At 41.1% G+C, this 251,564-nt stretch overlaps 15 protein-coding genes across 49 annotated transcripts in view; 10 read left to right on the top strand and 5 right to left on the bottom strand.

Moving 5' to 3' along the window:
- Positions 1–2,152, top strand: part of tspy (testis specific protein Y-linked) — a 10,969-nt gene extending 8,817 nt beyond the window's left edge. The window contains exon 9 of the mRNA XM_058051061.1: positions 2,074–2,152. The gene's annotated coding sequence lies outside the window, so the exon portion shown is untranslated. The remainder of the gene's footprint in view (positions 1–2,073) is intronic.
- A 5,855-nt stretch (positions 2,153–8,007) lies between these two features.
- Positions 8,008–26,836, top strand: LOC131104160 (semaphorin-3F-like). The gene is made up of 19 exons (XM_058051039.1): positions 8,008–8,319; positions 10,822–10,910; positions 10,984–11,120; positions 18,653–18,813; positions 20,032–20,094; positions 20,173–20,292; positions 20,492–20,585; positions 20,677–20,796; positions 20,881–21,026; positions 21,112–21,226; positions 21,299–21,368; positions 21,464–21,608; positions 21,686–21,908; positions 22,870–22,958; positions 23,041–23,082; positions 23,168–23,325; positions 23,399–23,466; positions 23,544–23,671; positions 25,455–26,836. Exons 3-19 carry the CDS (start codon positions 11,009–11,011, stop codon positions 25,833–25,835), a joined length of 2,235 nt encoding a protein of 744 aa, XP_057907022.1. The 5' UTR covers positions 8,008–8,319; positions 10,822–10,910; positions 10,984–11,008; the 3' UTR covers positions 25,836–26,836.
- On the bottom strand, positions 26,430–32,712 carry wasb (WASP actin nucleation promoting factor b). Of its 3 annotated transcripts, none has more exons than XM_058051040.1 (9): positions 32,570–32,712; positions 32,039–32,179; positions 31,883–31,969; positions 30,630–30,726; positions 29,592–29,784; positions 28,570–28,748; positions 27,986–28,491; positions 27,757–27,868; positions 26,430–27,669 (listed from the first exon to the last, which is right to left on the bottom strand). In XM_058051040.1, the coding sequence occupies exons 1-9, from the start codon at positions 32,669–32,671 to the stop codon at positions 27,611–27,613; spliced, it is 1,476 nt and encodes a 491-aa protein (XP_057907023.1). In that variant the 5' UTR covers positions 32,672–32,712; the 3' UTR covers positions 26,430–27,610. The 3 variants fall into 3 exon arrangements, with proteins under 3 accessions (XP_057907023.1, XP_057907024.1, XP_057907025.1); XM_058051041.1 differs by having other exon boundaries at positions 29,592–29,781; XM_058051042.1 differs by having other exon boundaries at positions 32,577–32,678.
- A 946-nt stretch (positions 32,713–33,658) lies between these two features.
- Positions 33,659–45,547, bottom strand: LOC131104163 (sodium-coupled neutral amino acid transporter 3-like). 2 transcript variants are annotated; one of them, XM_058051043.1, is made up of 17 exons: positions 45,397–45,547; positions 45,105–45,289; positions 43,250–43,334; positions 42,561–42,648; positions 42,368–42,483; positions 40,226–40,299; positions 40,060–40,152; positions 39,899–39,980; positions 39,724–39,806; positions 39,535–39,593; positions 39,311–39,457; positions 39,165–39,244; positions 38,993–39,093; positions 38,728–38,852; positions 34,975–35,119; positions 34,780–34,883; positions 33,659–34,695 (listed from the first exon to the last, which is right to left on the bottom strand). In XM_058051043.1, the coding sequence occupies exons 3-17, from the start codon at positions 43,288–43,290 to the stop codon at positions 34,591–34,593; spliced, it is 1,443 nt and encodes a 480-aa protein (XP_057907026.1). In that variant the 5' UTR covers positions 43,291–43,334; positions 45,105–45,289; positions 45,397–45,547; the 3' UTR covers positions 33,659–34,590. The 2 variants fall into 2 exon arrangements, with proteins under 2 accessions (XP_057907026.1, XP_057907028.1); XM_058051045.1 differs by having other exon boundaries at positions 45,105–45,249; positions 45,397–45,519.
- A 3,213-nt stretch (positions 45,548–48,760) lies between these two features.
- Positions 48,761–52,172, bottom strand: apex2 (APEX nuclease (apurinic/apyrimidinic endonuclease) 2). The gene is made up of 6 exons (XM_058051507.1): positions 51,987–52,172; positions 51,820–51,903; positions 51,550–51,730; positions 51,326–51,475; positions 50,801–50,870; positions 48,761–50,418 (listed from the first exon to the last, which is right to left on the bottom strand). The coding sequence occupies exons 1-6, from the start codon at positions 52,099–52,101 to the stop codon at positions 49,390–49,392; spliced, it is 1,629 nt and encodes a 542-aa protein (XP_057907490.1). The 5' UTR covers positions 52,102–52,172; the 3' UTR covers positions 48,761–49,389.
- A 214-nt stretch (positions 52,173–52,386) lies between these two features.
- Positions 52,387–64,997, top strand: zgc:162200 (uncharacterized protein LOC558638 homolog). Its single transcript, XM_058051568.1, has 10 exons — positions 52,387–52,597; positions 53,264–53,585; positions 54,346–54,558; positions 54,799–54,951; positions 55,469–55,972; positions 57,100–57,975; positions 58,797–58,976; positions 59,438–59,589; positions 61,741–62,101; positions 62,975–64,997. Exons 2-10 carry the CDS (start codon positions 53,337–53,339, stop codon positions 62,978–62,980), a joined length of 2,694 nt encoding a protein of 897 aa, XP_057907551.1. The 5' UTR covers positions 52,387–52,597; positions 53,264–53,336; the 3' UTR covers positions 62,981–64,997.
- A 163-nt stretch (positions 64,998–65,160) lies between these two features.
- Positions 65,161–73,134, top strand: nt5dc2 (5'-nucleotidase domain containing 2). Its single transcript, XM_058051590.1, has 14 exons — positions 65,161–65,647; positions 66,819–67,003; positions 67,102–67,176; positions 67,257–67,312; positions 67,506–67,599; positions 68,289–68,417; positions 69,410–69,470; positions 69,537–69,639; positions 69,710–69,811; positions 69,887–69,968; positions 70,855–70,941; positions 71,074–71,214; positions 71,340–71,404; positions 71,496–73,134. The coding sequence occupies exons 1-14, from the start codon at positions 65,269–65,271 to the stop codon at positions 71,755–71,757; spliced, it is 1,821 nt and encodes a 606-aa protein (XP_057907573.1). The 5' UTR covers positions 65,161–65,268; the 3' UTR covers positions 71,758–73,134.
- A 252-nt stretch (positions 73,135–73,386) lies between these two features.
- Positions 73,387–129,723, top strand: rap1gapa (RAP1 GTPase activating protein a). 15 transcript variants are annotated; one of them, XM_058051576.1, is made up of 25 exons: positions 73,582–73,768; positions 92,766–92,801; positions 105,272–105,365; positions 109,960–109,995; positions 111,664–111,711; positions 112,148–112,186; positions 113,083–113,274; positions 114,492–114,595; positions 114,976–115,054; positions 115,120–115,173; positions 115,255–115,338; positions 116,796–116,896; positions 117,039–117,168; positions 118,799–118,954; positions 120,190–120,261; positions 120,330–120,416; positions 120,506–120,646; positions 121,247–121,381; positions 123,154–123,231; positions 124,983–125,092; positions 125,174–125,293; positions 125,349–125,484; positions 125,841–125,952; positions 127,353–127,432; positions 128,546–129,723. In XM_058051576.1, exons 4-25 carry the CDS (start codon positions 109,978–109,980, stop codon positions 128,651–128,653), a joined length of 2,184 nt encoding a protein of 727 aa, XP_057907559.1. In that variant the 5' UTR covers positions 73,582–73,768; positions 92,766–92,801; positions 105,272–105,365; positions 109,960–109,977; the 3' UTR covers positions 128,654–129,723. The 15 variants fall into 15 exon arrangements, with proteins under 15 accessions (XP_057907566.1, XP_057907559.1, XP_057907567.1 ...); XM_058051569.1 differs by lacking the exon at positions 73,582–73,768 and adding an exon at positions 84,116–84,536; XM_058051570.1 differs by lacking the exon at positions 73,582–73,768 and adding an exon at positions 84,117–84,536 and having other exon boundaries at positions 125,177–125,293.
- Positions 129,724–130,496: 773 nt separating this feature from the next.
- Positions 130,497–132,155, top strand: aurkaip1 (aurora kinase A interacting protein 1). The gene is made up of 4 exons (XM_058051594.1): positions 130,497–130,648; positions 131,033–131,138; positions 131,221–131,678; positions 131,792–132,155. Exons 2-4 carry the CDS (start codon positions 131,087–131,089, stop codon positions 131,906–131,908), a joined length of 627 nt encoding a protein of 208 aa, XP_057907577.1. The 5' UTR covers positions 130,497–130,648; positions 131,033–131,086; the 3' UTR covers positions 131,909–132,155.
- Positions 132,156–132,295: 140 nt separating this feature from the next.
- LOC131104425 (matrix remodeling-associated protein 8-like) lies at positions 132,296–140,619 on the top strand. 2 transcript variants are annotated; one of them, XM_058051591.1, is made up of 10 exons: positions 132,296–132,429; positions 135,111–135,143; positions 135,221–135,535; positions 135,673–135,774; positions 135,852–136,313; positions 139,128–139,286; positions 139,370–139,400; positions 139,549–139,619; positions 139,698–139,751; positions 139,840–140,619. In XM_058051591.1, the coding sequence occupies exons 1-10, from the start codon at positions 132,402–132,404 to the stop codon at positions 139,863–139,865; spliced, it is 1,281 nt and encodes a 426-aa protein (XP_057907574.1). In that variant the 5' UTR covers positions 132,296–132,401; the 3' UTR covers positions 139,866–140,619. The 2 variants fall into 2 exon arrangements, with proteins under 2 accessions (XP_057907574.1, XP_057907575.1); XM_058051592.1 differs by lacking the exon at positions 132,296–132,429 and adding an exon at positions 132,683–132,787.
- Positions 140,620–141,357: 738 nt separating this feature from the next.
- dvl1a (dishevelled segment polarity protein 1a) lies at positions 141,358–166,819 on the top strand. Its single transcript, XM_058051588.1, has 15 exons — positions 141,358–141,779; positions 146,879–146,948; positions 148,263–148,384; positions 152,490–152,608; positions 155,058–155,196; positions 155,313–155,406; positions 155,554–155,623; positions 156,488–156,627; positions 156,712–156,788; positions 156,869–156,936; positions 157,024–157,101; positions 157,204–157,338; positions 159,382–159,549; positions 159,627–159,842; positions 163,862–166,819. Exons 1-15 carry the CDS (start codon positions 141,610–141,612, stop codon positions 164,335–164,337), a joined length of 2,142 nt encoding a protein of 713 aa, XP_057907571.1. The 5' UTR covers positions 141,358–141,609; the 3' UTR covers positions 164,338–166,819.
- A 3,351-nt stretch (positions 166,820–170,170) lies between these two features.
- tnfrsf9a (tumor necrosis factor receptor superfamily, member 9a) lies at positions 170,171–181,922 on the top strand. Its single transcript, XM_058051593.1, has 8 exons — positions 170,171–170,382; positions 172,427–172,612; positions 174,402–174,521; positions 174,595–174,732; positions 174,791–174,863; positions 174,942–175,036; positions 175,698–175,847; positions 175,922–181,922. The coding sequence occupies exons 2-8, from the start codon at positions 172,468–172,470 to the stop codon at positions 176,038–176,040; spliced, it is 840 nt and encodes a 279-aa protein (XP_057907576.1). The 5' UTR covers positions 170,171–170,382; positions 172,427–172,467; the 3' UTR covers positions 176,041–181,922.
- ccdc187 (coiled-coil domain containing 187) lies at positions 173,823–192,645 on the bottom strand. 3 transcript variants are annotated; one of them, XM_058051585.1, is made up of 15 exons: positions 191,696–192,645; positions 191,369–191,430; positions 187,534–187,596; positions 185,858–185,996; positions 185,590–185,680; positions 182,808–182,883; positions 180,307–181,548; positions 179,746–179,864; positions 179,613–179,672; positions 178,621–178,755; positions 177,888–177,982; positions 177,706–177,800; positions 177,540–177,644; positions 176,059–176,139; positions 173,829–174,605 (listed from the first exon to the last, which is right to left on the bottom strand). In XM_058051585.1, the coding sequence occupies exons 2-15, from the start codon at positions 191,415–191,417 to the stop codon at positions 174,583–174,585; spliced, it is 2,373 nt and encodes a 790-aa protein (XP_057907568.1). In that variant the 5' UTR covers positions 191,418–191,430; positions 191,696–192,645; the 3' UTR covers positions 173,829–174,582. The 3 variants fall into 3 exon arrangements, with proteins under 3 accessions (XP_057907569.1, XP_057907568.1, XP_057907570.1); XM_058051586.1 differs by having other exon boundaries at positions 173,823–176,199; positions 191,696–192,643; XM_058051587.1 differs by lacking the exon at positions 180,307–181,548 and having other exon boundaries at positions 173,830–174,605; positions 191,696–192,635.
- Positions 192,646–194,635: 1,990 nt separating this feature from the next.
- LOC131104568 (urotensin-2-like) lies at positions 194,636–196,458 on the top strand. Its single transcript, XM_058051882.1, has 4 exons — positions 194,636–194,758; positions 194,841–194,960; positions 196,224–196,267; positions 196,351–196,458. Exons 1-4 carry the CDS (start codon positions 194,659–194,661, stop codon positions 196,456–196,458), a joined length of 372 nt encoding a protein of 123 aa, XP_057907865.1. The 5' UTR covers positions 194,636–194,658.
- Positions 196,459–199,692: 3,234 nt separating this feature from the next.
- camta1a (calmodulin binding transcription activator 1a) overlaps positions 199,693–251,564 on the bottom strand; it is a 312,882-nt gene continuing 261,010 nt past the window's right edge. For 3 of the 15 annotated variants that reach the window (XM_058052090.1, XM_058052094.1, XM_058052097.1), the window contains 18 exons: positions 232,341–232,494; positions 227,000–227,140; positions 223,153–225,425; positions 221,459–221,585; positions 220,000–220,134; positions 210,301–210,476; positions 209,430–209,626; positions 209,264–209,342; positions 208,786–209,128; positions 208,209–208,678; positions 207,768–207,946; positions 207,261–207,462; positions 206,535–206,606; positions 206,414–206,434; positions 206,113–206,300; positions 204,667–204,741; positions 204,337–204,367; positions 199,693–201,959 (listed from right to left, as the gene is read on the bottom strand). In XM_058052090.1, the coding sequence (XP_057908073.1) occupies positions 201,927–201,959; positions 204,337–204,367; positions 204,667–204,741; positions 206,113–206,300; positions 206,414–206,434; positions 206,535–206,606; positions 207,261–207,462; positions 207,768–207,946; positions 208,209–208,678; positions 208,786–209,128; positions 209,264–209,342; positions 209,430–209,626; positions 210,301–210,476; positions 220,000–220,134; positions 221,459–221,585; positions 223,153–225,425; positions 227,000–227,140; positions 232,341–232,494 (4,896 nt within the window). In that variant the 3' untranslated portion in view covers positions 199,693–201,926. Of the gene's footprint in view, positions 201,960–204,336; positions 204,368–204,666; positions 204,742–206,112; positions 206,301–206,413; positions 206,435–206,534; positions 206,607–206,638; positions 206,778–207,260; positions 207,463–207,767; positions 207,947–208,208; positions 208,679–208,785; positions 209,129–209,263; positions 209,343–209,429; positions 209,627–210,300; positions 210,477–210,819; positions 212,558–216,250; positions 216,618–219,999; positions 220,135–221,458; positions 221,586–223,152; positions 225,426–226,999; positions 227,141–228,023; positions 228,074–228,497; positions 228,752–232,340; positions 232,495–251,564 lie in introns of those variants that run through there. The other 12 variants (XM_058052100.1, XM_058052101.1, XM_058052091.1 and 9 more) reach the window with 12 other exon arrangements.

Raw genomic sequence — 251,564 nt, 5'->3', positions numbered from 1 at the left:
TATAGCGCTTTTCAAAATACTCAGACACTTTACAGAAGAATGGAGTTGAGTAAAAACAAGTAAACAGTAAAAGATACATTAAAATACAACATTCATTTGTTAATACACAACTAAAACATGAAAAAAAGCGGGTGCAGATGAGTGAATTTACTCCCATCGCAAACTTTGGGTCGTACTGTTGACTTTCCAAATTTCAAGCTACAACTATTTGAAATTGAAATATCAAAACTTAATATTTTATTTGGAAAAAAAAAAATCCAGCCACCCCGTCATAACGTCTGTACCCCCCAGGGGGGAGCGTCCCCAGTTTGAAAATGAATGTGTTACAGTATTACTATAGGTACAAGCTTTGTTTTCTCCTTCATACTACCACACAATAACATGTTCCAACACCTTAAATCATAACTTTTTTTTTACGATTAACGCTTTCGATATGACTTTTTGACATTTAAGTCATCTTCCAAACTATTTAGTCACCCTCTTGAAGTGGGATCAAACAGTAACAGTTGCACTTAAATGGATTTCAACGCAGCAACAGCATGTGATATCGCTCCCATTTTCAAGGTAGCACTGTAAATAGCTCCCAGCCAGGCATTTTTGGACAGGCCCAGACAAAGGAACGGCAGCAGTGTTGCAACGGTACACTTAAACCCTTGATTCCTCTTTTAATGCACAGCTATAAATATTCCACTAGCAAAAACCTGTCCTGCTGAAGGCCCAGCAGCACTCAGGGAATGCAGCCTAGGATGGGCACATACTATTAATACGAATGTTGGAAACGCATTTGAAATGTGAAATGATCCCATGTGAGAAACAGCGATTTGCTTCCACTTTGGTTGCCGTTTATTCAGCCCACCGGTGGGGCGCCACATGTTTTATGGTTATAAATTAATAACAGGGTTGGTTCCTTCAATATTGATTGTGACAAAGTTTGTACAGACATGCTTTGTGGTTTGTCTAAGGCAGGGGTCTCGAACTCAATTTACTTGGGGGGGGCACTGGAGCTGGGGCCTGGGTGAGACTGGGCCGCATCAGGTTTTCCAAAAAAAAAAAAAAAAAACGCATTTATTAAAAACAAAAAATTTTTAAAAAACAATTTTCTACAAGAAAAACTCTGATAAAACATTCCACTGTTCTTAAATATCTTAATTTTTATTTTTCTACACAAAATAAGATGAAAAATAAATAAACAAATCAAGAACTAAGAAAATCAATCAGTAATAAATAAATAAATATAATAATAACAATAAAACGGCAAATAATAAAAACTTAAGAAACCACATATAGTTGGTGGGTAGACAAATTATTTTTTTTCAGATTAAAATGAACAAAGCATTATTAGAGCCCTGTAGACATGACAAAACACGACTATAGTCACATTTATACTCTTTTTATTTACAACATATTGCGCAACTGCAGGGTCTTGAGACACATGCTAGCTCGCAAACTAGAGAGCTAGCGACCTAAACGGTAGCCTTCAAGTTATTTCCTTTCAACTTAAATAGCCCAAAACTTACCACTTCCACACGGAGAGGGAGGATAACTATTAACAGTTATTTAACCTTTAACATGAACATTAATCAAACGTAATAATTTTTTCTGGGTACATGATACCATACAGCATCCATATCAAACTTGCGCGGGCCGCATGAACATTAAACTTTCATATCAAGGCGGGGGCCTCAAACTAGTGTCCTGCGGGCCACATTTGGCCCGCGGGCCGCGTGTTTGAGACCACCGGTCTAAGGGTTTGCCAACAGCTTAAATGATGGATCCAGCAATACAAACTCCACTGCTTGGAGTTGAGCACGTTTTGTGCTACTGTACACAAATCATGATGCCGAGGCTGCTTTTATGTGCTCCCTGTTACTTTCAGTCATGTCTGAAAAATGGAACGATAACACACTGATGATGGTGAGATGGATTCTCTTGCAAGATGGCCGCAAGAGAATCGCTAGCTGAGGCTCGAGCCCCTGAATACCAACTATCTTGTGCGCGTTTCTGTGTGCACCTTATCACACACTCGGCTTGTGAAAGGTCCGTGTTGATGTTTTTTTTTTTTTTTTTCCACAGAAGCAACACTCCTTACTGATTTGAAGCACGTACATTCTTCTGATGGTACGCTTGTCATCTAATCAAGATAAAGAACAGCATTGCATTGGAGGGTGGGGGCGAGCGGGGTATCGAGAGAAGTGTTTGGGGGGTGGTGGTGTGATAGAAGGAGGGAAACGGGCCAATGCAGCGATAAGAGGGGCTGTCTGGGCCCTGTCACATACACACAGCAGATGGATGACTCTTATCTGGGAGATCAGAGTGCATGCTTGCGCCCGGGCCCTGTTACAGATGATCACACCAGACAGATGAATGGGCCCCCCTCCGCTCTCCACCAATCACAGTGCACACATATACAGACACTTGCACACCTAAGTTACACACACACACACACACACACGAGGGTCGGAACCGATTGTAGCACTTGTCTTACCTTTTTCCACTCCACAACAATTTCACTCATGCCATTTTATTATTTTAGCCTTCAAAAGTGGATTTGCATTACCAACAATAAAATTTGAGTGTATATTCATTCATTCATTTTCTACCGCTTTTTCCTCACGAGGGTCGCGGGGGTGCTGGAGCCTATCCCAGCTGTCTTCGGGCGAGAGGCGGGGTACACCCTGGACTGGTCGCCAGCCAATCACAGGGCACATATAGACAAACAACCATTCACACTCACATTCATACCTATGGACAATTTGGAGTCGCTAATTAACCTAGCATGTTTTTTTGGAATGTGGGAGGAACCCGGAAAGAAACCGGGGAGAACATGCAAACTCCACACAGAGATGGCCGAGGGTGGAATTGAACCCTGGTCTCCTGTGAGGTCTGCACGCTAACCACTAGACCGCCGTGCCGCCCGAGTGTATATGACATTCTAAATTAAGTTCATGTAATAGCCAACATTATTATTTGAATATAACTTAAAAAATAAAGTTAGCAACTTAGAAAGTTTATCTAAATCAATTAATTACATTTTTTTTACATTGCATTTATGTATGAAATCAAGTGGTGTCAACAGATACTAATACTAATTACATTTAGAGTGTACTTTTACAATCAGTAACTGTTACATTTGTTCACTTCCTGCTTTCCATAATAGAGTTTAAGGTTTTTTTTAATTTTTTTTTTTAATAATGCACCTCGTACGTCTCAAAAGTGGAAAAGCATTTTGCTTAGGTAGATTGTTTTTCATTATTGTTACTTTATTTATGATCAATCCGTTATATATTTTTCTGCTTTTTTCAGAAGTCACTTTCTTCAGGCCTCTGATTGGCTAAGAAGGCCTTAAGACTGCAGCACCACCTGCTTCTCTTGGAATGCTCATGACAGCTGGAAATGTGTTTTGTCCCAGAGAAAAAAAAAAACCCTGTATTGACCTGAATATAAAACAACCCCTCTTTTTGGATTTTTAAAATCAAATTGTAAGACTAACAACAAAATTAGCTTTTTACTAAACGAAAACAATCATATTTCTTAGTAAAAGCTTCTTAACACAGTTATTTGCTAACATGCCCTATCTTTGAGCAACTTTTGTGCGGGAGTGACCGAAAGAAAAGCTCTGACTCAGTTGTGGAGAATTAGTTTGGAGCCGTCTTATATTCCAATCAATACTGTAACAATGGTACCTCAGTTAAAAAAAATGAGATAATTCCAATTAATCCAATCCGGACACACAAAAATATTACCAAAAAAACAACACAATACATTTCATACTGAATAATTATAGTTTTACATGTAGAAAACAATTTCCCAACTTTCTTTAGCCCCCATGGCAGGTTATTTAGCACTTGCACTCAATAAAAAATGCATGGATAGTGAGTCAGCAACGCTTAAGTTACTTTGTTTGGGAACTAGATGTCTCGGAACCATACAGAACAGATGGACTAGCTTTTTAAGCGAAATACTGTATGAAACCCGAGACAGTGTATGAAAACTTCATACACTGTATTTTTGTCATCAACAATGAAGGTAGTTGTAGAATGTATGAAAATGATATACAGTAAACCTCGGATATATCGGATTCAAATGTTCCCACTGGTTTTGTCTGATATAAGCGAAATCCGTTATATGTGTATACCGGAAAATGTCCGTTTTACGCATATATCGGATTTATATCCGGTATATGCGTAAATCGGATTTTATCCGTTATAAAAAGACACTTCCTTGACTATGTTTCCAATGTACCTGGACGCGCAGGCAACGCTGCAAACGCTGCAAATGACGTCGTATAGCGGCCTGTCACGATTCGGCGAATCGGAGCGCCACGATGCGGCCATCCGATATATGCGAGGGAAATTTAATGGAATTGCATTGGAACGGGACTGGAGATTTTGTCCGAAATAGGCGAAATCCGTTATAAAAAATCCGATATATGCAATGAATTTTTATTGGAAATGCATTACAGAAAAATTGGTTCTTTTTTATCTGTCCGTTGTGAGCGAATTTCCGATATATCCCAGTCCGATATATCCGAGGTTTACTGTATATATATATATATGATATAACTTAGAGTAGTCAGTGTGCAGCTTGTCTTGCAGTTATAGATTTACTGTCCTCTTAGCGCACCTCTGCGCTCATATCCAAACCTAATAAACCACAGTGCTGTCAGCACTCTTGCAGCTTCAGATCACGCTTGACTGTAATAAAGACACAATTGTTATTGGTATTCCCAGCTATTTAGACAAGCCGTACACAGACTTCTCTTAAGTCTATCAAGTTTCATTTCTATCAAGATGACTTTCGTAAGATTTTGAACATACAGATGAGATTTTAATTTGGATAAAAAAAAAAAAAACACCAGAAGCAAAATGTGTCTGCCTTGCACACACTGCATTCATGCATGTCATCACACTCATTTGGAGCCACAAGCACTCTCTCACTCCTTAACCCCCCCACCCCCCGCCCCTCCCATACACGGTCGATTTTATTCAACCGAATCACAAGCACTGAGTTTAGATACAGCATAAATTATTAGAATCCCTTCAGGCCGGCACACTTCACCTTTTGTGCTGACAGATTAACTTTTCTGTGTGCCGGCGCCCCGATCTCTAGATCCTCCTTTTCATGTACAGTAAGCCCCCCCCCCCTTCCCCTCCCTAACCCTTCATTATTTGGAGGGAGCGCTTCTTCAACAGCTGTTGATTCTCATGGATGCATTTTATAGAGCAGGAGAGCGGCTGTCTCATCTTGAAGGCAGATGGTGGCCGACACGTGGCGACTCAAAAGCTGCTTGATCTTATGGGAAATATATTGTTTTTCTTTTTTTAAAAAAACAAAAAAAAACACAACCTGCAATCTCCTCAATTCCTGTTTACAGCGTGAGGAGTTCGCCTGGAATGTATGTCACGTTTGTGGCCCTCATCCTCCCGTCAAAGACGCTGCCCTACTTAAATAATTGCTGCCGTGCTAAGTTCAGGGACATCATCGCAAAGCACCTGCTTTTTTGTTTTATTTTGTTTCATTCTCACACATGTTAGATAATAATTAGAGATCAAAGAAGGTATGTGTTGTGATAGAAAACATTCCAGTATATTTTCTCTACCCTGTGATTTCCTCTCCGGGTCACACTTGTATCCCAGCATGCATCTGTGAACTCGCCACCTCCTGTTGTATTGGATACGTGCAGACCTTTTTGCAATTTGTCAATATAAAATTGACTGTCAGGAGGTCAAATGAGGTTTTTTTCACCCTGAAGGGGATTATACTCCGCCCCTGGTGATTGATGGATCGGATCCAGCTGGAACCTGCAGTCGGCCTTCAGGGAGAAATAACAAGAAAGTAAAATCCATCCATCATATGGGGTGTTTAAGGCCTGCTGGGACACTCTTTTTTTTTTCCTGATCTTCACTCCTATATAGCTCCCCTGCTCAGACATTTAATATTCACATCCAAACAAGAATTAGGATTTGTGTGATCTGTTCAGACGTGGTGGAAACTGAAAGGGAACCTGAAGTCAACACTCATCCATGACTCATTTCCTGAGTTGAAAAAGGAGCAATGCTGGCAAGAAAAGACCTTGAACTCCACCCTGGTTGTGTTTACATCACATCGCCAACGTGATAACGCCACCGACTTACGTATTCTGATGAATCAAGGACTGGTTTGACCTTTTACAGTCCGTGACACATCTTACTGTCATGCATTCATTCATTCAATTATTTTCTACTGCTTATCCTCACGAGGGTTGCAGGGGGTGCTGGAGCCTATCCCAGTCCCCTTTCGCCCCTGTCTTGGGCCGAGAGGCGGGGTACACCCTGGACTGGTCGCCAGCCAATCACAGGGCACATATAGACAAACAACCATTCACACTCACATTCATACCTATGGACAATTTGGAGTCGCTAATTAACCTAGCATGTTTTTGGAATGTGGGACATGGAAACTCCACACAGAGATGGCCGAGGGTGGAATTGAACTCGGGTCTCCTAGCTGTGTGGCCTATGCACAAAACACTCCTCCACCGTGCAGCCTTGATGAGGAATATTCATTAATTTTCTACCGCTTATCCTTACGAGGGTTGCGGGGGTGCTGGAGCCTATCCCAGCTGTCTTGGGGCGAGAGGCGGGGTACACCCTGGACTGGTGGCCAGCCAATCACAGGGCACATATAGACAAACAACCATTCACACTCACATTCATACCTATGGACAATTTGGAGTCGCTAATTAACCTAGCATGTTTTTTTTGGAATGTGGGAGGAAACCGTAGTACCCGGAAAAAACCCACGCATGCACGGGTAGAACATGCAAACTCCACACAGAGATGGCCGAGGGTGGAATTGAACTCGGGTCCCCTAGCTGTGTGGCCTATGCACAAAACACTCGTCCACCGTGCAGCCTTGATGAGGAATATTCATTCATTCATTTTCTACCGCTTATCCTCACGAGGGTTGCGGAGGTTGCTGGAGCCTATCCCAGCTGTCTTCGGGCAAGAGGCGGGGTACACCCTGGACTGGTGGCCAGCCAATCACAGGGCACATATAGACAAACAACCATTCACACTCACATTCATACCTATGGACAATTTGGAGTCGCTAATTAACCTAGCATGTTTTTTTTGGAATGTGGGAGGAAACCGGAGTACCCGGAAAAAACCCACGCATGCACGAGGAGAACATGCAAACTCCACACAGAGATGGCCGAGGGTGGAATTGAACTCGGGTCCCCTTGCTGTGTGGCGTATGCACAAAACACTCCTCCACCGTGCAGCCTTGATGAGGAATATTCATTCATTCATTTTCTACCGCTTATCCTCACTAGGGTTGCGGAGGTTGCTGGAGCCTATCCCAGCTGTCTTCGGGCGAGAGGCGGGGTATCAGCCAATCACAGGGCACATATAGACAAACAACCATTCACACTCACAATTATACCTATGGACAATTTGGAGTTTATTAGCCTAGCATGGTTTTGGAATGTGGGAGTACCCGGAGAAAACCCACGCATGCACGGGGAGAATATGCAAACTCCACAAAGAGATAGCCGAGGGTGAAATTCAACCTAACTGTGAGGTCTGCACGCTAACCACTCCACCACCGTGCAGCCGTAGTCACATAAAAAAAAAAAAAAAAAACTTTTATTTTTAAGAAGAATGGATGCTCTTTACATCCAGCCACCACCCCACCCACACTTCTTGCCTCCATTGTCATGGTTGTCATGCACCATGCAGCCATCCACTGTGGAATCCTGGGAATTTTTTTTTTTTTTTGCTTGACCTGGCTGCAAACGTAATGTTGACAAAGAAGTGCATCAAGCACAAAGAACAGTGATGCATACATATAAAACACAGCATCACTAAATTATTAACTTTTTCCCAATCTGGAAAAACTGTTGAAGTGACATTTTTTGTTGTTGTTGCTGCAGCAGGCTTGGGCACTGGTGTGTGAAAGTGCAGCAACGACAGGGTTAATCCGACCCATATGGTGTACCAGGAGGTTGGGTCCTGCTAACAGGAGAGGAAAGGCTGGGTGGGGGGCAGAGCAGACGGGAGAGGACAGCGGGACACACGCTAGCAACACCTGCACCTGGTGGAGAAGTCTCTCCCACTCCCACGGACTGATCTCACACGGAGATGCCGAAAGTTTGAGTGCCAAGGATTTATTTATTTTTTTAATGTGGACCAAGTCTCTTTTTCTCTCCTGTGGATTTTTTTTTTTTTTGCTAAAAAACAAAACGGATTATTTCCCACTCTTGTAAGGCATTACTGTGGAGACATATTTTTTTTCCAATGTGATTCCGTGACTCTTCGCAACTTTTTATAATCCAAGGTAAGACTTTTGGTTTAACTTTTAACCGGCGTTTGGTTACTTTATACCGGAGCTTGTGTGCGTTTCTTGGGAGGATGAGTGAAGTGAAGCCGGGCTCCTATTTGTGGTTGTGGAGTTCACAGGTACAAAACGACTGCACCCGAAGCTAGTCCTCTAATTATTTGATTTGACTCGAAACCTCAGTATATTATTACAAGAGACAGTCCAAATATGTCCTGTAGTTAACGCCCAGCTGTTAAAAGTAGATAAAATACAGCCTTACCATGGAGGCCCGTATAGCAAGCAGCTTGTGCTATTTAAACATCCATTCCTCGTTTTTAGCTATGCTACATTTCTAGATTAGCTTAAATTTTCCTCGTCTGAGTAGCTAATACTGGTCTAAAATGTGTCATGATAAGTAAAAGGGGTGCCGTTTTTTGAGCCACATTTTATTTATAGATGTTTTTTTTGTTGTTGTAGTTCCTGGTGGCTCTTTGAAATGGTGATTATTTTAAAGTGACAAATACTTTTTGATGTCACATCACTGGTGGATTTTTTGTTAACGTTTCACTGAGGATGGATACATACTATAGATAGATAGTTACAACGTTTAGTACCTCTTGCAAGTCTAAAAATATATAACACAGTCCCAAATTATCAGAATGACAAGCTCCTGTATCATAAAGGTAAATTGATGTCCTTTTTTTCCCCCCAACCATCGTTTCAATTCCTTTCGATCAAGCGTGTCCAAATCCCAGCCTAGCAGCCATTTTTCCCCCCGGACATTTGTTGTACAGTTCTCGCTTCTGAAAACATGTGAATCGTAAGTATACGAAACCTGATTACGACCTGTTAAATATAGTTTTTAACATTAGAGCTCTCCAGACATGAAATAGCACCCCTATAGTCACCTTTCTTACCCAATATATTATATATAATTTAAGAAAACATGCCATTTAAGACATAAATAAGACAGATGTTTTTGCCTCTCTCGCTCTACTGACCCCCCCACCCCCCCAACAAAACAAAACAAACATCAAATAACGGCAAATAAAATTTAATAGTACAGGGAAGTTGTAGCTTACATCTTTCCTGACACAGAGCAAATCTGTTTAGCATGTAAGGGCATTTAGATCAACGATATTATCTGCCCCAATGGCTAGACGGGACACAAAAAAAAACAAACAAACAAAAAACATAAATAAGACTCATGGATGTATATGTTGTAATAATTGACGTATTTACCAGAGTTAAGTTTTAGCTGGAATACGGTAAAAAATATAGCAGCCTGTGTTATTATTATGGTGATTATTAACGCCATTATTATTGTGCCTGTTGCGAGGCAACTCAAACCTGCAATAAAAGCCTGTTGTTTGTCGATCAGCATTTTTGCAACATTACTGATACCTAGTGGCCAGTATAGAATAATACATTTCAACAATGTTTTTGAATGCCTAATAATTATATTTTACTTCATTTAGCCTTTTGTAAATGCTTGTTTTAGGCAAAAACTATGTACAATTTGCTTACATATGGATTATTTTTTAACTTATTGGCCAATTAATGTATTTTTGACAAAACGTGAGAGTGAGCCTCCGCATTTGTAACCGCAAAGTGACAACTTTGTATTTATTTTTGTATTCTATTCAGTAGCTGCTTGTTTAGGGACATGTGCTTACTTTTTATTTAAATCACACTGTTTTGTTTTTTTTTTATTATGATGGGCTGCCATAATTTGGCCTTGCCAGCGAGGCTCACTGGAGGACTGAGACTGAGGAGCAAGCGTCGGTTTTGAACAGAGAGAGGCTCGCCGGAGGGCAGTAAGGCAGTTATACCAAGCACGAAGAAAAATAAAAACAAAATAATTGTTGATTTTACCTTTTTTGATATCAGTTTAATTGATCAGCATACCTTGACATTTAATACCTTGTATTGGTTTTAGTGTGTTTAATCATCATTTAAACAGCAATTTCTTCTCGTCAAACTTCTCCCAAAAGACATGTACGCCATGCCTCGAGAGGCCTTCGTCACATGGATGTCATGAGAGTGAGAGACGCCCGTGGGATGGCTTATAGGCCGAGCGAGCAGGGGAGACAATTTAATGGACTCAGCTTTTAGTATTCATAATTTATACGGGATACTCTCCAGCAAAGTGCAGATGCATAATGAATGCTTGAGTTAAGGTCTTGGTTTCAACACCCCTCCAAGTGTCAGAATTGGTTGGTGCGAGGGGGGGGGGGGGGGGGGTACCTGTTTCTTTGAAGTGTCACCTATCTCACTCATCAACCTCGGCCAGTCCGCTGGCTGTCATGAATGACAACCGCCAGAGAGGCAAAGAGAATAGCTGATGGGTGTCTTATTTGAAGTTTGGTGTTTATGTTGCAGAATAAAGTATGCAAGGTTGAAGACTGCAGACTTTTTTTTTTTTCCCCCATGCGTGTGTGCATGTAGATACAACTCTACAACCTAAATACACACTACATTTACTGTTTAAATAAATAATAGGGCTGTCATGTTTTCCAGAAGAGGTGTGAAGATTTGGACTACAGCGTACGTCTTGCGTTATTGGACAGCCGCAGGCCAAACTTCTGATCAGAGGCTTCAAAGAGAGAGTGTGTGTCTTATTCTGTCTCTTTATTCCTCATGGGGCACACTATAATAATCAGTCTTTTTTTTTTTGTCCAGATTTAGATCTGTGCTGGCTACCTGCATGACTGTTACCATGGCAACATCTGGAGCCCAACTCCTCCTGTTGGCCTTATGTGTTTACAGAGGCACGGGCCTGCAGCAGTCAGCGCCACGGGTTCGCCTCTCCTTCAAAGGTGAGCTGAAACTCTTTTTTTTCTTGTAAAGTCACACATGCACGGGCGGGCCTGCGCGCGTCAGGCTTCGCTTCCTCTTTATTCATACAGTATGTAAAGAACGCTTTTCCTGTCACATGTCAAAAGGGCACACCGCTGGAAACAAAAGGTGGATATTACGTGTGTTTTGTTACTGGCAGGGCGCCCTTCATGAAAAGTTTACCCTCCACGCCCCTTAAAGCGTCGTGCGCCGCAGACACTCGCCGTTTTGATGTCTGACATCATGACAACTGAGGGAAATTGAACTTTTAACTGTCGCCTCAAGGTGGAGGCGGATTGCGCTTTTAATGTGAGTTTTTTTGTAGCATTTGGGATTTTCCCAACAATCTACATCCTGTCCTCGTGAATTCCAAAGACATTTTGCCCACAACAGAGTCAAACTTTGATATTCTATATTAGTGGTTCATTCATTAATAATTGTCTAAGTTGTTTGTTTCCAGTATCTAACTAAGTTCAAGCTTAAGGAGGTGGAAGTGACAAAGGTTAAAGAAAGCAATATCAAACTGTTTGTTTATTCAAGTACTGCACACAGCTCAGAACAGCAGTATTACATCGATACAGTAGAGTATATTATGGCTGTCTATGTGAACGGGATATCCATGTTTTTTAAAAACTGTTTTTGCCTTGCACTTGAAGAAAATTATGGTACTATTATGGTACAGAAACATGCAGGCTATTTTTTAATCAAAAAATACAATGCTTTAGTTTTAGTTACAAATGTTCTAGTTACAAATATGCTTTAGTTTTTTTGTGTAATGAATGCAGGCGTCATGGCCGACGAGTGGTTAGCGCGCAGGCCACACAACTAGGAGTTCAATTCCACCCTCGGCCATCTCTGTGTGGAGTTTGCATGTTCTCCCCGGGCATGCGTGGGTTTTTTTCCGGGTTCTCCGGTTTCCTCCCACATTCCAAAAACATGCTAGGTTAATTGGCGACTCCAAATTGTCCATAGGTATGAATGTGAGTGTGAATGGTTGTTTGTCTATACTATGTGCCCTGTGATTGGCTGGCAACCAGTCCAGGGTGTACACCGCCTCTTGCCCGAAGACAGCTGGGATAGGCTCCAGCAGTCCTGCCACCCTCGTGAGGATAAGCGGTACAAAATGAATGAATGAATAATGAATGCAGAGGAGCTGTGATTGGCTGACGACCAGTCCAAGGTGTACCCCGCCTCTCCCCCAAAGACAGATGGGATAGGCTCCAGCATACCCGCGACCCTCGTGAGGATAAGCACTCTTACGCTTCTTCAGTTACGTAGATATCTTGACGTATTGTGTCCTATATATATATTGTATGGTTATTATAATATTGTATTGTGATTTAGTTTGGTACTTCGGAGCAAACGCCCTGTGTTCGAATCTCCACAAGTAAGCATCATTGGTATTCATCAGGAAGGTCATGTCATCCGGAATATAAAGTGCTTAAGCCAAAACCAGTAAACGGGTCAAAAGAGCCACCGTGTCGACTCCGAAATCAGGAAAAAGCCGAAAGAAACAAACAAATTGTGATTTACTCTGCAATACCCAAACCATGAAGTATCCGGACTGGTCTAGTTTAATTGGAGAGTCAAAATGTATGTGGGTGTAAATTATTATTTATCAATATACTGTATGCACTGTGATTGACGAGTGACCAGTCCAGGCAGTACACTAAGTTTTAGTAGGTCCCGAAGAGGATAAGCTGTAAAAAAAAAAAAAAAAAGAATGAATGCATGAATGACTAAGCCAGTGCACCATCCACATGATTTTGAGGCATTTTTTAGAGAATTACAGGACCTCACAAAAGTGAGTACACCACTCATATTTCACTGCACTGCACAAATGGTACTTTGATACAATGTAAAGTAGTCAGTGTGCAGCTTGTATAAGTGTCAACAAAATATCCAAATTGCGCTCAAAGTGTTATATTTTGTCCGGCTACCGCTTTAATTCTAATGGCTAAGTACATCCTCTGGAATGCTCTTCCACACCTCCTCCATCACAACATAATGGAGCAGGTGGATGTTGTAGACCAGGGGTCTCAAACTCAATTTACCTGGGGGCCACTGGAGCTAGGGTCTGGGCAAGGCTGGGCCGCATCAGGTTTTCCAAAAAAAACCAAACGCATTTATTAAAAACAGAAAAATACACAAACTTTTTCAGTGCTTTGGTTCCGATTTTCTACAATAAAAGCTCTGATAAAACATTCCACTGTTCTCAAATATCTTAATTTTTATTTTTCTGCACTAAATAAGATGAAAAATAAATAAACAAATCAAGAATAAAGAAAATCAATCAATCAGTAATAAATAAACATAATAATAATAAAACGGCAAATAATAAAAACTTAAGAAACCACATATAGTTGGTGGGTAGACAAATTATTTTTTTCAGATTAAAATGAACAAAGCATTATTAGAGCCCTGTAGACATGACAAAACACGACTATAGTCACATTTATACTCTTTTTATTTACAACATATTGCGCAACTGCAGGGTCTTGAGGCACATGCTAACTCGCAAACTAGAGAGCTAGCGACCTAAACGGTAGCCTTTAAGTTATTTCCTTTAAACTTAAATAGCCAAAAACTTACCACTTCCACACGGATAGGGAGGATAACTATTAACAGTTATTTAACCTTTAACATGAACATTAATCATTCATTCATTCATTTTCTACCGCTTTTCCTCACGAGGGTCGCGGGGGTGCTGGAGCCTATCCCAGCTGTCTTCGGGCGTAAGGCGGGGTACACCCTAGACTGGTCGCCAGCCAATCACAGGGCACATATAGACAAACAACCATTCACACTCACATTCATACCTATGGACAATTTGGAGTCGCCAATTAGCCTAGCATGTTTTTGGAATGTGGGAGGAAACCGGAGTACCCGGAGAAAACCCACGCATGCACGGGGAGAACATGCAAACTCCACACAGAGATGCCCGAGGGTGGGATTGCACTCTGGTCTCCTAGCTGTGAGGTCTGCGCGCTAACCCCTAGACCACCGTGCCGCCTGAACATTAATCAAACGTAATAATTTTTTTCTGTGTACATGATACCATACAGCGTCCATATCAAACTTGCGCGGGCCGCACTAACATTAAACTTTCATATCAAGGCGGGGGCCTCAAACTAGTGTCCTGCGGGCCACACTTGGCCCGCGGGCCACGTGTTTGAAACCACTGTTGTAGACCATGCGTTCCTCCACAGATGCCCAATAAAGTTTAGTGTACATCACCTTTACTCTCAACTTCTTTAGCAAGGCAGTGGTTATCTGGGAGGTGGGTGTGCGGTGGGTCCTTATCCGGTTGGAATACTGCCCTGCATCCCAGTTTCCGAAGAGAGAGCATCATGCTGTGCTTCAGTATGTCACAGTTCATACTGGCATTCATGATTCCTTCAATGAGCTGTAGCTGTGCAGTGTTGGCAGAACTCCATACCATGACACGCCCACCACCATCGTCCCACCACCTTATTAGAACGCCTCACACATACTTGACACCATCTGAACCAAATACGTTTATTTTGGTGTCATCAGACCACAGTACATGGCTCCAGTAATCCATGTTCTTCATCTGCTTATCATCAGTTTACCGGCTTTCTTGTACATCATTTTTATAAGAGACTACTTTCTGGTACAACAAGCCATGCAGACCAGAGTGTGGCTTACAGTCTGAGCACTGACAGGTTGACCCCTCACTTCTACAAACTCTGCAGCAATGCTGCATCATACACAAGCCTTGGCTATAACGCTAAGCACGTGCACTCAGCTTCTTTGGACGACACTGACAGGGTCTGTTCTGAGGAGAACCCGTCTTGTCAAATCACTAGACAGTCTTGGCTGCTGTGCTGAAGCTCAGTTTCAAGGTATTGGCATCTTCTATCTCCTTACAGGCCAGCACATCTTTATGTTGAGCAAATAGTCTTTGTTTCATATGCCTTGTTCCACTGACCAGTGTGAGAGCCATAACAAATTCGACACACCTCTTCCCCATTCACACCTGATGCCTTGTAGCACTATGGAGTCACATGACCCCACGGAGGGAAAAACAGCAAATCAAGCCCAACTTTATTTACATACAATATACAATAATTTAATATAATATTCATTCAGGCCACTCCAAATTGTCCATAGGTATGAATGTGAGTGTGAATGGTTGTTTGTCTATATGTGCCCTGTGATTGGCTGGCGACCAGTCCAGGATGTACCCCGCCTCTCGCCAATATTGTTTCCACTTTTAAACGTAAAATACCAGAGGGTTAGTTTATAGTTTATATCGGAGGAATCACTAAATTCCGCAGATCGCAGTAAACCCGCGACCCTCGTGAGGAAAAAGCGGTAGAAAATGAATGAATGAATATATTTTAATGTCTTATTTCCACTGATGAGCAGTCCGGTGGGCCCTGCGCATTTACACGCGATGAGAGGCGTTCATTTGATTGGTTAAGATTACATGCTCGCAAACCTTGTGAGGATAAGTGTTAGAAAATGAATGAATAATTGAACGAGAAATGCATTGCTGTAGCTTTTGGGTTTGGTTTTATACTGCAGGTCTTCGCTTTTTGGAGCCTATCCCAGCTGTCTTGGGAGAGGCGGGGTACACCCTGGACTGGTAGCCAGCCAATCACAGGGCACATATAGACAAACAACCTATAATATAATATATAGAATATAATTTAATGTGGTTTACTAAATTTTATTTTCAGTGGTTTTGACTTATTTTGATTAGACAGTAAATTTATACTGGTTACCATTCCAAGCTGCACACTGACTAATTTACATTGTGTCTAAATGTCACTTTTGTGACGGACGATACGATGACTGTGTGTTCCACTGTGTACACAACTGGGATTTATGGCATTCTTCAGCATTAAACACATTTTTGTCTCAAGTTGGAATAGTGACTAAGTGCTTTTGAGCTGTAAAAGAGCCCTCAAAGGCTGGGATTAGTGAGATATTTGGTTTGGTATGTTTGACAATTGGCAGCTGAATTCCGATTATTTTATGGGAATGAAAAACGACCGTTTGCAGGCTTGTCAGCAAGAGTTGTTGTTATGACCTCTAAGGCTAATTCCTTCCGAGTAAACTGCTTATATGTACACGCCCGTTAATATGTTTTCAGTAGAACATGCAGAAATCCTCAAGTTGGCTCTTGTGCTTCTCCGCACAGGAAGTCCCGAGCGTACAAGAGCTCATAACACACACTCGGACACGTCCACAACAGCTGAGAGGTGTTCACTTCTTACATTGTTGGTTCGGTGGCCACACTCCCCAACCGCAGTGACCCTTCCCCCTAATACCAAACAAAAAAAGGAGAAAAGTTGGATTTAGTCCAAATGTTTTCTGCGACTCCAAGGATTTATTGTTCATTGTTTGCGACAGCGAGTCTCTTTGTTCCCGGAGGCGCCTGTGGAGGAGGTTTCAGGCCGGGCAAGGGCCCATGTGACTCCTTTGAGCCAGCATGAGTGACACTGTGAGATTGTGGAGCCCCCCAGGATCTGGTATTGTTCCTTCTCTTGTGTCTGTTATGCAGACTTGAAAGGGAGACCCGGTGGGTAGAATTAGTCGGCGTTGCTAGAGAGCAAAACATGCTGTGTAATGGCAGTCGGGAGACATGAAACCATCATGAGTGCCTCGGCGACAATATGTTGTAACCTGAGAGATAATAGTGACCCAGTTGTAGTGTCATACTTGAATTGGGTGTCCTTCCTAGTGTTTCCCTATCAGTGGCAGAATGTTGTCTGGGGGGGTGGGGGGGGGGGTTCTCTGGATGTTTACTGCATGATGGCAGTACATTGTTGGCTATTTTTGGAAGGCGTGTATAGGGCTGTGGTGTTTCCACACTTAGGCCATTCAATGAATCCACGCTAGTCCGGCCCAGCTCAGTCATCCGGTGTTTACCTCACAGAACCGGACCTCGTCCCGCCTCAAAGACTGCATCCCCTGTCACCCGGAGATCCGATTGCACTGCTTATTTTAGTTGCACCTTGACTACATCCTGTTTAACACTGACCCCCCCCCCCCCCCCCCCCCCCCCCCCCCCACACACACACACACACAGAAAGGAGGATGGCAGTCACTTTGATGTAAATAAAGCCTGTGTGCCCTCCACAGTCCCTGTAAGCCAGCTCATGAGGATCATTTGTTGCCATTTGTCGTGATACAAGCCCGGGTCCTGATATGGTGGGAAAATTTGTGTGACTGTGGATGTTACTTTGATGAGTGGAAATAAAATGCATCCAGTGACACAGTGCGTTTCACGAGAACAGAAAAAAAAATGATGAAAACATTTTCCAAGAGCGTGTCTTTATAGGTTCCGCTCGCCTGAACACAATCCCGATCTTAACAATTAGCTGCACTGACCGTGTTTCTTAAGGGAACTGTTTTTTTTTTTTTTTTTTTTTTTGCTTAACTCCACTGGGAGGGTGGTGCCTTTAGCCCAATCACACAGTCAGTACATATGAATTATTCACTTCCTAAAAGCAAATATGTTTCTTAAAACACTCCGAGTGGAGTTATATTTAAGCACTTGCATGCATTTTCTAGAAAGGAGGTGAGAATGATGTTGTAAATTCATCCAAGCCAGTAATGAAACATGTTTGTGGCATTAAATCGAGCAACATTAGTGTGGTTGGTGGCGGGGACTCATTCATTCATTCATTTTCTACCGCTTTTTCCTCACGAGGGTCACGGGGGTTGCTGGAGCCTATCCCAGCTGTCTTCGGGCGAGAGGCGGGGTACACCCTGGACTGGTCTCCAGTCAATCACAGGGCACATATAGACAAACAACCATTCACACTCACATTCATACCTATGGACAATTTGGAGTCGGCAATTAACCTAGCATGTTTTTGGAATGTGGGAAGAAACCGGAGTACCCGGAGAAAACCCATGCATGCAAACTCCACACAGAGATGGCCAAGGGTGGAATTGAACCCTGGTCTCCTAGCTGTGAGGTCTGCACGCTAACCACTCGACTATGTGATTGACTATCGTGGGGACTATACTCATAAAATTGGGTTTTCAGGTCTGGAAGTGTCGTGCTTCATGCTTGATTGATGCTTTTGCCAGCAACTCATTCAGTAGTTTGTACAAATAAATAGATTAATAGTATTTTTAACATAAAAAAAATTAAAAATGGATCTTAGTATACAGTATGAAAACGTTTGGCCACCCTTGGTAATTTCCAAGGTTTTCCTTTATAAATCACTGCTTGTTGGGATCAGGAATTATCCCAAAAAGAAAGTATAGCTTGAAGTGGTAGTTGGAAGACTTACTACTTGTGTTTGCATTAGCATCGGTACTAATGTTATTCTTCAGAGTCATGTCCACTGCTTGTACTAACGTTGTTGCACACTAAAATGATCAATGTTTATCTCAAGACATTCATTAACTCGACTCGAACCTCCGACCATGCCTTTGTTTACCACTGGAAGTTACAACTGTAGTAGGAATTTTTTGAATATTTCCTGAAACTAAAGTAGTATAACTAACAGCAATACTTCTTTTACAGAACTGATGGACACTCGGGCGGCACGGCCTTTCAGTTTCTCCTTTAACACCAGTGACTACAGAATCCTCCTGATGGATCAGGACCAGGGGCGCCTCTACCTGGGCAGCAGGGAGTACCTGGTGGCTCTGGATATGCACAATGTCAACAAAGAGCCTCTAATTGTATGTAATAACACAGTCTGCTTTCTTAAATGACTATTTGGCACATATTAAGATGCAGGCCTTAGGTTAATAATGTATAAAGATATAAAATTAAGTGTCAAACTGAATTAAACTAACAATTTCTTACCTTTTTAAGCATTTAAAATCTTCCAAAAAACACATAGTCATCATCAGGTGCAAAACACATTCCTTTTAAAGTTGTTTTTGTTCCATATAATTCTCTTACCTTTAACATACTCTATGATTACAAACATCACAGAAACATTTTTAAGAAGGATTTCCCCCTTGAGTGACCTTGAGGGATCTGACATAGATTATAGCAGTTTTGCCAAAGTATAAACCAAAGTAAAATCAAATCAAGACGAAAAAGAAATGAACATTTTAGTGAGTAATGCAAAGAAAAAGAAACCAGATGTTGGAATGAAAAACATATTGTCCTTTTTTTTCCCTTCTCACATGAATCACAAAAACCTTCACATTCATCTGGTGGACCTAAAACTAAACTTGCCCATTGTGCTTACACATTGTGGCTTACTATCCATGTCATTTACATTTACATTGGGGTTTGAGCCTTATTGATTTTAAATGATCATGCTTTGGGTTTGATTGTCATTGCCAACCATTGTTCATGTTATGATAATGTCATATGTCGTATATCTACTGTAAAAACTGCATTATACCTACTGGATGGATGGATGGATGGATGGATGGATGGATGGATAGATGGATGGATGGATGGATGGATGGATAGATGGATAGACTTTCTTTATTGTCATTGCACAATATCACAGCAGTGAAATTGCCAATGAAATGTTGTTGCCTGGCTCCCGCATAATAATAACTAATAATAATAATAATAATAATGTGGAGAATAAATAGATGACATCAAATATGAACAACAATGTACAGCGTAAACAGTAATTTGTAAAAAATAATTTAAATAATTTAAATAATTTATAAAATAATAAAAAAATATATAAAAATAAAAAATAAAAAATAAAAAATAAAAAATAAAAAATAAAAAATTTAAAATTTAAAATTTAAAATTTAAAATTTAAAATTTAAAATTTAAAATTTAAAATTTAAAATTTAAAATTTAAAATTTAAAATTAAGTTTCCACAACGTTGGAATTATATAATTGTACTAAACATCTTGTACGTCTTCCTGCACACCCTCTAATAAGTCATTTTTGGTGTCTTTGAAAAAAAACCCAACAGATCCATTGGCCTGCATCTGCGAAGCGAAAGGGAGAATGCCAGATGACAGGAAAAGGAAGACAGGTGGGATCATTTATTGACATTCTTTTAAAATGGAGGGGACGCTTCTTTCAGCGTTTGAACGACATGCTCTTTGTCCAGGGTGAATGTGCCAACTTTGTGCGTCTGATCGAGCCGTGGAACCGCACCCACCTCTACACCTGCGGAACGGGGGCTTACCAGCCCATCTGTACATTCATCAACAGGGGCTGGAGGGCAGAGGTGAACACATTTACAGTGTCCCCAAGAGGGATTCACGGATAAAATTCCCTGAGCAGCAGACCTGGAAACATAGCCCTGCTAAATATTTCAGAAGTATAAACTGGGACACTGATTTGTTTATGATTTTCCTCTGCTCCCTTGTGACGTTAAAGTGATCTATTTTTATGCATACTCTCCATTGTCTAATGCGTATCTGCAGGACTACCTGTTTCGACTGGTCCCGGGGTATGTGGACTCCGGAAAGGGAAAATGTTCCTATGATCCCAAACAGGAGAATGTTGGAGTTCTTATTGGTAAGATGATTCAAAGAAAGACCAACAGGAACAAAATGTGATGTTTAAAGTTTTGGAGTTCACTAGAGTTTCTTGATGCGTTCCACTGTAGGCGGTAACCTGTATGCGGGGGTCCATATTGACTTCATGAGCACAGATGCGGCTCTCTTTAGGACCATGGGCGGGAGAAGCGTCATCAGGACTGAGCAGTATGATTCCAGGTGGTTGAACGGTGAGTAATGGTGGGCGTGCGCAGGTAAAAGTTGTCCGTTACAGATTCCGGTGCCTGACTGGCAACTGTTTTTCTGTCCTCTAGAACCGGTGTTTGTTCAGATCCAGCAGATCCCTGACAGCGCGGAGAGGAACGATGACAAGCTTTACTTCTTTTTCCGCGAGAAAAGTTTAGACTCCAGCGGGGGTGCGAGCCCCAACGTCTTAGCCAGGGTGGGGAGAGTGTGTCTGGTGCGTACAAATATGCTCATTATCTTGTCATGTGTAATGCTACATCGGACACACTGAACCGCAACCTCATTTCCTTTGTGTCCAGAATGATGAAGGAGGCCAGAAATCCCTAGTGAACCGCTGGACAACATTCCTTAAAGCTCGTCTTATCTGCTCTGTTATAGGAGAAGATGGAGTGGAAACACGATTCGATGAACTACGTGAGGCCTCCGTGATAAAAGTGTGATTGCATGTGAACAGTGTTATTGATTAGGGTGCCTTTTGTCTCGCAGGTGATGTATTTATTCAGCCGACGCAAGATGAACGGAACCCGATGGTGTTCGCTCTCTTCACTACAGCAGGGTGAGCGGTCTCATCATTTTTATTTTTTTTTTTACATTTACATTTCAGCGACTAAGAGCCTCCCCTTACTTTTTATTTTACTCTTTGTTCCCAAGTTCTGTGTTCAAGGGCTCAGCGGTCTGCGTCTACTCCATGGCCGACATTCGCAACGTCTTTAACGGACCCTTCGCCCACAAACACGGCCATAACTACCAATGGACAGTGTACAACGGCAAAATTCCTTATCCGCGGCCAGGAACAGTGCGTCCCAACCACAGTGTCCCCTTTTAAAATACTCCATGACAAAAGACACAAATAAACCTCTTTTTTTTTTCCAGTGTCCAGGAGGAACCTTCACACCTGGTATCCGTTCCTCCAAGAACTTCTCAGATGAGGCGGTCAATTTTATCAGGGCTCATCCCCTCATGTTCCACCCCGTATATCCCATCCACCGCCGCCCCCTGGTGGTGAGGACGGGCGTGGACTACCGCTACACTGCTCTGGTGGTGGATCAGGTGGATGCGGTGGATGGACGCTACCAGGTGCTCTTCTTGGGGACAGGTGAGGGAGTAAGATATTTGCCTGCTGGGAACGCGATTCACAATTTAAATAAATAATATGACTACAATTCATCTGCTTAGTTGAACTTTTGCCATAAAAAAAAACTATTTTAAGATAAGTTCAATAAGAAGTTACTTAGTTAAGAGTTGGACTGGGCACATTCATACCTATGGACAATTCGGAGTCGCCAATTAACCTAGCATGTTTTTGGAATGTGGAACATATGTAACATATGTAACATATGTTGACAATATTTTCATCCACTTGCGCTTTGGAATGCATAACTGAAATCTAGTTGATGTCAGGTGGGATACATTATGGCTGTCTCCAACAATACATTCATTCATTCATTCATTCATTTTCTACCGCTTTTTCCTCACGAGGGTCGCGGGGGGTGCTGGAGCCTATCCCAGCTGTCTTCGGGCGAGAGGCGGGGTACACCCTAGACTGGTCGCCAGCCAATCACAGGACTTTTATTTTATTTTACTTTACTTTACTTTACTTTACTTTACTTTACTTTACTTTACTTTACTTTACTTTACTTTACTTTACTTTACTTTACTTTACTTTACTTTACTTTACTTTACTTTACTTTACTTTACTTTACTTTACTTTACTTTACTTTACTTTACTTTACTTTACTTTACTTTACTTTACTTTACTTTACTTTACTTTACTTTACTTTACTTTGGAATTTAAGATAAGATATGCCTTTAGTCGTCCCTCAGCTGTCTTCGGGCGAGAGGCGGGGTACACCCTGGACTGGTCGCCAGCCAATCATAGGGCACATATAGACAAACAACCATTCACACTCACATTCATACCTATGGACAATTCGGAGTCGCCAATTAACCTAGCATGTTTTTGGAATGTGGGAGTACCGGGAGAAAACCCACGCACACCTCAAATGCAGCAACTGTCTTCATTTCATTTATCCTAATTGTATTTTATCTCTCATCAGATCGAGGCACCATCCAGAAAGTCATAGTTTTACCCAAAGACCCAACAAGTATGGAGGAGCTCACACTGGAAGAAGTTGAGGTTTTCCGGGTAGGTTAACCTCTAAGTCCTGAGAGTAAGTAAACTTTAGAGATGTAGTCTTACTGAACTATATCTTTTCAATCATTTGCAGAGCAGGGCTCCTGTCAAAACTATGAAGATCTCTTCTAAAAGAGTAAGCAAGCGTCTAAACCGGTTCACATGTCAGTGCTTATTAGTACAGAGGCTGAACTCAGAAATGTTTTTCTTCTGTCTTGCAGCAACAGCTGTACGTGTCATCAGATGCAGGGTTGACTCAGGTGTCGCTGCACCGCTGTGGCGTGTACGGCAGAGCCTGTTCCGACTGCTGCCTGGCTCGAGACCCTTACTGTGCGTGGGATGGGGAGAGCTGCTCGGCCTTCACTCCTTCCACCAAGAGGTCAGTGTATTTGCCGTCGCTCTGCGGTGACATCAAGTCAAGAATGTGTTTGGAATTCCCATCTTTGTTCCAGGAGGAGCAGAAGACAGGACGTGAAGCACGGCGATCCTTTGAGGCAGTGCCGAGGCTTTAATGCCAAAGGTTTGTCTTTTAATTAAAATGTAAAATGTTAAATTCACCTTTTAGTTATTTTGGTTTTTGATACTGATTTGTTACAGTGGAGAAACGTTTGAGAGAAATCGTGCAGTTTGGGGTGAAAGGCAGCAGTACCTTTTTGGAGTGTCAGCCTCGCTCTCCTCAGGCCACGGTCAAGTGGCTCTTCCAGAGGGATGGGAAAAGGAAAGTGGTAAGAAACATCAGTGTGACACGTTTATTTTGTGTGGAGAATGATTTAAACCTGGTAATGGGAATGGTTTTATTTCATTTGAACATGCATCAGATTACAATTGAATGCATCACATAATCAGTTCACAGTTCCACATGTCCAAAAGCAGTAGAAAGAAGCAAAGCTCATTAAATCCTACCCCTTCATCTGGTACTTTTACAATCAGTAACCGTTGCATTTGTTCACTTCCTGCTTTCCTAATATAGTTTAAGTTTTTTTAAATAGGAAGTTTTAAGTCAAAATTTGATTTTTTTGCAGTGTTCATTTCACTGATGACTGCCTTGAATGAACACTTATACAAGAAGCATTTTGTTTGAAAGTATGTATAAACGCATTTTGCAAAATACTGCTATTGCGACAGAGGAATAGTACTGTCTTGTAGTAAAAAAGGACAAGAACGACAATTATGTCAAAGTTTGCATTTGTTCACTTCCTGCTTTCCTAATATAATTTAAGGTTTTTTTTAATGTATTTTATTAATTTTTATACATTTTTATAAATTGTTATAATTTTTATAAATTGTTATAAATTTTTAGAAAGTTTTATATTTTTTATAAATTTCATTAATTGTATTAATTGTATTATTTTTTTTTTTTTTGTCACGTACCAAAGAACAAGGTGATATGACCATACAATGACATAATGGGTACCATAGTGCGTGTCAATATAGTGATATATATAGCACATCATGACTGGTTCAAGACTCTTCATCCTTGTATTTAGCAAACATCAACTGCTTGTATTGTTTCTTGAATTGGCTCATCTCAAACTTCTACCTTAAAGATACAGTATGTGAAGATGTAACTTATATCCACGTCACACTAGCAGCAGAAAGAGCCAGAATGCCTTGGTCATGAAAATTCTTGGTTTCTGATTGTATTTGAAAAAAAAAAAACCTATAGCCAGCTGATACTGAAACGTCACTATGAAACATCACGTTATTCCTTATATACATATACACCTTATATACATCACATTCACATCACCGCCAAGGGAAGTTAACTCCAACAGCGGCCCTCCAGCGTGGACAGCACAGAGGTGCTGAAAAGTCCACTATAGCGTCGCTCACCACTACCACACTAATTTACATCACAGCATACCAGCAAGAAAAAAAAAAGGCGCCACCGGCATACACAGTTACAGCAGGGGTGGGCAAACTACGGCCCGGGGGCCACATATGGCCCACCAAGCATTTGAATCTGGCCTGCCAGTATTTCAACTTTTAACATACAAACTGGCAACATGACTTGCAAGTGGGATGTCTTATTTCGTTAAAAAACAACAACAAAACTGTCAAATTAAATGACATAGTTTGATGTGGTGTGATGTTTAAAGCGCTCCTGAGAACATACAGCTGATAGTATAACACTTTTACAGATAAAATTTGACAATTAATTCAAGGAAAATTATGAGCATAAAATTGTGTGTGTGTGTGTTAATGATCTGTTAAAGTATGTTCCGGCCCTCCGGACAATTTTGTTAAAATATTTGCCCACCCCTGCAGTACTGAGGTGCTGAACCCCGTTTTCCGACGGCATTCAAATCCCGTCCCGAGTGTGGTGCGAATTTGAAAACTTTTTCATTCTGGCTAGTTGCTTGATTTGAACTTAGTTTTTTTTTTGTTGTGATAATATCTTATCTTTTGTGTGTGTTTATGGAAACCGGGTGTTACCTTTTTGTTATTAGAGGTGTCTGAATTTTACACATGACTGTACCTTCTCATTCTTGCTGTTTTGATCTTTAGCTCAACCGTGAAGGAGACGTTCTAAAGACCAACCATGGCATCCTTCTGAAGTCTCTCAATGAATCGGACGCCGGTCTGTACCACTGCCTCGCTACAGAGAACAACTTCAAGCACACGGTGGCCCGCGTGGCTCTGCGCATCCTGGATCGAGACATTGTCTTGGCGCTTAGCGCTCGAGACGACGAAGAAGAAGATCACAAACCTCGCATCGTGCGACCTTACCCTCGGTCCTCCCTGAGCTCCACACCGTTCCCACCTGAGATTAAACTGATTAACCAGTACTGTCAGTCTTACTGGGAGCAGTTCAGTCCACAACAACAACAACAGCGCAAACGTACCAACCGTCGGCACACGGAAGGCCAGGAACAAGGCCCAGGTTAGGGGACACGGAACCTGTTTGGACTTGATTGGTGTTGTTCGTGCATGTTTGTGCATCTCCTTCATTCATTTGACAGGTGATGCTGTCATGCGGTTTTAAGTATCAGATCGGTGGTTTTGTCACGACAGTCGAGCGGGATACATATTGTGGATATTGCACACCACGCCTGAGCGTATTCCAATTGTTCCAGTTTTGTCAAGCTTTCAAGTAGACGTCATATTCACAGTTACAGTCATACATTTTTTTTTTAATCTTATAGGAAAGAAAATCAAAAATCTTATCATCAGTGATCGGGGAATCAATGTTGAATTGGCTACAATTGCCAGTGGATTTAAATACTTATTTGCCTCATAAATTAACTCCAATATATTATTATATAAACACACATTTCAGGCATCCGTACACTTTTTTCACATAACTGCATGACTACTATGGAATATAATAACAGTCTGCACCATTGTTCCCGATTCAGACAACACTGTAACCTGGTGCTGCTAGCGAGTGTTTTTTTTTTAATAACCTGTATGCGACAAGAAGGCAGCAACACAAAAAACCAAAAGTGTGGTACTTTTGGGGATATTGAAACAAATGTAATATATTGATTGTGAATATAATATATACAGTCAGTGGATTGTTCTATTGTATGAGGATATAATGATAAGTGTAAATGTTGCATGCTTCTGTATGTCGTCTGTTGCTATTCTACAGCCTTGCTGTGTGATGATGTTTGTAAGGTGTAAAATATTCATATTTTACTGTTCAGCTAAGTCAACTGGACTTTTGCTCCTCCTGTCCTGTCCTACAGTGGCACCCCCACCCAGCCCCCCATCCAATCTCCATCCCCCACGCCCTATTATGTGAGTGGTGAGACATACAGTGATCTTTCAGTTATGCACTTTGACAGTGGTGATGGGAAATTTGGGATGTTTGCACAGATGTATCACTAAGTTAAAGGTTTTTTTTAATGTACAGTGTATTGTTATAAAAATTGGAATGACGTTGACTCAGTTGACGCTCTTTACTTGGATTTCTTGGTGGATTTTTCCGAGAGACAACTCACCCCATTGAAAGTAACTTCTTTATGCCATTATGCTGTTACATCTTACAACAAACATGTTTGAAAAAATATACAGCCACTATGTTTACATGCAGTTAATATTCCGGTTTCTGAAACATTCGGTATGTTTGACCAAACAGTGTTATTTCTAATTATATCGGGATATCCCGCTCAAAACAACGACGCACGGACAGCGTCTTCACGCGCAGAGAACGTCATTTCCGCAATGCGCGTCATTTCCGCTTCTTCTTCCGGTATCCAAAAACAAAAAACACCAGCAAGGCGTATAATGAACAACAAGGGACATTTCACCACATCAATGACATGGTGAGTTTTCTTCTCGCTGTAGCCGCCATGTTTTCAAATACATTACTTCCTGTTAAATACCCAAGATGCCTTTCGAAGGGAGCATGCGCAGAACAAAAACAATATTTTGACCTAATGACCTAATATTCAGGTTAGAAAAGGAGTAACGCTTTTTAAAAACCGCAATATGAGCATATTTGTGTTTTTCAAAAGGGATACTGGTGTTTAACCGAGTTATTGCTAATATTCCGATTATGATAAGTGTAATTTGACTGCATGTAAACATAGCCGGTGTAAACATCTTTGAATTGACCTGCATTAGCCGCTCCGAACACATCTGTATGCAAATGAATACATTTTAAACATCTGTCTTGATTAAGGGTGAAACTCCACAAAAACAACAACTTTAATCAGTCAGTCATCCCATTCGTCGTCATCATCTTCATCATCAGCACCCTCATCTTCACTTTCACCTTCAGGACAACACAGATAAACAAGTGTTAGCTCCACACTTTCCTTTCATAATGCCTCCATGATTGATATAAATGTTGTGTTTTTACCAGAGGAATGAATGACTTTACTGCGCTTCTGCATGACCATCATGAGAGCGCCGACAATGCCTTCGCCTTGCTCTGCTGGTGGGGGCGGAGTTAGATCTTGACACTCTGTCACCTGCGGGCACAGACAATGTTAGACACACCCGCATAACTGAATGTGGGAAATTTTTCAAATGTGCTACATTGTTTGAATGTGGAGTATCTGAAGTATAAAAAGAAGAAAATGAATTACATTACGGAGCTTCTTCCCCAGTCGAATCTGATCAAGAAGAGCACCTCTGCTGTCTGCTTTGTTCAAAGATGGAGTGGCAGGTGGTGGGTGACCGAAGGGGGGAGGAGGTGTGTGGGAGTCCACAGACAGTTGAGCAGGTGGTGGTGGAGGAGGTGGAGGTGGAGGTGCAGGGTCTCCTCGGCTGGGTGGAGTGGGGGCGGCTGGAGGTGGGAAACCTGTAGGACGCTGATGGGGTGGTGATGGGACATGAGGGGGCTTTGAAGATGGCAGCGAAGGGATGTGAGAGGGTGAAGAGTGAGCTGGCGGAAGAGGTGGCGGGCAGCCTTGGTTTGATGCTGGCGGGGGTGGGACAGCTGCCCGCATCGCTCGCTGTGGCTGGCCCGGAAGGGGAGGCAGAGGTCCAGAACGCCCTCGTGGAGGTGGAGGTGTTGGGGCTGAGCCACCTGAACCTGGCACAGGAGGCAGAGGCCCCTGTCTGCTGGGTGGAGGGGGTGGAGGCCCAGCGACTGCAATGGAGGAACATGACATGTATTAAAGCGCACAAAGATGCAATGACAAGAAGAGGTTAGATATTCAAATCTGACCTCCTTTTTTTGCCTCTCTTTTGACTGCCTCCATGCCCCCAGAGCGCTCTATGATGTTATAGACTAGCTGGGAGGTCTGCTCATCCCTCATCTCGGCCTCTCCGATGCCAGCTTGCGACAGAAGGTTCCATAGGTCTGGGTCAAGATTGTTGGGGTCAAATCCAACATGGCTTACATGCCTGAGTAAAAGAAAGATACAGATCACGCATATCTTACATGTAACATTCATTCATTTTCTACCACTTTTTCCTCACAAGGGTCGCGGGGGTGCTGGAGCCTATCCCAGCTGTCTTCGGGCGAGAGGCGGGGTACACCCTGGACTGGTGGCCAGCCAATCACAGGACACATATAGACAAACAACCATTCACACTCACATTCATACCTATGGACAATTGTGTGCGAGGCATTATTGGAAGTGCACATTGGGCTCCATTTTTGTAGTCTTACACCGCGGCAACGGTTTGTGGATAGCTCACTTTGCAATTTTCGTGAGCGGCACAGCGCGGTGCACCCACACCTCTGTCCCTCCCACCGGTGCAACTGGCAAAGAGAGAAGGCGTGAGAGCCGAGTGTAATCTTAACCAATCAAATGAACGGCTCTCATTGCGTGTAAATGAGCAGGGCCCACCGGACTGCTCATCAGTGGAAATAAGACATTAAAATATATTCATTCATTTTCTACCGCTTTTTCCTCACGAGGGTCGCGTTGGTGCTGGAGCCTATCCCAGCTGTCTTCGGGCGAGAAGCGTAGTACACCCTGGACTGGTCGCCAGTCACTCAAAGGGCACATATATATAGACAAACAACCATTCACACTCACATTCATACCTATGGACAATTTGGAGTCGCCAATTAACCTAGCATGTTTTTGGAATGTGGGAGGAAACCGGAGTACCCGGAGAAAACCCACGCATGCACGAGGGTGGAATTGAACCCTGGTCTCCTAGCTGTGAGGTCTGCGCGCTAACCACTCGACCGCCGTGCCGCCCTCCAACAATATATTTCATGTTAAAGATTCTTACTTAAATCCACTGGGGGCTCCGATGTCGGCTTTAGAGAGTTTAGGGGCCTTTTTCTTGTTCTTCTTCTCCTTCTTCACTTTGCTGCTCCGATGTGAGGAAACTGAGTGCATTAAGCGGGAATGTGGAGACTGGCTATCAGGACTTGGGACATCCCCCGTGGCTTTAAGAAAGGAACCAGGACTCCCAGATGCTGCTTTTGGAGGAAAATAGAGTCAGTTGTTTACTAGATACTGTACATCATCTGTGTAATAATTATGCAGATGTAATGAGGACTTTTTTTTGGACAGTGGACAGTGCTATTTAGCTGAATCAGGCCTGTGAGTTCAGTTCAAAAAGTGGAATCAACTTGCATTTTTTTTGTAGCAGATTCCTAAAAACACATCGCTCTTGTCTGTCTTATAGAGGAAACCATCATTGTTGCAGGTGATGCTTCAAAACTGCATAGTACTTGTGTCATGTAGACTCTATATGACCTACCCACCTCCATAAAATTGCTCAAACATGCATACTTTTTCGGGTAATAATATGCCAATTACCGTATTTTCCGGACTATAAGTCACACTTTTTTTCATAGGTTGGCTGTTCCTGCGACTTGTACTCCAGAGCGACTTATAAATGAAAAAAATGTTAATGTTACATAAACACTGTACACCTTTTCTGTTTATGTTTATTTTTTGTGTAGCTGAGTAAGCATTGTGTTGCATTTTTGGCCTTGTGCGACTTATACTCCAGTGCGACTTATATATGTTTTTTTCTACCTAATTGTGCATTTTTGGCCTTGTGCGACTTATACTCCAGTGCGACTTATGTATGTTTTTTTCTACCTAATTATGCATTTTTGGCCTTGTGCGACTTATACTCCGGAGCGACTTATATTCCAGAAAATATGGTATTTAGTCCCAATCCACTCTTGCACAATTTATACAGGCACTGAATCAGAAAATATACCTTTAATGAAACAATAATGCTCAGTTTTGAGGTTAAGCCAAGAGCATAAAAAATACCAGCTTCTGTGATAGTCAATGTTTATGAATTTACCTTGCCGGTTGTTTCTTTGGTTGATTTTCTCTACCACAGCATTTCTAAAGGCTTCTGCTTCATGCTGCTGTGAGAAGTTCAGTCCAACTTGACAGTCCTGCATATAGTATATACTGTATGTCAGGAATATCATATCCTAAAGTACTCTCAAATAGTCACTACAGTCTAACATCTTATAAACATTTGAGAAGCACAGCAAAAATATTAATATGAAGTCAATTTAAAGGGTCACTCACATGATTTATCAATGTTGCTATACAGTTTATTTACATTTGTTATTCACAGCAAAGCATTATTTCTGTAAGTGGAATCCGCGAGCCTAAGCTGAGAAAAAAAACGCCTCTCACGGTCGACTTTGTTTGGTATATTTTTCATCAAAATAGTAGACATTCCAAAATGATGTGTTGCTGCTGGATGTTTACAGTATCCGAGTGATACCTTACATTTGTTTTCCTTTCAAAAATGATAATGGTAATGTTTTTATTTCATTTGAACATGCATCAGATTACAATTGAATGCATCACATAATCAGTTCCCAGTTCCACATGTCCAAAAGGAGTAGGAAGAAGCAAAGCTTATTAAATCCTACCCCTCCATCTGGTACTTGTACAATCAGTAACGGTTGCATTTGTTCACTTCCTGCTTTCCTAATAGAAGTTTTTTTTAAATTCATTTAATAATTTTTTATAAATTTTTATAAAATTTTATAAATTTTTATAATTTTTTATAAATTTTTGTAATTTTTTATACTTTTTTTTATAAATTGTTATACATTTTTATGAATTTAATTAATTGTATTATTGTATTTGTTCACTTCCTGCTTTCCTAATATAGTTTTTTTTTTAAATAGGAAGTTTTAAGTAAAAAATTGATTTTTTTTGCAGTGTTCATTTCACTGATGACTGCCTTGAATGAACACATGAAGCATTTTGTTTGAAAGTATGTATAAACGCATTTTGCAAAAGACTGCTATTGCGACAGAGGAATAGTACTGTCTTGTAGTAAAAAAGGACAAGAACGACCATTATGTTAAAGTTTCCATCGAGCAGATTAAGTCATGTCTTGTTTACATATTTTATTCTAAACACTATAGCCACCATGTTGTAAGACTTATGTCCGTGTTCTACAAATTCTCCATTTCATCTCCAGTGTTTGTCTCCTCAAGTATTTGCTATAATCACCGTGAACGTCAAAGTTGATAAATCATGCCTTTTAAATGTGAATGGAAAAAATTCAAATAAAGTCTCGCTTACGTCAGCAGCAAAGGTGTGAAAGTACAACTGCGGTGCGGAATAAACAATTTGGTTGTAGAGCTCTTGTTCCCACACCTGCCTGCCAGCCTGTACAATGTAATGCACCATTAGACATATTGTGTATTTTTCAGCGAGAAGAAGTGTGTGTTGTGTTACCTTCAAATCGTACATGCGAATGAAGTATGAACGCTGAGGGTTGTCTTTAATGAAACACACCACCCCTGTGTGCTGCAAGCTCCACGTCGATGGATTGTGAGGCGGTGCCTTGAACAATTGTGCCACCGCGGTAGCCATAGACTGTGTACACACATACACACACATATACACAACACACATGCATCTGTGCGTATATTTAACACTTTGTTTTAATGCACTTTCAGTTCTCTTAACACTGACACAAGCTGAGATAAACCGAGACAAAGTGTCTAATTCTGCCACCACAGGGGAAGAAAGGCTTCAGCCACCATTTCCTGTTAAAACGACTCCTTTTTTGATGACAGTTCAGCTTCAGTAAAAAAAAAAAAAAAAAAGATGTAAAAGCATGAACATTTTCCTGGATCGACTTGATGAACAAGCTATAAGTTAAACAGTCTTTTTGTACTTTGACACTGAGATTAACAGTGGAAAAAAAAACAATCAAACAAGAACTTATACAAGAGCGCCGTAATGTTCAAGTCGACAACTTACAGCACACCTTCTGCCCAGCAGACCCTCCAAGGCCTCGCTTTCCTGGAGGCTCAGCAGGGAGCTCCATACGCTCTCCGTTTTGCTTTTAGACCCTCGGCTCATGGTGCGCCTTGAAGGTCGGTTGATGTAAGCCGTCTTCTCAGCACAGCCGCATTCAAGGAAGTTGAACCTCTTCTCTGTTACATTCACACGTCAACTCAGAGCAGGAAACTCATTACCACACTTCTCTAAACCCCCCCACCTCCTTCTTTCTTTAATTTTCCTTTAGATTAGGGGTCTCAAACTCAATTTACCTGGGGGCCACTGGAGCTGGAGCTAGGGTCTGGGCAAGGTTGGGCCGCATCAGGTTTTCAAAAAAAAAAAAAAAACGCATTTATTAAAAACATAAAAATATACAAACTTTTTCAGTGCTTTGGTTCCGATTTTCTACAATAAAAGCTCTGATAAAACATTCCACTGTTCTCAAATATCTTATTTTTTTTCTGTACAAAATAAGATGAAAAATAAATAAACAAATCAAGAATAAAGAAAATCAATCAATCAGTAATAAATAAATATAATAATAATAATAAAACGGCAAATAATAAAAACTTAAGAAACCACATATAGTTGGTGAGTAGACAAATTATTTTTTTCAGATTAAAATGAACAAAGCATTATTAGAGCCCTGTAGACATGACAAAACACGACTATAGTCACATTTATACTCTTTTTATTTACAACATATTGCGCAACTGCAGGGTCTTGAGACACATGCTAACTCGCAAACTAGAGCGCTAGCGACCTAAACGGTAGCCTTCAAGTTATTTCCTTTAAACTTAAATAGCCAAAAACTTACCACTTCCACACGGATAGGGAGGATAACTATTAACAGTTATTTAACCTTTAACATGAACATTAATCAAACGTAATAATTTTTTTCTGGGTACATGATACCATACAGCATCCATATCAAACTTGCGCGGGCCGCACTTAACATTAAACTTTCATATCAAGGCGGGGGCCTCAAACTGGTGTCCTGCGGGCCACATTTGGCCCGCGGGGCCGCGTGTTTGAGACCCCTGCTTTAGATCAATAAGTCCAAAGGAGTACAAATGAGACATATTTTATTGATAGATTCAAGTGAAATTAAATAACAATGTGCAAGAAGAATAAACAACGTCAAAATACATTTTAGTCAAAATGTACATAGAAAAAAGGACAACCGATCCACTTATGAGATCCGCATGCCACTGATTGCCATGTTGACTGCTAATAAAAACTATTATACTTTATAGCTCAATATTTTATACAGTAACTGCATTCTTTGCTCTGCGACAACAGATGACGCCATTATGATTTTTTCTGTTCGTCTTCATTTACAGCAGCAAAAGCCCACATGTTGCATCATTTTCTGTTACACACTTTGCACAATCACCCTTCGGACTCCACAATAGTCGTACTTGTCAGAGTAGGTTAGCTAAAACGTGACATAACTTCAAGCAAAAGTCAACAAACATGTGCATACTGTTAAAATGGCCTCATCTAACCCTCATCTTTTAGGGTGGATGTTATTTGCACAACATTTCACCATCAACTATACAATGTATTTTGAAATGGAAACAACATTTGCATATGAAATGTTGTATTAAATTTGATGCCAAGGATATTATTTGCATTGTTTTACAAGATATGGGAAGTAAATAAAGATAGCTTTGGCAGTGGCGTAGCTTTTCCACGGAACATTCACACCCATATATCCTCAATGGGATTCCCATCTGAGTCATAATGTTGCCATTTTTTTCTTTAGTGTTTCACCACAAGCACCATCCTTATTTTAGGGCCCTTGGTAAATGTTGGAACATCATTTAGAACATGCATCTTATGTTCTCCGTTCCACCGGTCTGCCCCTTCAGGAGTCAAATAAGCGGTGTTAACATCTATTAGCGTGTGCTGATTGGCTGCTGGGAACAACCAAGGTTAATGAATCGAAGGGAATGGCTTTGGTTCACATTGTGTTATTGTTGGCTTCTCAAGAGCGTCTAGTGTCCACCTGAACTTCGGTTCTCTCCACTCGCCCAGTCCATGCAGATGAATGACAAACTCACAATCATGAAGATGAATCCCAAAGCAGCAAAGCTTGCAGCCTGGAAGGAGACACAACATAGTTGCTTTAAACGACCATCGTTATAGTTGAGTCTACTTCCTTGTATGATGGAGATAACCAAAACCTGAATTTTGGGTCTCGATAGAAAGGGTTCTTGCTCTGATGGAATGATTCGTATGTAAAAGATTCCAGGTAGGATGAAGATGAGGCTGGGGGCTGATGTGGCTCCTGTAGAGGAATTAGGAGGACAAAGACTAGTTAAAGTCTAGTTAAATAAGGTTGCAGGAAGCGGAGATGTTTCCATACTGCAAACATATACCGATGAGTCCAAAAATGTCGCGGATGGAGGGCACGAAGATGACCAGCAGGTTGACCAAAAAGATGAGGCAAAACGCTATGGCAATGTGTCTGGCCCATTGGAACGGCTTGTCGGGGCACAAGATCTGGAGGATGGCTCTTCGGATCTAAAGATGAAGGAAGTAAAAATAAATAAATGTATCAAATGTATTCATTAGTATCACATTAGGCTGCTCTCTAATGTTTTCAGTGAAATAATAAGGAGCAGTCTGGGTGGAGTCATTGGCTCCAAAGCCAAACTGCATGAAGTGTAGAGTTTAAATGATTATTTGTTTTGCTACTGGTTTATCTGCAATCTTGAAGACTGGGGGAAATATGGTGATGGTGTCTCTACTTTTAAAAATGGGAGTTACAACAGCTGTTAATAACGTGTGATACCACATATAAAGTGAAAACTGGAATATTATTTTTTTTTGTTGATAATGTATTTTAATGGGCGGCACGGTGGTCGAGTGGTTAGCGTGCAGACCTCACAGCTGGGAGACCAGGGTTCAATTCCACCCTCGGCCATCTCTGTGTGGAGTTTGCATGTTCTCCCCGTGCATGCGTGGGTTTTCTTCGGGTACTCCGGTTTCCTCCCACATTCCAAAAACATGCTAGGTTAAGCATGAGTGTGAATGGTTGTTTGTCTATATGTGCCCTGTGATTGGCCGGCGACCAGTCCAGGGTGTACCCCGCCTCTCGCCCGAAGACAGCTGGAATAGGCTCCAGCACCCTTGTGAGGAAAAAGCGGTAGAAAATGAATGAATGAATGAGTTGTAGAATGAGTGGTAAGCAAAGAGACCCGGGTTCGATTCCGCCCTCAGGCATCTCTGCGTGGAGTTTGCATGTTCTCCCGTTTCTCCGGGTACTCCGGTTTCCTCCTACATTCCAAAAACATGCTAGGTTAATTGACGTCTCCAAATTGTCCATAGGTATGAATGTGAGTGTGAATGGTTGTTTGTCTATATGTGTCCTGTGATTGGCTGGCGACCAGTCCAGAGTGTACCTCGCCTCTCGCCCGACGACAGCTGGGATAGGCTCCAGCAAAAAGCAGTAGAAAACGAATGAATGAATATATTTTAATGTCTTATTTCCATTGATGAGCAGTCCGGTGGGCCCTGCGCATTTACACGCAATGAGAGGCGTTCATTTGATTACACTCGGCTCTCACGCCTTCTCTCTTTGCTAGTTGCACCGGTGGGAGGGACGTAGGTGTGGGTGCACCGCGCTGCGCCGCTCACGAAAATTGCAACGTGAGCTATACACAAACCGTTGCCGCGGTGTAAGACTACGAAAATGGAGCCCAATGTGCGCTTCCCATAGTGCCTTGCACACTACCACCACCATGTTGTACTGTATTATCATTCATAGTAGCATATGGATTTAATCTTGTGAGATTTCATCATGTTTGTAACAGATTTTGTGGTCTAAATTCTACTTCTGGTAATTGTGTTTTGAAATATTTGTCTGTCTTTTACATAATTAACTATATGAAAATGCCGTCCCTTGAAGGTTTTGATATTTACTTTTAACTTTTAATTGAATAATTTTGTTGCCACTGGCAGAAGAAGGAGATTTTTTGTGCTAATTTTCTGGTGACCAAAACTGTGGTCTGATAATCCTGTTTGTTTTTGGCTTCATGGTATATATGAGATTAATTTGTGTCCTGGTAGCGTTTGTTGTCGGCCCAGTTGATGACTTGCGTTTGCTCATACCTGTCTGTGATTTGTTTTTGCTGGACCTTTTATCCTTTTAAGATAACTAACAACCGTGTGGAAAACACCTCAATCAGTCCAATGACACACCACACTGTGAGGCCTATTCGAAAGAACATATTAATTACCGACATATTTGACAGCGTCACTATGTACTGCACTCCGAGTGTTGTACACAGCTGCCTTGACAACATTTTCCAGGAGTGAAGCAAGACACCCCACCTCACCTCACCTCACCTCACCTAGCATAACAATGCATGCCACTGCATTACGACAATGGGCTCTAATTTCATGGCACAGCTATACCCGCTGTATTAGAAAGTGGGGTTTGTTCGTAGTTAGGGTAATTAGTAGTTAGGCGGGCCGTGGGTGGAATAAAATAAAATAAAAACAGAATTAAAAAAGACAGTTTTGTCGGGAAGCACAAATCCAAGGAAATACAGCTGGAATAGGTGTATATTCTGGAAGATCTAGAAGGTTTTCTGTGCGGGTTATTGTGTGTATCTTGCTCTATAGGAGTCCACAACGGGAAGCACAAATCCAAGGTAATACAGATGGAATAGGTGTATATTCTGGAAGATCTAGAAAGTTTTCTGTGCGCGTTATTGTGTGTATCTTGCTCTATAGGAGTCCACAACGGGAAGCACAAATCCAAGGAAATACAGCTGGAATAGGTGTATATTCTGGAAGATCTAGAAAGTTTTCTGTGCGGGTTATTGTGTGTATCTTGCTCTATAGGAGTCCACAACTCAATACAAAGGGTCAAAAAATTAGTATAATTGGTCCCTAATTGGTCCGTGTGTCGCTATAAATGTGCTCCATAGGGGGGGGGGGGGCAAGAAGGAGTGGCTAATAGTTAATCTGGAGTTCAGAGTTGAGTTTCATTTTGCCAGCTGCAACGGTAGAACTGATCCCGTCTAGAATGATGACGTGGATAAATTCATCGAATATGGAGCCCAATGTGCGCTTCCAATAATGCCTCACACACTACCACCACCATATTGTACTGTATTATCATTCACAGTAGTGATATGGCATATGACTGCATTTAATCTTGTGAGATTTCATCATGTTTTTGTCTAAATTCTACTTCTGGTAATTGTGTTTTGAAATATTTGTCTGTCTTATGAGTATAATTGGTCCCTAATTGTTCCGTGTGTCGCTATAAATGTGCTCCATAGGGGGAGCAAGAAGGCGTGGCTAATAGTTAATCTGGAGTTCAGAGTTGAGTTTCATTTTGCCAGCTGCAACAGTAGAACCGATCCCGTCTAGAATGATGGCGTGGATAAATTCAACCAAAATGGAGCCCAATGTGCGCTTCCAATAATGCCTCACACACTACCACCACCATATTGTACCGTATTATCATTCATAGTAGTGATATGGCATATGACTGGATTTAATCTTGTGAGATTTCATCATGTTTTTGTCTAAATTCTACTTCTGGTAATTGTGTTTTGAAATATTTGTCTGTCTTATGAGTATAATTGGTCGCTAATTGGTCTGTGTGTTGCTATAAATGTGCTCCATGGGGGGGGCAAGAAGGCGTGGCTAATAGTTAATCTGGAGTTCAGAGTTGAGTTTCATTTTGCCAGCTGCAACGGTAGAACTGATCCTGTCTAGAATGATGACGTGGATAAATTCAACGAAAATGGAGCCCAATGTGCGCTTCCAATAATGCCTCACACACTGCCACCACCATATTGTACTGTATTATCATTCATAGTAGTGATATGGCATATGACTGGAGATTTCATCATGTTTGTAACAGATTTTTGTCTAAATTCTACTTCTGGTAATTGTGTTTTGAAATATTTGTCTGTCTTATGAGTATAATTGGTCCCTAATTGGTCCCTAATTGGTCCGTGTGTCGCTATAAATGTGCTCCATCGGGGGGCAAAAAGGCGTGGCGAATAGTTAATCTGGAGTTCAGAGTTGATTTTCATTTTGCCAGCTGCAACGGTAGAACCAATCCTGTCTCGAATGATGGCGTGGATAAATTCAACTGTATTTCTCACCGGGAAGAGAACCACGGGTACGGTTAAAGTGACAGCCATCAGCACGGCGAGGCGCACACAAAGGATCAGGACATCCAGAGCATCCACACGAATGTAAGTGTGCAACAGCTCGGACTCCACAGCACCTATAGGGAGAGAAAAACAAACACCCCCTTTGACACCCTGCTCATTCATCATGCTGTGAAATGTACGTCTGTGTATTCAATTGACAACAAGTGGGTCATTCATTTGGACTTTGGGTTTCAAGGTCATGTTTGAGTCTTACCATAGAAGGTGAGGTAGCCAAAAAGGGCTGTTAGCAGGTACATGATGAACATGGCCAGGATGGAAATGTTGGCAACATTCTGCATACGCTTCTTGGTGGCACTGGGACCAAGCAGACAATCGGAGGTTTAATTTTAAGCTCGATTTGAGTGTGAATAATAACGATGACTTACTCTCTTAGCTCGGTGTAGATGGGTAGCACCTCCGGGTGGCAGACAAACGCAAAAGCCAGAATCGGGATGGTGTACGCCGTCTAAAAAGCCATTTATTCATGCCAATTGTATATTTTTAACTTATTTTTAACTTATTTTTAACTCACTTGTGAATTGATGGTGAATAGCCTGGCATCACAGAAGACGTCATCCTCCTCAGTGGCTGTGAGGTTGTCATAAACGAGATGCATCGATGATGATGTGTTATGATGACTGTCCAGTGGACAAGGGATGTTGAATTTCTTATAAATCACCTTTGGAAGACCAGATCGTTATTAGTGATACGTTGCGTACTTAATAGAAAGCTTGTTTTGTTACTCAAGAGACTTACCGAAAAAAGGAAAAACACCATGCAAGAAAGGGAGAAGCCACTTGTGTAACCCAAATAACCTGCAGGGTAACAATATCATGAACTGATAAGTGATCAGCTATGTGTTATTTGAGCTTAGTTTATAATATGAAATGCTGCACAAATGGACGTGATGTGTAGAAAATGTGATGACAGGATGCAAAAACATACCGAGTTGTTTCATGAGTGCAAGAGGAAGGATGATGGCAACACTAACAATGATGATCAAATAGTTTCCATTCAAGAACCACTCTCTAGGAGACAGCCATATATAAATAAACGTGAAAACAAAATCAGTGCATCAATCTGGACCAAAAAAGAACCAAAACCTTTTCGCTCTACTCACCCAGTGTTTTCCTGTTTGCCCAGAAAAGCCTGAATGACCAGAGGTAGCTCAGACTTGACAATAAAGAGGTAGCTGGACATTGCTGCAAAAAAAAAAAAAAAAAAAAAATCCTTTATGTTATTTTACCAAAAAGGAGTTAAAATAAAAAAAAAACGCTATACCTCCAATGTTGTGTACTGTGATAACAACGGCAGCCAAAAGTTTCCCCGCAGGACCAAAAGCTCTGTTTCCAAGCTGCTCATATGCTCGGATGCCTGAAAAAAAAACCCCAAACCTTGTAAATTTAAGCCAGTTACATGTCGTAAAACCTGCATGTGCTCTTCTTACCGACGACGCCTGCGCTTTTCAGCAGGAGGTGGATTGAGTATGCCGAAAGAATGGCAATGAAAATCAACAGGATTCTGAAACAAATGGACAAAGAGAGTTAAAGTAATAAGTGATAAGAAAAAGACACAAGAAAGTTGCAATTAATTTTATGAAAATTTGCTAATAATATATGAATTAATTACATCCTGGCAATTTGACAAGGTTATTTTACACCATTGTTAGAGAACCAGGTAAATAACTTCATCGAGAGTAGGAGTCAGCAAGTGAATGCACCATGGCCTGCGTTTGTTGACACATGAGACTATTACTATTGTATTTTAGTTAGTTCCATTTGTGTATTGTGGCAAATACTTTAATAATAATACTTACTTAAATGTTCCGAATTGGGCTTTTTTTTTTTTACTCACAAACATTTCGAATTTAAAACTAGTATCATAAATAAACAAATCTTATTTTGAGCTGACACTGTGTCAGTGTGAGAGGTCTCACTCGCTCACATTTTGTATTTGCTGAACGTTTGTAGGCTAAAATGCAAATAATAAAGAAAAAATAGTAATACAAAAATATGCTTGCTGACTGTATTGTTTTGAAATAATGACCCATAGTTCCGATATTGATATTCTTTTACATAAAATTTGATGTAATTATTGTGGTACAGGGTCACACAAAATGATCTGACACATTTGTGGGTTAAATAAAAGGCAAATAAAGTAAAGAAACAAAAAAGTGTTTTTTATTTTCGAAAAGTACATATAATGCCATTTTTTTTTCATATAACGCCATTTTGCAAGAAAAATAGTAATACAAAAATATGCTTGCTGACTCTATAGTTTTAAAATAGTGACCCATAGTTCTGAAATTGATATTCTTTTACATAAAATTTGATGTAATTATTGTTGTACAGGGTCAGGCAAAATGATCTGACACATTTGCGGGTTAAATAAAAGGCAAATAAAGTAAAGAAACAAAAAAGTGTTTTTATTTTCTAAAAGTACATATAATGCCATTTTTTTAATATAACGCAATTTTGCAAGAAAAATAGTAATACAAAAATATGCTTGCTGACTCTATAGTTTTAAAATAGTGACCCATAGTTCCGAAATTAATATTCTTTTATATAAAATTTGATGCAATTATTGTTGTACAGGGTCAGGCAAAATGATCTGACACATTTGTGGGTTACATAAAGGGCAAATAAAGTAAAGAAACAAAAAAGTGTTTCTTATAATGAAAAAAAAATGTACATATAATGCCATTTTTTTCATGTAACACCATTTTGCTTATTTTGCCTGACCCTCTAGTCGCACATCGAATTGTTTACCACAAAGAGATTTTCCCTACTTATTATAGATAAAAATGTATTCCTATCTGCGATTAAATGTGATTAATTGTGAGTTAACTACGGACAAAATTTGATTAATCACGATCAAATATTTGACTCGTTTGACAGCCCTAATATGAACATACCATGATACATCCCAAAAATATAGTAAGACTGTAGTATATGCTAAGGTCCATATCGACCAACCCTAGTATGAACTGTTTTGGGCTTAACGTTAACGTTCTTATGTCACATAAAAGGGTGCTTAGTTTGTAAATCAATGTTGAAAACTTGATAATGTTCGATTCCACAACAACCTTATATCCCCACCTCTTTTTCCCCCCCACCACGGGATAGCACACGGCTGATCCAGGCAAGCGTGTGTTGGATCTGATCACTACAGGCTATATTTAACCGCTTAAATCAGATTTAGGGAAGCTCTGTGTGTGTGTGTGTGAGTGACAGAGAGAGAGAGAGAGAAAGAGAGAGAGAGAGAGAAAGAGAGAGAGAGAGAGAGAGCTCAAATGTGCAATCAGATAGATCAGGCCCTCATGCTGCAGAACTTGTATACGTTTCACCTACACGCCGTGAGCTTCCACCCACGCAAATTCACAATACTCAAAGCCAACACTCAGAGAGATGATTGGATGAATGCAAACGCCTACAAATGGGACTCCTACCTCATAAAGTATAATTTTTTTAATTGCTTGAAAAAGTGGTGTAGAAAGTCTTCACATAAAAGTGAAACCAAAAAGGCTTCATGACTAAATACGCTGTAATAAACACTAATACACACTCGCTTCTTAGGTATCTATACTTACATAAAAAGAATGATTCCGGTGTTGGACATCGCAAAAGCCAGTCCCAGAATTCCACTTCCCATTATAGCGTTACTGAGGTTAAAAATCGACATTCCGAAGGAGGTCTTCCCCTCGAACTGTACCAAATGGAGATAATACAGAACGATCAGTGAACGAATTGAATAGTTCAAACCCGTTAGTGAGAACAACTCACATCTGTGAAGTGGGTTTCTTTTTTGGCACCACCAGCTTTATGAGGGAGGAACTCATCATGCTCAGCCATGGCGTCCAGGCCATCAAACCTACAAAGCAAATAAAGCCCAACATGAATGCACTAGAACAGTGAAATATTTATTAATATATTGAAATGCATATGTAAGTAATGTGTAATTGTTGTGCTATGTGAGATTCATTCATTCATTCATTTTCTACCGCTTTTTCCTCACGAGGGTCGCGGGGGGTGCTGGAGCCCATCCCAGCTGTCGTACTACCCTGGACTTGTCGCCAGCCAACCACAGGGCACATATAGACAAACAACCATTCACACTCACATTCATACCTATGGACAATTTGGAGTCGCTAATTAACCTAGCATGTTTTTGGAATGTGGGAGGAAACCGGAGTACCCGGAGAAAACCCATGCATGCACGGGGAGAACATGCAAACTCCACACAGAGATGTGCCGAGGGTGGAATTGAACCCTGGTCTCCTAGCCACTAACCACTACACCGCCGTGCCGCCCGCTATGTGAGATCTTGAATGCAAATATAAACATTAGACATTTAGACGTAGTTGTGGTTTAATTGTCTAGATTGTCTAGATTGGAGCATACGATGATAAGAAGTCCAAACGTGATGCCCCATGAGCAAGGCACCATCACTTTCCTCCTAAAAAGCTACTCACCCGTCATCTCGACTGTGTCCATTCATCTTCTGAAGCTCCATTCCGATGAAGTCTGTGTAGACTCGGTAGATTGATGAAATAATCTCTTCAAGAGAGAAAAATATTGAATATTTCATGTTTTTTCTTTGGTTAAGAGATTAAGATTAAGATATGCCTTTATTCGTCAGCAAGAGTACAGAGTCAGTTAAGCAGTACAAAATACACAATATAGAAAAATAAACAATATAAATAACCCAAGTATTAACAAAATCAACAGTTTTTTTTCCCAGAGTTATATACAATACAGTATGTAGATAATATGAAACGAGATGACATATATGATCAGTCTATACACTGAGATCTTGTTAGAGAGTTAATATGAGAGTTAATATATACGGCTATAGTGCGTATACTGGAACAACCGGCACACAAGAAGCATCAGTTATGATATGTTGAGTGAACGCAAAGTAGTAAAGGCTGCGTTGACGCGTACACGCACACATTTTTTTTTTTTTTGTCTCCTTTGATCTGACTGGTTCAGAAATTCCTTGGCAAACATACGCTTTCTGATTCCAGTATGGCTGTTTGAAGATCATGTCCCTGCAATGTGCTTTATGTCTACATAAAGCTGCTAAGGCAGGGGTCTCAAACCCCAAATGTTTGAGGAGCCCGCCTTGATATGAAAGTTTAATGTCAGTGCGGCCCCGCGCAAGTTTGATATGGATGCTGTATGGTATCATGTACCCAGAAAAAATTATTACGTTTGATTCATGTTCATGTTAAAGGTTAAATAACTGTTAATAGTTATCCTCCCTATCCGTGTGGAAGTGGTAAGTTTTTGGCTATTTAAGTTTAAAGGAAATTACTTGAAGGCTACCGTTTAGGTCGCTAGCTCTCTAGTTTGCGAGTTCGCATGTGTCTCAAGACCCTGCAGTTGCGCAATAGGTTGTAAATAACAAAAAAGTATAAATGTGACTATAGTCGTGTTTTGTCATGTCTACAGGGCTCTAATAATGCTTTGTTCATTTTAATCTGAAAAAAAATAATTTGTCTACCCACCAACTATATGTGGTTTCTTAAGTTTTTATTATTTGCTGTTTTATTATTATTATTATATTTATTTATTACTGATTGATTTTCTTTATTCTTGATTTGTTTATTTATTTTTCATCTTATTTTGTGCAGAAAAATAAAAATTAAGATTGTAGAAAATCGGAACCAAAGCACTGAAAAAGTTTGTATATTTTTCTGTTTTTAATAAATGCATTTTTTTTTTTTTTTTTTTAGAAAACCTGATGCGGCCCACCCAGCCTTGCCCAGACCCTAGCTCCAGCGGGCCCCCAGGTAAATTGAGTTTGAGACCCCTGTGCTAAGGAAAGACCAAAGAGGAGTGTATAGGTCTGTGCTCCTGCCACAGGGTCATGAGATACTTTCTTCAGGTCACAGAGACGCCTTCAGGATTCTCACATGACCCGATAAACAAGTGTTAAACAACACTGTGTAAATACCAGACAATTTTCCTCATAAAACTCTACGATTTTCTTTCACTTGTACACCAGTCATAGAAATCCAGACGACCATACGCTGATACTTCGATACAAATAATTGTTATGTAAAAATGCACTGATCACATCACTGAGAAAAAACGTAAAAAAAAAGAAAAACAATACTACAACGTGTTAATAAGAGATCCATTCTATTAGATTTGAATGATAAAAGTATATAGTAAGAGTACAAGTATTACTACCACAACTACTATGGCTCCCGGTTCCCACATGGGTCTGTCTGATGCAAGACTGGCTCACTATTGACAGTTACTCCCTCCACTCCCTTCTTCAAAACGTACAACACAAGGACATGGAAGGAAGCCGCTTACCGTGGCGTGAAAGAATGCAGTCTTCTTTTCCTTTTCCGCTAATAAAAGTCCTGGAAAAAAAACGTCGAGAAAGAATCCTTGTGCTCAGCTTTCAGACTATTCCTGTGTGTAATTATTTCTTCAGACCCAGGAGTCACTTCAGGAGCTGTTGTTAGAGGAGCAAGGAGAGAGTGAGGGAGATTAGACTAGGGAGGGAGTAAAGGGGAAAGGGAACACCCATCGTTATTAACCCTTTGTTTCAACTACAGGTAGCGGTTCCTGAGTGTGCACAGACGGCGACGGCTTCGCTCACCAGGTGTCTTCATTCAGAAGGTGTCAAGACCCGGCCGGCCGGGGGGAACTCGAATATTCATTCAGAGCTGCATTACAAGTCAGTCAACCACCATGGTGCACACACACACAAGGGGAGCCATTATACCTTGTCGTTTGTGTGGAGAGGAGGGGCAAAGGAGGTGTCACCTGAGGTGGGCTACTAACAGATACTTCTCTTCCAAGTCACGGTGGTGCTAATTGGTTAAGCAGATAAATGCTTATTTAAGGTTCCCAGCATGTGATTGTGCTTACGGCTGGAAAGAAGTTATCATGGAGGTAAGTCCCTGACGTGACACGAGAGGAGAGTATATTTACTGAACATTCGAGAAGAACATTTTTTTTTTTACAAAAACAGGAGGTGGGGTGAGGAAGGAGATTTCAGTTGGCTGATAAAGTCGAACAAAACGGAGATATGAGTTTTGTCCGAACGCCCAAGAAACACCCATTAGCATTATCTCAGCATGACAGTAATCCTTCACTGGAACATGTGTCTTAATGCAGCAGTCCACTGCTAGGCTGCAACTGATGATTACTTTATGGTTGTTTTGGTTAGAATACCAACCAAACACAAACAGTTGGTGGTTTTGGTTCAATGTCAACCACTGTTTTCCCAAGGGGCTGCACGGTGGACGAGTGGCCATACAACTAAAGTTCGATTCCCGCTCGAGCAGTTTGGATTTTCCATGTTCTCCCCGTGCATGCGTGGGTTTTCTCCGGGTACTCCGGTTTCCTCCCAAAAACATGCTAGGTTAATTGGCGACTCCAAATTGTCCATAGGTATGAATGTGAGTGTGAATGGTTGTTTGTCTATATGTGCCCTGTGATTGGCTGGCCGACCAGTCCCAGGGTGTACCCAAAGACAGCTGAGGGACGACTAAAGGCATATCTTATCTTAAATTCCAAAATAAAATAAAATAAAATAAAATAAAATGAAATGAAATGAAATGAAATAAAATGAAATGAAATGAAATGAAATAAAATAAAATAAAATAAAATAAAATAAAATAAAATAAAATAAAATAAAATAAAATAAAATAAAATAAAATAAAATAAAATAAAATAAAATAAAATAAAAAATAAAAAATAAAATAAAAATTTTCCCTTGTGAGGAAAAAGCGGTAGAAAATGAATGAAAACTAAACTAAACTAAAATTAAATTAAATTAAATTATTATTTTTTAACAATAATTATAATAATAATAAATAAAATAAAAATTCACATTTGAGAGACTGAAATCAAAGGATATTTACATTTTTTTAATTTAAAAAAAACGATGTTTTGAATACCGAAATTGTTGTCAATTATAGATCAGATAATCGATTAATAAATTTTAATTAATTAATTAATTAATAAATCATTCCAGTCCACTGTAATGCCTTTCTGTATTATAGCTCTAATTTGTTTGCCTTATTTCAATTCTTTGTCACCCTTTTAAATGTCAAGTAGTAACCCAAATAGATATTTGATATTTGACGTTTTTCAAACTCAAATATCTGATAAAAGTGCAAAGTGTAGTATAAATTTGAGGTGCCTAATAATACTGTGCCAGCACAAAAAAAACTTTAACAAATTTTTCAGGAACAATAAGACTCCACCATACCCCCTTGACCCTACTGAGGTCAAGGTCAAGGTTGTCATGATGTTATAGATCTGAGGAATTCAGTTGAACTGATTCATCTCCTCGGATAAACAATAAGTTACTTTATTTTTGTTAGATTTTATTGTTTGCCCAGGCAAAGAGAGATTTCATTTGATGATAGCACACACAGATGGCGGAGAGATTCCTCACCGTGTGACCTTTTTGACACATAATCAGCTTAATTTAACATACCATCTATTTTTATACACTGGTTATTCAAAACCACATGTGCTGTATTTGTCTTTGGTCTCGGCCAAATGGTGTCTAAATATTGAGACAGCAGAGTCGCTTTCTTGACTTTCTCATCCAACAAACGCTGAGCCGTCTTAAGGCAAAAAGTTATAGGATAAAAGAACATCAATGAACTTCTTCTTCTCAGCTGTAATACGAGAGTAAGAGAGTCGAGAGAAGGCGGCAATTGTTTGCGTGAAGACATTTCCTGTCATGTCACATGTTAGCCCGGGGGTACGCATGATACTCAGCTACTTGCAGGGATCACATTGTCTCTTAGTTTTAGCGTGGAATAATAAGATCTCATTACCGAGACACTGAACAGAAATTGTGATGAAGCTACAATGCTGCCTACAGCTGGTAGAATCTATTAAAAGAAAATTCCTGTCAGGGAGCCTTATAGTATCTGCAGGTCACTACAGTGCCATCTGTAGGAAACACACTAAGATGCAGCAGGATCGGGTAAAAAAAAAAAAAATTATATGAAAAATTATATTATGAAACCCACCATCCTTGTTGGGTATCAATACAAAATTGATCCACAGATCCAGTTACACTATTATTTTTTAAATGTACAATGTAGTACTGAGTACTGACATTGCCAGACCTAAGTATCAATATTATCTTTGTCAAGGTTCTTGCATTAGAACTCTTTACATTGCGCAGATGTACCCAATATTGACAATTGCTAAGATCAATATTCATCCAATCCATTTTCAATGCCGCTTATTACAAGGGTCGTGGGGTATGCTGGAGCCAATCCCAGCTAATTTTGGGCGAGAGGCGTTTTATTTTATTTTATTTTATTTTATTTTATTTTATTTTATTTTATTTAGTTATTTAATAAGGCAAACAAATTAGAGCTATAAAGGCATTACAGTGGACTGGAACGATTTATTGATGAATCAATGATTAATCAATTATTTGATTAATTCACAACAATTACGTTATTCAAAACATAGTTTTTTAATTAAAAAAAATGTAAATATCCTTTGATTTCAGTCTCTCAAATGTGAATTTTTATTTTATTTATTATTATATAATTATTGTTAAAAATTAATATTAATACATTTTTAATAATTAATATTTATTTTATTTTGAAATTTAAGATAAGATATGCCTTTTGTCGTCCCTCAGCTGTCTTCGGGCGAGAGGGCGAGTACACCCTGGATTGGTGGCCAGCCAATCACAGGGCACATATAGACAAAAACCATTCACACTCACATTCATACCTATGGACAATTTGGAGTCGCCAATTAACCTAGCATGTTTTTGGAATGTGGGAGGAAACCGGAGTACCCGGAGAAAACGTTTAACTCTATTGGTGGGTGGACCGGAGGGGTCAAAATACCAGTCAGTATCTGCTGTGTCCACCATTTGCCTCAAATGCAGCATACATCGATCCACAGCATTCCAAACATGCTCAGTGGGTGACATGTTGGCCGTGCAAGTACTGGGATGTTTCCAGCTTCTTGCTTCTTGCAAAACGGTGCTGTGCATTATCATGCTGCAACATGAGGAGATGCTTGTGGATGAATGACAAAACAACCCCACAAATCCGTCCATTTAAGATTAAGATTTTTATTTCTTTTATTTAACCAGATACCAGGAGTGACCTGGCCAAGAGGTCAACAACACGCATCATAATAAACACAGAAATAAAAAAAATCATAATCACTAAAATTTCCCTACAATGTGTATTTTTTTTTTTGTGGTACAAACTGCTTAGGTTGGGATAGGCTCCAGCATCCAAATAGAAAATGGATGGATGCACTTCTGCCACCGAGTGGCTATTTTAATGGCATTAAAATTGCTCTCAAGCTTAATCCATTAATGAGGAGTTGGAGGTGTGTAATTTTTTTCGTGGTCCAAACTGCTTAGGTTGGGATAGGCTCCAGCATCCAAATACAAAATGGATGCACTTCTGCCACATTAGCACCTCCTTTAGCCTCTTGGGGTTTATAAAAATATACAACTACATCTATGGTATCGACCTTTGGTACTAAACTACTTTTGCAAAAGAGACCTAAAGTAGAATAAAACTATTTTATTCTGACAAAAAAAAAAGAAACAGCTGAAACAACAGAAAAATTGAGTCCTTTGTTATTTCCCCCTGTCAACCCACACAAAGAAATTACACCGAGCGTCTGGGTTGGCGGCGTGCCCCTGAGGACGGGAGCACACAAAGAACTGTCGGCCCATGTTGGGCCCCTCCTTCTTAACAGTACGCAACACACAGGGTTCGCCATGAACCTTGCAAGCGGGTGGCGGGGGCGGCCCGTGAAGGACAGACTTCCAAAACAGTAACGAAGCTCCTTCGCTGCCACGTGGGTTTGATGTTTGTGTGCGAAAGACTTCAGTTTGTGTCCTCTCCTGTTTGTCTGGCGTGGCGATGTTGTCTGGCGTGTTGTCGACCTGTGGTAAAACATCACGCACCAGCTCAGGGCGGTCAGGTTTGAATAGGCCATCCTTAATTGGTGGTGCGTTGACGGAATCTTTGGGGGAGCTAAGTTCATTTTTGGGTTTAAAAAAGGCAAGAAGATTTCCCTGCGGCTTTAAGGAAGCCTTAACTGTTTTGGCCTTTTTGGTTTTCGGCACACCAGATTCAGTGCTCATGGTTCGTTTGGTACCAGAGCCATTCCCTGCTGCGGGTGTATTTATGTTCTCCCTCCTTTCCGCTTCTTCTTGAGATCCGGGTAAAGCATCCCTTGACTTTTGGTCCACTTTAACAAAAAAGCGTGACAGTTTCTGCTGCTTGCCTGCAAACTCCGGCAGATAGCAGGTAGAAAGAGGTGGAGGCCTGGAGCTGGGCAGCACAGAGCACCTGAGTGCCCCCCATACGGGACAATGGTCCGAGCCCTCCACCTCCGGCATGATGTCGGCTTCTGCAAACTGCTCCCGTGCGAGCTGATAATCTGCGAAGATGTAGTCAATGCGTGTTCCGTAGTTGGTCTGGCGGGCCCCCGTGAGAGTGGACCAGCACGTGAAGGCCCCGGTGCGAGTTGGATGGAAATAGCGAAAGGTGTCAACAAACTGTCCGCCACGGAGGACATCTGTTGTTGATTCAGACGCTTTTTCATCCCTTAAGAAGCCGTTAAGCCATTTCCTACCGGGGTTGTCCTCAAAGTCATCCTGAGGCGAGAGAGGAAAACTATTATTCCTTATTTCATATATTGTGTAATATGAGCTGTTTCAAATATTTACAGTTTGAAGCTATTCAGTGTGAATATATTTTGTTGAAATTACTGAGAAATGGAAAGTTGAGCATTACAGCAAAAATTGACTCTTATTTTCAGGTCTGTATTTGTATCTTTGTATACTATAGGTTATACTATACTATAGGTTATACTATACTATACTATACTATACTACCTATACTATAGGTTCAAACAGTTTGATACAAATACATGTATTTGTTGCATCCTTAATATTATATATACACACTATATATATATGTCTGTGTGTGTGTGTTTATTTTACAGCAAATACACAGGCAATCTAACCTTATACTTACAATTTCACTGGGGTCACAGTGGTCAATTGGGCGATGAGACGTATTTACATCCCCCAAAACAATGACATGGCTAGAAAACAGGACAGAGTTACAATGTACACACATTAAGTTAAAAAATTGTACAATATCCCATCTTGGAGCGACACAGTGTGTACATTAGCATTAAAGCTACAGACACACAAAATGACGTGTTGGCAGAACAGTAGCTAATTACTAGTTTTTAGTTATTGTTATTGTTATTAGTAAGAAATTACTGTTTATGCTGTACATTGTTCATATTTGATGTCATGTCATTTATTCTCCACATTATTATTTATTATTATACGGGAGCCAGACAACGACATTTTGTTGGTAATTTCACTGCTGTGTTATTGCTTGTAAATGTCCAAAATTAGCATTTGGGGCAACACACTTTTAATGAAGTATTGTTTTAAAATAGTATAATATTGGACGTGTGTATTATTATTTCAGATACATATATGTGTGGTAAACTAAACAGATGAACATAGGAAAATAATACCTCACCTCCCCTTTTTCAGTATAGCCTCAGCTCGTCTCTGCAGCAGCTTGTAGAACTGCAGTTTGAACTGTTTTCTCTCTGGCTTCTCGGGGTCAGCACGGGGACAGTAAACATTTATAACCGTAACCGTGCTCGACTGTGTTTTGTCCGAACACCTGCAAGAATCAGCGAAAATAAACAGCAAACACATACATCGATATATACTGTACAGGCAATGGCGTTTTCTTACTGGACTCTGTGTTGTGTGATGACAGCTCGTCCTTCCTTGTCTAAAAGCTGCAGCTCCTCATCAGTAAACTCAGAGTGGTCACCGTAGCAACCAATGGCCCCCTCATGATTGGTCAGTAAACCGGTGAGGCCCTCCTCAGCAGCAAACGGTGTAGCACTCTCTTTACAGTAAGTAGCAACCCCTGTGAAAAGCAAGTCAAAGGTCCTGGTGAATACATAAAAAAAAAACATTCGAAGACACAACATAAAAATTGCTTCAAAGATGAAAAACCTGAGTAGCCGCTGCGTCCTCGACTGAAACTGAAATAGGAGTTGTAACCATCTACGATGGCGGTTCTTTCATCCAGCAGGTCTCCTTGGAGTTAAAATAAAACAAAATTACTCTGGTACTAAATTTGATGTGTTAATGAACCCGGCTTTAATAAACAAAATACTTACTTGTCACTTTGGTCTCCTGGACACATATAATATCCGCATCCAGTGCATCGAGTGTCTTTTTAATTGCGCATCTGAATGTTCGTATTCCATTTATATTCCAGGTGGCAATCTTCATTGTGTATAAATGTAGAAATCTGCACACTGTCAGGATCGCAAAACCTTGTGCACACCCGGAAGTACGCCGGAAGTGGGGGATGTTCAGGCGGATGTATATTTCGTCGATATCACCTCTTTTTACATATTTTTAATTAAGACATTAGTACTATCATATATTTTTGTCTTACAAGTAAATAGGCTACAGAAATAATATACTATGGCCACATTTATGAACAACGTAAGAAAACAACAGGCCCAAAGAAGGTGCACTTCCCCGCTTGTAAGCTAGAAGGAGCAATGTCGCTTTTACATTTCCGCGCGCGTTTGACACTGTCCTCGTCGCTCAACCTCCCCGGGATACCATAGAACCTGCAGGGTAGGAGGGAGGCAAGTGGACTCATTATAATTCCCGGCCTTTGGGACATTTACGTTCGCATTGACAACTCCAGGGAACACCGAGCTGTAAAACCTGCCGCGTCAAGCAGCGAACCATATATTCGACATAGACGCAGAAGGTTGGTGACATTTGGCTCCGTTTGGCTGATGTTTTATTCCTGGCTAATTAGCTTATCTGACTGCTGTTAACCACCACCATCTAAGACTGTTTTTCTGCATTTATATTTATATATATCAACAGAAAGCAATTCTTCCACGTTCGCTTCCAAAGTGTTTGGTAAGGTGGCGTAATTTGTGGCGTAAGGCTAAAGCTAACTTAACACTCGCTAGCTGTTCCACTCGCGTGTGCTTGCTAAGTGTCGTCTTCACTTGCTATGTTTCTATTCGAATATTTCACCACCTTCAATCAGACACTGTAAGACTAGTGTCTGGATAAAAGAATACATAAGAATTCTAGAGGCATTGCGTGTTCTTGTTTGTAGCCTTTTGATAAGCTGAATCGTTGCCAGTGGGGAAACAGATGCTACCAGGATACATGCGTTGATATCGACCGGACAACCGGCATCTCCATCTTTGGTTAAACGAGAGGATGTGAGCAAATGGTGACTGACCGCCCCACCCAAAAATACATTTGGTGAACTAAGTTTGGACTATAATATTCACAGTATTGCTTCACTCGCCCGACTCCCAAAAAGCATCTTGTGCTATTTATTTTTCTTTTGTATTGATCGCTGTAAGTCATTTACATTATGACCGCCTGTGTGTGTTCTTCTTCTTCTGTTTAGGGTGGAGTAATGACATTAAGGCTATAAAAGAAGGTCACAGGAGCACACTGGAGTACGAGTAGGCCAGTCAAGGATGCTTGAGGCAGATGCAGATACAGCAGGTGCCGGGGCGGGAGACAGGGATGCAGAGATGGAGAGCAGCGACTTGAGGGCAGAGGTGGTGCGACTGACTTTGGAGCTCCAGGAGGCCACAGAGGAGAAGCTGCAGGCTGCCCGCTATGGCCTTGTGGTGTTGGAGGAGAGTTCGGCTCTCAAGATCAAACATAGACAATTGGAAGAGGAGCATGAAACTCTCAAAGTGGAGCTACAGCAGCTCAAAGAGGTAGGGGGGCACCTGAGATATTTTTTTTGAAAAATAACCACAATTATTCTTATGCTTCCCCTTTGTCATATTCTTTGAATATAACAATAACAAAAATGTTATTGTTGAGTGTATCATGAGACAATTACGTAGCTGTCAGAGATGCGTATTGACTTGCAGAACAGAAAGGCTTTGTTGCTTGCTCAGTCATTTTAGCTCTCCTAATGTGATGCTGGGGCATTAACTGCTAGTGAGGATGAGGAGGATTGTATGACACCGCACACTGTAGCCTCCATTATCGCATCCTTGTGCAATCATTAATAAATGCATTTTTGCAGTATTCCTGAACCAGATTTTCAGCTATACCTCACAAATACCTTAGAATTAGAGTTAATCTAATTCCCATCATGCTGCTTCAGTTTGGGAATTGTTTTTTCGCCTATTTAAATGGAGAAAAAAAACCATGTCCCAAGATTATACGTATATTAAATAAAGCTCTTTATAATATAATGTGTGCAGTGCTAAAGAATGTGATTATTTTAAAATATCTGGGCTGCTTATGTGCTTAGGCTTTGGTAGCAAGTGCTCATATGATGTCGATTAGGAACATTACCAAAGCTATGTCCACTTCCAGTCTCGTTTCTTGGAACTTAGCACAATGTGTTAGGTGTACCACTTATGACAAAATATGATTTATAAATTATCTTCTAGTTCTGCAATTGCTTCAACATGTAACAACATTTCTTACATTTACATTTGTTGACGCCTTATTTGTATAAAGGCGTTTGCAGATTCTGTGAGTAGCCAGAAGCGAGCGGCTGCTGATGGAGAGTGCCGGGAGGAAAGTTTGTTGCAGGAGACGGCATCTAAGGAGGCTGCCATGGCAACACGCTTGGAAGAAGTCCAGTCAGAACTAAAACAAGCACGACTTGCCCTCGGCAATGCTCATGCAGAGATCGACAGACTTGGGGTAGTCTCAAATCAGCTAAAGAAGGTATGGCTTACAAATAATACTCCTGTATGACTATGGCATACGTCTTATTAGTTGGATTACTGGTTTAGCAAATTTTCAAAACAAAACTATTATTAGTGCCCAAGTTGCAATGCTTTATTATTATATATATATATTATATTATTAAATGGAATGGAGAGGGCGGCTTTCTCTTGTATAATATGCATTTGTAAAGCGTGCATTTGTTGTTACTGATTTTTAATGGTGGCTTTTGTTCCACAGGATTGTGAGTGCCTGGACGCAGAGAAAGGGCACCTCAAGGATGAAATGAAGGAATATAAAGTGCGTGAACTGCGCCAGTTGCAGGACAATGGGGAGCTGGAAGAAGAGAACACATCTCTTCAAAAACAGGTGTCTGTGCTGAAGGAAAATCAGGTGAGTTGTCACTGTAAATTATACAGGTACATGTAAATGTCATACTGAAAGTACTGTAAATGAGAACTGACTGTTTCATGTAAACCCTCTCGCTCATGGGATTAATAAAATACAATGAACATAGTTACATGTTTTCTGTGTGCCGACATTTGCAGTATGTACACTGTTTACTGTATGCTAGTTAACATGTTGCCCTGCATGATGGTACAATACAAAAAGTATGAACTGCTGTGTTCATACTTTTTCTGCCTCATATTGTGTGTTGATACAACTTCAGAACTAGCTTAATGCTGGCAGACCAATGCATCTATCATTTGGCTGAGAATTACTTCCAAACTAGTACAAAAGGGAGACATTGTTAGCCTTAGTTAGTAATGTGACAATTGCAAAACTGTAATATATATTGTTATGTATATAAAATATGTAGTATATTAAGATAGTTGTGATTGATATGAAACAATTTTAGGTTTGGGAAATGATACACACACATGTTACTCACAACACCTTTTAATTTCAGGTTGAGTTTGAGTCGGTAAAGCTTGAGCTGACCCAAAAGAATGAGGAGCAGGAGGAGCTGCGGGCTCAGATGGAGGAAGCCGCCAGGCTGCGGGAGATCGCAGAGCGTCAGTTGGATGAGGCGCTAGAATCCTTGAAGGAGGAGAGGGAGCAGAAGAACAGTCTGAGACGGGAGCTTTCTGCCTTTACCCTAAGCCCCTTTGATTCTGTGGGCAACCTGGAGCTCCATTTGGACCAGCTCGACAACAGCCAGGAGGACAGCCTGGCTGTACCGGGTGAGGGAGAGGACCGGGACAGGGGTGTTGTCAATGCTCCCGGATCTGCACCCAATTCTGCTCATCCTCCTCAATCGAGGGGCTCCAAAAGTAATGGCGTCATGCCTCCTTACTCGACTCCACGCAACAGTGACGTATTCCTGCGTGCTCCGGCCTCCGGGCTGGTGTCTGACCTGTTGAGTGAGCTCCATTTTTCTGACAGTCAGAAACTTAAACAGCAACTCCTACAGGTAAGGAACCAGACATCAACCACTATTATTAAAACCACAAATTTGCGACTTGTTCCACCATTAATGTCTTGGAATTAGCGGTGACGTCAACGTGCAAATTCAACTCAAGGTAGTATTGGAGTTGTCCCAAAGGCAGAGGCCAAGCTGTTGGGTGTTGAATGCCGTTGTCAAGTTTAAACGGCACTTCAAACAATGGTGGGGATGTTGCCACGCCAGTAATTATGTCATTGCAGAAAGTTGTGAAGCTGTGTAGCTCTGATGTACCAGTTTTGCTTAATCTTGTATTATTGTGATCATAGAATAGCCAAGATGGCAATGCCTTTTCTTTTATTTTTAATTCATTCTGATTTAGGCAGACAGGTTTTCATTATTCATTTGTTCTAAAAGGTCTGACGAGAACTGAAATGTTCGAAAACCAAAGAAAATTGGGGCTTTTGAAAACTGATTGTTAATGTTATATGTCTGTTTTCTTTAACATGAACCTATTTAAGAAGAATATTAACCGAAAAGGTTAGTTCATGTATTTTAATATAAAATGCATCTCTTCCATCTCAGCAGTGTTGCAAACAAAGACATTTCTATTTCCTGCTTTTCACCACATCCGCTGTGCATTAGTGAATGTGAGAGACGCGTCATATCTATCATAGTCAGAATTTAATAATGCAATATTGCCAACCTAATTCCATTCTAGTGAAAAATTCAAGCACGTTGAAGATTATTGACCACGTACCATCCCTCTTGGTTGAAGGAAATCTAATGGATGCAGCACTTAAAATGCGGGTTGGGTTGTTTTGAGCAGCAAACTGGCAGATGTTTGGAGTGTGGAGCTGAATGGGGTCAGCCACTGTTGCACATTAAAAATGCATGCAAGTGTAAAGGTGGTTGGGGGAGAAATGTGTGTCACACAGAAGCTTCTTTGTCCTCTTGGTAATGGTTATTGGCCGATATTGTTTTTCACATAGAATATTCATCCATTTAGATGCCTTTTTTAGTTAATTGGTGGTGGTAGGATTACTAATTCGTTTTTTTATTGTTTATTCTTTTACTATCCTATTCCCTTAGTATTGATTATTTGCAAAGTACATACAAGATATTAATGCTTATCTTTGTTTTGTTTGTGGACATAGGCTGAAAGAGAGAAATCAGGTCTTGCCAGCAAGGTGGAGGAATTGCAAATGCAGCTTGTGATGTCCAAGCAAGCACTGAGTCAGCAAGAGGACAAAGTTGGATCCCTCACCCAACAGCTGGAGGCTATGCAGAGCAGCCAGCAGCACAACCACGAGGCAGATGAAGGAGGGGACGAGGATACAAAGAATGGAGACCACAGTGACGTCGTCTTTGACTATGAGGTGGACACAAAGGGTAAGGAGGTGTTGGAGGCGCGTATGCGTTCAGCCAGTGAAGAGCTTCTGAAGCTGCGGGATGAACTGTCTCAGGCTGGAACTCGCTATAACACCCTTGAGCAACGATACAAACAGGAGAAGGATCGTTGGCGAACAGAGGCCCAAGAACTGGCTGACAAGATTCGCCAATGCATCAAGTCCAGCCGGCAGGACCAGGAGCGTATCAGCGAGCTGGAGATTGAGATTGGAGCCACGCGAAAAGTGGCCAGTGATTCCGAAGGTCATCTGAGCGTGGCTCAGGAAGAGCTGCTGGCCTTTTCCGAGGAGCTGTCCAACCTCTATCACCACATCTGCGTGTGTAACAACCTGACACCCAAACGGGTCACCCTGGACTATTACCGTGAAAGCGCCAGGATGCACGGTGGCGTTGGTGTGAGAAGACCGCACATCTCCACCCAGCCAAACTCCCAGAAGAAGCCGCGAGCCAATGACATGTTCATCTCTAAAGCTGCCGCTTTGCAGTTTATGGGGGAGGTGGACAGTGCGGGATCTTCTACAGACTCCCCTCAATGCCCTGGTTCGCCCAACCTGGATTTCAGGGACCCCTCCAATGTAAGCAACCTGGTTGCGGTTATCAGATGCCAGATCAAACACCTCCGGGTAAGACAGTCCTCCTCTTCAGAAACAGTATTTCAGATATTATTTGGTGTTGCACAGCGGTCGTGTGGTTAGCGCGCAGACCTCACAGCTAGGAGACCAGGGTTCAATTCCACCCTCAGCCATCTCTGTGTGGAGTTTGCATGTTCTCCCCGTGCATGCGTGGGTTTTCTCCGGGTACTCCAGTTTCCTCCCACATTCCAAAAACATGCTAGGTTAATTGGTTACTCCAAATTGTCCATAGGTATGAATGTGAGTGTGAATGGTTGTTTGTCTGTATGTGCCCTGTGATTGGCTGGCAACCAGTCCAGGGTGTCCCCCCGCCTGGCATAGTGGCATAGGCTCCAGCATACCCCGCGACCCCTGTGAGGATAAGCAGCATAGAAAATGAATAGATGGATTTGGTGTTGCATGACCGGTGCTTGAGTGTAAGTGAACTGAAATGTATTCACCGTGAATGGGGCGGGATTTTGCTGCGAGTGAAAGTGGTTGCAAAGTGCCCTACTGCAAAAGCTCAGCTCAGACTGTTAAATGGTGCTGAATAGCTTGTGTCTGCACAAATCCAATTCCTTGTTGACACGTGGCTGTGTGGGTTTGAATGGATTGGATTATCGGGGTTAATCGTCGAGATGCAGCTTCTACCGGGTATTAAATGTTATGAGAAAGCAACACGATTATCCTGCCATTTATGTAGTTTAGCACAGTTGATGTTTTCATATTTATTTTATGGTTGTTTCAGTTTTTTTTTTGGCTCAGGTCAATTTTAATTAAATTGACCGATATAATGGAAGACTATTCTCACCCCTCTATCAATCCACAAACAGGTGGCAGTGGACCTCTGTCGTCAGCGGGGTGCAATGCCTTACTCCGGGTTGAGTAGCGCTGTCGAAATGGAGAGAGATGCGGAAAGCCTGCTGGAGGAAGTACTGAAACTTAAGTCCCTTCTTAGCACCAAGAGGGAGCAGATCGCAACTCTCAGGACTGTCCTGAAGGCCAACAAACAGGTAACCACAGAAAGCAAGGAAACTGCTTTTCTCGTTCAATGTCAGCCACACATCCGTTTGTTTACCTTTGACCATCTCACAAGGTCGTGCACTTTTAGTAAAAATATTGCGGTTATGCTGGTTACTTGTTTTGTGAGCCTGGGCTGGCTGCTTTTATCTGTCCCTGAGGTGCACAGCACAGTAGGAAAAACATCCTCACAAGGTATCATAACACATATTGCATAAAGCAGATAATGTCCTGTAAGCAATGTGCACTGTTATTGGTGCAAGTTCAAACCTGCCCTACAAACTGGGCAGTATGGTAAAATAATAATAGCTTTCATTTCTCTCACAGGATTAATAAAATATAAAATCTATACCTGTAAAGCATCTAACATGTTATATATTTCATTCGTCATTGAATTCCATTGAATTGGTGCTTCAATCATATCTAACTGTGTAATTATATTGTTTTTAATCAGACTGCTGAGTTGGCCCTGTCCAATTTAAAAACAAAGTACGAGACTGAGAAAACCATGGTGTCGGAGACCATGATGAAACTACGGAACGAACTCAAAGCCCTGAAGGAAGATGCTGCCACATTCTCTTCACTCAGAGTCATGTTTGCTAGTCGGTAAGAATCACTTTTTTTTCAAATTAAAAACAAAATGTGAGGTATAGTTTAAAAAAAAAAATCAGAATCCAAAAAGTTATCATTGTAACTTACTGCATCTGTTAGTGATTTTCTTACTAATGGTCAACTTGTAGTACAGCTTTTTACTTTTTATTTTATTTATTTTTTTACTACCACTTGTGTAATAAGCTTATAATGCTTATTACACCTGTGACAATCCACTAGTTCACGTGAAGATTACAAACCACATGCTCTGCCGTGTGCTCTCGGGGGAGGAGGCAAGTGCAGATTTGTCCCGCCAAGCACGGTCGTCTTAGCGAGGGAGAAGCCTTTTGTGAGCTGCAGTGGGGGGGGGCATGGTACCACAGTAAAACCACATAACTGAACTGTGTAAACACTAACCTAATAGTAGAAGCCACTGTCATGTTGAAAGATCGGAGATAGTGTTTTTCATGAGTTGAAGGGAGACTGAAATGTTTGTCTTTTGTGAGCTCCAAAGGTTGCTAGTAAATCCCCAGAAGCTTATTTGACCCTTCTTGCATTAAGAAGGTCAATTATGCTGTCTGGGCCCTGATCAGACTCTTATGAGCTGACATTTGATTATCTCTATGATTGATCTGAGCAGGGACTGTGGTCAAGGATTACTGTCGCCATGGACACAGACAAAGTTTAGTGATGAGCCTCTTGCTTGCTAAAGTTTTGTGGCGCCCTCTTGTGGATAAATGGCATTACTGTCCTTTTAATAACAAGCTTGAATCTTGAAGCATTAACCTTGCATGCAAATGTAAAAAAAAACTTTTGGGGACTGTTTGACATTTAATCTGTTTTAAATTGTTTATATTAACCACTAAATAAATAGAGCTGGGATTTTCCAGGTACCTCGCAATACAATGCGGTATGCTATCTATGTATCACAATGATGTGCTAATATGGAGATACTGTAATTATCGATACAATATACAATACAGGCCATCTACTCGCACATGGGCAGCCAGAAAAAAAATATTTGTCCCGCATCGAGTTGACAGAGGCTGTAGATAAGCTGTCAACAGCTAATCACAGTCTAAGTCTATTGATAAAACGCGTGTGTGATCGCTCACCTTTGACTCACATTGAGGTTTGACCATTCTACCATCTTTGTTTACACATTTTCCCTGGCTCCAAATCCAAATGTAACAACTTTTTTTTTTTTTTTGGTAGAAGATGGAAACCCCTGCGCTGTTACAAATTTACACTCAATTTATACTATATTAAGCAGGGCAGATTTATATAAGAAGGATTTTTTAATTATTTTATTCTGTTAATTATGTTATTTTCAACCCCCCAAGTTTTAAGTATTACTCTAAAACAGGCATCAACCTAAATTCAGGTTTGTGCCAAATAGTAAGATAGTAACAACTGTAGCATTTGTTTCACACAATTAAAGCAAAAAAAAACTGTTTGTTCGGCCCTGCCAACAAGCTTTCCCTTATTCATTTTTTCCAGAAGTTGACAACCCTGCCGGTTAACTTAATTTTTTGTTGCTGACAAACTTGTGCTCCACACTTCAGCAGAGTAGTTGACAGTCACGCACGAGTGAGCTACTTTACCAACCCACACTGACTCCTAAAGAGGAAGAAAGGAGACAGAGGGTGGTATTGGAATTACAATATATGATGCCACCAAGAAACTTCCAGAAACTACTTACAGACTAGGGTGGATAGAAAAGAGTTGTCATTTATTGCTTCGGTATCAGTAATACAGTGAAAATGAGGGTTACTGTGAGTCAATTTCAGTTTGTGCCCCTAAATTGTATGCTTTCGCTCCTAAAATTTTAAGTTGGTGCCGCACTGTGTTCCTGGTAAAAAAAAAAAAAAAGCTAGTCTGGAACCCTGATGTACATGTGTTTATAGTGGTGTCTTCTCAATTGTTTTGTGTAAATAAGTGTTGCTGAGTTGAAGCTTTCCTTTTTCGAAATGAATCAACTTTCATTATATGATTACGACTAAGTTAGTGGGCTATATATTTATATTTCCTTACACTCCTACTAACATACAAAATAAACTTAAAAGCACAGATCCTAGTTAGTGGTTGAAGTGATACTTGGCATGTTTATGTTCATTTTGCCTGCCTGTGCATGTTGCATCTTTTCATTGTTTGTGCGTCTGTCAGGTGCGACCAGTACGTTACCCAGCTGGATGAAATGCAGAGGCAACTGGCAGCCGCAGAGGATGAGAAAAAGACCCTGAATTCTCTGCTGCGCATGGCGATCCAACAGAAATTGGCTCTCACCCAGCGCTTGGAAGATCTGGAGGCCCCTCTGTCTCCTCACAGCTTGAACAGCAGCCCCCGTCGCTCCAGAGCCAAAGAGCTGGCCACCAAGTCAGGCCGCACGCCACGAAGCCCCCGCAGCAGCCCGGCCCGTCACGCCATGAGGAGCAGCCCACGAGCTAGTCCAGTTCTTGGGAGCAGTGTTCCTGCCATGGCCACGCACCACTTGCGAGCTCTCACACGAAGCCTCCACACAAGCCCCGTAAGAACCCCCTTCACTCTTTGTGCCGAGAAACCCACCCAGACAAGCAGCCGGTATCACAGTACCAAGGGTCTGCCCCGAGATGCCACGTTCATTAGAAGTCAGAGTGTCAGTGATGTATCTCATTCAGAACTAAGTGCCGGTTACTCCCGCACACGAAAGACCTCCATAAGCTCCGTGAGCAGCGAGGCAGGGGTTCAAACAAACACCCACACTGGTGATCCAACAAAGGCCGCATCATTCCGAAGAGCTTCATTCCCTTCACGGCAAGACACTTTCATCACAAATCGTGCCATGTGTGTACCTTTCTCCAGGACAAAGTCATCTTCTCCTTCTTCTGTACATAATCTAACCGCAACTAAAACTTTGCACGCTTATCCGAACAGAAATGAAGCATGGGGTGAGAATAAAGAAGCTCCTAATTTGAAACCCAAATGTGATAATTCTGTGCGAAGAAAGCAGCCAATGGCTCCCGGGCATAAATCTGTACAGTCGGGGGCAGCACCTTCTAATGCCCATCAGTCAGACATGCGCTTGGCTTATTTGGATGCTAAATATCCAAAGAACCCGACAACCACGCCTAGCGATGTTCGCAACTCATCAGGTAGGAGCAGGATGTCTGGCGTCTGTAGACATGCCGCCGATGCCCGTACACACGAGGGCCCCTCCGCTAGGGCCCGCAGCGCCCAGTCTAGATCATCTCGTAGGCGATGAGGTCAAGTGTGTAAATAAAGCAGTTAGCATGAAAAATTATTAAAGATTTCTTTGTATTTGCTGACAAACAGTTCATAGTCATTTGAGTTAATTACACATGTAACAGTGAGCATTACTAACCATATATTTTTCTGTCTGTCTTCCATCCTGTTTCTATAGCGCTGAAACACTCCTCCATTACTCCAAACCCTTTCTTCTCCACAAGGACCCGTCTTCATGTTGAGTCCCTGGTTCCCTCCTCCCTACCCGACTCAAGACATCCTGTTCATCTTAGATGTGGTGCTGCATTCCCCCACACTTCCTCCAGAAACGTGGATTTTAAAAAAAAGTAAAAATGCAACTCTCATCCAACTCTCTTGCATGCAGCCTGGAGATGGATGAAGAGGGAACAAATGTGCTGCTTATTATGTGAAGTCCTTGGTTGTGTCTTCCATGTTCAACTTCCATGTGGTGTTGATCAAGGCTACTATGTGTCGTCACCATTGACAGTATTTATTCCGCAGTCCATTGTGTTTGCCGTCTTTTTGTTTAAACCTCTCTTTGAAGACTGTCTTTGCAATCTTGCCTTTTGTCTGCCCAGGGCTTCTGGTGTGTTTTGGGGTCAATAAGCAATGAGATTATCCTCTTGACACCCGGGTCAATGTGTTTTACTTAACAATGCAGCCTTACCGACATATTCCTTTGCCTGTAGCCAGCTTGTTATTGGTCCTGGGGGCTTCCTCCCTTGCTGAAGCATTTCGGTCACACTCCCATGTTTCAAATTGTTTAGATGTGTTTGGTCTTGTGACAGTGGCCTGACCAACACAACTTTTAACACACACTTATTTCCTTTGATGGAAATAATCAGCCATAAGTACCCCACCTCAGGTCAAAAGACAAATATTTATGATACGTGATTTGGAAAATCTTGGATGTGCATTTATTTTATAAACTATGCAGACAAAATCAGGACAGCGTATGCTTTCATTTCCATCTGTGAAGTCCTGTTGATAAAATTGTGAATGAGTCGTCATGCAAGGTGGATCAATAGTAATCACACTACTCGATTTCTTTACTGAATTCCAATGGCTCAGTTGATAAAAGCTTTGTACAATGTTTTTCAAGCAGTAACAAAGTGTGTCTTACTTAGTGTAAGTTCGAGTAGGAAAACATAATATTTTAGAGAGATCCATTAAACATAAAGCATGGGCCCTCTGTTGCAAAGAAAGGACATAGTGAAAAATAATGCAGTAAAATACACATGATATTGTGTAGACATAAATTAGCCATTGTTCAAATGTATTGGATAGAGTAGATTGATACATGTGCCCTGTAATTATTACACTTTAAATTCCGATTTATGATCCTACTTGGTATTCAAAACATTTAAAATCACTAAAACCTAATTCATTCAAGATAATATTCATGCCTCAAATTGTTTTGTAGAGGCAACTAGTTTTTGTGCCTTTTGTTTTGATTTGTTTTTTCTGCTGTTTTTTTTTTTTTTGCTGTGTCCGTCACTGGAACTTTTGTCACTTCCTTTTGTAAATGCAGTGTGAAGTGAATGCCACATGTTCCACTTTAGCACGCACGCCAACACATACAATATGTGAAGGGTTCTATCAATACCTTTGTTTTAAACTACTATTGTTGTCATTGCACTAAGGGGCTAGGAACTGTCGCCGCAACTGTTGATTATCAATCAATATCTGCATCATGGGGCAGTATGTTGAAAAACCTTTTAAGTACCTTTAAGTACTTGTTACACTGGAAGGTTATTAATTTGAAGGATTTAAATTAATTATGTATGATGAAGAAAGTGACAGAATATTTTCACTTTGTAACTCGGGCAATGACATGAAACGAATGGTCTCCATTTCTTTGTTTTTTTTAGTTGTTGATCGGTATTATGTTTTAAAAACAATGTTTGGGAGAGACTTGAGTGCATTCTGTGCAACCTTAGCTAAAAGGTCAACTGTTTTAAGAGAATATTGTTTTACTTGCAAGGTTGTAAATTGATTTCTCAATCTATTTAATTGAAACGGTATAATTTAATTTTTATTGTTGTGTATGTAAAAAAAACCTGTATTTATGTGGTATGCTTTCTGTGTACTTTGCTCCAGCCCATGTCATGCACACACTCCGCATCTTTTTTTTATGCCTCATGTTCTGTAAGCCAGTTTTGTCTTGAAGAATAAATGAAAACACTGTACAGAAACTCTATTTTTGTGTCACTTAGACTTACTTGAGTTGGAAGACTGTAAATCTACGAAGGCTTAAGCTAGCAAATAATTCAGTGTGTTTTGTGCCATAAGACTGCAATGGTTTGTTTACATATTTGATTGGCTGCAAGACCGGACGACACGCCCCTGAATTTTTAAGGGGCGTGGTTATATTGACTCGACGGTCTATTTTCCCTCGCCTGTTGTTGACCTACATCTCGAACAAACCTTAGCAAGTTAGTGTACGCAAACATGTCTTGTAAACTCGTTAGCACGTCGTTAACCCGCACATTATGGACCGCAGGAAACAGAACCCCTCCTCTTGCAAGGTCGCCAAAACTCAACAGCATATTTATCACGCACGGAGTGTGCACTGGGCAAAACCCGCAGGGCCACGACGGCACAAAAGAAGAACCTAGTTGCTTCAGCGGGCCGAGTGGCGACGTGCCACAGTGCAGGCAGCCGCTTGTGAGAGCCACCACCACTGCGGCCAGACAGCTGCCAGAGGAGCCCGCTGGCGTTCCCGGTATGACCGCCGTGAGAAGACGGTCATACACTTCCAACGCTGCTCCACTGGATCAAAAGTCTTACCTGTGGGCTCGTTATAATGAGCTGAGACGTATGGTTCACGGTAAGGAAAAGTGCAATAGTAACATTTTAATATCTCTCACGTGCACATCTCAGTCAACACGTTTGGAATCATGGATCATATTCATCTCCCGAAATAACCTTACCAACAGTCCTATCATCATTTTTCTCAGGATGAAGTTCCACTCGGCGTGTTTTGTATATCAAATAAAAGCTAAATGCAAGTTAGGAAGTTTACCAGCAACCTTTCACTAGTTCCTAAAACGCAGATGTTAGCAAAACACAGCTAAGCTAACTTGTTTACTTGTCTTCCGAATCGCTAAATGCGTTACATTTACCTGTAGTTTCTTTGAAAGATGTTTTTTTTTTTAATTATCAGGTTGTCCATCAAATTTAAAGTGGAAATATTTGCAGGGGTTTCATGCAAAAGCTCTGATAAACACCTAAATGTGTGTATATAGTGACATGTAAAGCTGTCATTGCATTAAGTGTTATGGCAACATTTTGTCAAACTTCTGTGGTTACAAATAAAAGCAAAATAAAAAAACACACAACATGAATATACTGACTTAACATTGTCCTCCATGTCATTTTAATCCAAAATGACAGAACAACAACAGCAACACACAAGTGGTTTAATGCATGAGGACGCCTGGAGGTGACAAAAACACAAGTTAAGGATTTGTCGTCATAAAAATTATTTACTTTACTTCCCTGTATGCGTATTGTCCTCACTGGCATGCAGCAAAGACCATTGCAACATAGTCCGCTTAACTGCAACATAGGTAGTATTTAAAAATATACTGTAAAAGTGATTTCTGGTACACTTGTCAATACTTTATTAATTAAACTCTCCTCAACTGAGTTATATTAAAGTCTGATGACTTTATGACTGTATAGTATGGCTCCTGGCAAGTCAAGCCAAAGTCTGGACGATGCATGTCTACATGCAGCCCTCATGGAGTTGTCCCCAGTGGGCATGGACCCCCCCTCGCCGGACCCCTACCACAGCCACAGTATTATCTCAGAAGCTGATTAGAAGCTTTCTGCCTTTCTGTTTTGGCTGCTTGCTTGTCAAAAACAAGACAACGAAGCAATAAAATCAATTGACAAGTACAAATTATGCAACTTCTGAATGATGATGTTTACAGGTTTGTGTTTTTTTTGTGGTAAACTATGAAGCTTTATTTAACCTGCTACTTCTCCACTATCAGATCTCATTCCGCCAGGCGCATGCAAGTCCCTCAACTCGTCCACCATCTACGCCAACAACGAGGTCAGCTTGGCCGAAGTGGACATCTACGGCTTTGACTACGACTACACGCTGGCTCTGTATTCTAATGCTCTTAACACAATGATTTACAACACAGCCAGGGACTTCCTGGTTGAACACTTCAAGGTTTGTGTCTCAATTCAGAGAAGTGATTTCAGTCATGCAACTCTAAAAGTCCCACTGAAATAAATGCATCGCTTTTTCGCCCCTTCTGCTACCACAAGTACCCCGAGGGTATCCTCAGTTATGACTACATTCCTAACTTTGCAGCACGGGGGCTTCACTATGACATTCAAAAGGTACGTGATTTTACATTGCTAATAGGTATTGTTTATATTATTTTGAACCACTTTTCAGTGGCATTACTTCTTCTCTTCAGGGTCTCCTGATGAAGATTGACGCTTTCCATTACATTCAAACAGGAACAGTATATCGGTGAGAAGTGATGCTATCAGTGTTTGGAGAAATAAGGCTTCATTTTACAAGAAAAAGTAGTTAATTTGGCAGCTATAACAAAAACTAACATGTAGGAAGTTATTATGCTTAGTATATCTTGACTTAAATTGGATTTAGACCTTGCCGCGGTAGTCGCGTGTGTGCTAATATTTCAATATTTTCATGATATCAGGGGTCTGAAGCCAATACCAGACGAGGAGGTCCTCAATCTCTATGGGGGGAGTTACCATATCCCGCTGCAGCAGGATAGTGGCTTCTATGGAAAGGTGATTTGTGTTTTTATTCATATTTCTGGATGTCTTATAATATGGACCAGCTATCAATATGAGCTAATTTTCCTTTTATACAGCTAATATAATATCACACCTCAGGAGTCACACCTAGCTAGTGTACGTGCAGCAAAATAATAAGTGACCAGTGTGACTGGAAAAAACAATAAAATTACCGAGCTGTGACCAGTTTATGATTTCACTCCTGGTATATGTAACGTTTTTAAAATACTGTAATATTGTACATGTCCTCAGCAAGGACAAAAAAAAATCCACTGTCTTTATCTATGACCATACAGCTATAATTATTATTTTCATTAATGTAAGAACCATATGGATTTTGAACACTGGCTGACAGATGGCGGATGTTTTTGTCACAAAATGTCAACATTTCAGTTTTAATCCCCGTTTGGCCATGTTTTGAGGATTTAAAATTGGAACCCTCCTCTGAGATTCCATTCATTTAGCTTGTATGCTTACATAAGTGATCAGTCATTCTATGAATCTCATTTGCTCCATTGTCGTCATGAAACAGCAGGACTGTGGGGATTTACGACAACATGCATACCAAAAAATAATTAACTGTCCATGTTTGCAGTGCGGGGATGAAAGTTTCAAAGAGAAAGTATAACAACTAATAATAATAATAATAATAATAATAACGGGTTTTCTATTCTTTGCAACAGGGCCCTAAGGTGAAACAGTTCATGGACATCTTCTCTATCCCGGAGATGACACTTTTGGCTGTGGCAAATGACTTCTTCATCACCAACGACATTGATTATGATCCAGTTCATCTTTCCAAAGATGTCTCTGTAAGTATAACCTCCTCTAGATAAAATCCTATACGTCTGATCAGTGCAGATATTCGGTTTCAGAGACGGAATTGATTAGATTTGGGAATTTGCTTAGCGTTTGCAGTAGCACCACTGTTTATTCAACTTCCTGTGTCACAGCAAAGACCTTATTGATCAACGTGGGTATCTTCCTCAAGATAGTCAACTTCCATGGGGTCAAAGATCACATAGATTATTTTTGTCATTGCTTCATTTTCTATCGCTTATCCTCACGAGGGTCGCGGGTGCTGGAGCCTATGCCAGCTGTCTTCGAGCGAGAGGTGGGGTACAACCTGGACTGGTCCCCAGCCAATCACAGGGCACATATAGACAAACGACCATTCACACTCACATTCATACCTATGGACAATTTGGAGTCGCCGATTAACCTAGCATGTTTTTGGAATGTGGGAGGAAACCGGAGTACCCGGGGAAAACCCACGCATGCACGGGGAGAACATGCAAACTCCACACAGAGATGGCCGAGGGTGGGATTGAACTCGGGTCTCCTAGCTGTGAGGTCTGCGCGCTAACCACTCGATCACCGTGCAGCCTCAAAAAGACTGCCAGAAATGATTTTTATAGATAATATAGTTTTACATGTAGAAAACTAAACTAAACTAAAACTAAATCGATATACATAATAATAACATATAATAAAGATGATTGAAAGATTCCCTGGCTGGTATATTCAAGACATGTCAGGTTGCTACTCCTCAGTGGTCGTTGGTGTCTTTGGTTGAGTTGCATTCAGATCAAGCTGAGGTGTGTCAATGCCCGACACACCTTTTTAAATCTCTGTCTCCTGCCGAGAGGTAGAGTAAACACAGTTTTTGCATTCCTCGCCCGGAGACACAGGAGTCAAAGAACCACTGGTTCTAACTGGTTTGGACTAAAATGTTGACTATTTACTGGCCAATGCAATAATTGGTAAATTGTGCTTATGGAACATTTCCCCTTGTCTCCTTCAGGAAGCGATCGGCATGGTCCACATCAAAGGCTTCATGTACAAATGGATCATGCAAGACCTTGGTAGGAATCTCGACTATGAACTATGACAAATTTTCCTCTTGACCAAGTTTTGTTTTGTCTGTGTAGACAAGTACATCCTTAGAGGAGAGGAGACTGAGGCAGTTTTGCACCAACTCGTCAGTCATGGAAAGAAACTCTTCCTCATCACCAACAGTCCCTTCAGCTTTGTGTAAGTGCTGTGTGTCTGGACTCACAACTATTCGGCCATGGTTTGGAGTGCATGTTTATTTTCTGTAAAGGGATAAAGGAATGACGCACATGGTAGGAAACAAGTGGAGGGACTTCTTTGACGTCATCATTGTGCAAGCAGACAAACCCCACTTCTTCACAGACTGTATCAAGTAGGTAGAATGGAATGTAGTTTAGATTGTACTTTGGCTTCTACTTTATATTATAGTGCTTCTGTATTCTTGCAGACCCTTCAGACGCCTTGATGGGAACGGAGACCTTCGGTGGGAGAAAATCAGCAGTTTGGACAAAGGTCACATCTACAAACAGGTGATTGTTTATCTACTGCAGGGGTCTCAAACTCAATTTACTTGGGGGCCACTGGAGCTAGGGTCTGGGTGAGACTGGGCCGCATCAGGTTCTCCAAAAAAAAAAAAAAAAACCCCAAAAACGCATTTATTAAATGAATAAACTTTGCTTTAGTTCCGATTTTCTACAATAAAAGCTCTGATAAAACATTCCACTGTTCTCAAATATCTTAATTTTTATTTTTCTACACAAAATAAGATGAAAAATAAATAAACAAATCAATAATAAAGAAAATCAATCAATCAGTAATAAATAAATATAATTAATAATAATAAAAACTTAAGAAACCACATATAGTTGGTGGGTAGACAAATTATTTTTTTCAGATTAAAATTAACAAAGCATTATTAGAGCCCTGTAGACATGACAAAACACAACTATAGTCACATTTATACTCTTTTTATTTACAACATATTGCGCAACTGCAGGGTCTTGAGACACATGCTAACTCGCAAACTAGAGAGCTAGCGACCTAAACAGTAGCCTTCAAGTTATTTCCTTTAAACTTAAAAAGCCAAAAACTTACCACTTCCACACGGATAGGGAGGATAACTATTAACAGTTATTTAACCTTTAACATGAACATTAATCAAATGTAATAATTTTTTCTGGGTACATGATACCATACAGCTTCCATATCAAACTTGCGCGGGCCGCACTAACATTAAACTTTCATATCAAGGCGGGGGCCTCAAACTAGTGTCCTGCGGGCCACATTTGAGACCCCTGATCTACTGTATTTATGTGTGTCCGGATAAGTTGGTGACTTTTAGGTGGAGCTCAGCAATGTGGTGCCCCCACATCACATAGAGAAAGACTAACCGGCTTGTTTCTCTGGTTTTTGCAGGGAAACCTGTTTGACTTTCTCAGGTTGACCGGCTGGCGAGGGTCAAAGGTTCTTTACTTCGGAGACCATCTCTACAGTGACTTGGCTGTGAGTGTGGAAGCAACATTTGTCCTCTGTTGCAGGGTTAAACTTTCAACACTAGAGGGCAGTACAGGCTGTGTTTACAAATTGCTTCTCTAATTGTGCCACTTCTATTGGACTCATGTTACTGCGTGACAGGACCTGATGCTGCGACATGGCTGGCGTACAGCCGCCATCGTACCGGAACTGGAACATGAAACCAAAGTTGTAAGCACAGAGCGGTATGCCCTCAGCCTCACGTGGCTGCAGGCCCTCACCGGCCTGATGGAGCGGTTGCAGGTGAGACGGTCAAATCCAAATGTGGAGGAGTTAGAAGTCCTTCACGGCTGGTTGTTCAAAAGCAACTTGAAAGACTACAAAATGTTCTCACCAATGAATGATTGAATTATTTTGGGGGCGTCTAGATACACCGTGATGCAGAGTCAAAACGTGTTTTTGAGGAATGGCAGAAGGAGCGAGAGGAACTCCGGTGAGAGAAATCATCTCCCATCAGCTAGGAAGCTACCTTTTTTAAAGTCGAAAAACATTGATTGAACTCACTTTTTTTTTTGTTGTCCCAGGGTGATGACAAAGAACTTGTTCAACCCTCAGTTTGGCAGCATCTTCAGAACGTGCCACAACCCCACGTACTTCTCCAGACGCCTGTCTCGCTTCTCAGATGTCTACATGGCCTCCATCAGCTGCCTTCTGAACTACGACCTCTCGCACACCTTTTACCCACGGCGCACTCCTCTGCAGCACGAGGCGCCGCTGTGGATGGATCAGCTCTGCACCGGCTGTCTGAAAACACCTTTTCTGGAGGAGATGTCCCACATACGATGAGTTCCGCAGCACAGATGAGTTTGGTTCATGCTTGATTGCCGTACGTGAAGCAAGGTGGTACAAAACTGCGCATAGTAACCAGTATAGCGAACAAAATACACAAAGCAGCCTGCAGAAAGCATACTGTTTGGGTTGATATTTTAATTTTTTTTTTAAACATAAATACGCACAATTAGCTGAATTGCATCCAGCACATGTGCAGACATTGCATGTGCAATTCACTTTTTCAACTGAAGCAGCCTCGATATACTCTGACTAGTACAGGGGTCTCAAACTCACAGGGGCCTGGGTGAGACTGGGCCGCATCAGGTTTTCCAAAAAAAAAAAACGCATTTATTAAAAACGAAAAAATTAAAAAAACTTCACTTTGGTTCCAATTTTCTACAAGAAAAGCTCTGATAACACATTCCGCTGTTCTCAAATATCTTAATTTTTATTTTTCTGCACAAAATAAAATGAAAAATAAATAAAAAAATCAAGAATAAAGAAAATCAATTAGTAATAAATAAATAAATATAATAATAATAAAATGGCAAATAATAAAAACTTAAGAAACCACATATAGTTGGTGGGTAGACAAATGATTTTTTTCAGATTAAAATGAACAAAGCATTATTAGAGCCCTGTAGACATGACAAAACACGACTATAGTCACATTTATACTCTTTTTATTTACAACATATTGCGCAACTGCAGGGTCTTGAGACACATGCTAACTCGCAAACTAGAGAGCTAGCGACCTAAACGGTAGCCTTCAAGTTATTTCCTTTTAAACTTAAATCGCCAAAAACGTACCACTTCCACACGGATAGGGAGGATAACTATTAACAGTTATTTAACCTTTAACATGAACATGAATCAAACGTAATAATTTTTTTCTGGGTACATGATACCATACAGCATCCACATCAAACTTTCAAATCAAGGCGGGGACCTCAAAATAGTGTCCTGCGGACCACATTTGGCCCGCGGGCCGCATGTTTGAGACCTTTGGACTAGTACATGAAGGAACGCACACGGGGGAAGTAGCTTTTAGCTTCATTTATTGATCAGAAATGTCAACAGTCATGCAAGTGTATTTGTGTTCACTGGTAGCTAGTAACTAGATTTACAATAAGCATTTACTATATTTACTATAAGCACCTTTTGGATGTCAACTGCAAGGAGTAAGTGTTACATATAATGCATTAATGCATTGGATGAGAGTGTTAAGTAAGGTAGAGTTTGCTTTAAGGCCACAATCATGCACTCTGACGTCCATTGCTATGTATGGCTTTACCAACGCAATATTTGTCTTAAATGTGAGTACCAAATGTTGTCAGTGGCGTTGTAGCTCATCTCATGAATGTATGTTTCAATAAAACGGCCTACATATCATGTTACAGGTTATGAAATATGATTGCATTTTACCCGGGACTTGGAAATTCACTTAGAAGAGTGCTCAAAAGCACCCCATGGAAGCACACTCACTTCTCTCTCTTCTCACATCTCTCATCACAAACAATGTTCATATTTAGAATGAATTATTACTTACCAAAGTGAAGATGATGGTCTTCTGAGCAGAGGTGTGCTCGAGTCTGAGCTTTGTTCTTTGGGGAGCAGTTGTGCATATGGGTTGGATGTCTGAGGTGGTCCACTTTTCTTCCATTCATCTCATTGGTCGTTTGGTTGCTAAGCAGCACAGCATCCATTCATTTGCCGCTCTACTCTGCACAACAAACTCATTCACTTCACCAACCTGCAAGAAGACGGCAGCTAAGGTAGCGTTCTCTGCATGCTGCTCCGCTCTGGTACTTTGATAGGTTTTTTTCTCATTTGTATATACAGTATATACTATAATATATGTACTGTATATATACACACATACTGTACATGTGTATGTATATATTTATAAGTATATAATTTATTTTCTATGCTGCTTATCATCACTAGGGTGGCAGGTATGCTGGAGCCTATCCCAGCTGTCATTGGTGACTGGACTGGTTGTCTTTAATGCCTGATATAACTAAAGGTACGTTTCTTTGGACATATATGGGTTCCTCCAGATATGATGATAACATAGATACCTCATTAGAGTTTAAATTAAGAGATGATATCTATCAACTTCCATGGTTTTCTTGATTTTTCCAAAATTACTTATGTTGTGACATGAAGAATTATAACATTGTATTTCCAAAAAAAAATTACTCTTATGAACAATTTTTGTTGTCATGGTTATATTTGTCCAAACAACTGTACCTTTAGTTGTACCAGGCATTAAAATGAAGCAGAAATTGATGAAACAAAGTAGTTCCATCACTGTGTATACAGTATGTATACACAGTATATTGTTACATTGACGATAAGTGGCATAGAAAATGGATGTATGGTATATTATTGGGTAGTATTAGTAGGTAAGGAGTATTAGAGATGAGCGAGTACACCACTTATCTATTTCTGTATCTCCCATCTAAATGATCTGTACCCGTATCTTACTCAGAATGGGCGGGGCATAAATCAGAATTTAGCAGGGTTAACTGACAATGGCTGTGGCTTAAATCGGTACATTATTATTATTATTATCTGAAATTAACATGGATTGATGAGAAGTTGCTATATTTATTAATATGCGTATTATATGTGTATTGTGTAAGTCAGACTTATTACTTTTTAGTATAAACTTTTCTACTTTTAGTTTTTTGACAAAAGAAACTAGGGGTGTCTGATATTAGTCACCGATAATTATCGGGCCGATATCAGCCTAAAAATCGGATATTGGTTGATGTCAGTATCAGGATCTTCCCTTTGTGAGAACCGATGTAGATTTTTCCGAGATTGCAGTTAACATTACGTTTAAATTTATCGTATTCAACATGCAACATATACTCGAAATCCGCAAAAATACATGATACGTAACAGATTTTTTTGGCACCCCCTAGTGGCCACAGCACTCCTAGCATCCGTGTATCTTGCCTAATGGTCCAGCTGGCTGTGGGTATGGTACCTAAATCATGCTTTGTCATTGGATTTTTACCATGTACACAGTCTTATTTTGTCTTTTTTCTTGTCTAAATGAATTAATTACAAAATTTGCAATTAAAAAAAAAGCCACATCGGAAGAGGTAAGACACTATCATTACAAAACGTGACCCGTGAGACCTTTGCTGCTATTCTGGATGCATTTCAATTTTCTCTTGCTGCAGTATGTGTCAAACCTGATGAGGATATCAGACGTGGTAATAAAGAAACATGTCTGCAATAATTACAACATCCAAAATACTTTCTAATTAGAAATGCAAATCGTCACTTACTATTAAGTCAAGCATCTTTAGGTTTCGTGCATGACCATGAATGCATTGCTTCCAGATGAAGTACATATCAGTCTTGGAACAATATTCAGCCTTAGGCCAGGTTCCAGACAACATCTAAGGGCCAGGAGGAATAGTCCGATGTTGATTTAGTGTGTTTATTGGTGCATCTGTGCAGCTGCAGGGCTGGCTTGTGTTTGCAGTTGTTCGATAGCAGCATCCCTCAGTGAGTGAAGTCTGCACCTGAGCAGCAAAGACACCTCTGCCCCCTTCCGAGCTACCCTCACATCTGCTAGCCCGCGGCCTTTAAATGTGCTGATCTCGTTGGACTCACACCAGAGTGCCTCGTAGCCTGGTGCACACCAAATCCCTCCTTTTAATCTGTTCCATACCCACCCGTGACAAGTGTATATCTGCGATATTCATACAGTAAACCTCGGATATATCGGACTGGGATATATCGGAAATTCGCTCACAACGGACAGATAAAAAAGAACCAATTTTTCTGTAATGCATTTCCAATAAAAATTCATTGCATATATCGGATTTTTTATAACGGATTTCGCCTATTTCGGACAAAATCCCCAGTCCCGTTCCAATGCATTTCCAATAAATTTCCCTCGCATATATCGGATGGCCGCATCGTGGCGCTCCGATTCGCCGAATCGTGACAGGCCGCTATACGACGTCATTTGCAGCGTTTGCAGCGTTGCCTGCGCGTCCAGGTACATTGGAAACATAGTCAAGGAAGTGCCTTTTTATAACGGATAAAATCCGATTTACGCATATACCGGATATAAATCCCATATATGCGTAAAACGGACATTTTCCGGTATACGCATATAACGGATTTCGCTTATATCGGACAAAACCAGTGGGAACAATTGAATCCGATATATCCGAGGTTTACTGTATTTACATAGTTAGAGCCCTCTAGACATGAAATAACACCCCTATAGTCACCTTTACACTCACATTGATGTAGATATAATATAAAATATGACATAATAAACACATGTTAGCATCGGGAGAGGCAATGGTTGCCCAGATTTGACTTTCTAAAATATTTTCAGGTTTCTACGCAGTTCATTTTTTGCTGCCGTCATTCTGATTTTCTTCTTGCTGCAGCACTTCACTTCTTCAGTTTCCTTTTTAACATGCTATTGTCTTCCTCCCGAATCTCTTCATTCCTTTCCGCCGACCTCCCTTCATATCTCTCCGGTCTCAGTTGAGTGCCTCTGTCGTTGTGTTGCTAGTGGGAGGCCTGTGTGCTTTAGCATCCCGTCCCTACTCAAAGCAGCCTCTTCTATTATTAAATGTAATAGGACCTGTACTTTTACAGCACAGCCATAGAGGATGGAATATTTCTGGGGCAGCAAGATGATTTGCACTGCAAAAAAAAACAAAAAAACATTGACATTGGTGTTTAGTTGCAGTATTAAAGTACTAAAAAAAATCTTAAAAGTGCACAGGGCTTGCAAGCAATGCAACTCATGTCAGGCTTGGTCTGATTGGCAACTTGGGGAAGATGAGCATCATGGTGAGAGGCCTCCAGTCAGCAACTAATTGGCCTTGCCAGCGTCCTGGGGCATGACGCTTTGTAACCAATGTTGTGCAATTATTAATCAGATGTCAGATGATGACAACTGCAGTATAATTAGGGATACGAATCTTCCTATCCACAAATGACACAATAGTAATTTAGTCTCTGGGGATGCATTAAATAATGTCTTCATTACCTTTTGTGTGAACATGCATCTAAATTAGTTTGGGCCACACTCACCTTGATGAGAGTACGTCATCTCGCAAATCCCGCTTTAAATAACCCGACAATAAGACCAGTAAAAAGCAGTTTTATCAGAACTATAGACAACATGGTTTGGTAAAAAAGAGCACTGAAGGTTTTATTGATGGAAAGAACCTTAAGACTGCTTTTCTTTAACAACTTATTTAGCCTTTTTCATTAATTGAATTGAAAGTCTATCCTTTAAGACTAAGATCAGGGTCGTTGATTGTGTGATTCTAAATCGGATAGTACCTGAAGTGCATTGGTTTGTTGAGATTTGTCCATATATATATATATATATGACCTTGTCAGCGATTCACATACTGTACACGAATAATCTATTCTCACATTTTTCATTTGTCAATCACTGTTTTTGGCGTTTTTTATTACCAATTAGGCTATGTCATATATGGTAAAGAAAAGCATGGTGATCCTGAGAACATCACCAAACCTTTATGCACACACGCAATGTCAGATTTCCCATGGATTATTTATAGGCTGGTTTATGTGAGGCCAGTGGGCTTCTACAGAGGCACTGCGCTCGTTCATTGCCAAACATGCACGATGATGTTGTGTGCATAGAGCACTCTCGTCCTCGCTAACCCTCTACTAAGTAAACTTTTTTTCCTGTTTTTGAAATCTGTTACATAGCTAAGTTTATATCACGCAAAACGGATTCATATATTGTTTATCTACTAACAAATTTCCTTAAAGGGGAGCTATTATGCTATTTTTTTAGCCCTTTGTATTGACTTGTGGACTCCTATAGAGCAGCTACATACAATGTAGATCTTCCAGAATCTGCACCTATTCCAGCTATATTTCCTCGGATTTCCAAAACAGTCTGTTGACTGATTACTTCCGGACTACAGTCAAAAGTTTCTTTCTAATTTTGGCCATATAAGAGTTGATAATGGCGGCACAACGGTTGAGTGGTTAGCCTCACAGCTAGGAGACTAGGGTTCAATTCCACCCTCGGCCATCTCTGTGTGGAGTTTGCATGTTCTCCCCGTGCATGTGAAGGTTTTCTCCGGGTACTCCGGTTTCCTCCCACATTCCAAAAACATGCTAGGTTAATTAGCGACTCCAAATTGCCCATAGGTATGAATGTGAGTGTGAATGGTTGTTTGTCTATATGTGCCTTGTCTTCTCGCTCGAAGACAGCTGGGATAGGCTCCAGCACCCCCCGCGACACTCGTGAGGAAAAGCGGTCGAAAATGAATGAATGAATGAAAGAGTTGATAATAAATGAATAAACTTCATACCTGACAGCTGAGATCTCTGAGCTACCTTTTTGTATCCTTCCCCTAGACCATGATGTCGAACAATCTTTGTATTGGGGTCATTTGACAGTTGTTTGGTGCTGTCATGGTGCTACTCTTCAGAGAATTGGCCACCTTAAATACCTTTTCTCATGATTGGCTTCATTTGTGTATGTAGGTCAAGGGTCAATGAGCTTACCAAACTATGTATGCATTTCTACTTTTTTTATTTACAACTTATTGCGCAACTGCAGGGTCTTGAGACGCATGCTAACTCGCAAACTAGAACGCTAGCGACCTAAACGGTAGCCTTCAAGTTATTTCCTTTAAACTTAAATAGCCAAAAACTTACCACTTCCACACGGATAGGGAAGATAACTATTAACAGTTACTTAACCTTTAACATGAACATTAATCAAACGTAATAATTTTTTCTGGGTACATGATACCATACAGCATCCATATCAAACTTGCGCGGGCCGCACTAACATTAAACTCAAACTAGTGTCCTGCGGGCCACATTTGGTCCGCGGGCCGCGTGTATGAGACCCCTGGTTTAGAGTAATTTCTAGAAGATATTAAAAATAGATATACAGATAAGACCTCATGGTGGTATTCAACCCCCCCCCCCCCCCCCCCCCTTCAATTATTGCGCATTCTACTTCTCCTGGGAGGAGTACGTCAGCGCACTGCTGCGAACAGATTATCAGAGGCAACGTGTAGCTCCTCTTTGATGCTTTTGGAATGAGTCACCCTCATCCCTGTCGTCTTATCTTTGCGCCTTCTATATTAATTCCATCTTTTTCTTTCTCATGTTGTGCCTTTGTACCGTCATTCATTCCGTATTTTCTTTTGCCGACCAGGCTGTTACGGCCCGCATACGCGCTCTTTGATGTCACACTTATTATCATGCAGGTTCGTGTCTCATCACCGGGCTTCTGGCTCCAACACTGCAAACCTTATATAAGAACAATGAATTGGATGTACACTGATCAATCATGTGGATGTAACGATCGCTTACATAAAGCCTTTGCAGGGTAAAGGTTACATTAGGCGTGGAATGGCGGAAAGCAGTACAGAAGAATGACATCGTGTGCAAACATCATTACTGACCGAATAGAACTGGAATGTCACTTAGTGTAGTGCAGACCTCCACCAAGGCGGAGTATTTTGGATGTTTTTGTATCTTTTAGTTGGCGGGCAACTTCATTGAGGGTGACAAAGGGGGTGCTGTTATGATTCTGGTTGTTTTGATGGCACCATGACTCAAACAGTAATATTACATCCCTGTATTAGCCCCTTAGGCCAGACGACTTCATGGATTCCAAACACATTTGGAAGCTATTTTTGTCGTCATTGTAATACAGACCTGCCAACATGTACACATTTATAGTACTCAACATGTATGTCTGATTCTTGGGAAGGGAACAAAGGAAATTGGAAACCATAAGCAGTTTTCAAGGAGGATATACCTGTGACCGAGCGGACAAGGGGGTCTTGTGGGTGTACTTGATCCAGGGGTGGACCAGGCAGAAGGGTGGTACAGCGTGGCCTCCAGGTCCTGATCTGGCTGTTAGACTGGGGATGATGACCGGAGTGTGAGTGTGAAGATCAACACCTCCAAGTCTTTTAGTCCACGGTTCCCGTTCAGAAAAAGGGTGGATGGAGGTGGTACTCCAATTGGCGACTCCAAATTGTCCATAGGTATGAATGTGAGTGTGAATGGTTGTTTGTCTATATGTGCCCTGTGATTGGCTGGCCACCAGTCCAGGGTGTACCCCGCCTCTCTCGCCCGAAGACAGCTGGGATAGGCTCCAACACCCCGCGCGAACCTCGTGAGGAAAAGCGGTAGAAAATGAATGAATGAATAAATAGTTAGCTGCAGCTTGATAATAAACTACAGCATAAAGTATCCACAGGAGGGCGCTATTTCCTAGTATACTAATAATACTGTGGACAATATTAGTGTTATATTTGCTTTAAATTTTGCCTCTTATGTAACTTAATTAGGTAGCCTAAATATTATATTATATATTATATTATATTATACTATATTATATATTATATTACACAGCTCAGTGCCATTCGACAAACAATAGGATCATAAACATATTAAGTTAATATGAATGAAGCTCATTGATTGGATTATTACCATGTTGAAAAATATGAAATATATTGCTGGAATCCAACACTCTGATATGATATGAGTTGATCAAAATCTCATTTCAGTGATACTCCTCTTCCCATCAAAAGTCAATGTTATTGTGCATCAAATATGTATCTGTTATCTATCGATCGCCTGGCATGAAGACAAAGTCCGGCTTGCTTGTAGAGAATCATCTATAATGGGGGGTGCTGAGGGCATCGGGGAGAGATCATGTGACCCCGATGATCCATTATTACTGAAAAAGATCTTTCTTTGCAGTACATATGTGCTGCTACGCTCATACCGCAGACTGCATCTCAGTACCGTAAATAATGAATTACCTTCCTTTTGCAAATGTGTGACTTTGATTGCATGTGGAAGCAGTCACACTCAAACACGTTTCCGTGTGTCGAAACCACTTACTGTGACAATCTCGAGAACATGCAGTGGGTGTGTTTCATTCGTCTGTTTTGGTGTGCTGGCCGTCATATCGCAACTCTCTAATGAGAGAGCTGTGAAAGGCGATAGTGTCCGCGGCAGTGTGTTTGTGTGCGGCTCCGGGGGGGGGGGGCCTGAGGGCCGCGTGACCTCATTGGGACGATTCAGCGGGCTCGCCCCACTCCTCCCAATCAGTCAACAAACCCTCTCTTCAACTGTGTTATTTTCAGAACTCCACCAGAGGAGTCTAAATACTGAGTCCTCTAGCGGAGGATGTCAAAGTGAGGGGTCGTTTCTACAGGAAGTAACCCCGAGTTGCCTTGCAGTCATTCGATGTCCCTTCAAGTCACTTCGAACATCCTCTGAGTGTATTAGCATACTCTAAAAAAGCATACACTGGCTTAAAGGGGACCCTTTGGATTGAGTTGTGGTCTCCCATAGAGCAGCTACACACAATAACCCGCATAGAAAACTTTTTTAGATCTTCCAGAATCTGCACCTATCCAGCTGTATTTGTGCTTCCTGGCAAAAGGGTCTGTTTTAATTTAGTCCACCCACGGCCCGCCTCCGGGCATGCCCACTCCTCCGTGATCACATGCCCAAAGTGCTTCCTAACTATGAACCATGTAAGGAAGTCCGCCCCTTTGTGACATCACAAAGGAAAAATATTCATTTTGATATTACTATTTCAGGGCGGCACGGCGGTCAAGTGGTTAGCGCGCAGATCTCACAGCTAGAAGACCAAGTTCAATTCCACCCTCAGCCATCTCTGTGTGGAGTTTGCATGTTCTCCCCGTGCATGCGTGGGTTTTCTCCGGGTACTCCGGTTTCCTCCCACATTCCAAAAACATGCTAGGTTAATTGGCGACTCCAAATTGTCCATAGGTATGAATGTGAGTGTGAATGGTTGTTTGTCTATATGTGCCCTGTGATTGGCTGGCCACCAGTCCAGGGTGTACCCCGCCTCTCGCCAGCACCCCCTGCGACCCTCGTGAGGAAAAAACAATTTATCAGTGTCCTAAGTATTTATTTTGTGTAAGTCATGGAACAAAAGCGGTTGTCTGTGTAGCACTATAGAGTGTGCATACAGGGAGCGGGGTTCAAATGACAAACTCACCGAGTCCTGAGTTGCTAATAGTCATTTCCCGCCACAATGTGGTGGACAATCGGGTGGGTCAACACAAGTTTTGGCCATCCTGAAGATCCATGAAAAAAGCCACATTTTGCTACCGAGGTATACGTTGAAATAATCATTTAGTGCACGGCTTCAGTTGCCACTGGAAAAAAATATAAAATAAGGCGTCATTTCTTTTCACTTACTTCACGGCACGATTGCTCTTCGAATACTCTCACCCTTTTGGATTTGGACGGCATCCCTTCCTCTGCAAACACTCCAAATATCCCCGTCTATGTGCAATCCTTGTTCAGTCAAGTATCTGGAAAATATTTAGACAGTATACAGCGGCAATAGGCGGTGTGTTCACTGCCATGCAGTATAAATATTGAGAGCGAATGAGCTCCTTCCTTAAGAGGTTCTTGGCATGCGTTTCACTGCTAGAGCCTTTTAAAAGTTCACTTCCTGGTTCGTGGACATTGGCAAGAATAAGGAGTTTTTGCTGAATGGAATGTAGAAATGTTATTTATCCTTTTTTTTCATTTTACATGAAAAAAGTCAGAAAATAACTAGCTGAAAAAAATGTGGATACTGTCACTGATAGTGTAGTGGTTCGCTTTGGTGATATTTATGCAAGTTGCGTGTGGTTTGCTTCCACTCAATGACTGTGAGGATGAATGGTCTGTCTGTTGAAGGGCCGTGGTCCACCTTTCACTGATAGCATCGTGCCTCACTCGGCTTTTATTATCCGTGCAGACTACTGTGGCTTTAATTTCTGTGACTATTTTGCATATTTAAAAGTTGAACATCACCAGAACAGAATCTTAGCACTTCAAAAATGTCAACTTTGTGACATTAAAATGAACGAAATCCACGATTGAGTACAGGAATTAGTGAGGACGGTCATGAGATATGAGAGTTACTATAATGCGTTATTCATCTTTACCATACAGTTGATAGTCATTGCTTTATTGTTTTTACAATCAGTAACTGTTACATTTGTTCACTTCCTGCTTTCCATAATACAGTTTAAGTTTTTTTTTGAATTTTTAAATTTTTAATTTTTTTGTCCCGTACCGAAGTAGGAGGTGAGATGAGCATCCAATGACATAATGGATACCATAGTAAGTGTCAATATAGTGATATATATAGCACATCATGACTGGTTCAAGACTCTTTTTATTGTACATAATCCAATTTAATGATAACATGTATTATACACAATTACTTTCTACAACCTGTATAATGTCTTTAATGTAAGCGTACTCGCTTCATCATGAAGTGGAGGAGGTGTGTCAGGGCCGGAAGGTGCTAGTTACTGCCGTCCTTTCATAGAGAGGAAAATCCAGTGTCCAAGTCAAATGCCACATATTTTTATGCGTCGCTGAATGAGTGAATGGAATTGAATATTCAACTGCCTCTGTCCACCAGAGGGATACACCAGCCTCCAGCACCTCTGGCTCCCTCTGGTGGACAGCTGGATGAATGATTTGAAATGTTCTGATTGGCTGGGACGAAATGCATTATGGGAAGAAAATAAAATAGCAGTTTTTATTCATTTTATATTGTATTGGTAGTTGTATTGTATATTTCTGAGCTACATTTTGAGTGTTAAGTTGCAGTGTGATGAATAAACCTGTCAATATAATGGACAACTCCATTATTCGAACGATAAAGAAAAATGAAGTTGATTAATTGACTTGATAAGGCGTGTATGTGTGTTTGTTATCCTTGTTTCTATTTATCTCAGGCTGGATCTCTGTTTGTTGGTCCGACATTGGAACAAACAGAGCGCGTTTGGTTGGCGGAATAAGTATAAACAAAACATCACAAAATGGTGAACACTTCCGGTGTAGTTTACCATATGTTAAACCTTATAAAACTCGTACTGACAGATGATATAACAAAGTAGCGATAATCAAATCGCCTCTCATTGCGTGTAAATACGCAGGGCCCACCGGACTGCTCATCAGTGGAAATAAGACATTAAAATATATTCATTCATTCATTCATTCATTCATTTTCTACCGCTTTTTCCTCACGAGGGTCGTGGGCGCGCTGGAGCCTATCCCAGCTGTCTTCGGGCGAGAGGCGGGGTACACCCTGGACGGGTGGCCAGCCAATCACAGGGCACATATAGACAAACAACCATTCACACTCACATTCATACCTATGGACAATTTGGAGTGGCAAATTAACCTAGCATGTTTTTGGAATGTGGGAGGAAACCGGAGTACATGAAGAAAACCCACGCATGCACAACCCGACCCGACCAGAGCTCTGTGATTGTTTACTTAGAGTGATTAATCGCCGGTCAGCCATCTTTTAGTGAGCTGCAACAAGTGGCCCAACAAGTCTGACACCATCGTGTTTGGCCCCAGAGACGTATATTAAAGATTGGGGATTGAACTGTGAGAAAAAGAGGAGGTGTCTTGCTTCCAGTTCAATAGCAGACTGGTCATGGTCAGCACCCACCACCATCACCCCTACATCACCCTCATCCTCTTTGCCCATTGCCTGTTTGCAGAGAAGGCGTGTAAGCAAGGAAGGGGCAGGGCATATTAGCCCTTGCTGGGGGAGTGGACACGCACACAAACACACACAAACACACACACATACACATGCTCAGTCAGCGTATGTGACACAAGTGCTGGCTCCATTGAGCTCTGAGTGGACTCGGTCACTGTTGTGTGTCAGCAGGTATGCCACAGAGAAAGAGGAGTTTTACTTTTGGAGCCTACGGAGGGTAAGAGTATCATATTAATAATCAAATCATCAGAATGTGTGACAAAGAGTGTTTGTGTATCTCGCTCTGTCTCCCTTGTTTGATGACTTTGCACATTCTCTCGTATGTTTGTGTGCATTTGTGCACAAGCGTGCCATCGTGTGTATTCTTGTACGTATTCTTTGTCTCAATGATGGCTGTGTCCAATGAAGTAAGTGCTTAAAAATGCTTGTGCTGAACTAAAGGCTGCATTGTGCCCAGTAAAGGCATCATGTATTATAGAGGCATGGCTTCTATGGGGTTTTTGGAAAAGTTTGGTATTAGTTCAGTTAATGATATTTTTACTTTGGATCTGCTTGTAATGCTAAACTAAACATACGGTGACACTAGCTCTAGTCAAGAACTGCACACCCATCGCTGCCACTGGGCACTCATGTTTTCACTTCAGGGGCCAGATTTCAGTCCAATGCTCTTAAAGTAAACGGGTGCACCAATGCATTTGCCTGAATAAGGATATATTTACATTTTTAATGATGCTGCCCACAAATTCGTCCATAACAGATTGGGAGCTTACTTTTAATAGTGATGGCCAGTGGCGTTATAATAATAATAATAATAATAATAATAATAATAATAATAATAATAATAATAATAATAATAATAATAATAATAATAATAATTCATAATAATAATAATAATTCATAATAATAATAATAATTCATAATAATATTAATAATTATTATTCATAATGATATCAACATTAATATTAATAATAATTATTATTATTATTAGTAGTAGTATTGTTCTAATAATAATAATATTTATTATTATTATTATTATTATTAAAAAAAATAAAACCTATAAAAATATAAAATTATTTAGGCCTATAATAATAATTATTATTATTATTATTATTTATTATTATTATTATTATAGGCCTAAATATTTGATATTTTTAAATAGATTTTTAAATTTATTATTATTATTATTTTACCTTTTTTATTTCATATAATAGGGCAAAAGCAGACTAATAAGCAAGTGAATAAGCAGGCTAATACTAGCCTACTACTACTACTACTAGTAGTACTAGTAGTAATAATCAGAAGAAGAAGAATGATGATAGTAATAATAATAAGCTAATTAATAATATAATGATAATTATGATAGACCAGGGTTCAATTCCACCCTCGGCCATCTCTCTGTGGAGTTTGCATGTTCTCCCCGTGCATGCGTGGGTTTTCTCCCACATTCCAAAAACATGCTAGGTTAATTAGCGACTCCAAATTGTCCATAGGTATGAATGTGAGTGTGAATGGTTGTTTGTCTATATGTGCCCTGTGATTGGCTGGCGACCAGTCCAGGGTGTACCCCGCCTCTTGCCCAAAGACAGCTGGGATAGGCTCCAGCACCCAGTACCATCCGGTAACATCCAGTAGTTGGATGTTTACATACCAACCAATAGCAACTGCAAACACTGCAAACACTTACATCACCACTCTGAGATGTTGACTACAATGTTTGTTGGAATTTGAATTTCAGATTGTTTTTAATGCAATTGAATGGCCGCCGCCGCCAGTCTGGTCATATGCTTGTGTGTCACGTGAGCTAAACCAAACGAGTGTACAGTGTATTCTCTGTTTGCAGTCCTCTCATGAACTCTTCACGGTGAAATAAATAGGTCGACGAGCGCCGTCTTGAATGAGCTCCTTGGGGGGGGGACACCATCAGGCGACACAAACGTGACGCATGGTGTCATGGCGAGACAGTCTTTCTGTCGTACAATCAACGGATGATTACGGAAATCCCTGATTTCTCCTTTCTTTGATGGACAGAATGACATTATTACACAATGTAAACCAAACCTTGCTTCACATGCAAACAGCACAATCTTTGTATCTCCCTTTTGAAAGCAAACGCAGTGTGATGCTCTCATGCCTGACGCTTATTGTACTGAAAATGGAACCCTGCCTGAGTTTGGGGAACAACACAGAGAGGGCCTTTTTTTTTTTTTGTTTGACAAAAGCAAACGTTTGCATGACAAAAGATGATTAGACCGCAAGGCAGGGCTACTTGAGAACAGGAGGCCATTCAAGAGCATTTCCAAGCGTGGAGGCAAAACAAACAGGAGATGTAGAGCGACGAGATGGGCTCTTCATTGCCTACTCAGGCGGTCCATCGTGCATATTTGTTTTGTCTGAATGACAAGCCGTTTGCCTATGCAGAGACGCCGGGCAAGATTTTGTCCACTTTTCTTATTCATGCTGCTTAATTAAGATACATTCAATCGTACAATAGTCTTTTATTTTGGTCATGGTTTTATTTCATTTGAACATGCATCAGATTACAATTGAGTGCATCACATCATATGGTACCCATTATGTCACCTCGTACTTCGGTATGAGGCGCATTATTTAAAAAAAAAACAAAAAAAAACATAAACTGTGTTATGGAAAGCAGGAAGTGAACAAATGTAACAGTTACTGATTGTAAAAGTACCAGATGGAGGGGTAGGATTTAATAAGCTTTGCTTCTTCCTACTCCTTTTGGACATGTGGAACTGGGAACTGATTATGTGATGCATTCAATTGTAATCCGATGCATGTTCAAATGAAATAAAACCATTACCATTACCATTACCATTACCATTACCATTACCATTACCATTACCATAATCAGTTCACAGTTCCACATGTCAAAAAAGGAGTAGGAAGAAGCAAAGCTTATTAAATCCTACCCCTCCATCTGGTACTTTTTCAATCAGTAACTGTTACATTTGTTCACTTCCTGCTTTCCATAATACAGTTTAAGTTTTTTTTTAATTTTTTTTACATTTTTTGTCACGTACCGAAGTCTGAGGTGATATGACCATACAATAACATAATGTGTACCATAGTAAGTGTCAATATAGTGATATATATAGCACATCATGACTGGTTCAAGACTCTTCATCCTTGTATTTAGCAAACATCAACTGCTTGTATTGTTTCTTGAATTGGCTCATCGTTGTGCATTGTTTGATTTCCTTACTCAATCCATTCCATAGTTTGATTCCACATACTGAAATGCTATGGCTTTTTAACGTAGTCCTAGCATATAAGTGTTTCAAATTTGAGATCATATTTCTCCTCTCATTGTGTACAATGCGGACATAATAAGAACAATGATCATCTGACACATTTAAAGTTGAAGAAATAACTCCAGGAACTGGCAGGGAATTGCAACAATCTGGCAATGAAATATTATTTAAAGACTTCATATGGAGTGACATGTTAGTTTAGTGCAATACATTGTCCACGTCCCGGCCAATCCCGTTTGACATCTGCTACATGAATGGCCGCATAATGAGGATGATGTTATCGGTCCATTGTGTCGGATGTGCTGATGTTTTTGTGTGTGCGTTAGAGCGAGTTCACTACTGTACTAGAAGTTGTAGTGGAGCCAAATGGGAACATTCAGCTATTTTACACCCACGTCTTTGTCAAAAGGCTCATTCAGGCTTCTCAGGGCTGAGACAGTCTTTCACTTCAGGTTTGTTGACAGTATCTGGTGTCCTTTCTCATGCACTTTCGGTCACAACGCATGGCATCATATTTTCTCTGTTTTTCATTTCACTTTGTGTAATACTCTGAATAATTTCAGTTTTTTTTTAATCTGAATCTGAATACCAAAAGTCCCAGAATGCACTGCAATATTGTTGTTTTGACATATCTGGTGCATCGGTACTTCACAAAGAGTAGGGGCGGGGTCACCGGCAGGGATGACTTTCTTAAAGAGATATTATTATTTTGTTTATAGTATTTCAAAGTGGGGGTGCAAAAACATTTAAGTCCCCCAGTGGGGGCATGGCAGAAAATAACTGAGAACCCCGGTGCTAAATCAAGCAGCTTGTCTGACTCAATTTTAAGTGGACACACTCTAAATTATGTCTATAGGTCTGCACGGTGGTGGAGTGGTTAGCATGTTGGCCACATAGTCAGACCTGGGTTTGATTCTCCATTTGTGCATCTTTTTTGTCTGTGCATGCGTGGGTTTTCTCCAGGTACTCCGGTTTCCTCCCACAATCCAAAAAAAAAATGCATAAATGATTTTGTCTATATTATGCGCTGTGATTGGCTGGCGACCAGTCCAGGGTGTACCCAAACTCCCGCCCGAATTAACCCTGTGACCCTCGTGAAGATAAGACCCATAGAAAATGGATGATTTATGTCTATAAAGACAGTCATAGAAAGCATTGGACTAGCCTCGTTTCTTCGGTTTATTTGTTCATTTTAATGCTTGGTACAACTAAACGTACATTTGTTATTACAAATATAATAATGACAACAAAAATAGTGTAATTTTAGAACGTATATTTAGCCATTTTTATGGTTTTCTTGATAATAACCCAGTGCTAAAATTAGATTGCAAAAAGTTGGTCTTTCTGTTCTCAGAAATATCATCTTTATTTGACAATACACTCAAACCTTGGTTTTAGTATGCCCCAGTTTTTGTACACTGTCCCATCTTTTGTACAATATCGCATGTAACAAAGTAATCGGTTTGCCCAGTCCTGTATCGTTCCATAAAGTAAAACGGCAAACAAAGCAGCCTCTATTTTGCTGACTCCCTGTCCATACATTTTTTTTAATTGAGTATGACTGTGAAATAACCAGCCATGGGGCCAAAGAAAGTTGCTGTTTTTTTAAAGAAAATAAGAAACACTACTGAATGGGATTTTAGCAGGATGTATGGGAAGCAATACATTTTGTACATTCGTTATTAATAAATAATTTTTATAAAAAAATATTTTTGTTAATATTTTGGGGTATCTGAATCGGATTAATTGGATTGACATCATTTTCAGTATCTGCTGTGATGATAACATCCAATCAATATCCTGAAAAAAAGTTCTCGTGGTTTTTTGTCTTTTTGACTACTGAGAAACGTGAAACTTTAGCGAGTTGCCTGCCAAAGTCAGCAAGGCCTCGAGCCTTTTTAAAAAAAGACATGTTGGTCGGATTACATTTTGAGGACTTAAATTTCACATATATAATCTTCCTGCTTTACTAATGTCTAGTGAAGTTGATTGCAAGCTGAACAACAAACTTGTTTGCTTTAAGCTGGATTTACTCCGCGGGCGCTTTGCCTTGTGACCTACTTGCAAGAAGTCATGTTGCTGATAAAACGGCCGCAATGTCAAATTTCTGACGTAAAGGAAATTTTTCGAAAGTTGAACAAAAAGGTGATTCAGAGTTGTTTTGGGTTGATAATTTAAAATTGTCTCAAAGTGTCTTATGGCTCTTTTAGTTACTTACTGGTGTGTGCTTCCATGGAAACCGGTTCATGTTTGATGATTAGATAACAAAGATGGAATAAAAAAAAACAATGTTTCTTCTCAGACATGCTGGCTCTGACCTGTGGCACAAACAAACAGGTTCAACAAGTTTGTGTACGTTTGCACGCTAAAAGCAGGCAACACACAGCGTTTTGACTCGTCACTTTTCAATGTGCAAATATGAGTCATGAGCCACAAATGCATCAGCACTGACATACTTCACATAGCCTACTTTTGTCCAACATCACAGCAGGACATTGTCTCTGTTTCTCCTCTGTTTTTTTTGCATTGTACAGCATTTGGACTTATTATTCTTATGTATATTTGCAGTTTCATATGCAGTGAGTTGTCCAGCTCCCTAGAGAGCGCCAAAGTTTGGCATCGTTTAACATGAGAATACAACATTGAAGTCTGTAAAATTAAATAATTAAAAATAAAAAATAAAAAAAATCACAAAATTTGTAACTATAATGATGGAAATGGTAATATTAATGATGATTATAATGATGGTAATAATGATAAAGATTATAACAATAATGATAATGATAATGATAATAACGAGTGGTTAGCGCGCAGACCTCACAGCTTGGAGGACCGGGGCTCGATTCCACCCTCGGCCATCTCTGTGTGGAGTTTGCATGTTCTGCCCGTGCATGCGTGCATGCGTGCATGCGTCCATAGGTATGAATGTCCAGTCCAGGGTGTACCCCGCCTCTCGCCCAAAGACAGCTGGGATAGGCTCCAGCACCCCCCGCGACCCTCGTGAGGAAAAAGCGGTAGAAAATGAATGAATGAATGAATGAATATATTTTAATGTCTTATTTCCACTGATGAGCAGTCCGGTGGGCCCTGCGCAATGAGAGGCGATTTGATTATCGCTACTTTGTTATATCATCTGTCAGTAAGAGTTTTATAAGGTTTAACATATAGTAAAATCTGCTGCCTGGTGGTTATGTTCTCATAGTTTTTGGTTTAAAAAGCATATTTTAGCACACAGGCCCCATTTTAACATCTTCAACTTTGTGATTACCCCAAAAAGAAACAAGAAAAAAATTGATTTTGGTATTTGTCTCATTAGGTAATCTGCTCACACCCTGTCTGATTCAATAGAAACATCCCAAGAAACTCAAGCAGCATAATAAGATTTAGAGAATGTTATTCTTAGTGATTCAGAACTTAGTGACGCCCTCGTCATGCCGGGAGTACCTTGGCGATGAAGCGAACATGAAGTTACGTGCACGTGTTTGTGTGAGTTCTGGTACATCATCTGGTGCATTTAAGGTGGAGCGTTACGCAACATCCACATGTCACACAGACGGTTGGCATTGAATATGTGATCCGCTGCATTAACACCAATTAGGTCGCAACCTACTTAAAAAAAACACAACATGTACTTTTTGAGAGTCGGTGACAAACCCCCGGGCATGTTTTTTTTTTTTTTTCAATCACAATGATGCAGCTTTCCCAGAAGAAGGAAGCTTTAGGTTTTCATTTGTCTTTTAAGTTTTCAGTTCCTACAAAAGAAGAAGTGGAATACTTTGCCTTATGCATTAGGAAATTTCGTACTGAAGCTACTTGCCTTGTTTAGGCTTTATTTTCACTCATTCCATTAGAAAAATGAGTTCCGGTAGAAAATGAATGAATGAATACTGAAACACTGTGGACTATAGGGTTACTATAATTCACAGCAAATTCAATACACTACAATGTGTTGCGTTATATGAATGATTATATTTGAAAACAACGGGCAGCGTCCACGCTTCCACTCTTTCGTCCAGTTAAGTAATGTAGATTCCTCTTAGGAATTCTTCTTAGGGGGCGGCACGGCGGTCTAGTGGTTAGCACGCAGACCTCACAGCTAGGAGACTAGAGTTCAATTCCACCTTCGGCCATCTCTGTGTGGAGTTTGCATGTTCTCCCCGTGCATGTGTGGGTTTTCTCCGGGTACTCCGGTTTCCTCCCACATTCCAAAAACATGCTAGGTTAATTGGCGACTCCAAATTGTCCATAGGTATGAATGTGAGTGTGAATGGTTGTTTGTCTATATGTGCCCTGTGATTGGCTGGCGACCAGTCCAGGGTGTACCCCGCTGGGATAGGCTCCAGCACCCCTGCGACCCTCGTGAGGAAAAAGCGGTAGAAAATGAATGAATGAATTCTTCTTAGGGTTCCAATTTGGCCGGTCCCGTGTATCTCAGTTAAAATGACATCTCAAATAAATGTGCATTATGCATATACTGTACACATATTAATACATCTTATTTATCTGCAGTCACTCAATTGCTGCAACATATGCATTTGATGAAAGCAAGCCACCACAAATGGTGCCAAACAGCTTCCTCACTGAGAGGCTGCTGTTTTTCGTCTGCGTACACAGTGCCCTCTACTGGCTAAAAGAACTTTCTCATGCAATTAAAAAATAATAATTCCACTTTTCTTTCTCACTATAGCATTGCCATATTGTTTCGGGTCATGTAGACTGATTTAAGGACACATAGCAGTCTAGCAGTGACCCATGAAATGTATGCATCAACATATGGATTAAAAGCAGCCACAACAAGCAGTATTCCTGCCATACTTATGGGAACGCTGCTTCCACAGATGGCTGGAGATATTTCAGGGTAACCCGGCCCCACTGCATGCACAATACCCACAGCCACACTCCAACAGGTCAGTGCACTGATACATGTGCAAAAAAAAAAGGACAGCTCGGGGAGCCCACCGCAATTTATTCCACGCTTTGATCGGACAGGTAATTGCAGGAAATGAGGAAGTGATTTGTTACAATTAAGATCATCAAATAATGTAACCTCTGTAGCGTGTTCATGTATACTAATTATACCTCAGTAATTAGACTTGTATTTGACGCATGCATCCTTAATGAGGTGTGAGATCATTTGTTATTAATAGCTGTTTACTTTCTGTGTCTGTTTCCAGGGTGGACAAGACTTTCTCCAAGGCCAGGAGTAAATGGTGAGTTGGTTTCTTCCAATGTTCTACTTGCATTAGTCAGCTATAGTCTGCAATCCGTGAAGCTGGCTGACGCAGGCTGTGGCGTGCCCAACGTGTCAATGTGCCAACCGAGCTGTGTGTGTAAGGAAGATGAATGAAGCCGAGGAGGAGCAGATGGGCAGCAGTCTGGGTGTGTTTGCGGCCATCTCTGTGGGTGCTGGCATGGTGCTGTCTTGCAAGGATGATGCGCTGCTTGAGTGTGGCATGTGGCGGCGAGCGGGAGGGGGGGGGGGCATGGAGCATAGATATGCACTATCGCTCTGGAAGGATACTGGTGCCAAGGTGGCGCCAAGGGTCGAGAGATGGTATGCTGGAGACTTTGCTGCAATGACGTCAGCCTCTCTCTTTGGAATATTGACACATTATTTGTTGTATTACAGTATCTGTCTAGTTACAAAACATACAGTATGAGGATCTAGAAAGGAAAAGAAAATGATATCAAAAATGATATCAAGCCATCTCTTTAGTCAACTACTACACCCCAAGGAAATCTCATGAATGAGACATTGTACTCATAATAATACAATAATAAGATAATGTTCCAAAATGTTGTACTTAGAACAGACAACAATGACATTCATTCATTCATTCATTTTCTACCGCTTATCCTCACGAGGGTCGCGGGGGTGCTGGAGCCTATCCCAGCTGTCTTTGGGTAAACCCTGGATTGGTCGCCAGCCGTCACATCACAGCATCACATCCAGTGGCCAATTAACCTAGCATGTTTTTGGAATTTGGTGAGTACCCGGAGAAAACCCGCGCATGCACGGGGGAGAACATGCGAGGGTGGAATTGAACCCTGGTCTCCTAGCTGTGAGGTCTGCGCGCTAGCCACTAGGCCGCCGTGCCGTCCACAACAATGACATGTAAGGGTATAATAATAAAACTATTATTATATGTTATGTATATAACATGTATATAATATATATTATGTATATATCATGTATATTATATACAGTAAACCTCGGATATATCGGAAATTCGCTCACAACGGACAGATAAAAAAGAACCAATTTTTCTGTAATGCATTTCCAATAAAAATTCATTGCATATATCGGATTTTTTATAACGGATTTCGCCTATTTCGGACAAAATCTCCAGTCCCGTTCCAATGCATTTCCATTAAATTTCCCTCGCATATATCGGATGGCCGCATCGTGGCGCTCCGATTCGCCGAATCGTGACAGGCCGCTATACGACGTCATTTGCAGCGTTTGCAGCGTTGCCTGCGCGTCCAGGTACATTGGAAACATAGTCAAGGAAGTGCCTTTTTATAACGGATAAAATCCGATTTACGCATATACCGGATATAAATCCGATATATGCGTAAAACGGACATTTTCCGGTATACGCATATAACGGATTTTGCTTATATCGGACAAAACCAGTGGGAACAATTGAATCCGATATATCCGAGGTTTACTGTATCATGTACATATTCATTCATTCATTCATTCATTTTCTACCGCTTTTTCCTCACGAGGGTCGCGGGGGGTGCTGGAGCCTATCCCAGCTGTCTTCGGGCGAGAGGCGGGGTACACCCTGGACTGGTCGCCAGCCAATCACAGGGCACATATAGACAAACAACCATTCACACTCACATTCATACCTATGGACAATTTGGAGTGGCCAATTAACCTAGCATGTTTTTGGAATGTGGGAGGAAACCGGAGTACCCGGAGAAAACCCACGCATGCACGGGGAGAACATGCAAACTCCACACAGAGATGGCCGAGGGCGGGGACCGAACCCTGGTCTCCTAGCTGTGAGGTCTGCGCACTAACCACCAGACCGCCGTGCCGCCATCATGTACATATATAATATATATTATATTATAGCTATTTTTATATGGAAGTTTACTCTTGGGGTGCACGGTACTGTAAATAGGCATGTTGGCCCCACAGTCAGGAGATCTGGGTTTCAAATTGCAGCTCCCAGAGAGTGTAGGTACTGTACCTAATCTTATGGCCACTGTGTGTATATTGGCTTCCAGTTTTCCCTAATCCATCACACTAATAGGTCTTTATGAGCCTCCGTGCCTCTAATCTAACCTAATCTGTATTTAATGTCAAGAACTGTTCGGCTTTTCAACTTGTGTACTTGATTAAATGTTAAATGGTCATTGTGGATCAACAAATGATCCTCGGATCTCCGTGGAAGGCGCCTAATTGGTTGTAATCCTGATAGCTCGGCTCCCCTGATGGAAAGAAATCATTGAAGAGGGTTTGTGAGGATGAGATGTTTTGTAAAGCGCCTCTGCCGCATTCTCGTTTTCTGTCCCACACACACGTACAGATAACCAGATAGAGGGGGCACTCCGCCTCACTGTCCCTTGAGCATGATGGATTATTGTGGCCCGGCTATCCGTTGTGTAACTCCCTGCTCGTTCTTTAAAACAAGATGGCCTCCTGTCCCGCTGCGCCATCCAGGACTGACCTTCACGTCGGATAGGCATGCAAATCCATGGGGGAATGTTATGCTAGAAAGAATCAATTCAATGCAGATGCTTTCTTGACGTTTGTTAGGATTTCTCTCAATGCACAGAAGAGTGAACACAACAATGGGCAGGCCAATAGCGCCACTTACAAATGTAGAGGAGGTATTTTTGTGATGCTAATACAGTATTACTCTTTTGAACGCATATTGTTTTGACAAGAAAAAGTCTTTACTTAAGGGGCACCGGCAACATTGCATAAGAGTGGGAATTTGCAAACAATTACAGCATCCATTTTTGTTTTTGTTTTGACTAAGTATGTTCCGATTAGCATACTTAGCATATGCTAAGTATACATTCATTCATTCATTTTCTACCACTTTTCCTCACGAGGGTTGCGGGGGTGCTGGAGCCTATCCCAGCTGTCTTTGGGCGAGAACACGGGGAACACCCTGGATTGGTCGCCAGCCAATCACAGGGCACATATAGACAAACAACCATTCACACTCATACCTATGGACAATTTGGAGTCGCTAATTAACCTAGCATGTTTTTGGAATGTGGGAGGAAACCGGAGTACCCGGAGAAAACCCACGCATGCACGGGGAGAACATGCAAACTCTACACAGACATAGCACAGACGGTGGAATCGAACTCGGGTCTCAGGTGACATCATTTCTAAACAAACAGTGGTTCTATACAAAAATGATAAGCCCGCAACGATAAAACACGGTTTTGACATGAAAACCTTTCTATGTGGACAGAACATGTACATGGGGAGAACATGCAAACTCCACACAGAGATGGCCGAGGGTGGAATTGAACCCTGGTCTCCTAGCTGTGAGGTCTGCGCGCTAACCACTCGACCACCGTGCCGCCCCGATGGCATACATTCAGTGTAAATGTTTAAATGTTTAGATGTACTATTGGCTATATTAGGGGGTCCATAACCCCCAAACAAAGCCAATATGCTCGTTTTACCGGAACATGAACAAATTCCTGGTATCCCAAAAAGTGAGATCTGATTTTGTTGTATTTCTGCAGACTGTCCCCCCCCCTCCCCGTCCTTGCTGTCTTAACTCCCATGAGATGACACTTATCATCTTCTCCTCATGTCAGTTTGTGCACACACATGCCTGCACATGCGCTAAGCACCTAGTGTCCATGTGGTGCAAAACCTCAGGTGTCGGGTTGCCCGCGTATTTGCTTCATCAGTGTGTCAAGTGGCAGAGCAAAGTCAAGGCCGGTCAGAGCAGAGACCGTCTCATGCTGACTGACCAAATATAGAACCGAAGTGACGACCATGCCCCCCTCAATTCCGCCATAGGCTGTAATTTAAATCCACCTACTTTCCAGCATGAGCACGGGGTGTCTTAAACAATCATAAAGTCATCACCACAGCTGCTGCTTGGAAGGATGACACAGCTAGGAGACATTTTCATGTTATTTTTATCAGACATTCTTTTTTTCTGATGTTTCTCGTCAACTGTTAAGTGATGCAATTTCTGCTCCTAGAAAGCATAGCATAACAGAACATAGTTATAGTTTATATTTATGGATGTATTCATCAGTGGGACCTTCTTAGTTTGCTTTCAGAAAACACAAAAGAGCATATTCAGTCAGATGATCCACGGTGATCTTCCCCCCGTCTGCTTTGCTGATTTCCTCAGGCATGTACTTGGTGGGGGATCTGTTTCCGAGGGGGAATATGGATATTGTTTGAGTCGGATAACCATTCGGAATAATAAATATATCCCACAGCAAAAGCAATCATCATCTCTTTAGTTTGAGTGCCTGGAGTCAGTCTAAATGTGCACTTTTGGTGGTCTGAGGAAAAAGAAAAAGATGGTGATGTGCTAATTACATCTGTAGAACACTGTGGTGTGTAAAGCAGCGGGACTCGTGACTTCCATATGACAGAATGTACTATAGGACGGCTGCCTCATACGATCCCAGCTCTTCACCGTCATCTTTGCTAATATGTCTTGACACACAGAGAACAGGATGTGCTACATGGGTGAGTCAATCTTTTCTGGAAAAATATTGATGTTGCTTATAGTCTACAGTACTTAATCATACTCATTCAAAGGACGCTTAAAAGGATGTGTATAGTATTGTAGTTTTTCAAGAGAAAAACACTATCACATGGATTGAGAATGAAATACTCTATTATTTTGGATGGGTTGTAATGGTACCGTGGACATCAGTTTTAGTTATTAGTTCCAAAAGGTTTGATATAAATCGAAATATATGATACTGATACTGATATTTGTCCTATAGGAAATAAAGTAAATCTAATTAATCTGTTCCAGATTCCCAAAAATGTAAACATACAGAAAACTCTGAAAGCTGTCAGAGCTATTTCGTTTGAAAAAACATTTCACTTAAGAAAATGGAAGATCATCTCAAGCTGGGAAAATATCCCACAAACATTAACTGGATGAATTATTGCAGTAAAAAAATTAAAATTTGACCTAAAATGATATTCTTATTTATTGTCAACTCTACTGCTTAACACCATAACCACTCAGTTTTATTGGCAAAACAAAAAACCTTGCATCTCTCTTTCAACATTCAACAAGTCTACACCAGAACACATCCACTGTATATGGAAGAAAATAGAATATTATGTAATTATAGTATCAAGGTCCTACAGGATGATATCAAGGCACTATTGGAAGATAATGCTGTTTTATGCGCCGTTGTGTCGCATTCTAGATTGTTCAGTGTCAATAAAGTTACTTTTTTATTCAGTGGAACATGCACGTGCTATTTCACAACACACACAATAATAATAATAACACAATCATAATAATAACACGGGCTACTGTTGCAGCCATAACCTATGCCAAGCTAAAACTCAACTTTGAACCTTTGATGTCACTTCCTGTCTTCAACATAATTATGTTAAAACTCAAATTTAGAAGGTCGCTAACAGGATTTCATAAGGAATACTACTTTGTGGATAAGATAAAGGAATATATTTATTACAAGATGATAATGTTGCCTTGCACAGTGTTGTTAAGGAGGTTGCAAACCCTATGGAAAAAATAGAATATTGTGGAATTATATCAAGGTTCTACAGGATGATATCAATGCACTATTGGAAGATAATGCTGCCTCTGAATGAGATTTAAAACCCAATGGAAGAAGCATTATGCAATGATACCAAGGTTCTACAGGATGATATCAAGGCACTATTGGAAGATAATGCCGTTTTATGCGCCGTTGTGTTGCATTCTAGATTGTCCAGTGTCAATAATGTTACTTTTTTTTATTCAGTGGAACATACAGGTGCTATTTCACAACACACACAATAATAATAATAATAACACAATCATAATAATAACACAGGCTACTGTTGCAGCCACAACCTATGCCAAGCTAGAACTCAACATGTTAGAATCCCACATCTGTGGCTCATTCAAATTAAATACATAATGGATGGACATGTATATTTATATATTTATATAGCACAGTAGCTATGATGCCTGATGACCTCTGACATATTACTGTTGTATAATGTGACCTTGATGGGGGTTGTTTGACTTGGATTGCCTATTGTGGGTGAGGTGTGGGGGTTGTCTCCTGAGACCATATTGCTTGTTTTGAGGCACACGATTTTGATTTTGGTTTTGGATTCTTCTTACTTGCTTGACAAACTGGTGATATAGAGAAAGTGATGGACGTTAGGGGCAGGATAGCAGCAATCCTAAGGGGATAAAGGATGGCCAGGCAGGCAAGGGGAGTGACCACGGCCCAATTTAAGCAGGCTAATGTGGTGTGGAATCTGCGGCATCAGGGTTGGCTAGAGGGGATTTACCGAGGAGAGGGATGATCCTATTCATTTTAATCCATCTCCCCTGTTTATATTACATTTAAAGAGGTTACTTTTGTTCATCATGTCTCATTTTATAGATGCAACATCAAATTCTTGTTGCTGTCATCAGATGATGGACAGTATATTTTTTCAGGTGAGAGATTATTTTCTAAGCGTTGCAGGTAACGTCATGTTGTTCTTCTGCAAAACAACCACAAAACGCTTAATCCAAGAAAACAGATTGTAGCTAATGTGGCTTTTGAACTTTCATACTGTTTACTGCTAAGCTTGGGAAGCGTTAGCAGATTATTTTTTTGTGAGCTTCTAATACAGGGTTATAAATGGTGCACACTATGATTGTAATCCCTTTTTTTTTTTTTTTAGCACTGATCAGGGATTCACACAAGATGCACATCAACGCAAATATGTCCAGGTACATTTGGCCATTGGAAAGAAAGATTTAGCAGAATTGGACTCATTACTGTGCTGGGGACTGCTGTTTTAGTGGAGAAGGTGCATATTTTCACTATAAGGATTGAATGAGAGTCATTAGAGAAATAAAAACCTTCCACATTACCTTCCACTCCTCATTAAAAACATTAAGGAAGGGGGGCGGGGGGTTGGCGCCTTTGGGAGTTTGATGTTGAACATATTGTACGAGTCTGAGCATTATAGGAGCGTGCATGTGCATGTGCATGTGGGTGTTTTGCTTTTTTTTTTTTTTTTTTTTTCCTCTACGTTTGACTGATGTGGTTGCCACAGCAACAGCCCTATCTGGCTCATGAAGGCAACCCCCGTCACTCCAATCAGACCTGCTTACTTTTAAGTGAATACAACACTTAAAAGGACGATGGGGGAGGGTGCCACGCGTTTTTTTTTTACAAAGAGTGGTGGTGGTAGTGTGTGAGCCAGTGGTAGGGACGCTGGCATGAATTATAAAATTTAACTATGAAAAAACTTTCATTCATTTTCTACCGCTTTTTCCTCACGAGGGGGTGCTGGAGCCTATCCCAGCTGTCTTTGGTCACCAGCCAATCACAGTGCAAACCGGAGTAAACCCACACATGCACGGGGAGAACATGCAAACTCCACACAGAGATGCCCGTGGGTGGAATTGAACCCTGTGAGGTCAGCGTGCTAACCACACAACCGCCATGCCGCCTATGAAAAAACGTAACTTTTACAACAAAGTAACTAAGATATTTTGGGGGGAAAAATCCCACCCCTTGACCTTGCAAAATCCTCATTCATTCATTCATTTTCTACCGCTTTTCCTCACGAGGGCGGGGTACACCCTGGACTGGTCGCCAGCCAATCACAGGGCACATATAGACAAACAACCATTCACACTCACATTCATACCTATGGACAATTTGGAGTCGCCAATTAACCTAGCATGTTTTTGGAATGTGGGAGGAAACCGGAGTACCCGGAGAAAACCCACACATGCACGGGGAGAACATGCAAACTACCACACAGAGATAGCCGAGGGTGGAATTGAACCCTGGTCTCCTAGCTGTGAGGTCTGTGCGCTAACCACTCGACCGACCCTGCAAAATGATATTTTAATTTGTTTGTTATTTTTTGGCGCCCCTGTCGGTTAGGGTCCTATTCCCCCTCCCCTATTTCGGTGTCCCCAGCCAGTGGAGTAGATCATCCTGGGAGTGCAGTGGAGAGCAGACAAAGAGGGAGGAGATAAAGGAAGTGACAGGCAAAGAGTGCATATGTGCATGTGAGAGGCTGAGTGGGAGGAGGGAGTACAGAGGGAAGGGAAATGAGAGGTGGAGGAGATGCTTCAACCTCACTTGGAGCGAGCGTCAGTCTGACAGAAACCCGGCGAGGTGAGCAGGTGGACGTCTGATGAGAAGAGGTGAGTGAGCTGAAGATGAGGATGGAGGGAAAACGTGGCCGTGACATCTACAGGGAGGAGGGAAAAACATTAGGCGAGGGACAGCGGAGTGAGGAGCTAGAGACTACAGAGGGTGATGTAGATGTAGACAGTGAGTCACACCGTGAGTAAGTTTGCTGCTCCACTCCACACAGGACGTTCTATCCGGACGCCATGCTGGGACATCCTCACACGGTTTGTTGTGAGCTGCACTACTAACCAGCTGGGCTGCGTTATGTAATATTTTATGGGGTTGGTATGAAGCTTATTGCTGAGAACCGAGCTGCAGGAGGTTGTCCGTGGTAACTACGCAGAGTAAGTCATGTGCATGTATTGTTTATGTATTGCACTCCATGCTGGGCGAGCTGTCAGCTGTTTGTGTTTTATCCATAGTGTACATCTGGCAACATGGAAAAAGAGTGCAGTGCTTATCAATCCAGAAAGAGTGAAGTCGCTTTGACAAGTGATTTGTAACTACAAGTTTTGTAAATACAGTACAATGTCGATTACAGTATTCCTCTAATTGTTTCTTGATGTGGAAAACTGAATGTAAAATTAATTTCATAACTGTAAGAGGAGGCGGCACGGTGGTCTAGGGGTTAGCGCACAGACCTCACAGCTAGGAGACCAGGGTTCAATTCCACCCTCGGGCATCTCTGTGTGGAGTTTGCATGTTCTCCCCGTGCATGCGTGGGTTTTCTCCGGGTACTCCGGTTTCCTCCCACATTCCAAAAACATGCTAGGTTAATTGGCTAGGTTAATAGGCGACTCCAAATTGGTATGAATGTGAGTGTGAATGGTTGTTTGTCTATATGTGCCCTGTGATTGGCTGGCGACCAGTCTAGGGTGTACCCCGCCTTACGCCCGAAGACAGGTGGGATAGGCTCCAGCACCCCCCCGCGACCCTCGTGAGGAAAAGCGGTAGAAAATGAATGAATGAATGAATGAACTGTAAGAGGAATATTAGAGGGTTCAAATTATCAAAAAACTCATGAATGAAAAAATTCATTCATTCATTTTCTACCGCTAGGCTGGAGCCTATCCCAGCTGTCATTGGGCAAGAGGCGGGGCACACCCTGGACTGGTGGCCAGCCAATCACAGGGCACATATAGACAAACAACCATTCACACTCACATTCATACCTATGGACAATTTGGAGTCGCCAATTAACCTAGCATGTTTTTGGAATGTGGGAGGAAACCCACGCATGCACGAGGAGAACATGCAAACTGCACACAGAGATGGCCGAGGGTGGAATCGAACTCTGGTCTCATAGCTGTGAGGCTTGCGCGCTAACTGTAAGCGTTTATCGCGGGTAATAGGTAGTAGTATTCCTTTGTTAAAAATTTAATATTTTAATATTTTGAGTCCAGAAAACCTGTTTACGGCCTACAAAATACTTTTGTAACGTTACCAGAGCTCCCATTTTAGGCATCAATAAGACATAACATAAACTCACACTTTTTTTTTTCTGGACAGCGTACTTCTTGGGTTGGCTTTGGTCTCATCAATGTAACATTAATGACATAATGAGTGACCAGTGTAGAATACGATAAATCACGTCTTTATATGATATTCCGAATGGCTTACATTTGTATTTATATTTATATATAGCAATTTTTATGCTTGAAAATGCTTGCTTTTGGTCAGTGATATGTCAAATTTGATTAAACATGTTTTTTTTTTAAAAACTAATAATAGGCTGTAGTCAACAGCAATAATGTGTGTATTTATTTATATACCAAAACTACTGAAATGGTACCAACTTAAATGTTAGTAATTGGACTGAAACACTAAATAGCTAACAGTGCATCATTTTGGTGCTAAATTAATATTTATGGTTAAGTTAATGGTATTCAAATGAGGCAAACTTGCATGTCACAAAACAAACTTTGGACAAAATTTTGATATTTTTGTTATAAATGAGTATCCGTTATGGATAATGCGTTTTTGCCGGATACGAGTACGAAACGAGTACATTTCGTCATTATCTGCTGCTCTATGATTGGCCAGTCACACACAATGACATGGTTGCAGCCAAAGAAGAGCTCGGTGGTGCATCACACGGTGCAAATGGGAAGTTTAAAACGACTCGCCGTTTGTCACAATGCCTCCACTTTATTAGGATTTCTTCAGCTGGCTATTATTTTGGTGTGTATATAAAGTTGTTCCTTAACATGCTTGATTGACACTCAACAACTCAATACATATAACAGCGGGCACGATCGTGCATCAGTCACCCAATTTTTTTTGGGGTGGTTTGGCTGGTGATATGAAGTCAGTTGGAAAACTTGCAAAAGTTGCAAAAAAAAAAAAAATGACCTGCAGTGTGAACATAGAGCCCTATTGGTATGAATTAGTCAAGACATTCACTTGTTGTGTAACAGCCCCCCTGCACTTGAAAGATTCATGCTGGCTTTCGTCACCTGTGTTCTGAGGAGCAGCTGTTTTATTTCCATCCTTAGCAGCACCACACACACTTTCTCATGGGAGTGGACTGTTTGCTTATAATAATTTCTTTTCAAAAAAATGGCCATTAGGAAATAGAGTTTTGGTGTACTTTTTGTATAATTGTATTAAAGTATTATGCACCGGTACATAGGTAGACTTATTCAGATAGTATTCAGATGGACAGCAATTCATTTGAATGAGTCCCAACCCACACCATCAACCACTTTGTGTGTTTGACACTGACTGAATCAATCAAACAAATTGAAAGCCTGCTGTGCAAACTCGCCCGTTGTCAGTGTCAATGCCGCAGTGGGTATCGATCAGTGGTCCTGCGGGGACAGAGCCATCATTGTACAAGTATTGAATTCAGAGCAAAAGATGCGTGACAACATCGCTCACTGGTTTAAAAATGCATCGCTCTCTTGTGTCGGACATGAAACATGTTCTGCTTGATTCAACGTGAAAATATGGTTATTGTTTTTTTTTTTTTGTCCATATCTCTGAAGTGTTTAAGCTTGGCATTTGGTGACGAGCGTGTTTTCATAGGTTTTGGGAATCATGTTATTTAGAGCAAGAAATGAATAAGTCATACATTCAAGTGTCTGTTAGCAGGGACGAACAGATTAGCTGAAATCTGCTCCCTCGGAGAAAACATACAATACTGATGGGATTATACCAACTGGTGTTTTGTTTATTTTTAACTTGTGATTTATCTTTGGCATCATACAATTTTGTATGATCGCATTTGTTTTCTCCTTCAACTCTTAATTCAAACCAGCATAACCAAAATACCAAAAGGGGTCCTTTCATAGTAAAGGGGGAGGCGTGGATGCATGGATGGAGGCTTTAAGGATAAGTACATTCACTTGACTGTTGACTGACTGGATAGATGGACGGATTGTTGGCCGGTGGGCCAATTGTGGCCCACAGGACACTAGTTTGAGGCCCCCGCCTTGATATGAAAGTTTAATGTTAGTGCGGCCCGCGCAAGTTTGGTATGGATGCTGTATGGTATCATGTACCCAGAAAAAATTATTACGTTTGATTAATGTTCATGTTAAAGGTGAAATAACTGGTAATAGTTATCCTCCCTATCCGTGTGGAAGTGGTAAGTTTTTGGCTATTTAAGTTTAAAGGAAATAACTTGAAGGCTACCGTTTAGGTCGCTAGCTCTCTAGTTTGCGAGTTAGCATGTGTCTCAAGACCCTGCAGTTGCGCAATATGTTGTAAATAAAAAGAGTATAAATGTGACTATAGTCGTGTTTTGTCATGTCTACAGGGCTCTAATAATGCTTTGTTCATTTTAATCTGAAAAAAAATAATTTGTCTACCCACCAACTATATGTGGTTTCTTAAATTTTTATTATTTGCCGTTTTATTATTATTATTATATTTATTTATTACTGATGGATTGATTTTCTTTATTATTTTGTGCATAAAAATAAAAATGTTTTATCAGAGCTTTTATTGTAGAAAATCGGAATCAAAGCACTGAAAAAGTTTGTATATTTTTCTGTTTTTAATAAATGCGTTTTTTTTTTTTGAAAACCTGATGCGGCCCAGCCTTGCCCAGACCCTAGCTCCAGTGGCCCCCAGGTAAATTGAGTTTGAGACCTGACTTAGAGGAATACTGTATTCGGTATTGTACCGAAACCCTGGACTGGGTCCATGTTCAAATCCAATAACAACATATGAGATCAATAATGAGCCATGTTGACCGCAGGGCTCAAAAAATGTGACCATTTAATCGCCGTCTGGATCCCTGGACCCTTTTCTTGACCTCTTTTCTTGACTCTTTTCTGACCGAATGTTGCCTTGTGTCTCATTCTGACTGTAGGAAACACGATGGGAGTGAGCCAAGAATCTGTGCTCCACTAGAGCCTCCGTTGTTCCAGTCCAAGCTCCCCTACAGTGCGGTGCCATCCCAAAAGGTATTTGGTCCCTGACCTATGTGTGACCTTTATTTGATGTACGTCGCTGATCTTGCCTCAGAATCTCTCTGAATGCACTCAGCTGGTGTCAGTTTTGTGTTTATGTCTGTTTGCTTTCTGCAATCAATATGCAAATTATTTTTTTTATTTTAGCTTGAGTCACTTTTGTTGGGATACGATGCTTTTAAGGACACAATTATGAATAAAATTTTGGCTGAATTATTGAAATTGTCACAGTTCATATCAGATCTATTTCATGGTCAAACAAGTGGTGCATTTCTATCATTAATAACCAGTGACTGGCATGGGAAAAAACGAAAGGGATATTTTTGGAAATCAGAGTGAAAAAGAGCTGAGCTCCTCGGTGATTAAAAGAGGATACAATCTGGCTCCTATTGGATTGGTTTTATAAGGTCCCGCCAACTTTGGAAGGAGGCTTACGCAATGTGACTTGATCTGAAGAGAGCATAGGGAATTGGAATAGAGACGGATTAAGAGAGAATTTGGATCCAGTTGTTCCACATTCCTGATGATGCTGATGCAGTTCATGCCATCTGTAAGGCTCCTGTGACGGTTAATCTCACAAAAAGATTTTGGAAACTTTGGTGTTGCTAAAGATTGACGTTTAACAGCAGTCAGGTCCGAGGTATTTGGCTACTAGAGGTCATGTGGTATTTTTTTGTAATTCACACCCAGTCCTCTTCAGGCCTTCATAAGCATAATATGTAAACCTAATCTGCTGTATTTGGATGGATGGATGGATGGATGGATGGATGGATGGATGCATGGATGGATGGATGGATGGATGGATGGATGCATGGATGGATGGATGGATGGATGGATGGATGGATGGATGCATGGATGGATAGATGGATGGATGCATGGATGGATGGATGGATGGATGGATGCATGGATGGATGGATGGATGCATGGATGGATGGATGGATGCATGGATGGATAGATGGATGGATGCATGGATGGATGGATGGATGGATGCATGGATGGATAGATGGATGGATGCATGGATGGATGGATGGATGGATGGATGGATGGATGCATGGATTGATGGATGGATGGATGCATGGATGCATGGATGGATGGATGGATGGATGCATGGATGCATGGATGCATGGATGGATGAATGGATGGATGAATGGATGGATGAATGGATGGATGATGGACAGAACAGTGATTAATTTGCCAATGTAAAGTGCATAAGTAAACATACGGTACTCCTCATAGTAGTATTGTTTCTTTTTGTTGTTTTGTTTATTAATGGTATTACAATGGGACATTTTTTTTGTGCAGAACAGTCGTCTACCAAATTCACGGCTTCATAGTTTTTCAAAAATATACTAATAAATCAGCTGTTTTGGGGTTGAATATGGCATGACAGAAACCCACTCCAAGCTAAAACTCGAGTCCGAACACCCGCCACTTCCTGTCTGCCTACCACTCAGCTCCCCCATTTTATCAACACTCACGAGAAAGAGACTTATTTATGTCTTAGTTACTCTGATTATGTCTATTATACAAGCGACGCAGTGAATGAATGAATAAATGAATTAATAAATGTCTACTATAATATATAAAGTTGGCTATAGGGGTGTTATTTCATTTATAGAGGGCTCTAATAATGTTTAAAAGCATTTTTCAAAGGTCGTACCAGGGGTGCTGCCAGGAATTCTGGGCCCCATGAAAAAGAATCACATTGGGTCCACCTTCAAATCTATTTTTATAACACTTGACTCTAACCTAATGGCGTAATTTTCAAAATAAAAGAGCAGACAAATAACAACAACAAAATTCTTAGTTCCTTCCCCTATGGAGATGACAACGGAAACCATTACATTCCAATGACTATATGGGATAGTATGTGAAATATTTCATTCTATTTTGCTATTGTTGACAGAACAGAAGGCACATTTGGCGTCTGCTTCACTTGCGTTTCCTGCTGTCTCCCTGTCCGGGGGCACTGTTAGTCCCATTCAAACACATTAGTGAGCATATGCCATTTTGATCATCGGTCATTTAGGCAGATATATACGTACTTGAGCCCTATGAATTCTGCCTAACAACAAGTGACCATACACCTGTGACATGATTTGGAAAAACAATCAGAGCCTTAGCCTGTTGATGCTGAGTAAAATGAATCAGTGTAATCTTTATTATTATTATGGAGAAGTTGGAAATAAACACAGCACATTAGACAATAATATTTTTGGCTTTACTGTACTGTCACACCTAAACTGCTGGCATAGAGCGACCATATATTAAGCAGGATTTTAAACCTTGTCTGCTTTTACAGCTCGGTAGGGGATCGTATGGGAGGTTTTATGATAGTAGAAGAGCTCCACCCCTGGAACAGATAGGATGTTAGTGCTTAACTTAACAGTGGTGCGGCTCACCAGAGGAACTGGATTTATTTCTGTGCACCTCCATCTTCTATGTCACCTCGTTTTCTTGCAATACGAGATTGTTTCGGAGCTAATTTGACACATTAGTATGTACACAGTCATGAACACAGGGAAATATGGTTATGATCTCAGAGAGCGTTTGATGCAGTTCAGTTAAAGTCTACTGAGCTGAGGCATCTTTTGGAATTTTTGAAAAAAAATGGCTAAAAACGACGGTGTCACTGCTGGAATGGTGACAAGGTCTCACTGGAACAAACCCAGAATTGTAAGTACTGTATCTTTATTTCCAAACATGCTGCACAGATAGTTAAATTCATTGTTTATACCGTCAATAATAGGCAATCTGGAGACAAATCTACAGTAAATGATACACTTTAGGGTTCCAGTCCTAAAGTAAGGTGAAGTTCTGTAGCCCTAATCACTGGTCCATGTGTTTCAGCATGTATTTACCTTTAGGGTTTGGGGCAGACTATTGTTTGCAGATGGTGGAGGACTTTAGGTGTACTCACATTGAAAGCTAACACACAATCACTCTGTACACAGACATTTTTACTGGTTCAGCTGACCTGCTTTCACTACGCATGGACTGTTGGAGCTTAGACTAGTAATTGGATAGTAATTGGTATTTGACTGGTACTGCATTGAAGAGTTGCTGATAGTACTTGTTTAGCAAAAATCATGGATAAGATAGAGATGTAAATGTAAGTGTGACCTTATATATTGACTGGTAACTATACTTCCTGGAACTAAAAGGTTCCAGTGTGTTTCCACCACACCTAAAAGTTGAAGGTAATTCATTCACATTTTGCTGATGACGTAATGGGAGTGGTATATTACTATGTGGATGCCATTTAAATAAACAGACAATATTATGACATGAGGCTTGTAAAACTGACTTAAACATGATGGCTGCAGGTGTGTTCCACTAATCAGTGCCCCGGTTGCATTATCCACATTTTTTTGGAGGTACACGTCAAGCACCGCCAGAGGCTTTGGGGGGGGGGGCGGGTGCTGGAGCCTATCCCAGCTGTCTTTGCCCAATTGGTCGCCAGCCAATCACAGGGCACATATAGACAAACAACCATTCACACTCACATTCATACCTATGGACAATTTGGAGTCGGCAATTAACCTAGCATGTTTTTGGAATGTGGGAGGAAACCGGAGTACCCGGAGAAAACCCACGCATGCACGGGGAGAACATGCAAACTCCACACAGAGATGGCCGAATGGGGAATCAAGCCCTGGTCCTCCTAGCTGTGAGGTCTGCGCGCTGTAGCATAATGAATCGTTAATACTTAAAGTACCCAGTAACAATATGCAAAGTAAAGACGTTTTGTGTACCTCTTAACGGTAGTTTACGGTAGTGATGTCATCATCCAGCGCCGCCTGTCTACGAAGGTCAAAACACATATGTACATGTATACAGTATTCTAGCTAGTTGCTATATAATATCCCTCATCATTACATTATAATGAAAGAAAAGAAGTTATTATGAGCTAGCTACCAATACACTTAATTGGGACCCACCTATTTCAACTACAAAGTCCTAAAAAAACCCTCTAACAGCGTTTCATCGTTTGATGTACATGCTGTGATCATGCATTAACAAGTACATTGAAGATAACATGTAATACTTACCAAAATATAAATACACTTGCACAGTGGCACGAGAGCAGCATCAAGCATTCTGTATATATGGCTGGCATCAGTGTGCTAAAGTACGACACCCCTCTCAATACGTTGCAGTATGCAACTTATTAATGCAGTATGCAACTATTAATGCAGTATGCAACTTATTAATGCAGTATGCAACTATTAATGCAGTATGCAACTATTAATGCAGTATGCATTTCAGGCAAGACAGCGGGCACGATAATGCATCAGTCACTGACCGTGTTTTTTTTTTGTCTGCTTGCATCAGCTGCTGATATAAAGTCAGTTGGAAAACTAATTGCCCGCGTGTCCGTACATAAAAATTACATCCCAAACTTAAATTAGTTAGTCCTAGTTCCCATTACTCGATGCTCGTTGTGCAACCCTACTTGCGACACAGTGGTCTTCAGCTGACCAGCCTATTCCCATAAGATGGCCTAAGTAGCTAAGATTCAGGGTCAAATCACTGAGAATCATTCAATCAGATATCTCAACGTTTTCTCTCATTCTCCTCCCTCCAGACTGCAGATTTATTTGAAATGATTGAAAAGATGCAGGTAAGGGGATGCGTCCATCGCATTTTGTTAAATTACCCAAGCGACTAACACAGTGACAGCATGCATTGTTTCTAATCCTGTCGCAATTTAGGTTGTTTCAAAGGCAGATGCTGCTCTTTATTAACATTCTGTTTGTAAGTCTGCAGTAAGCTTTTTTATCTCACCTCGCAAATGCTGCTATGATCTTGGACGGTTTGTTTTAATCAGACAATCCGGTACATGAAAAGCAACAATGACAAGAGAGTTTATCTATTTTTGGCAATTAGTTATTGATCAAAATAATGGAATAAGCCCATTTAGTTGTTGTTGTTGTGTGTGTGTGTGTGTGTCAGCCACAACATATTGCAGTTGCACAATATTATGAAATCAAAAAAAGTGATATCACATATTCATTCATTCATTTTCTACTGCTTTTCCTCACGAGGGTCGCGGGGGTACTGGAGCCTATCCCAGCTGTCTTGGGGTTGTACACCCTGGACTGGTCGGCAGCCAATCACAGGGCACATATAGACAAACAACCATTCACACTCACATTCATACCTATGGACAATTTGGAGTCGCCAATTAACCTAGCATGTTTTTGGAATGTGGGAGGAAACCGGAGTACCCGGAAAAAACCCACGCATGCACGGGGAGAACATGCAAACCACACAGAGATGGCCGAGGTTGGGGAAAGACAAAATAAGAAGCCAAAAAGTTACCACTTCCACACAAAATAGGAGGCGAACTCATTCATTCATTCATCCATTTTCTACCGCTTATTCTCACAAGGTTCGCGGGGGGTGCTGGAGCCTATCCCAGCTGTCTTGGGGCGAGAGGCGGGGTGTACACCCTGGACTGGTCGCCAGCCAATCACAGGGCACATATAGACAAACAACCATTCACACTCACATTCATACCTATGGACAATTTGGAGTCACCAATTAACCTAGCATGTTTTTGGAATGTGGGAGGAAACCGGAGTACCCGGAAAAAACCCACACATGCACGGGGAGAACATGCAAACTTCACACAGAAATGGCCGAGGGTGGAATTGAACCCTGGCCTCCTAGCTGTGAGGTCTGCGCGCTAACCACTCGATTGCCGTGCAGCCCCCTGATATCACATATTATTTTACAAAAATAATATGACTCAGTTATAGGGAGACGGCACGTTTATTATTGTGGTTGTAATTTGGACTGGTGTTTCTCATTTCATTAGTACTTTGTCATGGGGATCATCCAATATTTGATGTTTTTTGGTTGAAAGGTTTGCACAACTCTAGTCTAAATTAAGCATTATTTGTAATCTTCCTGATTTTTCTATGGCATTCCTGCTTTATTCCGTGTCACACATGCAACAGATGCTTCTCTGCAGAGGCGTCACTTATCCCTGCATCTTTTTAATCCCCTTGGCCTCATTGAGAACACTTCCTCTATGTCCTAACACACCGTTCTGTCACCCAAACATTTGCTATTAAACTATCTCTCTCGCTGTTTGTATGCTTCTATAACCCGTATGTCTATCTCTGATTTGGCTTTGTTGCCTGCTGTGCATCATTGAGGAAAAAACACCTTGTCATTTTTTTTCCCAGTATTATACTCTGTCTGAATTCTGGTTGATAAATGACTGCCGCTTCTCCTTTCTCTCCCTCTGTTTATTTTCTTAATCTTGCCTCTCCTCTCACAGGGGAACAGGATGGATGAGCAGAGATGTACCTTACCACCTCCACTCAAGGTATGACTCTGCATCTCGACAACACAATATTAATCATACTATGTCTCGTCCTTTTCATAATATTAAGTCATTTATCTATCAATTCTTCCCATTAATCACCCAATACAAATACTACTAACTATCATTTTTACCATATATTGAATTCTTTTCAGTAATACACCAAAAAACTGTTTAAAAAATGGTGACGATGTAATGGTTCACGTTTCTGCCTTTCATGGCAGTGCGCCCAGGGTTTGATTCCCTGCAAGGAATGTGCCAGGAAAGACATCCGGCATAAAAACTAAGCCAAAACTATTCATGTGATGACTCCTGAAAGGGAAAAGCTGAAAGTGAATGAATAATTCATTCACAATTTAGTTGTGTTCTTCTCAATGAATGTTGATCTCAATATGAATTTTTGATGACAAACCAAAGCTTTGTTTTCTATTTGTTTCAGACGGAGGAGGACTACATTCCCTACCCAAGTGTCCATGAGGTAGGATGCCGCACTTTTTACCCCCGGTCTCATTCTTTGTGTTATACAGCCATGCCTCTTCACTTTGTAGTTCAAATTTAGCATCTATTTAAAAATTATTATATTATATTATATTATATTATATTATATTATATTATATTATATTATATTATATTATATTATATTATATTATATTATATTATATTATATTATATTATATTATATTATATTATATTATATTATATTATATTATATTATATTATATTATATTATATTATATTATATTATATTATATTATATTATATTATATTATATTATATTATATTATATTCATAAATTATCACTGTTTTTTGGTTGAATATGGCTTATTATTAATTTAAAATATGCACATATAAGCTAATTTTGAGCATTTAAAAAATTATATTTGCTATCGAAAACTCACCAGACTCCTTAAAATGTTTGTTCTTCAAATGCCATATTAAAATTGAAGCCCTGCGAGATACTTTTCATGGCGAGTGTTGGTAGTTAACTGGAGGAGCATGCTACCCAAGATGTCAGAGCAAGACTGGACTAGTACGAGCCACAGGTGATTGGCTTTGTAATTTGTGATTGGCATTTGAAAGGCATTTATTGACATATTTTCACAGAAATCATCCAATAGTGTGGGCTAATATGTCTTATTAATGTTACAAAGAACTTATTTTTAAGATCATAAACATGTTTTCTACACTGTAACATAATCAATTGATAAATAAAAAAACATAAATGGCAGAAATCTACCTAACGGTCGGGTCTGGAACCAAAGAATTGCATTAAACGAGGCATTGCTGTATGTTTATGTATTCTTATTCTGATTATAGTAACAATAACCTTAGTCTTTTATCTAATGTTTGTTTTTTTGTTTTGCATTTTGGAAGGTTTTGGGTAGGAAAAGACCCTTTCCTCTTATCCTTCTGCCACAATTTGGAGGTTACTGGATTGAGGGAACAAATCATGAGCTGAGCGACACACTGGACTGGGAGGAGCTGCAGACTTTGTCCCCAGACACCCGCACAAAGCTGGAATGTAACACAACGGCAATGCTCTACCGTAAACACTTCCTCACAAAGGTTAGTCACCTGCGCGCCATCCAAATTGAGAGCGTTATGTCATCACTTTGACATTTTCCATATCATCAGACCAGAGCGAGAGACCACGGTCTAATCACATTAACCAACAGTATATAATAAACGCCATGTTGATGGTTGGAAATAGTAGTCTCTGTCAGTGATCACCTAATTGCACACCAGGACACCAAGTCACTAAAGTCAGTGAGGTTGCCCCTATGTACAGTAACACCCTCACCTCCTGCATACATTAACATAACAACCCTCATGGCGGATTTCAGAATGAACTTTATCACTATCACTTTATGTTCATTAAACTAATCTAATGAAGAATCAATTGTCTTGCAGCAATTGATCGGGGGGTGAAACAAAAAACGATGAACAATAAAAATGTTGCAGAAAATGTGTGTGTACGTGTATATGAATTATGTAGCCCATCCATCAGTTGATTTTCTATGCTGCTTAATCATTATTGGGGTCGCGGGGGGCATGCTGGAGCCTATCCCAGCTTACTTCGGGTGAGAGGCGGGGTATAGACAAACAACCATTCACACTCACATTTATACCTATGGACAATTTAGTCTTGCCAATGCATGTTTTTCATGCATAGTGGAGGTGACCAGGATGGATAGGATCAGGAACGAGTACATCATATGCACATTACATGTTATAGGCCTTGGAGAGGCCAGACTGAGATGGTTCCGACATGTCCAGAGAGATAATGAATATTAGAAAGATGCTGCGTTTAGAGCTGCCAGGTAGGAGGCGTAGAGGAAGACCAAAGAGGAGGTTTATGGATATAGTGAAGGAGGACATGAGGGTAGTTCCTGTGGCGACCCCTTGAAGGGAAAATCCAAAAGAGAAAGAAAGAAGAAGTAGGAGAAAATGCAAACTCCACACAGAGATGCCCAATGGAGATTCGACCTTTCATAGACGAGTGGTTCTCAATTATTTTCTGTCACGCCCAGTAAACAGAAATTTGTTCACGCACACACATATTTGAAATACTACTGAGAACTTGTTATATTAATGTATTAATCGTTACAAACCACTGTATGAGTTGCTGGTACCAGCATTGTTCAAGCAGGAATCAAGACACTACCAATCTAGTAGATCCCCCTGTCACCTCATGGTGCCCCCCATGTGTCCCCACCCCACTGTTTGAGAAGCACTGACATAGACAGTGTAGTAATTGCCGTATCTTTGCACTGTGCCCCCAGGAACACTTTAATTACTATTCATCGGACAGCGCCCTCGGACATCTGGTGTTCTCTTTAAAGTACGATGTGATTGGTGACCAGGAGCATCTGCGGCTAATGCTTAGGTAACACTCCTCAATATGCACACATGCTGCAGAAAAACCATTGAATCTGGTTTCAGAACAGCGGAGGTAGATGCAGAATTAGCTGCTAAAATGTCCACCATTGAGTGCACAGATGCATTCTCTTAACGGTGGGAGTGTTATCTCAAGAGTCATATAGCTAGAGAGAGCGTTAACAACACATTTCCACAGCAGGGCAACAGATGGACTATTAAGGCCAGTGAGTGGGTGGGGATGGAGCACGGGAGGCAGCGAGAGGGGAAGGGGTGGGGAAGTTTGATAATGGCCTGTACCGGATCATCTCTTTCCTGTCTGATTGGTTCTGAGAAATATTACATCATTTTATATGACAAGAATGCTTGATTGTTTTATGACTTGACCAGGACTAAACAAAAGACCTACCATGATGTGATCCCCATCTCCTGCCTGACTGAGTTTCCCAATGTGGTCCAAATGGCCAAGGTGAGTTTTCAAGGCTGATGTTGTAGCATAACAACATATCTGACATTTTCTGTTTATATTCCTAGCTCGTCTATGAGGAAGTCAACGTTGACCGCTTCTTTCCTGTTCTTTATCCAAAAGTACGTTTCTTTTTGGAATAGTTTTCCATGTTGTTTATTCCTTTGCCGTCTCACACCCGTTTTGATGCTGTTTTCTTTAAGGCCTCAAGACTCATTGTGACCTTCGATGAGCACGTCATTAGCAACAACTTCAAGTTTGGGGTCATTTATCAGAAGTTTGGCCAGGTGAGTGTGTATAATTATCATCGCATTGTACATTCTAACTTTGTATTTCCACCAAAAACAGTAAGTCCTTCTGTCAGCGCATCTGCTTACGATAATTACACCTTAATAACCGCTTATTTACTTTCATTCATTCATTCATTTTCTACCGCTTTTTCCTCACGATGGGTGCTGGAGCCTATCCCAGCTGTCTTTGGGCGAGAGGCGGGGTACACCCTGGACTGGTAGCCAGCCAATCACAGGGCACATATAGACAAACAACCATTCACACTCACATTCATACCTATGGACAATTTGGAGTCGCCAATTAACCTAGCATGTTTTTGGAATGTGGGAGGAAACCGGAGTACCCGGAGAAAACCCACGCATGCACGGGGAGAACATGCAAACTCCACACAGAGATGGCCGAGGGTGGGGAAAGACAAAATAAGAAGCCAAAAAGTTACCACTTCCACACAAAGTAGGAGGAGAACTCATTCATTCATTCATCCATTTTCTACCGCTTATCCTCATGAGGGTCGCGGGGGTGCTGGAGAATTGAACCCTGGTCTCCTCGCTGTGAGGTCTGCGCGCTAACCACTCGACCGCCGTGCCGCCCCCTTATTTACTTATTTATCCTTATTTACATGGGGTTGGTGGTAACTTTAGCTGGTACTTGCAGAGGTTTGAGCACATGAGTAAGAAACACATCGGGCTCTAATTTCGTAGACCAAATTCCATGAGCAGCGCATTCTGGCGCAGCGGCGCGCACCCACGCTTCCGTCCCTCCCGCCGGCGCAAGTGGCAAAGAGGCCACTACAGACTTCTCCGAACACGCATGCACGGGGAGAACATGCAAACTCCACACAGAGATGGCAGAGGATGGAATTGAACCCTGGTCTCCTCGCTGTGAGGTCTGCGTGCTAACCACTCGACCACCGTGCCGCCCCCTTATTTACTTATTTATCCTTATTTACATGGGGTTGGTGCTAACTTGAGCACATGAGTAAGAAACACATTGGTCTCAAATTTCGTAGACCAAATTCCATTCAGTCTGGCGCAGCACCGCGCACCCACGCTTCCGTCCCTCCCGCCGGCGCAAGTGGCAAAGAGGCCACTACAGACTTCTCTGAACACGCATGCACAGGGAGAACATGCAAACTCTACACAGAGATGGCCGAGGGTGGAATTGAACCCTGGTCTCCTCGACCGCCGTGCCGCCCCCTTTATTTACTTATTTATCCTTATTTACATGGGGTTGGTGCTAACTTGAGCACATGAGTAAGAAACCCATTGGGCTCAAATTTCGTAGACCAAATTCCATTCAGTCTGGCGCAGCGCCGCGCACCCACGCTTCCGTCCCTCCCGCCGGCAGAAGCGGCAAAGAGGCCGCTACAGACTTCTCCAAAAGCAATCTAATGTGCTTACAGTGTATGTGTAAACATTAAATAGACATATTAGCTCGTGTTTCTTTGTTGCAGACTTCAGAGGAAGAGTTATTTGGCAACAGCCAAGAGAGTCCTGCCTTTGTAGAATTCCTTGAGTTCCTTGGAGAGAAAATTGAGCTCCACAACTTTAAAGGGTAAATATCCAACATTGATTTGACACTAATTACACACTGTACTGCCATGATGTGTTATATGCTTACTAGCAAGAGTGATGCTGCAGTGATGGCAGCTGAGAAGCTGTGTGTGTGTGTGTGTGTGTGTGTGTGTGTGTGCTAGTTTCCGTGGAGGATTGGATGTGACTCACGGCCAGACTGGCACAGAATCTGTCTTCTGCAACTACCGCAACAAAGAGGTCATGTTCCATGTGTCCACAAAGCTGCCTTACACCGAGGGGGACACCCAGCAGGTACTGTAACACTATACTGTAGCGGATGTACCATTACATGGTGCAGCATTTTGCACCTATTGTGTCAAACTACAGACTTATGTCTGCCAAACACACACACACACACATATGTCCTCTATCTGAAATTAATTTACACAAACATGAATCAGCTCCAACTGTGATGCTTTGCACAAACAGGAGGTAAAGTGTGTATTTGGCAGAAATACATGATGCATGGTGCTTATTTCTGAGGGGAAGCAGCCCTCCCTACTGGTGTGTTTCAGAACCCGTCTCTGCTGTGAGACTGGAACATTCATTCATTTATTCATTTTCTACCGCTTATCCTCACGAGGGTCGCGGGGCATGGTGGAGCCTATTCCAGCTGTCCTCGGGTGAGAGGTGGGGTACACCCTGGACTGGTCGAGACTGGAACAATGATTACAAAAAGTAATTTATATGGATGCATGATAGTTTCTTTCCAAGTCCATATCGATACTGACAACTTCCTGCTTCTTCTTCTTAATTTATTTCAGACATGCATACTATGTTACATTATTGTTTCTCACATATACACTTACAATACAATACACTTACAGTATCTATTTATATACATACACACACATAACACCTCATTACTACACATGTCTGAAAAGGAGCAGGAAGAAGCAAAGCTTATTAAATCCTACCCCTTCTCCACGCCAAAGCAGTTACCAATTCAATAAGTGATTTTTTCCACACATATAATCACAGAATCTTACATAAGACAAAACAACAAAAGAAGAGTGGGAACATCGGACACCCCAGCAAAACCCCAGGACATTGCCGAAGCACACCACCACCAACCCTGCCAGCCAACCCACTTGGCCCCGACCACCCCCAGCCCCTGAGTGCATCCACCTAGTGCCCAGCACCCCAGCAGTCCCTTATGTGTGATCCCTGGGCCTACATTTGGATGGATTGTTTGTTCTGTTATTCAACTTATTATTCTTCCTCGTGCCACCGACATGTCACTGGCATGTCGTCAACGTGACACCCGATGTCCAACCATCACTTTACCTCATTATTGCGAGGCCACACGGAATGCTGCCATAAGAAGCACCCACCATGCCCAGGCGCCCTAAGCGTCTCAAGACTGATACTATAATTTTTTATATACCTCAATGTCCGGTGCATAAACCGCTACTTTTTTCTTAAACTTGAACCGGCGGTTTATACAGCATTGCGGCTAATTTATGGCTATGATCTAATCTCATGAATGCTTTACTTGTACGGCTACTAATCATTTAAATTCTGTAAAAACAGTATAGCTCTATCTTAGGCAGGGGCCAACCATAAGCTGTAAGTGAAGTCACAACAAGCTTATCAACCCTGGAAGTATGACTCATGGTGCCCATAGGTATGAATGTGAGTGTGAATGGTTGTTTGTCTATATGTGCTCTGTGATTGGCTGGAGACCAGTCCAGGGTGTAACCCGCCTCATCCCAGTCAGCTGGGATAGGCTCCAGCATACCCATGCTACCATAGTGAAGATACAATTGAGTAGTCTACTGCCTAAGACTAAACCCTGTCTGCAAACAGAGTGTGTTTCTTTCATCCCACATTCGTCACATTCAATGATATCCTTTTCCTGTGTATTTCTTTTCATGTATAGTTGCAGAGAAAGAGGCACATAGGGAATGACATTGTGGCCATTGTATTCCAAGAAGAAAATACTCCCTTTGTGCCAGATATGATCGCCTCCAACTTCCTGCATGCCTACATTGTGGTCCAAGTGGTGGATCCCTGTTCTGACAATGTCTTCTATAAGGTAAACAGCCTTCGTCAAATACAGCATCAATCAGCGGCGTCCAAATTACATCCGTCTGGGCTCATATAAGAATATTACAGAGTAAACAAAGACAAACACAATATTTTGTAAGGTTTTAAATAAATAAAAGAATTCTAATCAATAATAATGTTAAGACGAATCTAGAGGGTCCCTTTGTGACCTACTAGAGCAGGGTTCTCAAACACGCAGCCCGCGGGCCAAATGTGGCCCGCAGGACACTAGTTTGAGGCCCCTGCCTAGATATGAAAGTTTAATGTTAGTGCAGCCCGCGCAAGTTTGATATGGATGCTGTATGGTATCATGTACCCAGAAAAAATTATTACGTTTGATTAATGTTCATGTTAAAGGTTAAATAACTGTTAATAGTTATCCTCCCTATCCATGTGGAAGTGGTAAGTTTTTAGTTATTTAAGTTTTAAGGGTAATAACTTGAAGGCTACTGTTTAGGTCGCTAGCTCTCTAGTTTGCGAGTTAGCATGTGTCTCAAGACCCTGCAGTTGCGCAATATGTTGTAAATAAAAAGAGTATAAATGTGACTATAGTCGTGTTTTGTCATGTCTACAGGGCTCTAATAATGCTTTGTTCATTTTAATCTGAAAAAAATAATTTGTCTACCCACCAACTATATGTGGTTTCTTAAGTTTTTATTATTTGGTGATTTATTATTATTATTTTTGTTTGTTTTTTTTTGAAAACTTGATGCGGCCCAGCCTCGCCCAGACCCTAGCTCCAGTGGCCCCCAAGTAAATTGAGTTTGAGACCTTTGTACTAGAGTATATACTACTAATACTGTAGTACTAATGAATAATAATGAGAAGAATAAACCATTTCAAGCTGACATGTAGGCCGTTTCCACTTTAAATGTATTTAAGACCTTGGCACATCTTGACCCACATTGGACTGATATTAGCGAGTCTTTTAATGATTTAAAATTGAGGAATCATATCATGGTGCGTACCTGCCAACCTTCGCATTGCCACCAGGAAACTAGATCGCCCCCTTCTTTCCCAGTGACCTCCTATCTTAATAGTTTCCTGTATTTTTCCCATATTTTTTTCACATTTTATTGAATATTTCTTTTATATTCAAATGCAAATGTCGGCCTGACTTAAGGGCTCAACACCCTCAAGTTTTTCTGTCCATGCATGGAAAAATATAGATACCTCTGGTATTAAGAAATGCTCTTTCAGCCTCATATCTTTGTGTACTCTCAGGTGTCAGTGACAGCACGGGATGACGTACCATTCTTCGGCCCCGCCCTTCCAAATCCAGCCATCTTCAAAAAAGTATGTTATAGATCAGACCTTTTTGAATTGGATTCCACCTTTTGTTTGATGACCGTTTTCATTTCCAGGGTCGTGAATTCCATGAATTCCTTTTCACTAAACTCATCAATGCAGAATATTCATGTTATAAGGCTGAAAAGTTTTCCAAATTAGAGGTGGGTCTGTGAAAGAATAAAAATGAAAATATTGTTGAATTATTCCCGATTCTGAGTAATTTACGTGTTTGTGTGTATGTATGAGTTAGGAGCGAACGCGGTCGGCCTTGTTAGAAACACTGTACGAGGAGCTCCATGTGAACAGCCAGGCCATGATGGGCGTTGGCGGAGACGACGACAAGCTGGAGAACGGCAGCGGAGGAGGAGGGGGCTTCTTCGAGTCCTTTAAGGTAACTGGCATGGCAGCAGCAGAGGCAGAGGCGTCCATGATGTACGGCCTCACTTCCTTTAAAGTGGTCTGCCTCTGTTGCTGGATAGTAAAGGAATAGTTTGGCTTCCTTCTTGTGGCTTTTTTAAAAGGTCTCGTTGTCATGATAAGGGCTTCAGTTGTTACGTCTGTTCTGCTGCAAGCACGCCATTCTCAGCTTCACGGCTTTTTGCTCACCTGCTTTGGATCTGCTCCATGCTGCTGTACTCGTGATATGCTTTTCAATTTTCACCCTCAGATACGCCTCCTTCGCCACTCTGTGCCCGCAAATAGGGTTTTTTTTCTGCTGGCGCTGTTTATGAAAATGTGGCCAAAGTGCCGCCTTCCCCTTGCTTCCTTTACAACCTTCACTAAATGTAATGAGTCATGTGTGCCACCTCCGGGCATTTAAGCATAGCTGTTGCTTCCTTGTCTGTCAGGATTAACGCCAGGCCAGTGCTTTCTGCCGGTCGTGTTCAGGGTCAGCCCCGAGGCTCCCCGTTGTCTAGCAGCGATGCGGAGGGGCCTTAAGGGTCTTCATCGCCATCTGAATGTATCTCCTCCTCCTCGTCTCTCTCCGTAGCGGGTGATACGCAGCAGGAGCCAGTCTATGGATGCCATGGGTCTTACTTTCAAGAAACCGCACACAGTGTCCACTAGCCTCAGCAGCAACTTTAACCACAGCACTCGCGCAGAGAGCCCCAAATTCCCAGGGATAGTAAGTACGGACCCACTCCTGGCCTTTGGGGGGGGGAGACACGCCTCGGCCCCCCCCCCCTTCCTGCTCCCATCGAACTACAAAAGCGTATGCCTTCCCTACTCACTTGCTTGCTGCACTAACGTCTCACAGAGAAGCGTGATACATTTGCTTTTCCTTGAAGCTGTGTGCCTGGGTCTTGCAAGGGTTGCACATCACAAGCCCGAGTGACTTGACACTCACAGAAACGAAGACTTGTAAAGCCACGAAGCACTGCCGTTAAAGGAGGTCCTGAGAGTTTTCTTACACTTACGTCCCAATGAATACTAGTGCTCGATGTTTGTGTATATGTATTATCGTTTTAATAAGTAAAAATCAGGATGTGCCTACTGTACTTTATTTTATACTATATGGACAAAAGTATGGGACACCTATTTTATTCTTCTTCTGGTCGACCAGAATCAAGGCTATTTATAGAACAACAAGGATATGTTCAAAGGCATATGTTTTGTGTGTAGGTGACATTTTTTTTAAATTGTTCCTCATCAATAGAAAGTGAATACTGTATTGGTTTTAAATGGTAAGGATGAATGAAATTCATTCATTAATTGTATTCATTATTAGGAGGGCGGCACGGCGGTCGAGTGGTTAGCGCGCAGACCTCACAGCTCGGAGACCAGGGTTCAATTCCACCCTGGGCCATCTCTGTGTGGAGTTTGCATGTTCTCCCCGTGCATGCGTGGGTTTTCTCCGGGTACTCCGGTTTCCTTCCACATTCCAAAAACATGCTAGGTTAATTGGCGACTCCAAATTGTCCATAGGTATGAATGTGAGTGTGAATGGTTGTTTGTCTATATGTGCCCTGTGATTGGCTGGTGACCAGTCCAGGGTGTACCCCGCCTCTCGCCCGAAGTCAGCTGGGATAGGCTCCAGCACACCCGCGACCCCTGTGAGGAAAAAGCGGTAGAAAATTAATGAATTGTATTCATTATTTTTATTAGGAGGGCGGCACGGCGGTCGAGTGGTTAGCGCGCAGACCTCACAGCTAGGAGACCAGGGTTCAATTCCAAACTCGGCCATCTCTGTGTGGAGTTTGCATGTTCTCCCCGTGCACGCGTGGGTTTTCTCCGGGTACTCCGGTTTCCTCCCACATTCCAAAAACATGCTAGGTTAATTAGCGACTCCAAATTGTCCATAGGTATGAATGTGAGTGTGAATGGTTGTTTGTCTATATGTGCCCTGTGATTGGCCGGCGACCAGTGCAGGGTGTACCCCGCCTCTCGCCCGAAGACAGCTGGGATAGGCTCCAGCACCCCCACGCGACCCTTGTGAGGAAAAGCGGTAGAAAATGAAAAAAAAAATGAATGAATGAATGATTTTTTATTAGGAGGTGTATACCAGAGCTTTTGTCTTTATAGTGTATTAAGAAAGACCAATACGAGAAATCCTTCCATCAAATACGCATGTATTTCGGAACAGATACGGCACTTACACTTCCAGATTGCCAAGCCACAATACCTCTAACTTCTCCTGTAGTATTTATTTTTCATATCTGTTTGCATCTTCTTATCCTCACAGGATCACCATTTCTCTCTCCCATTCAGCTGCCTGTGTTGCACCACTTGGAACCGAGCTGACGCACGCTTTGAATTTTGTTTGACGACACAACTTGCATGGAATCTCATATATTTGTATTAATTTCATGTTTTCTCAAATCCCCTTTTACCCTCCTTGTTGACTGTCATCATCATGTCCAACCCCCCCTCCCCTTCTTCTCTCCCTGCGTGGCTCAGTCATTGCTTGTCCCAGGCAAAAGTCCCAGTAGATATGGACGTCGAGGCAGTGCCATAGGAATAGGAACAGTAGAAGAGGTTCATGTTTAATTCTAACTATTCTCTACCTGCTCTTGTTATTCTGTTTGATGTTGTTGGTCTGCATGGCTCTACTGCACCATGGTCAAGTCCTTGTCATTGTATTGGCCTTTATCATTTTTACTTTTTATACAATATGGGATTTTTTCATTAAGAGCTACAGTATTTGCATTTGCATTGTACAAATAGTGGTTATACAGTATACAATATATATATTAGGGCTGTTAAATGATAAAAAAATATATTATAATATTATATATAATTATATATATATAATTATATAATATATATTATTATATTATATTATTATTATAAAATTTTTAAATTAATTCATCATAACCATTTGGCAAAATATCCAAATTTTTACTGTATTTTTTAAACAAAAAGATAAATGATTAGACACAATTATACACATATTTGTACATATTAACAGGAGCTGAGTGGCGGGCAGACAGGTAGTGACGTCAGGGTGTTGCCCGTGTTTTTACTATAAAGAATTTTACTAGGGATTATTGTGTCTGTTCTGAGATAATTCAAACCTGCAATAAAAGCCTGTTGTTCTGGCGATCACGTGCAGTTTGTGTGTCAGTAACGGTACTGACATCCAGTGTAGAATACTAATATCATTCACAGCATCTTTGAATGTTCTTTCCCAATGCTTTCTTTAGGCAGAAACTATGTAAAATTTGCTTCATTATACATATTTTAACTAATATTAGGCCATATTGAAGCACAAAACGGCCTTTATGATTTATTCATCATTTATTATTTATTCATGTGTTTTTGAAAAACCGTGATAGAGTGAAGCTGTGAAATGCAAACCAGGGATGAGGGAGGGACAACTGTATCTATAATATGTATTTCTTTTAAAAAAATTATATTTCTGTTGCTAGTGTCGTCGTCTGTACAGTAAATTACCATTTTACAGTTTTAGTTTTTTCTCATTTCTGTAAAATTATCAATACCTGCAATTTCATGGAGAAACTATTAAAAAGAACCCCCCCTCTTCCTCTCAAGCCATATGGAATAGAAGCTTTTCAAATGTGTCTTTTAAAGCTGAGGGTGGGGAACTAAAGCGATAGCCGTGAAAGCACATGAGCCTTTAAATACAACTTTCATCTCAGGTCTGGCTGAAAGACACTCAGCTGCTGAGTGCATAATTTTACCTTTTTTTTCCATCATACTGTATTACTAATGTGTAGCGTGAAATCTAACACTACAGCCCAACAATTCAAAGTGACTATATTCAAGACATTCAATACAAGACTTGTATAAAAAATGTTTCATTACAAGAAGGAAAAGGATAATAATGCACAGTTTTTTTTAATACAGCTCATGTACTGTGTTTAATCATATTGCTCACCACGGTGGTGGAGTGGTTGGCATGTTGGCCACACTGTGGGTGTGGGTGGGTTTTCTCCGGGTACTCCGGTTTCCTCCCACATTTGAAAAAACATGCTAGGTTAATTGGCGACTCCAAATTGTATGTAAGTGCCCTGTGATTGGCTGGCGACCAGTCCAGGGTGTACCCCGCCTTTCGCCCAAAGACAGCTGGGATAGGCTCCAGCATACCCGCGACCCTAATGAGGATAAGCGGTATAGAAAATGGATGGATTTTTTACATTAAAATTAAAAATCACTCAAGTATTTCAGTAAAGTAAGTTTAGTTACTGTATTTAAGTTAGTCTATTGCATATCTATGAATAGTATGTATTATAAGTCGAATTGTAATTTTCTTTTCTTCCTGGCAGTCTTTGATTATTCCAGGGAAAAGCCCCACCAGGAAAAAGTCTGGTCCTTTCAGCTCAAGGCGAAGCAGCGCCATCGGGATTGAAAACATTCAGGAAGTACAGGAAAAAAGGTGCAATTAGCTGTATTAAGAAATATTACAACTATATTGTCCCTGTAGTATATAGAAATATCAATGTGTCTGATGTATCAGCAGAGAGAACTCTCCCAACACACAGAAGACCCCTGACAGCGGCCATGTCTCGCAAGACCAGAAGTCGGACAACTCATCCAATCAGAGCTCTCCCGAGGCACTCACCACTGCAAAGAACAGGTGTGGAAAGGTTGAGGACCTCAGTTTGATTGGGCTGGTTTAACCTAGTGTGTAGTTCTTGTCTCTATGGCAGGGCTCCATCGATCCCTGAAGGTCACGACCTGTCTCGCTCCTCCTCCAATGCCAGTAGCTTCGCCAGTGTGGTGGAGGAGAACGAGAATGAGGTGGCGGATGATTATGACACAGGCATGGTAAGTGGTGTGTTTGCAATATAATATATTTTTTTTCCGAAACAAGTGTGAGGATTGTAGGTGGGGGGTCCAGGGCAAAGCCTCTGTGGTTTAAAGCCACCTGGTTTATTAAAAAAAAATAGGCCATTTCATTCATGAATATTGTAACCTGACCAGCCTGACGTTGGCATACCTGCTAATGGTGCTGAGCTTGATAGCGATTGAAGCATTCAGGGAGGTTTTTAACTTTAACTTAGTCGAGATGTTGGGAGACAAGGGCGAGTTCCGAAAGTCTCCCACAGTTCCCATGAGAGTTGGCAGCTTCGTGACAGTCCAAAATACGTAAGTGCTGGATTGCATTTGTCATCTCCTCCCAGGAGAGTCTGTCATCTGCGGGGACGCCACACAAGCGTGATTCTTTTACCTACAGCACCTGGCTGGAGGACAGCATCAGCAGCACCAGTACCAACAGTCGTGGTAGCTCCCCAGGTGAGATTGCACTTATTTTTGAAAAATGACTCGGCACATTGGCATTTTGAATGATATTCTATGTTACCCAGTGTTATGAGTATACAATACAGGCCAAACGTTTGGACATACCATGGTAATGGTAATGGTTTTATTTCATTTGAACATGCATCAGATTACAATTGAATGCATCACATAAGTCACAGTTCCACATGTCCAAAAGGAGTAGGAAGAAGCAAAGCTTATTAAATCCTACCCCTCCATCTGGTACTTTTACAATCAGTAACTGTTACATTTGTTCACTTCCTGCTTTCTGAATATAGTTTAAGTTTTTTTTTATTTTTTTTTAATTTAAATTAATTTTATTTTTTTTTTACTTTTGGGCTACTCTTGGCATAAGAGTGGCCCAAGAGTGGAGCAAGCTTAAGAGCTAATAATAATAATAATAATGATAATAATAATAATAATAATAATAATAATAATAATAATAATAATAATAATAATAATAATAATAATAATAATAATAATAATAATAATAATAAATAGTAATAAAATAAATATTAAAAAAATAAAATTTGTTCACTTCCTGCTTTCCATAATACAGTTTAAGGTTTTTTAAAGAGGAAGTTTTAAGTCCAACATTTATTTTTTTTTGCAGTGTTCATTTCACTGATAACTGCCTTGAATGAACACTTATACAAGAAGCATTTGGCTTGAAAGTATGGTATAAACTTTTTAATTTTTTTTTTAATAATGCACCTCGTACCGAAGTACAAGACTGGTTCAAGACTCTTCATCCTTGTATTTAGCAAACATCAACTGCTAGTATTGTTTCTTGAATTGGCTCATCGTTGTGCATTGTTGCATTGTGGATTGTCAATCCATTCCATAGTTTGATTCCACATACTGAAAAGCTATGGCTTTTTAACGTAGTCCTAGCATATAAGTGTTTAAGTGTATAAGTGTAAATTGTCACTGAAGGCATCAAAACTATGAATGAACACATGTAGAATTTACATGTACTTTGCTCATTCGCCTTTTGCGCGAGAGGCACAAAGAGGGGATGATGTAAATGATCAGAACAGAAAAAGGTAGAACCAATTTTGATGAGAGTATCTTTCTTAGCTTTCTTTTTGTATGTACCATGTTTATATAACTCAAGGAGCGCCTTGAAAAATCAGTCAAAATCATCAAAAATGGCTGGTACCGAGAAGGATGGATTTTGAAAAATGTCTGGGTTTGAGTGAGTCACATCCGGTACCTTTTCCACGCCGTTTCAAGACTGAAGTTACTTAATGTGGGTCGGATCTGGAAACAATTAATCATGATGAACACGTTATTACTGTAACTGAAAATAAGACTTTACTACATGAGTTCTGGTCTCTGTATGGAGTAAATATAACCACTGATCCATTATTTAGGTCCTAGTAAAACTGAGCGAGGGAAGGGAACAGACATCCGCATCAAATTGGAGCGACCCAGTGATCGTCAGTCCTCATCGGTGAGTGAACCCTGTGTAATCCCTCTGGCGGCATCAGCGCCGCTTTGTTTGTGTTATCTCTATCAGGGGTGTCCGAATTACAGCATTTGGCCCACAATCTACTTTTAACCGGCATGAGTCAAAGTCTGAAAATATAATAATGCACTGTGGCCTTCATAACATGTAATTCTTAGTTTGAACACTAGGTGGCTCTAATATCTTCAACAAGGCATTCATTCATTGATTCATTTTCTACCGCTTATCCTCACGAGGGTTGCGGGGGTGCTGGAGCCTATCCCAGCTGTCTTTGAACGAGAGGCGGGGTACAACCTGGACTGGTCGTCAGCCAATCACAGGGCACATATAGTCAAACAACCATTCACACTCACATTCATACCTATGGACAATTGGCAGTATCTCCTCAAAGTAATCTATCACAGAATAACAATTGCTGAGGGTAACCAGAAATAACAGAATGTAAATGTAAATGTTAAACGTGCAAATTTTGTGGAAATTCATAAAATGTGAATGAAATGCCTGCAATTGGCTAGCCACCAGTCCTTAAATCAGCTGGGATAGGCTCCAGCATACCTGTGACCCTAGTGAGGATAGACGACGTAGAAGATGAATGGATGAATGAATAAAATGCTCTAATCATGGATCATTGGATCTTAATGAAGTTTTAAGTAGAGCTATAATATGCAAAAGCCCCATTAAGGTCCAAATGTGCAAAATGCATATTCTAGAAATTTTTCAACTGATCTGAAGACTATTGTTGTGTTTGATGTTTGGTCCTGCTTTGATTGCTCATTTTGCATCTCTATGTGCAGAACTGTTAGCTCGGCCCACCTCTTTGTATCATGGATTTCCATCTTCAGGTTAGGTCTTTTCTCTTTGTACATTGAGCAGATATTCTGTGTATGCCTTATTGCTTGTACTTGTACATGTTTTCTCTGCATGTTGGATATGATCTTAGTCTCGAGTACGAATACTAATTCAGTGTATGAAAAACGCAACATATCTGTGGCAATATTTCTACAAAAATCCTCCAAAAAACTATGACCTAAGAAAACCGAGAGTCCACTGTACTTGTTATTCCTGTGTTTTGACCAGAAATCCCTCTCATTTCAAAAGCATTCCCACAAGTCACAGTCCCTTCGGGAGATGAGACGGGTGCAGGAGTTCGCCATGACCAATACCGAGAACGAAGAAGAAGAAGAACAGTCGTCGCCACGGGTGTAGCCTCACCAGTCAGCTGCTCCATGATGGCCGGAGCCCAGTTCATCAAGACTCACAGTGGATGATGCACCAAGAGGGCCCAGCTTTTGCACAATGTCCTGCACTCTTTTGTTTTTTTCCCCCTCTTCACACGTTCACACCGACTTCCTAATACTCACATTGTTCTACCTACACAACCACAATAGTTTGATGTGTAAAAGAATGTAGTTAGGTTTGTCATATTGAGGGTACGGACTACACAGGGTAAAGAGGATGCCATTGAGCTCTTTGTAAACGTTAAGTTGCAAAGTTTTTATCAACTTTGTTTTCCAGCATGATATCCAAGGTAATATTGCCTTTTTGGGTAGTGTTTCTACGTTTTTCTCCTCCATTTCTTCAGTAATAGCATATAAATGTATCACAAATCAAATGAAATGGCCTTAAATGGATATTTTATTAACCCTCCTCATTTCATGGACTCAAAACTCCTACAGCCAGTAATGGGAAGACAGTATTCCAAGTCAATCAGTTGTCAAACTCATGTATTCAAAACCCTTTTTATCGCTGTTTATATGTGCTGTTTACGTATGGAAACATCCGCCATTGACTTATTTTCCTGCTTGTCTATCTGGACTGTTACCGTGAGACCACTTTCTATTTAATGTACTATTTTTGCTTTTCTTTCTATGTTTTTTATTTATTGATTTGATTCTTTTTTGGAGTGACTTTAATGGCGTACATGTTCATTTGTGCCACCATGCCAATGTCCAGCACTTGTCAATGATCTTGGATTGTGTTTATTTGGAGTGAATTATGTTTTTAATTGTGAAACTCTTCAGGGGTCAACTCGTTCAGTGCGGTAAATATACGTTGAAACAATTAAACTGAATATTTCAGTTGAAAAAGTTGCTCCAAATTCAACTACTGATTATGTAAATATATATTTTGTTGGAGTGTACTAAGAGCAATGGCCGTGATTGAAAACAGATTTGACAAAGCCAAATAAAATAATTGCCAAGTCAGCAATGTATTAATTTCAGATGCGTTCAGACCTAGTCTAGAGTCCTAATCATAAATATATATTCCAACAATTCTGCAGAAGGGGAAATCTGTCCTTTCTCCAGATCATTTCAGATGCCTTATCGCAAACTGGGTGTAGTAAACAATACAGGTAATATCAAGCAGCATTTAATATGAAATGAATGTTTTGTTGTTGTTGTTTTGTAAATAAATGCCCTGGTAAGTTTACACACTGTTGCCAATGTATTTTTAAATGAAAGCACTTTTTGTTGACAAAAATGTTTTAGTATCTGTTGTTGATCCAATCTATAAAGATTGGAGGAAATGTGCAGAAAAATTATTTTGGAGTCTTTGAATTAGTTTTGAATTCCTCTTCAGCACTGTGGTTGAAGTGTCATAACACCATCCACCCATCCATCCCTATCACTTAAGGACAGATAGATCCACCCCTACTTACTTGCTGAGGGATGCCACTCCACTAGTTAACACATTAGTTAATCAGTTGATTAACTAATCACTAGTTAATCAATATGTCACTTGTAACAGGCTACGTCCCACAATCATTCCAAGTGGCTGTAATCAAACCGCTCCTTAAAAAAACATAACCTTGATCCACGTCTTAGATTACTACAGACCAACGTCCAACTTTCAAAACCGAGAGAAAACGGCTGCCAAACAGTTACACCATTTCCTTCAAAACACCTTAAGGTCCTTCAATCAGGTTTTAGGATGCACCACAGTATAGAAAACAGCACTCGTAAAAACGACTTCCTCATTTCAGTATAGTTTCATTAGATCATAAAGTAGAATTTGACACAATTGACCACCAAATGAATAGAATCGCATTAAAATTGAGTCACGTTTGTTTACGTTGTCGGACGGAACCTCTGTCAGTTTGGGAAACCGGAAAACCATTCAATTTGTGTTACACATAGCGGAAGTCGTGTGCTGACAGTGTCACATTGAAGGCGAAAGCTTCCCGGTCACTGTTCACTTTTGGTAAAGTAAAACCTTTTTTTGCAAACCTCTTTCAGCGGTCTGTTATATCATTTCATTTGGGTTGTCAGTTTGTGGACCCAAATCATTTATTGTGAGATTTTACGTTTTATAATGAAGAGGTGTCTGCGTTGCTATTTAGCATTAGCAACGACGCTATATACATTAGATATTCTGTAGATTTAGAGTAAAACATTAATTATTTTGTTGGCCAATATCTTCACATTGTATTGTCTCGAGTCAACACATAACGACACAACTGTCAGCATTTTTAAAGAATCTTAATTTCTTTATGTTTAAGTGTGATGCTACAAAACGTCATGGCTATGTTGTGGTGTGTAAATTCATTCAATATTGGGCATATACCTAACCCTTAAAATTCCGCAGGACCTGTATCTGGGCAACACAATCTTGATGACTAGATGTAGATGATCTCCAACTATGTTAACTTCTAAACTCCTTCCTCGTTTTCGTCTCCTACATAAGGCAACTTGTAAGTATGAGCTAACGATTTTTACTTTCAATCATGCGGCTCTAAGTATGTCTCATGATGACCATAATTTCTTCATAACTAGGTGCAGTTACAGGCCGTGGAGACATTCTGACTGGCTTTGTGAAGCCAGTGTATAGCTCTTCACTCAATGACAAATTGCGACACTACTCAACAGCAGCCAACAATACATCTCCACCACGATGGGTCCAACTGGAGCCAGAACTTGATGAGACGCTTGTGCCACGTAAACTCGCAGTAAGTCCCCTGGAGAGCTGGCTCTCGCTGCGATACACTCTTCCGCCCATGCTGGAGTCTTCTCAGCCCCTGCAAGAGCGTGTAGACCTGCTGGAGGAGAAGTTGCTGCCACCCGTGTCCATTCCTATTCTTGAGGGTGGGGACAGCGGGGTAACACCTCTGAGATGTAAGAATGTTCTGGAGATTCGACGACGCAAAATGAACCGGCACAAATACAAGAAGCTTCTAAAACGAACAAAATTCCTGAGGAGGAAAGTACAGGAGATCAGGGGGAAGAAGAAGCAGGTGCGTGTTGTAATTTCTTCTAAGTAGTTTCATTTTAGTTTCTCTATTACACAAAATGTTGCATATATATTTTGGAATGACTGGTTATTATATGCATAATATATTTTGTACAGAGACGTTTTGAAGATGACCTGAAGAGGATCTGGAGGCGTGCTGGACTGAAGAAGGCTCCAGAAGGGTGGACCACACCCAAGCTCTTTATTAATCAATATGGGAACCGAAGGAACTGAAAGTCGTTTCAGTCAAGTCATGGACAGTTTATCACGTTGGACAGTATTTCTAGCCACCCTGCAGTCTAAACAATCAACAACAATCAACAGTCAAGAGCAATGCTGATGGTGTAGTACCTTTCCAATACTGCAGGTCGCAGCATTTAGCAAAGTCTGACAAACATGGGGAAACCGCTATGACCACAATTCCCTCATTACTCAGTCTAGCCATCCATAATGACAAAAGGAAAACATAAAAGGGTTGAAATATTTGTGTCTGTGTGTTGATTATTCAAAAACTTTTGGTAAACACCGCCAATTAGAATATACTTTTTTACAGAGCTACAAAATGTTGATATAAACAAAGGGTTTTTTTTTCCTGTTCATGGCAAAGTGTTGGATTTCATGGTCTTTGTAGGCGGAGCGTCTCCAGGATCCAGACGTGCAAGGCGAAAGAAGTTACTTTATTGTGCCATTTGGTAACGTCTACACGCCGCCGTCATCACTGTTAGACATGCATACGTACATGGCTCTGCTTCCAGGTAAGCCTTTTGCTTATTTTAGCGGATTAACAGTTTCTCTTGTTACATCATTGAATCTAGATCAGTTACGTTTGGCAACCAAAACTCTCAAGTTCTGTTCTTCGGTTTACCAATCTTAAACATTTACATGTTACTATGTAATACAAAGTGTTATAAGTTATAAAATACACTTACTCCATTAAAGCAAATTTTATTCTGAAAATCCACATTTTTGTTGACAAGTTTTTCTCTGTCAACATCCTCCCCCAATACAGCAACGCCATGCTTATTCAGTCAGGTTAGCATTGCAGTTTAAATAGCCCGAGTGTTGAGAATAACAAGAATGGACATGAACCTGAACCAGAACTTCACATTTACAGTAACATGACTCGTCTCGGTTTGGGGAATTTTTTGGGGGTGAATGTGGGATTTTTGTGTGTGTGTGTGTGTGTGTGTGTGTGTGTGTGTGCAATGTGGTTCTTGTTAACTGGTCTAGGCAGAGTCAGCATATTTCTGCAACCTCCCTTTATAGCTGTGTCACTAATGAGTTGTTTCACCGCCTGTAAAACTAACAACATGCACCTTAGCGGGAGATCAGAAAGTGCTGTTTGTAGGGAAAAGTTACACATTAGAGGGCGACCAGACGGTAAAACATAAAGTTGTCTTGTGTTCATTAGTAAGAGCATTTTATTTAAGGGGGCCAATTAGAGCACATACACACGATAACCAGCATAGAAAGTTTTCTAGTCATAATTATGATATTTAAAAAGTAGAAAGAGAAGACAAGGAAGCCGAAATTATGAGATAAAAAATCATAATTAGGAGATTTAAAAAAAAATCGAAATTATGCAATTAAAAAGTCGAAATTGTGAGATACAAACTGCGCATGTGCCACAGGTGCCGCCTTCTTCACTTGGCAAAAATGGCGGCACAATTGTTAGCAAGGTGGATATTCTACTGAACTCTACTCTTCTTAACTCAAAATTTCCACTTTTTATCTGATAATTATGACTTACCATAACTTTTTTTCCAGTGGAAAAACACAATACGTTCCTTTTAAATGAATCTTTTTGGTCCCGCCCAGCTGCCTATATTGCCTAATGGGTCAGCTGGCTCTTATTTTCGGGGAGAAGGGAGCCTGTAATGTATTGACTGTAATTTATTCTGCCTCGTACAAAACCTGTCCTTTTTATCATGTACTGTAATAGACATTGTAGTACTACATATTACGGTAGGTTTTTACAACACAAATGTTAGCACGGGTGCTAGCGCCAACACAACCTGGCTGGTCCATCCATATTGTAGATGGTGTGACAACTGCAAGTAGATGTAATTTTTTTAGGCAGCTATATGTGACCTCGCCATGGGCCCACAACACACTTTTGGGTCGGAACCCACCAGTTGAGAATCACTGGTATAGTCCACTAAAGAATGTGGATAAGCATGCTACACTTGGCTGTTAGCTTCTTCTGAGTACATCCATGTGTACCCTACGTTAAATCTGACACAACCATGACATCTCTGAATCACACACATTGTGCAGCGTAAAGGCATTCTATTATATTTGACTCACATGTTTTTGGTTTCACCGCAACGGGGGGCGCAATGTGTACCTGTTTGCTGCGGCTGCAATTAGTCATTGTGACAACAGGCATTTTAAGGTTCATTGGGCAAATGTGTTATCTGTTATTAAGTAGCACATTGTTAAGTCTTTAAGGAATTAAAGCTGTCTTGTGAGTCACCAGCTTCTGTGCATCTGGAGGAGAGTTTAATGGCAAATTATAGGGGGCTTCAATTATTTGTTTTTACCTTCTTTTAGTGGAGAAGCCACAATTTTTCCAGCATGAGGTCTCTTGCTGGCAGGGCCTGTGCTGAAGTGTTATCATGCATGCTTCTGAAACCAGAGCATGCTTTGCTGGTTAACATTATTAAAAGTAAAGTATCACAATGCTTTTGGCATGCCCTTATACAGTATGTGATACCTGTGATGTCTTGACAAGTGGCAGGCAACACAAGTTAATTTCAGTATGATGTCATTATTTGCAAAACAGTGTTGCCTTTGCACTGCCGACACTGCTGCCCATCATGAAAATATAATTGCCTAGGCTTTTTAAGGTTGCAATCATGCATCTTTAAAAAAAAATACTTTTAAATTGCCTTTTTCATGCTTTTAAAATATAACGTACAAATTCTTATTTGTGAATGATAAACTCAAGGGTAACTTCCATGTTTAGGATATGGTGATATAAAAATAATCTGCACATTCAGTACAGTACATTATAAAGTATGCTAGGTGTAAATGCCTCTGGCATAAATAAAATAAAATAAACCACCTCCAGATGATAGCATCTTCTTCATCCTCTCAGGATCACAGCCCTTCGACAAGCCAAGAGAAGCCAGAATGAACAAAGCTTTTGTGTGTTTCCTCGCCAGCCGTCTCAGTGTGGGAAATTACACTCTTATAGTAAACAGTATGGGCAACAGGAAACTGTAATAAATAGAAAAACACATTTATATAGGCTCTTATTGACGTCATATTTTCCTCTTGTTTTGCTGAGTAGAATTTTTTGACTGATCCATCACTTTGCTTTTTTGTTCATTTTCCGTGTGTGGTTGATGTGTACAGAATATGGAGCAAACTGATGCATGTACACCACAAAGGCACAAGAGTGATTTGCCCTAATCATTTATTTTTTTGTCAGTTTCAGTTCTTGCTGTGCTCTTCCTGCCGGGAGGTAAGGCAGTTTTTTTAAACAAGCAAATGTTTCTAATTATTTCTGCTTCCTGAGTCCATGTTTGTTTATTGCATCAGCATGGAGTCAGAGCAGCGGCAGCAACAGCAGACTCGGTGTGGTGGTTGAAGCCAAGAACATCACACTCCCTATAGGAAGCAACGCCGTCCTGCCTTGTCACAGCCCTCGCATGGTGTGGACCCGGGACAGACTGAAGGACCGCCAGAGGGTGGTGCACTGGGACTTGATGCGCAATACTCCCAAATACTCCGTGGAACGAGTCCTGGATATGTCTCCCGGAGCTCGACTGAGGGTCTACAACAACTTCAACAAAGGTCGCGTTTCCATTCCAGAATCTGCATTTAAAGATGGCAACTTCTCCCTGGTCATCAAAAGTAAGACACTGATCATCTTATAATTTATAATTTTTTTCTACTTCTTATGTTCAGGATCACAGCGATGCTGGAGTCACCTGTGAACCTGACTGACACATGTCATCATTTAATATTAAACATTTTTTACTGTTCCTCAGATGTGATCCAAAGTGACAAAGGAGTGTACACGTGTAATCTACACCATCATTACTGCCAAATTCAACAGTCTGTTCAGATCCAGCTCAACGTGACAAAGTCAGGTGAGATTTGTCTCTTGTGTTATTGGTGTTATTCCACCAGTTGTGATACAACAATAACAGCAACTCTTTCTTTGTAGCGCAAAAAGAGAAACGTTACTGGGATGGAGAGAAAACCATTTTTGTGGTCTTGCTGGGCACCACTGTGGTGTTGCCATGCGTCAACCGCCGTCCCCTGTGGCGAGACGGCATCCAGGAGGACCAGCAGCAGGTAGCCCACTGGGACTTCCAGCCACCGGGCGTGCGACCCGATAGGGCTGACCGCTTGGTGGACCTCTACGCTTCCGGGGAACGGCGGGATTACGGACCGCTCTTTGCTGAGAAGAAGATGAGCGTGGCAGAGGATGCGTTCACACTCGGAGACTTTTCACTGTCAATTTCCAACTTGAAACCGGTCGATAAAGGACTGTACTCCTGCCACCTGCATCACCATTACTGCGGCCTGCACGAGAGACGCATTTTTAGACTCACCGTGGGCTCTTCACTTCCATCGGAGCCCACCACAACACAGACAATCTTCCACAATGATGACCCTGAACCAAGTAAGTTTAAGAAGTTCATTAAATACTTTTTTTTTTTTCCAGACGCAAGGAATGCTAAATGCTGGTCACTGTTTTTTTTGTCATCAACCAAGTCTAGCACAGCTGTTGTTGCAATTGCCGGCATAACTTGTGCCCAATTTCTTCACCAAAAGAAAGAAGCTTGAGGAAACTCAAGCTTTAGAATAGCTTAGCTATTTTTCCTTGCTGTTTTTTTTTTTTTTTTTTACCCAAGTGGAGACATTTGAGCAGCACTAAGCTGAGAAGTAGGCGCCACTAATGTCGGGAATGTTTACTGCATTTGACCCAATTTTCCAAAAATTTCAAACACGTGTACGGACATGTTACTCTGTATCCTGAGTTTAGTTTGATATCCTTTTGCTTCCGTGGGTCTTGGCTGTTTTCTCAGCTGATGTCTATCGGCCTTGGGTGGAGATGTGTTTACCAGCATTCATAGGAAGTTTGTTCCATCTGTTCAACATCTGGACCAGCTGTGTCATGTGAGGGGAGAAGGGGAGTTGCTGCCAGACTGTAGATCCTCCTCATTCTTTCAAGAAACGTTAGACCATTTATGGCTTGTTAGGATAATAAGGATTGATGGCATTCTTGCCTGCTTCCTTTCAATAAACATTAGTTTCATTTCTTTGTCATACACGGCTGTGTTTGCACCAGAAATCATTCCAAATGACAAGACGAGCACTTTGCTCTTATGGCATTAATAAATAGATTCTTGCAGATAATCAGCGAGCTGTCAGAAATGTGTATTAAATGAAGACATTTTTCTTTGCATCATTGACTTGCAAATGATGCTTCTCTCCCACAGGGAAAAAAAAACCACGGTGGTTTTGGTGGAGCATATGTGAAATATCTGTTAACACATACACACTTGGCCTACCTGTCATGAATATGCAAATATCCTACTGCTGTTGTTCTCTGGAGGCACAGACCTTGGATGTGGCAGTGTGCAGTTTCATGTATCATATATTAGGTCAATTAATCAGTGACAAGTGATAATTAGTAATCATGATGCCACATGAGAGGAAGCTGTTTAACGTACATCGGCTTGTTTCCCTGAATGGGTCCTTGTTACTTTAGAAAAGGAAGAATTAAAGATAACGGGGGCGGAATGGTGAGCATGTTGGCTGCACAATCAGGAGATCTGAAAGATCTGGGGTCAAATCTCTGTTGGGTATCTCTGTGTGGAGTTTTTTTATGTTTTCCCCGTGCATGTGTGGGTTTTCTCCGGTTTCCTCCCACATTCCAAAAACATGCTAGGTTAACTGGCGACTCCAAATTGTCCATAGGTATGAAGGTGAGTGTGAATGGTTGTTTGTCTATATGTGCCCTGTGATTGGCTGGCCACCAGTCCAGGGTGTACCCCGCCTCCAGCACACCTGCAACTCTAGTGAGAATGGATTATTTTCATTTACTATTTTTGTAATTTACTGCCAATTTTTTATCGAGCAAACTACAATTCTGTTGATTTTCCACAGAATGCCTGAAGCAGCTGTGGTCGAAATGTGTCAAATTTTGAGGGATTATCTATCTTTTGATTTTTAAAGCCATTTGAATCAACATATTCGAGGTGGCTGAGGTCAAGGGTCAAGTCCTTTGTTCGAACAGATAATCCTTCGAATGTTAAAACTTTAACCTTGAAATTTCTTCTGATAGATTCAAACAATGACCTCCAAAAGTATGCAGTCATTCATTCATTTTCTATCGCTTTTCCTCACGAGGGTCGCAGGGCGCTGGAGCCTAACCCAGCTGTCTTGGGTCAAGAAGCGGGATACACCCTGGACTGGTCGCCAGTCAATCACAGGGCACATATAGACAAACAACCATTTACACTCACATTCATACCTATGGACAATTTGGAGTCGCTAATTAACTTAGCATGTTTTTGGAATGTGGGAGGAAACTGGAGTACCTGGAGAAAACCCACGCATGCACGGGGAGAACATGCAAACTCCACACAGAGATAGCCGAGGGTGGAATTGAACTCGGGTGTCCTAGCTGTGAGGCCTGTGCACTAACCACTCAGTCGCCGTGCAGCCCAAAAGTATACAGTCAGGCCAATTTTTGCCGTAGACTCAAAACATTTGGGTTTGATATTTAAAAAAAAATGCATAGAAGACCATAGAGCTACATTTCAGCTTTTATTTCCACGTATTTACGTCTGGATCGGATGCAAAACTTAGAAGATGGCACCATTTCAGATTGGTTATGATGGGTTTTGCTGCACAGACTGTGTTTAGAGGTGAAAAGTACATGAACACCAGAGAGCTGTCTATGAGAATGTGGAAAATCATTTACAAAAAATATCACAAATACCTGGAAATAAAAGCTGAAATATTACTCTCTGGTCTCATATTCATCCTTTGATGTCAAAGCCAAATATTTAAAATAAAGAAATTGACCTCAGTGTGCCAGTATACTTCTGGAAGACTTCTGTAGCTGAAGTCAAAGGTCATATTTTTGCATGATATTTGTCAGTACCCTGTCCAACATGCAGACCAACCACATAAGAGCATTTCCACTTTTACACCAATTTGCTCTCTTCCATGGTCAGCCTGTATTTTTCTGAGAGGGGGAAAGAATTACAGCTGCATGACATCAGGTCTGGAAGTCATTACTGGCAACAAGCATTTTGACATCTGACTCGCTCCTCGCTCTGCTTCGTCTCTCACTGTGGAAAAGAAAAGAAAGGAAAAAAAAGAAGTTGCCTTAAGGCAATTGAAACATTTGTTATGCTCTTGTACATATACTGATCCCGGTGTTGACATCGGTGGAAATTGACCATCTCCGTGTTTTTCACAGGGGTTGAAGAAGTGCAGAGTCCTCACGTCGTCAACGTTATCCTCCCTGAGCATCGAGGCTATTTCGTGCAACATTTGGGTTATTTCCTGGCAACCTTCCTGCTTCTGGCATTCATCGTTGTGGCAATCGTCATGGTAACTCGACGGCGAAAAAAGAGAGGTGTTGTATTTATTAAAGATACTTGCATAGTAAATACGCTTAATGAATCCAGCGTTTTGATATGGCTGATTTTTCTTTTGCAGGCCTGGCGTACGAACTACGAAGATCTGATGAGTAAGCATTATTATCATTTATTATTAATTTATTTTTTATAATTTATTTTTTAAAATTTATTTATTATTATTATTAGCATTTATTATCTACATAAAATGTTTGATAATTAAACCCAATGATTAATAAAATATTATTATTTTCTGTGCAGGAGAAATGAAGGTGAAAGCTCCTTAAGTTTAACAGAGCTGAAGATCCGCAACCAAGAGCCACTGAATTCAGGTAGACCGCATTCTCTGTCACGAAGATGTTTGAAAATAAGACAACTTTCTTCACCGTTGATTTCTGTGTGGCGCACAGATTACAAAAACAACCTCCTGAAAGAGAGAGACATGAGCAAAGACTGCAACAAGGGTGAGCTGTAGACTCATACAGAGCAGTGACACATTCCCAACCATAGCAAATAAACATTTTAACCTCCGTCTCCCGCCTCTTTTTGCAGACTTTGATGGGAAGCTGTGGATGTGAGACATTTTAGGACAGCTGCTGGCGGGACCAGAGCAAATGTCATGAGCGAGGCGGGGGTGTGGAAGGAACGCAACGAGAGGACAGGAGGAACGCTCCCTCTGCTGAAACTCTGTTTTAGAACTTGCATTTTTTTCTAATAGTTCTGAAAATAGTATTCACATTTTATTTGACAGTTTCTAGTTTATGTTGATTATCAGGTATGTGCATTATATTTCATTTTCCAGCATTATTTAGCTGTAATGTGCATGCGTGCATTTTTTAAAAATTCTGATATTTTGTTTTTTTTTTGCACAAATTCTGCTGTATATGTCATCATGTTCATTTACTGTATGCGGACAGAATATTTAACATTTTAACACATTTTGATGGTACTTTCTTGCCGCTTTTTATGTAAAAGTTGTTTTATATATTAGTTGTTTAGTACACGGTTATTCAAAATGTATGAGTTAAAAAAAAATACTAAGTGTTGGATAACAATATTCTCAGGACAGGTCATGTCAACCCTTTTTTTTTTGCACCATGTCATGTCATGTATTCTCTACACTGAGCTGTAGCTGTAGTCGCTAAATCTGATGCTGTATGGTGACAAATACGTTGCATCTTAATTGGATCACTCGCAAATGTGTTTACAACATAGTTAAATCACAAGTGTACTTAACTGTTTTTGTTTTACTACTATTTTGCTCTCTTGCACACTCGCACACACACACTTCTTTTGCTTTGTTCTTATTCCATATATAATAAAAAAATTGAATAATCATAATGATTGACTTGTGATTTTTGTGAGATCAAAATCAAGTCAATAGATCAAATAATCATTCCTCTCACTGATTATTATTGTTGTTATTATTATTATTACAAATTATTATTAGGCTGCACGGCGATCGAGTGGTTAGCGCGCAGACCTCACAGCTAGGAGACCAGGGTTCAATCCCACCCTCGGCCATCTCTGTGTGGAATTTGCTCCCCATGTTCTCCCCGTGCATGCGTGGGTTTTCTCCGGGTACTCCGGTTTCCTCCCACATTCCAAAAACATGCTAGGTTAATTGGCGACTCCAAATTGTCCATAGGTATGAATGTGAGTGTGAATGGTTGTTTGTCTATATGTGCCCTGTGATTGGCTGGCCACCAGTCCAGGGTGTACCCCGCCTCTCGCCCGAAGACAGCTGGGATAGGCTCCAGCACCCCCAGCGAGGAAAAGCGGAAAATGAATTATTATTATTATTATTATTATTATTTTTATTACGATTACTATTACTGGTATTATTATTATTATTTAATTCTATAAGCCAGAGACTTCATGATGCATTTTTTAAATAATATTTGTCAGGTAGCTTCACGTTCCGGTCTGCAAGAGAGAACCTGAATGAGCTGCATGAATCCACGTAGGCGGAATGATATTATCAAGTCGTGGCTTGTCGTACAAGCGCACACTCACAGATGGCCGCTAGATGGCAGCACCGTCTCGCCAATTAGCTTGTCAAAGACCTAGCAAATATTCCCAACAGCATATTGCAAGGATGTGGACTGTCCCTTCCTGTTTTAGAGCCACCGTAGCTCGGTTGAGCAGAAAGACAGCCAGTCCAAAGGCGAACATGTCCGGATCCACGCTGGGTTGGACCCCCAAGCGGAATGGTGTTTTCCGAGCCGGGTGCTTTATTAGCGTGTAGTGCTCACTGCTAACCAAGCAGGCCTGTTTATTGCCAATCCCTTCCAATCTGTCAATGCTTGTCCTCTTAGTCTCATGGCGGAGACCAAAATCATTTATCACATAGACGAGGAGGAGACTCCCTATCTGGTTAAACTGTCCGTTTCTCCAGACAAAGTCACCTTAGCCGATTTCAAAAATGTTCTCAACAATCGACCCGTCCACAGCTACAAATTCTTCTTCAAATCGATGGACCAGGATTTTGGGTGAGTGTGCTCAAGCCTGTTTTCACCCGCTGTTGTGGTTATTGTGTTATTATCATTAGCCTGTGCGTGTTGGCTATCCGCTGGGCTTGGACGTGGGGCTGTGCGTGTTTCCACGCTTCCTGGCACCTGCTCATTATTGCAGGCGGTCCAGTGCGCACTGTTCGGGCTCAGACCAGATCCGTCCGGTGTGGTCATCATGACGCACACATGCATGTACCCGTTCTACCTGATGTGTCAGGTGAAAGGTGCCCTGTTTGTTTTAATGAGCACACATTCCCTGTAGTCTGCAGGTCAATCCCGGGAGAAAAACAGTGTCAAATACAGTACAAATACAGTACTGTTTGTACTATTTGCATGTCAAATTCATACAAATACTGTGTAATTACATAACGTATTGCAAATATAATTTTATTTGTAAATATATATATATAAAATTAGCAACATGGCAATAATTACCATGGTTTAATTTATATTATATTCAGGCGCCTGTAACTGATATATAACATTTTATCTGGCAGCTTAACCAAAATATTAATTTTTATTCACGATCATTGCTAATCTAATAGGATCCAAGGTAATATTTGAATTAAAAAAAAATCAAAATACTATAATACTCTGCAGCTGACATTGTTTAAATTTCCCACTGTAGCACTGAGGTTGCTCTTTTGCTCTCTTGCATAATGTTCTCATAAAAAAAAAAGATTTTGTTTGTTATTTGAGTACCTACCTACATGCAGCTAGCATAATAAAACTCACAGTGCCCTAGTGTGGTAAGTCTACACAGTAAATATACTGATAATAAATACATCTCTGACCGTGTCAATCACAGCTGCCAATTATTGATGTAAAACCTGAATTTTTTTAGCTTTTGTATTTAATCTCTTATATATTGTGCAGGCATAGCCCAGGAATGTGTAGTGTGTTATTTATGTATGCTATTTAAAATGCTAACAAGACACACAATATATAAAAATGTAAATGTGCAGTAAAGATTATTATGGGTATTGATAAAAATCCTTTACTCTGATTGTATTATTGTGTTGTTTTCATCAGATTCAGCACTGCAAAGATACATGCAGGTCACATTGTGGAGATGTGCTCCCACTTTACCGTGTGGCAGTGTGGTGACTCCTTTTCAGGCAGGTGGTATTCAGCTTTGTCAGCTTGTGCTGTCAGAGGAAGTCTTGCAGGCTGCGTCTTTTGGTGAAGCACTTTCATCAATGCTACATGTGTGAAGTGGGTGCTACTCTCTCTTGTGGGGGGGGGATTTGCTGACAATTCCAGGATTAAAATCCCCCCTCCCTTGTGTGGCATCTTTGTCCCGGTCAAGAAATCTGTCAGGTCTCTGCTGAGGATGACATATTTGTGTTAGTGGCTGCTTCTAATTCCATTATGATTTGTCACTCTGTAGCACGCATTGTAAATGCAAAAACGACTAGAGGAAGTAGGAAGGCAGGCGGCATCTACACACCCAGGCGTACATTTTCACTGTAGCCTGACCTTGGGAGGGAAACCGGCTCTTCCTGGTGGCAGGCTGGGCTTGGTGTGTCTCTTTATCTTTGGCTTCCTGCCTCTCTTGCAGTGCAAGGCGGCTGCTCACTAGGCCTCAGGTGATCCACAAGCAGATTATGGAAACAAACAAAGCGTGTTTGCTCTCTCCATACGGCAAGGTAGTTCCATGTTGTGGAACCCTGCATTGTGTATCAACAAAATGTGGGCCTCAGAGTGTTTTGGAGTAGAAAGGTGTCTCCATAAGAATTCCAACCTTTGAGACCTTTTGGGGGTGGAATCTCCAGGGTATGAGCACCGTATGGCACTGGCACAATATGGAAGTAAAACCAGTCAAAGGCACAGAGGATATGGTGGCGCTTTGTGGCCGTCATGCTGGCTGCACCGTGTCGTCAGAAGAAGAAGCAAAGGAGCGAGCAGCAAGACTGCTGAGCAGAGGAGGAAAACATCAAATCCCTTGCAGATATAGACTGTGTTTGAAATGTAAATGAGCAGCCAGTGCAAGGTCCTCTGTAGTAGACCCCCTGCTGTGCTGGGAAAAAAAAAAACCCAGCCATTTTTTTTTTTTACAGGATTGCTGAACTACATTTGCGCCATTTTTTTTTATCAGCTCTTTGAGTAACGGTCACGCAAAATGTGATAAACGGTTCGCCTGATGAACAGCCCGACGTGTCCTTCCTGTTCCCATTGGAGTCCTAACTGCACATTTGCATGAACATGCATTATTTGTGCACAATTCATACTTCACTTGTTTTTGTTTTCATGACAACATCAATATTCATAAGGCAAAGAACTAATTGAGCCTATTCAGAGACTTGAAGGTGACGGTGTGGTGTGGTGTCATCGCCACTGCTTGGCTCGAGTGGGCTTGAGATTTTACTGTGATGCTAGACAACAGAGGCAATGTGGAGCAAGCAGCCAAGCTCGGTGTCTGCATGGAGGCATCAGACAATAATTGAGCTACACGATGCCAGGTCCCTGCAGTTTGTTGTTTTTCTGCATGAATGCACCCTATCCTATTCTGCTTTGATAACACACCCGAAAATGCTTCTGCTGTAATTCTTACTTATAAAATCTTTTATCATTAAAACAACATTGTCTAAAGCATAGTTAAAGTCAGGGACTTAATATTTCCTATGACTCAAAGCAAAGTTGTTGTTTGTTACAATTTTACTGAATAATTAGGGAAATGTGACACATAATATCCATGTCATTTTACAGACTAAAAGACGATGGCTGAGGTAGTTGAGGTCAAAGGTCAAATCATGTACTATAATGGTAATGGTAATGGTTTTATTTCATTTGAACATGCATCAGATTGCAATTGAATGCATCACATAATCAGTTCCCAGTTCCACATGTCCAAAAGGAGTAGGAAGAAGCAAAGCTTATTAAATCCTACCCCTCCATCTGGTACTTTTACAATCAGTAACTGTTACATTTGTTCACTTCCTGCTTTCCATAATACAGTTTAAGGTTTTTTTTATTTTTAATAATGTACCATACAATAGTATGATATTGGACTTATGATATGACCATCCAATGACATAATGTGTACCATAGTAAGTGTCAATATTGTGATATATATAGCACATCATGACTGGTTCAAGACTCTTCATCCTTGTATTTAGCAAACATCAACTGCTTGTATTGTTTCTTGAATTGGCTCATTGTTGTGCATTGTTTGAGGTCCTTACTCAATCCATATACTACTATACCATATATATACTACTATACTATGTGCTACAGTGCATCCATCCACCCATCCGTCCATCGTATCCATCTAAGAAGAAGAGGCGTAGCTCATATCTTCTTTGTGCGGCCACACCAACATCCTCACAAGTCATCTTGCATCTGGTCATACGAACTGGCAGATAGGATGCAGACACTTCCTATCTCACCAGCAGACGGCCGCCTTCACCTCCTTCCCTTTTCCTCTCCCCAAGGAGGAAGAGGTCACAGAAGCGCATTCAGTAGAAGCCACAACCATACGCAGGAAACGGTATGGTGTGTTCGTTCAACCTCTACTGCAATCCGGCTCCTGCAGCAGGACAACATGGAAGTCGACTAGCAAATTGTGTACATTTCAGCGGAAACCGTTAAGTCTGTTAAGTCATTGCCACAGACTGGCTGCTTCTCGCTACGTTTTCATTGTGGGGCTCCGGAAAAGTTGAGGCTAAAATCACCTGAGCGTGTGACGTAGTGAGTCTCAGGGAGATGGGTTGTGAGCGTGTTGCCGTGCTTATCTACCAAGTTTGATCTTCTTGCCACGAGCCTGGCAGGTGTGTCGCTGGCAGCCGCTAAACTTTGCCCCAGCAGGTCAAAGGTTAACTACAAAGTATTTTGGTGGGGAATTTACAGGCTGTGATGAAGACACAGAAGGTGCCATGTGCTTTTGATTCAGCCATTCTCAAATGAAGTTGGGGCCTGTGAATAAAAAAAAACTCCAATGCAAAAGAAGGTCACTTATATCACCTTTGGTCCAATAATGCCATCGTTACAACTTGAAACTTGTGATGTGAAAGTATCATTTGTGACTGATGATTAATGATGATTAATCATGATTGACAATGATTTATTAATTAATTACACAATAAATGAAAATTAACTTTGTCATTTTGCCGGGCTTAATATATTGCCACATGCATGTGTGTCTGTTTTCCTTGTCCCTCGCCTCCAAACAGGCAGGAAGATTCTGTGTATTAGTTTCAGCACCTTAGCGCGTTTGTTCCTGCAGAAAAGTGTAACGTAGTAGAAATCAAATTAACAGATTGCAAAATATGTCATACTTTTTCATTACATTACACCTTGTGTATTGTCTCCTTTTGTGACGTGAGTGTCTTCTGACACATTTAATATATATTGTTTGTTTTAGCGGGCTGCACGGTGAGCGAGTGGTTAGCACGCAGACCTCACAGCTAGGAGACCAGGGTTCAATTCCACCCTCGGCCATCTCTGTGTGGAGTTTGCATGTTCTCCCCGTGCATGCGTGGGTTTTCTCCGGGTACTCCGGTTTCCTCCCACATTCCAAAAACATGCTAGGTTAATTAGCGACTCCAAATTGTCCATAGTTATTATTGTGAGTGTGAATGGTTGTTTGTCTATATGTGCCCTGTGATTGGCTGGCGACCAGTCCAGGGTGTACCCTGCCTCTCGCCTGAAGACAGCTGGGATAGGCTCCAGCACCCCCGCGACCCTCGTGAGGAAAAGCGGTAGAAAATGAATGAATGAATTTTTAGCCTTTGTTAGTGTTGCAAAGCGTTTACAACTGCTGGGTGTGTCTTGTTGTTGCCCCCTGCAGAGCAGAGGAAGTACTGCAAGAATGAGCACTTTCCTGGTTAGACTAAATGGGTTACAATATTTGGGGATGTTTGGTAAGCCAAATGAAAAGCTGTGACAGGCCGGATTTGGCTCACGGACCACTGCTTTATAGCCTCAATGTGTATTTTAGGGAAAATGGGGGTAAAACGTTAAAATGGCAAAATACACCCCAATGTTGAATGTTTGGGTACTTATCCAACATCAGACCCAATACTGGGATACGCCGTGATAATATCATCAGTGACTGTGTGTTTGCGCTTATTCCGCAGGGTTGTCAAAGAAGAGATTTCCGATGACAACGCTAAGCTTCCTTGCTTTAATGGCAGAGTGGTGTCCTGGGTAAGTGAGTTGATGATGCTTGTGTGCACTTGTGGATCATGCAAATGTGACCGCCTCCACAGAGCTTTTTTTAAACATTCTTTCGCTTGAGCTCATGTTCTGAGCTATATACTACTATATAGGTCTGTATTTCTACTGTTAGATGTTAAACAACTAGCAAACACTACATTCAATACTTGATCAATTTGACCACTAAATCGAGACCCCTTACCTCCGGTGCAACCTATTTGTCACTCTGTTGACTTCAGTAGCTTTATAGTGTTCTGTAATTACCAGAGTGTCCCCAGGGGACAATAAAGGATGTCAAATTAAATCAAGCTGTCATGTTAGCAGAGGATTTACGTTTTAACTGATACGCTCTCAATCAGGACTGAAGACAGGGGTTAAAGCTGCGGCCTGAAATATTGATGAGAAAGCCCTCGCTCCAGTGTAGCGCCGGCCCCCGGCCCCATCATACTTTCAGCTGCCCTCAGGTTGAGTTCTATTATACGTGACGTCTTTGATCTGACGCCGACGTGATGAGACAATTCATACAAAAATCTACATGCTGGTTCAGACGGTTACATTAAATAGTGGTTGCTGGTTGCATTCCTGTCAGACAATTTACCATTGCGCAGGGTGCGCTTCACCTGCGCCAAAGATAGACCAGGTCGGAGCGCATTTTGGCTTTGGCGTGCTGTTTTGTCACGGAAATGGACACCACATGGACACCTCCCCTTGTGCGCCGCCACGGCCAACTCGGCGCAGTCCAGTCTAATGAATTACCAAATTAGCTGCGCACAGTGGTGCGCTGGACCACATCCCCACTGCATTGGCTGCGCCACCTTGCACTGCATCAACAGATGAGAACAATTACGTGTTCAGTGAAAGTAACCTAAAATGTTAAATCTTTTTAATTCATGATTTATTTGCATTCATAATTATTTTATGCAACTAACTTTATGTTAACATTTTTGAGACCTGTGGCATAACTGTGTTAGTTAGCAAAGAACTACAAAGTCAACTGCAGATTACATTATCATTCCATGTGTTAACAATCTTCTAAAAAGGGCATTTTGTGAAAAACTACGTTCATAACACAACAAAAAAAATAATTTTCTTTGTTAACCAAAAAAGACGCTAACCGGGGCATATGCTAACTGAGGTTCCACTGCATTAGATTATGTCTGTGGGCTCAGAAAGGTTGGGGACTACTGTTTTAGAGCATCCACTTAAATTGATGCTTGTGCTTTAAATTGCTGGCTAACATTCACTCATGATTATGCATCTGAATCCTTCATTTTTTCTAAATCCATATTTTTCTCCCTCTTATAGTTGGTACTAGCAGAGAGTGCTCATTCTGATGGAGGATCTCAGTGCACAGAGAGCCATCCGGAGCTTCCACCTCCTCTTGAGAGAACAGGCGGGATCGGTGACTCCCGGCCCCCTTCCTTCCAGTGAGTAGGCCAATCACTGCTTGTCATGTATGCACGATTAAACACACCCACACCCACACACATTGGCGGATGAATTCAAGCTCACAATCCTGGGTGACCTTTTTACCGTGGAGTCTGCCCATTTGAGCTCGGCGCAGAGATTCTTCATAGGCTTCGTTGGCTGTGAACTTGGTGTGCGCCTGTGTGTGAATATGTCACGTATGCGTGAAAGCTAAAGTATAGAAATACTCTCCAGAGTAACTAAGGTGCTAGTCCGCTCATGTAAAAATGATTTGAATGCCGCCAGCGCTGCCTTGAAATAGCCTTTCCAACGACTAACCCCTATTGAGAAGCAGTAGCCACTCAGAATAGTCACCAGTGGGTATGTTCACACTGCAGGTCAATTCTGATTTTTTATGCTCATATGTGACCTGGATATGATTTTTTTCACGTCAATGTGAACAGCACAATTCCAATTTTTTCAAATGCAACTCAGGTCTCATTTGTGTGTAGATATAAATCTGATATACTATGCGGCTGCACGGTGGAGGAGTGGTTAGTGCGCAGGCCTCACAGCTAGGAGACCTGAGTTCAATTCCACCCTCGGCCATCTCAATGCGTGGGTTTTCCACAAACATGCTAGGTTAGTTATTCATTCATTTTCTACCGCTTTTCCTCACGAGGGTCGCGGGGGTGCTGGAGCCTATCCCAGATGGCCGATGGTGGAGCTAGGTTAATTGTCCATAGGTATGAATGTGAGTGTGAATGGCTGTTTGTCTATATGTGCCCTGTGATTGGCTGCCGACGAGTCCAGCTGGGAAGACAGCTGGGATAGGCTCCAGCACCCCCGCGACCCTCGTGAGGAAAAAGCGATAGAAAATGAATGAATGTGAGTGTGAATGGTTGTTTGTCTATATGTGCCCTGTGATTGGCTGGCGACCAGTCCAGCTGGGAAGACAACTGGGATAGACTCCAGCACCCCTTGTGAGGATAAGCGGTTGAAAATGAATGAATGAATGTACACAATGCGACTGCAATATGACCGGTCTGTTCACATGTACGTTCATCAAGAGGCATGAATTACTGTGCTTACCGGTTTAAAATACGTCAGTATTACTGCTACTACTATTACTATAATTTCTCGTATTCTATATGCTATGATTTAAAATACTGTACACTTGTTTAAATTTACCAGACACATAGTAATACTACTTGTGTAAACACATGGAAATGTGAGTGATGTTGCGCTTTTGTGCATGCATGACTCCTTGTGTTCATGGTAATGTCAATGACCTCATAAAAAATTGGATTTAAACAAATAAAATCAGAATTGTGCACCACATATGAGCGTACCCAGCTCATATGTAATAAATTGGCATTCATGCAGGAATATTACTTAGCATAACGGCAAGTACCTGGAGAATATCATGCATGTGGCTAATGGAGAAGGTTCAAGCTTAATATAGCTTGAAGGGCTGTGGGTATCGGGGATGAGGGTTGCTGTCATTGCAGGGCCAAAGCAATATGGCCAAGGCTCTATATTGAGAACAAGCAATCTGTCATGTTTCAGTGTATCTCTTTATCCAACATTTGACATCTCAGCTCTCGTTTGCCCTCTACGGGCAGTTCCCTGCTGCTGGTCTGACAGCTGCCCTGATGGTTTTATTGTTTCCGCCCAGCTCTAGCCAGGTCTTCTGCCACCTTGTGGTGCAAATTGACAGTGCGCCGACCTTCATAACATTATCCCCCCACCCCCAACACCCTTCTTTTTCTCCCTAGCTCATTCTTTCTCTTTCCCTCTTTGAGTCAGACAGGCAAGCCTTTCTCTCAGAGACGCCGCGTGGTGAATTCCCCACAGTGAACCTCCGAGCGCTCCGAGATGAAGCCACTCTTCCAGGCTTTACCGCTCTCCCTTAAATAGCTGGAATATTATTACCACTTCATTTTCCTTTTGTGCTTTATTCATGCAGTTCATGTGTTTTTCAGTGTGAATGGCTCTATTTGATGAGCTTGCAGAGTAGATGTTTGGGTTTGAGAATGGACACAACTGATGTGTCTCAGCCCGGTAATCCGGATTAACAGACATTAAAAGCACCCATCTCCATTTCCCAAGAGGGAGGGGGGCGGACATTGGCAGCAAAGGGGCTGGTGGATTTAAAAAAGGGGGGTGGGCATTTGTTCACAGCTGCAGCTTAGCCTTGAATAATCTACCCGTGAATCAAGAACCAGTGACAGCCTCTTGGCCAGGCAGACACCACCGGTCATAACCCCCATTCATAATTGTTGTGAGTAGATATACATGCACATATTGTGATATTGGTTTTGTGACCAAGGTAAGCTTGATGCTTAATTGACATCATGATGGTACGATCGTTCCTGCTGACAGAAGCATGTCTTTTGTTCGTTTGATTTAGCTTTCTGTCACTCACTATTTCTAGAATTCCCACTGGATATTTACATGTAAAGGTAGCATGGTGTGTGTCAAAGTATTTCCATATACATTCATGAAATTTTATTGCTGCATATTAGAAACAAAGCATGCATTTTCGTCTGACTCTCTGACATCCATTGCCAATAGAAAATGGATAGAAGAGGGATTAAAATACATGTTTTATATTTTGAACGGTTTTAACAGGGTGATTTCTGTAACGTTCTACTTAAAAATGTCAAAAAAAAAAAGTCTTAAGAATAGGGCTGCAACGATTATTGGAATAATTTGAGTACCTGGATTACAAAAAATATTTCACTTACGCCATCAATGCGGTAAGATGCACACACCTTTCACAATTCTGTTTACTTGCTTTATTCAACTTCATTCTTCTGTAAAGTGTCTTTGAGTATTTTGAAAAGCACTATACAAATAAAATGTATTATTATTATTAATTGCCACCTATCGTATTTTAAGCCGCTATGATGTGTGGACAAGTTACTTGTTTGATTGCGCCAATCACGCCATGAATTCCATTGCAGAAATGTATGTTTTCTCATTTACCTGTTTGTTAATTTATTATTGCGTGACTAAATGACCAGTGATGTCATTGGCTTAAGTTGTTATTGTATTACCTTGACTTTGGCTATTATTTCTTTGTAGCAGAACATGCACTGTGTATAATGGAAGCTATGTAAACAATGAAAAGAAATATGAATCTTATTATGAGCTGACACTGTAATCAAAAACACTGTGTCAGTGTGAGAGGCCTCACTCGCTCACATTTTGTATTTGCTGAATGTTTGTAGGCGAGTTTAAGAGCTAATATGCTAAAAATAAAGAAAAATAGTCATATAAAAATATGCTTGCTGACTGTATTGTTTTAAATAATGGCCCATAGTTCTGAAATTGATATCCTTTTACATAATGTTTTTTCACATGATGTAATTATCATTGTAGTTGTAAACTTATTTGTATCTGCGATTAAATGCAATTAATTACAAGTTAACTATGGACAAAAAATGTGATTAATCACAATCAAATATTTTAATCGATTGACAGGCCTATTTTTTTTCTTTTATTAAAATATTGGAAAGCTGCAGCCCTACTTAAGAAACGTTTGCGAGCCAGGGGTAGAACAGGGGGTTCCCAACCCCGTTCTAGAAGAAACATGTTTACCAAAGTGTGTGCGACTGACACTAAACTGACATTGTTGCGCATAGTTCTCACCAGCTTCTGGTTTCGTGAAGTCTCTTGACCCATCAGCGCCTGCGGCCATTGTGTCTCCAGCCCTCTGACAGAATAACAATCTGCCCTCCAGTCCTTCTCAGACCCCTCCCACACACCAAGTACACTAGCCTGCTTATTGGTCTGCACACACCTGATCCGCCACTGCACACCGCCGTCATCATTCTGTCCTCCGTGTTGGGTTTGAAATCATGCTGTAAACAACATCTGGGCTTTCAATAGAGCTCATTAATACCAGCATTGTCCAGGGTAACATTGTTGCTATCTGGTCAACGACGGTGGAAAACACATCACATATCATAAAACAATGGCCGGAGGTATTGAATTTGTCTGAATATGAGTTGCAGATAATATACCCCAACTGCAGCAGATGTTAAGGTTGTGAAGTGTCAGAGCTCTTTTTTCCCTCCCTTTTACTTTATATCTGACTAAAATATTTCCTGATTTTAGTGCCAACGCGGTGAGCAGTCGTGATGGCCTCGACACTGAGACAGGCACGGAGTCCCTGTTCAGCCACCGCCGAGAACGTGAAAGAGAGCGAGCGCGGAGGAGAGCTCGAGAAACTGAATGTAAGTATGACTGTTGAGGAAAGTTCAGTTATTTGACGTTTTCACTTCCTTTCAATCAACATTGTGATTCCCACTGTATATTTGGGTCAGTGTAGGGTAATGTGCTGCTGTGTAGCAAGGCAGGAACAAGCAGTGTAACTCAACAAATGACACTATCACTCGTGATGTGTTTTGTGCTTAGAAAAGGCATGAGACAACACAGGACTGCTTTCACTTGGAAATAAAACACGCTCTTTCTAATGCATACCAAATACGTATAATATAATATATACTGTAAATATATATACTGTAAATAACAGTTTAAGACAAATCTGCAATTAAAAGGTACTGTTTTAAGTCAAACAACCTGACTTAAAACAACTTAAAACACAACTTCAGTGTTTCTTTACACTTAAACTACTATGTGTCACCGTAGCCTCATATAAATGTCGATATTTCTGTACTTAAACTGTGAAGGCCTGCATGGTGGATGAGTGGTTAACACGCAGGCCTCACAGCCAGGAGACCTGAGTTCAATTCCACCCTCGGCCATCTCTGTGTGGAGTTTGCATGTTCTCCCCCCGTACATGCGTACATCTGGAGAAAACCATTCCAAAAACATGCTAGGTTAATTGACGACTCCAAATTGTCCATAGGTATGAATGTGAGTGTGAATGGTTGTTTGACTATATGCGACCCTCATAAGGATAAGCGGTAGAAAATTAATCAATGAATGAATAAACTGTGAGGATCTCCTGCTCGTCTGCCATTTTTGTCTCCAGACTTGTAGTTAGAAAAACGTGTAGGTGCGCTGAGGTCTGCTCGAGGGGGTCGTGGGTTCGACCTCACGGACCCGCAAAGCATAAAACAGGCTTTACTGTGTGGGTGTATGTGTGTGTTTGCCTTAAAGATACATTTATTTTGCTCTTAGACTACACTAAAAACATGCCTTGAAAAATGTTTTCTGACCATTTACACACTTTGCAGCATTGCTTACAAAACAACTATCACCTGTGTGTGTATGTGTGTGTGTGTGTGTTCATCTTTACATTTCGTTGTTTATGTCCTGGGCAATTATTTTTCATTGTGTTTAACACACAAAAAATACATGCACACCAACATGGCTGCTTTTCTGGTCACCAATGAATTTAACAAGCTGGTGAGATGGTTGTGTAGTTCAGAACTCAAGTGTACTCAATGTAATTAATTCATTTTATTTTCTGGCTGGGTGCAGCCACAGTCTCACGGCCTGGATGTTAAGACATAACAAAGACGGACTCGGAAGCCTTGCTGCCTGCAGCACCAGCGTCAGGAATTCCCCAGTCACCTTATACTTTGGCTCCAAGTGATTCTGTCAAAGAGTCAGTTGCTGTTTGGCTCTGGATATGTACCCCTTGTTAATTTTATTATTGTACTTATTAATGTAGTTGGAACTCTTGGAAGGCTGAAAGTCAGTAGATTTTAGTGGAAGAATTTAATCTCTTCCAGGGCCGGCGGGTGATCTGCACTGGTGATAGCTAAGTATGATAAAGTATTGACATTTAATAGGCATTGCCTGTGGGGTTGTGTGATTTGAAGCATTAGCATGTTAGCGTCCCTTCATTACAAAGCTCAAAAATAATTTTTCACTTGAACGCAGCCGGAAGCGCACATGTGTCTAATTACTGGATGCCGTTTTTACCTGAGGCAGGCATGAGTGAGAACAGCACCTCATGTGAAATCCAACCTTACCTCTTAGAGTGCTCTGATTGGTCAGAGGCAGATTAGCCGTCATCCTATAGTTGCATGCGATGAGAGAGACCAAGCAGGCTGACTCTCAGATTCTCAGTGCATTGGATGAAGGCTGTGGTGAGATATATTTGTCTTCTTTTGAGTGTCGTTTTTATCATGCAATTTGAAGTTGGTTCATGCAAAAGCTAATATTAGAAACGATAGATATTGATGATTATTTACAGCCTGTTAAAATGTGAGCTAATTAATACATTTGTGGTGTGCTGCATCGGGACTTAACTGACCTGTGGCTTGTTGAACTGTATAGAATGGCAGCCATCCGCGTATAGGGGGCAGATTTGCGGTGGATGCGCATTCAGTGTTAATTGCGCAGCCGCTTTGTTTTTTTTTTGAAAGGCAGAGTTAGCCATGGGAACGTCCACATTGCTGGAATGTTTTGCCGGAGCTTGGCAGATATGCTTTGTGCCGCAACCGCTTCGCCTTACCAGAGCTTTCCAACCAATGCGCTGTTACCCAGAGACGCCACGTCACCGCTGGCTGTGTATGTATTGCTGGTTGTGAATTTATGACGCTATCATCTCTCTTCTACTTGTAACCACTAGAAAATCATGTCATGATGTAGCTAATGTGGCTAATGTTATGGCTGGTGAGTTCCTTCATTCTCAATATCACTTACTGTACTCTTCTTCTTGGACTCTCAACATCTGACTCTCGGCTGCTCTGTGCTGTCTCTCCTCAGTCCCTCGCATCAATGGTCACTCTAAATCGGAGCGCACTGCAAGGGACTCGGCTATGGGTTATGACAGCACCTCCGTGATGAGCAGTGAGCTGGAGTCAAGCTCATTTGTCGACAGCGAGGAAGATGAAGACGCAAGCAGGTAATGAGGATACTTCATCTACTACTGACTAGTGGCCACTGTAAACGTCTCCATCCATCCGCCACCATCAGGTGACATCATGTATGCCAATTGAAACCATTTGGTTTTCTTTTTAGGCTCAGTAGCTCCACGGAACACAGTACTTCGTCGCAGCTGATGCGCAGGCACAAGCTCCGTCGGCGGAGGCACAAAGTGGCCAAAATAGACCGGGTGAGCACCTTGAAGATACATTAGTACTCAAATTGAGTTTGACGCCCGAGTGTGAGAGACGAATGGGCAGACTTCACGATACTGACAGCATGCCGCATTTAATTGTTTGCCGTGTGCGTCACGTTTTTGTCAATTTGCCTTTTGTAGTCTTCATCCTTCAGCAGCATCACAGACTCCACAATGAGCCTCAACATCATCACTGTTACACTAAACATGGGTAAGTCTTTGCTATCTTGGTTTTGTAACTTTCATAGCATGAAATGCTATACCCACAAGTCCAGTCCTGGGTCTGATAAATTTAATCAGACCATTTTGGAAAGCCAAGGAAATATACAGTAAACCTTGGATATATCGGATTCAATTGTTCCCACTGGTTTTGTCCGATATAAGCGAAAACTGTTAAAAGCGTATACCGGAAAATGTCCGTTTTACGCATATATCGGATTTATATCAGGTATATGCGTAAATCGGATTTTATCCGTTATAAAAAGGCACTTCCTTGACTATGTTTCCAATGTACCTGGACGCGCAGGCAACGCTGCAAACGCTGCAAATGACGTCGTATAGCGGCCTGTCACGATTCGGCGAATCGGAGCGCCACGATGCGGCCATCTGATATATGCGAGGGAAATTTAATGGAAATGCATTGGAACGGGACTGGAGATTTTGTCCGAAATAGGCGAAATCCGTTATAAAAAATCCGATATATGCAATGAATTTTTATTGGAAATGCATTACAGAAAAACGGTTCTTTTTTATCTGTCCGTTGTGAGCGAATTCCCGATATATCCGAGTCCGATATATCCGAGGTTTACTGTAGCTGGAATAGGTGCAGATTCTGGAGTATCTAGAAAGCTTTCCTTGTAGGTTATTGTGTGTAGCTGCTCTATAGGAAACAACTCACAACTCAATACAAAAGGCCGAAAATGAGCATAATAGGTCCCCCTGAAGTAAAGCCATGATTGGATGCAAATCAGTGACTTATAATGTCAGGCTTCGGGCATATTTTGTTCAAAAACTGCAATATTACAATTGCAGTAATATTCCAAACCAAACTCATTGCACCGTGTCTCCCTGACAGAGAAGTACAATTTTCTGGGCATCAGTATTGTCGGTCAGAGTAACGACCGCGGTGATGGCGGCATCTACATTGGCTCCATCATGAAGGGAGGAGCTGTGGCTGCTGATGGAAGAATAGAGCCTGGAGACATGCTCCTCCAGGTAAGTGTATCCTAGTATATCCTGTATATATATATATCCATATATATATCCATATATCCATATATATCGATGTTGGCCATGCAGGTGAACGACGTCAACTTTGAAAACATGAGCAATGATGATGCTGTGAGAATCCTGAGAGAAATTGTTTCCAAAACTGGGTAAGAGCATCAAATATCGTACCATAAGTTTTTGTAAAGAATTACATCAAAATTATTATATATATATGTTTCTTTTCTAGTCCTATTAGTCTCACCGTTGCCAAATGTTGGGACCCCTCTCCAAGAAGTTACTTCACCATCCCTCGTGGTACGTTCAATATTTTAATACTCGTAAAGATGAATATGAATATTCATAAACACTAAAAAAATTTTGTATTTTTGTGACTATGAGCAGCAGAGCCAGTGAGACCCATTGACCCTGCCGCCTGGATTTCACACACCACTGCCCTAACAGGACCGTACCCTCACTATGGTAACAACCGATTGTCATCACGCAAAGCAAGCAATAAGCTAGCAATGTTTAACTGTAGATATGAGTTTTGATGTATTTCTTTGTTGTTCCTGCTATTTGCAGAGTTTGATGATTTGCCTCTATCAACAAGTAAAACAGACATGGCGACCATTGTCAAGATCATGCAGTTGCCAGACTCTGGCCTGGAGATTCGTGACCGGATGTGGTTGAAGATCACCATTGCTAATGCCGTCATTGGTGAGAAACGTTTGGTTGGAGGACACACGGCGGACACACGGTGGACACGGGTTTGCGTGATTTCCCCATGTATGCGTGGTTAATGAGGTTAAGCGGCATAGAAAATGGAAGGATGAGTATAGATTCCATTAGATAGATAGATAGATAGATGGATAGATGGATGGATAGATAGATAGATACATACTAGATAGATAATAGATACCAGATACTAGATACTAGATACTAGATACTAGATACTAGATACTAGATACTAGATACTAGATACTAGATACTAGATACTAGATACTAGATACTAGATACTAGTTACTAGATACTAGATACTAGATACTAGATAGATACTAGATACTAAATACTAGATACTAGATACTACATACTAGATACTACATACTACATACTAGATACTACATACTACATACTACATACTACATACTACATACTACATACTACATACTACATACTACATACTACATACTACATACTACATACTACATACTACATACTACATACTACATACTACATACTAGATAGATACTAGATATTAGTTACTAGTTACTAGATACTAGATACTAGATACTGGATATTAGATAGATAATAGATACTAGATACTAGATACTAGATACTACATACTAGATAGATACTAGATACTAGATACTAGATAGATAATAGATACTAGATACTACATACTACATACTAGATACTACATACTACATACTACATACTACATACTACATACTACATACTACATACTACATACTAGATAGATACTAGATATTAGTTACTAGTTACTAGATACTAGATAGATACTAGATACTAGATACTAGACACTAGATACTAGACACTAGACACTAGATACTAGATACTAGATACTAGATAGATACTAGATACTAGATAGATACTAGATACTAGATACTAGATACTAGATACTAGATACTAGATACTAGATACTAGATACTAGATAGATACTAGATACTAAATACTAGATACTAGATACTACATACTAGATACTACATACTACATACTAGATACTACATACTACATACTACATACTACATACTACATACTACATACTACATACTACATACTAGATAGATACTAGATATTAGTTACTAGTTACTAGATACTAGATACTAGATACTGGATATTAGATAGATAATAGATACTAGATACTAGATACTAGATACTACATACTAGATAGATACTAGATACTAGATACTAGATAGATAATAGATACTAGATACTACATACTACATACTAGATACTACATACTACATACTACATACTACATACTACATACTACATACTACATACTACATACTACATACTAGATAGATACTAGATATTAGTTACTAGTTACTAGATACTAGATAGATACTAGATACTAGATACTAGACACTAGATACTAGACACTAGACACTAGATACTAGATACTAGATACTAGATAGATACTAGATACTAGATACTAGATACTAGATACTAGATACTAGATAGATACTAGATACTAGATAGATAGATACTAGATACTAGATAGATAGATATATACTAGATAGATAGATAAATAGATAGATAGATAGATAGATAGATAGATAGATAGATAGATAGATAGATAGATAGATAGATAGATAGATAGATAGATAGATAGATAGATAGATAGATAGATAGATAGATAGATAGATAGATAGATAGATAGATAGATAGATAGATAGATAGATAGATAGATAGATAGATAGATAGATAGATAGATAGATAGATACTGGATGGATAGATGGATGGATGGATTGATTGATTTTAAGACTAAATGTAATTGACCATGAGTAAAAGAAGAGTTGTATTATTATTCTTATTCTCTGGAAAACGGTCAAAACGTGATACATTCTGCCATTGTATGTACAGTAAATATGAGAAATACGGCATAACAGTACAGTTGTGCAGTAAATTGTACTATCAAATAGTTGACTGTATCATTGTAACTAAAACCTAGTATTTAGAACATTGCACAAAATGGAAGTTCACCGAGTGCGGCTGTGACTGTGGTTGCCGTGTCAGGCGCCGACGTGGTGGACTGGCTCTACTCCCGAGTCGAGGGCTTCAAGGACCGACGGGACGCCAGGAAGTATGCGAGCAGTCTGCTGAAACATGGCTACCTGAGACACACGGTCAACAAGATCACCTTCTCTGAGCAATGCTACTATACCTTTGGGGACCTCTGCCAAAGTACAGTATACGTTTTATACCCGATTTTGTCACTAAGAAGTATTCTGCTAAGTATTTCCCTCTTCTTGTCCAATTAGACATGGCGTCACTCAATTTAAATGAGGCATCCAGTGGAGGCGGCTCTGAACAGGACGCTTTGGCACCGCTTCCTCCCGCCACCAACCCCTGGCCAATGGGTGGGCAGCCATTTCCATATCCTCCCTTTCCTTCTGCGCCCCCCAGCTTCCCGCCCGGATACTCGGACCCGTGCCACAGTTTCCATAGTGGGAGCGCAGGCAGCCAACACAGCGAGGGTGAGCTATGACAAATGAGAGATGATTCTTTTCAACGTGAATTCATGAGATCATTCGACTCAACATGCCACATGACATCATGCTGAATCGAAAAGGCATGCGTCATAATCCGATTGGTCGATTCTCTGGCTGGTATCAGAATGCATTTATTGAAGACTTCCAAATTTGAGGAATTGTACTACACCAGGGGTGGGCCCGGGGGCCACATCCGGCCCGCCAAGTGTTTGAATACGGCCCGCCCAATCTTTCCAAAGTATTTCATTTAAACTCAACATACAACCTGGCATCATGGCCTGAGCCAACCTTTTGATGGTTTTATCAATTTCGTTTTTTGACATGGTCTGTTGTTTACAAAGTGCTCCTGAAAAAAGGGACACAAGCACATAATAATAATAATAATAATAATAATTATTATTATTATTATTATTATTATTATTATTACATTATTAGATTATTATAATAATTATTAGAACTATTATGATTATTATAATTATTATATTAATGCTAATTATTATATTAATTATATATAATATTATTGCTATATTTGCATATTTTACATAATAATAATATAATAATAATTATTTTAATATTATTGTAATTATTATAATATTTTATTATTTAAAAAAAATAAATATAAATAATAAATAATAATAGCAGATTGCATGACCATTTTACAGATACAATAATACCAGGTGGACTGTTACGTGTAAAATATATAGTCTGCACCCCCCCCCCCTAAAGTTTGTCATATCAATGCGGCCCGCGAGTCAAAAACTTTGCCCACCCCTGTACTACACTCTACAGAGATTACAATTATCCAGTATACAAAATAGCTTCAAAAGTTCAAATGTCAGATAAGTTTATACGTGTTCCAGAATATTGTTTATATCAAATCTTTTTTTCTTTTCGTAGAGCAAGAACTTTATGTGAATGTGAACGACATGGCCTCAGTCAATAAATGCATTCACGAGCATCTTGAGTCATGCGGCTCTGCAGTACTGGGTGTGCACACACAGACCTGATCAGACACGATATCGCAAATCAACCCACTAATCTCCATCATTACTGGAATCTTTCTATCTTTTGATATTGAATCAACATGTTTTATGTGGAACCTTGGTTTTCATAGGAAAAAAAATAGGTCTCGGTTTTAGTACACTGTCTTGGTTATTGTACAGCCGAACAAAAGTAGTCTACGGAATGAAGTGCCCAATCAAAGCAGCTGGGGTCTCAGTGTCTTTCTATAGTGGATAGTGGTTCTTTTAGAGTTGGGACACTATAAACAGATCCAGGCAGCCCTTTCATCTTTTTTATTATGTGTGTATGTGTGTGTGTGTGTGTTTGTTCATATAATGCACACAGAATGATGAGTAACCCGTATCGACTTCCTTTTAATAAGTAGAGTGCATGTGCAGTGGAGCATTCAAGTGCACCGCGTATTTCTGAGTGTTGGAGGAATCGGTGCCTTTTTTTGCAGATGCAAAAAAAAAAGTTTATTAAAGAATGTGAGAAACACGCTTGATTTCAAGGAAGAAGTCGTAGCAAAGTTTGAAGTTAGCATGTGTAGGATTGTAAAGTAAAGGTTATGCACGGTGGCCGATTGGTTAGCATGTTGGTCACCCAGTCAGGGTTCGACCTGGGTTTGAAGCTGCTCTGTTTGCATGTTCTCCCCCATGCATGTGGGTTTTTCCTCCCACATTCCAAAAAAAAACATGCTAGGTTAATTAGCGACTCCAAATTGATTGAGTATTAATATTACCATGTTTACCTTGTGGGCTGCACGGCGGTCGAGCGGTTAGCGTGCAGACCTCACAGGTAGGAGACCAGGGTTTAATCCCACCCTCGGCCATCTCTGTGTGGAGTTTGCATGTTCTCCCCGTGCATGGGGGTACTCCGGTTTCCTCCCACGTTCCAAAAACATGCTAGGTTAATTAGCGACTCCAAGTTCTCCATAGGTATGAATGTGAGTGTGAATGGTTGTTTGTCTATATGTGCCCTGTGATTGGCTGGTGACCAGTCCAGGGTGTCCAGCATCTTTAGTCTCCATCTTTTTGCATGCTTTGTGGGGTGCATGTATGTGCATTTCTGAAAAAGCTTGTTTCCATACGCCGATATTTCATTTTAATGAGATGAACCCCCATCCCTGGGACAAGGGTACTGGGCGTATTGCAGTACATTTGTTGTACTTTAGTTAGCGGGGAAGATGTGTGTAATTGTGTTGTTCCCTCTGTTTCTGCTGGGCAACGGTAGACTGAAGGAGGAGGTAGTCCCAGGACAATGAGGGAACCGGTAAGCCTGCAACACCAACTCCAACTCCAATCTCCACATCTGCTGGTTCTTTTTCTTCTTCTCTATTCCGGTCCTCATTCTTTATCTTTGTTTTCTTCAGCTTTTTTTTTTTTTTTTTTTGTCTTGCGCTCAATATCTGATAGCTTTTCCGTGTTCCCGGCCATGTGTTGTCCTTTGTCTTGTGTGTGTTGGTGTGACAGTCCATTCTTTTGTTCTGATCTTTTGGGCTTGTGTTTGTACTTTGCATGGTGGTGCAGGACAACCAGTTTCAGCTAGTTGCTATTTTTCTCACTGATAGGGGGCAATCATGCGCCATTGTAACCCAGTACTGGTGGGCTCTGTCTAAGGGAGGATGCAATTATATGCTACAACAGTGTAAATGTGTGGTACTCGGCATTAGTAAATACAGAAAAATGACTATTATTGATAAGCATAAAGATATGTTCTAATCTAGGCTGCACTAGATGTGTAATTTTCTGATACGGGTCTATCATGTTTATTTACTGATGAAATTGCATGACTCATGTGGTATTGTTGACTTTTCATTGATGCATCTTGAACATGGCTGTACAGGGAGTCATGGAAACATCATGTATTGAGGTTCCATGACTCAGGTGATATTTTAGCAGTGTGAATCCATCACGTTCTATCAGCCGCTACTCGATCATGCTGTAATACATTTTTGCTAAATTCCCATAGCGCATGCCTCATTCTGTTTTTTTCAATTTGTTGTGTACGATTTCAGTAGAAACTGCTGTCAAGTTTTTATTAATGGCAAACACATTAGCCGAACAAGTACATAGTGTCACATTTAATAATAACAGTAATAGCAAATTTGAATATTAATTAATTCATATTAAATATTAAATATTAAATATTAAATATTAAATATTAAATATTAAATATTAAATATTAAATATTAAATATTAAATATTAAATATTAAATATTAAATATTAAATATTAAATATTAAATATTAAATATTAAATATTAAATATTAAATATTTAAACAACATATCAATATTCAAACAGTAATATCAAATTTTAATATTAATGAATTCACAGTAGATAATTACTATTAAATATTACACATTTACTATTAAATATTAAATGTTACATATTTAATATTTCATAATAATATTTAATATTTAATATTGGATATTTAATATTTAATATTTAAACAATATATCAATATTCAAACACGTTAGCCAAACAAGTACATGTGTCACATTTAATAATAACAGTAATAGCAAATTTTTATATTAATTAATTCATACTAAATATTTACTATTAAATATTACATATTTGATATTACCTATTTAATATTCACTATTAAATCTTACATATTTAATATTACATATTTGATATTACATATTTAATATTACATATTACATACAACACAATATTTAATATTTAATATTTAATATTTAATATTTAATATTTAATATTTAATATTTAATATTTAATATTTAATATTTAATATTTAATATTTAATATTTAATATTAAATATTTAATATTTAATATTTAATATTTAATATTTAATATTTAATATTTAATATTTAATATTTAATATTACAAAAAAAATCCTCACAGTGTAGCGTTAACACTGGAACCAAATATGGTTCCTTGTTATGTGGAGGGTTATCAAGGGTGACTTCACCAGCTGTTCCAGCCAAACTTAAGTGCTGACTCGGATGTGCTGACGTAGGACAAATGTGTCTTGTGAACAGGGAGCCGTAGCAGTGGATCCAACCCCAGTGCCACCAAGGGCCGGCGCTCGTCCCCGCAGGAGAACGCCCACAAGTCAACCTGTGGAGACTCAGAGCCAGGTGTCCGTGGAGGGAAGCGAGGCGACAGGTGCGCCAGCCAAACGAGCCATCACAGCCGCTCCCGATCCAGCCTGTGTCACAGCCACTCACACAAGAACCACCACTCCGCCTTCACCTACAGCCACGCCCCTTTCTCCCAGCAGGGGCCGGGCTCATGCGGCCACAGCGAGCAAAGCCACGCCTCCTCCTACGGCCCTCCGGGCTTACCGCCACCGTATTGTTTGGCCCGTCTGGCCCCGAAGGCCAGTAGCAGTACACCGCCGGGAGCTCCTCCGGGTAGGGAGTTAGCCGCCGTTCCGCCTGAGCTCACTGGCAGCCGCCAGTCCTTCCAGCACGCCATGGGCAATCCCTGTGAGTTTTTTGTTGACATCATGTGACAGGACAGTGCCTTTAAATTAAAACGCGACAGCTCCTGCACCCTCGTCATCATTTCGGGCTGGATCGGCTATATAGCAGCTCCAGTATTCCTCGGAATCCCAAAGGATTACAGCAGCAAGAGTTTGGATGTTGCAGTGTACAGTTTGTTAAGTGGTGTCCCTCGGAGCTTTCACTCCATCTTGGATATTTTCTCCCTCCCCCGCAAGACCTTTAAGCTGGCTGGGCCTGGACTTCAATCCCCAGACCGTCACCGACATGTCGCACTTACTGTTTTTTTTAGTTTTTTGTACTTCTGGGAGTCCATTGACGTGTTGATGGAATACTGCATGTCAACCCCAACCTGTGACTGTAGCATTACCAGGGAGTTTTGAAGCTATCTTCTTCATCTCCGTAACGGTGGTGGGGGGGGGCGGCATCATGCATGACTTTCAACTGCTTTAAGAAAGTTTTACTGAAACTAATTTTCTTTCAAGTATTATTACCTTTATTCGGGGGTTGCCTCTTGCCAAAAGGAACAAGTCTTTACACTGAAACCACGTTTGTGTTATTCGTGTGATTGCGTCGCATTGATGGTCGCCATACTACGTCATCCACATATGGCTGGACTGACAATCAAGACATCTGTCAATCAGTGGCCAGTCTTCACAGTTGTCGCTGTGCTTTGTCGAATGTAATCGTCATGACTTGAGAGTCGGTTCACTTTCAAGGTGTTTGAATCCGATTGCAAACAGTGGACATCTCTACGAAGGGTTGCTTTGGTTTAGGCTGTGTGATGTGAGCAGCTGTGTGTTGCCTAACAATAAACCAATTAATATGATTGGATTTTGATTGACTTGCCGTCATGATGGTTCCAATCATTTGCCACGTCAAGCATGAATGTTTAAGGCAAATTTGCCTGCATGAAAAAACTCATAGTGTTAAAAAAAAAAAACAGACTCAGACATCAAAAGAGCCGCATATAGCTTTCGAGTGATAGGTTCCCGACCCTAGAGCCAGAGGTCACTGACCTTTTTGAAACTGAGAGCTACTTCTTCAGCACTGATGAATGCAAAGGGATACAAACTTCTGATATTACCGTGCCAATTACCTTTAATTATGTGTTATTATTAATGATTAATGATATTCATCTATGGGAAGACATTGATCATTGATGTTATAAATTTAATTTAATATAAATTTCTTGCCATTGTAGTCGAATACAGGAGAACGTGGCCATTACATCCCTTCCATATTTCTTATCTTCAAGTTTTAACGGGCGTTAAAAATCGATTGCGTAGACCGAACTGTTGGCTCAAAACCACCTTTGACTCGTGGATTCGTTCTGCTTGGCGCCCCAAATCAATACAAACCCAACAGTTGAAAATATCATGACAAAAGTCCAAAATGTTGATCTAAGCCAGGGGTGGGCAAACCACGGCCCGGGGGCCACATCCGGCCCGCCAAGTGTTTGAATACGGCCCGCCCAATCTTTCCAAAGTATTTAATTTAAACTCAACATACAAGCTGGCATCATGGCCTGAGCCAACCTTTTGATGGTTTTATCAATTTCTGTTGTTTACAAAGTGCTTCTGAATAAAGGGACACAAGCACATAATAATAATAATAATAATTATTATTATTAGATTATTAGATTATTATAATTATTATTAGAACTATTATGATTATTATAATTATTATATTAATGCTAATTATTATATTAATTATATATAATATTATTGTTATATTTGCATATTTTACATAATAATATAATAATTATTATTTTAATTTTATTGTAATTATTATAATATTTTATTATTTTTAAAATATTTAAATATAAATATAAAATAATAAATAATAATAGCAGATTGCATGACAATTTTACAGATACAATAATACCAGGTGGACTGTTATGTGTAAAATATATAGTCTGCCCCCCTCCCCCCCCCGTAAATTTTGTCATATCAATGCGGCTCGCGAGTCAAAAAGTTTGCCCACCCCTGATCTAAGCTAATGTGTGTGAATATTTATAGGTCCGCTTTCATGAATGACAAAGAACATTAAGAAATATTCACATTTGAGAGGCTATTTACATTTTGAAATTAAAAAAAAACCCAACATAAATCGAAATAAATTTAACTTAAGTCATTTTTTTTTTGCTTCACTCCCAATCCATGAATCTGTGGTCTTGGGTGGTTTTATAGTCCAACTGTTCCAAATGTAGCCAAAGCGCATATCACACAGCCTTACTAGGGTGACTCTTACCCAAGCTCCCCTCCGTGTTGTTGTCCTGAAGCTGCCTGAAGTCCAGTAGATGCTGTCTCCTCAGACCAGACAAATGCAGCACTGACAAATTAAGACGTTCAACAAGCACTTTTCAAGTTGTGTCCCTCTTCTTAAAGTCTGAAACACTGTTTGCAATCATAACTTGTCTTTCTTTACAAAAGAAAAGTTAATTGTACATACAAATTTATCATATATGATTAAAAAATCTATATGTTGGAAGTTGTGGCTGCGTTTGTCCGCTGATTATTGATGTGTTAAAACGGTAAAAGATGAAACGTATGTACGTATACAGTACAGCGATCGTCACATCAAGACAGAGGTCATCCTATAATCACCAAGCAAGGGAACATTCACATCCAGGTCATTGGATTCTCAAGGCATTGTTTAGGTTGGAGTCTGGAGACTGAGAGCTCGGTGCAAGATCCAATCTATCTACGCTATCCACGAATGGTTGGCTCTTAAGTAGTACCAAATAACAGTCGGGCCTCTGCATGGGATGGTATCACCTTTGTTAGCGTCCCATTCAAATGTAATGATGGTCACCTGAAACAAGATGGCTGTGCTTTGTTTATGTGTTAGAAGCTAAAAATGAGAAGCTGAAATTTCGGACAAATTAAGACTTATTTTATCTTAGACTAAAGGTGATGTCGTCGGTGCATCGTGGATTCCTCACTGCACTGGACAGCATACGCCAGATTGTTCTTCTGGGTATCTTTGGGGGGGACCAACACAAACTGTCTTAACGTATTAGCAGGTTCGAAGAGTACCGGTATTGTGTTGTGTTATCATGTCTCTATTGTACGATTCTGATAACGTCTGGTTTATGGGACACACACCTGTCAAGATACGACAGCTGGAGACTGAGAGCTCGGTGCAAGAGCCACTCTACGCTATCCAGGAATGGTTGGCTCTTAAGTAGTACCAAATAACGATTGATAGGATACAATGGAGTCCGGCCTCTGCGTGCCAATTATGGCCGTTTGGTGATGGTATCATCTTTGTTAGCGTCCCATTCAAATGTTCTTCTGGGTATCTTTGGGGTGTACCAACCTCTGTCTCAACGTATTAGCAGGTTCGAAGAGTACCGGTATCATGTCTCTATTGTACGGTTCTGATAACGTCCGGTTTGTGGGACACAAAACTGGGCTAGGTGGGACACACACCTGTCAAGATACAACAGCTGGAGAGAGCTCGGTGCAAGATCCAATCTATTTACGCTATCCAGGAATGAATTGTAGTACAGGTGAACATGGAGGTGACATCGGATGAAACCATCTTTTTATGACTATATAACATTCCAGTTGTGATCACTCGAATGCACTGAGAACAACTAATCCAAGACCAAAAAAAAAAAGTAGCTGACATTTGTGTTGTGTTGACTGACAATATACTTGTGTGGGACCTTCGAGCGCCGCTTCTGTGTGTGTACTTTCCCAGTGGGCAGACATTATGAATGCGCTCGAGTTTTTATAAAACATGCCACATAAAAGGAACAAAATGCTTGCGTCTGCCTTATAACACCCCCCCCCCCCCCCGCCCCCACACACACACACAGGAAGGAAGTGATGTCAAAAGCCCTCCATTGACACCTTCACACATACGAAACAAGCAACCCCCCCAAAAGGGGTATGTGATGTTGTCATTGCTCACTGTTACTTCAATGTACTGATGTTGCATTTATGGACAAAATGTAAATATATTTAGTTTGGTGACAATGGAAGTTCGAGAGTGGGAGGTGTTTCTTCAAGATAATATCAATTATATTCATTCTTTATTGTTTATGTGGGTAAGATGGAGTCTATTTAAGCTGACTTTACCCTGGACGGGTTAATCACAGGAGTGGGAAGTGAACCTACACAAGTCACAAGTCAACCACAAGTGGGCTACATACTGAAACGTTAAAAACGTTTCAGTATGGGGGGGGGTTACATTTTTTATTTGTTTTTTAGAATATGCTGAGTACCGATTAAAAAACAAAACAAAAAAAGCCGTCTTGTAAGACTTCTTCACTTCCTCTACGTGACATTTGTTATCATTCTGATGACCTTTGATAAGAATAATAATAATAATGTGACATTCTGCTTATGAATCAGTCGTTTTATTACAGGTCTGCAAAATTCCCCTGTTTTTTTTTAAAAGTCAATCGCCACGCTGTGATGCCGCTGCAGTTCCTTTTCAACAGGAAGTCGGGCTCAACGGGTTGTTTTGGAACCGTGTCATGTTGCCATGATCACGCTAATCACACGTAGTCAAGTGACATCACAAGAAGGAAAATGATGAACTTTTATGCAAACACATGACATTTGTGACTCATGTTGCATGAATAGCTTATGTCATTAAAAGTAAATAGCTATGACTCCATGTTTCCCACAGGGATTCCGCCACACCGACACAGACAAGTAGGATCCGGTTCCAAAGTGGATATGGGGCAAAGGGGGTTATCTGGGCAGGCTAAAACAGGTAGCAAAGCCTCACTCCTACGCTGTAATCGAAAAACATGTCAAGCGGGATGAGAATGGGAATGAGGTGATGAGTCACTGGGATTTATGTTCCAGGAACTGAAGTGACACATCCTGTTGAAGCTCAAGCAACCACAGCAAATGACTGAGGGGCGGCTTGGGGTAGGAGTTGTGTTTTTAGTCTGATTTTACATTTTTACAGACAAATGTTGTACCCAGTCATTATTTTTATTATTTATCACTTTTTTTTTTAATTACTGGTGCTTTAACAACAACTAGTTGCTATCTAGGTCAGATTTGTTTTTACATATTCTTAGTCACTGCTATGCTAGGTGGTCCTCTCTTTACGATGGTTTAGTTAGTACCGAGTACTGACTTGTGGACTCCTATTGAGCATGCTACACATGAAAGCTTTCTAGATCTTCCAGATTCTGCACCTCTTTCTGCAGTAATTTCGATTCACTTCCTGCTTCCGACCCAAACGGTTGATCAGTTTAATTTACAACTATGCTGCGATTGGTCACACTACCAAGCGCTCCCGAGGACTTCCAGTAGCTCCGGCATGAAGAAATAAAGATACATAAATAAATAAAAAACACTTGATTCATTCATCCCAGCTGTCTTCAGCTGTGATTGACTGGTTGCCAGCCAATCACAGGGCACATATAGACAAACAACCATTCACACTCACATTCATACCTATGGACAATTTGGAGTTGCTAATTAACCTAGCATGTTTTTGGAATGTGGGAGGAAACCGGAGTACCCAGAGAAAACCCACACATGCACGGGGAGAACATGCAAACTCCACACAGAGATGGCCGAAGGTGGGATTGAACTTGGGTATCCTAGCTGTGAGGTCTGCGCGCTAACCACTCGACCGCCGTGTAGCCTAAACCACTTTATATTCAATATTTTTCTACAATTCTAGGATGTCATAGATTTTTTTCATTCTCACTTTTCACGCTCCCGAGGACTTCCAGTAGCTCCGCCATGAAGAAATAAAGATGCATAAATAAATAAATCCACTTTATTCGTTCATTCGTTTTCTACTGCTTATCCTCACAAGGGTTGCGGGGGGTGTTGGAGCCTATCCCAGCTGTATTCGGGCGAGAGGCGGGGTACACCCTGGACTGGTCGCCAGCCAATCACAGGGCACATATAGACAAACAACCATTCACACTCACATTCATACCTATGGACAATTTGGAGTCGCTAATTAACCTAGCATGTTTTTGGAATGTGGGAGGAAACCGGAGTACCCGGAGAAAACCCACGCATGCACGGGGAGAACATGCAAACTCCACACAGAGATGGCCGAAGGTGGGATTGAACTCAGGTATCCTAGCTGTGAGGTCTGCGCGCTAACCACTAGTCCACCGTGTAGCCTAAAACCACTTTATATTCAATATTTTTTTTTACAATTCTACGATAGTGACGGATGTCATAGATTTTTTTCATTCTCACTTTTCACCCCCCCAAAATTTAAATGAACTAGTCCATGAGAACTAAGACCTTGCACTGGTCCTTATGCTGTACATATTAGGAGAATACGTGGCCATTTACCGGCAAGTTGTCTCAGTTCATGTCCAATCTTGTGTCTGGTAATAGCCACGGGCTTCATGATATTTGTTTTTATGATGTTTAATAACACAGTGAAACCCTGTAACAATGTTGGCATGGTGCCTTCATCATGTATCGGTGATCTGTATCAGTTCCTGGTTCAACAATTCACTCACCTGTGCTAACATCTTCTGGTGTGTTCAGCTGTTTTGGAGCAGCTTGAGTTTGGAATTGCCTTGAGTGGATTATCACAGGTGGTTCATCTGAAACCATCATATACGTAACCCAGTGGGTGGTCTCCCTTTTGCTTCAGGTTCTGTCCATCTGTTCTTTAAACAGTCTATAGTACAGCCATTCATTAAAAATCACAATTTGTACCCCGATGTTTATCCAATTATAGGCTCCCTTTTCTTTCTAAGGTATTAGAGAAACTTGAACACTGTGTACCAGACTTGCCTTAATATTAATAACACTCGTGAAAAATGTCAATCATGTTTTTAAATCGCACCACAGCACTGAGACTGCACTTTTAAGTGTTTTTAATGATTTATTAATTAAATATTCTTCTATTGTTATTGTATTGTTAGACGTAATGGCAGCCTTTGATACAGTAGACCATGGGTGGGCAAACATTTTGACTCACGGGCCGCTTAGAGTTAACAAAATTGTCCGTGGGACCAGAATATATATTTAACACACACTATTTTAAGCTTATAATTCTAACATCTTATAATTCTAACAAACTACGAAATTGAATTTTACAGTTTTTTTTTTATTCAGAATAAGACATCCGAAGTCATGTTGCCAGCTTGTATGTTAAAAGTTCAAATACTTAGAAAGCAACTGGTGGGCCGGATTCAAACACTTGGTGGGCCGCATGTGGCCCCCGGGCCGTAGTTTGCTCACCCCTGCTGTAGACCATAATATCCTCCTGTCACGTTTGGACTTATATGTAAGTCTTAAAGGAGCTGTTCTCCAGTGGTTTCTGTCCTATTTATGATAGGTCATGTTCTGTCACTATGGGTCACTTTAGTACAGACGTTGGCTAGTCTTGGTTGTGGTGTGCCTCAAGGTTCCATTTTAGACCCAGCCTTGTTTGCAAAATACAATGTTACACTGCATTGTTTTGCAGATGAACTGCAAATGTATCTGCTATTGAAATCAGGTTCATGACTAATTCCTTGTATTGTGGTCTGGACCAGTCATCAGTTCATCATCTGTTAGCTGGCACCAAGAGACGGGAACGTAGAACCCCGGTTCTGCCCTCCTTACACCGGTTATCTGTTTATGTAGTTTGTGTTTTATTGGATTTTTTGACAGTTGACCGTTAGAAATATGCTATATTAATACGTTTGTCATTGACCTTGACTGTCACGATCATTCAGGATAAAAATGAATGATTGCTAATAAATTGTTGCAAGGAGATCTGGGAGGTTATCCTTCCAGACTAGCAAGAGACTACCAAAAGTAAAAAGGTAAAAGTCTGGGCTTCCCTGCTTAGGCTGCTGCTCCTGTGACCCGACCTTGGACAATGGATGGATGGATGGAACAAAACAGTCAATTATATATTTCTTTTCAGGCAAAATATACCTGATGTCTTTATTATTATTATTGATGTTAATCACTGTTATCCAACCAGAGTCCAAGATAGTAATATCCTAGTGCCTGTAGAAATGAAAACAAAATGTAAAGACACTTGAGTTTGGTCATATGACTATTTAGACCCTCCCATGATGTGCAGGGGAAAAAAAACAGAAAGCATGAATAACAGCAGACAAATGACTGGTGACTTTCTTCAGTACAGGATAGACCTCCCTTTGGTTAGCAGTGTGAGCTTCAGAGCGTATGGCTGTGAAGGTGGCAACCATCGGTCTCCTCCTCTTCTTCCTCCTTGTTGGAGGTTCTCTGAACAGTTTGGAGGAGACCGAGAGAGGCTGCAGGAAATGGCAAGTCAGGGGCAAAGATATTTGCTGCGATGAATGTCACCGAGGTGAGTAGAAAAATGACTTCTTAGGAATACTTTGGCTTGTTGGCTGGAATATACGGACAATACAAATAAGAAATTACTATACTAATGTTGTCTTTGTGAAGGTTTATTTACCTTTATTTAAATCCATGCTTTGGGCCATTTGTCTTAATCTCTTGATAGGTGATTCTTGAACATATTAGGTGAATTTTGTTTGTGTATGTCTAAAAATACAAAGGTAATTGACTAAATCCAGTTTCTCCAGTCTATATCCAGTGTAGTTTAATTGGTTATTATTACCACAATAGAGGAAAGAGCCAGGGACAGTTGTTTAGTTTTGTTTTTTTTTTGTTGCCGATGTCAAATGTAAAGCAAAATCTATCCGTCACGGTTTGTCAAAAATATATGTTAATGTTAATGTTAATGGTTTTATCAGTTCATAGTTCCACATGTCCAAAAGGAGTAGGAAGAAGCAAAGCTTATTAAATCCTACCCCTCCATCTGGTACTTTTACAAACAGTAACTGTTACATTTGTTCACTTCCTGCTTTCCATAATACAGTTAATTTTTTTTTTTTTTAAATAATGCACCTCGTACCGAAGTACGAGGTGATATGAGCATCCAATGACATAATGGGTACCATAGTAAGTGTCAATATAGTGATATATATAGCACATCATGACTGGTTCAAGACTCTTCATCCTTGTATTTAGCAAACATCAACTGCTTGTATTGTTTCTTGAATTGGCTCATCGTTGTGCATTGTTTGATTTCCTTACTCAATCCATTCCATAGTTTGATTCCACATATATGACAAAATCATGCTGTTTCTTGGTTGAATACGGTCTCGGATTACTCAAAAAATAAGCACATTTGACATATTTTTCTCTAAATTAAGCATTTCAAGCATAAAAACTACTGTGCACAATAATATAACATAATAATCAACATCATTATAATAACATGGGCTACTCTACTCTGAAACCAAAACTCAACTTTGATTATGTCATTGTATGGTTATATCACCTTGCACTTCGATACGTGAAAAAAAAAAAAAAATTAAACTATATTAGGAAAGCAGGAAGTGAACAAATGTAACAGTTACTGATTGTAAAAGTACCAAATGGAGGGGTAGGATTTAATAAGCTTTGCTTCTTCCTACTCCTTTTGGACATGTGGAACTGTGAACTGATTATCTGATGCATTCAATTGTAATCTGATGCATGTTCAAGTGAAATAAAACCATTACAATTACAAACTTTGAACCCTTAATGTCTCTTCCTCCCCTTTCACACGTCCAGAACATTTATTTATTGCAACACTCACCAGCACAAGTCTTATTTATGCCTTAAAGTCTCCTTTATCGAGTGTAAATGTGACTATAGGGGTGTTATTTAATGTCTAGAGGGCTCTAATAATGTGGAAATGCACTCATCATAGTCGGGTCTGGGATTAATATTAATATTGCCTTATCATGCTTACGACTAGTTGTAGTGCTACAAATATTTGTCCACTGAGGCAGAGGCACACCCCAAACAAAGAATGTTTTCACTCTAATTTAGCCTCAAAACACAACAAACGTGACACAGCTGGTTTCAGGTGTTATAATAGTAGAATGCATTACACATGAATGAGTGTTGTACCACAACGCTGTGAAACCATATATGGTTGAGGCGTGACAATCGATACTTGGATCCTGCTCGGTCCTCTTTATGTCCTTTTATTTACTGTTTACTGAATGGCAGCTGTGAGAAAATGCCACAAAAACAGTATAATAACATCATTTTTTAAAGCTATTTTGTCCTGGTTACAGGGAACCGTTTGGTCTCTCACTGCGGCCCGAAACCACAAGATCTTTGCACTCCTTGCGAGACCGGAACCTTCACAGAGAAGCCCAGAGTGTTACGATGTTCCAGATGCAGTCAGTGCGAAGGTCAGGATTTTTGTCCTCAGTCAGTTTTCCAGCTTCTAGAAGCCTTCAGCCAATCTTTTCATCATTCATGCAGGTGCACAGGTTCTAGTGAAAAAGTGCACAACCACAACGGACACTCAATGCGGATGCAAAGATGGACTCCTCTGTGGTGACGAGCGCTGCTCCTTTTGTTTTGAAAAATGCAGCAAAGGAGAGGAACCCACTGAGAAAAGTAAGACGTGCACACAGCTGATTTACTATGGTTGCTAATATAAGTCATCCTTTCTTAGGATCGTGTAAAAAATGTCCAAATGGGACCTTCAATGACCAAAATCATCAGCGGTGTAAACCTTGGAGTACAAAGTGAAATGCATACTCACATCAACCGACAAATGTAAGCATCTTCTGCTGGTCTGACAACATCTATTTTTTTTTGCAAAGGTGCCCTTATCCTGATCAGCGTATCGTCGCTGGCGGTGATGCCTTCAGTGACATTAAGTGCAGCAACGTTTCACTCGGCAGTTTGAAAGTACTCGGTAAGATGATTGCACTCTTCCTTCATTCCCAACCTTAAAACCTTGTTGTTTCAATGAATGCAGTAATCGGTTAGGCTATACATCAAGGGTGGGCAAACTACGGATTGAGGGCCACATGCGGCCCACCAAGCGTTTTAATCCGGCCCGCCAGTTGCTTTCTAAGTATTTCAACTTTTAACATACACAGACGTCTTATTTAGGAAAAAATAAACAACAAAACTGTAAAATTAAATTACAATAGTTTGATGTGTGATGTTTAAAGTTCTCCTAAAAAAAGGGACATGAGAACATACAGCTGATAGTATAACACTTTTACGGATATAATTAGACAAATAATTCAAGGAAAATTATAAGCATAAAATAGTGTATGTGTGAAATATTTTGCGGACAATTTTGCAGCCCACGAGTCAAAATATTTGCCCACCCCAGCTACAGGTGGACCACATTGATATCTACAGTGAGTGGTTTGGTCCACAAAAGTATGAGAAAAAAGCTTTGACTTCTTTCCAAAGTGCGTAAAACACAAATATAATAGGTCTGCCTTCATGGATGACCAAGAAAATTAAAAAATATTCCCATTTAAAATCAGAGTTTACATTTAAAAATGGTTACCAAAGTCATCGATAATCAGCTCTAATTCCCAACCAATGTTGTCTTTCAGAATCAGATCATACAGCACACGTGTGGCCAATAGTTTTGCCAGTGGTCCTGAGCGTCTTCTTGGTTCCGATCATGATTGTCAGCAATCTTAAGAGAAAAAAGAAGACTAAAGAGAAAATTGCCAAAGAGCCAATAATACGAACACCTACAGGTATTTTACGGAGTATGATCACGCTACATGCATATATTCATGCATTGTTTCATCTCCGCTTTTATCTTCTACAGATGATCCCGAGACTTTAATAGCAACTGAATGTAGTTTCCACGAAGCCGAGGAAGAGCAGGGCAGTAGCAGCTCTGAGTCTTTAGTCTCCAAAGATTCCCAGGACCACCTTTTGGCATGAATGAAAAAGCAGGCTAACCTGTTACGCTTTTAGTAAATTCAACAGAGGCATCCACTGTCTGTTGATCCTGGTTCACCTGTGGCCGACGGTTTTCAGTACCTGACAAAAGAGAAAGTGTCTGCACTCGGAGACAATAACAAAGGGAAGTCTGGGGGAATTCTGTGGAAAACAGAAAGTGCATCACCTTAATGACAACCAAGTGACGCTGCAGTATTACATGAAATGATGGCACCACATCATAATTATTATTTAGTTTCATCTTTGTGCACAAACAACATAAGTAGACCGTAGCGTGTGGTCAGCAATGTGACGCTGCCTCATGCTTGTAAATCATGTAAATAAGGGACATTTTCCAGGAAATAAGGGACATTCTGGGGTTTCCACGAACATTTTGTGACAGCTGTCTCGTTCAAATGTCTGCGTGTGTGTTCGGCGGGGGCAGTGTTGGTAGATAAGAGATAAGCGGAAATGATGTCATCACTCAGCCAAGCCACATCACAATGAGGCATATACAGTACAGCATTTATGGTAATAAAACACGCCACTCATGCTGGGACTTGCCTGCTTAATTGCACTAAAGCAACAACAGGGATTCCCATATCAAACATTTGATGAGATTACATCGCAGCACGGTCAGCTGGGTTAGGCTCCAGCTCACCTTAATGAAGACGAGCTGTTACGCGCAATGGATGGATGCAGATTACATCCCAATGAGTCATCTTCCTAGGTAGTTTCTATTGAACGCTTCAGTTGAAATGAAACACACATCACAGCTTGGACGGGATAAACAAGTCATGGAATCCCCCCCCCCTCACTTACAGTATATCCTGTACTTTTGCACTCACTTGAGTGGGCAACTGAGAGCAAGGGGACTTTTTTTTTATGTGATTCTGACCTTTGCATAACGCATGAATGAGATGACATGGAACATTTATGTATGAGTCAAAAGCAACCGTTTGTCTCCTCATAGAAGTAAGCTTTATGGAATGTAAATACAGCCAATAAAACATTATTCACATTGAGAATCCATTTCATTTTTATAGAAAAACACATTTTATGTGCTTTATTTGTACAAAATGGGGACTTCAAATGAAGTGACACTTTGTCATTAGCAAATAAAAAATACATGTACGGAGTACGCCTTCGCAGATATGTTGCTTAAACCTCAATGCATAATTGCCTTTAATAGTACAGCTAAAACTACACAAAAAATATCCAGATGTACAGTACATGAACGTGCTTGGTTGTATTCAAACCAATGTTGGCATGCTGCTCCGAGTGACAAATATAACAACATATATTGTTTAAATAAACCTCCAAACAAAACACGCCACAATTCCCTTAAACAATTCCAGTTCATTGTTTACAGGAATATTCTACAATGATAACCATAAGTGCTGGTGGGGCTTCTAAGCTAATTTCCACAATTACTGGATGATATAAGTTGTCATATTTAGTGTAAAAAATGTAATATGTGCTGTAAGTTTATTGCTGCTTACAATTTTCCTTCTTTTCTTTGGACTTAGCACGTCCTGGTTTCTCTGTTGGACGCTTGGTGGGCGGGATGAAGGTCGGCTCCTCAGGAAGCGACTGACTGATAGGGCCTACGTTGGAGGAAAAGGATGTCAGCGTCTGTCTATTGTTAGCAATAACGCATTACGCTACCGGTTTGTCCCATTTGGAGGATGTCTGCTCCTTGGCTCCTGGCCTGGAAGGTTGGGTCCAGCTCCTCCGCAATGTTCCTTAGCTGCTGAGATTGTCTGGAAAAGACAACACGTCCACATCAGCACAGTCAAATGCATGACGTCAAAAATAAAAACAGAACATGTTGATGCTGAGACAAGTACGGCGGTGTGGAGACGATGCTCGGAGGCTGGTTCTCTGGGGGGCAGTCCTCAGTGGGGGAGGGAAGACCCTCAGAGTCTAGCCTCTCTCTCTGCACCTGACAAAGGACAACACATGCTAATCAGTTAAACCATGCACAGAATGGTGGTACTTTGGTTTTTGTTAATCTGTTCAAAAGGGTCCATCAGAAACCAAATGATAAAATCCAATTAATCCTTTCCAGACACTCAAAAATATTAACACAAAACACCTTCTATTAGAAAATATTAGTTCTAGTACGTGCAGAAAGCAATACAAACTACATATAAACCATGATGGGAATGGATGAATCAATATGTAAGATCAGTTGGCAAAGCCCCTTCGTGTTTTGCTATGATACGTTCTCGAATTCAATAGTTTCTCACCTTCTTCGTTTGGCCCCGTGGTGGGTTATTTTGCTACTGTACTCAATTTTTAAAAAGTACAGACTTGTAGTCAGTTAGAAAAACTACAGAGGCAACTGATGATGATGTCATGGAGGAGCGACAGAGACGACAAACCAGAATGTGAACAAAAACTGAACCATATCTTTAACGTTTGTATCATATTATGATTATTGTCAAAAACAGAATTCTAGGAAAACCGAATTCTAGGGGCATTTGAAAACTGAAGTAACTGTAAAGTAAAAGTGATAATCCCATATGAATGGATTCTTGCATGTTACTCCTAACTCCTAACATGCAAGATGTCTCCCACCTGTCTCTCTCTTGCAGTTCTCCTGTCATGATGATTCATCATGGCTCTGTGCTCACGCCATGATGCCGGTCCTTCGAACTCACGTGATCTGCGATTTAACTTTACTTCTTGATTTTGCATGTAATGAGCAATTTCCTAAAAAAAAAAAAAAACAACAATGAGCCTCATTCCCCAACATCTTCCCATGAATCTTCCTACACTCAGATTCAGATTCATCAACGTGTCCGTAAAACACAGAATTGTTGTTGGATCCCATGTCCATCAAGGTGAGACATATTAAAGATACGTCAAATAAAAAAGATTTTATTCGGCAGTACTTTAGTGGAGGACCAAAAAATAACATGAAAAAACAAATAAACATGACTTATCAATATTAAATTGGATTTTAATGAGCTGCAAAAAAGCAGACTACACAACCAATGTGCCAAAATGAAAGGTTATTCGTGAATGCCATAATCATAATCTTAAAGGGATAGTTCAGATTTGTTGACATTTTTTTGACACTTACCGGTCGAAGATCTGTCGTTGGGGCTAATTAAAGGGGACCTATTATGCTAATTTTTTGTATTGAGTTGTGGACTCCTACAGAGCAGCTACACACAGTAACCAGCACAGAAAGCTTTCTAGAAATTCCAGAATCTGTACCTACGTATACCAGCTGCGACAGTACACAGGGATATGGCAGGAGACAAAAAAACGGCAAGCGTTTTGTGAGGTCTGATTTTTTTTTGAGGAAGCATTTTTGTGATGCAAATGTACTCTTTTGAACGCATATTGTTTTGAGAAGCCAAACTGTTCCAATTGGGGTGGTGGAGTCACTGTTGTTGTCCCACAATGCTGACAAGGATGTCAGCCAACTTCATGGCCAGAAATTCAAGACGTAAGAACAAATTTCTTGTTAAGAACAACAAGGCCCCGTGTTACAGATTGTTTAAAAGGATGGATATTGCACACTGGAGACAGACTGACAAAAACGTTATGTGACATCGTACCTCATCTTGGGCCACCTGTGCGACTCGGAAGTCCCCCTGTGGGTAACATCTGTGCGTATGCTGTGAGGTCAGAGAAAAAAAAAATGTTGAAAAGAATGACGAGTGGCTCTAAGTCACGTTAAACATCCCATACCCGAGCAAACTGTGACTCTTCTTCTTGTAGCTTGCGGGCCAGCACTTCATCCCGGAGAACCTGCTGGAGTTCCCCCATGTTGAAGGTTGTCTGCCCTTTCCTGGGGGTTGGCGATGTTCCTACGGATTTGACAGTGTCAGGCATGAAGTCAAGTAAAACTTGACACTAAATGATGATAAACCACCAGAATGAATGATGAATCAAAGTAAAGGAGAGGTGGAAGTGAAAAGAAAATGAAACAACATTTCCAACAATTCATGAGAATGGTGCATAAAGGCACGTTGACCCTGAAGTCCTCTTTCCTCTACTAGCTACCTCAAGACGATTCATGAAAAAAAAACAGAAAGTGAGACACACACACACATGGACTTCAGTCAGGTTAACAGAGTTGTGGTAAACCAGAAACAGGATAGGAGTCGGTAAACCTCAAAGAACCCACTAACAAAGAGTTTGTCCAGATATGATGATGATGATGATGATTGGAGAAGACAGAGCTAAAATAGCATTGGAAGCATTCCTCCTGCAAGGTGCAGTTGGCTGAGGTTCTGGTCGTTACGGTACCTGCTGCCATGCGTCTTGACCTGGCCCAGCTGCTGCCGAGGGCTCTGCCAAGGGGCTGCTCTACTCCCCTTTCCATCTCCTCCTCAGAACAGAAACGTTCGATTGTGTTGTGCCAATGCCTGCCAGCTGTCCTCCTGACCATGCCATAGCTCTCGTACTCATAGTCAGGCCTGTGCTCTCCCCAACATCTACCGCATGGCACTTCTCTGTTTGACAGACTGGAATCTCTGCTACTGATCTCATAAAGCTCTCCATAGTGACTGTCATCAGATCCTCTGTGATCCCTTTCACTGTTCTCCCTGTGAGACAATCTCCTTCTTTCCCTAATGTCTCCATGGAAACTGTGTCTGGCAGAGGCAGCTCTCTGGAAGGGTGTCTGAGGTGGCTGGGAGTCACCATAAAAGACCCGACTCCCATGAAGCACTTGGCTATGTCTGCTTTGAGGACCTATTTTCAGGGGTGCACCACTGCCCCCAAGGCTGACAGGGACACCTCGCTCTTTGAGGACATGGCCGAGCATCTCCCATACCTCCATGTTCGTGTCCTGGCGCTTGTTTGAGCTCCCGGTGTTGGCCGCAAAGTGGACATGTTTGTCAGGATTGTCTCTGTAGGTCCATGTTCTGGTTGAGTCTCGGCGGCTTTGATTCATAGCGTCATGGAGCCTGACAGATTCACTGCGACGACATGGTCGTTCTCCAACCGCTACTGACCTTGAAGCTTCATTCTGATTACTGTACATTGTCCAAGTCCCAGTTTCCGTTCTGTAGCTTCTTTCCCGTTCCCAGTCCCTTGCCCTCCTCTTGTCTTTATCACCATTTTCATACTTCTCCCAGCAATGGAACTCCTCTGTGATACTGTCAGGAGTGTAAAGAGTCCTGTAGTCTCTCTCTCTCGGCAAACGTAAGGATGATCTGCGATGGAGGGGTGCTGTATTGTGTCTTTTATTTGGTCTCTGTTCCAAGTAAACAGAGTCCTCACAGTCTGCATGCATCTGTGTCTCTTCCAATGCTCTCCTAAGTGCTGCACGGGAATTTGCATGTCCTTCATCCGACCATGAATTTATGGTTTTGTGATCTGTCACTCTGCCAGGGTAGTAAACTGGAGGCCTACAGTAATCTGGGTGGCTAGACGTGTTAAAATATTGCCACCTGGTGGTGGTTGGTGAGTACTGCGCCTCGTCTTGATGGTGTTGGTTGAGTGTAAACTGCTTTGGTGATGGCGGAGCAGAACCGCTGAAGCTGCCTTTATTTTAGCCAAACATGCAAACACAAAGGTAGGGGGGTGAGTGGAGAGGTTAATGGATCCTAGATAAGAGCAGTTAGTGAGGTGGTAACATATTGGCATCAATGTCTTAATAATGTTACAGTACAAACCGTGCTTGTTAATCAGTGTCAATGGCAACATGCTCACAGCAGTGACAGCTATATTAAACCTATTTGCGTTTCTAACACCTGAGTCAAATTATTCAATCCACAATTATTATGTACTGGTTAAAATAAACATGAATTTCACACTTCATTGAGTTCACCTGCACAATGTAATGGGAATCAATTTAATAGTTTTGTGGAGAGGGGGGCATTACTTCCAAACGTTACTGTACGGACAACCAAAATAAACATATTTGTAAATCAATACATTGTGATAGTGTCAATTAAAACTGGACATACTAATCTTTATTGCTTAATATATTCAATACTGAATTAGTATGTGCAATTGTGGCTGGTATATGAATTTATCAAAATATAGTGTTCGCTCACTCTATTGTGATTCACTTTTCAGACTCTTTCTCAGATTTTCTCGTTAGGATGTCCGTGTCTTCCAGCACAAGACGTGCTGCAGTCCTCAGGTAAAAATAATGCTTGTAGAGAAATTGATATCCATATTCCGTTTGCGAGTGATGGTGAGACTCGAGGCTAGCAAGGCATCGTGTTAGTCCACCAAATAAATTTAGTTTTTCGTGTTAGCCGCTACAATAATATCGCTGTAGCTTTGTCCATTTTTTTTAGTTTTTTTTTGTGAGGCCTTTAGCCTTAAAATAAGTACATCCCATGATATGCATTTTTAGCTAGCTCATATTAAGTTGTTTTCTTGCACTATAATGCACAGAAAAGGGAAAGAAATGTGTTCATGTTTCACATAAGAATTGTGAATTTCTAAAAAATTTTACTCTTATGAGCTATTTTTGTTGTCAATGTTATATTTGTCCAAACAACTGTATACATTTAGTTGTATCAGGCATTAAAATGAACAAGGGACTGAAGAAACAAAGTGGTCTAATAATTTTTTTCCATGACTGTATGTAATGATTGTAAAAAATAAAGTTGGCTACTTCGTGGATTTCACTTTTGGGAACCTATCCCCCACAATGAGCGAAGGAATACTGTATACAAATTGCATTTAAAATGAAACTTAAGTACATTTATCTCCATGTTGGTGTATAGGTTCATTAACTAGTTCCGTTAAGGTGCTCAAAATAATGACATTTGTAAAACCAAGTTTACCTTCCAAGTACTCCTCCTGTACTCTGGTTCTCCTCATCCTCTGCTCTTCTTCCTCTTGCATTTGTCGAGCAATTTCCTTTGGAGAGAGGGGCACACTCAATTATTTGTTTATTGTTTATGACTAATCATGAATGAGCCCTGCTGACTAAAGTGAGTGAAAAAAAATAGTCAGCTTTTGGGTGTCATGCTATTTTCAACCAGCAGGGGGCAACAACATAAACACCAAAGTAATGCCAGACTACTGAGTGGAAAACTTTCTGGTTTCAAGGACTTTGGATGTCCCACTTTTGTAGTTAAAGTATAGAAAGTGGTTTATGACTTTCTAAATACAATCTTTATCATTATTAGATAATAATTATTAATCAAAGCAATAATTATGCTGTTGTAATAAGCATCTTGATAGGTATACAACAGCTATTAATTAGGTGGATGGACTGTCTTAGCAAAGGAAAGGCTCTCACTAACACAGACAGATTTGAGAAAAATAGGTCTTTTGTGTCCATAGAAAAAGTTCAGCTAATAATAAAACAAAATACTGCTTTGACATTTGTGTTGAGTGTGCTTCAGCAATGATTCAACACAAGCAACAAAACACTTGGGAATGCATGCTCAAACAAAATAAATGATACTGGTCTAGTCTCGCCACCTGGTGACCTAGTGGTTAGTATTTTTGGCCTGAGTCAGGAGATCGTGGGTGTGTATCACCGTAAGAGAGCGTACCCTGCCTCTTGCCCAAAGACAACTGGGATAGGCTCCAGCATACTTGTGACATTAGTGAGGGCAAGCAGTATACAAAAGTGATGGCTGGATGGTCTAGTCTGCCAAGGCTCGCTCCTTAATGGGCTTCTTCATTTAGAAGACCACAACAAAATAAATCTTCTAGGTGCATTTCTAATAATAAAAAAATATCTGTCAGCAGCATTTGCAAGCAGTAATATTTTACTGTGTGTGTGTCAGCTGCTTTGCCAGCATAAGCAGACAATTAGCAGCTTGCCATGGCAGGTTAAGCGGGGAGTGCCACAGGGATTTGGCATTTTATCCTGCACAGCCTGACACCTTCTGTTCCTTAATTATTGCAACTACCTACAGGGAGGAATACATTTAATGAACACCTCAGATCAGCTGCCTATTAAAGATGGTAGGCGTGCTAATAGTTCATTATTGGAGGCGAACATAAACATGCCGTCTCCGCCGATAAATTGCTGTTTGCATTTAATGTTCCGCACAGTCAACTGTAAGTTGTAAACGAGTGGGTCAACTAAGCATTTGAATCTTTTAACATCAAAAAGGCAACTCCTTAATCATGATGAATGACACTGTATCCTGCAAACAAGGACCTTTAATATATTTGTCAAAAAGAAAACTGCAGGCTATGCTATGGCAGCCATGTGAAGCAAAATGGTCCACCTTTTCTACCTATTTTTCTCTTTGTTTTTAACAATTTAATCCTTCACTTTGTTGTTTTTTGTTGTGTATCTATTTGAAAACATACAATGTCAAGATGTGTTCATGATACAGTATGTGTGAAAATGCTAAGACAAATGTTTTCTGGTGTGGCCTCTGTGTAACAAGGGGATTGAAAGTTACCTGGTTGCCTTTTTGTGTGCGGTTGCAATCCTTTTTTGTCACTATTGAGAAAAGCATTCCTTCTATTCAAGAACACTTTCCAATTTTACCCCTATTTAATTCAAGTAAAGTACAGTCATGCACATACGTACAGATGAATCCTTGATTATCTAATTCAAGTAATTTTTGGAGAAAAATATGAAAATGACAAAAATATTTCACATCTTAAACACAACAGGTTTTGTGCATTTTTTATTTGAATATTTTCATTAAAGTGATTTAGCCTCTGTCAATAATGTATTTTTCAGTATGTAACGTTAATTCTGCACTCCAGGATTTTATTCATGGACTATTTACTGTAAACATAAACACCTTTTAGACCTTCAGGTGCACCCATCGTTGGTTTACACTCATAACATTTCCTGCAGCAGTGAAGAAATGACACTTTTTAAATATGCAGATGACATGGCAAGATAATATTTAATGATTAAATATTATATTAATCTACTAATTTATTACTCTGCCCATACCGAGTACAGAGAGCATTCTGTGTGCACTGTGAACTGGCTTGGCCATCATCGGGAAGAGTACTTGACAGGCACTGCTTTGTGCACATCACAATCCCTGAGTAGCGCTTCATTAAGGACTCAGTTGGCCCAGAGAGAGCAATGTGAAATGTGTGCTTTGCCTGACCTAATGCTAACAGTCACTTAACTATATGGCATAGTGGAGAGATACGGCCCAAGTGGCATATAAATGTATGTGTTCATTTCCTGAGTGCTTTTAATACCATTTACATGAAAGCTGAAGCCATAAGACACAAACTGAACCTGTCTCTTTTTAATGAACATAGTTTGACACTGAAAATGCCCTATATTTTGGATACTTGAGCTGAAAGGACGCAACCTTCCTTCTATATCTAATTATATCCAGGTTTTTGAGATCCACACAGCAGTCAGTCCGAGCCAATGTACAGACGGTAAAGAAGTTCAAATTTATATAATGCAGACTGGATGAAAAAAATTCAGATTTGCTATAAAAAGTAGGGCCATTGGTAGCAAGTAGTTGACATGGCTGACTATACACCACATTCATAATCATCCTTTCATTGAATGGTGACGCCTTTTGCCTTAAACCAGCTTGAATATAAGGACAGCCCTTGCCAGACAGAATAAGTGAGCTTGTAGGCTGAAAAAGTTTGAGCAAAGTTGCTCACCTCATCATCCTGCTCCCTTTTCCAGGCCTCCTCAGATGTTCGCTGGATCTCCTCTTGGATTACACGGGCATACTCAAAGTCCTGTTCTTCTCTAAAGGACAGCAAGAAGAGATTGATTTGTTACATAAGATACAGTACCAGTATTGGTCCTGTATTAAAAGTAGATATAAGTAGATACTGAACATAGTGATTTAATTATGAACTCATTATCCTCATTTGGGTCATTTGTGCAGTTATGGCAGAGTCGGAAATCACAGGGGTCACATACAGTTGTCTGGACTCTTGTCTTAGCAGGGCACTCTGCTGGGCTTGCTGTTCCTCCTCTTCATCCTGGAGCTGCTTGGCTACACGGATGTCGTTCTGCACCAGCTGGTTCTTCTGGATGTTGGTGGTGTAGTACTGCTCGACTAGGTGGGGAACACAGACAACGTTCAAATAAACAGTAGATATGTTAAATCGTTTATGTTTTTTTATGGGAGGGGGTGCATCCAAAGAGGTTTAATGCCAATGATCTGAGGAAGAACTACAGAGCCATGTCAAAATATTATAATACTGTGTAAAAGTTCACTTTCTTCCATATTATCATACAAATATATAACCCTTAATATATCCTAGATTAATTACATATGTACTGAATTATTTCAAGCCTTTTATGTTTTAAATCTTGATGTTTATAGCCTTTAGCTCATGAAAACCAAAAATCCATGTGTCAAAAAAATTATAAGAATACTTGGTGAAATATGAATATTACATCAAAACAATTTTTAAATGGGATTTATAATACAGAAATTTCATTTTCTACTGCTTATCCTCACGAGAGTCACGGGGTGCTGGAGCCTATCCCAGCTGTCTTCTTCCCTTACCTGGTCGCCAGCCAATCACAGGGCACATATAGACAAACAACCATTCACACTCACATTCATACCTATGGACAATTTAGGGTCACCAATTAACCTAGCATGTTACCGCGCAGGCCACACAGGCAGGGGATCGGGAAGACCTGGGTTCGATTCTCTGCATGGAGTGTTTGCATGTTCTCCCCGTGCATGCGTGGGTTTTCTCCGGGTACTCCGGTTTCCTCCCACATTCCAAAAACATGCTAGGTTAGGTGACTCCAAATTGTCCATAGGTATGAATGTGAGTGTGAATGGTTGTTTGTCTATATGTGCCCTGTGATTGGCTGGCCACCAGTCCAGGGTGTACCTCGCCTCTCGCCCGAAGACAGCTGGTATGGCCTGTAGTGCCACATGTCCATCTCTCAAGAGTAACTCATTTAATCGCTCCATAAAACCCTTCAAATGTGTGTCTCCAAGTACTCCTTGGCCCAATCGTAATGCTTCACCTTGAATCTTCAGTGACGGTCATATTTCACTCTTGGTAATCATGCCCATGACTCTGAGCACTTGATCTTTTATATTCCTACAGACTGTGGCTGGGTTGCCAGAATATGGTGGCATTGATGGGGTCTGGGTAGCTTCACATTTAATCCTACTTAAGTCTTTTAAAGTTCATTTGCATCTTTTTGTTTCTGTACAGATCTGCTGACTAATTGCAAAAGAAGAACCACTGGTTACATATGACATCAGCAGTACGCAGCTGTCACACAGTGGCTTGACAGTGACAATTGTGGCTTGAATGACGCCCTGGGCAGGACGAGTTGCGGCCGCACCCATAATTTACTTTATTTTTTTCAAGCTTGTCAATAACCTGAGGGCTGAGGCACAGTGCAGTGAAATCATCCCACAACACCTCCCCCTTTGGTTTGATTCATGTCACATGGTGGATGTTTGAATGATGTCTGAACAGTATGGGGTGTGAGTATTGCGCCTGTAGAGGGCGCCCATCTGCCCATCTGAGGAATTGAGTGCTGAATTTTGTCTTTCCCCCTTGCTGCGCCCCCAAGAAAATGACCCGTATGACCCATAGCTAGAACTGTCTACTTACTTTCCTGTTCCTGCAGATTATGTGCCAATACGCCATCTTCCAATACAGCGAAACTCTGGCACACTGAAACAACATGATAGTAACACTTAGACAGGCATGACATACTTTTAATGAGCATAGATGAGGGAAGTATATAGTATGAATGAAAGAGTAGTCAGAATGAATACATTTGGTCTTGGACATAGAATTCAAAAGACACAGGAGCATTCCTGTGGGAATCACATGGGAATAAAAGCAAGCATCCACCACTCTGGCATGAATTCCCTCATACCCTATAATGATGGGATGGCTTTAGCAGCGCTCTAAAAAACATACAAGAGCACAGAACGGTTCTGCAGACCTGTTCTGTCTTATTTACCAGTTACAAAGGCATTGCATGTAATGTCAGTCTATGTTGTTTTTTCATGCATTCAGTGTGAATAAGCCTAAAAAAAGACAGTGTCACCCATATGTTTACAACTTTACACATTCAAGTCTCTAAGCCTATTGTCAATACAAAGACTTTCACTTTTTAAGATTTATTCTGGTTTATACTCGTGTCACTACTCGTTTTCTTTATACTTCATAATCCTGAATAATTATTCAATTGTATTGTTGCTTCTCATAGACACTCTTAGTTTTAATGTAATCTGGTGAAAACACAGCCTTTCTATGATGAGCACAATAAACTAAACGGTGTCCTGGGTACAAGGTTTATTCCCATCCTAACCATGCAGCGAGTTTACAGGCATGCTTAATGAGCAAAGTCTGCATTATAGTCAGTGCTGCGTGTGCAACTCAACAGCAAACAAACACTACATCGTTTTCTTCAGTTCCTCTACTTGCAGACACCCTGTCTGATTAAAACACCTGTTCTGTCTAATCCGTCCATTCACTTGTCAAAGCAGGCTAGGTCACGTCTGGAGAGACGACAGCTTTGCTTACCAAAGTGGTTTTGGTTACGATTAAGGAAGTATCCGATTTAGTTGACAAATATTTGGGGACTTGAGTAATAGTTTTTTTTTATTCCAAAATGAAATACCCATTCATTTAAGCCAATCAAATGTGAATATTTTTTTTATTTCCTGGGTCATCCATGAAAGCAGACCTATTTGTGTTAAAGTAAAACAAGAATTGCCTCTTTTCCCACATGTTGCAGACCAAACCATAAACTGTTAACTGATCATACTGATTTGATATAGTACACTGAAACGCTCGCACACCCATTGCAATACCTAACCATGACAGACAGCACATTTAAGTCAGCGTTATAGCAATAAGTCATTTTAGACTGGTTAAATATTTAAATGACCTAAAATTTACCATCTTTTGGATGCAGAGATACACCCGCACTGACTTGGACAAAATATTTACATGATAAATGAACTCTGCAATTCTACTCAAGGAGTTAACCCATAGCAGACATGCATTACTACACCTGTCGTGGGTCTTAAGTGACTATCCACTAAATGGATTCCCGAGTTCCCTTATGTTTCCAGACCGCCAATGAAGAGGGATTAGGTCTTGGATTCAATCCAACAGGATAAAGTGACAGTTCAGACCATAAATTGTGTTTAAATCTAGACAAGAGATAATAGAGGCGCATAAAAATGGAGCGAAATGGTACTTACTTTTTCAAGTGTGTGTGTGAGGGTGTGTCATACTGCTTTGTTTTTTCTTCTCCAAACTCTTCACTCGTGACAGTTAAATTAGTGAGCCACGGGAGAGACAGGCGAGCTGTGTGATTACTGCCAAACAGGTTTGGAGGGACATGGCATGTGGTATTCAGGCCAAGTAAAAATGACACACTTGCTACAAGTCTGGGGCGAGTATCTTTTTATCATTATGCTTCTTAAAAAGGCAATACAGGTTTGTGTATTAGTGTGTCTTAAGATGATGCAAAACAAAGAAAAAGTGCATGTGTACATTTACACGGTTTACATGTTGTTGTTTTATGTGCATATGTTTTAATAAATTCTTAAATTACAATAAGGTATTCATGTAAATGTTTGAAATGCTGTTTTAAGTTTTAAAAATCACAGCGTCAGGAAACCGAATGGTCCACAGCTTTCAAAGCACGCAGTGCAAAATAGCAACCCATTGAGACATTTTTTCCTTCACCCTCTTAAGTGCCTGGACAGCAGCAGTGAGTAGCGACTAAACAAAGAAACTGGGCATAGGAGAAAATGACATGGGTTCTATTTTCAGCCAAATTCAACCCCCCCCCCCCCCACCCCCCCCCCCCCCTCCTCCCCCATCACCTACACAACCTCCTCCTGCTCCCCCCCTCCCTTCCCTGGCCAGCATTCTGCTGCTCACAGTTTTATTTTTTTCCCAGAACTCCACACTAATAAGTGTCCGTCCATCCCGCAACCCGTTGGCTTGTTGGCAAGCACTGGGTCAATTGAACTCGGCTGTTATGCAGAACATCTTTACATGGCATAAGGGGGAGGGAAATTAGGAATGGGGGGTTAAGAGGGGGAATTCCAGAGGGAGCTGTGCTGCCTCGGCACACCAAGCTATATCAGGAATAACTAGACAAGACCCAAAAACAGGAACTGATAAGGGAGCAGTGAAAACAAAGACAGCACAAGTCTCTCCAATGAAGACACGGGACACGGGGAACCCACAACTTATCGAGTTCACACTCACAACACATTTGTCAGGTTAAAGGTCAAGATGAGTGGACAGATTAAATGGACCAGATATCTGATTCACATACCACACAGTGTCAATGAGTTTAGTTTTGGTTTGTGTGTTGCCACATAAAGCATGGAAGCTGTACAGTGTGCCCTTTGTGTGAACAGGAGACTTGAGTGTTGAATTATCTCACTCGATAAAAGACATGCAGACCTATTTCCATCACTGTCATTAGTGTGGACATGGAGTTGCACCCTGACGAGGTTTTTATGTAAACACTAGAGCTGGACAATATATTGATTGTCAGGTTTTTTTTTGTTGTTTTTTTTACATTTTTGCATCATAAGTGCTATACTATATACTATTTTCCCCTTCGCTCCTCACACTCCAACCTCCTGGCACTCCCCTGTAAGACCAAGCTCCGAACCTGGGGAGACTTCTCCATCGCTGCCCCCGCCCTCTGGAACTCTTTGCCCCATTCACTCCATGCTTGCCCTGACTTTCCCAGTTTCAAAAAACAACTAAAAACCCACCTCTTTAAATTTTTTAATGTCTAACTTTTTATATCTGACTGCTGTGCCCCGCCCCGCTTTTTCTCATGTTTTAACTGTGTATTAACGAATGAATGTTGTATTTTGGTGTGTCTTCTACTCTGTTTACTTGCTTTTATTCAACTCCATTCTTCTGTAAAGTGTCTTTGAGTATTTTGAAAAGCGCTATACAAATAAAATGTATTATTATTTATTATTATTTTACTTCAGAAGCTATTTTTCAAAAAGATTATTTACATTTTAATACAACTTTGCTCACATATTTGGCTTTGACTTTTGTCTAAACTCAGTTTGTGTAGGTTTCATTCATTGTGCTGTGTAATGATGCAAGGGACACACCATGTTGAGTCTACTTTGAGTATATACGAAGATACTAGACTATTGTAACTACAGGTGCAGCAAATTTAAGAAAACACATAAATAGCTTCTGGGGAAAGAACTTTAGAGTTGTCAAAACAATGTAACATATCTGATGCCACAAAAACAAAAGCTTCCGCATTTAACATAACAAAAAATATATACGGTATCGACTTACTTCTGACACTTAGTGAAAATAAACTGAACCTGGCACAACTCTAGTCATCTCAGCTGCATGTCCTATGTTTCATTTTGGATTCACAGAGAGTGGAGATGGATCAGTGTGTGTTTTGGTTGTGTGTTCTCACCTTCTTGGACACGGGGGAGGCTCGACTGGTCAATCTGCACCTCTGCCATCACTGAGCCATCACTGCCCATATACATCAATGAGTTAGCATTGAGCATGACATGGATAAACAAAGTGTTTTGTTAGCAAACTTCAAGTAGCACACCTACGCAGCATGTCTGACAGCTCACATTCACAGCAACATGCTACTATGTAAATACAATACATTTAGCATTTAGCAGCGACTCTGTTGTGGTATAGCTAATGGATATTAAAACAGTACACTTTCTTTCTCTGAGTTATAAATATTACAGCGTATGTGTTCAGTCAGGATTTTATTTAAACTTACCTTCCACCACCGGCTGCCTGGTAGTGTTTTCAACAAGTAGCAAACATGACAGCCGAACGACAACTTTCTTTCGTCGTCTGCCAGTGTCTTCTTCTTGTATTGTCTTTCTACTAAATCGTACGTATGTTTATTGTTTGAACGGCCCGACAACTTAACTTTAAGTTTGAATTTAAAGCCACATAACGATAGCGATTGTTGGGGATGAAATGAAACAAAGCCCGGTCGAAGTGTAACTTGAAGCCGCGTTGAGTGTGAGCTGCCACGGCGGTTCCGAGTTGATCCTGTCCTCCTGTCCTGTCTAGCAAAGGGGGAGGTTAACGATTGCTGCGTTCGCGTGCTCCCGGGAGTTCAGAGCTACCATTTGTCTGGAAATGTATTTATTACTTACACAAACAAAACAAGCTTCGCTCTCAGTCGTTTAGAGACTTGTGTCCTGTTAATGGCCAGAGGTAGTCTAATCGGAATTTAAAAAATGAATGAATGAACACCATATAAATATGAATGCCTCTTTATTTTCCCAGTTCTATTTGAAAGCAGCATTGTCACTGTACAGTATACAAATGTTGCATTTAGCAGTTTCCATTGTCTGAATTAGTTCTTTACAAACTAGTGTTCATCTATTGTGTTTTTGCAGGGGAAAAAGGTTAGGATTTGCGGACAATTCGGCCTATATACTATATATAGTTGACTGTATATAGCTAATATAAAGAGGTGTTCTAAAATGATAACTTAGTTATGCAGTTGTACGGACATCTAACTATTAACTATTAACACTAACTTATTTGAAAAATGCATATCTCTGATTATCATACTCAAAACGTTTTACTTTTGGGTTCTCTCAGTCTTGGCTGCTTTTTCTATGAATTAATACTTTTATAATTTTTTAAAAATAAATACAGTATCGCAGGCTTACTATACGTAACACCTCCCCCTGCTGGACAGTCAGGACATATCAGACAGGTAACATAGCTGAAATTACAGTAGTTACAAGTTATGACGCTTCTTTACTTATGAAGTTAAGACTATAAATGTATGTCATTTAATTCAGTTACTTTTCTGACCTATAAATGTTGTTAGAATATTGTATTCTTGTGTTAAACTATGCCAAATGTTCAAAAAATGAGGTTTGCGCATTTAAAGTGAGCCCTTCAAAACGGGCTTATGAACGAAATAAACTGCGCTACACACACATCTGGCAGCAAATGCACAATAACGAGGACGGAAAGCCAAGGTCTATTCAGCAGAAGTAGGATGCAGAGGCTTTGTGTATTCCTCTACCATCAAGACCTTGGCATTGATGGACAGGCAATAAGATTCGTCTCTGAAGCGGCTGAAAGAATCAGCCAGCGGCTATGGATGAAGCGCAAGGACCCTTGCTGGGCACACCTGGGATGCCAGGTGTTGCCGATGGGCTCTCTGAATGGACTGCATCATCGAAACACCAATGAAAGAAGGTACCCACCTGATGAACCCAAACATCTATTCCTCATTTGAGGACCAATTATTGGCACAAATGACGTTTTCCATCAAGTCCTGCGTATTTACAAAAAAATCTTTGTTCAGAGGCAAACATCAGGCACAAGTGGTTGGAGTTGCAGATTCCTGATGAGCAAGAGAAAAATACAAGACTATTTGTGAACATGGGCGAAGCTGGAATATCGGCCAAACTGTTGCTAATTTTAATGCAAGATAATGCATATTTTTTATTAACGATATGATTATATTCAGGGGGGTTATATTGAGTGGATCTGATTTTTGCCCCCCCCATCCATCCCCTCTGTAAATTACGCCCTTGGTGGAATAATCTAAATCAAACCGTTGTGGAAGTCCAAAGAAAAAACACTGGAATAGGTGCAGATTCTGGAAGATCTAGAAAGCTTTCTGTGCAGGTTATGGCTGCTCACGAGTTGTCAGTATAGCACATAATTGTGTACTTGTATCATAACATAACATAAACAGTGCTTATGTAAGAAAGACCAACATAATTTTTTAAAATAATTAATCATGTTTTTGAAAGAATAAAGTGACACGTGCATTCAAAACCCAGACTCCTGATAAATCCTAAAGTGGAGCAATAAAGAGCAGTAATAATGTCAAGTGCGGACAGAAACATTTATTTTAGAAACTGGGATAAGCCTCTGAGCGGGTCTTGACTAATACAGAATATAAATCTTAATAGCTTTCCATGATACATAGCAGCTCCGATTGGCCTGTCTGACTTTTCAACCATAAAATTAAATGTCACTGTTGCTCATTATGATACAAGAGACTGAACACTGGCGTCATTTTTCTAATAAATATACCACCCAACATACAGAGGTGCAGAATGAGACTTTCTAAATAATACCCTGCAGGTTTCAAATTAATAGTAAAACTTTTTGCGGTGTAGTGCATCTACACAGAGCGTATTAATAAAGCCGAGTTTATTGACTAAAGCATAAACACAGCATCCATCCAGAGCAGGGCCTCTCAATGTCTGCTACAGTGACATTTAGAATACAGGATATTGTTTTCAATTGAGTATAAATGTCAGATGGCTCATAAGGGGGCGAGGTATTGCATATATTTGCATTTTCTGCAGACATTCTCTGAAATTATGCACAGTTTTATGGTAAATCCTTCTCACTTTGTATGCAGATCCAAGTGTTTGTAAACCGGCTCCTTCTTGAAGTCATATCTCAAACACTTGCTTTTGGCGCCATTTACAGAGTTCACTCACAACCCAAGGAGCTGGTAAAACATGAATCTGACCTTGGCACGGGGGCCACAAGACTTGTCTTTTATTGGCCGGGTGATTTATCATAGGTAGAAGGACCACGGCGTAGGATATTGCAACCACTAAGGTACTCAATTGTTTATTACATGCGTGAGTACATGGGCTACAGTTGGATGTAGAGTATATATATAACCTAGATGGGATCCACAGAGCATGCATCGACATCTTGGAGAAACAGCCCACAGACATGAACTATCTCCTTTCCTGGCTTGTACTGGTTGTGGCCTCCCATCCACTGCTGGCACACCCCATTACAAAATCTGCTGAGATACCTTACCCAGAACTTGGTGAGTCAATGACCTGGATTCATGTACAATTATACGCTTGTCATTTGGCACTCCTTTTAAAATAAATGACTGTTGTGTTTAGTATCAATGGAGGACAGAGGAGTCGGGCGTCTGGATGAAATCTCGCTCCTGGAGAGAGATCCGCAGGATGTTGCTGGACTCCAATACTCTGCTCTAATATCTGGGGAGATCAACAGAGATGGTGAAAATAATCTTGGACCTTACTTTGTGAATTGTGGCATAAGTTATGCAGGAATTGAAGTTGAAAATTTAGTTAATAGTGTTGTCTAAAATGTCTTCTTAAGATGATTATTGGGCGGCACGGTGGTCGAGTGGTTAGCGTACAGACCTCACAGCTAGGAGACCAGGGTTCAATTCCACCCTCGGCCATCTCTGTGTGGAGTTTGCATGTTCTCCCGGTTTTCTACGGGTACTCCGGTTTCCTCCAACATTCCAAAAACATGCTAGGTTAATTGTCCATAGGTATGAATGTGAGTGTGAACGGTTGTTTGTCTATATGTGCCCTGTGATTGGCTGGCGACCAGTCCAGGGTGCACCCCGCCTCTCGCCCAAAGACAGCTGGGATAGGCTCCAGCACCCCCCGTGTGAGGAAAAGCAGTAGAAAATGAATGAATGAATAAGCGGTCATTTGTGTAGCATTATAGAGTGTGCATACAGGAAGCATCTTACATTTTTTAAACAAAAAATATTTTGGTGCTGCACTCAATAAACGCGATTATTTAAGATTGAAGGGGAAAATATGTCATCAAGTCATCAATATGTCATCAATCAAACTCTGATTGACTATCATATTGAAATGGACATAAGAATACATTTTGGAGGAAAAAATAATCTGAAAAAAATGGGTGATGGTATAATCTGGGTATAGAGATTTAATAACAAACAGGCCTCAAGTGCAAACATCCACAGAGCAGAGACATATTACATATTATATATTATATTTCGGCATGCTTTTTGCTGTAAATTTCACATCGCATCTGCTCCTGTGGTCCGTATAATGATGTTGGTTGACAGGACTTACTTAGTACTTACATACTTACATGTTTTTACTGTGCAGCCGTTGAGCTAGTGGAGACCAGCGTACCAAACCACAAGTATGAATGTAGCCTCAGCAAATTATAGGGGAGAAGTTATGATGCTAATTTTAACATAATTGACATCAATGAAGAAAATTATAAACTGTTGTGTAGGTATTAATAAGGGGGGCAAGGGTGATTTTACTATCTAAAGAAAATATCTTAAGAAATATGTTTTTCGGGTCAGTACAGTAAGTACATTTGTCTGTATGTTACTTGTAAACAGTATATGAATGATATGTATAATTATAATTACAGTCTTTTTCGCTTCATTGTTGATCTAACGTGGATTTTAATAATATAATGTGCACCAGCATGACCACATATGACCAAAGTCTTGTTTTGTGTTTTATATTTGATTATTTTAGGTGTCAGAACTACAGGCCTGTTTCCGAAAGGGCTGAAAAGCAAGGTGGGATTTCTACAGAACTGAAATTGTAAAACGACAAACAACAGAAATAAAGAATGGATTCCCTTTCCCCTTCGCTCTTGCAGGTATTACTGGAGAAACTGCAAAACCCTTTCAGTCACATGCTGGGTATCCACAAGCAGTTCAGAAAAAGAGGAGAAAATTCAGAATGTTTCTGGAAGTACTGTATCTAAGACCGTTAAGAATATGAACAATACTCTTAATACTAATTGAGTTATGTTGCAAGCGTTGTAAACATTGCTTTATGTTGTTTGAACCTATTTTATGTTTGTACGTTTTAAAGGGGACCTATTGGACTCATTTTCCACTTTGCATTGAGCTGTGTACTCCTATAGAACAGCTACACATGATACAGAAAGCTTTCTAGATCTTCCATAACCTGCATCTATTCCAGCTGTATTTCCTTGTCTTTCCGAAACTGTCTGTTTATTCCACCCACGGCCCGCCTCCGGGCACACCCACTCCACTGTGATTGGTCACACTCCTGAGGACTTCCGGACTACTACCGAACCCCACTTTCTAATTTTGTCTGAGTAGGTGTTGATAATATATGAATAAAGCCTTTGGAGAGCTACTTGAAAAGTTGTTAGGAGTTACTGATGGGTCATGAGGTAATGACTTCCAGTGTATGAACTCAAAGGGTGGTAACGGAGGTCCGTGTTTATTGAGTGCAGCACCAAAATATTTTTTTGTTTAAAAAATGTCGAAGACAGCTGGGATAGGCTCCAGCACCCCCCGCGACCCTCGTGAGGAAAAAGCGGTAGAAAATGAATGAATGAATGAATGAAGATGCTTCCTGTATGCACACTCTATAATGCTACACAAACGCTTATTCATTCATTCATTCATTTTCTACTGTTTTTTCCTCACGAGGGTCGCCTATCCTAGCTATTTTCGGGTGAGAGGCGGGGTACACCTCGGACTGGTCGCCAGCCAATCACAGGGCACATATAGACAAACAACCATTCACACTCATATTCATACCTATGGACAATTTGGAGTCGCCAATTAACCTAGCATGTTTTTGGAGGAAGCCGGAGTACCCACGCATGCACGGGGAGAACATGCAAACTCCACACAGAGATGGCCGATGGTGGAATTGAACTCCGGTCTCGTAGCTGTGAGGCCTGTGTGCTAACCACTTGTTCGCCGTACAGCCTGAATGACCACTAACTTACACAAAGTAAAGACAGTTAGATTGTCACTTACAGCTTGCGGTTCTGACTCTTCAACATGACCAAGTTCAGCAACAGTTTGGCGGATAGTCCAGCTTCACTCATGTTCATAAAAATATAAAAACATAACACATTTTTCTCTCGCTGGTCAGGAATCTGAAACTCCAACTACTTCTGCCTGATGTTTGCCTCTTTAGGCAAGTTCAAACTTGAACAAATATTTCCTGGAAGACATTACCATTAGCTCCACGGTAACGCTCAATGCTACAAGCCTACAGCTTGTACCAGGAACACCCATATAAGGAAGTCCAGCTCACGAGCATCCAGAGCCCTCCCAAACTTCTTCCAGGGCTCACTCCCGAATCCCGCAAACCTCATTATCTAAAACCTTGGCATAGTTTAATACAAGAACACAACATTCTAACAACAATTCTAGGTCAGAAAAGTTGTAAAAGCATAATAGGTCCCCTTTAAAGCCATTGAGTATCTGATGCATGATGACTGTCTTTAAAATACCAATACTTGTGTATTACAGAATAAAAAAAAAAACCATTAAAGGTAATCATTGTCCAAATGTGCCACATAAAAAGTGCAGCGATAATCCCACAGGGAAGCAGAAAACCGGTTAACACAACTTTTCAACATTTTTTCATTTTTTTATTATTATTTTACAGCAGAAAGAATATAAAGCATTCAGAAAACATCTTCCATATTTTAAGGGCAATTCAAAATGGTTTGCATGGCTTCAGCAGCTGAAATCACTCTTTTCTTCTTTTTTTGATTTTTTTTTTTTTAAACATATCCATCGAGTCAGTGACGCTTGTACATGCACAATTACAAAAAATCAAACTTACAAACAAGAGAAGGGAAGGGCAAAATAGAGAAAGTAAAAACACATTAGGAAAACCAAGGAGAGCTGGAACTTTTGAGAGCAGCGGAGAAAAGTCACATAACAGGGGTGGGGGGGGAGACAGAGAAGGACCGCTATAGAGGAGAGGAAAGTAGTTCTAACACTAGTTCACATGCAAAGTGTCGAGGGCCCATAGCTTTCTATCAAAGTTGGGCTTTTTTTTTTTTCTTCATGTTTGGAATCGATGAAAAACGTGCAGTTCGGTATAGGGTGCTCTCCATAAACTACTGAATGCTTGTCTTGCAATACTGGCATTTGCGTAAGAGTCAGTGGACTACATGTGCCTGATCGTTTAAAATGGAGGTCTCCACCAAACTTCTTTATTGCTCTGCAGTGACGAGTGAAAGATACAGCGAGATACAATTATGTGTTCTGTTGTCCTGGTGAGTCTACAGCTCTCTGGCAAAGGGGGTGGCAGGAACAAGACGTGGGGGGTGTATGTGTGTGGGGGGAGTCTCAATTAAAATACTATTCAATTAAATTTCAGGTTCATCTGTTGGGCACCTCGAATGCAAATGTGAATACATCTTCAATAAATCCAATCATCTGCTGATGCAAGCTGAAAAGTTTTCATATTCAAATTCAGCCTCCTCTGCTTTGCTCTGTTTACTCCTCTCCATTTTGTCACACCCTGAGTAAAACATAAAAAGGGGGTTTGGGGGGAATGAAAACAGCCCCCCTGCAGGCTACAGCAGAACTATGCCTCTTTTTGTTCTGTATTCTTTCCCAATGATCTCAAAAGCTTGTTTGTATATTCAAAATTGGGAGAACGCAGATTCAATTTAAATCAGTGAAGCATGTAAACCAAGAAACAAAACAAAAAAAAATGCTTGCTGAAAAACAATTCCTGACAAACATTAGTAGCTACCTTGAATTGAGCCTGTGCCTTCTTCTTCTCTTTTGGTGGCACGTCAAAACCAAAGCTCATCGCATTGCAGAACCTGTATGTCATATAACAAGTTAATCCGACTACCGATTCTAGGAAAGTAAGCATGCTTCAGGTGCACTTCTATCACCCAGTTTACTATTTTACCCATGCAAGCATAATAAATCCCCCCTGCTTTTAGCAATTTGCATTGGCTATGCATTCGACCCGCGGAATCGAGGGCGAATGTGTTGCAACAAACCCCAGTAGTGGCATTTTTCAAGTGTGATTTGAGCATTCTGTGGCAGCAGAGAACAAACAAGGAGACAAAATGAAAAAACAAGCTGTTGACAAGCTGGAGCTGCATGGACATTGGTGAGAAGAGGGAATATTATATAATATCTCGGACCATTGGAAGGTAATAGTGTTGATTCATTTGTTTGGGGGAAAAAAAAGGTTGTTTTTTTTTAGGTTTGATGAATAGGCACTTTCCACATAAACACTGTCCAAATAAAGTGTATGAATCAGATCTGAAAATGACCACATTCAATTAAGCCAAATTATGGTTGAACAAATATGACTGTGTCATTTCAATATGAAAAATACACTTATCGACTACAGTTTTTGCACACATTAGTGACAATTTTTAATGTTGAATTTTGGATAGAATAAATTTAGCACCTTTGGATGTTGCTGCTTGACAAAGAGATCCAGCCATGCACATTTGTCAGCTTGAAATATTGACCTTTTTTTTTTTTTTTACACAGAATTTACAGCATTAAGGTTGGTTTAGACGTGGCAGCCTTGATCAAGAATGAAATACAGAATTAGGAAAATTGTGGGATTTAGTGAGTTAATACTGACACCATCGTACGGCACATTTAAAAGATGTGAAGTCATTCACGTCTTATCGATGTAGACGAGGAGCCCTGATCAAGGCTGCCATTTACAATCAGATCACACAAGATAGTTCATTACATTCCTTTTGCAAAGAGAACCAAAATGAAAAAAAATGCTTAAATATTCATATTTTTAAATGTTATTCTTCTCGGTTCATTGAACTGTTATGGTCTTCATAGGGCCGGTATGATTATCAGCTTTGCAAAACATGTTCCTAAGCGATGATGTAGCATTCACATTCCTTGGCACCATTGGCAAAGGATTATGGGTCGCTAAAAAAATAAAATAAAATAAAAAAAACAACCCATAACAAGGTGCTTGTTTTAAATTCATTTCCTAACTCTACATAAAGTATTTTGTAACTTCTCATATGGAAACAATCCAAATCAAATACTCTAAAATAGTGAACTTGTTTTCATTTTACAGAGCATAGCCACTACTGCTTTGTTGTTCTCCTGCCTTTTTCACTCTTCATACTTTTCATGCACATAACTCATTTTTATCCCAGTTATTTACATTATTTACAAACAATACAACTGTACTTCTTAGGCATTCAAAGAAAACTATACAAATATTTGTGTTTGTCTTGTACCTCTTTTTGACCCATTTTTTTTAATGAATAAAATAATATATTTCTAAAATACAATCCCCATTGGGTAAATGTGTTTTTTTTTCTTCCCCTACTGTACTTTCAGCCTTCGTTATATACAGAAATGTTCGCTCAATTGTCAAAAATATGGATTTGTCAAACCCCTATTTTGGGACAAGCTTAGGGACCCCTCAAAGAATCTCTAAGACGTCAAGGCAATGTATGTGATCTTCCCCTCAAAAGCCCTTGCCGGCTCTGAAGTTCACTGAAAAACAACGTTAAGAACCTGCATGACCCGAACGTTTATCACACAAAATAAGCAAAAGTGAAAAACAAATACAATGAAGGGGGTAGTCTTACGTGGGAAGATGGATATGTGCCAAGAGAACCCAAGGATCCACTTAAAGACCAAAAACACACAAGCAGAGACTTTTCTTAACACGGAAGTCATGCATTTTTTTTGGGTGGGTGGGTGGGGGGGGGGGTCTGGAAATACAGATCAACATTACATGAGGGGACAAACACATTGGAGAGTGTGAGTATAAAAGAAATTCAAGTAATAAAATAACACCAGTAAAACAGAACAATGAAATCCCTTATTTGCTTCTGCACATTCACTTGTAGCTCCAGCCTTGTGGGGCCGAGATACGGGGAGGGAGATGTTGACCTGATTATAAATGCATGTAAGTATCATCGACGTGGCAGAGTGGCTTGACTAATGTATTTGGATAAAAACAAATTCATCCCCTTTTGAATTAATTGCTCACTTAAAAAAAAATAAATTGTGAAATACAATTAAGAGTCTTCCAGCATTGTCTCCCTATGGTCTGAGATATCCACGTCCGGACCTCCAGTTCTGGGCTCACCCTGCGTCCTCTTCCTTCACAGTCGTAAAATTGTGTCCAGAAAAAAGTGCAAAAAAATGCCATGAAGCAAAATGTTCTGCACCCCCTCCCCTCACCCCGTTGAAGTTTATAATCCCATAGTAGAAGTTGCCACTCTCCAACTGAAATCCAGTGGAAAGAATATATATATATATATATATTTGTGGAAAAAATGTGTGTTATAGTGACTCTGCACTGATACTATTTTCATCCCTTTCTCTTGTATAATGTCTTGGTTCCAAAAAAATAAAATACAAATAAAAAAAGGAGGTGTTGGAGGAGTGATGTCACATTGTGGGGGGGCTCTTCTGAATGGTCTCATGTTCCTTGGCCCTTTTCAATTCTTTCACCCTGGATATCAGAGAGAGACACAGAGAGAGAGAGAGAGAGAGAGAGAGAGAGGGACAGGGTTAAGCCAATATGAAAGATCCTGAACTTGAACCTCAAGTTAGATATCACAATCTTAGCACTGACGTCACCAGGATCAACAGCTGGTCTGTGAAAGGAAGCACCGGAACCGGGGCTTGAAAGTTGCATATGCATCTTCCTACGTAAAGGTTGTGATTTCCATTTATTGTCTATGTGTTGTTATTTATTTGACATGACACTTACTATATATCTATACCGCTTATCTTCATTGGCGGGGTACACCCTGGACTGGTCGCCAGCCAATCACAGGGCACACATATCCAAACAACCATTCACACTCACATTCATACCTATGGACAATTTGGAGTCGACAATTAACCTAGCATGTTTTTGGAATGTGGGAAGAAAACCGGAGTACCCGGAGAGGGGGAATCGAACGCAGGTTTGCTAGATGTGTGGCCTGCGCGCTAACCACTCATCCACCATGCATCCTTTAATTGGACAGTTTTTGTTTACATGTGTCAGGTATCAGGGTCGTGGGCATGCTGGAGCCGATGGACGAGAGGCGGGGTACAACCTGGACTGGTCGCCAGCCAATCACAGGGCACATATAGTCAAACAACCATTCACACTCACATTCATACCTATGGACAATTTGGAGTCGCCAATTAACCTAGAATGTTTTTGTGAATGTGGGAAGAAAACCGGAGTACCCGGAGTGGGGGAATCGAACCCGGGTTTCTTAGCTGTGTGGCCTGAACGCTAACCACTCGTCCACCATGCATTCTTTCTTTGGACAGTTTTTGATTACATGTGTCAGGTATCAGGGCCGTGTGCATAAACCTCCTTTTCATTTCCTTCTTTTGTTATGCCTTGAAATCACATACATTAGTTATTCATAAAATAACTATAATATACAGATAGCTCATATGTTAACATTACATTCACGTGGAGTCATTCAGGCCCATTACTTTGGAGCTGGTGTATGTTAGAAGCAAAACAGATGGTTTTTAAGGTGGTGGCGGATATCATCAAACTAATCTTGTCAATATTATCCGTGTAGTAGGAAATGTGTGCTATATTTTGCAAACAAAATATTTTTATATTTTATATCTAAACATGATCGTAATATTGTAATGGATGTAATATTCTCACTGCAGATATTTGAATTTAAAAATGAATTATTTGTTATTGTATTTTATTTGGTTTTGTTATGTCAATCCAGTTTTCATGTAGAAAGCGAGTGCTTTTTGACACAAACACAAATTGACACAATGGCGGTCAATAACGGGATCGCATCCACATGTAAAAAGAAATGTTTCCTTTTCTCTCCCATATGGTCACACTGGCATTGAACTGGTGTGGGTTCACAAAAAAGAATCAGCAGCAAACAGCCTGACAAATGCAAATATCTACTGAGTACCATGAAATATTGTCTGATATTAGCAGATTTTTCACGTTCTTCTTCATTGTAATATGAACATGTGGTTAAATGTCACGGATACATGTGTGCTGCATCCGCTCTTGCTGAGCTGGTGTACTCCCGAGAGGTAGGAATTCATTACTGTTCTCCCAGTGGGTGGAAGAGTCTATTGTTCTTTTTTTTTTCCCCTGTGACCTATATGCTTTCAAAGCGGTCTGACCTATTAGACATAACAGCACAGACAATCTTCTATCACAGATATTAATTGTTATTAATGCAGACATCATTAACAAGATAGCTGAGGATGTCAATTCATCACCCTCCAGTATACATGCACTTTGTCCTGGTCTGCTTTGGATTCATATGAGTTTGGTCCCTCTCAGTATGTCAAAGTGGCAAGAAAGAGGACAAACAGCCAGCCAACAAAAACAGAGAGACAACTTGAGAAAACAGCAGGCCCACAGCATGCCTTTTAGCCCCCGAGGTTGTCACCAGTGGACATGCAGCAGATCAATCCACCATCAAAAGAAGCACCCGGCACGCTCTCTCAAACTGTCTTTCTGTGCAAACAAAGTGAAATAAAAGTTCCAAGGAGAGAAAGACAGATAAAAAAAGCAAAATGCCCGTTGCACCCAATCATCCGTTATGTCATTCATAAGCATAATGGTTAGTCTGACAAAGGTCCGTCTCTGACTCTGAGCTTGTCAGTACACCTGTGGCTCCAGCTGGCAGCCCTCATGCAAGCAGGCATCAAGCACAAACGATGGAGGAGGAAGTTGATTTGGAGAGAGAGGAGAGGAAGAGCAAAGGAGAAAATGAGTGTGAGGGAGGGAGAAAATGCAAAAGCTGATAACTTAGGTGGAAATAATTATTATTAAAGAGCAGAGACAGAGAAGAATAGAGAGGCACGAACTGAGTTGCTGAGGCAGCACTCACCCGCTTGAACAGTCTATGGTCCATCAAGGGGCTTGGCATAAACAGCAAAACAATACCAGACAGCTATTAGCACACAGTAGGGACTCTGCAGAAGGGTGCGGGGACAGGTTGGGGGGCCAATTACAGTGAGGGGGGAGGGAGACTGGAGCTTGGGCACATGGAGACTTTTCTAACCACCTAACACGCCCAACCAAAATAAAACATGACAGCAGCATTTAGAAAAAGAACTGAGATGTGGGACGTCATGAAACTTGAGTGTTTTATTTTAAAATGCACTTTACTGATTAGCTTTACATGACGTGTCGTGTGTGTCCGTCTAAGGGGGTCTACCTGTGGCGGCAGCGACGCAGGAACCTCATGATCTTCCTGGCAGCTTGATCCTGCCTCTTGGTGAGCAGACAACCTCTACAAACCAAATAAGACGGGAATGTTTGATACCATTTGAAGGATTACATTCATACAAGGGCTGTCAAATGATTCAAATGTTCAAACAATAGACAAACAACCATTCACACTCACATTCATACCTATGGACAATTTGGAGTCACCAATTAACCTAGTATGTTTTTGGAATGTGGGAGGAAACCGGAGTACCCGGAGAAAACCCATGGATGCAAACTCCAAAAAGAGATGGAATCGGGGAATCAAACCCTGGTCTACTAGTTGTGTGGCCTGGGCGCTAACCACTAGTTCAAGAAATGTAATGTCTGAAAATCTGACAATTTGCCCAACACTAGTCCTTTTACCTTTGCGGTTCCATCCTCAACCACAGATAAACAATATGCTAACCACATATAAATACGATGCTAACCACAGATAAATACTATGCTAATCACATATAAATACTATGCTAACCACAGATAAATACTATGCTAACCACAGATAAACGCCATGCTAACCACAGATAAACACTATGCTAACCACATATAAATACTATGCTAACCACAAATAAATACTATGCTAACCACAGATAAACACCATGCTAACCACATATAAATACTATGCTAACCACAGATAAACACTATGCTAACCACATATAAATACTATGCTAACCACAAATAAATACTATGCTAACCACAGATAAACACCATGCTAACCACATATAAATACAATGCTAACCACAGACAAATACTATGCTAACCACAGATAAACACCATGCTAACGACAGATAAACACCACGCTAACCACAGATAAATACTATGCTAACCACAGATAAACACCATGCTAACCACATATAAATACTATGCTAACCACAGATAAACACCATGCTAACCACAGACAAATACTATGCTAACCGCAGATAAACACCAAGCTAACCACAGATAAATACTATGCTAAGCCATGTGACAACAGCAATTTGACACTTAATCTGTTATTGCGAGCAATGAGGAATTGAGTTCAAAGTTGAGGTGTGGCTTGCCATGATGTGTGTGCGTTAATTTAGCTAAAATTAAATAATTTAGTTACTGGGGTTCACACATTCATTTTGACCGGCCTAGTTCTAACATAACATAGTAAGCATGTAAGCAAAGAGTATTAAAACTGTATGGTTATACACACATTATATAAACAGGTATATGCATAGACTCATCATCGTTCAAAATGAATAGGAAACACATTTTCCTGAAAGTCTGACAACATTGTGGCAACATTTTCATGAAGTGTATTAAATAAACTGTCATTGTAGACTGTACAAGTCATTGGAGACTACATCCCTTTGCAAATAATGATCACTTCATTGTTTGGCTTAATATGTTGCCTTGATGATGGAACTACCTCAATTTGTGCTGCACCAGGGCAGCGGCCGCCCCACGGTGGTGAGGTTTGAGTCTGTAGCTGCGGTAGTATTGCTGAATGAGCATGGCCGCCCTCCTGCTCTGCTGGAATTTCTTCTGCTCGTGGTAGCTGCGGAATTTACTCTGGATAAGGATGGCGGCCTGCGTCATCTTCTTATAAAGTGCATACTGCGAGCAAGAACAAATGACAAGGTCTGTTATTTGACTTGTACTTCTACAAGATTCAGACATTTTTTGAGGGGGGGGGGTGAATTTAACTGCTGGTTATGAAGATGTTTTACCTTCAAGGCTATCCATGTAAGCTTGCATATAAGAAAGAGATGTATTGTTAATGATGATAATATGGTGATTTAATATTAAATACTGCACACAAGAAGCATTATTCCAAGTAATTGTTCCTACCTGTTTGTATTTCTTGTAACAACGCTGAATAACAGCAGCAGCTACTTCCTGTTGCTCTCGGAGTGGCCGCCCCTGTTGGAGGGTAAGCAGAATGGCAGAGGTCAAACCAAAACCTACTATTTGCCACCTGGGTGGCTCTGTGCAGTCTCGTCAGTATCTTCGTATTGTACGCCACCCTGGCATGTGTCCAGCCTTGGTGGGAAGCTGGGAGATGGAGTTTCCAAAGGCCCCCCTCAGTATTAGCTTGTAGGCACAACAGATGACAAAAAACAGCAAACAGTTTATTGTATGGAAAAAAAAAAATAAAAAAATAGAGAAGAGGACCGAAACAGAGAGAAGGTGTTTGGAGAGCTAGTTAATAACAAGCAGCAGCATGCGCCATACATCAAACTGAAAGCGGCTTAATCCTTTTCTAACAGCAGAAGCAATATGGAGGGAGAATGCAATTGTTCCAATAAGCAAGGTCATGCTCTGCTCAAACCATCTTCCCATGCTGAGACCACACAGATATTTTTTTTTTATATTTTAGTTCACGTTTTCATGTGTACATTAGTAAAATAAAAAACAAACAATGAAACAAATGAACAAGAAGTGTGCAAAAGATTCCACAAAAATGCCCTTCACTAGAGAAATGATCGACCAAATAAAAGTGCACGAGAACACACTTTTTCACTGCACGCTGCAGAACCCACATCACATGGTATCCTATAGTGGCAGGGCCTGTACCTTGTACTTGTGGAAGGCTGTCTGAACTAGACGGGCAGCTTCGTAAAGTTCTCTCTGTTCTGGGTCGGACAGAGTCAGTTGGGCCAGGTCTTGCTCAACTTTGCTGTTGGAGGCATTGAGGAACTCACTCCAGTCTGCAGGCGATGGAAGCGTGGACCTCTCCAGGGGCCCCTCTCCCAGTGGGGACCCCTCAGGACTCAGACTGGGGTTGGACAATGGGGTCAAGGGTTCATTATACAGATAATTGAAGGAAGAGGGGCACCATTGATTTTACAAATGTAATGTGATTCCGACTCTGAATCAATCCCGATTTCCAATCATGGAATAAAGTAAATAATAATGACATTAATTAATAATAATAGCTCTGGCCACGTGCTACTGTAATTTGTACAGGAACTTCATGCAGATTTATTCTATCTGATGAAGAATTTTGTGAGTTTTAAAGCTCCTGTTGATGATTTATCACAACAAAATGCACTTCCTCTGCTTCCTCTACCCATTCCTTACCGTAAGTGTAAGATGCTTGGTAGCTGCTCTGCATCTCCCAGGTAGTTGGCCAGCCAGTTCATAGTGCTGTTAACCCCAGATGTATCTACCGGTAAAGGGTCTGCTGCTGTAAAGTTCTCCCGCTTGATTCTTTCCGGCGTCGCCTCAATGATGTGCTCTGCCAGAGTCATCATATTTGCCTGAGACAAAGAGACCAACCGATAAGGATGACTAAGGATGGATGCGGACTATTTCACAAAAAGTCAGGTTTAGTTCTGTGATGGCAAGTGAACACTGTAAAGATCTTAAAGTTACTTGACATAAGGAGAATTGGGACACTACTTGATTTTCGTGATTGCGCAAAACAAAGGGTTAAGGTTTAGGATAAGTGGTAAGGGGTGGAATTACCATTCAGCCTAAGAATGGTGTTTGGATTATTTCCTATCATCTTGTTCTTATTACCTGTAGGTCATCCATCTGCGCAAGACAGTCCTGATTCTCCAGATCTTCCCGATAAGCGAGCATTTCTGCATCAGCCATGTCTCTGTCCGCCATCGCCAGCATGCCAAGCTGTTCCCGTTGGCGTAACCGGGTAACAAGCTTTTCCTTCCCCAAGGTGCTGCTTCCGCTGACCCCCAGTCCTTTCCTCCCCATGCTGCTGCTGGAGAAACTCTCTCTGGGGCTCCATCTGGCTGTCCCTGTGCTACCTCCAATAGACAGGCCATTTTCTGAGCCCTCGAAGGACTGGGTTTTGGGGCTCGAGGACAGCTTGTGGAGCTGTTGCTGCTCTAGGCTAAGAGGAACGGACATGGCCTTGTCAGGTCGTGTCTGAAACAGCTCTGGGTTGGGTTTATGCTTTTTAGCTAGTGGGAGATCTCTTTGGCCCTCGCTGCTGTAATAGCTTGAAGGCTCTGACCTCGGCCTCCTCAAGTCTGCAAAGCACACAACATGTTACTGTTAGCTGCAGAAATCCAGGGAAAATACTGACAGATTTGATTTTTTTTTTTATGTGAAGTCCAGTACAAAGGGAACTACTTGCCTGGATTGAGGCTGGTGTTGCCGGATGTGGTTGTTGAGGTAGCAGGACCTACTCTCTTGCCACCGGGTGCAACTACACCCTCATTAGCCCAACTGAGCATCCAGCTGTCAGTTGTAGGGGTGTCTGGGGAGAAAGACATGCGAGTCGTGGGTGGCAGAGGAGCCGGTGGCTGATGCTCCTCCCTCTGCAGTTGCTCCAGACATTCAGCCAGTTTGGTATGGCCCCGAGAACGGGCGATTGAAAGTGGTAGGCGGCCCAGAGAATCTGGAATCGCCAGGGCTCGTCTATCCCATTTATACAGGACCACAGCTGCCTCCAGGTGACCTAGAGCACATGCCCACATCTGGAAAATCATACGAAAGAGGCACAAGTAGAAACAGATTTTATGAAATCAGATTGGTTAAAATGCAAATCAACATTTCGTACAAAATACTATGTTTTTATCATTAATCAAACCAAAGACACTCAGCTCTCTTACCAGAGGCGTGCAGGAGAAATGATCCACATTAAGAGGGTCCACTTCTAACTCCAAATCAATACTATCAGCATGCTTAGTCCTGGATCAAAGACAAGAAAACAATTAGGTGGCATGCAACTCACATTAAAAACCGCAACGCTAACGTATAGTATTTTTTTTTTCTCACCGCCACTTGATGAGTGTTTGGATGAGGGTGGCGTAACCCTGGCCCGCAGCCAGGTGAAGGAGCGTCATGCCTCGGAAAGTCTTTGAGTGGATTAAATGTTTGGACTTGGCCCAGCAAGCTCGGCTCATCATCTTCTCGCAAACCACCACGACGCGGCTCTCGAAGGAGCTGCTGGGCTGCGTGTGGCCAGATGCACACTGCCAAACACAATGGATAACATTTTTATTGCTGCTTTTATACTCACTGTTAACAACATAGTCATCCATTTTTTCTCTGATTTGCACTTTTTTTGGGGGGGGGGGTTCTGGTATTGTTAACATAAGTGCTGCGAATCGGAGAATATCATGACGCATTAAGTATAATTAAGCAAAGCAATCCTCGGAAAGACGAAAATCTGGAAGAAAATAATGCTTAAATTACAGCATTAAGCATTTTATGAGAAGCATGGCATATCATGACTTTTCAATATTTACAGATTCGTCCTTCAAATCTGTCAGATTGAGTACTAGCCCAGCTTCTTTGGGTAAGAGGCGGGGTACACCCTAGCCAATCACAGTGCACATATAGACAAACAACCATTCACACTCACATTCATACCTATGGACAATTTGGAGTCGCCAATTAACCTAGCATGTTTTTGGAATGTGGGAGGAAACCGGAGTACCGGGAGAAAACCCACGCATGCACGGGGAGAACATGCAAACTCCACATAGAGATACCAGAAGGAGGAATCACACACGGGTCTCCTAACTGTGTGGCCTGCATGCTTAACCACTCCAACACCGTGCTGAAGATGCCATTCGAAATGTTAGTATAAGGTAAAGGTAAAGTCTTAATGTGTGATATATGAGTTGCCATAGCAGCTGTTTACCTGGGCCTGGGTGTTGTTGTCTCCACCTCCACCGCCTCCTCCTGTTCCCGCTCCTCCTGTACCTCCTCCAGCTCCACCACTCCCTGCAGTGATCTGTTGCTGGTGGCTGGCCATCTCTGCCATCCTCCTCTCCATCTGCTCCAAGCGCTCCAGGATGGACATTCTGAACTGGTTATCTGGCCAGGTTGTGGGACACAGAGGAGAAACAAAAGTTTGATCCGGTGTTCAAAAAAAATGTCTACCGGCACATACGATGTTGTATCCTAGCAAGATAATGATCATACAGTAGGCACCGAGTTGCGCCGAATGTGTTCTGTGATCTGCGGCAGCTTCTTGAAGCAAAATCATCAACCATTTCTGACACACAAGCAGTAAATGACAAAGTCTCTCTCCCAGCTATTACAGATCCTGTATAATCATCATTAATCTGACCGAGAAGTGAGTGGGAACAAAAGCATTAATCAATTTCATCATAATAACAGGCTTTGCCAAAACGTACCCCTGACATTCATCAATCACCTGCTAAGGAGCTCCCATCACAAACCTACTGCTGTTTCCAGCTCCACTCCGACACATCCCAAGAAGATTAACAGGCTGAGCAATGACGCTAAATCGGTCCACACTTTCACACACGGCTTCAGACATGCGCTGCGTGCAGCTGAAGGTCCTACCCAGCTCATTAAATGCAATCTATTAAGGCCAAGGCGTCCCAATCCACTCCCCTTCCATAAGCACGCATGGTCGAAGGAATAAGAGGCGACATTACCAATCAATCACAAGAGTCCTTGAAGAATCAGCCGTTCCATACATCAAGATGGAGGCACATTAGCCTTGAGAGTGCTTACATGCTGCTTTGGAGGCGTTTAATATGTTGTACCTACTATTGGTAAAAACAGATTGGTGTCGATACGTAGGTCTTCAACAATATGTACAGCTAGTTGCCCCTCTGAAAATCTAGAACACTCTGCATAATTCAAGATGTAAGTGATTTCTGGGAAACTGTAAATCTATATTTCTTGTCACTAAAATAAAAAAGTGAAGAGTGCAACTGACTGTAAAATGGGTAGGGAGCTCGAGGTTGCATTAGGAATCCCTCTGAGACCATCCATTTACTTCTGCTTATCCCGGTACGACAAGACACTGTGAAGACGCAGTCAAATGCCTTTTTCAGGATAACAAAGCACACTTGGACAAATCCCAAGTACCCTAGCAAGAGAGTGTAGACCTGATCCAGTGTTCCACGACGAGGATGAACACCACATTTCACCTCTTGTAGCCGTGGTTTCGCCCCAGCACTTTGGAATATACTTTCCGGGGAGACTGAGGAGTGTGACCCACCTGTAGTTGGAGCCCTCTGAGACATTAAGCAATAAATCTACCAAGCACTCAAACTTGTGCAAAACGAACAAACACGTTCAGGTATACAAATGTATACTGTAAGCGCAAACCCATACACATTGTGTTGTATATCGTTTGAGTAACGGGATGGGTACAGAGAGTCCACTGCAGTAGGGACTTCAGAAGACTGCATTAGCATTCCCCATTTAGCCACTATGAGGCCGTTTCTGTGGAAACCTGCTGCTGAGCGGTAACTAGGCGACAAGAACATGGCTGCGTGTGTATGGCCTGTCTGCTATTGGCTTATTGATGAAGGGGAGGAGAAGGACTCTGTACACAGAAAAAAAAAAGAGGAGAAAGGCAAAACATGGGTTTGGGGGGGTGGGAGGGGGGTGGACGTATGAATCCTCCCAACTTTATGAAGGTTAACGATACATTATTTGTCACACGTACAGTACAATGCACAGCATGCACATTTGTTCTCTGCATCTAACCCACTACTGAGGTGCAATGGGGGCGCAATCATGTTGGGACCGTAGACCAAATCCAGATCTTGTGTCAGCACTTAGTTGCTATTGGATCGGGACCCAAGTGGGAAGCCTTCACAACATGACATGGTGACATGGTGACATTTGCGCTTTACAGCAGTGGTTACTCAGGAGAGCGCTAATGTCAGCCCTCCTATAAGCAACAGTATAAGAAGTCAAACAAGCGGCAGCCATGAAGAGACAAACATAATGTCAATGGCTCGTAAACTGCAGCGCTCAGTCAGAGCGTGCTACACTTACAATATTGAGGTTACTTCCTTTAGTGCCTCTTTGTGTAAATCTGCTGTCGGATCAGCAGAGCAGCAAAACACGTTTGTCTTTTACAGCACCAACAGCGATATGCCAAGTGATTAGCGGCGATAGTGTTTTGAGGTGAGTCGGAAGGGGGGGGGGGGGGGGTTGAGATAGAGAAGTACACTGCAACCCGTCACCGTAAAAGGCTATGCTCTCCCTCTTCTCCGGTCTGACACAGGGCAACAGGGACATAGAGACGCGGAGCAGGAGACAGGCTACTTAGCAGCACGCTGACATGTCTTTGTTCAGAGCTAGTGCTGCAGTGTGCTGCAGTGCAGATGATGTCATCTCCACCTGCTGCCTGCTGCTATGAATGCGATGCACGTCCACTGCAGAGGGAGGATGGGGGATGAGACAAGTGGGAGGGGAGAAGGAGGAGACGTGGAAGGTGAGCAGCCAAACAGAAGTGCATCAACACGGTGACATCGTTAAAAACACCCTCCCACTCCTGTGGTTTGTGGAGGTGCACGGTAGACGTGCTCACTATCACACATTTAGGGCAAACTAAAAAGCAAGTGCATGGAGGTGGCACTGCATCCATTAATTTTATTTACAGTACCGGAATGATGGTGATTGGCTTACTGACTTACGGACTTGGACCCATTTTAACTTTACTCAATGAAGTGGGTAAAAAATAATATGTGAGAACAACCAACAGTGTAGCCCACCGCATAAATCATTTTTAAGTACTTTTACAGTCGACTGCAAAACTACCTGACCTGTCCTTTAGAGAGTAAAACCTCTTTCATCCAAGCGATAAATTCCTGAAGGAGCTGAAAAATACCACTTATCAAGTGTTTTAATGTAGTGGTCGTTATCAACACGGACGTGAATAAAAATCCACTTAATATTGGTCGACGAAAAGGCTTGAACATTTATGACCACTACCACAAAGAAGTCATTTTATTGCCCACCATTGATCCTCATTATAAGAAATCACTTGCTCTGCCCCGGTGGGAGCCACCAAACACTGACCCAAGACCCAGCTGACTAAGACTTGCCTAGGAAGATGAGCTCCATGTAGAAGGTCCTTCAGTAGTCTATAATATAATAATACATAATGATACAAACTAACAAGTGATGACTTTCTCCTACAACCCACTTCTGGTTGGCTTTTCTTTGAGGTCACTGCTCAAACATTATGCTTTCGGAGCAGCTACAATATAATCATCGTGACAATATTGACATAATGGCAACTCCTCATGACAAAGAAGAAAGAGATTCAATTGGGTGAGAACGGAGATGACACACCAGGACAGAAGTGGTCAAGATACGGGTTGGTGATTTCAAGGCGCTATGTCTGGCCGCACGTTGGACTAGTGGGCCCCACAGTCAATAGAATGAGGATTTGAATCTTCGTTGAAATGTCTCTGTAAAGAGTTTGCATGTTATCCACATGTGTGCACTTCAGCTTCCAAAAAACATCCATCCATCCATTTTCTGTACCGCTTATCCTCACGAGAGTCACAAGCATGCTGGAGCCTATCCCAGCTGTCTTCGGGCGAGAGGCGCGGAACACCCTGGACGGGTTGCCAGCCAATCCCAGGACTCATATAGACAAACAACCATTCACACCACAAGTGAGGTTAATTGTATCCTATAAATTGCCCACTGGTTTGTCTATAAATGTCCTGTGATGGACTGGATACCAGTCCAGGGTGGCATCTGCCTCCTGTCTGAAGTCAGTTGTGATAGGCTCCAGCTCACAAGGAGGACATGTGGTAACAAAAATGAATGAATGAAGCAGCATGTAAGCATGTTTGGTGAAGAACTATACAGTATTTACAAGTTCAACAACAGAGCTCCATTATGCAAACATAAGCTTGTGGGAGGTTGTTAGGGTAAAGGACAACAATTATAAAGAAAGTTTCAGAAGATAAAAAAAAATGTCTAAGTAAGCTTGATAATTACATGGTAAACATTTGATCAAGGACATACTTAATCCTCAAATAGGATCCAGTGGCTTTTCACATTAGTCCAGGGAAGCGTTTGACCTTTTTAAAATCTCTCTGCAGCCAGTTTCTGACATTCATTAGGCATGCGTGTGACATTAAGCTGTTCAAACAGCCTGCTTATTTTAAAGCCCAAACCGGTGGTACAATTGCGACATTATCTGCTAGTTACATTCACTGCTTCCACACTGTTAATGTATTCTTAATCACACAAAGGCATGAAGTAACAGTAAACAAAGGTCACGCTGCGTGATTGCATTGCTTGTCCCGCAACAAAGACAGAACAGCTCTGAGCTTATTGGCATTTGCCCAGCTAAATAGGTCAATATGACTCTACTCTGAAAACTGAAGAGATCGACTCTGTCACAACAAAGGTAAAATGCCAAGTGAGCGCCATGGGGACTTACTGTCATCTACTATTGCACTAATACACTGCTGCACAATTGGCTTTATGTCTCAGCAGGCCAGTTTGCCTTCCAGGTTTTCAAATAATATCCATTCATTTTCTAACGCTTATCCTCACGAGGGTTGTGGGGTGCTGGAGCCTATCCCAGCTGTCTTCGGGCGAGAGGCGGGGTACACCCTGGACTGGTCGCCAGCCAATCACAGGCCACATATAGACAAACAACCATTCACACTCACATTCATACCTATGGACAATTTGGAGTTCTAGCATGTTTTTGGAATGTGGGAGGAAACCGGAGTACCTGGAGAAAACCCACGCATGCACGGGGAGAACATGTAAACTCCACACAGAGATGGCCGAGGGTGGACTTGAACTCGGGGTCTCCTACCTGTGAGGCTTCAAACAATATAACCTGCATAAATATATGTGATGTGTGTTATGGTCTAATTTATGAATATCATCAACAAAACAGCATGACTAAACTCGAACTTGGAACTTCATCAAGAACGATATATAACGAGCCACAACTGGCAACTTTTATCGGAACCTCTTTAACGTTCCTGCCACAAAGTATGAATAAATAATAGATGGCCACCACTGTAAGACAGAAAAATATAGAAAAAAAACCCACAATTATTACTACAAAGTACAAAAGTCAGTCCAAATCAAACCTGAAATGAGGCTTGATAACAATGTGCTCTTTATCTTTATGTTTAACAAATTTGAAAATGTTTAAAAAGTTATTAAAATGTATTGTTATATTATGCCACTACTAAATTTAATTGTTAAAGAGACATTAAAAAAAGTTCATAGCCACTGTTCACAGCTTGGTGGTGCTGAAACGCTCAGCGGTAACTTTTTGATTGGTTGATAGATAAGAAGACAGTATGATACATACACTGATATACAGTGTAGAATGCTATATAAATATTATGATTATATAGTCAGTCTTTACTGACTATATGAGTTAAGAATTTCCCTTACAGATGTCATCAATTGGGGTCTTTAAAGTAACTGTTGGTACCCTTTTTACTGTAGGAAAGCTCCAAAGTTGAACAACTATACTGTCAAGGGTACAAAGTAATACATATAAGATTCATAATCTATTGTAGTCATGTGATCTACTTCATTTCCAACAGATGCAATGGCAGGATATGTGATTGGAAATACTTTACAACAAGAAAAAGAGAATCTATCTTAAAGTGAGCGCAATGATCTTTCCTTGAAAGCATCTTTTAGACAAGAAATAGTGAAGCAGGAGTTTTCTACTCGATTCATCTGCCTTGCACAGATGACTTAAAAGGTGCTCACATTGTTCACCTCAGCCCAGTTCCAGCCCATTACACCATGCATGCAACTTCCACTTTAAGTCTACACAAACACAACACAAGACCATAGCGTAAACTTCTAACCTTCCAGCTTATTTTCCATCGGGTATAATCCGGGGTAAAAAAAAAATTAAAAAAAAAGAAAGAAAGAAAGAAACACGCCTTTTTTTTGTTGTTAAGGGGTCCGAGTGTCAAACACCGGCAACCTGACCCACGCCAGTCCCGCCATGGCTGCGTCTGTCTCACTCAGAATACAGTTTGGTCACAGCCTGTGAAACAGTCTGCACTGTTGTCACGCGTGGACAAAAGAAAACAAATATAGTACATCCGCGTAACATGTGGACTGAATGTCAAGCTCCTTCCACGGAGTCAAACAATGGAACAAGTGAGGGAAGAGAGAGCCGCGCGAGGAGAGCTACTCCTCTTCCTCTGATAGCCCCCTCCTCCTCCTCTCCTCCACTTCTTGCACCTCACACACACACACACACACACACACACACACACACACACACACACACACACACACACACACACACACACACACACTTAAGTGTTTCTCGTAGTTGCATGCAGTAAAATGACAATGAAAAACATTGCACGAGCTGGTGTGTGTGCGCACGTGCTGCCGGTAAACAGACGCCATTACCCTAATTGGGTCTCTTCTACTCGCTTTTTTTTGCCATGACATTTAAAACATCGGTATATTACATCAAATTTAGTCCAATTAAAAATGTTTATATGAGCTCGTCTGCGGATGAAAAAAGAAACCGGTGCGTGTCTTTGCAGTAGTTTGCGCAAACACGCCCACACCCTCGACTGCACTGTGGTGTCACGCCGGTTAAAAGCTGCTTAGAGTCGGCATGCGCTGCCTGCAACAGTCTGCACGCCGCCGGTTGTGCGAGGCTGTAATCGTGCGATTGTGCAACAGTTTAGCGAACCACCCCCCCCTCAGACCGGGTATATATATGGTTGTGTGTGTGCGCAAGAGATTATTGAAGAGTTGTGCACCGTTTGTGGCTGTATTTGTTTCCTGCCCATGGCTCCCCTACCTGCAGTGCTGCAGAGAAAAAAGCGCCCCTTCCCCCACTCTGCATTATGACAAATCAAGGCAGGCAGGCAGGCAGGCAGGCAACAGTGCCATTAGCACATCACAGCACCGAGTCTTCCTCCATGGCAAAGCTGCATGTGCACTAAATGCAAAGTGTTATGTCAGCTGCCTTTAAGGGAATCAGGTGGCTGCACTTTGACTCCCAAGTCTGGGCAGTCACACTGCATTGGAAGCTCTGCATGATCGGCGTGAGGATGACGACAACATGCGCCAGTGACACAGTCTGCCCTAGTTCTGAACAAAGTTATCCCACTTAGTGCTGCATTAGGGGTAAACAAAGCAGAAACAAAGCAGATGAGTCTGCATGACCGCAGACACGGGAGCTGGTTATTGTTTTGGAATTGATTTCATTGTTATTGTTACAAGGTGGCCTCATTTATGATCTTGAATTCATATTGTATCTGCTCTGATTGAAGAGTTAAGTAGTTATTCATTCATTCATTTTCTACCGGGTCGCGGGGTGCTGGAGCCTATCCCAGCTGTCTTCGGGAGTGAGGCGGGGTACACCCTTTCAACCATTCACACTCACATTCATACCTATGGACAATTTGGTATAAAACCGCCGTGCCGCCGAGTTAAATAGTTATTTATAATATAAATAATGTTGACCAAACATCTCATAAAGTATAAATATACTGAACTAATTCAGCAGCCATTTAACTGCACATTAATGAGATTCATTGCAAGAGCTGAATCATAAAATCTGCCATTGCAAAGTTTAGAAGTTAGATATTAATTTAAAAATATGTTTATTGCTGTGCTTGTACTTTAGAACTGCATCAAATCATATTGATGACTATCTAATACTATGTTCTTATTACTGTATGTAGCTGAGTAAGAAAACTGAAACTTTAAAGAGTATGAGGTACTGTGAGATTCACAACAACAAAAAAAGCCCAAATTGATCATCAGTGGTGGCAAGCGACTAAACTAAAGAAAGAAAATGGTGGGCTGTGTTTTCCCCGAGTCAGGCAGCTCCTCCTTTGCCGGTTCTGTGAATGAGCCAGTGAGCCGGTAGCGTATGAATGGCGGAGGGATCTGCTGGTTCTGCTGTATATGAGCCGCCATCTCCCTCCTACTCCCTCCAGGGCCGTCTGCAATGCAGCTGTCCTGGGAGCCGGCGTTTCACCATGTCCTACTTTATCCTGTCAATGCTCAGGCACTGCAGTAATGCTTTTGCTCTCACACACACACACACACACACACACACACACACACACACACACACACACACACACACACACACACACACACACACACACATTCACAACGACTCGTGTGCTCATTCCATTCTGGCGAATGTCTCACAGTATGTGTCTGAGTCACAAATTCAACTTGGATACGGAATAAGTCCACGTGAATCTGCAAGAGATTTTCAACTATACTGTAAACTGTGGTACCTTTTTACTGTATCTTAAAAAAAAAAATCTAATCACAACAGGTGAACATTATGAACAAATCTGTGTAAATTGTAACAAAGCTGCACTACAGCTCACACAAGCAAAAAGCATAATAATACATAATACAGCACAATACAGTGAACGGTTGGAAGAAGAGCGTAACCTAAGGGTCACCAACACATCGATCGTAAGCTACTAGTTGACCTTTGGGACTTTGCCAATCAGTTGCGAGAATGTTAGAAAAAAATATATTACAGTGCCCTCCCCTCTCGGAGAATGACTAACAGGCGACTAATGACGCCCTGTGCGGATCGATGCTGTGCACCCCGACACACACATTTAAATATCCATCCATTTTCTGTACCGCTTATCCTCACGAGGGTCGCGGGGCATGCCGGAACCTATCCCAACTGTCTTTGGACGAACTTGACTTCTGCAGCAGGATAATCCATCATTATCATCCAAAATACACTAGCAAGTTCACCTCTGAATGTGTGAAGAAAAATAAAATGAAGACTTTGAAGTGGCCTAGTCAAAGTACTGACCTGCATCCTTTTGATATTCTGTGGCATGACCTTAAAAAGTTGGTTCATGCTGGAAAAAGCCCTCCAACGTGGCTGAATTACAACAATAATATTATAAAAAAATAGTCCTCCACTGCTGTAAGAAACTCATCACAAATTACTGCAAAGCTTTATTGCAGTTGTTACCGCTAAGGGTGACCCAACCAGTTATTAGGAGCAATCACTTTTTCACCAAAAATGACTAAAGAACCACCATGAATTATGGCTATAAAAATACTACTAAACATACTAATATATAAATAGCATAAACACAACTCACTGTAATTTTGCACTCCTTTTCTAATGAACAAGATATATGTGAAGCCTGCTGTATGTTCCTCACTGTAATTTCCCTCAGATGTGCTGCACCCATTTAAAGATGACAGTGAATACAGAGCTGAAATCTCTATTTAACACCCACATATGCATATAATAAACATTATATGGCTACAGGAGAGTGGAAAACATTGCAGTTGGTGGTCGTTTTATCTCTTTTATTACCCGGCCCATCTTGCAGCTTGCTTCAGCGGAAAGCTAATATGAATATAATGCAAATGTATGAGGTGTGAAATTATTTGAAAGCAAAGCAAGAGTGAATCTGCAACGCTTGATGAGGAAGCGGAATGCAATCACAATGAACAATTTCAAGAAGTTCAATAGTAATTTGGTGATAGAGGGATTATAAACAATATAGCATATTGTAGGGTTGTATAAAAAAAAAGCTCAAATAAGTTGAAGTAATAAAGTATCAGAGAGTCTTACCATCCAGCGAGAGCCAGTCATGCTGAGAAGACGGCAAGGAGGGAAGAGCACGGGCCTTATATTCAAAAACCACAGAGTTGGAGATGATCTGGTTACTGACAGCCACTTGTAGTGTCACCAGACCTGTGTCATGAGCTGAGGAGAGAGTACACAGAGAAATGTATAAACAAAACATGGAATGTGGACTCATAATTTTGGTTGCCTATTCGTACTTGTTCATATGTTTGTTCTTGTTTCATAGTCAGTATAGATTGGTGTCCCATTGTGTTGTTTTGAACTGCACTCGGTAGAATAAATACAACATTGTTGACGCTTTTTGGAGTTTTTTTTTAGGGCTTTATAGTCAAAATAGGTGCGTCTCGTTATGTGCGTTTTGGGTCCCACATGTTAGGCAGGACACAGGACAATCCTCAGCCAAAATAAAGATTGTTGCTTGTGAGAGAAGGGTTATAAGAACAAAAAACTTCAAAATGTCTCCTTCAACACCACAACGTTGCCAATTTGCACGAAAGCACCAAACATGGGACACTGAGAAGCAGACATTTTTTCATAAAGGGGACGTATTATGCAAATTTTTGACAGCAACACACTTTCACCCGCACAGAAAGCTGTCTAGATCTTCCAGAACCTGCACCTATTCTAGCTGTACTTCCTTGAATTTCCAAAATGGTCTGTTTTAATTTATTCCACCCATGGAACGCCTCTGGGCACGGGGTACATCCACATACTGTGTACACGTATGTAAATGTAGTATTTAGGGTACATACACATACTGTACGTGAGTATATAAATGTAGTATTTAAGGCATATACACATACTGCACACACGTATGTAAATGTAGTATTTAGGGTACATACACATACTGTACATGTGTATATCAAAGTAGTATTTGGGGTACATACACATACTGTACGTGTGCATATAAATGTAGTATTTAGGGTACATACACATACTGTACATGTGTATATAAAACTAGTATTTAGGGTACATACACATACTGTACACATGTATATAAAACTAGTATTTAGGGTACATACACATACTGTACACGTGTATATAAAACTAGTATTTAGGGTACATACACATACTGTACACGTGTATGTAGGTACAAGTGTAGGTAGCAGAATTTTTTTCATAAAGGGAACCTATTATGCAAATTTTTGACAGCTACACACTATAGCCCGCAAAGAAAGCTCTCTAGATCTTCCAGAACCTGCACCGATTCCAGCTGTACTTCCTTGAATACCCCGGAATGCCCATATAAGGAAGTCCGGCTCAATGTGAAGGTGTTTGAAAAAACTCCCTGAAATTATCTGAAACTTTAGCATCATTTAACACGAGAGCAGAACAGTCTAATAATATTTATAGTTCAAAAAGTGGAAAGAAAAGCATAATAGGTCCCCTTTAAAATATGATCATGTGTATTTTGCTAAAATAATAATTGTCATTCACATCTTACCTGGGCAGTAGCAACGCAGCACTCCTGGTTGGATGAGAGATGCAGGGACTGAAATCTGGTCGAACAAACAACTGTAGTTTGAGCCTGCCTCTTGCCAGGGCCCCGTGATTAGCACTTTAACGCCACCCTTAAAAACACACATGATCACAAGCTTATATATCTTAATATTGTTCAATTATGACATTATGCCTCTGCGCTAGAAAGAAATTCCTACTGGAATGCAAGATGCAAATGAAGAACTTTGAGTGAGATTTAAAAAGATGAATAGGATTGATTCATAACAGATCATAATGAATCGCTCAAATCTCTTGACAACTTACTTACAAAACAACTACAAACAAAAAAAGGGTTGGCAAAAACTCATCTAATTAGACCTAAAAAAGATTATAATACTCTTCAGTAATTTAGCAATATTATTATTATTATTATTATTGTGGTTTGCAGTGGTATGTTATGTACTGTAAGTACAACACAATTCCATGTGTTTGTCATATTCTATCCATTTATGTGGATAAACAACAATTAAAATATCAGTCTATAGTAGTCTATAGTCTTATTGTGTCCTGCCACCCAGTGTACATAGTAGGATATTACAACTAAACACAAACAGAGCGCAGGAATTTTTATTTTGTTCTCTACTGCCATCTTGTGGACAAAGTTTTGTCCACTTTATGGGCGATATGCTGTAAAAGTATATGCAACAATTCCATCAGCTATTGTTATATACCATCCCATAACAAGTGTATTTGAATCAATGTTGACGCTCCATCCATCCATTTTTTGTACCGCTTATTCTCACGAGGGTTGCGGGGGTGCTGGAGCCTATCCCAGCGAGAGGCGGGGTACACCCTGGACTGGTCGCCAGCCAATCACAGGGCACATATACACAAACAAGCATTCTCACCCACATTCATACCTATGGACAATTTGGAGTCACCATTTAACCTAACATGTATGTTTTTGGTGCTGCACGGCGCAGGAGTGGTTAGCGCACAGACCTCACAGCTAGGAGACCAGGGTTCAATTCCACCCTCGGCCATCTTTGTGTGGCGTTTGCATGTTACTGATAACTGATAACTGATGGAGGCTTCCCAATGGCGCTACCCATGGTGCTGAAGTTCTATTGTTTTTCCCTTCTGCCATGACTTTTTTTTAATTATTGTTTCACCTTAGCGCGCAGACCTCACAGCTAGGAGACCAGGGTTCAATTCCACCCTCGGCCATCTTTGTGTAGAGTTTGCATGTTCTCCCCGTGCATGCGTGGGTTTTCTCCGGGTACTCCGGTTTCCTCCCACATTCCAAAAACATGCTAGGTTAATTAGCCACTCCAAATTGTCCATAGGTATGAATGTGAGTGTGAATGGTTGTTTGTCTATATGTGCCCTGTGATTGGCTGGCGACCAGTCCAGGGTGTACCCCGCCTCTCGCCCGAAGACAGCTGGGATAGGCTCCAGCACCCCCGAGACCCTCGTGAGGATAAGCGGTAGAAAATGAATGAATGTATGTTTTTGGAATGTGGGAGGAAACCGAGTACTCTGGAGAAAACCCACACACGCACGGGGAGAACATGCAACCTCCACACAGAGATGCCCGAGGGGGGAATCGAACCCATGTCTGCTAACCACTCCTCACTGTGCAGCTCTCTAGTGAAATCAAACATGCTGTGTATTTTAGTATTTTTATGACTCACTCACCTCAGGATAGGACCACTCAGGAGAGTAGTCAGTGACGATGAAGAGCCGCCCGGTGGCCTGAAGCATCCCCAGGGTGCCGTGGGCAACAGCTGCAGAGACCACGTCGGCTACATTCATATATGACAGTGAACCCGCCTCCACCGTGTTTCCTCCTGCTCCCGCTCCTCCATTGAGAGACTGGGGACTGCAGCATGGCTGCAGGCACAGCTCTGATGTGTTGTAACCAGAACCCCTGGACACTGCATCCTCCTGGCCCTGTGGGGCGGCCCCACCGCCAGTGTTTTGAGCATCAGAGCTATGGGATGTGACAAGCTGGTGAGCATAGAGGGTCCCTCCAGTTGACATGGCTGTTCCACTGCCATCGACTGAAATGAAGTCATTAATGAGGTCAGAGAACTGGTTTCCAAAAGAGATGTCAAAGTGATCCAGACTGATCTCTATTCCTGCCCCCCCTGCTCCTCCATTATTAGCTGTTCCTCCCAGGCTTTGGTGGGCTGCAACGGTGTTATAGAGTCCCTGGACCATGCCTTGGAGGAGCGGCTGCAGCTGCTGCTGCTGCTGCTGAGGAGTATGATTGCTACCATCACTGCTTCCATTGTGAACTGCGACACCTTCACCCGCGCCGCCGTTTCCTCCCGTTCCACCATCGGACGCCTGCTGCAGATAGTGCTCAGCACCACCTCCCTCTCCGTTTCGTGACACACAGGTCTGCATTTGATCGCCTTGGTTAAGTACATTCTCTGCACTGTTTTCTGTGCGTGCAGCCTGTCCTGAACTGCCACCGCCTGGCTGCTCCATACCCACTACCTCCTCGTGCTCAGTACCGAGACCAGCGAATGCCCCCTGGTACTGTAGCAGCTGCAGGGAGCCAGCTTGGCCAATGCCATCTGTTGGTGAGCCTCCATTACAGTTGGCTCTATGTTGGGTCTGCTGGTGGTGGTGAAGGTGACCGTTGCTGCCGAGAGATTCAGTCTTTACTACCTGCAGCCCAATGTAGTCATGGGAGTTATGCTCCACGATGTGTGTTTTCTGGCCCATGCTGGCTCGTCCCTGCTGAACCTGGCTGGATTGAGAGGCATCCTGAAGAAAGAAACTGGGAGAACGGTTCTGGTGTGGCATGTGAGGGCTAGACAAGGCCTGACCATAGCTCACTGTAGAGGTGCTGGACGCATAGTCTTGCTTGGCATCAATTGCACTGAAATCCATCTGCTCCAGAGTGGTGCTCGGACTAAGACCCCCACCAGAAGGAAGCAAGGATCCGGCCGTGGTCAAAGAGAGGCCACCCTGGCCTGAACCAGCACCTTGCGGAACAGAGACCCCACTCCCACAGTTCACTACTGCCCCCACTTGGTAGCCACTTTCCTTGGCCAGCTGCTGCTCAAAGGATGTGTCCTCTGTCTTGATGTTCTTCACTAAAGCCGAGCTGAAGCTGTAGCCATTGTCTGACATTGAAGGGGAGGTCTGCAATGTGTCGTTAGCACTGCCACTGACCGCGCAGGAGGATGAGGCACAGTTTGTCTCTGTCTTCATCGCACTGCCTCCATAAGTCTGGCCTTGTTTGGGGTTGTTCAGGAAGCAGTCAGGGTCAAAGTTCATATTGGTTTCTGGGATCTTGATAGTTCCAGAGTCCAGACTGCTCGACAGCACCAGTTCTTCAGAAACACCTGCGGTTGACAACATGGAAAGACTGTCTCCTGTGTTGCCCGATTCCCCTACTCCTCCACTGGGGAAAGCAAATTTGTGTCGATCAGAGAGGACTAAGCCCTGGGAGGTGGCATCTGCACCCATGAGGTGAGTGTTTGGGCCACCAGTTGGAGACATGCTATAGACAGGGTCTCCAGAAACATCTGAAATAAAGACCCCCTGGGAGAGGCCAGACATTACAGAAGCCACATGACTCATTCCGGTCACCACAGGACTGTCGGCGATATCTGGGTCGCTGTTGAGACCACTGCTGATGGACACAGGGGAGTTCTGTGTGGTGTCGGGCACCTCAACCTGGTTGGTGGATGATACCTCGGTGCTGTTCTGATGCAACAAGATTGGCTTGTGGACTTTTCCGTTACGTTTCTCCCTGGTGCTGCCTCCTCCGCCTCCTCCACCTGAGCTTTTGCCTCCGCCATGGCCACAGTGCTCAGTCTTCCCTTCTGACACGTCGTTGTTTTGTACTTCAGAGTGAGCATTGCTATAAGCTCCTGTGCGGGCGTCCACTTTGGGGGAGATGATGCGGTGTTTGGCGCTGTTGCATTTGTGGTGCACACTGCTACCTGCACCTAGGAGCAAACAGGAAACAAAGCAAGGATTGGTGTGGGTGACTGCTTGAAGGAAAGGGTGATCTGCAGTAGTACATCTTGCAATTATAACATATTACTATATTTTTCAGAAAACATTGCTTGGAAAACTACAAATTGGAGCTCCCTCAGAATTTTGTGTCAGTGCTGAGAGGTGCTGATACTGAGCAGAGATTAGGGGAAAAAAAGAATAAACAAGACGTCACGGCTGGTTAATATATCACAGACTGTCATTTCTGGATGCAGAGGATAATACGCCTCAAGGCTATAAACTGTATTAAGATCACAAATATATTTATTCTGCTAATATCTATAAAGACCCGCCTCACAGACGCCAATAATGCCATTTTCCAAACTACTTAGTCTTAGACTTCTTCAGTTCTTGTCCTATGAGTCAACAGTTCCTTATTGCCAAAATACATACAGCGACCCCATTCCTAATCCATATAGGGTTTAATGTGACGTTGACCTAACCTCGACATCTACATGTATAACAGCTTAAACTTTTCGTTGAGGACCTGACCTCAACCCAACACAACATTTATATGATGAGTTACAGACCGTCCATCCAACAACAGTGTCTGACCTCAGAAATGCACTTCTGTACGACTGGACAAAAATTTACACACACCTAAACCCTGTGGAAAGCCTTACTAGAAGAGGTAAAGCTGTTGTAGCTGCAAAATGTGGTCCGATGTCATATTAATCCCTATGGATTAAGAATGGGATGTTACTTAAATTAGTATACTTGGAAAGGATACTTTAGGGCAGGGGTCTCAAACTCAATTTACTTGGGGGCCACTGGAGCTCGGGTCTGGGTGAGACTGGGCCGCATCAGGTTTTCAAAAAAAAAAAAAAAAAAAAAAGCGCATTTATTAAAAACAAAAAAATTTTAAAAACTTCGCTTTGGTTCCAATTTTCTACAATAAAAGCTCTGATAAAACATTCCACTGTTCTCAAATATCTTACTTTTTATTTTTCTACACAAAATAAGATGAAAAATAAATAAACAAATCAAGAATAAAGAAAATCAATCAATCAGTAATAAATAAACAAATATAATAATAATAATAAAACGGGTACATTTCTGGGTACATGATAGTATACAGCATCCATATCAAACTTGCGCGGGCCGCACTAACATTAAACTTTCATATCAAGGCGGGGGCCTCAAACTAGTGTCCTGCGGGCCACATTTGGCCCGCGGGCCGCGTGTTTGAGACCCTTGCTTTAGGGAATATAATGTGCATTTCCAAGGCCTCCAGTCACTCAGTGTTGGGATTCACAACTAAACACTTCTTTTGTAATGGAATTTAAACAAATACTCATCTATTATCAAGATCAGATCACTATTAGTAGAAAGATCATCTTTGACGGATAATGTCATTAGTGTAAATGCATTGATTCCAGCATTTGTGCAATCATAATTTTTTAAAGTTTAACTCTAAAGAAGTAAGAATGTTTCCTGACTGACTGTATTATAAACTTATAATTAACATGTTTTGCTGCTATAGTCTCTTGAGAGCAAACTCAGCCCCACTTGCTCAAGCCCTTACCCAGAGTGCCCGTGCAGAGGCAGTTGTGAGTCCGGGGAGGTGGCTTAGTTTGGTGGCTGTCCAGTATTTGTTGCACTAGCTGCTCCACTGAGAAGCCAGAGCTGCTGTTCCCATTGCTGCAAGTCCACTTGATACCATGAACTGCCGGGAGAGAGGAGGAGACACAGATGTCAGCCAGCCCAAACAGACCACCAGCTACGCCAGCCCCCTCGCCCCGCTCGACCTGCTACCTGACAACAGTAATGTTGCTCAAGTGACACCTCACAGAGATTTCTGCTTTGGTTTAAGGGCAAAACAAACAACCCCCTGACTGTCTTAAAATTATTTGTTTTCATTTCACATCATAATTTCCACTATTCTGTGATAACAGGAACAAAACTGTACTGTGCCTTCTTCCTGATGAGAGTCTTTCCCTGAGCAACATTTATCTCCCATCACTGCCTTGTCGTATTATTGCACTTCCCATTGTCAAAGTTGCCTTTTCTTTCTCTGCCTGCTATTGTGTCCTCTCAATGAGAGTTGTTGAAAGTGACAATTCTTTGCTCTGATAGGAGAAACATCTGGGATGAAACACCACCTAGGTGATGCTCCTGGTGCTGCACTCAAGGGAATGACAAGAGATTGGTGAGCTCAGTCAGACTTTGCCAGCACATCCTAATACCATCCACTAATACTATCCACTGCTGCACTTGCTAACCAAGCCAATGTGTCTAATCAGATACATGACAGATATATAGCATAACTGAATCACGTGGTATAAACATGGTTTAAATAAACAGAGCAGCTGGACCACAAAAAAACTCACTTTACGGAAATTATATAAGGTTTTTGGCGCTATTTGAGTAGGTAGCAAATAGCTAATTTTTCGTAACTTCCGCACTCGCTCACATCCTTGAGATTCAGGTACCTTAATATTCCGCCTACCTTTCTTACTCACGGTGTCTTAAAGAAAGCAGTTTATTAAATACATAACAACAGATAACGCTACCAACGAATAATGCCGAATAACCAACAACTACGTGACCTGTAAACATGTAATTTAGTCGCCATTTTTACAACAACGGTACAGCTCCGGTTTTCTTCTGAACTGAAAATATTATATGAATCACTGAAACTGATATTCAAAAACAGAAAAGCACTGAAAACCTTTCATACATTGGAGAACGTTCTAAAAACAATTCATATGAAGAACAAGCTTAAGTGACATTATTTTTATTTTGTTGTTCTTATTTTCAAGCAATATCCCTCGCACGTTCCTTTCTTTGTTATTTATTTTTATTTATGTTGATATCGTTCTGTAGAATTGCACTTTTATGTTCCTGTAATTCTGCTTATATTGTTGTTGTTTTGTACAATTGAAGCTTGTAATAAAATATTTAAAAAAACAACAAAACAACGGTACAGCAAAGCACACTGGGAAACAGGAAGAGAGCCCGCATTAAGTGGTGAGTCTATGTACGTCAACGTCGCCGCCAAATGTAAAAGTAAAAGTACTTACTTTGACTAAGCGCTTTTCTATAAAGAAATTTAATACATCTTTTCATCCCGTAGACAGCACGCAAAGCACTAGGAAGAAAAAAACTGGGATGCAAAATATTTTAAGACTGAGGTCTAGCAGCACCCACCCACTTCAAAACTTCATTGGTTTGATCCACATCACGTGGTAGACGTTTGAATCACGCCTGTGCTGAACGGATGAGGATTTGGTGAAGGCTGAGCATTAATATATAGATTTATCTCTCCTGTGATCATTGATTGACTGGTAACCAGTCCAGGGTGTACCCTGCCTGTTACCCAAAGTCACCTGGGATAAACTTCAGCTCACATATAAACCTAATGAGAACAAATGGTGTAGAAATTGAACAAATGAATACAGATGATGATGAATAGAACGTAACTAAGCAAGTGCAAAGCAAGGTCGTTGGGAAAGCTCAACATTCTTGGCAGCAATACATACTGTTCACCGACAGATGTCAGTAGAGGTCATAGCATATGCTCCACTCAACTTACTGTGGCAGGTAAAAGAAACATTTAATTTGAGTGGATCAGGCCCCACTCCTGAAGGCCATGAGATGTTCACATGCAGTTCTTATCAATGCTGTAGTTTTTTGTAGTTTAGACATTAGAAATAACAAAGACACCACAAAAACAAGTCAGGTCATAATCCTAATGGTTGCTTGTTAAAAGTCACACCACATCACCCAGATTACAAATGGTATCAGTCGGACACATATACATCCTAACCATAGTGTTCACTATGGGATGGCATCATACACCCAGATCTTGCTCTGTTCTTGTCTCTCTCGCCTGAAGACAGGCCTTCTGTCTGTGTGAGTATTTGTTAAAGCTGCTCATGTGCTATCTGTCAGCATGCTGGGAGCATAGCTGCAGAGAGAGAGCTGCGTGTTTATAGCACGAGACCAAAGGAGTGAATCAAGCTGGCTGCCTTGTCTATGGAACTGTAGCGTGACTGAGTAATGATGCCAATCTTTTTGGCCTCTCCTCACTCTCTTGCTTCTTCTCTTCTTCTCATCAAACACCAGAGGGTGTTAGCGAGGGTGAGGTCAGACAAGGCCACATTTCACAGCCATCATATTCCAACACTCTCCATGCACAACAGTGTGTTCTGGGTCTGTAGTAGGCCACAAAAAAAGCTTAACCAATTCACAAAATTCACATTTAATCTTTGTTCGGTGTCAAAAATGTGAATGTGCGAAAAAAAGCTCAAGAATGATTTGACACTGCTTTGGGGAAATACTTTAAACTAAGGGCTCCTGTAGTCAAGAAACATCAATCTATGAGATATATACACCTGTACATATTATATGAAACCTACAAGAAAAGTAAATACACTGCACATCACACAATCTTGCCCTCTGCACTCAATACTGATTTTTTATTTTTTTTTTTAGATAATCCTGATAGGAAGAGGGAAATCCGTTTTGCTGGTTTATCAGCAGAACGTCTGTGGAATCAGATATGTGAGAACACACATATTATATGATGTTGTTTCTCCATGAAGAAAAAGAACCATCACTGCTGATTGGAAATATATGCCAATTTGATAAAAAATGCACCATAAGTGTAGTTAGCTGTCCATATGAGGCATGTATCAAAAATGCAGCCTTGACAAAAACTATATATGCTCTACTATATACTATATAATGCTTACAAAATATTTTTTGCACATACGGTATATAGATACAGATATTTAAATATTGATACAGTAATATAGAATTGTAGATGTTTTAATTGTTGACCATTGCAAACGACAACAAACAACTTACTGTAATGTGAAAAATCAATGAGTGAATGGCGATGATCAACTATATGATTTCATATCTAGAATCATGAAAAGCTTCATCCAAATCTTGAATTTCTTTTGGAAACACTAGCATCAAGCATGCCCAAACCAATTTATTAGATGATTAACAACAGCGGCACAACGACTCATTACTGAGTCCTTTTTGGAACAGCTATTTTAGACAGGTTGCAGGGTTTTTTTGAGCTATGGTCTTAAACCTTTGGGGACCTATTAAGCTTTTTCCACTTTTCTGACCTATAAATGTAGTTAGAATGTTGTATTCTTGTGTTAAACGATGCCAAAGTTTCAGATAATAAGGTTTGTGTATTTAGAAGTGAGCCCTGAAAGAATTTTGGGATGGCTCAAAACGCTCGGTTTCAAAAGGCGTGGTAAAACTGCCCCTGTGTGATGTCACAGAGGGGCGGGACTTCCTTAAATGGTTCATAGCTAGGAAGCACCAGAGGCGAGCCATGGGAAGAATAAATTAAAACAGACCCTTTTGGCAGGAAGGAAATACAGCTGGAATAGGTGCAGATTTGACTAAATCTAAAAAGTTTTCTGTGTGTGTTATTGTGTGTAGCTGCTCTACAGGAGACCCCAACTCAATACAAAGGGTCAAAAAATAAGCATAGTAACTCTAACTCTTTTATGGTATTAAAATTGTGATCAGAAGTGTGATGTGTGATAATTGTTAAATGAAACAATCAATATTTTAAATACAACTGTCCTGTATTTATCGCCATTGGATTGTATAGGTGTACCTCAGTGTCTGACGAGTATAACTAATACAACCTGACTTGATCAAGGTCCTCTTTTCCAGCTTTAATAAGGAGATGCTATCCAAAACTACCACTAGATGGCAATGTTGCTCCATTACGGAGCTTATGTCAGCACTAGTCCTCCATTAAAAAGGGCCATAGAAAGAAAAGAGAAGATAAAAAGCAAATACAGAAAGCATGAAGGTTTTTTTTCCTCCACTTTATGGATCCCCTCTGTACAGCCTGGCAGCAAGAAGGCGTCACCCTCTTTGTCCCAACAACTCCCAAAGTTAATGACTTAACGCATTACTGCAAATGGTGCTTGCTTTTTACATTAAGTCACAGATGTAATGAACACTGTAGGCTATTGTTGCTCGGCGGCTGTCCCGGAGCAAGGCATTATGTCCTAAAAGTGACAGGAAGCAGAGCAGTGAGGAGGATAATGATGTAGACAGAACCTATACGTGACGAAAACCTGTCAGTACACAGCAAGCAGCAGCAAGAGCCTTTAAGGCTGCTGCTGCTCTTTACCTGGCCACGACTCAAATAATTGGCCATTGGAAGTCATCGCCCTGCTGTCCCCTGCTCAGCTCCCACAAATTACAGACTGCCTGTTGTTGTTGAGTATGTTAACGGGTCCCTGGAAGATTTTCCAGCTTCACAAAAGTCCCAATTTGACCGTTACCATCATCTGACAAACCCTGACCTTTTCCACAACATCACCTCTGTCTTTAGGCAGGTCTGGAGACTCATAAAACACATCCCAGCTCAAAGAAACATCTAACAGATATTTATTAAGCTGGTAACGGCATAGATCAGTCCAAAGGGGGTGTGTGTGGGGGGGCACACAAGGGGTAGGAGCGGGGGTGGGGTTGGTATTTTCTGGTGAGTCAGACATTCCCGCTCCCACATACTAACATGAATCAATAACCAACGTGCCGTCCTCCTCTGCCTTGACGTCCTTCTCGGGTCAGTAAGGCAGCATGCTCTTGGCTTGGTCTGAGTGGAGCCAGAGTTATGGGATGAGCTGACCTTTGATCTGAAACTTGCAAATGGCTCCAGGAAGTAGGAACAGTCGGTGGCCAGAAATTCTATCTGACTGAGGTGCCCGGGGCACTTAGCGTGGCAGCAATCAGCTAATAAGAGCTGACACCGGATCCTCAGACTAAATAAATCTTAAGTAAGTGAAGAACATTTGAGGGTAGATGATTTCATGTCATAGCTATAAATAGAATTTGACCAAACAAGTAGTTGTGAATGAATTTAGTCCAACACTCACACATGGGTTTGAGCTGGCCGATCAGCTCCTCCTTGGTCCACTTGGCCCACTCCTTCTTGTCTGTATTGATGGAACACAGGATTGGACCGCATGGTTTCCCACAATCCTCAATGGCTGGCACATTCAAATAATGGACGAGCACAATGTCAGGGTTCTGTGGGGAGAACACAGATGAGATTATCTCTGGTGTCAGCTGCACAGGGAACATGCTCGATGCTCATGAGGATGCTGCAGCAAAGAGTACCAGTGACACATGGACGTGTAGCTCAGCCGTGAATATTGTCACCAGCCTGAAAGGCGCCAGCTGCTTAATGAGAAGTCAAACTAGAAACGGTACATAGTAACACGAAGCTGACAAAAGCAAAATATGCAATCATGTGTATGTATTCATACATCCTCATGCATTTACCTATTTGCATAGGTGAAGCTATGCGAGCTCGTAACACGTGTATAACATTTTGTGAAGTTGTCCTAAATGAACGCCAGACTAAACAATGCTGTTATGAGCTTTCATCGGCAATTTCAGACAGATTTGCAAACAATAGATATAAAGCAGGGGTCTCAAACATGCGACCCGCGGGCCAAATGTGGCCCGCAGGACACTAGTTTGAGGCCCCCGCCTTGATATGAAAGTTTAATGCTAGTGCGGCCCGCGCAAGTTTGATATGGATGCTGTATGGTATCATGTACTAATAATAGTAATAGTAATTACTAATTACTAATAGTAATAATTTTTTTTCAGAAAAAAATTATTACGTTTGATTAATGTTCATGTTAAAGGTTAAATAACTGTTAATAGTTATCCTCCCTATCCGTGTGGAAGTGGTAAGGTTTTGGCTATTTAAGTTTAAAGGAAATAACTTGAAGGCTACCGTTTAGGTCGCTAGCGCTCTAGTTTGCGAGTTAGCATGTGTCTCAAGACCCTGCAGTTGCGCAATATGTTGTAAACAAAAAAAGTATAAATGTGACTATAGTTGTGTTTTGTCATGTCTACAGGGCTCTAATAATGCTTTGTTCATTTTAATCTGAAAAAAATAATTTGTCTACCCACCAACTATATGTGGTTTCTTAAGTTTTTATTATTTGCCGTTATTATATTATTATTATTATTATATTACTTATTACTGATTGATTTATTTTCTTTATTCTTGATTTGTTTATTTATTTTATCTTATTTTGTGCAGAAAAATAAAAATTAAGATATTTGAGAACAGTGGAATGTTTTATCAGAGCTTTTATTGTAGAAAATCGGAACCAAAGCACTGAAAAAGTTTGTATATTTTTCTGTTTTTAATAAATATGTTTTTGTTTTTTTTTGAAAACCTGATGCGGCCCAGCCTTGCCCAGACCCTAGCTCCAGTGGCCCCCAGGTAAATTGAGTTTGAAACCCCTGATATAAAGTAATGCCCTTGCTGTCAGGAAATTCCATGATTGCCAAGTTTAGCAAATTGCTTGTCATGTATTATAAGAATTGCCTCCAAGTACAGTATATCGACACTTTGACACATGAGATATAAAGCTAATTTACATTTGATGCCAAATACTATAAAAAGGGCCAAATATAAGCCCAAATATGGCGCGTGAAAAAAATAAAAAGTCATTGTAAGGAACATGCAGACATCTGGCACTAAACAAGATGTAAGAATCGACAAACAGCAAAGACGCTGATAGAGAAAAATGCAATGACAACATGTGTGTGCGACTGCAGGTTGAAGCTTCATCAGTGCTAAGTGGCAAATAAATCAAGGCGCGGCTACAGTAGGTCCTTGCGCCCTCTCACTGTGTATACCATTAATCAGGGGACCAGACACTCCCGCTCCGTCTCGCTTTCTTCCCTTTCATCAGACCGGGGTATGGCTGGGGGCGACTGGGCCCAGAAAAACAATTACTTCTGTGGAAAAAGAACCCCAAAACGTACAAACAACCTGCTGCCCTCTGTGATGATGTCACTTCAGTACTTCAAGCATGAGCTGCACATAGTGGTGTTCTCCTGCTTTGCTTGTCTCCTGTCATTGATATGGACACAACACTGGTGGCTGCCCTCTCTGTATGCAGATGGCAAGAGCGAGTGTATGTGTGTGTGTGTGTGTGTTGCAGGGTGGGGGGTGGAGGTGGGTGGTGGTGGTGGTGGTTGCCATGCACCCAGATGGCATCACCAGCTGTGTCAACGTCATGTCCTCCATCTTTTTCTTCAGAACAGGGAATACAGACAGCTTTGTGAACGTATGTCGATGAAAGGTGCAATTGTAGCAAATGTGCTTGTTCGAATACAGTTGGCAACACACAGTTAGACATACACCGGCTCCTCCGTCCCAGCTATTTTCCCCTCTTTTTCCAAACTTACTACACACAACACAGATGCACACAGGCAGTAAAGCTAAAATACCTACAGCTCAAACCCCAGTAAGGTGTGTTGCCTTACTATTTTAAATCTCTTGTAAAGCAACGAGGAAGCCAGAAAGATTTTCCCCAAATCTTGTTTTCCTTCTTTCACACTTCTTACTTTGAGCAACACCCATCCAACGCGTACACCTCTCCATTCAGAAGTGCAGAAAATAACAATAAAAATACGAAATTGTGGTAGGGGGGTTGTTGGAGGTAAGGTTATGGGATAACATTCATGAGATATCATTAATTTATTGATTAACTGTATAATATGTTCTGTTTTTCCGCTATTCTTTACCCAGAGGGATGCTTCACCTCTGCAGTGGAAGGGAATGCTTAGAGGCCTGTGGGGTGCATGTGTGTGTTAATATGCATGTTTGTATGATTCTATGTTCCCATATGAGGTGAAGTCTATAAATAAACACATGACAGTGCAAGGAGATCAGTGAGGATGTGTACCAAGCATTAAAGTCTCTTATTTCATGCATGTATGTGCAAGCGTAGCGTGTCTCCTGACAGTATTTTGATGTTACTCTGTAGTGTTAATGTTTACTGCAGCTCCAAACAGATGGGTAGATGTTCAGTTAATTGCAAGCAGAGTCTTGGGGAGTCAGCCATGGGGACGTAAGGCCTGCTGAGTGGGCGGCAGAAAGCCCTCGTCCTGTCTTCCACCTCACTTTGTCTCACAAATATGATATATAACACATAAGGACATTCACAATATGGGTTCTACTTTTGTAGACCAATGGGGTGTGGCCAGCGCACTTTTCAATGGCGCAGTCCGGCGCACCCACTCATCCGTTCCTCCCACCGGCGTAAGCGGCAAAAAGGCATGAGAGAAGGCTTGAGATTGTTTACCATGACCGACTGTAATATTAACCAATTAAATGAATGCCTCTCATTGCCTTAAATGCGCAGGGCCCACTGGACTGCTCATCAGAGGCCACAATGTGCATCACTACATGGACCACCTCACAGATCACATATAATCTATTCCTCTGCCATGAATAGGAGTACAAAATTAAGAGATAATTACATTAAACAGAGCAGCAGGCTAATCCAGGCATCGGGCTTGTGATCCACCTGCAATCCTGCTTTGTCATCGCCAAATAGGAGAACCTATGATGGTATATGTCTCCTCATCCTGCTTATTTGAATGTACATCGTTTCAGATCCCGTTATCCCAGATCCCGAAATATGGCAATCACAGGTAAATCCTTAAGACACGGACTGACTTACATTTGTTCAAGGAGCGTCTCACTCTTTTTTCTCTTTGAATGAGATTCAGTTGGCATCATACTTTAAGATGCCGTCAGGTTGAGTTCCTATTATGCGTGGCGTCTTTGATCTGACATCAGATGATGGATCAATTAATGCAAAAATGTACATGCTAGTTCAGACATCCATCCATTTTCTATGCCGCTTATCCTCATTAAGGTCGGGGGAGTATGCTGGAGCCTAGCCCAGCTGTCTTTGGGTGAGGGGCGGGGTACATCCTGGACTGGTCGCCAGCCAATCACAGGGCACATATAGACAAACAACCATTCACACTCACATTCGTACCTATGGACAATTTGGAGTCGGCAATTAACCTAGCATGTTTTTGGAATGTGGGAGGAAACCGGAGTACCCGGAGAAAACCCAAACTCCACACAGAGATCACCAAGCGGAGAATCGAACGTGGTTCATACAGTTACATTAAATTGTGATTGCTGTGACAGGTCGGAGCTGGCGAGTTTTCAGCGCACCTTCAGCGCACTGTTTTGTCACGGAATTTCTACTCGGCCAAGCTGAAAATGCGGACACCTCGCCCTGGTGCGCCGCCAGCTACCAGATTACCAAATTGGCTGTGCTGGACGAAACTGCCACTGCGCGGGGTGAGCCACACTTCACCACCCTGCGCCTCCTTGTGCTGCGCCACGAAAATATCCATCCATTTGCTATACCGCTTATCATCATTAAGGTCATGGGGATATGCTGGAGCCTATTCCAGTCCATTTCCACACCCTATGCAAATGGCTCCAGGACTGTCCGCCAGTCAATCGCACAACAATAGAGCCCTAAGTGTGCAAACCAAATCTCACCATTCACAGTTTAAGCATACACTACGCAAGCATGAACAAGCTGGCGTGCCAACATAGACACATAAAACCTTAGAACACGAGCATATGCAAGATATTGCCATCGCAACCAGTGAATGAAGGTGATGTTGTAGCCAGGCAACTGGTTTCTCTGGCACCCACGCACTTCTAGGGAACCTACTGCAATCTATGAGTGACTGCCTATGTTGTCCTGAGGTCACACACCTTCTACTCCACTCGACAAGAAAGGAAGGAAGAGTGGAACAAAGGAAAAAGAAAAGTTCACTAATGAAGCTGTGCATGCAGACATATTTAGATGGAGATGTATACAATGACCTTCTACTTGGACTCAATCTGAGTGTGCAGCTACAAGTGAAAAGCTGTATCTCTTTCGCAGTATCTCTTGGATAGCTGGTGTAGTAATGTGTCCACTGTCTCATTAAATCGTTCTGACCCCACCACAAATCTGCCTCTCTCTTGCTTCACCTGCATGTACCCACAGAACCTCCACCAACCCACAATCATTGAATAAGCCACTTAGAGTTCAGTGTATTTTTCTTACTAATAATAGGCCAAGGTCAACCACGAAACTGATGAATTATTAATGAACACATTTTTGACAAACTGTGATAGAGCAAGGGATGTTCTCGAACCATGATGACTGCACAGTGTAGACCAGGGGTCTCAAACAAATGTGGCCCGCAGGACACTAGTTTGAGGCCCCCGCCTTGATATGAAAGTTTAATGTTAGTGCGGACCGCGCAAGTTTGATATGGATGCTGTATGGTATCATGTACCCAGAAAAAATTATTACGTTTCATTAATGTTCATGTTAAAGGTTAAATAACTGTTAATAGTTATCCTCCCTATCCGTGTGGAAGTGGTAAGTTTTTGGCTATTTAAGTTTAAAGGAAATAACTTGAAGGCTACCGTTTAGGTCACTAGCTCTGTAGTTTGCGAGTTAGCATGTGTCTCAAGAACCTGCAGTTGCGCAATATGTTGTAAATAAAAGAAAGTATAAATGTGACTATAGTCGTGTTTTGTCATGTCTACAGGGCTCTAATAATGCTTTGTTCATTTTAATCTGAAAAAAATAATTTGTCTACCCACCAACTATATGTGGTTTCTCAAGTTTTTATTATTTGCCGTTTTATTATTATTATTATTATATTTATTTATTATTGATTGATTGTTTTTCTTTATTATTGATTTGTTTATTTTTCATCTTATTTTGTGCAGAAAAATAAAAAATAAGATATTTGAGAACAGTGGAATGTTTTATCAGAGCTTTTATTGTAGAAAATCGGAACCAAAGCACTGAAAAAGTTTGTATATTTTTCTGTTTTTAATAAATGCTGTTTTTTTTTTGGAAAACCTGATGCGGCCCAGCCTTGCCCAGACCCTAGCTCGAGTGGCCCCCAGGTAAATTGAGTTTGAGACCCCTGGTGTAGGCAAACCAGAGAAAACAGAGCAGCGATTGGCTAATACTGTATATAGGATCACCTTGTTTTCACTCAAATGTGGCAAGGATAAACCTACTAAAAAGGAGTGAGTCGGATCTTGCAAGCTTTGAACTCTCGAGTGATAACCCTCCCAATGAACAAAGTATCCAAAAATGCACGAGCAGTCAATTGTTTAGTCACCTACATTCAGCATCAAGGCACTATTATACAAAGGGCAGGTTTGTGTGCTGGCGTCTCTGTTTGTGGATGTATTTACGCCTCTATGTTTGTGTCTGCCTACACTGAATTATAAATTGAGTGTGAATGAGTGTCTGGAGGCAGATGTCTGTATGTTGCTTGGCGTACATACATCAATATGCATGGAGAATGAGCGCAATGAGCTGAGTGTGAGTGAGTGCATCTGTTACTTTCACTGCATACATGATGTCTATATGCATGTGAAAATTTGTGATATGTGTCTTTTTTTTTTCCCAGCAGCTTGCCTGTTTTATGTTGCTGGCTCAATATATGAGAAGAGGTGGGGTAGCAGTGATACCATTGGGTGTCATTCATTAGGGAGCCTTCTGGTGTCTGGCATAAAAGGTTGCCGCTCCAGGTTGACCAACGTGCTTTTGATTTGAACCCCAAATTCTCAGTTCCAGTGGGTGCATGTTTTTTTTTTTTTGTGTGTGTGGGCGGCTGGGAAACACCTCGCCTTGTGCAGACACACAGACACATGCAGTACATGAACACATATACAAACGCAATGCCAAACCCCTCCAAACAAGACAGTAAATAGCCTGAAGCTCTTGTCTGGGTAGCTGAGTAATCCATAATCTGAAGCTGCTTTCCACCCTCTCTTTCAGCCTAATTAGGGTGTCTGGAGTCAAGGCTCCATTTAGAGCAACTGCAGTTCGACTCCAAATACATCCCCACACTCCCCTAGTTAGCGTGAAAGTGAGTACCACGCAGGTACTAATCCAACCCGGGCTTAATTTGAATTGCCTCTGTCCCAAGTCTGTAAGGGGAATAGCAGAGCAGATGGCACAGTAGGTGAGCCTGATTTAGGGGACATTCAGACTCCACCTCTCTACCACTACTTCCTTGTGTCGTGGCTGGAAGATATAAAGGCAGAAGTTGGAACTTTTGAGGAACAGGAAGAGGCCAGCATGTTTGAGCGTGTTTCAGAGGAAGCCAGGGGCTGGGCCTGTGATGTTTAATTCAGGAGCACATAATCACTTCGATGGAGTTGAGAGCGGGGCTTTAAATAACTCAGTTTAGAGATGGGGGCAGAACTGCTTCACTCCGAGTGGGGCAATGAAACCGGGTGTGTTTGTGCATGTTTGTGCAGATATGTGAGTGCATTTTGCTTTTCTTAGCATCTGCGAGAAAGTAGACAAAAAAAAATGCTCCCCTATTTTGAGTTTGTTGTGCATGCATTGGGATAAAGGTGCAAAAGGTCAGCGTTCAGAGCCTGAATACGGAGGAGCATTTTCATGGCAAACCGGGCAGTGAAGTATTGAAGTCCCTCTTGGTGCCACAACTGCACAACTGCACAAACCTACTTATTCTTTCTGAGGCCTTCACCGAGCACACTCTCCATTAGTTGTGGTGGTACCAAGTGAGAGGCTGTGTTGCTCAGGGGCAAGCTGAGAAAGCACCATCAGGAACTCATCCGGCTGCCATAATAGCCTCGGTTGCGCCCATCACACCGATACTCATATTCATCGGCCATCCAGGTGACAGTCACACCGGAATACAACGCGGGAAAGGAAGTCACTGAGCCCTCTCAAACACTTGGAGGCCTTAATCGTGTGCTTCATGGGCGTTTCTTTTGTTTCATTCTCACAATAACTTCTCTCCACTACTAGCTTTCCGTCAGTTCTTCCCATCATTTCCTTCCCGGGAATGAGAAGCAGTTCACCACAGCTAACGCCGCCCCTCGCTTGTGCTCTCAGTCATGTTCATATCAGCTGTGGGTCTAATTTGTTTGTGTGTATAGTCTTTCTCTCTCCGCCAGTCGACAAGGAACACTATCTGTGTGCTTCTGCCTGTGTCTGTGGGCGAATCAGGACTTCAGAGGAGCAGCCAGAGGGGGTGGGGGGGGGGGGGGGGTGTGCTGGTACATTTTTTTAAACGAGGAGTCACAGTGAGGACTGGTACGTGTCCAACAGCAGCGAGACGGTCCAATATGACCATTATCTGCTTCTGCAATAGCTGACAATTGATTACAACCCTTGTGAGCATCTACAGAAGTTATTGTGGTCGCAACACAGAGCTCGTTCAGGCATAAATGTACATATATACGGTATCGTGTGAAGAACGCGCAATCATACACTATATGACAACAGCAATGGCCTCGGCTTTGCTGTGACTCTATGCTCTGTTAGACACAGAGAGGAGCTCATTATTATTACTGGGCTGAATACTGGAGCTCAGCTTGGCAAGAGCTCTTCCATTCACATACTGTATAAACATCATACAAATGGGTGTCCAATGTCAGCTACTGTGTAAAAAAAAAATAATAATAAAATAAAGTGCTAAGGGTTTCCTAGCAACATGTTGGATCCACATGAAGAATGAAAAATATAAATGTTGTGTGGTAGTGTGACAGAATGAAAGAGTGAGTTTGAGATAGATAAACAGTGCATATTTGAAAAAGATGGAGGGGTGTATGCGGGGAAGGTATACGTAGACAAAGATAAGACGTCATGAATAGCTTGTGGGAAGATAATGAAGCGAGAGAGAGAGAGAGAGAGAAAGAGAGAGAGAGAGAAAAGGCACCACCAGAAATCTGATGAGCTGATCGAAAAAAAGGCGCATTTCTTCAACCTCTCTACGGGGGCAGTATTGACTGCCAGTTGATTCACGGGCAGGTCCACTGACAATTAAGGTCATGGGAACGGCTTGTCAAATCACAGCTCGGGGAGAGATCACCAGGGGAATACATCAAAACCTTTGCAAGGTGGTTTAGAATTTGGTGGTTATGCTTTGGTTTAAAATGCAGTGCTGTGTTTCACACTAGTTTCAAATGCAAAACACAAGGGGATGTTCAGTACCAAGTCGCTATCAGGTGATAGCGGCTTGTAAAATTGCTGCACTATACAAAAGAGGTTTGGCTGAATCTCAGGGGCTTTGTGTGTGTGTGTGTGTGTTTTTTTTTTACATCACTGCAACAAAGTCACCTGCAAAAAGATTCAACAGGAAGATGGTATTACATTTTATTACAAGAGTGTGAAATGCAGGTTGCAAGGTGGAATATAATATAGTCTGCATGTGTGTGATTGTGTAAACATATTTGGTACATCAGTCTGTACAACAATGATGCTACAGAGAAGTGGTGGAAAAGCACGTGCCAGAAAGATGAGTCCCAAAACAAGCATGGGACTTTGACAGTGACAGAGCGACCGTAGCCTCCTGGTAGTGTAATAGAAAATTAATTGAGACCATCAATATGGTATTAATCATTAAAGCACAGGTGCTGAGGTGGCACTTGGTAGGATGTTCTTCTATTGGCAGAGCTCATAGACACATTTAGAGCAAAAGTTTGAACTGCTGTGTTGCAAAATGCTTGTCTTATGACCGCTGTAAAAAGTTAATAAATGTATTCTGAAAGACGTCGAAATCAGGTAAATTTGGAGAAATATGAATCAACTCTTCTCGGAACACCTAATCCGTTGTGAGGCAGACCAACGCGAGGCCCCGGAGTTCCGTTTTAATCAGCGAGGGCACGCAGAGCCAAAATGCAGCAACTACATTAAGCCGTTAAGCGCAACACGTCTGAAAAATGCTTGAACGTGTCTCGCTGAGATGAACGTCTCTCCTCATGAATAATGCATCACACAAAAGACAAAACCAGACTCACATTGGAGATTGTATTTGCGTGTGCAAATGCGAGATGAGAATTATTGGTTTGTGGTGACACTACAGTATGACCGTGTGATGCATCCAAAACAGGCCAGACTGGAGTCCACTTCGCCAACGCCCTTGCCACCTGGTATCTGTCAGTATCTGTCAGGTCGGGCCAATGGACAGTTTATGATTAAGGAGCTGTAGATAAGATGGAGATTGATTTGGACTGAAAGGCAAACAAGATTGACAAAGCTTAGAGTCAGCTAAAAAGCAAGTCCAAGGGGTGTGTGTGTGTGTGTGTGTGTGTGAGGAGGGGGTAGGGCGGGTGAGGACTAGAGGAGAGAATACATTAACACAGGTCTGGAGTTTAGAGAGTGCACCGTAATGAGTACTTCCTCAACATACAATGCATACTGGTTAGACACTATGGACAGTTCCATCATCATCAGCTGATTAATGCTCTGTGGAAAGATACAAGCAAGGGCACTTCATTTAGTATCGCGTATTAAAGTGTGAGGGAGAAAATAACCCTTTTACAAGAACAAACCTCCAAGAGAACCAGGCTCAGAGTGGACATTTGCCTGGACAGTTGGGTTGAGAGAAAACAAAGTACAATGACGAAAAACACTATGACTATGGTCTAATCATCGGCGAGGAACGTCAATAGAAAAAGTGGTTGTGATTTGCTTTCCTTGACAACCGCTCACCCAAATGGTTTCAAGTCTGACTGGAGTGTGACAGTTGACGTTTGGATGACTCATCCAGAACTTTTGTTATTGGATCCTTTCAACAACTGTAGCATGACTGATTTCCAGCATGGAATGTTTTGTTCAGTCCGAAGCAGTTTGATGTGACTCAGACTATTCATTCATTCATTTTCTAGAGCGTATCCTCACAAAGGTTGCGGGCGGTGCTGGAGCCTATCGGCCAAGAGGCAGGGTACACTCTGGACTGGTCGCCAGCCAATCACAGATAGCACATATAGACAAACAACCATTCACACTCACATTCATACCTATGGACAATTTGGAGTCGACAATGAACCTAGCATGTTTTTGGAATGTGGGAGGAAACCGGAGAACCAGGAGGAACATGCAAACTCTACACACAGATGAGATGCCCAAGCGAGGAATCGAACCAGTGTCTCCTTGTTGTGTGGCCTGTACGCTAACTACTCGGCCGCCATGCAGCCGTGATCTGGTTCACCCCCCAAATTTAATGAGTTGTTCCATATCCCAGTTCCTCACCGAGGGTATGTCCAGGAGGCATCCGGACAAGAGTCCAGCCACCCTGTGAAGGAAACTCATGACTGAGAACCATGATATCAGATTTGGAGGTGCTGAATCTTCACACTGAGCTGCAAACCGGCCAAGTAAAAGCTGAAGTTCACAGCCATCAGGACCACATCTTCTGCAAATAGCAGCGACGAGCTCCTAAGGCCCTCAAAACGGACGCCTAGAAATTCTGTTCATAAAAATCGAAACAGAATTGATGACAAAGGGCAGCCTTGGCAGTGGTTAATGTTTTATATAGTCAAAATACGGCAAGATACTGTAAGTATTACATGTTATCATCAACGTAATCGCTTCAGCATGTACTGTATATAAAACGATAAAATGTTAGATAATTTTGACGTCCATTGTTAGCTAGCTCATATTAACTCATTTTCTGGTGTTATTATGCCCAGAAAAGGATTGTCAATGATGGACAAATTTTTTTTTAAAAGGGCAGTTCCCCTTTAAGAGTTTAAGTGCTTTGAAATTATGGCAACATATATGAAGTTACTATGTTTGTACATTGCATAGCTATACAATTGTTTGGCTAATGTTGTAGGTTAAACACTTACAAAGCAATTGATTACCTCATGAGACAGTTATAGCTAGATAGCTCCAATATATAGAAAACAAACTGTCCCCAGGCCCATTGCAAAACACGTGGAGATCAGGTGTTCATACAAGCAAACATCTACACTATTTTTATCCGTGCATATGGAACATGAAACGACAAAAGCCTTTGATGCATCTCATGACAGCACATGCGAGCTTGCAGCAGAATAAGACAAGAAACCAGAGAGAGTGGGGCTGTGCCCCTGGGACAGGTCCTCTCCCTCCCCAACTTGGCCTGCCTTCCCCTCGCTGGTCTGATCAACACGGGGGTGCTAATCACGGAGGACAGAACAGTCATCCTCTTTTCTCTCTCACCACTTTTTGCATTATTTCTTCTGGTTTTACAATTTATGTCCCACTCCCATGAAAACCATTTAGAGTTTTTCAGTGAATATTATTTTGATTTATTTGTATTATGGGTTTTGTTGAGTATTCTATGTGTAATTGTCGGTACTTGTTACATAACATAAGATTACTGAAACATGCAGGTCACTACTCCATATTCAGTACTAGTATGACTTAAAACGTGACTTATGACTTAACATTGTTAAAGTCTTGCCTTGGCTTTGTTTACGAATTGCCATAAAAAAAACCTCACATGAACCTTTAAGATGTTTTTAACATAACGCCCTGTAAAACTTGCCATGACATCGGTACTTGTGTATAGGTTGATAAGGTCATCTGACAAATTCTGTTTAAGCTTCATGGTAGTGTCTGATCTATAGTGCTGCCTTAATCGGGTTCATATAAAAAATAAATAAAATATTGGTGTCTATGTATACATACAGGTAGTTACATAAACAATGACAGATGACAGGCACCCCTCCCCCAAAACCAACATAAACTGAAGTGAATCGGAAGCAGCACGCACAAACCCCGAATAATGACACGTCTCCTCATTTCCCAGTTATCTAATTGCCTGCGTCTTTCATTTCTTTAATAAAGTAATGAATGTGGCTGGATTGGAATCGTACAAGCGGTATTAACTTTAAATCCCAAACTGCATCAGAAGAGCAGAATAATTTGTAGGAGAAATAATTACAGGGCAGAGGAGCAGGCATCAATCGTGGAACACCGACAGTGCCCTCGCTGGAAACTCCCTCACCCATAAGCCAAGGCTCCATTAGGTATTGTCTGGGGCCTACAGGCTAATTTGTTTGCATCAATAATACATTCAAAGGATTTATCTAACTTGCAAATGAGCGCACATTTACTAGTTCAAGAGGCAAGGAAGAAGAGCAGGTAGTGAGAGAGAGGGAGAATCCGGTACAGGCACGCGGGACGGAGTAAACCGCTTTGTGGATAATTTGCATATAGGAGTATCAGGGTATTTTTAAATTGGGGACATGTTTGGGCAGTGGTAAATTTGGGGCATTCGGTGCAAGCTAGCATATATTGGAAAGAGAAAGTGAAAAAATGAAGAGGAGAGCACTTCGCTGCTACAGCAGATTACCTGCTGCTCTGAATATTCTCACATCATTTGCCAGATGACAAAATGACAAAGGAGAGTGAACATGTGTGCCTCTCTTAGACAAGGTGGGCTATCCTTTGGGGGGACAAGGGGGACTCAAGTGCTCTTTGATCTCTGTGTCCTCGGCTGCCTCCCACAAGTCCTACTGAGATACTTGAAGAAAAAAAAAAAAGAGTGGAAAGACAGGGAGAAAAAAGGTTGCAGGAAATTGAGGGTTATAACGAGTGAGGTGGAGAGCGAGCTCGATGGCAGAGGAGAAGCGGAAGCCTGGCCATGAACATATGCTGCATCTCCGTGCCAAGCCCCATTGGCTCAGGCAAGCCTCACATACGCTACAATGTTGCCACGCGTCCCACTCCAAACCTCTCAAACATCAGCACCATGGCGCTACTTAGTCGGACAAATCTAAAGGGATAAATCTGGAAAGAGAACCGGTCTTCCGTGGCACAGCGCTGTCACTGTCTGATTAGTCACACATATAGCACATACACAAGTGGCGTTTTGGAACTCTTAGAATCATGACCCTTCTGATGTGGGCTGCCGCTCCACTCTCCGAAATAAACTGAGAAGGCAGCATGACTTTCATTATCTCTATGAGATGTATCTTACAACTACAGTTACTATGGTACCCATTATGTCATTGTATGGTCATATCACCTTGTACTTCGGTACGAAATCTTAAACTGTATTATTATTACAATACAAGCAGTTGATGTTTGCTAAATACAAGGATGAAGAGTCTTGAACCAGTCATGATGTGCTATATATATCACTATATTGACACTTACTATGGTACCCATTATGTACCACCTTGTACTTCAGTACGGGACAAAAAATGTTAAAATAAAAAAATAAAAAAACTTAAACTGTATTATGAAAGCAGGAAGTGAACAAATGTAACAGTTACTGATTGTAAAAGTACCAGATGGAGTTGTAGGATTTAATAAGCTTTGCTTCTTCCTACTCCTTTTGGACATGTGGAACTGTGAACTGATGATGTGATGCATTCAATTGTAATCTGATGCATGTTCAAATGAAATAAAACCATTACAGTATACAACAGAAAACTGCAGAAGCTGCACAATATTCATTATTTACTCAACTAGACCCGAATAACTGAAACTGAACAGCAGGTCATGCAAACTCATATAAAACTTAACATGATTCTGTAGTAATATACTGCATGTATGGGATATTTGGTATAAAATAGACTAACTGCTTGCTGCAGGGCAATGGAGAGATTCCACAAAAAAAATGTTTCTAACAATGATCGCATTTAATTTTACAGTGGCTGTAAAGGAAAGGAGGATAAAGAGAAGGATAAAGGGGTTTGGGGAATGCAGTGGGGAAACTGGGCGGCGATAGAAAAGCACTGACATGGCTCCCCATTGCGAATCAAACACTCCACAAAGCAAAACACTTTTCTTTAAGACTATTATAAGAGGAGATTGTATAGATTATACTGCACTGCAGCTGCAATGCATCATACTGAGAGGCATCTTATTTAGCCGGGGGTGCTAAAAATAAGGGAAACAGAACAATGTCCAGAATAATAAAAATATTGTTACATGTATACATCTCTGACAGTGTCATTCATAACTCAGCTCATGGTATTGTGGTCAGAACATCAATTCCTATCTGGTTGTCTAGCATGCTGTGACTTTCTGTCACTGACTGGGGTCAGTATGGTCACATTTACAGTACATCTTCCTCTACTCGCCGCCCGCTCTGTAAATGGCTGTTGGTGCAAACCTACATAAGGATGACAAGGGCACTGAGGAGAGAAAATCAATACTGTATCTCACCACTAAGCAAAAATCCTAAGCAAAATCAACCAGAGTTTGCAGGGTGTTCCATAAACGGGACGGCTTCATCTGGTGGATTAGCAGTGGAACGGCCGCACAGAGCATAAACAAACATAGAGAAATATCATGGTCGCATCAGTGAGGAACAAAAAAAAAAAAAGCCTACTCTTACAGTGGCACAGTACATACATATATGTCCATATATAGGCATACATAGAACGGCCTTTACTGTATAGCCTAAAAATAGCAGGCGAGAAGCGGGAAACGGGATTGAGGCTATTATTATTGCACACACGTCCTGCCTCGTCCCACCAAGGAAAGGGACGAGACTAATGATTTTTCTGGTGCAAGCAATTAAAAGACTATTTGTCACCTGCCAGGCTGCATATGACGTTAGGGCTCTTGGCAGAGGAGCATGGAGTAACTCCACACACACACACACACACACACACAATGTGGTGTACAGTGTACACAAAAAAACTATGTGAAGCAGAAGGATCACAGGAGGAAAAGGGGGAGGAGTGAGAAGTACTTTGGGCAGTGGGGGAAAAAAAAGTTGTGTAAGAGGCTGATTTATCCGGACAGGTTAATACCAGGCCAGACAGAGCCTCAGATAGCACACTGCCATCAGGAAGTCATGTAATATTTAGACTGCTGTCAATGAAAGCTATTCTCTTGCTGCTGGGGTTCTTGGCTAAGGAAAATATATTATTCCCACCCACTGCCCACCTGGTTACACTCCCGACGAGCATTTTGTCCTTCGACCCTTTCAGATTGTCTCAGCAAAAGGTAGAAGTGGAAACATTTCATTGAAAAATCACAATTTTAATAAAGTTTAATTACTCCCCTTTGCTACTTTGGTAAATATTAGTTTGTACTTTCTGCTGGGACCATGAGAGTAGCCATGCATTTTCAATTTTTTTTGGTACTTTCCCCTGTTGTGTGTTCTTATTCTGTTGAGCATAAACTCAACTGCCACTATTTCAAAGAAAATAATTCTGATGCTTCTATGAGAGACCCATGTTGGAATTTGGACTAACAGACAACTAAGTTGTAAATATAGTACAGTAAACCTCGGATATATCGGATTCAATTGTTCCCACTGGTTTTGTCCGATATAAGCGAAATCCGTTATATGCGTATACCGGAAAATGTCTGTTTTACGCATATATCGGATTTATATCCGGTATATGCGTAAATCGGATTTTATCCGTTATAAAAAGGCACTTCCTTGACTATGTTTCCAATGTACCTGGACGCGCAGGCAACGCTGCAAACGCTGCAAATGACGTCGTATAGCGGCCTGTCACGATTCGGCGAATCGGAGCGCCACGATGCGGCCATCCGATATATACGAGGGAAATTTAATGGAAATGCATTGGAACGGGACTGGAGATTTTGTCCGAAATAGGCGAAATCCGTTATAAAAAAATCCGATATATGCAATGAATTTTTATTGGAAATGCATTACAGAAAAATTGGTTCTTTTTTATCTGTCCGTTGTGAGCGAATTTCCGATATATCCGAGTCCGATATATCCGAGGTTTACTGTAGTAATTCTAGGTTATCACATGGCCCCTCCTACATATTATTTCCGTTCCTCCTTGCATTCCACATTGGGATCATTCCTTGCTGCTTTCACAATTCCCATCTCTGTGCCAGTATCAGAGATACTGACACTTGGGGGCATGATACCTGGCCTGATACCAGACAAACCATGTGATGATCTTATTATCACATACCATTTAATCATGAGCTTATTATCACGTACTATTTAATCAAAAGACCATTTTATTTTCCAGGAAATTTTCAGTTTATTACATGTATTATATCTAAACAGTGTAAACACAATAATTGCAAAAATATTTGAACAATAATATTTTATCAACAGTCTTATCTTATCAATGTCTGACAATTAAAGTTCCATTAATCAAGTTTGGGCAGCAAAACAAACGCTGTGTGTTCACGCTCGTGCGCTGTTCTCTGATTGGTTGTTTCACGGGCACGATACCAGAGCAGCGCGCTCTGAGTGGACAGCCACGGGGTCCTGATACTGGACATGGTTAAACTCTATATTTTATCAATATCACTGCCCTGGGCTTTGACACAGTATCATTTCGGCCTTTTCCCGTATCATTCATGGGCGGTTTCTAGGGTACAGGGTCAATTAATACTGTAGTATGTGATAAATAGTAAATATATCGCTCAGACAAGTGTTATCCTTCCCATGCACTACACAGGTCTACGCAGATCCAAGCATACTCTTGGCTGCTGTAATTTACAAGGCAGCTCGTTAACATCTGATGATTTGCACCACTCAATTTGCTTCCACTCATCTTTACTCAATGATATCATCTTCTGCTGCTAATCCCCTTTAAGCCCCTCCCACATATTCTTTCCTTTCCTCCTTGCATTCCACATTGGGCTCTTCACAATTCACATTGCTGCTTTCACAATTCCCATCTCTGTGTCTTCTTCGTGTTGGGTAAGTTCTGAGCGACTGACAAAAGAGCAAAGCTAACAAACTGAAGGCTGTGTGTGTCGAATATGACATCTATGCAGATGAAAAAAAAAAGAAAAAAAGACTAAAGATGTCTGGTTTGGCACTGAAGGCTTTCGGTGCCCTTGTAGTTACTTTTCCATTGCCCTATGCTGAGCGAGAATGATGAAAAAAAAGTCGATGGAGGAATCACTCTGAAATCCTGGAGATACTGAGGCACAGGGAAGACAAGTTGGGGTGGGGGGGTGGCATTGAAGGTTTGATGCTGCGTTCTCCCATGATCATGTCGAAGTATCCTTGGGCAAGATACTGAACAGCCAATTTCTGATGCTGCGTCCTGACTAGGTAAATGTGGTGACAGTGTCAAAGCGTGTTCAATACCTTAAAGGTAGAAAAGCATGACGCAGGTGAAAGTCCATTTTCCAGTAGATATCAATGGAAAATAAGATGTATGCTAATATGTAGCTTAAGGCTACTCCTCAAACCCTGAAGAAAATGAAACAACAACCCACGTAACCTCCAGTTATCAATTCCAATTATTCAGTATCTGGTTATCAATTATTATTATCAATAAGTCTTTAGTTTCCCAACAGTGAGCATACACTGTGACTATTGTTGCACTGTATTAAAGGGAAATTGCACTTTTGTTGACTTTTTTTTTTAATGTGAAACGCATATTCCTTTCCTTTTACTGTGCATTATAATGCAAAAAAACCAATTAATATAAGCTAGATAACAATACACATCATTGTAACACAGCTACTTTGATGCTTAAGCCCTAGCAAAAAAAAAACGTTTACATAACTGACTTGTATATTAACCGAGCTCCAGACATATTTTTTATTGTACAGTAAACCTCGGATATATCGGATTCAATTGTTCCCACTGGTTTTGTCCGATATAAGCGAAATCCGTTATATGCGTATACCGGAAAATGTCCGTTTTATGCATATATCGGATTTATATCCGGTATATGCGTAAATCGGATTTTATCCGTTATAAAAAGGCACTTCCTTGACTATGTTTCCAATGTACCTGGACGCGCAAATGACGTCGTATAGCGGCCTGTCACGATTCGGCGAATCGGAGCGCCACGATGCGGCCATCCGATATATGCGAGGGAAATTTAATGGAAATGCATTGGAACGGGACTGGAGATTTTGTCCGAAATAGGCGAAATCCAATATATGCAATGAATTTTTATTGGAAATGCATTACAGAAAAATTGGTTCTTTTTTATCTGTCCGTTGTGAGCAAATTTCCGATATATCCGAGTCCGATATATCCGAGGTTTACTGTAGCATCTAACACCGAGTACTATATTTCTGTCGGAGTATCACAACGTCTTGCTATAGGCGTTGTGAGTGACGTCTCAGCATCAATCGCAATGCCTGAAGCTACTTCCTCGTAATGTTACCTAATGGTGCTGGTACTGTGCCCCGCACGTTTCTTGCTGAAGGCTGGGACAATAAGTCGAATAGTTGGTCAAGTTTGAGATTCCACAAGCTACCAACAAAACAACAGGACAGACTGAATGATACCAGTTCTCAACTTAGACCCAACAACATCGCTATGAAGACTCCGCAAGATGCTCATTTGTTCAGAGTGTTTTTTTTTTTAACCTGAGGATTATTTTGAATTTACCACATCTACAGTGAGCACACGTCTTGTGCTGAAAGATGCGATTGATGCTATTCCACCAGTCAGCATCCCAATGAGAGCAGACATTGTAAGTAACTGTTTTGTGTGTGTGTGTGTGTTTCACTATAGCCTGATCTGCCTAGCACACAGCAACATTATTC

This window comes from Doryrhamphus excisus, chromosome 16, assembly GCF_030265055.1.
Source record: "Doryrhamphus excisus isolate RoL2022-K1 chromosome 16, RoL_Dexc_1.0, whole genome shotgun sequence".
Lineage (NCBI taxonomy): Eukaryota > Metazoa > Chordata > Actinopteri > Syngnathiformes > Syngnathidae > Doryrhamphus > Doryrhamphus excisus.
This window is presented reverse-complemented; position numbering and strand designations above follow the sequence as displayed.

Coding starts and splice junctions, on each gene's coding strand:
- apex2 (XM_058051507.1), bottom strand. CDS start 52,101: ATGAAGATTGCCACCTGGAATATAAATGGAATACGAACATTCAGATGC. Junction 51,476..51,549: donor ATCACACAACACAGAGTCCA/GTAAGAAAACGC, acceptor TGATTCTTGCAG/GTGTTCGGACAAAACACAGT. Junction 50,419..50,800: donor ACTGTGACCCCAGTGAAATT/GTAAGTATAAGG, acceptor CTCTCGCCTCAG/GATGACTTTGAGGACAACCC.
- LOC131104425 (XM_058051591.1), top strand. CDS start 132,402: ATGCATACGTACATGGCTCTGCTTCCAG. Junction 135,536..135,672: donor CTTCTCCCTGGTCATCAAAA/GTAAGACACTGA, acceptor ACTGTTCCTCAG/ATGTGATCCAAAGTGACAAA. Junction 139,401..139,548: donor GAACTACGAAGATCTGATGA/GTAAGCATTATT, acceptor TTTTCTGTGCAG/GAGAAATGAAGGTGAAAGCT.
- wasb (XM_058051040.1), bottom strand. CDS start 32,671: ATGAGCCGAGGGTCTAAAAGCAAAACGGAGAGCGTATGGAGCTCCCTG. Junction 28,749..29,591: donor GGAGCCCCCAGTGGATTTAA/GTAAGAATCTTT, acceptor TCTTTTACTCAG/GCATGTAAGCCATGTTGGAT. Junction 27,869..27,985: donor TGGGGAAGAAGCTCCGTAAT/GTAATTCATTTT, acceptor CTGTGCCCGCAG/GTGACAGAGTGTCAAGATCT.
- LOC131104160 (XM_058051039.1), top strand. CDS start 11,009: ATGACTGTTACCATGGCAACATCTGGAGCCCAACTCCTCCTGTTGGCC. Junction 21,227..21,298: donor AACACGATTCGATGAACTAC/GTGAGGCCTCCG, acceptor TTTGTCTCGCAG/GTGATGTATTTATTCAGCCG. Junction 22,959..23,040: donor AAGAAGTTGAGGTTTTCCGG/GTAGGTTAACCT, acceptor AATCATTTGCAG/AGCAGGGCTCCTGTCAAAAC.
- LOC131104568 (XM_058051882.1), top strand. CDS start 194,659: ATGAACTATCTCCTTTCCTGGCTTGTACTGGTTGTGGCCTCCCATCCA. Junction 194,961..196,223: donor TGGGGAGATCAACAGAGATG/GTGAAAATAATC, acceptor TGATTATTTTAG/GTGTCAGAACTACAGGCCTG. Junction 196,268..196,350: donor CGAAAGGGCTGAAAAGCAAG/GTGGGATTTCTA, acceptor TCGCTCTTGCAG/GTATTACTGGAGAAACTGCA.
- aurkaip1 (XM_058051594.1), top strand. CDS start 131,087: ATGTTAACTTCTAAACTCCTTCCTCGTTTTCGTCTCCTACATAAGGCA. Junction 131,139..131,220: donor TCTCCTACATAAGGCAACTT/GTAAGTATGAGC, acceptor CTTCATAACTAG/GTGCAGTTACAGGCCGTGGA. Junction 131,679..131,791: donor TCAGGGGGAAGAAGAAGCAG/GTGCGTGTTGTA, acceptor TATTTTGTACAG/AGACGTTTTGAAGATGACCT.
- zgc:162200 (XM_058051568.1), top strand. CDS start 53,337: ATGCTTGAGGCAGATGCAGATACAGCAGGTGCCGGGGCGGGAGACAGG. Junction 54,952..55,468: donor CTGTGCTGAAGGAAAATCAG/GTGAGTTGTCAC, acceptor TTTTAATTTCAG/GTTGAGTTTGAGTCGGTAAA. Junction 55,973..57,099: donor TTAAACAGCAACTCCTACAG/GTAAGGAACCAG, acceptor TTGTGGACATAG/GCTGAAAGAGAGAAATCAGG.
- dvl1a (XM_058051588.1), top strand. CDS start 141,610: ATGGCGGAGACCAAAATCATTTATCACATAGACGAGGAGGAGACTCCC. Junction 156,628..156,711: donor CTGGAGACATGCTCCTCCAG/GTAAGTGTATCC, acceptor TTGGCCATGCAG/GTGAACGACGTCAACTTTGA. Junction 159,843..163,861: donor AGGCAGCCAACACAGCGAGG/GTGAGCTATGAC, acceptor TCTTGTGAACAG/GGAGCCGTAGCAGTGGATCC.
- nt5dc2 (XM_058051590.1), top strand. CDS start 65,269: ATGTCTTGTAAACTCGTTAGCACGTCGTTAACCCGCACATTATGGACC. Junction 67,004..67,101: donor TCCTGGTTGAACACTTCAAG/GTTTGTGTCTCA, acceptor TGCTACCACAAG/TACCCCGAGGGTATCCTCAG. Junction 69,471..69,536: donor ATGGATCATGCAAGACCTTG/GTAGGAATCTCG, acceptor TTGTCTGTGTAG/ACAAGTACATCCTTAGAGGA.
- rap1gapa (XM_058051569.1), top strand. CDS start 84,493: ATGCCACAGAGAAAGAGGAGTTTTACTTTTGGAGCCTACGGAGG. Junction 92,802..105,271: donor TCCAAGGCCAGGAGTAAATG/GTGAGTTGGTTT, acceptor TTCTGACTGTAG/GAAACACGATGGGAGTGAGC. Junction 117,169..118,798: donor CCGAGGGGGACACCCAGCAG/GTACTGTAACAC, acceptor TTTCATGTATAG/TTGCAGAGAAAGAGGCACAT.
- LOC131104163 (XM_058051043.1), bottom strand. CDS start 43,290: ATGGAGCTTCAGAAGATGAATGGACACAGTCGAGATGACGG. Junction 38,853..38,992: donor TGGCTACCTCACCTTCTATG/GTAAGACTCAAA, acceptor CTCTCCCTATAG/GTGCTGTGGAGTCCGAGCTG. Junction 34,884..34,974: donor CGACATTTTTGGACTCATCG/GTATATGTTTGC, acceptor ATTCCTCTACAG/GAGCCACATCAGCCCCCAGC.
- tnfrsf9a (XM_058051593.1), top strand. CDS start 172,468: ATGGCTGTGAAGGTGGCAACCATCGGTCTCCTCCTCTTCTTCCTCCTT. Junction 175,037..175,697: donor CGGCAGTTTGAAAGTACTCG/GTAAGATGATTG, acceptor GTTGTCTTTCAG/AATCAGATCATACAGCACAC. Junction 175,848..175,921: donor AATAATACGAACACCTACAG/GTATTTTACGGA, acceptor TATCTTCTACAG/ATGATCCCGAGACTTTAATA.
- ccdc187 (XM_058051585.1), bottom strand. CDS start 191,417: ATGGCAGAGGTGCAGATTGACCAGTCGAGCCTCCCCCGTGTCCAAGAA. Junction 187,597..191,368: donor CCTCCCCCGTGTCCAAGAAG/GTGAGAACACAC, acceptor ATGTTGTTTCAG/TGTGCCAGAGTTTCGCTGTA. Junction 181,549..182,807: donor ACAGGAGGAGTACTTGGAAG/GTAAACTTGGTT, acceptor GCTAAAATAAAG/GCAGCTTCAGCGGTTCTGCT.